We start from the raw sequence: 233,844 nt of genomic DNA, 5'->3' as shown, positions 1-233,844 counted from the left end.
CCACATGCCGCGGAGCTGCTGGGCCCGTGAGCCATGGCCGCTGAGCCTGTGCCTCCGGAGCCTGTGCTCCGCAACGGGAGAGGCCACAGCAGTGAGAGGCCCGCGTACCACAAAAAAAAAAAAAAAAAAAAAGAACAGTCCACTTTGAACTTTGAGGGATTAAGTACCAAAATAACAAAAATGTCCAGTGATGATGAATTAACATCAGAAATAGGCAATTCCAAAGCATTTCTCTCAGCTATATTCAGGATTACAGGGATATTTTAATATAGAGATATTTAGCTTATACAAAAAAATTAAAGACTTCTCACTTTATTCACTGATATACCTGTCAAAAAATGATCTCTTCTAAGTTATTTTCCAGTTCATTTTAGAGGGAAGGGCTGTTTCTGAAAAATGCAGTTTTCTTTGTTGCCAATAAACTTAGGTATGCGTCTTAAAATGAAGAGAACAGGGTGTATGTTCATGTATCAAATATGAGGCAACAGAAGTCATTTTGTCTTGAAGCCTTAGGGAGGGGAGAAAAATCCCCGATGTAGCATTCTGTCCAAATGATAAACCACAACTAAGTGAGTGAAACATTTACAAAAGTCAAGGCAGCCAAAGGATCCTCTCTGTTCAAGGGAAAGAGAGTAAGAGATGGATAGGATGTAACTAAATAATGGTTGGAGTAACACAATGGTTTCAAGTCTCAATTGGTCTCTCTCTTCTGTTATGTTCATTGGAAGATCAGGGCCAAGTGTATCCCCCGCCTTCTGCCCCCCCCCTCCGCCCATATAAACATTAGTTTTGTGTGTGGATCTTTCTGCTTTGTCCTTCATGTGGCCTCCAAGGGTGATAAAGCGAGAGTCATCTGATCTACAATGAATAGAACTGGGAAGGGATTCTTAGCCGACCCAGCTGTTCTGAAAGGCAAAAGCTTAGTATATCAAGAGGTCAAACATACAGTAACTAACTGATTTAATAGCATTATGCACATAGCTACATAACTTGGATTACATATGAAACCAATCTACTTCTTAACCCTTCATTTCCTAACTAATGTAGGTTTCTTTATATGTTTTGGCTTACATTCTAAGGTAAGTTTTCAATGGTAGAACACAAAGGAATTATCCTTTTTGGTATATTTTAGGCAGTGTCCTATTATGAGCACTGTATGACAAAGCATCCTTAATATTTAGCAGATTCTCTAAAAACCTTATTTAAGTAGTACCAATAAAATCACTAGTGAAGGCAATTAGTTTTATTAATTGAGTTACTGTTTAGTATCATTTCAATGAATAGTTTGTAAAAAATAACTCATTTTCATTTTAAGAGGTGAATCTGAAATTTCTGTAAATGGAAAATTAGTTATTTTCAACCTTAATTTGTTAAATTTTGTTTCAAATTTTTCATAGTATTTTTATTTTCATGATACAGTGAATTAAATGACATGGTAATATCTTACACAAATTTTGTCAGGACAATTTGTGTAAGATACTATGCAAGGGAATAGCATTTTTTTTCCCTGTGGAAATGGTCAAAGTATATAAGGTTTAAAAAAACGTGCTGGGCCTCCCTGGTGGCGCAGTGGTTGAGAGTCCGCCTGCCGATGCAGGGGATACGGGTTCGTGCCCCGGTCTGGGAGGATCCCATATGCCGCGGAGCGGCTGGGCCCGTGAGCCGTGGCCGCTGGGCCTGCGCGTCCGGAGCCTGTGCTCCGCAACGGGAGAGGCCACAACAGTGAGAGGCCCGCATACCACAAAAAGAAAAAAAAAAAAAAAAAAAAAACGTGCTTATCAGTTCTGTGATTCTCTCTTCCCCTTTATTTTGTGACAGCACAGATGATGATACAAAAAAACTAGAAAATTAAAAATTTAAAATAATGCTTCAAAATAATTTGGAGGGGATCTCATATTGCTCCATGAGATAGGTCTTTTCTTTAAATTCAGTAGAGTCTGTGTAGTTCAGTTTAAAAACAACTTCATATTTAAAAGTCTATACTGAAAAATACATTCCAATATTTTATAAAAGGAGATGTGGAAATTTTAAAAGTTTGAAAATACTTTTTCTCTACAAGCGTAAGAATAACTAGAATATAATAAAGACTCATCCCTGAGATAGTAGCTAAAATAAACTTACAAATTTTAAAAGCTTTCAAAAGAATCTAATAAATACACATCTGGAGCTTTAAGTGGGAAAACTGGTACCTAATACCACTCACTATTAGATTTAATCTGAGTTTTAAAATATATAGCTCTACCAAAGGTGCCATTTTTATTAATGCTTTATTAAGTCTATCCACAAATGCTCAAAGTATATAGAAGCATATGAGATACAAAATATAAGTCAAGATCCTCTTCTACATGTTGGCTTACTTTAAAGGGTCAAGAAGAAATGTATTATTTACGTTGAGATTATCTACTTCTGCGTGTAGAAAGTTTAAATTAGCTGCAAGAAATTTTATCTAGACATGCACCTGCCTGCGCTATGATCTGGTATTTACTGGGCAGATTAATTACATTTCTTCTGTTCCTTTAAATATGATCAGGCAGATACAGAAGTTGGCGTTTTCATAGTGAGTGCATTTCTTCTAAATGCCTGCAGGATAAAAAAGATGCTTATTAAATCATCAAGAATTAGTTTCCAAATTAACATGCATCTCATACATGATTTAAGAAATGATTTAAACACCCGTTTACTATGTAATTTGGTACCTAGTTTAGTTAGGTACTGGTCATCTCTCATTTGCTTATTTTTGAGTCTTCAAAGCAAGATTCACCTTCAGAAATAATTGTCAATATGACTACTCTGACATAGCACTCTTCACTTTATGTGAAGATGGATTTGAGATACTTCGAGAGGGTTCTAAAACTCCAACACGACCTAATGAAAACACCAAATCTTACACGCCTTTTGTCTGTAAGCCTTCAGGGCCTTTCAGCAGGTGTTTCCTCCAACAGCTGCCCCCGCAAAAAAGAGAGTCTTTACTGACATTCCTATTCAGAGTATGTCTCTCTGGGGACTCCTAGTGGTGATAGAAGTTCTTGTCTGTTTGGCCTTAGGACACATGTGAGAGGAAGCCTTTGAAAAAAGCACCCAATGGCAACTGATGGCATATATTCCCATAGGGCATGTGGACCCTTTACTTCCTGAAATATCCCTTCCTTGCTTATATTGGCAGCTATGAATAAGTAATACATGGTGGGCCCCTATATTTCCCTATTCATGACAGTCCACCTATATTCTTCTTGTCCTACAAGTAGATAGGTTGCCAACTTGACAACCAACTTTTGCCAACTCGAGCTGAGTTTGATCTGAATACTAGTAGAAGATTTTAAGCATGCTAGGGTTCACTTAATATCCTTATAGGTTATTGATACACAGTTATCAGAACTAATGATAATACTGTGGAGGAAAGGAAGACTGCCATTTATTAAGAAGTTACTGTGGGAAAGGTACTAATTAAGCTAATTATTTAATTAAATTAATTAATTTGCTTTTTATTTTATTTTTGTTTTTTTGGCCACACCGCACAGCTTGCAGGATCTTAGTTCCCTGACCAGGGATTGAACCGGGACCCTGGCAGTGAAAGTGCCAAGTCCTAACCACTGGACCACCAGGGAATTCCCTAAGCTATTTTATATAATCCACAAGGTAAATAGCATCAGTCCCATTTTATAATTAAGGTTTTGGGAACCGAGTGCCTTGTTTAAGGCCACTAGCTAAAGTAGGTAGTAGAGCTGGTGCTGGACATCTAATCCAAATCCCATTCTCTGTTACAATGCCAGGCCCTGCAAAGAAGTCTCATCAGTTGATCATGGCTGCCAGGACAGTTGTGTTGAGAAAGATTCTGAGGCCAAATTTAGGATCCAGCAAAAATCAATACTTCGATCAATGTGATGTATATCATAGCACAAGAGTAAGGAACAGCAGCATGTTTGTTTTCTCTACACTGTCATACTGGTTCTGGAGATGAAGATCTCAGAACACAAATGAAAAATTTACATACAGCGATGCAGTTCATGAGCAGTATTTTGACAGAATTCATCCTTTATATAACAATTATATTCTTTCTAAAACATACTTTGGATTTACTTCCTTAATAATCTTCACTGGTCCATTTCTGCCTAATGAATAAAGTCTGAGCTAATTTATTAGCCTGGTGATCCTAACTGTCAATGATATATCTGGAATCTACTGTTCAGTCATTCTGCTTCTCTGCCTTTTTTGTTCATGCTGTTATCTCTGCCTCGTATGTTTACACAGCCCATCAACATTACCCATTTTTCAAATTCCAGCTTCCTAGTAAAATACAAACATTTCCATTACTAGGGTCTTGGATGGCCCTCTGTTAGAGATTATATACAGTAGAATAACTAAAACTGGTTTTAAAATCATGAACCCTTAAATAATGATCTAATCACTCTATCCTAAAGGCGATCTACGTTGTGTATTCCTATACTACTGCTTATTCTTCATTTTGTACTTAGAGTAGGAAAGAATGTTTACTCTCCTCAGCCTGAAGAGGAAGAAATTTCTGTCAACTCTTCTGCTCCCTACAGCCCATGGAAAAGTGACAAATTTGACTGAAGTCCCGAACAGTAGTTCACATTTTACCAGTCATATTCGGCCACTATTCTTACACAACACTCTTCTTCCCCACTATTCAGCTTCCCTTTCACCGTCTGTCTACTCTCAAGTCCAGCTGGCCTTCATGCTTCGTAATTTCATGTTTTAAGGAGACCAGCCCATTCTCTCTCTCTCTTCTGCAACCAAGCATGTAAGGTAGGTTTGTGGTCTTTACTGTTATAGACACACGTGGACTTGGGTCTATTTCAAGGATCCAGCTTTCTCCTCAGGTTCAGGAGAGCACATGGGATTCAAGATCTAGATTCAGTATGGGAGAGGGAGGTTCCACTTCTGCCTTAGTCCACATTAGTTACCCCAACCTTCTACCAAAGGGCCTGCCATGTTGGAGGTTAATTCCTCCACTAATCAAGTTGATACTTTGATCCTCGTTGGATTCATAATCTTTTTTTGTACTTGCTACTGGCCAGAATCCTAGGAAGAAGAAGGGTCTGAACTTGTATCACTTATCATAGCTTGTCTTATATTATTATTTCATGTATATAATACGAATCTTATATCCTTAGCTTGAATATTAGGTTGGCATTAAGCAAAGTGCTTTGTTTATACTAACCCTCACACTTTTGTTAACCAAGTGATTTATTTACACTGTTTCTAGGAAATGTATCTCAGCATCGCTTGTTGACATTAGCCCAAATCATGCTTTCTCCGCCTCTTTTGCTGGTCTTCATACTGTCTGTCTCCCTTACGCACAGTCTCTCTTATTGTAACGTTATTTTATAAAGGCTCCACTTTCTAAAGGCTCTGGGAGCGAATGCCTATGGGGTGCTTACCCCCACTGAATAATATAGGTCGGGAGGAATAATAACTGAAGTGTGACAGAGGGCAGAAGCTGATGTGCAGACGGGGAATCTGGCCACAGTGGTGTCAGGGGCACTGTGACTGTCAGAGGTTTCTAGGACATAGGACAAAATCAGGGAGTTTAATATCCTCCCTTAGTCATACCAGTTAGGCAGCTGTGACAAATGCATAAAAGAACATGGAAGAGAGGGATCTAAGGAAGCCTTGTGTAAGGTAAGTTATAAGCAGGTTTTGAAAGATAGGTAAAATTTTGATGATGGGGGAAAAGGTATGCCAAGTAGAGGAGAGAAGAACAAAGATAAGGAAATGAGAAAGGTGCTTTCTGAGGAATGTGTCTAAGTATGAATGGCAAATAATCTGGAGTGACTGAGGCAAAAAAATTAGAAAGGTAAGCTGGGGTCAGATCAGGGAAGAGTTCTGAATGATGGTATAAATTTGGATTTTACTACGAATATGGTGGAGTGATACCTTCGAAAGCATAATTTGTTCAGTAGCAGGACAGGCTGTAGGGAAACGAGATCAAAGAGCAAGAGAGGCAGGTTACAATGAGGATGCAGATAATCTAGATGAGAGGTAATGAAGGAGTAAACCAGTGCAGTGGACATGGAAAGGAGAAGTAAATGTTTTGGGAAGTGATATGACTTGGCAGCAGTTTGGACGTGGGGACAACTGGATGAGACAGAATTGTAAGGTTTTCAGCCTTATCACTGGATGAATGTAATCCCTAGAAAGATACAATGAGGGATAGTATGAGGGGGGGATGAAATCAGCATATTAGGGGAATAATGTATGGGAGCTGAGATTGTTTACAGCTCAGGAGGAGGGTAACTTATACACTAAGGTGAGAACTAAAGTCAAGGAATGGATAAGATCATGAAGAAAGCACCCAAGGTGAGAAGAAAACATGATCAAAAGAACCCAGGGAAATGTCTCAAAGGTAGTCAAGTACATTTCACTGTTATTTCTCTCTGTTGCTTCCCACTAAAAGGGAAGTTAACTAGTAGGTCAACCTTAATTCTTTCAAGTTTTTTGAAAGTACTACTCAAAAGAAAGACTCAGAAAAACATCCCGAACATGTGATGATGTTTACTAGAATCCACGAACACAAAGCTATTCTCAGTATTCTTAAGTTTCCCAAAAGTTCATTAATGAGACTGTCATATATTAAATGTGTATATTCATTTGCCAAATGTATAACTGTGAATATTTATGTGTGTATATAACTGTATTTATGACAACCATCTAATAGTTTGCTGTTGGATTTCCATAGGTCAGAAATTGTATAAAACATTTTACCCTATAATGAATGAATGTATGTATTTGTATATATATTGTATACTTAAAACTTAATAGGATCTAAAATCTTTGAGCAGTCATGAAACCTGACATTCACTGATTACTACCATGTAGTGGGCAAGAGCACAGGTTCTGGCTCCAGACCACTCTGGTTAGTATACTGGCTCTGTCTCTTAAGTGATTCTGGTGCAAGGTACTTAACCTCTTTGTGCCTCAGTTTCCTTACCTGTAAAATAAAGATAATAACTATCTACTTCACATAAGTTGTTGTGAAGGTTAAACGGGATGCGTATAAAGTGCTTATAACAGTGTCTGGCACATTGAAAGTGCTCAAATGTTAGCTATTATTATAAGCTATTATTTATTGTATACTACAGAATGAACATTTTAAGGAGTGAAAGTGATACAATTTTCTGTAGAAGATGCTTTGCAAATATTTTAAAAACAGCTAGTTAAGAAGATAATATTAATCACTTGAGATACCATTTCCAAAGAAACGTATTTTCAGTATAGAATAGAATTCTTTTTTTGCATTAATTATTTTCTGAGAGAAAACAGGCAACATCTGGTTAGCTTCTAAGAATCTTAATATTGATGCCACTAAGTCTGGGATAATGCTAGATTTTACTGTGAACCTTCAGTTGCAGGTACACTAAACACTAATGTTACATCATGACTCATAATGCTTCTAGCTAATATGTTATAGTAAGCTATTTATAAATATATCATTTTTACTTGTATTGCTGAATCCACAGGAATTGTTTTGAAGGAAAGGTACAACTAGTTAATATGTAATTATTTACTTAATTCAGCACATTTCCAAATTCACTGACTTGTTATGTCTTTGTTCAGTCAGATGTGCCCTACAGAAACATCCTATAACCTACCTCTCACTATTGAGTTAGCTGTTTTTACTAAAGGTACTCAATTAAGGGCCCTCTTTATATTCACTAAAAAATATGCCCTCTCTGAAAGCTAGCCTGGTAAGCTCAACAGTGTTCTCTTTCAACAGCCTAACTCACAGATCTTGTTAGACTGCCTTCCTATTATTTATAAGAATAGATAAAATATAATTTCAACTAATGTCCCTATTTTCTTTACAGACAGACAATACCAAGTTTGATAATTAAAATGTTTCCACCTGAAAAATAAACAGTGAAATCTAACAAGGCTAAACTTAATTATAAAGGTGAAACAGTACCTCGGTTTAAAATGATTTTAAGGAATTCATAGCTATCAAGATCATATAATTAATTCTATATGAAAGAAAAAAGACTTTTTTTTCAGAAAACAGTGCACAGTAAGTTGTCATAGTAATGATGCAGAATAAATGCTTAATCAAAATGAAATTAAAATAAAGAACCTACACATAAAGTTTTATTTTACATTATAAATAACAGCTTTGGGGCTATAAATTCTTGTTTCAACAGCCTACAGATTTGCCTGATTCTGTTTCAGAACGTACATTTAAAAATTTAGGATGAAAACTGCCAAGAAACTTATTATTATAATGTGTACTTATGTTTTATTATAATTATTCATCTTTTGTGCTAGGTTCTATAATCCTGAGGGCAGGACTATGTCTGTCTTGTTTATTAGTGTATCCCCAATGCTAGAATTGTGCCTGGCTCCTAGTAGGCATTCAATAAATCTTAAATGAATGAGGCATGTAAGGAAATAGCAATTTATAAGTATTTGAAAATATCTAAATAATTCCTTTAAAAAATTCTTAAGAGTGGCCATTTGTTTTTATTCATTCACTGAATATGCATTATGGACCTTCTAACCAGGTTCTATACTAAACTCTGGGACTACAGTATAGAGATAAGACTTTTGTTTGTTTGCCAAGGAGAAGCCCAGAGAGAGCCCTGTAACCAGACAATTACAATACACTACCACATGATACATTTATAATCATTCAGACAAGTGTTGTAGAAGCCTAGAAGATGAAGCAATTTAGCCTTTTACCTAGGCGAGCTGGGGAGAGTTTCAAATGATGTGACACTGAAGGCTGACCTTAAGGAATGAGCAGGAGTTTGCTAGACAAAGAAGGAAGCAAGTACAATCCAGGCAGAGAGAGAAGTAGTAGAAAAGCCTGGCGTCCTGAGAGAGAGAGAGATTCCAGAGGACTGAAGCATATGGTATGAACAGTGTGAATGAAAAAGACTACTTTCTGCCTATGTGAGGTCTGAGCTGGAGGAAGAAAAACACCTAATATGTACTGATTGCCCAAGTCCTGCTTTTAACTATATAATTAGTTATATAACACTATAAATATCTGCTTTATTATTATATACATGTGTTTAAAATACAAAAACCACTTAGAGAATTTATCTAACACTTTGAGGAGCTTTTCTGACTAAGAGTTAAAATGGAAAAAAAATGTTCACCTGTCAGGTGACATAAAACCAATTCCTACTAAATGTGCCAGAATAATTTTTCTCCACCTCAAGAACAGTTAGTCTTCAGCCTGTTCATTACTGTCTTTTTATAGTATTTTTATTTAATAAAACCTATTAAGACTACCATACAAATCTCTTTACTTATGCTTTTATCTTTTAACTGATCAATTTTTATATTGCTGACATCCCTTCTTCACCATTTGCTCATTTAAAAATTCATAGTATATGAAATATGTCTCTGGAGAAAATGTCTATAAAATTTGTTACAGCTGGCAAATGTGTATGAGTCAGTGATAGCACATGACTAAATGCTTCACAGAAAATAAAATTTGTTTCTGTAGTAAGCAGAACTGTTTAAATGTTATTTATTTTTATGTTTCAAAGAAAATATATTGTGAAGTGCTGCATTGATTTAATACGCAACAATGTCTGTGTACACGCTGTAGAAGGAGAATTTATGAAACCTTTGCACAACTCCTTTAATTGAATTTTCCAAATCTCTCACCACACACAAATAATCAATATCTTCTGCAGAGAAAACCAGTCAGAATTATTACAGTCTTTCGTTTCAATTTTGTTGTCATCAGCACATACAGAGCACCTGGATATTTGTAATGTCTGATAGCAAGTTATTTACTATATTTACACCTCTTAAACACATAATTGCTATTAAATGAGTTAAAATCTATGGTTTAAATTTTTTTACCTAATTATTTAAAAGATAAAAGCATAATACTTCTAGTAAAGTATAAAAAAATTTAAATCTTGGAAGAAATTATTTAAAAGGCTTTGAAAAGTAATAAACCAGTTTGTTTTTCCTTAAATCCTAGACAAATCTCAAGTAAGCAGTCGAAATGTAGCCCTAAAAGTGATGAATAGTGTAAAGCAAAAGCATGAACATTTATTAATAGGAAAAGGTATGACCCACATACAGCATATGTGACAACTGAATCCTTATAAAGTTAAGCTGAGGACTACAGTTGTACATTAATGTGTATTTGTGTCACCAAAACTAACATCTGTATTTTTTATCTCCAGATAAACTAATGTTTATCTGGAGATAAACATAAAAATGTTAACATAAACATAAGAATGTTAAAGCATACAGGAATTTTTGTTGTTTCTCCTAAAATTCATCATGTCTAAACCTCAGTGCTATAACAGAAAAAAAAAGGGGGGTAGTAGTTTTCTAGGAGTAAAATTATTTAGGTGATATGATGAATACTTTTTCAAGACTGAGTGGGGGAAAGAACAACATATTTTTAAGCTAAAAAATACTTCAGTGGGTGGTTAGAATGGAAAGGCAATACCAAACTATTTTATAGACTTAGAACAGAAGGAGTTTAAAATTTGTCCTGTGGTCCAAGAATTTGAAAACTTCAAAATCCTATAACCAAGATGAATTTTACAATGCAAGAAGACAGTAAGTTAGCTAAAGAAAGCCAGAACATGATAGTTTGTGCTTTTTTCTTTTTAAGGCCAGAGCTAGAAATTCTGAAATATTTTGTATTATAAACAGCTGAAACAATCAACTTTTTTGAACAATGTAAAGTTCAGATGGTTACATTTCATTTAAATTATGCATACTTCAACCTACACAATTATTCTCAAAACAGATAAAATATGTTTTGGACTGAAGCTAAGTGTCTAGATTTCATATCTTAAGTGTCTAGATTTCATATCTTGGCAACTGCTCTACAATTTGCTTACATTCTTTTAAAAAACATTTTGTTTACTGGAAGTACTAGTCATAGACAAACAATGCTGGTATTTTCTAATATCTCCAGAAAAAATGAAAATACCAAGTACAGTATAATGCCATCTATTGTCTCAGGAATATTTGTATCAAGTTGTTTTATGTAGGGGTTGATTATGCAAAGTAAATAAATTTCATGCCTTCCCATGTGATGATAATGTGACATTCCATCTGTATCAACCCATTGAATGGTCATATGTTTTAAATCTTCAGCATAACAAATTAAAAATAATTTTGAAAATTCACATCCAAATATAACAGAAAAAGAACCTTTCATTTCATTATTTTTCTAATAGTCATAAAGCCAATATTATTAAGGAAAGTGAAGTTAGGCTTACTTCCTAAGTAACTGGAAAAAGAAAGAAGCCTTCCTTTGTTTAAGAAATTTGTAGTTAGCAAAGGAGGTCCTCTTTATTCATATGCTCTATCAAGGCATTCCCTAATGTGCAAGGTCCAGTTCTGAAAACTATGAAAATCTCAGTGTACCTTTTCATGTTACCATGTATGTTTTAAATTTCCCTGGAATAGGTTATATAAAGCCTTAGAATGTGTGTCAGATGTCTATTTAATTAAAACACTAGAGTTTTATCTTTACAGTTATACTTCTCTGCCTGTAATAAAGACTGCAACTGATGCTAAACAAACAAGCACTGAAATGAAAAAAAATAAACAGAACTAAAGGAACAATTCAAAGGTGCAATGACAGCATAAATGTTGGAATTCTTCTGTTATTGTTTATTTTAACTATTCTGGGAAAATTTGATAAGAATCTGAAGGAAAAAAAATCTGAAGGACACTTTTTTTTTTTTTTTTTGTGGTACCCGGGCCTCTCACTGCGTGGCCTCTCCCGCTGCGGAGCACAGGCTCCGGACGCGCAGGCCCAGCGGCCATGGCTCACGGGTCCAGCTGCTCCGCAGCATGTGGGATCTTCCCGGACTGGGGCACAAACCCGTGTCCCCTGCATCGGCAGGCGGACTCAACCACTGCGCCACCAGGGAAGCCCTGAAGGACATTCTTTTGATAGTGAAACAAGTAATCTGTTTATTTTCATTTTCATAATTACCTAATAAAACAAATCTAAAACATAGGGCTGATTTTTATATTATGTAATTTGTGACTATATAATTTATAACATTATGGAGATTTTCAAAACATTTTAAAATTTAATTCTGGGTAACAGCATAGTAAAAGAAAAGAGTAAATTAGAAATTTTTATAAAAAGCTGAAGGCTAGATCCCCAAATAAGGAATATATAAAGCAAATTAGTTTGAACTGTCAAAAAAACTAACAAAGCCCTCTTAAAATGAATGTACGAATAGAAGGGGGTGAAAGTTAACTTAGCAAAGAAATTTACATATAACATGCACGTGTTTGATGTCCATCACCTTTAACCGAAAAAAAAAAAATCCCACTAATATTAAAAAATACACATATTAGGAACCAGAGAAAAAACAGGGGAAAGTATTCTGTAAAAATATTTAGCTCAAATTCAAATTAAAAAATTCAATCTATTTTTCAGGCAATATTACTTTAAAAAATAAGTTGATACACTAATGAAGATTTGAATACCTCAGTAAATATTAAGAGCTAATGTAACTCTTGCCAAGAAACAGAAATGGAAAATGACATATTTTCATATATATATTTCTATGTAATTTATATAAATATTATATATTTAATATATCTTAGCTCAGTTTTCATTTAAACCACAACAAATAATCAATGCTTATTAGAAACTTTAAAGCATGATTTAGTGATACAATCTCCTCTATGCATGAACAAACACTCAGTTCTTAGGGAACACCTGGTAATGGGCAAGTCAGTTTTAATGCCTAAAATACTAGAAAATGGTTTTAAGGCTGATCATGCAGACACACACAAAGAATCAGTATGTACTGGATAACTGAAAGGAGATGACTGTTTTAACGTGGAAATAACTTTAATGTCTTAATAAATGTTTAGGGAAGGAAACAATACTTTTGGGAAATTTTTTCGCATTAATTATTAGCAGTGACAGTTCACCTATTTGTTCTACAATTTTCCCTTCCTCACTGTTGGCACAAGCCTAATGTAAAGCCTAATTCTAATTAGTTCTAGGAAATTACAGATTAAAAAAAATTACACCATTGCCACAGAATATATAGAAGAAAGATTTCCTCTAGTTGGGAAATAATAAATATTCCAATTTCCCATTATGATCCTCTAAAACTTGTCAAGTTAGTAGAGATTAAAACCACTGAAAACCAGTTACACATTATAATCAAGTTACACAGCATCAGAAGAGATCTCAAGCCTTCTCTAGGAAAGAGCTGCCTTCATGCTCTTAAATTCTATGGACCCTAATGGGAGTTAGCTGCCCAACTGAATGGCTCAGGAAGCCTGCTCAGTTCCCTTCCCACATGAGTTTTGGAGGAGTTTTTCCATGGCTGCTGCCCTGCCATGGCCCAGTTGGCCTTTGGAACTGACCAGCAGGGAATCCAGCTCTTTCCACTGCAAACTCATCACTGGCTTTGTTAAAGATCCTAAACACAGACTAACATACTAGATTGGTTGAACCAGTTTCAGTTATACCTTGTGTTTGAATCTGAGAGCAGGGATGACTGGATGATTTCATTTGTTTTAGGAAGAGACAACATGGAAAAATGCAAAGACCATACTTTTTGAGGTAAGACTTGTCTTTAGTTGGAATCCCTGCTCTGACACTTAAGTAGCATTGTCTTTGGGCAAGTTACTTAATATTTTTCTGTTTCTTTGTTCCTTATCTATAATGACAATAATAGCTATCTTGCAGGGTTGTTGTAATGATCTGCTGATCCTAGCATTGGGAACACAGAAATTATTAGTCCTCAACAAATGGTAGTCATTGGTACTCAAAAACGGTAGACTAAAACATGGCTATCCACTTCAAGGGCTACCTCCATCTGCAGAGATTGCCAAATGGCATTCATGTCAGTAATATTAAAATCATCCCTCTTAAGTTGGTCTAATGGTTTTAATATTTTATAGCATTTTGCTTACTGAGGTATGAATGTGCATGTGTTATGAGAACTTAAAATCTGCTAATTTAGTTTCCCATTCTGTGAAATGCTCCAAGGTATGAGTTCACAGTAGATCAAATGTCATTAATAATCTGAAAGTTTTCAGAACACTGGTTACAAAGTAACTTTTTATGTTTTGTGGATCTTTCTAATTCACCATTAAAAGCTGCCATATATTAATGCACTGTTGCCCCATTTGTCCGTATTCTCAAAAAGAACTTTTAATAGAAGAAAAAATTTAACTCTTGAACCGAAAATTGTATTCCAAAAGTTCAGTCATCAGGGAAGCTGATCTTACCAGACACGGTCTTTTGCTAAATGCAATATAATGTTTTTCAAATGAGATTCGTGGTCTTTTAAAAAAAGGGCCCATGATAATTGGTTGAAATGGTAAAATGAGATGAAAGGATCTCTTTATGTAATAAATTAAAACACAACTCTTTACCTTTGTTGGGAAGTCCTGAATTCTTCTTTTCAAATAGTTTTTGTTTTGTTACTTTTGTCACTAAAGGAAAAAAAAATCTCACATTAAGAATTAATACGGAATATTAAATAATTTCTCATTTTGGAAGAAACAACTTCATAAGAAACAATAATTTCAAGCAATACATACTTATAAATATCAAGTATAAAATGCAATACCTTATATCTTTTTTAAAGAATGAGAACTGCGTTAAAAAAAAGCCTAATACCAGTTACCAAGGTACATTCTTTCCCTTCACATTCAAGAAGAATCCCTAAAATAGCATATCCTGGCAAAAGATATGTGGCTTCCTGTTCTAAGTTTGCAAACAAGTAATAGAGAGACACAATCAAAAACTCATAAATTTCTCTTACTTAGGTCTTTTGTTTTCTGCATTTCTCTTTTTAAGACACATGATGCATGGGAGATACCAATGAGATTTTCAAGCTCTCTACTGCCCTCCAAAGCCTAAAAGAAAGTCATCTTAAATGAGTTAAGTTCTCTACAAATATAATACTGACAAGTCTAGTGAAAATACAGTATACTGCTTCCTTCATATGAAAAACTTAAACTCTATGATAATGAAATTTAACTTTTTCTGTTAGGTTAACTATTGCAAGCCTTAAAATACCTGAATAAAAACAATTTATTAACTAAAAAGACTAAACATAATTAATACATTTACTTTTAAATGTGAAGAAGCCAGATATTACTAAAATATTATGGTTAATTAATGTTCATATATGAAAAGAAGTTCCCATGAAAAGTAGATCAAACATATACCCTGTAAGTTCTTTCTGGGATTGGATTCTCCTATTCTTTTTCAAATAGGGTAATAGAATATGAAAAATTATATGCCAAAAAAAGCAAACCTGTATATTACTTAAATTTTGCATTATTTCCATGAATTCGTCTGATGATTCCTCAACTTTAGATAGCAACACCATGAATCTATGAATGAAGAAAAAAATATTCAGCAAGATCAGGCACTTTCAGAGCTTTAATTCTTTTGAAAGCATCTTTGATTCAGTTTTCTAATCCTTTTCTTTATATTTTTCAAAGTGGTAAAAGATGAAATGCTCCTCCTTCATGCTTTCATTCCTTTACAAACAGTATATTTTACCAACCATCCTATCCCTTGGTGTTTCACTTTCTCATTCCCACTTTGCAGTGGGAGAGAAGATATAGCTGGCTTGCCCTTTCTCCCCCATACCACTTTGAGAAAACTAATACATCATCATTTCCTTATTTACCTAGATCTAAGCCTATGAATCAGTGTTACCCAGTGATCTTCTTTAATAAAAAACCAAGTTTTTTAGCTTTAATATATTTCAATGTGACAAAGACACAAAGGCACTCTTTTAAATTTGAAAACAAAGAAAACTTCACTTTGTAATTCTACCTTCCTTCTAAACATATCTCTAGTTAGCATATTAGCATTCTGGAAAAATCTTAGGTTTTTAAAATATTTTTATAACTTTATATCACACTATCTTGCCTTAATATAACATTACACACACACACACACATATTCATGTGTCTATAATTTTAAAAGCTGCACAATATTGTACCTAGTGAATACACCAAAGATGATTTAACCATTTCCTTATGGCTGCAATTTTAGTTTCTTTTTCAATTTTAAGATCTCATAGCTGTGTATGATAATCTATACCAGTGCAGTCTAACAAAAATATAATGCAAGCCACATATGTAATTAAAAATTTCTAGTAGCCACATTAAAAGAAGTAAAAAGAAATAGGTGAACTTAATTTTAATGATATATTTAACCCAATATATCCAAAGTATTACCATTTCAACATGTAATCGGTATAAAAATTATTCGAGATATTTTATACTTACTTTTTTTTTCAAAATTCAGTGTATACTTTACACGCATAGCACATCTCATTTCAGAATAGTCACATTTCAAATGCTCATTAGCCATGTGTGGCTGGCTAGTGACTACTGTTTTGGAGAGCACGAATCTATACTGTCGATTTTATGAGAGAAACTAGATATTCTCTTTAAATGCTTTTCAAAATCACATCAGTGTTATCCATTAACATTTGTGTGCTATTAAAAAATAAGACAAATGTGATGTTAAATGTACATACACAATGAATATGAACAGTATGTTTTTCTTTTTTAATTAAATAATTTTTTGCTGCATTGGGTCTTCGTTGCTGCACATGGGCTTTCTCTAGTTGCGGTGAGCGGGGGCTGCTCTTCGTTGCGGTGCGCGGGCTTCTCATTGCAGTGGCTTCTCTCGCTGTGGAGCACGGGCTCTAGGTGCGCGGGCTTCAGTAGTTGTGGCATGAGGGCTCAGTAGTTGTGGCTCGCAGGCTCTAGAACGCAGGCTCAGTAGTTGTGGTGCACGGGCTTAGTTGCTCCGTGGCATGTGGGATCTTCCTGGCCCAGGGCTCAAACCCGTGTCCCCTGCATTGGCAGGCGGATTCTTAACCACTGTGCCACGAGGGTAGTCCCTGAACAGTATGTTGCAACTAAGTAAAATATATATCTAAGTATGCAACAAGGAATGGAGAGAAAGCATTATGCAAAAGCTAAAAATTATGTGAGGATAGTGGAATTACAGGTCATATTCTTTCTTTAAAATTTTTCCTTTATTATTATGCATTTTAAATTAGAAGTCATCTATCTGTCTGAGGCCTCAACTGCTCACCACTGGAACCTCAGTTTGTGACAAAGTATCATAAAAGGATTCCAGCTCCTCCAATTGAGCTCCAAAAGCCTGAAGGAGCAAGACAACTTAAGTGACTCCCACCCAGGGCTGGGAACCTCCAGCTTCCCCTATATTATATGTAAGCCTACTAAGGGCTTCAGAAGTGCAAAGCTGAGGCAATTAAGCTACTCTGCTATGAGAAGGAGTCCTAGGGCTCTTTTCCTTGTATCCCTTTCCTGGGAGGACTGGAGGGGCAGAGCCTCTCCACAGTCTTATCATACCTTAAGGAACTGATGCTGTTCCCTGTCTACCCTCAGGGAACTGTGTGGGAAGGGTTGGGTTCCTGCAGAATTGCCATCTTGAATGACTCAAAGGAGCTCTGTTCAGATAGAGTAAGATGTGAATGGTGCCCCCAGGAGCTGTGCTATGTAGCATCCCCAACAATCCTATTAGTAAATCTCTCTCCCAAGTTAAGATAGTTATCCAGCAGCTAAGCAAACTGTTTGTAACCTTGGAGTTTTTGGACTGAGTATCAATTCTCTGAGTATCAAGATATTCTTCACATGCCTAAGCTACTTTTGCAGGGAAACTTGCCTCCACTGCAGGACCAAGTAGAGTAGTGGACACTCCATCACTCTTGTAATTTTTATTTTAATTTCCTTTCCTTTCTTCCTCCTCCTCCTTTTACTTCTTCCTAGGTGAAATCAACTCCTTTTCCCATCTCGGTGGCAACCAAATTCACAGAATGGTTTTAAAACTGTCATCCAACTGTTAAATTTTGAGAAATTCAGGAAGTGTGTTCTCCATTTCTACATCTTCTGACTCAGTGGACAAGGCTTCATAACCTTTGGAGATAAACTACTTGCTGAGCAGTTTCTGGGAGAAGAATGGTTGCCACTGTCTTCATCCTAAACAAAATGGCAATTTTTATATTTAATCCCATTTGTGCTGGAGACTGGATTTTTATTGCTATTAATAGCATTTTCTATATTTTCAATGGATGGTTCAAACTGTACTTTGTTGCCTTAAGACAGCATCACTGTTTGCTTTAATATCATCTCGATGTCCCTTCACTAATTTACTTATTTCTGAAAACCAACAATCTTTTATTCCTGCCTGCAGAATCCATTTGTTACAAAATTTCCAAGTCATTGTTGCTCCCTCTTTCAAGTTGGTGAGTGAAAGTGTCATCAGTAGGTGCCATTCATATTTTATAGAACACTACTCCTTTCTTAAACAGATTTGCCTCTGTCTGGACTAAATTGAATCAAATCCTTCATCTTATAATGACCAATGCAAGCTATGCAGATGTTGATGGGTACTGCATCCCGATATCCAGTGACTGCTGCCAGCTTCATGGCATCCTTATAAGATTTGATCACATCCTATATTACAGCCAAAGACCACTGTAGTACAACTTGAGAAATCTGAAATCTTGGTCCTCCTTGAATGAATCTTTTTTTGTTTGTCAATAGAGTAAAAGTCCAGCATCATCTTTTTTTACCAACCAGTATTTTCAAAGTGTCTGGGTTAGTCCTCTAAGATACTTTAAAAAAGAAACTATGATCCAGTTGCTCCGGCACAACTGAAAGTTGTTCACGTTTTGACATGTTTTTGCCAGACTGCCTTATGTCAGGGCAGATTCTTACGGTATGTTCACTATGAATATCTCTTTTTCTCTTGAGAAAGCCACATGCCAAAAATTCTGGGTTTTCGGTGCCTTTTCCAATTTGCCTAGAAAAGTCTCACTGTGAAATTCAGAGTTCTCCATTTTCCCCAAAGAGGAAGTCTTATTATTCTGAAGAACAACTGAAATTAGATGCTTCGACCACATAAAATCCATGGAGGGATGTATCCATTAATTATACTTTAAATTTCTTCCACAGAAATTTCTCCAGTTTCAAGCAAGTCATATGTAACGTAACTTTCAAAACTATCATTCTGCTCCAATTGTTTTTTTTCCCATCTTGACTGCTTTCAATTATTTTCCATTCTTACCTTCAAATTTAGCTTCATCATTTTCCTTTTCTCCATAAAGTTCCTCAGATATATTCTGAGGGGAGAACTAAAAGAATAAGGAGAAACTATCATTAAATTGGTGGGTCTGACTAAAAATTGCTGGTACAGGTGATTAGCAAGCATTAACTCAGCTGTTGCTGTGCCATTCTAGATGTGGAAGAAGGGAGGCAAAGGAGATTGGAAAGGAGCCCACTAATGTCTTCAAGATTCCCTAGCATGTGACCCATGGTGCCTACTGTATTAACTGTGCAGGCACTGTGGGTGTAGTGAGAGAAGAGGAGAAACGTCTAAAAGCCATAATGGTCTTTAAAGATCCTGATTTCCCCCTTTCTGTAACTTCCAATTGTTTGGCATCTGTATTCCTCACCAGATTGTAAGTTCCATGAAGGCAAGGACAGTCTCTACTTGTTTACGTTATAAACCAAGTTACCTAGCATGATGTCTGTAGTATGGTAGATATTATTTGATGGATCAATGAATAAAATAAAAAAGACCTAGTCCAGTAAACATTCCTAGATCCAAGTTAAATATGCTCATCTTTTATTTTTTTCTTTCTTTTACGTCCTTCTAATCATAGACTTCATAGTTCATGTTTGTTACATCACTGAGAAAGCTGGGTGGGGGAAACAGGGAGATGCTGGTCAAAGGGTACAAGGCTTCATTTATAAGATGAATAAGTTCTGGGGATCTCATGTACAGCACGGTAGCTATAGTTAAAAATACTGTATTGTATACTTCAAATTGATAAGAGAGTAGATCTTAAGCATTCTCACCACCAAGAAAACAAGGTAACTATGTGAGATGGTAAATATGTTAATTAACCTTACTGTCATAATTATTTCACAATGTATATATATATCAAATCATCACATTATACACTTTAAATATATATATTTTATTTGTCAATTATACTTCAATTAAGCTGGAAAAAACTTGAAGAAAAAGAAACTTAATTTTCTCAGTCCCTTAACCTTCTGCCACACACATGGGTGTCTAATACGTAATCCTGGATTTCCTACCTATTTGTTTTCTTCATTCCTGGCCCAAGCTGTGAGTGCTAGAGAAAACTTACAGCACTACTGATGGTCCATATTACAAGTACATACATGATTTTGCTGGGCCCCTGATGCTGTTTAACTCTCCTTTTACTTAATGAATATTCTCTTTTACAAACCATTGCTCAAAATAACGGTCTAGATCAATCTCCACTTCCTCCATCCTGAAATTAAATTCAAATATTCAGATTTCTGCCTTACTCCTCTACTAACACTATACTCTCAAAGGCCACAAATGAACTCTTAATTAATTCCATTACTAAAAACTTATCTGAAAGTCACTAGCCATAGAGACTGCATTTTTATAAAATCTCAAGAAACCTGAGAGCTGCATGTACATAACAGGGATAAAATCCTCAAGATTTTCTTTTTCTTTTTTTTTTTTTTGCGGTACGCAGGCCTCTCACTGTTGTGGCCTCTCCCGTTGTGGAGCACAGGCTCCGAACGCGCAGGCTCAGCGGCCATAGCTCACGGGCCCAGCCGCTCCGCGGCATGTGGGATCTTCCTGGACCGGGGCACAAACCCATGTCCCCTGCATTAGCAGGCGGACTCTCAACCACTGCGCCATCAGGGAAGCCCAAGATTTTCTTTTTTTTTAATTTAAATTAATTTTTCTTTCAGTTTTATTGAGATATAATTGACATGCAGCACTATATAAGTTTAAGGTGTACAGCATAATGATTTGACCTTCCTACATAATGAAATGATTACCACAATAAGTTTAATGAACAAGTTTTTCTTTATTCTCACAATATTATGTATACACTACCAAATGTAAAATAGATAGCTAGTGGGAAGCAGCCGCATAGCACAGGGAGATCAGGTGGGTGCTTTGTGACCACCTAGAGGGGTGGGATAGGGAGGGTGGGAGGGAGACGCAAGAGGGAGGAGATGTGGGGATATATGTATATGTATAGCTGATTCACTTTGTTATAAAGCAGAAACCAACACACCATTGTAAAGCAATTATACTCCAATAAAGATGTTTAAAAAAAAAGTCTTATACAGAAAAAGGTTAATCCATCACTGAACCTCTATTTACCTAACTCTATTAATCTAAATTATTTTGGATGATGATAGCTGGATTATAAAAATGAAATATATTGTTAACATTTTTTGAGCTCTTTCCAAATACAAGGCATTGTATTTATTACTTTACAAGCTGTATCCTGTTTAATCTTTAAAACAACTCTCTGGGGACTTCCCTGGTGGTGCAGTGGTTAAGAATCCGCCTGCCAATGCAGGGGACACGGGTTCGAACTCTGGTCTGGGAAGATCCCACATGCCGCGGAGCAACTAAGCCCGTGTGCCACAACTGCTGAGCCTGTGCTCTAGAGCCCACGAGCCACAACTATAGAGTCCACAAGCCACAACTACTGAAGCCGGCACGCCTAGAACCCATGCTCTGCAACAAGAGAAGCCACCACAATGAGAAGCCCGCAAACTGCAACAAAGAGTAGCCCCTGTTCACGGTAACTAGAGGAAGCCCACACGTAGCAACGAAGACCCAACACAGCCAAAAATAAATAAATAAAAGTAAATAAATTAAACCAAAAACAACAACAACAACAAAACAACTCTCTGTGGTAACTATTATCTCCATTTTATTGGTACGGAAACTGAAGCACAAATAAATTATTTAATTATTCAAGGGTACACAATAAGGAGCACAGTCAGGACTTGAACCCAGGTGGGTTTTTTTTCTCTTTATTTTGAGGTAATATTGGTTTATAAAATTATATGTCTCATGTGTACAACCTTATACTTCCACTTTTGTACACACTACAGTGTGCTTACCACCAAAAATGTAGTTTCCACCTGTCACCATACAGTTGATCCCCTTTATCCATTTTGCCCTCCCTCTGTCCCCTCCCTTCTGGTAACCACTACTCTGTTCTCTGTATCTACATGCTTGTTTTGTTTAGTTCATTTATTCTGGTTTTTTGTTTCTCTGTTTTTTATATTCCACATATGAGTGAAATCATGTTGTATTTGTTTTTCTCTGACTTATTTCAATTAGCATATACCCTCAAGGTCCATCCATGTTATCACAAATGGCAAGGCTTCATCTTTTTATTTTATGGCTGAGTAGTATTCCATTGTATATATATGCTATGCCACATCTTCTTTATTCATTCATCCATTGATGGGCACTTAAGTTATTTCTATAACTTGGCTACTGTAAAATAATGCTGTAATGAACATAAGGGTGGATATATCTTTTTGAATTAGTATTTTTGTATTCTTTGGTTAAATACTCAGAAATGGGATAACTGGATCACATGGTAGTCCTATTCTTAATTTTTTGAGGAATCGCCATACTGTTTTCCAAAGTGGCTACACCAATTTACATTCCCACCAACCGTGTATTAGACAGTATACTCTTTTGACATCAGTCTTAGCAATATCTTTCTAGATATATCTTCTCCGGCAAGGGAAACAAAAGCAAAAATACATCAATGGGACTACATCAAACTAAAAAGCTTCTGCACAGCAAAGGAAACCATCAACAAAATGAATATGCAACCTACTGAATGGGAGAAGATATTTGCAAATCATATATTCAATAGGGGGTTAATATCCAAAATATATAAAAAACGCATATAGCTCAACAACAGAAAAATGATTAAAAAATGAGCAGAGAAGCTGAATAGACATTTTTTCAAAGAAGACACAGATGTCCAACTGGCACATGAAAAGATGCTGAACTGAGGTGTTTCTGACCTATGTTTATAATAATATTTCCCAAAGTGTAACTCACCACTGGCATCAAAATTCCTTGTTGAGACTGGTAAAGATACAACTTTTTTAAAACTAGGCTGCATTCAAGACCTACTAATTAAAAATATCACTAGATGGGGCCTAGAAGTACGTTTTTCCAGGAGATTCTTATGCACATCAAAGTTAATTAATGGCATTTTTCTCTGAAGAAAGACTGGTTAAATAAAAAATCTGGACAATATAAAAAATTGGACATTTCTTGTCAAAAGAATTTTTTTTCTGTATTTAGGTCTATTTATTCCATTATATTCGCAAAAGCTTTCTCAGGGAGGTTTTCTTTAGCTGTTCCTGTAGCTGTTTTTCTCTTTTTAAATTTTATTTTGGAGTATAGTTGATTAACAATGTTGTGTTTCAGGTTTACAGCAAAGTGATTCAGTTATACATACACATGTATCTATTCTTTTTCAAATTCTTTTCCCATTTAGGTTATTACAGAATACTGAGCAGAGTTCCCTGTGCTATACAGTAGGTCCTGGTTGGTTACTATTTTATTTTATTTTTTTTAATTTTTTAATTTAATTTTATTTATTTTTTTATACAGCAGGTTCTTATTAGTCATCCATTTTATACACATCAGTGTATACATGTCAATCCCAATGGCCCAATTCATCACCCCCTCCCCCCGCCGCTTTACCCCCTTGGTGTCCATACGTTTGTTCTCTACATCTGTGTCTCAATTTCTGCCCTGCAAACCGATTCATCTGTACCATTTTTCTAGGTTCCACATATATGCGCTAATATACGATATTTGTTTTTCTCTTTCTGACTTACTTCACTCCGTATGACGGTCTCTAGATCCATCCACGTCTCAACAAATTACCCAATTTCGTTCCTTTTAATGGCTGAGTAATATTCCATTGTATATATGTACCACATCATCTTTATCCATTCGTCTGTCAATTGGCATTTAGGTTGCTTCCATGACCTGGCTATTGTAAACAGTGCTGCAATGAACACTGGGGTGCATGTGTCTTTTTTAATTATGGCTTTCTCTGGGTATATGCCCAGTAGTGGGATTGCTGGATCATATGGTAGTTCTATTTTTAGTTTTTTAAGGAACCTCCATACTGTTCTTCATAGTGGCTGTATCAATTTACATTCCCACCAACAGCGCAAGAGGGTTCCCTTTTCTCCACACCCTCTCCAGAATTTGTTGTTTGTAGATTTTCTGATGATGCCCATTCTAACTGGTGTGAGGTGATACCTCATTGTAGTTTTGTTTGTTTTTTTATAAATTTACTTATTTATTTAATTTATTTTTGGCTGCTTTGGGTCTTTGTTGCTGTGCGTGCGTTTTCTCTAGTTGCGGCGAGCAGGAGCTACTCTTTGTTGCAGTGCACGGGCTTCTCACTGTGGTGGCTTCTCTTGTTGCGGAGCACAGGCTCTAGGCGTGCGGGCTTCAGTAGTTGTGGCTTGTGGGCTCTAGAGTGCAGGCTCAGGAGTTGTGGCACCTGGGCTTAGTTGCTCCGCGGCATGTGGGATCTTCCCAGACTAGGGCTCGAACCCATGTCCCCTGCATTGGCAGGCGGATTCTTAACCATTGCACTACCAGGGAAGCCTACCTCACTGTAGTTTTGATTTGCATTTCTCTAATAATTAGTGATGTTGAGCAGCTTTTCATGTGCTGTCTTCTTTGGAGAAATGTCTATTAGGTCTTCTGCCCATTTTTGGATTGGGTTGTTTGTTTTTTTAATATTGAGCTGCATGAGCTGTTTATATATTTTGGAGATTAATCCTTTGTCCGTTGATTTGATTGCAAATATTTTCTCCCATTCTGAGGGTTGTCTTTTTGTATTGCTTATGGTTTCCTTTGCTGTGCAAAAGCTTTGAAGTTTCATTAGGTCCCATTTGTTTATTTTTGTTTTTATTTCCATTACTCTAGGAGGTGGATCCAAAAAGATCTTGCTGTGATTTATGTCAAAGAGTGTTCTTCCTATATTTTCCTCCAAGAGTTTTATAGTGCCCGGTTTTACATTTAGGTCTCTAATCCATTTTGAGTTTATTTTTGTGTATGGTGTTAGGGAGTGTTCTAATTTCATTCTTTTACATGTAGCTGTCCAGTTTTCCCAGCACCACTTACTGAAGAGACTGTCTTTTCTCCATTGTATATCCTTGCCTTCTCTGTAATAGATTAGCTGACCAAGGTTATCCATTTTAAATATAGCAGTGTGTACATGTCAATCTCAAATTCCCAGTCTATCCCTCCCTCCTACCCTTCCACCCTGGTAACCATAAGTTCTCTCTCTAGGTCTGTGAGTCTGTTTCTGTTTTATAAGTAAGTTCATTTGTATCATTTTTTTTTAGTTTCTGCATATCAGCAATTTCATATGATACCTGTTTTTCTCTAACTTACTTCACTTAGTATGATAATCTCCAGGTCCATCCATGTTGCTGCAAATGGCATTATTTCATTCTTTTTAATGGCTGAGTAATATTCCATTGTATATATGTACCACACCTACTTTATCCATTCATCTGTCAATGGACATTTAGGTTGCTTCCATGTCTTGGCTATTGTAAATAGCACTGCAATGAACATTGGGGCACGTGTATCCTTTCAAGCCATGTTTTTCTCTGGATATATGCCCAGGAGTGGGATTGCTAGATCATATGGTAGCTCTATTTTTAGTTTTTTAAGGAACCTCTATACTGTTCTCCATAGCAGCTGTACCACTTTACATTCCCATCAACAGTGTAGGAGGGTTCCCTTTTCTCCACACCCTCTCCAGCATTTATTATTTGTAGACTTTCTGAGGATGGCCATTCTGACCAGTGTGAGGTGATTTCTCATTGTAGTTTTGATGTGCATTTCTCTAGTAATTAGTGATGTTGAGCATCTTTTCATGTGTCTCTTGGTCATCTGTATGTCTTCTTTGAAGAAATGTCTATTTAAGTCTTCTGCCCATTTTTTGATTGGGTTGTTTGTTTTTTTGTGATTGAGCCACATGAGCTCTTTGCAAATTTTGGAGACTAATCCCTTGTTGGTTGCATTGTTTGCAAATATTTTCTCCCATTCTGTGGGTTGTCTTTTCGTATTGTTTATGGTTTCCTTTGCTGTGCAAAAGCTTTTAGGTTTAATTAGGTCCCATTTGTTTATTTTAGTTTTTATTTCCATTATGCTAGGAGTCAGCTCGAAAAAGATACTGCTGTGATTTACATCAAAGAGTGTTCTGCCTATGTTTTCCTCTAGGAGTTTTATAGTACCCAGTCTTACATTTAGGTCTTTAATCCATTTTGAGTTTATTTTTGTATATGGTGTTGGAGAATGTCCTAATTTCATTTTTTTATATGTTGCTGTCCAGTTTTCCCAGCACCATTTATTGAAGAGACTATCTTTCCTCTGTTGTATAGTTTTGCCTCCTCTGTCATAGATTAATTGACTATAGGTGTGTGGATTTATTTCTGGGCTTTCTATCCTGTTCCATTGACCTATATTTCTGTTTTGTGCTAGTAGTATACTGCTTTGATGACTGTAGCTTTGTAGTATAGTCTGAAGTCAGGGAGACTGATTCCTCCAGCTGTTTTTCTTTCTCAAGATTGCTTTGGCTATTCAGGGTCTTTTGTGTCTCCATACAAATTTTAAGATTTTTTTGTTCTAGTTCTGTGAAAAATGCTCTTGGTAATTTGATAGGGATTGCACTGAATCTGTAGATTGCCTTGGTTAGTATAATCATTTTGACAATATCAATTCTTCCAATCCAAGTACATTGTATATATTTCCATCTGTTTATGTCACCTTTGATTTCTTTCATCAGCTTCTTATAGCTTTCAGACTACATGTCTTTTGTCTACTTAAGTAGGTTTATTGGTTCTTGCCCTCTCGTGGGCAGCGCCGTGCTCAGGAAGACTTTAAGCAGCCTGACTGCTGATGGGTGGGGCTACGTTCCTGCCCTGTTGATTGTTTGGCCTGATGTGTCCCAGCACTAGAGCCTATGGGCTGTTGGGTGGGGCTAGGTCTTGGGGAGGAAATGGCGACCTCCAGGAGGGCGCATGCTAATAAGTACTTGCCAGAACTGCTGCTGCCGGTGTCTTTGTCCCCGCAGTGAGCTACAGCCACCCCCAGCCTTGGCAGGAGACACTCCAACACTAGTAGGTAGGTCTGGCCCAGTCTCTTATGAGGTTACTGTTTTTTTTCCCTGGCTTCTGGTGCATGAGACCTTGTGTGTGCCCTCCAAGAGTGGAATTTCTGTTTCCCCCAGTCCTGTGGAATTCCTGCGATCAAACCCCACTGGTCTTCAAAGCCAGATTCTCCTCCCATTACCAGACCCCCAGGCTGGGAAGCCTGACGTGGGGCTCAGGACTTCCACTCCCGTGGGAGAACTTCTGTGGTATAATTATTTTCCAGTTTGTGGGTCGCCCACCAGGAAGGTTTAGAATTTGATTTTATCATGATTGTGCCCTTCCTACCATCTTGTTGTGGCATATTCTTTGTCTTTGGATGTACAGTATCTTTTTTGGTAGGTTCCAGCATTTTTTGCTGATGGTTGTTCAGCAGTTAGTTGTGATTTTGATGTTTTTGTAAGAAGGCATGAGTTCACATCCTTCTACTCTGCTTTCTTGCCAGAAAATGCATATTCAAGTAGTCTCTGTAGCTGGTTTTTAATTGAAAAATTTTTTTCTTATTGTGGCAAAATATATATAAGATTTGCCATTTTCACCATTTTAAAGTGTACAATTCAGTGGTACTAGTTACATTCACAACATCGTACAACCATCACTATCTATTTTCAAAACTATTCTATTACCACAAACAGAAACTCTGTAACATTAAGCAATAACCCTTAGCCTCTGGTAATCTCTGATCTACTTTCTGTCTCTGTGAAGTTGTCTATTCTAGATATTGCATATAATTGGAATTGTATGTTTGTCCTTTTGCATTTGGCTTATTTCACTTACCATATGCTTTCAAGGTTCGTTGTGTTTGTAGCATATATCAGAACCTCGTTGCTTTTTATGACTGAATAATTTTTGTACATGGTGTGGAATTTTGATAGGCATTACACTGAATCTGTAGATCACTTTGGGTAGAAGTATTGACATCTTAACAAATTAAATCTTCTGCCCATGAACACAGGCTGTCTTTCCATTTATTTAGGTCTTCTTTAATTTCTCTCAGCAATACTTTGCAGTTTCCAGTGTACAAGTCTTTCACCTCTTTGGTTAAATTTATTCCTAGGTATTTTATTCTTTTAAATGCTACTGTAAATAGAATTGCCTCCTTCATTTCCTTTTCAAATTGTTTACTGCAGGTGTATAGAAACGCAATTGATTTTTGTGTATTGATCATATACCCTGTAATTTTGCTGAATTTGTTTATTAGTACTAGCAGTTTCTTGTGCATTCTTCAGGAGTCTCTCTCTATAGGATCATGTCATCTGCAAATAGAGATAGTTTTATTTCTTCTTTTCCAGTTGGATGCCTTTTCATTCTTTTTCTTATCTAATTGCTCTGGCTAGAATTTTCAGTAAAATATTGAATACCAGTGGTGAAAGTGAGCATGCTTGTCTTGTTACTGATGTTTGGAGGAAAGTTTTCATTCTTTCCTTTCAAGAATTTTAAACAGTTGAAAATAAAAGTAAATACTGGTTTCCCTCTTAGTCTTTGATCACCTACAGAATATAGGCATAACTATATCTTCATCCTAAGCTTCTGATAAACATTTTCAACTAACTTACCCCCAGAGACCCTCATTTAAGCAGAAAATGATCCATAAGTCAGTATTCTTGTTCTTTGATTAAATACTTAAAATACAGTAAAGAGAAAATCAGGATTCTGAAATGTGGTTACTTGTCACAATTAAATTGTATAGATAAAAAACAAAAAACAAAACCCATTTCTGGCATAACATTACTTTTAAAAAGGTCTTATTTGGATTAGTATAGAAATAAAAGTTACTCTTCTGCCTATAAGAGAATAAACCAGTGACTGAAAATACACTTTATACAGTAGGAGGGATCCTTGTGGTGACAGGACTATTCTGTATCTTGACTGTGGTGGTGGATACATGAACCTACATATGTGATAAAATTGCATAGAACATATTCACACATATACAAATGAATATGTATTGTAAAATTTAGAAAACTGAATAAAGATTGGTGCATTGTGTCAATGTCAATTTCCTGGTTCTGATATTGTACTGCAGCTTTGGAAGATGTTATCATGTCAGGAAAGTGGGAAAAGGGTACACATGATCTATGTTTTACTTCTCAAAATGACAAACCTACAATTATATGAAAATAAACTTTATAGAAGGACAGTTACCATTACTGCATTTTTTGTAGCAGTGCCAGCAGCAGCAAAAAATTGCAAAGAGGAAGAAAAACCAATGGCAGTGAATTATATATTTTCCTTTTAGAGAATAAAGAGTATGGACGTTCACATGAAATATTAATGTATAGGTGTTTAATTTATAAACAAACTTTATTGACATATTGAGCTTTATTGACATGTCACTAATTGCTTGTTTTCTGGGAAAAAAAAATTTACCTAAAACATGGAACTATATTTTCCTGCTGGAGAATTCTTACATTTAAAACGTGCCAAGTCGATTAACAGGTAGTGATTTCAGGACATATTCGTAAGTGGAAAGAGCGAAGTATGAAAGAGTATAAATTGTATGCCATCTTTGTATAAGAAGAGAAATGAGATAAAATAAATGAAACGGCTTAATTTTATAAAAAAATACATATGAAAGGTAAACCAGAAACTAATTAATTTGGTTACTTATAGGGACTACACAGAGGGAATGCAGCAGGGAATAGTAACACACCTCTATGTATACTTTTTTGTAAAGTTTTGACTTTTGGAACCGTATCAGTTGTTTTACATAGTCAAAAAACAAAAATAAAAAAGGATGAGAAAAAAATATCAAAATTGCATATAAACATCAACAAGCTAACCTAACTACTTCATATGACTGACTAATTCTTCATATGGAGAACTAATCCAAGTAGTTCTGAACACAGTAATTTGACTATATACCTTCAAACTAAAGACAAAAAGAATGCAAACAAAAATGCTTTTGCAGGTTTGTTTTTAGCAGTGCAGGAATTTTGAAACCATTTTGTGTATACTGTAGGAATAAGCAAGTGTGCAAATGGACTGCTGCTAATAGGAGCCAGAGATCTACTGTTTGAAAAGGAGTGCAAATATGGAAAGGGGGAAGGCAAGGAAAGACACTATATCACTATGAACTCATGACTTTCAAAAAGGCCAGCTAACAGAAAGAATGATGGGGTTAGAAAATCACTGCTATGCAACCGTCTTAGTAATACTGGCTCAGTAAATTGCCTTCCCCAATGTGGGTGGGCATCATCCAATCCACTGAGGGTCTGAATAGAAGAAAAAGCAGAGGAAGGGAGGATGGGTTCTCTGCCTGCCTGCTTTAGCTGGGATATTGCTCTTCTGCCCTTGAACTGAGATTTACACATTGGCTTCCCTGGTCGTCAGGCCTTTACTCTTGGACTGAAATTATACCACTGGCTTTCCTGGATCTCCAGCTTGCTGATGGTACATGTAGGACTTAGCCTCCATAACTGCATGAGTCAATTCCTCATAATAAATCTATCTATATAGGTAATTGTATATATAATTCATTATTAATCTATTATTAATTAATAATTATTACATCAATAATAAATCTTTATTGTTATTATTATATTACTATATGTATGTACATTTGCTATTGGTTCTGCTTCTCTGGAAAACCACAACCTAATACAATTGCCAAAACAAAACATAAAATATTATAATCATTTAAAATTGATCTAAAAATACAAAATGTTCGGTTTAATTTCAGGTTTTAAAAAATCCAAGTCTTTGGAATGGTTTTACAAAATAATAAAACAAATCTAAACAAATGGAATAAATAAAGAGCTTATTACTAAAGCTAACAAAACAGCTCTGTTGACTAGGTCTGAGTAATTTTATGATGGGTGGAAAAAAACAATCAGAAACACATAATTTTTATACATTGTAAGATATCTTGGCTTGTACTTAAATTCATTAATTCTAACACCAAGTCATGGAGTTATATACATAAATAACAGGGATCTTCATAAACAAATATTGAGGGAAATTAAATAAATATTGGCAAATTCCTAAGTGACCCATAACAAAGGTTCTTGCTCCTCCCTTGCTACTTGAAAGCTCACTGCTATGGGAGCTACTATGTATATGTATAACTGAATCACTTTGTTGTACTAACACAACATTGTTAATCAACTATACTCCAATATAAAATAAAAAGTTAAAAAAAAAGGTCAAGCTGTAAGCAGATTGATGGGTTCAGAAGAAGAAAAAAGGAAAAACACTATGAAAACTTAGGATAGCTTAAGTGGAGCTGATTCAGGGGAAAGCAACAGTTAAGTCTGGTTTGCTTACATGGTATCACTACTGTCCAAAAATATTTTCTCATTGCTTGTCTACTTTTACTTCTAAATTTGTTATACTTCATACAACTATATCAGAGATTAATTTGCTTTAACAGGTAATTGCTTTCAAATACAAGATTATATGTGATTCAAAAATTGTTACTTGCCACTTGCTTTCTATATATCCTTTTGTACAGCTTGACTTTTTATTATGTACATCTACTGTCTCTTTTAAAATATATTAAATGAGTTAAACAAAAAAATAATGCTTCTCACTTAATATCTAGTTGAGATTGGTTTCACCAAGGAAATTGGAACTTTGGTTACAGGAAGGAGGAATGGTAATTAACAACAAAAATATCTGTGGGATAGGGCACATGAAAATATTTGGAACTGGGGGGAGTATGGCTAGGGAAAGCAGCTATAAAAACAGATAAAGGGGTACAGGTGATAGATGAAGCTGTCAAAGAAGGAGACCTCTTTGAGAAAACTCTTCCCTTTGTCCCTACTGTACTCTAAGTGGCACTCTCCATATCTTTTTATCTAGACTACTACTGCTTAATACTATACTTCACCTACATTATGAAAAAAATAGACTTGTAGCCCTGACTTGAGGTTATAACCACAAATAACAACACAATTTGTATGGAAAATGCATTCTAAGGTTCACTCAAATGATTTAAAAAACACTCAGACCCAAGATTGAACCAGAAAGAAATAGAAAATATGAACAGACCAATCACAACTACTGAAATTGAAACAGTAATTTAAAAACTACCAAAAAACAAAAGCCCAGGATCAGATGGCTTCACAGGCAAATTCTACCAAACATCTGGACAAGAGTTAAAACTGACCCTTTTGAAACCATTCAAAAACTTGCAGAGGAAGGAACACTTCTGAACTCATTCTATGAAGTCAATGTAACTCTGATACCAAAACCAGACAAACATATCACAAAAAAAGAAAATTACATGCCCATACACACATGTAAAAATCTTCAACAAAATATGAGCAAACCGAATCCAATGATACATTAAAAGTAAGTCAGAAAGAGAAAGACAAATACCGTATGCTAACACATATATACGGAATTAAAAAAATGTCATGAAGAACCTAGGGGTAAAACGGGAATAAAGACACAGACCTACTTGAGAATGGACTTGACGATATGGGGAGGGGGAAGGGTAAGCTGTGACAAAGTGAAAGAGAGGCATGGACATATATACACTACCAAACGTAAGGTAGATAGATAGTGGGAAGCAGCCGCAGAGCACAGGGAGATCAGCTCAGTGCTTTGTGACCGCCTGGAGGGGTGGGATGGGGAGGGTGGGAGGGAGGGAGATGCATGAGGGAAGGGATGTGGGAACAGATGTATATGTATGACTGATTCACTTTGTTATAAAGCAGAAACTAATAAAAAAAAATAAATAAAATAAATAAATAAAAAAATTAAATTAAATTAAATTAAAAAAAAAGGATCATACATCATGATCAAGTGGAATTTATCCCAGGGATGCAAGGATTTTTCAATATCAGCAAATCAATCAACATGAAACACCACATTAACAAATGAATAATAAAAAGCATGTGATCATCTCAATAGATGCAGAAAAAGCTTCTGATAAAATTCAACATCCATTTATGATAAAAACTCTCCAGAAAGTGGGTGTAGAGGGCATATACCTCAACATAATACAGGCCATATATGACAAACCCACAGCTAATATCATACTCAACAGTGAAAAGCTGGAAGCATTTCCTCTAAGATCAGGAACAAGACAAGGATGCCCTCTCTTGCCACTTTTATTCAACATAGTTTTGGAAGTCTTCGCCACAGCAATCAGAGAAGAAAAACAAATAAAAGTAATCCAAATTGGAAATGAAGTAAAAGAAGTAAAACTGTCACTGTTTACAGATGACATGATACTATACCTAGAAAATCCTAGAGATGCCTCCATAAAACTACTAGAGCTCATCAATAAATTGGTAAAGTTGCAGGATACAAAATTAATATACAGAAATCTGTTGCATTTCTATACACTAACAATGAAAGAGAAATTAAACAATCCCATTTACCAGCATATCCAACAGAATAAAATACCTAGGAATAAACCTACCAAAGGAGGAAAAAGACCTGTACTCCAAAAACAATAAGGCCCTGATGAAAGAAACTGAAGATGACACAAACAGAAACACATACCGTACACCTGGATTGGAAGACTCAATATTGCTAAAATGACCATACTACCCAAGGAAATCTACAGATTCAGAGCAATCCCTATCAAATTACCAATAGCATTTTTCACAGAACTAGAACAAGTAATTTAAAAATTTGTATGGAAACACAAAAGACCCTGAAGAGCCAAAACAATCCTGAGAAAGAATGGAGCTGGAGGAATCAGGCTCCCTGACTTCAGGCTATACTGCAAAGCTACAGTCATCAAAACAGTACAGTACTGGCACAAAAACAGACACATAGATCAATGGAACAGGAGAGACCAGAAATAAACCCACGCACTTATGATCAATTAATCTACTTGTTCAAAGGAGGCAAGAATATACAATGGAGAAAAGACAGTCTCTTCAATGAGTGGTGATGAGAAAACCAAACAACTACATGTAGAAAGATGAAATTAGGACATTCTCTAACACCATATACAAAAATAAAATGTATTAAAGATCTAAATGTAAGACTGGATACTATAAAACTCACAGAGGAAAACACAGGCAGAACAGTCTTTGACATAAATCGCAGCAATATCTTTTTCGAGCTGACTCCTAGCGTAATGGTAATAAAAACTAAATTAAACAAATGGGACCTAATTAAACCTAAAAGCTTTTGCACAGCAAAGGAAACCATAAGCAATACAAAAAGACAACCCACAGAATGGGAGAAAATATTTGCAAACAATGCAACCAATAAGGGATTAGTCTCCAAAATTTGCAAAGAGCTCATGTGGCTCAATAACAAAAAAACAAACAACCCAATCAAAAAATGGGCAGAAGACTTAAATAGACATTTCTCCAAAGAAGACATACAGATAACGAAGAGGCACATGAAAAGATGCTCAACATTGCTAATTACTAGAGAAATGCACATCAAAACTACAATGAGAAAGCACCTCACACCAGTCAGAATGGCCATCATCAGAAAGTCTACAAATAATAAATGCTGGATAGGGTGTGGAGAAAAGGGAACCCTCCTACACTGTTGGTGGGAATGTAAAGTGGTACAGCTGCTATGGAGAACAGTACGGAGGTTCCTTAAAAAACTAAAAATAGAGCTACCATATGATCTAGCAACCCCACTCCTGGGCATATATACAGATAAAAACATGGTTTGAAAGGATACATGCACCCCAATGTTCATTGCCGTGCTATTTACAATAGCCAAGACACCAAAGCAACCTAAATGTCCACTGACAGATGAATGGATAAACAGGGTGTGGTGTATATACACAATGGGATATTACTTAGCCATAAAAAGAATGAAATAATGCCATTTGCAGCAACATGAAAGGACCTAGAGATGATACTAAGTAAAGTAAGTCAGACAGAGAAATACAAATATCATATGATATCACTTATATGTGGAATCTAAAAAAACATGATACAAATGAACTTGCTTACAAAACAGAAACAGACTCACAGACATAGAAAACAAACTTATAGTTACCAAGGGAAAAGTGGGGGGAAGGGAAGGATAAATTAGCAGTTTGGGATTAACAGATTCACATTACTCAATATAAAATAGATAAACAAGGGCCTACTGTATAGCACAGGGAACTATATTCAATATCTTATAATAACCTATAGGTTGTAATAACATATATATATATATATATATACACACACACATATATATATGTGTATATAAAACTGAATTGCTTTGCTGTACACCTGAATCTAACACAACATTGTAAATCAACTATACTTCAATTTAAATAAATAAACAAATAACATTTCGAAACATAACCCATAACCCATTTCTAAGTTAGAGTAGATATATTAACTTACAAAATGAGACCATAAGCTCCCAATGGGTAGATGTTTCATTTTCCTCATCTTTACCCATCCATCATATTGTATGGCACACAGAAGATACAGCTGGAAAGGTAAATGAGCTGAACATATGAAGTACTTTAAAACTTTAACCCCCTGTTCTGCTTATTTCAATTTTTCCAGCCTCAGTGGATAGATATAAATATTCTTCCCAGAATACATAGGCAGTAACTTTTTACACATAATGACTTCATTCAAGGCACCCTTGACAGGCCAATATGAAAATAATTGATGGCCGATAAGCCTTCTAGGTTCCTCTAGATTCCTTACTCTGCTGGCTTCACTGTGTTCCTAGCTTTTGAACCAGCAATTATGTTCCAAGACAATGTATTACTTGTCCATCCATGTAAATCCAAAGAGGGTGTTTCCCTCAGTTTTACCCTAAGCTAGTCTCTTATGCATAGGCTGGGGAAACTGGGCTAAATGGGTATTAAAATAAAGGTATCATATATCACCATCATATGAACATGGCAAAACACATAATAAATAAAGTATTTTACTTCTTTAAGAAAAAATACTTCTACTCAGGTATAAACTATTCATTTCTGCAAAGAAATGATTTATCTTAAATCATCACTTTAACAAATATGACCTTTTTCTTTTAAGACACACGAGTATATTATTTCAGCAACAACACACTTACTCATCATTGTCTTGTGTAGTAGATTCCTTTCTTTCGGTTATACTGAGGTGATTCCAGTTTTTCCTCTTTCCTATATGTGTGCAATAAAAAGAACATAAAGTTAAGGCAAAAACTGTCAAATTTTAAATAGAATTTAAATCATCAACTTTTCAATAGAAAATAAAAGGGTAGACAAATGAAAGAAGAGTAGGTAAAGAGTAAGTATCCTGAAATTTGCTATGGGAAAATTTTTTCACTATTGTGGATAACTTTTCAATAGGTAGTTATTATTTTTAATTTACCAGTCTCCTAATTTTTTATTCATGATTACATTATATAGAAGAAATAATCTTTTGAATAAAATTTCCATTGGGGCTTGGTATATTAAAAAGAAAAACTAGATAAACCCACTTTGATAATATAATTAGTTTAAAATACATTAGGTTTTCATCAAATATTTTAACGAGGAGGGACCTTCAAGATGGTGGAGGAGTAAGACATGGAGATTATCTTCCTCCTCACAAATACATCAGAAATACATCTACACGTGGAACAGCCCCTAGAGAACACCTACTGAACGCTAGCAGAAGACCTCAAGCTTCCCAAAAGGCAAGAAATTCCCTATGTACCTGGGTAGGGCAAAAGAAAAAAGAAAAAACAGAGACAAAAGAACAGGGACAGGACCTGTGCCTCTGGGAGGGAGCAGTGAAGGAGGAAAAGTTTCCACACACTAGGAAGCCCCTTCACTGGCGGAGACGGGGCGTGCCAGGGGTAAAGCTTCGGAGCCATGGAGGAGAGCACAGCAACAGGGGTGCAGAGGGCAAAGCAGAGAGACTCCTGCACAGAGGATCAATGACGACCAGCACTCACCAGCCCAAGAGGCTTGTCTGCCCACCCGCCAGGGCAGGTGGGGGCTGGGAGCTTCAGCTTCGGCTACAGAGGTCAGATCCCAGGGAGAGGACTGGGGTTGGCTGTGTGAACACAGCCTGAAGGGGGCTAGTGCACCACAGCTAGCTGGGAGTGCAAGAAAAGTCTGGAACTGCCTACGAGTCAAAAGACCATTGTTTTGGGGTGCGCGAGGAGAGGAGATTCAGAGCACCAACTAAAGGAACTTCAGAGACGGGTGCAAGCCACGGCTATCAGCCCGGACACCAGGGACAGGCATGAAACACTAACGCTGCTGCTCCAGTCACCAAGAATCCTGTGTGCAAGCACAGGTCAATATCCACACCCATGCCCCGGGGAGCCTGTGCAGTCCGCCACAGCCAGGGTCCCGTGATCCAGGGACAACTTCCCCAGGAGAACACACGGCATGCCTCAGGCTGTTGCAGCGTTATGCTGGCTCTGCCACCGCAGGCTCACCACACATTCTGTACCCTTACCTCCCCATAGCCTGAGTGAGCCAGAGCCCCCGAATCAGCTGCTCCTTTAACCCTGTCCTTTCTGGGCGAAGAACAGATGCCAGAGGGCGACATACATGCAGAGGCAGGGCCAAATCCAAAGCTGAACCCTAGGAGCTGCGCCAACAAAGAAGAGAAAGGGAAATTTCTTTGTGCAGCCTCAGGAGGAGCGGATTAAATCTCCACAATCAACTTGATGTACCCTGCATCTGTGGAACACCTGAATAGACAACAAATCATCCCAAAATTGAGGCGGTGGACTTTGGAAGCAACTACAGACTTGGGGTTTGCTGTATGTGACTGACTAGTTTCTGATTTTTATGTTTATCTTAGTTTTTAGCACTTGTTATCTTTGGTAGATTTGTTTATTGGTTTTGCTGCTCTGCTCTTTTTTTATTACCTTTCCTATTTTAATAATTTTTAATTTTAATAACTTTATTTTATTTTACTAAAAAAAATTATTTTTTCTTACTTTCTTTTTTTTCTCCCTTTTCTTCTGAGCTATGTAGCTGACAGGGTCTTGGTGCTCCGGCTGGGTGTCAGGCCTGAGCCCTGAGGTGGGAGAGCCGAGTTCAGGACATTGGACCACCAGAGACCTCCCAGCGACACATGATATCAATCAGCGAGAGCTCTCCCAGAGATCTCCATCTCAATACTAAGACCCAGCTCCACTCAACGACCAGCAAGCTCCAGTGCTGGACACCCCATGCCAAACAACTAACAAAACAGGAACACAACCCCACCCATTAGCAGAGAGGTTGTCTAAACTCATAATAAGTTCACAGATACTCCAAAACATACCACTGGATGCAGTCCTGCTCACCAGAAAGACAAGATCCAGCCTCATCCACCAGAACACAGGCACCAGTCCCCTCCACCAGGAAGCTTCCACAACCCACTGAACCAACCTTACCCACTGGGGGCAGACACCAAAAACAATGGGAACTAAGAACCTGAAGCCTGCAAAAAGGAGACCCAAAACACAGTAAGTTAAGCAAGATGAGAAGACAGAGAAATAAATACACAGCAGATGAAGGAGCAAGGTAAAAACCCACCAGACCAAACAAATGGAGAGGAAATAGGCAGTATACCTGAAAAAGAATCCAGAGTAATGATAGTAAAGATGATCCAAAATCTTGGAAATAGAATGGAGAAAATACAAGAAACGTTTAACAATGACCTAGAAGAACTAAAGAGCAAACAAACAATGATGAACAACACAATAAATGAAATTTAAAATTCTCTAGAAGGAATCAATAGCAGAATAACGGAGGCAGAAGAATGGATAAGTGACCTGGAAGATAAAATAGTAGAAATAGCTACTGCAGAGCAGAATAAAGAAAAAAAAATGAAAAGAATTGAGGACAGGGGCCTCCCTGGTGGCGCAGTGGTTGAGAGTCCGCCTGCCGATGCAGGGGATACGGGTTCGTGCCCCGGTCTGGGAGGATCCCATATGCCGCGGAGCGGCTGGGCCCATGAGCCATGGCCGCTGGGCCTGCGCATCCGGAGCCTGTGCTCCGCAACGGGAGAGGCCACAACAGTGAGAGGCCCGCATACCGCAAAAAGAAAAAAAAAAAAAAAAAAAAAGAATTGAGGACAGTGTCAGAGACCTCTGGGACAACATTAAACGCACCAACATTCGAATTCTAGGGGTCCCAGAAGAAGAAGAGAAAAAGAAAGGGACTGAGAAAATACTTCAAGAGATTATAGTTGAAAACTTCCCTAATATGGGAAAGGAAATAGTCAATCAAGTCCACGAAGCACAGAGAGTCCCATACAGGATAAATCCAAGGAGAAACACACCAAGACACCTATTAATCAAGCTATCAAAAATTAAATACAGGGCTTCCCTGGTGGCGCAGTGGTTCATAGTCTGCCTGCCGATGCAGGGGATGCGGGTTCGTGCCCCGGTCCAGGAAGATCCCACATGCCGCGGAGTGGCTAGGCCTGTGAGCCATGGCTGCTGAGCCTGTGTGTCTGGAGCCTGTGCTCCGCAAGAGGAGAGGCCACAACAGTGAGAGGCCTACGTACCGCAAAAACAAAACAAAACAAAACAAAAATTAAATACAAAGAAAAACTATTAAAAGCAGCAAGGGAAAAGCAACAGATAACATACAAGGGAATCCCCATAAGGTTAACAGCTGATCTTCCAGCAGAAACTCTACAAGCCAGAAGGGAGTGGCAGGACATATTTAAAGTGAAGGAAGGGAAAAACCTACAACCAAGATTACTCTTCCCAGCAAAGATCTCAGATATGACAGAGGAATTAAAACTTTACACACGAGCAAAAGCTAAGAGAATTCAGCACCAGCAAACCAGCTTTACAGCAAATGCTAAAAGAACTTCTCTAGGCAGGAAACACAAGAGAAGGAAAACACCTACAATAACAAACCCAAAACAATTAAGAAAATGGTAATAGGAACATACTTATTGATAATTACCATAAATGTATATGGATTAAATGCTCCAACCAAAAGACAAAGACTGGCTGAATGGATATAAAAACAAGACCTGTATACATGCTGTCTACAAGAGACCCACTTCAGACCTAGGGACACATACAAACTGAAAGTGAGGGAATGGAAAAAGATATTCCATGCAAATGGAAATCAAAAGAAAGATGGAGTAGCAATTCTCATATCAGACAAAATAGACTTTAAAATAAAGACTATTACCAGAGACAAAGAAGGACACTACATAATGATCAAGGGATCAATCCAAGAAGATATAACAATTGTAAATATTTATGCACCCAACATAGGAGCACCTCAATACATAAGGCAAATGCTAACAGCCATAGAAGGGGAAATCTACAGTAACATAATCATACTAGGGGACTTTAACACCCCACTTTCACCAATGGACAGATCATCCAAAATGAAAATAAATAAGGAAACACAAGCTTTAAATGACACAGTAAACAAGATGGACTTCATTTATATTTATAGGACATTCCATCCAAAACCAACAGAATACACTTTCTTCTCAAGTGCTCATGGAACATTCTCCAGGATAGATGATATCATGGGTCACAAATCAAGCCTTGGTAAATTTAAGAAAATTGAAATCATATCAAGTATCTTTTCCAACCACATTGTTATGAGACTAGATATCAAGTACAGGAAGAAAACGGTAAAAAATACAAACACATGGAGGCTAAACAATACGCTAGTAAATAACCAAGAGATCACTGAAGAAATCAAAGAGGAAATCAAAAAATACCCAGAAACAGGGCTTCCCTGGTGGCGCAGTGGTTAAGAATCCACCTGCCAATGCAGGGGACATGGGTTCAAGCCCTGGTCTGGGAAGATCCCACATGCTGTGGCGCAACTAAGCCTGTGTGCCACAACTACTGAGCCTGTGCTCTAGAGCCCACGAGAAACAACTACTGAGCCCATGAGCCACAGCTACTGAAGCTTGTGCACCTAGAGCCTATGCTCTGCAACAAGGGAAGCCACCGCAGTGAGAAGCCCATACACCACAACAAACAGTAGATCCTGCTCACTGCAACCAAAGAAAGCCCGCGCATAGCAACAAAGACCCAACACAGCCTATAATAAATAAAATAAAATAAATTTTTTTAAAAAAGCTTTTAAAAAACATAAAGTTCTAATAGGAAAAAAACCTAGAAACAAATGACAATGAAAACACAATGACCCAAAACCTATGGGATGCAGCAAAAGCAGTTCTAAGAGGGAAGTTTAGAGCAGCACAATCCTCCCTCAAGAAATAAGAAAAATCTCAAATAAACAATATAAACTTACACCTAAAGCAATGAGAGAAACAAGAACAATAAAACCCCAAAGTTAGAAGAAGGAATGAAATCGTAAAGATCAGATCTGAAATAAATGAAAAAGAAATGAAGGAAACAATGGCAAAGATCAATAAAACTAAAAGCTGGTTCTTTGAGAAGATAAGCAAAATTGATAAACCATTAGCCAGACTCATCAAAAAGAAAAGTGTGAAGACTCAAATCAACAGAATGAGAAATGAAAAAGGAGAAGTAACAACTGACACTGCAGAAATACAAAGGATCATGAGAGATTACTACAAGCAACTATATGCCAGTAAAAGGGACGACCTGGAAGAAATGGACAATTTCTTACAAAAGCACAACCTTCTGAGACTGAATCAGGAAGAAACAGAAAGTATAAACAGACCAGTCACAATCACTGAAATTGAAACTGTGATTAAAAATCTTCCAACAAACAAAAGCCCAGGACCAGATGGCTTCACAGGCAAATTCTATCAAACATTTAGAGAAGAGCTAACACCTATCTTTCTCAAACTCTTCCAAAATATAGCAGAGGGAGGAACACTCCCAAACTCATTCTACGAGGCCACCATCACCCTGATACCAAAACCAGACAAAGATGTCACAAACAAAGAAAACTACAGGCCAACATCACTGATGAACATAGATGCAAAGATCCTCAACAAAATATTAGCAAAGAGAATCCAACAGCACATTATAAGAATCATACACCATGATCAAGTGGGGTTTATCCCAGGAATGCAAGGATTCTTCAATGTATGCCAATCAATCAGTGTGATACACAATATTAACAAATTGAAGGATAAAAACCATATGATCATCTCAATAGAGACAGAAAAAGCTTTCGACAAAATTCATCACCCATTTATGATAAAAACTCTCCAGAAAGTAAGCATAGAGGGAACTTACCTCAACATAACAAAGGCCATATATGACAAACCCATGGCCAACATCATTCTCAGTGGTGTAAAATTGAAACCACTTCCACTAAGATCAGGAACAAGATAAGGTTGCCCAATCTTACCACTATTATTCAACACAGTTTTGGAAGTTTTAGCCACAGCAATCAGAGAAGAAAAAGAAATAAAAAGAATCCAAATTGGATTGCAGATGACATGATACTATACATGGAGAATCCTTAAGATGCTACCAGAAAACTACTAGAGCTAATCAATGAATTTGGTAAAGGAGCAGGATACAAAATTAATGCACAGAAATCTCTGGCATTCCTATACATTAATGATGAAAAATCTGAAAGAGAAATTAAGGAAACACTCCCACTTACCACTGCAACAGAAAGAATAAAATACCTAGGAATAAACCTACCTAAGAAGGTAAAAGACCTATACTCAGAAAACTGTAAGACACTGATGAAAGAAGTTAAAGATGATACAGACAGATGAAGAGATATACCACTTGATTGGAAGAATCAACATTGTGAAACTGACTATACCACCCAAAGCAATCTACAGTTTCAATGCAATCCCTATCAAACTACCAACAGCATTTTTCACAGAACTAGAATTTAAAAATTCACAATTTGTATGGAAACACAAAAGACCCCGAAAAGCCAAAGCAATCTTGAGAAAGAAAAATGGAGCTGGAGGAATCAGGCTCCCTGACTTCAGACTATACTACAAAGCTAGAGTAATCAAGACAGTATGGTACTGGCACAAAAACAGAAATATAGATCAATGGAACAGGACAGAAAGCCCAGAGATAAACGGACGCACACATGGTCACCTTATCTTTGATAAAGGAGGCAAGAATATACAATGGAGAAAAGACAGCCTCTTCTATCAGTGGTGCTGGGAAAACTGGACAGCTACATGTAAAAGAATAAAATTAGAACACTCCCTAACACCATACACAAAAATAAACTCAAAATGGATTAAATACCTAAATGTAAGGCTAGACACTATAAAACTCTTAGAGGAAAACATAGGCAGAACACTCTATGACATAAATCACAGCAATCACACCTATTTGATCCAACTCCTAGAGAAATGGAAATAAAAACAAAAATAAACAAATGTGACCTAATGAAACTTCAAAGCTTTTGCACAGCAAAGGAAACCATAAACAAGATGAAAAGACAACCCTCAGAATGGGAGAAAATATTTGCAAATGAAGCAACTGACAAAGGATTAATCTCCAAAATATACAAGCAGCTCATGCAGCTCAATATCAAAAAAACAAACAACCCAATCCAAAAATGGGCAGAAGAGCTAAACAGACACTACTCCAAAGAAGGTATCAGATTGCCAACAAACACATGAAAAGATGCTCAACATCACTAATCATTAGAGAAATGCAAATTAAAACTACAATGAGGTATTACCTCACACTAGTCAGAATGGCTGTCATCAAAAAATCTACAAACAATAAATGCTGGAGAGGGTGTGGAGAAAAGGGAACCCTCTTGCACTGTTGGTGGGAATGTAAATTGATACAGTCACTATGGAGAACAGTATGGAGGTTCCTTAAGAAACTAAAAACAGAACTACCATACGACCCAGCAATCCCACTACTGGGCATATACCCAGAGAAAACCATAATTCAAAAAGAGTCATGGGGCTTCCCTGGTGGCACAGTGGTTGAGAGTCCGCCTGCTGATGCAGGGGACACGGGTTCGTGCCCCGGTCCGGGAAGATCCCACATGCGCAGAGCGGCTGGGCCCGTGAGCCATGGCCGCTGAGCCTGTGCATCTGGAGCCTGTGCTCCACAACGGGAGAGGCCACAACAGTGAGAGGCCCGTGTACCGAAAAAAAAAAAAAAAAAAGTCATGGGAGAAGCAGCTTCTCAACTCCTCGAGTCTCTGTCTGCTTCGGCCTCCTCGCCTCGTCTCCAGCCTCCACCATGTCCGTCAGGGTGACCCAGAAGTCCTACAAGGTGTCCACCTCCAGCCCCCGGTCCTTCAGCAGCTGCTCCTATACCAGTGGGTCGGTTCCCACATCGGCTCCTCGGCCTTCTCCCGGGTGGGCAACAGCAGCAACTTCCAGGGCGGCCTGGGCACCAGCATGAGTCTGGCTCGAGGTTATGGCGGGGCCCTCGGTTTGGGGTGCATCACAGCTGTCAGAGTGAACCAGAGCCCGCTGAGCCCCCTCAATCTGGAGGTGGACCCCAACATCTAGGCCATGCGCACCCAGGAGAAGGAAGAGATCAAGACTCTGAACAACAAATCTGCCTCCTTCGTCGACAAGGTGCGACACCTGGAGCAGCAGAATAAGATTTTGGAGACCAAATGGAACCTCCTGCAGCAGCAGAAGACAGCCCAGAGCAACACAGACAACATGTTTGAAAGCTACATCAACAACCTCTGGCGTCAGTTGGAAACCGTGGCCCAGGAGAAGCTGAAGCTGGAGGTGGAGCTTGGCAACATGCAGAGGCTGGTGGAGGACTTCAAGACCAAGTACGAGGAAGAGATCTAAAAGCACACAGACATGGAGAATGAATGTGTCATCATCAAGAAGGATGTGGATGAAGCTTACGTGAACAAGGCAGAGCTGGAGTCCCACCTGGAAGGGCTGACTGAATAGATCAACTTCTACAGGCAACTGTATGGAGAGGAGATCCGTGAGATGCAGTCGCAGATTTCTGACACCTCTGTGGTCCTGTCCATGGACAACAGCCGCTCTCTGGACCTGGACGGCATCATCGCTGGGGTCAAGACCCAGTATGAGGAGATCACCAACTGCAGCCGGGCCGAGGCTGAGACCATGTACCAGATCAAGTATGAGGAGTTGCAGACATTGGCTGGGAAGCATGGGGATGACCTCCGTCACACGAAGACAGAGATTTCTAAGATGAACCGGAACATCACCGACTCCAGGCTGAGACTGAGGGCCTCAAAGGCCAGAGGGCTTCCCTGGAGGCCGCCATTGCTGATGCTGAGCAGTGTGGTGAGCCGGCCATCAAGGATGCTCAGGCCAAGCTGGCTGAGCTGGAGGCCGCTCTGAGAACTGCCACGCAGGACATGGCACAGCAGTTGTGTGAGTACCAGGAGCTGATGAACGTCAAGCTGGCCCTGGACGTGGAGATTGCCACCTACCTCAAGCAGCTGGAGGGCAAGGAGAGCCAGCTGGAGTCTGGGATGCAGAACATGAGTATCCACACCAAGACCACCAGCGGGCATTCAGGTGGGCTGACCTCAGCCTACGGGACCCCTCGCCTCAACTACAGCCTGAGCTCCTACCAGTCCAGCTTGGGCTCTGGAGGGGGCTCTGGCTCCTTCAGCCATACCAGTTCCAAGACTGTGGTTGTGAAGAAGATTGAGACCCATGATGGGAAGCTGGTGTCTGAGTCCTCTGACGTCCTGACCAAGTGAAAGGCTCCTGCGATCCCTCCCAGCTTCCCCACTCACTTGCTCCTGCAAGAAGGAGTTGTGCGGGGGAGTGTCAGAACCAGAGACCTGAGGCTCAGTCCCGTCCTTAGCCCATCCCGGGGGGAGTCAACTGCCTGGGGCTCCCTCTCTTGCTCACGCCCCCAACTAAAAGCCAATCCAAGTGTCTTTTTCAGAGTAAAGCTTCCGCTGGCTCTGCCAACACACACACACACACAAAAGAGTCATGTACCACAATGTATATTGCAGCACTATTTACAATAGCCAGGACACGGAAGCAAGCTAAGTGTCCATTGACAGATGAATGGATAAAGATGTGGCACATATACACAATGGAATATTACTCAGTCATAAAAAGAAACAAAATTGAGTTATTTGTAGTGGGGTGGATGGACCTAGAGTCTGTCATACAGTGAAGTAAGTCAGAAAGAGAAAAACAAATATCGTATGCTAACACATATATATGGAATCTAAAAAAAAAAAAAGGTTCTAACGAACCTAGGGGCAGGACAGGAATAAAGATGCAGACGTAGAGAATGGATTTGAGGACATGGGGAGGGGGAAGGGTAAGCTGGGACGAAGTGAGAGAGTGGCATGGACATATATACACTACCAAATGTAAAATAGATAGCTAGTGGGAAGCAGCCACATGGCACAGGGAGATCAGCTCGGTGCTTTGTGACCACCTAGTGGGGTGGGATAGGGAGGGTGGGAGGGAGATGCAAGAGGGAGGGGATATGGGGATATATGTATACGTATAGCTGATTTAATTTGTTATACAGCAGAAACTAACACAACGATGTAAAGCAATTATACTCCAATAAAGATGTTTTTTAAAAAAAGGGATTTTACGAGAGCAACCAACTGGTTCCTTAAAAAATATATATATATATATATATTTTTTAATCAAAAATATATTAAAGTTTCCAGCTTGTATTATTTAACCCCTATTTTTTTGTCTCAGAGTTAACAACAAGGGATTGTTGATACTAATATCTAGAAAATAGTGAGTTCCTCAGGATATCACAGTAAAATAAATACGATTTTAGAGGTAAAAGTACCTGACTGTTTAAATGCATATTGATTTAGTAAATTCTTGGAAAGATCTTTAGTGCCTATGAAAATATTTCAAATACTGTATGGTATCATTTATAAGTCGAATCTAAAAAAAATAATACAGGGCTTCCCTGGTGGCGCAGTGGTTGAGAGTCCGCCTGCTGATGCAGGGGACTCGGGTTCATGCCCCGGTCCGGGAAGATCCCACATGCCGCGGAGCGGCTGGACCCGTGAGCCATGGCCACTGAGCCTGCGTGTCCGGAGCCTGTGCTCCGCAACGGGAGAGGCCACAACAGTGAGAGGCCCATGTACCGCAAAACACACCCCCCCAAAAAATAAAAAAATAATACAAATGAATGAATATGCAAAACAAAACAAACAAACAAAAAGTAATATTTTTTTTGATATTATCTCCTCAGGCAAGGAAAACAAAAGCAAAAATAAATAAACGGTACTACATCAAACCAAAAAAGTTCTGCATAGCGAAGCAAACTATCAACAAAACAAAAAGGCCACCTACTGAATGGGAGAAGATATTTATAAATGATATGTCTGGTAAGGAGTTAATATCCAAAATATATAAAGAACTTATACAACTCAACATCAAAAAACCAAACAACCTGATTAAAAAATGGGCAGAGGATCTCAACAGACATTTTTCCAAAGAAGACACACAGATGGCCAGTAGGCACATGAAAAGATGCTCAACATGACTAATCATCAGGGAAATGCAAATCAAAATCACCTCATACATGTCAGAATGGCTATTATCAAAAAGACAAGAAATAACAAGTGTTGGCAAGGATGTAGAGAAAAGAGAATCCTTGTGCACTGTTACTAGGAATGTAAATTGGTGCAGCCACTATGGAATACAGTGTGAAGGTTCCTCAAAAATGTAAAAATAGAACTACCATATGACCCAGCAATTCCACTCCTGGGTATTTATCCAAAGAAAATGAAAACACTAATTAGAAAGGATATGCATCCCTATGTTCATTGCAGCATTATTTATGATAGCCAAGATATGAAAAGCAACTTAAGTGCTCATCAACAGATAAAGAAAATGTGGTATATATATACAATGGAATATACAATGGAATATTACTCAGCCATTAAAAAAGAATGAAACTGCCATTTGTGACAACATTAATGGACCTACAGGGTATTATGTTAAGTGAAATAAGTCAGAGAAAGAAAGACAAGTATCATGATTTCTTTTATATGTGGGATCTAAAAAACCAAATAAATGAACAAATGTAAGAAAACAGAAACTGTCATAGATACAGAGAACAAACAGGTGGGTTGCCAGAGGGGAGGGAAATGGAGGGATGAGAGAAATTGGTGAGGGAGATTAGGAGTACAAACTTTCAGTTATAAAATAAGTAAGTCCCAGGCATGAAATGTACATTTGGGGAATATAATCAATAGTAATGTGATATTTTTTTATGGTGATAGATCGTAACTAGACTCATGGTGGTGATCATTATGTGATGTATAGAAATATCGAATCGCTATGCTGTACACCAGGAACTAACATAGTGTTGTATGTCAATTATACCTCCAAACCAAACAAACACACAGAAAAAGAGATCAGATTTGTGGTTACTAGAGGCACAGGGTGGCGGGAAGGAGGAATGAGATGAAGGTAGTCAAAAGGTACAAACTTCAGTTATAAGATAAATAAGTGCTAGGGATGTAATGTACAACACAATAAATATAATTAATACTGTAATATGTTATATATGAAAATTGTTAAGAGAGAAATCCTAAGAGTTCCCATCACAGGGAAAAAATTTTTTCCTTTTTCTTTTATTTTGCTTCCATATGAAATGATGGATATTCACTAAACTTATTGTGGTAATCATTTCATGATGTATGTAAGTCAAATCATTATGCTGCACACCTTAAACTTAAACAGTGCTATATGTCAATTATAGCTCAATAAAACTGGAAGAAAAAAATTGGCTGAATGACAATAAAAACAAACTGTCTATATTTTTCCTAATTTTTTTTTATCCATTTTATCAGTTTCTAAAAGAGGTAGTTTAAAATCTCCTATGATGATTAGGGATTTGTGAGTTTCTCCTTGCAATCCTGTCCTATTTCGTCATGTTTTGAGTTTTTATTTTTGATGCACAAAGGTCAGGATCCTTTTTCTGGTAGTGAATCTTTCCTTCTCTCATTATGTAAAAATTTGTATTATCTTCAATAAAGCCTTTTTGTCTTAAAGTCTATTTTGGTCTATATTAATATTAATATTCTTATACCAACTCTTAGCTTTTTTAAAAAGCTAATATTCACTGTTTTTTTTATACTTTTACATTAAATCATCTGACGTCTTTTCTTAAAGTATAATAATATTTTAAAGTATAGCTAAAATATGTATTGAACACTTACTATATGCCAAGCACTATTCTAAGTCCTTTTTGTACATTAATTCTTTTAATTCTCACAACAATCCTGAGGTAGATATTATTATTTTCCCCATTTTACAGGCAAGTAAACAAAAATACAATTAAAAAGTCAAGTGACAGATATTCCATCTGCTCCCTGAAAATTACAAGGACCTTAAAATTTTTAATTCCTTTCTGCTTCCTCATATATTGCCCATGCTATTATGGTCTATTAGTATTTGTTTTCAACCCCCTATCAAGTTGTTTTTGTTTTGCTTTATAGTCAGCAAGATTTGTAATCACAGTTTTATAACTAGACTTATAGATCTACCAACGTGTTTGCTAATTTATTTTTTTTACCATTGCTCTTTGCATTTCATTCCTTTATTTGAGGCTCAATTATGAGCACGTACTTACAGAAGTACATTCTTTAGTAATCCTTTCAGGGAATATCTGTGAATGGTAAATTCTCTCAGACTGTCTGAAAATACCTTTACTTCATTCTTACTTCCTGAATAAAAAGTTCAGCTGTGACTTTCAGTTGGTATTATTACTCCATTTCCTGCTGCAGCCTATAGATACTGATGAGAAGTCTACTGTCAAGCTGTCATTAAAACTTTCTCTTTGTCTTTGATGTTCTGCGTTTTTACCATGATATGATTAGGTGTGAATTTGTTTTAATTTGTTTTATTTCATCCTGCTCAGATGAAGCATGCTAGTCTGATCTGGAAATTCCTATCTTTCCTCAATTATGAAAAAACCGATAATCCATATATCTTAGATATTGCCTCTGCTCCATTCTATTTCCTCCTTGTACAACTCCTATTTGACATATGTTGGAGCTTATTCTATCCATTATTTGTCCTTACTGTTTTATCATATACTCCATCCCTTTATCTCTCTGTGCTGTTACATTGCTACAGTCTGGGTGATCTCTACAGATCTACTGTCTAATTTACAAGTACTCTCTTTGACTATGCAAATTTGTTGTTTATCCTTCTACCCCAACTACTTTTTTTTTTTTTTTTTTTTTTGCGGTAAGTGGGCCTCTCACTCTTGTGGCCTCTCCCGTTGCGGAGCACAGGCTCCGGACACGCAGGCTCAGTGGCCATGGCCTACGGGCCCAGCCGCTCCGCGGCACGTGGGATCCTCCCGGACCGGGGCACAAACCCATGTCCCCCGCATCGGCAGGCGGACTCCCAACCACTGCACCACCAGGGAAGCCCTACCCCAACTATTAAAAAATAAGTCTGATGCAATCTTGGGAGTAAAGGAACAGAAAATTCTACCATCTTTCCTCTCCTCTGAAAAGGATACTAGTTTGGAAAAATTTGCTAAGGGGTAGGGGAGGGGATAGCAATATAATGATACACACACACAAACATACATAAATGTAATTAATATATATGATGATAAATAAGTGTGTGTGTGTGTATCTTTTTTTTTTTTTTTTTTTTTTAAGCAGGATTTCAGGCACCGTTATTCACGGCAGGTATTTTTGGTCAGGGGAGCTTCCTCTGAAACCTTCCTGTTACTTAAGGAAGCCAACTGCTTACATCCTGATGGCCCACTTGCCATTTCCCAGGCTTGGAAGCATCTTGCACGCAGTTCCACCCAGTCCCTGAGTCCAGCCGGCTCTGGGCTTTCAGGGCCACACCTCGCAGCACAACCTACTGGCCCAGTGAGGAAGTTTCTGCAGCTCGGTGATAACAGTGGGGAATTCATTTTATCCCAGAAGAAACAGACTCCTCTGTGTTCCCCATATAATTTATAAATAGGACAAATTATTCCTTAATATTATTATATATTTGCAATACAAACAATTAAGACTAGTGACATAGGAAACTTTAAAAAAATCATGCTGTGTTGACTATGGGTTTCCCTCTCCAAAGCACTGTTCCATTCCTCAATTTCTTCCATATTCTCTATACAAAATCATCCTGCTGTGACAGTTGCATGGGTCTCCTTCCCATCAACACTGCCTCTGGGCTCAGCACTCCTGACACTGTACGGCTGAGCCGCAGGAGTCATTTTCCCTGTCTTCCATCATCAACAATAAAGCCACTACGCTCCTCGAATTTAGGTAAGAAACAGTTTAAAGAAACAGTATTTCTTAAAAACTCAAGCCTACTGCTAGTTATTTAGTAGGCATGGATTTAACATGGTCTGTATTCCTTTTCTGTTTCTTTTCCCAGCCAGTAGCTCAAAAGATGGAGTAGCTTAGTTGTAAAGTCCTGCCAGATTTCCTATGGTAACTGCTGTAGATGGACAAGGTAGGGTCCTACTGAAGGTTCAAACCTCATGCAAAACTCTAACTGCTGAAAACCTCATCACATCAGGCAACTCTGTCATTGTCCGTATTTAAAAATGCTAACAGTAAAGTGGCTTGTGGTCACTCTTTGTTACTGTAGCATCTGACCTTAGGGACTCAGACATAAAATCGTGGTTCCATTCCGAGTTTTGGCGACAGAGTAGTGCCAGATATTTCTGAATACACAATTTTAAATGTTTTTAACCACTTGGAAAGTATCGCCAACACACTATTTGGTGTTCACTCAACAGTCACTCTGAGGATCAAAGAACCTTAACTATCAATGCCTTACTTCACAAAATCTTATTATAACCAAGGATCTACCCTATGTCTAATAAAACAAATTACATAGCAACTTTTATCAAACAGCAACTACTACAAAGGGAATGATAGAAGAAAAATGACTTCACAAAAATACACTAAAAAATTTGACAATTGTATGCAGGAACCGCCAAAGTTTTAGTGTTTAATGGCACAACTGACCAAGGTCCAAGACGTGAAGTTACCATGTTCAGGAAACATGGGGGGCAGGGGAGGGAAATCGTTCTATAAACTAACTCTATAGTATGTGGTAAGAAGAATGCACACTTTATAATATAAAACCTGTCTACACAGAGTAGTTAGTTGCAAAAAGCCGTCCGGCTTCTCTTGGCTTGTAAAAAGGGTGTTCCAGATTCCAGTGCAGATGAGCAACCTTCAACTCTTCTGTGTGGCAGGGATCCTGCTTTCCCCATCCAGCTCTTCCACCCCGGCCTGTGTCATAAGGTCTGTGATGTTTTTCTCCAGGCTATCAATGCGACTGCTCATGTCATCAATTCTTCCAATGATCTGGTCAGACATGGTCTGAAATTTATCTTTCATCTGTTGCAGGAGTGTCTGCACCACCGAGGTGAGATCCTGCACGGTCTTGGGTTCAACCTCTGCCATCTCCCCGGTTCCCAGCTTGGCGGTGCTGTCTCAGACCGTCGTCACCTACACTTCCATTTGTCATACGCCCATACGCAGACGCCCATATGTCATACGTCTGTCATACGCAGACGCTCCGTATGTGTGTATCTTAAATGTATAAACTGGAAGCATGCACCCCATTTGTGGGCCATGTAGAGTCTAAGTAGAGGGAAGACTTAGAACCACATTTTTCTTCCTTTTATAACTATAAATAGATTTTAAGTTAATATTGTCACCTGTTCACATAGTATGTGATTCAAATGAATATAGAAAGTACATATAAATACCTGGAGGAAGAATATTCGAGATTGAGAAAAGTGCAAGTGTAGTTCTTGTGGAGGCAACAGGCTCAGCACGATTGACAAATAGCCAGAAAGTAAGAGTGGCTAAAGTACTGTAAACATCGGAAGGGCAGCAGAAAATGAGGCAGGTGAGGTAGTCAGGTATTAGATGACATATAGCCCTGAAAGTCATGATAACGTTTTGACTTATATATCCTAAGTGTGATGGGAAATGAGTAGCACCTAAAATGTCCTTGAAAATGCTATTTAAGTAAAAGTGCTTATTTAAATTGTACCTTATGTTTTGTACAATATTCAAAAAGTGAGAATTGTTAACAGAAGTTATGACTTCATTTGGAACTTAAATTACTTTATAAGACCCAGGCTTTCCTATTTCTAAAACACATATAAGATGACATATTAGGAAAAGCAATGTAATGATTACAAATGACATAATCCGATATAAGATCCTAGACAGAATTCTCCTATTTTGAGACTTCCCTATGTGTGATCTATATATCAGAGTACGTAAAACACGTATGTGCAGTTTAATGAATAATTATAGCGTGAACTCGCACAACCATCACATAGAAATAGAATATTACCAGCACCCCAGGAACCCTTGCTATATGACTTTTTTAAAAAGAGCTTACCTAGTACTATAATCTGTGATAATTATCCACTTAAATGTCAACCGAGATCATGTGACCAATCTTTTTATGGGCAAAAGAAATGTTCCCTTAAGTCCATATTTAATTTCAATATGGAAATTGAGTACGTATCCACTTAAAATCTATTCACATTTCAGGATAGAGATGTTCTTTCTCTAAGGCATTAATTTTTAATTTTAAACAAAAGATATATCAAGTGAATGAAAAAAAACCCAGAACTATATAGAGCTTGAAGAAAACACATACATCTTCATATATTTTTGTGAAAGCAAACCTAGTAGTGATAGCTTTAAGATAAAAAGCACCTGATTAAAGTAAAATAAAAGTCATTCAAAAGTTTAAGATCTCATTATAGGTTTCATTACAACAAATTAGGTAAAATGAGGAGACTTCTTTGTTTCTCTGTAGTTTCTAGTACATGCTTAGCACTCAAATATTAAATAGTAAATATGAATCAGGCTAATCACAGCATATCTAAAATATATTTTATTAAATTTAAACCTACTTAATATTTTATATTATAAAAACTTGACATGTCACTGATTCATGGCCTTTTACAATATTAAAAATTAAACTTATGAAATCTAGATTTCTATATATATATATATTTTTTCTCAGCTCAAGTTTAATAAAACTACAGAAGACCAAAAGTGATACCCTACTACTATACACGTCAGTTTGCCTGCCCCATAATACAGCTCAGGCCATTCCCTCCAGAGGAAGAAAGGCTGGCCTCCCCAACCCCTGCAGGAAACGCCTGTCCTGTCCCACACCACATCTGGGCTGAGTGTAAGATCCTGTGTTTTAAACATGACAATAGTACAAAAGAGGTTTTGTTCTCATGGCCACCTACTGCAGCCTGGCCCTAAAATGGCCCAGTGCTCACTTCTGCTTAGAGAAATATTCTTTGCTTTTCTGGACATCAGGCTTGATGGTATCACTGCCAGGCTTCCAGCCAGCTGGGCACACTTTCCCATGTTTGTCAGTAAACTGGAAAGCCTGAACTAGTCTCAGTGTCTCATCCACAGAACGGCCAACAGGAAGGTCATTTATGGTGATCTGTCGAAGGATACCTTTATCATCAATAATAAAAAGGCCCCTGAATGAGATGCCTTCATCGGCCTTTAAGACCCCATACTCCTGAGCAATGGTGCGCTTGGGGTCTGGTATCAAGGGAATGTTCATGGGTCCTAGTCCTCCTTGTTTCTTGGGTGTGTTGATCCATGCCAGGTGACAGAAGTGCGAATCCACAGAAGCACAAATCACTTGGCAGTTGAGTTTCTTAAATTCTTCTGCCCTATCATTGAAAGCAATGATCTCCGTGGGGCACACAAAGGTGAAGTCAAGAGGGTAAAAGAAGAACACAACATATTTTCCTTTGTAGTCAAATAGGATGATACCTTTGTTTTGTTTTTTGGTTTTTTTTGCAGTACGCGGGCCTCTCACTGTTGGGGCCTCTCCCGTTGCAGAGCACAGGCTCCGGATGCACAGGCTCAGCGGCCATGGCTCACGGGCCCAGCCGCTCCACAGCATGTGGGATCTTCCCGGACCGGGGCACGAACCCGTGTCCCCTGCATTGGTAGGCGGACTCTCAACCACTGCGCCACCAGGGAAGCCCGAGGCTGATACCTTTGAACTGACCATCTGGCATTACAGCAGTTGCTTTGAACTGCGGGGCACAGTGCTCAATTTTGGCATTTCCTGAAGACATATTGCTATCAGCAGTTCTCACAGACAAACTACAGAGGACAGTCAGGAAGGAGACACGCCTAGATTTCTATATCTTTTAAAATAATATTTTAGCAATAAGCTACCAGAGAACAAGAAATATGTGTGGTCAAAATTAAACTAACAATATTTTAAAATAAAGAATGTCATATTAAAATTAGGTTACTCTCTAATGGAAAATTCTAAAAACCTTTTGCAAATGCATTTAAAATAGTAAAGGAAGAGGATGAAATATAATAAATAAAAGCAAGCTATAAAGACACAGGAAATGTGGAAAAAACTAAACGGACAACATGGATAAAAATAACATTCAGAAGTATCACTCTTAAACTGTAGTGTAGCATTACCTGAATTATGTGCCCTTTAATTTATGCACATGATGGATAGCTTGCTAAGGGGCTATACCATTATAATTGATAGTGGCTGAAGGCAGTCAGGCCATAATTTCTATTTAATGGATGGGATAGTAAGGGAACAAAGTCTGCAGTAGCATTTTAAAATAACTGCCTAGAAAGTTTACATTTACCTAGAAAGTTTACATTTATGTCCAAAGTGTTACCTATATTCTAGTCTTTTCTATGTTGAATTCTTTAAGAAAAAAGAGAAAAATCAGCTGCAAGATCCACATATTATTAAATCAAAATTCTGATTTAACCAATAACTAGAAAAATCTCACAATAAGTGGAAAAGAATTTTCAACTAACCACTTGATGGTTCATTTTTGTTCTCTTGTTCTTTAGAGCTTGTGGGAGAAGCAAATGGGCTCATTTGACAGGTTCCAGTTGTTGGAGAATAGGCTGTAACACTTATCTTCCTTGTGATTTTTGAAGAATCAAATGACTAGAAATAAATATTAATTTGGGACAAAAATACTTATGTTTAGTTACAGATCTTTGGAAATACATTTGAAAAACTCGCAAAATTCAAACTAATACTCTTTTCCTTGATCTTTCTTTTCGGATTTTAAATATACACAATTATTATCTTCAAAGTGAACACTGTTATTTCAAGGTATGTACATTTTTCTGGTCTCCATACTGATTAGGGCATCTCAACTTGATTTTATGAAATTTTAACATTAAATGGTTACTACCTTCTGAGATGGTATTTCCAAACAAGTAGAGATGGCTGACTCTCCCAAATACATCCTGACATTTGTTGTTAGCTGAACGTGAAGTATAATTATGGGCCTAGACCAGAGAAACTCTCAGAAGTGTCTCTTAGTAAGACCTACAGGGAAATCCTAGGAAGGATTAGTGGTGTCCTTAACCTTCACAAAGTTGCTCTGACACAGTATCTTAATGATAAAACAAAAATAATGTTCAAACAATTGAGTGTGGCATTTAAGGCCTTTGAGAATTTGATCTATTCTACACAAATCTTCTCTGCAGTTCCTCCTCTGTGTTCCCATAGACCTTGTTCATACCTCTTACTGGAGTTAGTAAATTCTAATAATTTATTACATTTCTGTATACCCCATTAGAATTTAAGTTTCTGAAAATAAATATTATTTCACCCTTGTACTATAGAACTCAAAAATGTATGACGAATGAATGATTTAAAAGAAACAGCCCAGTAAAATTAGCCAGGCCACTCTACTCAGAATATACTCATTTGTTCACTGGTTCATTCATCTATTATTAACTGACGCCTGTAGTTCCAGTCACTTAGGTTATGCATATTTGGGTCTCAGCTAGTCTTTCTTTGGTTTGGGGCCTCATTCACAATCCACTTCCTCCAAACACCCATTATCACACTATTAATTGCTTGCTCTTCTGAATTCTTTTTTTTTTTTTTTTTTTCAGTAAATGGGCCTCTCACTGTTGTGGCCTCTCCCGTTGTGGAGCACAAGCTCTGGACGTGCAGGCTCAGCGGCCATGGCTCATGGGCCCAGCTGCTCTGCAGCATGTGGGATCTTCCCGGACCGGGGCACGAACCCGTGTCCCCTGCATCGGCAGGCGGACTCTCAACCACTGCACTACCAGGGAAGCCCCTGAATTCTTTTTAAACATATTTTCTATAATGCTTACTAATCACCCAGCATTTGCTAACTAATGTGCATATAGGAAGAGAACAAATTGTTCTGGCCTCATGAACAGCAGAGGAGAGGTCTAAAGGTAGTATGCTTGCTACAGAAATTCAGAGAAGAGGGAAAACCAAAGTGGGCTGCAGTAATCTCACAGAAGGATTCTTGTGAAGAGGAAGGGTGAGGCTTAGATAAGTGAAAATAATAGGTATGAAAAACCTGAAATCTAGAGGTGAAACAGACAGCACAGGGTAGATTTAGGGATAAAGGAAAGGTCTGAAGGTTCATGATATGTTGCCAACACTGTAGAATTAAACTTTAGCTTGGTTGCTGACTTGAAATAGTTATATAATTCTCCATTGTCACTTATTCTTTATTTTCAAGACACCATGGCAGAAATAGCGGCTATGTCACCTTTTTCAATAATCTTGGTATTAGTTCCAGAATCTATGGCATCAATTTTTTTTTTTTTACAGGTAAGATTTTAAATGATAGACACTTCTTTGTATTGGGGGAAAAAAGGCATTATATTTTTTATTTTATGTATCCACAGTAGCCACAAATGTAACCAATATTAAAAAAATCAAACTATAATATCAAGTTATAGCTCTAAAGTAATCTTTTTTGTAAGGTGAAAGGGTTTTTTTAAGTCTCTTTAACAGGTGGTTATTATTACCTCTCCATCTTGAGTTTTCAGCTGTTTATAAGTATTCAGTCATAAACTATGACATTTATCCAATCCAACCCCACTTTTCTAAGAATTTATTGCCCAGAAATATTTCACTGTGTATGTACAAGAAATGAAAGTCACTACCCTAATGTACATTTACGTCAATCTGTTTTCCTATTTTCACCAAAAATTATTTTTCCAATTGCCAAATATCTAAACATTGCAACTGTAGATCATACATTTCTCCTTGAAAACAATTTTCTAGCTTTCGTAAAATAAGTCTTTGTGTGTGTGCACGTGTGTGTGTGTGTGTGTGTGTGTATATATATATATATATATATATATAAATTTTTCCCCCTCACCTTAAAAATACTAAGTCTTCTCTTTTGCTTTTTCTTTCTTTTTTTTTGATCTGTGTTGATTAAAAAGGAAAATATCTGTCTACAATCATAATGTACTTAGAGGGAAAAAAGAAAATCTACCTTTCCCTACTATCCCACTAAATAAATATTCTTCAGTAAATAATGCATTTTTATATGTCTGCCTACTGATATACACAAATGCATAGTCTTACTTCTTTAAGTTCTTTTTCTCTCAAAGTTTAACCAAGGTCCTCTAATTTTTAAACTCTGAAGATGCTTAAAAGTGATCCTAGAATCCTAAGAATTTCCATTCTGCCAACGCCCAAACGTTGAAGGACTTGATCTTCTCATTAGTCTCCTACAAAAGGAAGAGTTAAGAAGACTGGGATTTGAGAGAAGACTGAGCTACTAATTGAGAAGTCTGGAAGTCTTCCCGTTCAGCAATGATGATTGCTACCTACCAGGCCCTTGAGAAAAATAGAGGTAGAAAAAGTGAGAAGAACAGATTTGGCTAGAGAAGGGAAAGAATTCAGGATGCAAACAAAATATAAGGATATAGAAATCAGATAAGTCACAACTACTTTCTATAATAATTTACAACTGCTTGTAATATTTATTGACAAAGATATTTACCACCACACTAAAAAAAAAAAAAAAAAAAAAAAGATTCTGTCTAGGATCAGTCCAAATGTCACTGTACTTTTTGTAAGGTCAAACCTTGTACATTAGCAAAACTAAAATTTGGGCATTGATTTTTCTGCCCAGAAAAAAAGAAATGAATGTTCTCTCCATAATTTCAAATATATATGACATTCTCCTTCAGTATCTTTCACAAATTGTAGCTTGCTTCATCACCTTGTTTAAAGCATATTCTACCAAAAAGGTGCCTGTATTTTATTGATTTTTACCTATTATAAACAGTCTAGAAAGTACTAACTAAGGGTTCTTTCAGGATGAAATGTGGGATATAATGGATCTGCTATTATTATTATGAACTACTAGACTATGCTATCACTGAAATATTTAAAAATACAGGTACTGTAGGTATTTGGACAACCAGAAGCAAAAGAAAAATTAGGGTAGCTAAAGGGAGACAATTCTTTATAATCTTATACTGGTTAATTAGGTTATTGGAATGTTTCACCTAAGGCAGTATTATACATCACTAGTACTTATTATAGAATTTACATTAGAAAACTTTAAATACTAGCTGTCTCAGGGATTTTTCACGATTTGGGCCTAGGGTTCCTAGAAGAGTCCTAAATATCAACTAACTTTTTATCAGTTGCCACAATTATCACCCTTAATGACTCTAATAATGTTTAGGTTTTGTTATTTCTAATGGAGGTTATGGAGAACAAAAGCATTTTGCACTTACCCAGTGATCTTACAGGGACAGCAAGGAAAGGATATAACCAATATTATTAGATCTGTGCTGATGACAATGTTCTATTTCTTGATTGGGTGTTTGATACCCAGGGATATACATTTGTTAAAACTCATTGAACTGTACACTCAAGATCTGTGAATTTCACAATCTATAAATTTTACTTTGATAAAAATGTTTTAACAGTAAAGATAAAACATTGGCTAAAAAGTTGATACACTGGTGTTTCTATTTGTGCTCACTACTGTTCCACAATTTTAAGACATTAAAATATTAATTTTAATATTAAAGACATGACCATTTTGTTACTCTCTTGCACTGTAGTCTTCAATAAGTTTTAAAAGATATATTTTCATGGCTATTATCATTCCTTCATATGTCCTCCTGGTTTTTCAGAATAGAAAGTGAATCCTACCTCAAATATATGTTTGTTTATTGAAGTATGATTTACTTACAATAAAATGCACAGATCTTAAGTTGTCTGGCTTGCTGAGTTCTGATAACTGTAATACACTGATGCGACCACCACCCAAGATGAAGAACATTTCTGTCATCCCAGAAGATTCCCTTGTACCCATTTCCACTCAATTCCCACTCTGCAGCCCAGAAGCAACCACTTTCTAATTCCTATAACCATAGCTATTTTTGCCTATTCTTGAACTTCATATAAATTACATCTCTTGTGTTTGGCTTCTTTCCAATGTGTTCTTGAGATCATCTATGTTGTTGTGAGTGGTAAGATCGTGTTCCTTTTAATTTTACTATTCCTTTGTATAAATGTACCAGAATTTGTTTTTCTAATCTCCTGTCGAAGGCCATTTGGGTTATTTCCAGTTTGGGGCTATTATGAATTAAGGTGCTAAAGAATATTTTTGTACATGTCTTTTGTAGATATATGATTTTATTTATTTGGGAAGCCCAGGAATGGAATTGCCAGACTATAAGATGGATATAGATGTATTTTCTATATATAAAATAAAGGCTAAATAGTTCTCTAAAGTGTTTGTATCATCTTAAATTACCATCAGTAAATGAGAGTTACAAATGCTGCACATCCTCACCAACCTTTAGGTTGTTTTAGACATTCCAGTGTTGATTTTTAAAGCCATTGTTTTGTTGTTCTTATTTAGCTATTCAAGTGAGTGGGAATGGTATTCCTTTGTGGTTTTAATTTGTATTTCCAATGACTAATGATGTTGAACATTTTTTCATGTGCTAATTTTCCATTTAAACATTTTATTTGTCTTAGATTTATCAAGCTGGACAGTTGCTGATTTGGTGACTGTTAGGTCACTCAGACTATGTAAATATAATGTATTGATCTTTCTAAATGTTCTGCTGGGTTTTTAATTGTTTACACATTTCTTTTTGTATTGAAAGCAAAAAAGACAAAGTATCTTTCAGAGGACTGTGTACCAGCCAAAAGGATCTGGAATATCATCTTAGGGCCACTCTTCTTAAAGTGGGAAATCCTGTTATTAGTGACATCATGGATGAATCTGGAGGACATTATGCTGAGTGAAATAAGACAGAGACAGAAAGACAAACACTGCACGGTATCACTTAATAGGGGAAAAAAATAAAGTCCAACTCACAGAAACAGAGAGTAAAAAAGTGGTTGTTAGTGGCTGGGGGATGGGGGAAATAAAAAGAGGTTGATAAAGGGTACAAACTTTCAGTTACAAGATGAATACATCTGAGAATCTAATGTATAACATGGTAACTATAACTGATAACATTGTATCGTACAGTAACTGAAATTTGCTAAAAGGGTAGAACTTAAACGTTCTCACCAAAAAAGAAAAAGAAAAAAAGAAAAATTTGAAGTGGATGCATTAATTAATTTGATGGGAGGAATCCTTTCACAATGTGTGTGTGTGTGTGTATATACACACACACAATGTGTATATATATTCACAATATATACATCAAATCATCACATTGTACACTTAAAATATCTTATATTTTGGTCAATTATATCTCAATAAAGCTGAAAAAAAGGGAAAGCCTTAGATCATCCTTTTTTTGGTTCTCCTTTCCCTATTTCCTATTTTAGACCAGATCTTCTGTCCTAAAAACTTGACTCCTACACTACACAGACATACTCATTAGATTCTTGAGTGTCTCCATAACTCCTGAATGATTTGTATAAAAAAACCTGAAGAAGTTAGGAATACGTCATCCCTTGTGCCAAACCTTGTGAGTCAAGACTATTCCTTGATAAGATTCATGCAAAACACTTAACACTGGCATATGGATGGACCAAACCTACTTAATCTCCTATTATAGGATTGAGAGAAGCAATGGGGGGCTTTCATGTAGAAAGAGGGGGTGGAAACCAAGAGAGGGAAGATGAATGTATATATCCAAGTCACTCGGGAACTTTTATGCAGATGCAAAAAATTTAAGTCAAAACTTATGTTTAATAGATGGACAAATGTAACTCCATGTTTACTACTAGAAACCAAAGCTTTGTGCTAACTGTTGAATTTATAAGGAGGGAAGGATAGCATGAACCTGTTTGTTCTTTCCCTGATACCTTCCTCTCATTCCTGAACTACAGAAGACTGAGCTCCCTTGGGCTTTGGTGAATCTATCACCAGTGTGTGTTTATGGTTTTAATGGATGCTTTCTTTCCTTTCTGCTATACTTTTGCTATATACTTCTGCTATATGCTGATCCTTTCCCCTTCCTCTTCTTTTCTCCAAGAAAACACAATGAATAAAGACTTACTGATACTGAAAAAAAGAAGATATAACAATTATAAATATACACACACATACACATCTAACAAGACAGCCCCAAAATACAAGGAGCAAAAACTGGCAGAATTGAGGGAAGAAATAGAAAATTCAACCATAATAGTTGGAAACTTCAGTGTCCCACTTTCAACAATGGATAGACCAACTAGACAGAAAATCAGCAAGGAAACAGAAGACTTGAACAACACTATATACCAATAAGACCTAACAGACATCTTTCGAACCCTCCACCCAATGAAAGCAGAATACGCATTCTTCTCAAATGCATACGTAACATTAGCCAGGATAGAAGGTATGTTAGGTCATAAAACAAATCTCAGTAAATTTAAAAAGATTTGGATCATGTAAAGAATGTTTTCTAATCACAACAGAATAAAATCAGAAATTAAAGAAAGAAGGACATTTGGAAAATACAAAAATACATGGAAATTAACAAACTCCTAGATAACCAATCAAAAGGGAAATTAGAAAATACATTGAGGAGAATGAAAATGAAACACAACACATGTAAAAACTTACGGGATGAAGAGAAAGCAGTACTCAGAGAGAAAGTTAAACACTTACATTAAGAAAGAAGAAAGCTCTCAAATCAATAACTTATCCTTCCAACTTAAGAAACAAGAAAGAGCAAACTAAAACCAAAGGAAGCAGAAGGAAAGAAATAATAAATACTAATATTAAAGAGAAAAGAAATGAAATGGAAAATAAGAAAATAGAGAAGATCAATGAATCTAAAAGTTGGTTCTTTGAAAAGAAAATTGACAAACCTTTATCTAGACTAAGAAAGAAATGAGAATCAAATTACTAAAATCAGGAATGGGGGGTGGATATTACCACTGACGTTGGAGAAATAAAAGGTATTATAAGGGGATACTATGAACAATTGTATGACAACAAATTAGATAATCTAGATGAAATGGACAAATTCCCCAAAATACACAGCCTACCAGGACTGAATCATGAAGAAATGGAAAATTGGAATGCATCAATAGCAAGTAAAGAGATTAGATCAATTCAGAAAACTTGTCAAAAAGAAAAGCGTGGGACTGGAGAGCTTCACTGGTGAATCCTACCAACACTTAAAGAAGAACTGACACCAATTCTTCTCAAACTCTATCAAAAACAGGGAACACTTCCTAACGCATTCTATGAGACCACATTACTCTGATACTAGAACCAGACAAATACCTTAAAAGAAAAGAAAAGTACAGACTAATCTCCCTTATGAATACAGATGCAAAAATCCTCAACATTCCTGCAAACTGAAACCAGAGAAAAATAAGAATTATATATTGCGACCAAGTGGGATTTATCCTGTGAAAGCAAGGTTGGTTCAATATACAAAAACCAATCAATATAATACATCATATTAATAGAATAAAGGGAAAAAAACCCCACACGATCATCTCAATAGATGCAAAAAAGAATTTGACAAAAATGCAATTCTTTCATAATAAAAAATAATCATCAAACTAGGAATAGAAGGGAAGTGTCTCAATCTGACAGAGGGCATTTAGGAAAAACTCACAGCTAACATCATATTTAATGGTAAAAGACTGGATGCTTTCCCCCTAAGATCAGGAACAAGGCAATGATGTGTTCTTGCCACTCTACTCAACATTGTTCTGGAGGTTCTAGCCAGGGCAATAAGCAAGAATAGGAAAAAAAGGCATCCGATGGGAAAGAAAAATGACATGATCTGATATATAGAATATCCTAAAAAATCTAAAAGAAAGTATTAGAGCTAATACACGAGTTCAGCAAAGTTACACAATACATGATCAATATACAAAAATTAGCTGTGTATCTATACACTAGCAATGACCGATCTAAAGTGAAATTATAAAAACATTTACATTAGCACCAAAAAGAATAAAACACTGAGGAATAAATATAACCCCAAAGTATAAGACTTGTATACTGAAAACTACAAAACATTGTTGAAAAAAATTAAAGAAAATCATAATAAATAGAAATAGATCCTGTGTTCATGGTTTAGAAGAACTACTAATTTTAAAATGACAGATTCAGTGTAATTCCTATCAAAAGTACAAATTTTTCTTTTTCAGAAAGGAGAAGGTGACCCTAAAATTCACAGGGAATTGCAAGGCATATGGAACAACAGAATCAATCTTGAAAAAGAACAACAAAGTTGGAGGACTCACACTTCCTAATTTCAAATTTATAGTAATTAAAAATTTTTATTTTGAAAACTTGTAGTAATCAACACAGAATGCTAGTGGCATAAGTTCAGATCTACAACCAAATGGAATAGATTTGAGAGTCCAGAAATAAATCCATGAATTTATAGTCAACTGATCTTCAACAAGGGTTCTAAGGCCATTCAATGGGGGAAATAATAGCTTTTCAACAAACAGTGCTAGGACAAATGAATATCCACATGCCCCTAACCTCATACCATGTACAAAAATGAACTCAATAAGGTCTTAATGTAACATAAGTGCTAAAACTATAAAACTCTTAGAAAGAAACATAGTGAAAGTTTGCATTACCATAGACTGCACAATAGTTTCTTAGATATGACACCAAAAGCACAAGCAATCAAAGAAAAAGTAAATTGGGCTTCATCAAAATTTAAAACTTTTGTGTATCAAAGGATACTATCAAGAAAGTGAAAAGACAACACACAGAATCGATGAAAGTATGTGCAAATCATATATCTGACAAGGTAACAGTATTCAGAATTCATAAAGAATTCTTACAATTCAACAGTAAAAAGACAACCCAATTAAAAAATGGGCAAAAGATGTGAACAGGTTATTTCTCCAAAGAAAATATACAGATGGCCAATAAGTACACGGGAAGATGTTCAACATCATCAGGGAAATGCAAATTAAAACCACAATGAGATAGCACTTCACACCCAGTAGGGTGGCTAGAATCAAAAATTCAGAAAATAACAAGTGTTGATGAGATGTGGAGAAAATGGAACCCTCATACACTGATAGTGGGAATGTAAAATGGTACAGCTGCTGTAGAGAAGAGTTTGGCAATTCTGCAAAAAGTTAGACAGAATTACCGTATGACCCACCAATTCCACCCCTAGGTATGTAATCAAGAAAACTGAAAACATGTTCATACAAAACATTGTACAAGAATGTTATATACAACATTATTCATAATAGTCAAAAAGTGGAGACAACCCAAATGTCCTTCAGCTGAGGAATGGATAAACAAAAGGTGATATACCCATACAAAAGAATATGATTCAGCCACAAAAAGGAATAAAGTACTGTTACATGTGACAACATGGATAAACCCTGAAAACGTTACGCTAAATGAAAGAAGCCAGTCACATATTGTATGATTCCATTTATATAATATGTCCAGAATAGGCAAATCCATAGAGACAGCAAATAAATCAGTAGTTGCCAGGGACTGGGGGGGTGGGGAGGAGGAAATTGAGACTAACTGTTAATAGGTATGGATTTCTTTTTGGGGTGATGGAAATGTTCTAAAATCAGATAGTGGTGATGGCTGTACAATATAATGAGTATATAATAAACCACTGGTGTATACTTTAAAATTATGAATTTTATATTATATGAATTATATCTCAATAAAAAATGCTAAAATTAAAAAAAGAGAACTGACCTGTCAAAAAGTATATGAGATAATTGGAGAATTTGAACAAAGATGTCCATCTGATGATTAAGGAATTAATTCTGAGAGATATGATAATACTATTTTTTTAAATTTTGTTTGTTTGTTTGTTTGTTTATTTATGGCTGTGCTGGGTCTTCGTTTCTGTGTGTGGGCTTTCTCTAGTTGCGGTGAGCGGGGGCCACTCTTCATTGCGGTGTGCGGGCCTCTCACTGTCGTGGTCTCTCTTGTTGCGGAGCACAAGCTCCAGATGCGCAGGCTCAGCAGTTGTGGCTCACGGGCCTAGTTGTTCCGCAGCATGTGGGATCTTCCCAGACCAGGGCTCGAACCCATGTCCCCTGCACTGGCAGGCAGATTCTCAATCACTGCGCCACCAGGGAAGCCCTGATAATACTATTATAGTTTTTTTAAAGTCTATCTTTTAGAAATAATTACTGAAGTATTTATGATGATATGGATGATGTTTGAGATTTGCTTCAAATCATCTGGTATGGGGATACTGAAGTATGCGTGGGAATATAAATGAAACAAGATTAGCCTTGTGTTGATAATTACTGAAGCTGGGTAATGGGCAGGGCATTCTCCATAATCAAAAGGTAAAAAAAAAAAAGGAATCAATATTTGGTAACTGTAGTGAAATAAGGAATCTATAAAATAATCATCAATGAATTAAAAAAAAACCATTAGGAGAAAGACTGACAGAGAATTTTATTATGGGTGGATCAGGCTGGTAACACCTGAAACCAAGACCATTTTGTGCCTCCTGAGGTGATGAGACAGGAACTACACAGACTACATATGAGGCATTCTTATCAAAATATGAACCAGAATCTAATCAAGCCTCTAGTTTTAACTACAAGTTTTATAGGAAATATGAAGATTAGAGAAATCACTTAAAGGACACCACAAGAAAACAATCAACCAAATCTAGAATGTGAAATATGGAAAAAATATTTCAGTTTTTTCCAAAAAATAACTTACAAGAAAAAGAGTGAGATTTTTAAAGATTTAAAAGGAGTTGGGTGGAAAAAAATCTCAAGGTTCATAAGAACCACTACAATGTGTAAACCTTGTTTGGATCCTGATTTTAATAAGCCAACTGTAAAAGGACATTTTGAAACAACTACAGAAATGTGAACATAAACTGGGTGAAAGATATTATTGGGACTTCCCTGGTGCAGTGGTAAAGACTCCGCGCTCCCAATGCAGGGGGCCCGGGTTCGATCCCTGGCCGGGGAACTAGATCCCACACGTGTGTCGCAACTAAGAGTTTGCATGCCACAACTAAGGAGCCCATGAGCCACAACTAAGACCTGGCACAACCAAATAAATAAATAATAATTTTAAAAAGATATTATTAAGGAATTACTTCTTATTTTGTAAGGTATGATAATGGCACTATAGTTATGAAAGAAGTCATTATCTGTTAGAAATGCATACTGAAGAATATTCTGGTGAAATAACATGTCTGGGATTTGTAAAATTCCAGGAAAAAATATACAGATACATACACACATATATACATTAATATATGTGTACATATATATATAAATAGATGAAGCAAAATGTTAATAATATTTGAAGCTGGGTGATGGTTACATGGTAGTTCACTGTATTATTGTCTCTACTTTTGTGTATATTTGAAAATTTCCATAATAAAAAGGTAAGGAAGGAAGAAGAGGGAGGGAGGGGGAGAAAAAGGAGCAGACGTGCCTACAAATCAATAAGTAAGCCTACAGAATATGAGCTATAATATTTCCTAATGCCCTGAAGTCCCAAGTTCTTTCTAATTTCAGGAGTCAGTAAAAGCCTTATCTCAGAGAGATAAGGTTAGGCCATGGGAATAATCAGACTTAGAAGTATCCTACTAACGGTATTTCGACTGGGTATGTATGCCCAAATCAGCAAACCTCCCCCAAACCTGCACTGCATTCCTTCTAGCAGCATGCCTATTGAGTTGGCCTTGGTAGGAAGTATGCTCCTTCCCTTCCCAATCTGCAGCATCTGCTTCTCCCATTCCTTCTCTGAAGTAGCCTGAAAGAGATTAGGTCAAACTGGCTAGGTATGTGACCAGGTAGCTAGCTGTCCCTATAAATTCATCTGGACTGCCATTGGCAACAGTCTGTAATAAATAACTCAACTTTGTTTCTGAAAATTCATCTAGAAACAGTGCTTGGAGGGCAATAACTTCAGCAACCCCAATGTTGCAGGTAATGATAAATCAAAACCTTCATCACTCAACAATTTGAGAGGTTCAGCAAGTAGTGGTACTCGTAGTATATACTCTATATATATTAAAGGAAGATAACAGGGAATGATCCATACCTCTGTTTTCCCTATTAGGGTAATCATAAGGAAAATTACTTTTGCAGACTTGCCCTAACATCATGGAGCATTAATCTCCATGAAGGTCTGTAGCCACATTGGGAACACTGGGATTTGGTAGTTCTAATTATTGTTGGGAGAGGAAACAACAGTTGTTTAGAATGAACAGGCTCCACTTCAACCAACTGGCATATAAGAGCCATCTCCTTTCCTTGGACACCAGAGCCTTCTTCCTTCAGCATCATATGGGTAAGGCAAAATGACCACAAAGTTACTACTAGTTCCTCTGTAGCTTCACAGCAATTAGGTGCTCTTAGAATTATAAGTAAATGTCTGATTTTCCTTCACACGGACTAAGGCAGCCTCAATGGGATCACTGGCATGTAGGCAGATTCTTGGGAACCAGGCTGCTTCAGGGCTTAGCTGTTACTGGAATGGATAGAAGCATAAATGTACCTAAAGAGAGAAGCCTAGACTTAGCACCAGAGCCAAAGCTGTCAGATCTAAGATAGAGCTGCAAACAAATTATGAGGCAAGATACAAAAGCTGGAAATATCAGAAATAATAATAAATATTAGAAATAGGTTAGAAAACAGGAATGTTGAAGGCCCAGGCTAGGATGCTAGGAACCTGCATTTAGCAGTTGGTGGCCATGTGGTACCAAGCTAAGTCAACTGGTTTAAAGGTACAGAATTGGGCCAAACATAACAATACATTTTTCTAATACAGGATATTAGCTGTGTCACTGGCTACCTTGACACATCCTAATCTGGAGAAAAAATGGATAGAAAGCTTGCCATGACGACAACTGTACTTTATGAAAAGGATGAATTCCTAAATGGCCATTCTCTTCCATTCAAATGATGTTACCACCTCCCAAAGAACAGTTTTGGGGAAGGAAAGAACAGTATTTCATTTCAAGCTGGACTACTCATCTACCAAAATACCATTCTGACCAAGGAAACAGATGCAAAATTACAGTCACAGCTGCATTCTGTCCAGAACAAGTTGGATAATGGTGTTCTAAATTGCTAATTACACCGTTAATGATTTTTTTAGTGGCATTGCAGTATTTTGCCACTTTGTTTAAATTTTTTAAAAAACCATCTAGGAAGTTTTAAAAATGGTAAATTGTTAAATATCAGTGAGTCTTCTGAAGAGAAATTCCATATAAAACCCATTTCTTGAAATGGCATTCTCAAATGGGATCTCACATAGGAGCACATTTACTGACTAGCTATTTGTTTTAATTTACTTTCTCACCAACTTACTTGCATTTAAGATTACTAAGGCCATAAGTATCCCAGTATTAGTGTTTGTATCTAGATCCAATACTGTTAATGAAAAGATAATAAACTAGCATATGTCATGATATGCTGGTATTGGTAATGTGCTATGATGAGATTTACAAAAAGTAATAGCAACAGTACAATTTTATTCTTATTGTGACAACTACAGTGAAATTTATTACAGTGTTAGTATTTAATTGTTTATTCATGCCAGCGTAGCTGAGGGGGTAATTATCTTTTTGATATAAAAACGTTAATGTTTTTATTTCAATTTAGCAGATTAGAGAATGCAGATTAAAGCACTGCCATTGTTCCATCTTTATTTATCTGCATTTAAGTGGCAGAGCATTTTTTTCTACAAATAGTGAATTAATTTCTACTAAATTATTTCATTAAGGCTTCAAATAATTTGCCCTTTAAATAAAAACCTCAAGCTGGCCAGGAATTTCCATATATTAGATTACAAATTTTATATGTAGAAAATGGTGTACCAATAACAATTATGTCTCAGTGGTGTTTTTTTTGATACTTTTTACATTTAGTATAAGGGTAAATTAGCTGTTAAAAAATTAAAAACACAATCTTATTACACAATTACAAACTCATAAGTAAATACTTACATTTGCTTTTAACAGATCATCCAATTTCAGTGATCTTTTAACACTGCAAACAAAATAGTTAAAGACATCTTAGATTTAATATGCTTTAAGTAGCCAAGTATTTAAGAGTAATCTATATAAACAAAGATTCTAAGTTACTTTCACCAACTAAAGTAGAATACCTATGAAGAAAGCAATTTTCACAATGATGAAACTGTTTTTTTTGATAGCATATATCAAGATGAAATCATAATTAAATATTTAAATGGATTTTTATATATGTAGTTTTATATATACGCACCATTATACAATTCAAACACTAAAGTTATATTATAAAATAATCTTAGTAAAAAATTCATATATTTGTGTGTTTTAAAATACCACTAACAAAAATTATACATAAAAGGAAAATAATTTACATACCTTCAATGGAGATGTTGAAAGTATATTATTTGCAGAAATAATACACTAGCTATTAACATAAAAGTATGGGCAAGGTGAAAAAGTTTTGCACATTATTCTAGCTTTAAACATGATTCAGTGCTACCAGACTATGACTTAACTGAGGAACAGATGCTCTATGTCTTTATAAGTCCCCAATCCATAAGAAACTATTTTTTGTCTCCTTCACTAAACTGATTCAGGAACATGCCAGGCTCTCTCTGTGCAAAATCTGTTCTGCTAAACTGGATGCCCAGCTGTTGGTGACAATGCTTAGAAAGGAAAGCTGAATATTTATAATACTTTATTTCATACAGCTGTCTTCTAAAAAGCAGTCATCAACATTTTATTGAACACAGACTAAATGCTCAAAGGAGAAAAAGGTCAATATAAATTAAAACTAGTTTTCCCAGTGACAAATGCGACGTTAAAAGTACTTTCTCGATTTCTGAGAAAAAGAAATTAAGTTATTTAAAATATTAGAGAATTTGAGCATAAAGCAAACAAATTTTATTATAAAGGTTGTACTACAGAAAACCAAACAAAATTTATAGACCCTAGAAAATGACTATTCATAAATAAGTGACTACTGACTTTCAAACAAGTGACAGAAGCAGGAATAGAAGAGATGGACAATTTATAAAAATTACTCAGCAATAAATATTAAATACAAAAATTTAATCTATCTAAAATAGTTCACTTAATTTTGCTATTATACCTACATTAGCCTATCACATAACATTATTTCTTAAAATTAACTAAATTGGTTTAAAGAATTGCTCATATCTTTTAGAAGTCCACTTGAAATCAACTTAATGTGAATTCTCAATGAAGCAAGAAGAGAACAGAGGTTATGAACAAAAATGGCAGCTAATCAAAAAAAGTACTCATATTTAGCTTTGGAATATATATTACCCTATTCAGGTGTGTGAGATGTTCTTGTATTTATAAAACTTCAAAAGTAGAAATCAAAAACTAAAAGTACACAGTACAGCATTTTTCAGCCTTTGTTTTTAAATACTGTTAAGATACAATACTACTTTTTAGAAGTAAACATCCCCACCCCCCATATTAACCATTCAAAATATTCTTGCTTTATTAGTGATGGCTAATTCTTAGAGAAACTAAATATTTGTATTTAAAAGGTTTCCACTTTAGGTCCTGGGTTGATCTAAGAAGCCCAAGGAGATATGTAAAAGTAAATAAGAAAGTGATCTGAGTTAGACTGTTATCTCTCACTCTAACAGTTTAGTGAGAATCTAAAAACATGATTTATTGTGGGTAACGTGGTTCTCAGATAATTCAGGCATCTAATATCCAAAAGCTGGTAACAGTTACAAGAATCATAAAGACATTTACTAGACAAGACTAGGAGAAAACTAAGAGATTACTTAGGTCATTCAATAGGGAAGAGTTGGTGTGATTTGCCCCCTATCACACAGTTTGAGGGAGAGAAACTCAGATTTTACACCCTGTTCATAATAAATCCTTTTTGAATTGAGGGGGAGGAGCTAAAGAGGTAAAGAAAAACAAACCTACTAGAGGAATTTATGACCATCTATTCTTACCATTCTGGTAGAACTGGGCCCAGTGTCAAGATATCAGTTATTAAATTAAGCACCTACTAAATGCTTTTACCCTTTTTAAAAAACTCACAAACAACTGTAGCATAGATGATGCTAAGTGGATTAGGATGATGTTAACAGAAACAGAGAGGAAGAGATGGATGAAACACACAAAGGAAGGACGGGCAAAACTTGATTAGATATGTGGGACAAATATTTTCCTAAAGTTCTTACTCATTTCCTACCAGTATTAGTTAGCAATTAAAAGTGATATATCTCTGATAGTTCTGTAAAGTAATAAGCAGCTCTTGTGGTTACTACCTTGATTTTAAAAAAATGGGCATCCCCAAATAGGCAAAGAACTCAGATTGACAGTTCTCCAAAGAAAATATACAAATGGCTGGTAAACAGAAGAAACGATGCTCAACATCGCTAGTATTAGGGAAATGCAAATCAGAACCACAGACACACAAATCAGAACCACAAGATACCACTTTACAACCATCAGGATGGCTACTATCAAAAAAAACCAGAAAATAAGTGTTGGCCAGGATAGAGAAACTGGAACTCTTGTGCTGGTGGGGCTGTAAAATGGTACAGCTGCTATGGAAATAGTTTGGCAGTTCCTCAAAAAATTAAACCTAGAATGAACATATAATCCAGTAATCCCACTTATGATATACCCAAAAGAACTGAAAGTAGGGACACAAACAGATATTTGTACACCCATGTTCATAACAGCAGTATTCACAATAGCCAAAAGGTGAAAGCAATGCAAGTGTCTGTGGACAGAGGAATAAGTAATAAATTTGGTACATACATATACAAGAGAATATTATTCAGCCTTCAAAGGAAAGAAAGTCCACATGCTACAACATGGATAAACCTTGAAGACATTATGCTAAGTGAAATAAGCCAAGCAAAAAAGGACAAATACTATATAATTCCACTCAAATGAGGTGCTTAAAGCAGTCATGCACCCCAGTGTTCATTGCAGTACTATTTACAATAGCCAGGACATGGAAGCAACCTAAATGTCCATCAACAAAGGAATGGATAAAGAAGATTGGTACATATATACAGTGGAATATTACTCAGCCATAAAAAGGAACGAAATTGGGTCATTTGTAGAGACATGGATGGACCTAGGGACTGTCATACAGAGTGAAGTAAGGCAGAAAGGGAAAAACAAATATCGTATATTAATGCGTATACGTGGAATCTGAATAAACTGGTATAGACAATCTTATTTACAAAGCAGAAATAGAGACACAGACATTTATGTATGGATACCAAGGGGGAAGCAGGGGGGTGGGATGAATTGGGAGATTGGGACTGACAATATATACACTACTGATACTATGTATAAAATAGATAACTAATGAGAACCTACTGTATAGCACAGGGAACTCTACTCAGTGCTCTGTGGTGACCTAAATGAGAAGAAAATCCAAAAATGAGGGGATATATGTATACGTATAGCTGATTCACTTTGCTGTACAGTATAAACTAACACAACATTGTAAAGTAACTATACTCCAATAAAAATTAAAAGTATATATATATTATAGAAAAAAAAAGAAAATAGAAAGGTAGTTGCCAGGGGCTAGGAGGAGGGGTAAATAGGGAATTACTGTTCAATGGATAGGAAATTTCAGTTTTGCAAGATGAAAAAAGTTTTGGAGTTGGATGATGGTAATAGTTGTACAACGATGTGAATGTACAGTTGACCCCTGAACAACACGAATTTGAACTGCAAGGGTCCACCTATTCTCGAGTTTTTTTTTTCAAGAAATACATACTACAGTACTACACAATCTGCAGTTGGTTGAATCCGTGGATGCAGTACCAGGGATAGAGAATGCTGACTGTAAAGTTATAGGTGGACTATAACTAGTCTACCTATAGTTATAAGTGGACTGTAACTAGAGTAAATCCCCAATTTACTCAAGGGTGACCTGGACTTAAGTGCCACAGAACTGTATACTTTAAAATGGTTAAAATGGTAAATTTTATGCTATGTATATTTCACAATTAAAAATAAATAAATAAAGTTTAAATGGGCACCTACCTATTATATTCTAATTACCTCCCTCTTATGGGTAACCTTATAATCTCTATGGCAGAGGTCTCCAACCCCCAGGCCGTGGACCGGTACCAGTCTGCGGCCTGTTAGGAACTGGGCTGCACAGTGGGCAGTGGCGGGCGAGTGAGTGAAGCTTCATCGGTCACTCCCCATTGCTTGCATTACTGCCTGAACCATCATATCACCCCCCCACACCCACACCCTGGTCCGTGGAAAAACTGTCTTCCACGAAACCGGTTCCTGGTGCCAAAAAGGTTGGGGACCGCTGCTCTACAGATTACTTCTCACTTTCAACTTTACCCAAATTTACACCAATGCCCACAATTTGAATACTACAGTACCCCTAGTACACTTAGGTGTACTAGGTTTAGGTTCACTGGGATCAAAATTCTGGTTGCTACCAGCATTACTGCTGGTGAGAATTTAAGAAAGATAAAGATATGTAGTTTTATATCAACAGGAAAAGAAAAGAAAGTAACCATGTAGAATTAGCCATATTACTCTCTAACACCATCTTCCACTATTTTATTTAGCTTACCACATGGTAGTATACTGAATAGGATTCTCTAACTCATCAGAACAGAACAAGTGCATGAGTTTTAGTATGTAACATTACTAACAGCAGTTACAATATTTAAAAAAACTATTCTAGAAAAAATAAGCTATCATTTGATTCCTAATTAAGAACCAGGAATAACACCTCAAAGACTCATGAAGCAACATGATTTGAGGTTCCCTTACAGGACTTTTTGTTTTACATTAAAAAATATATTGCTTAATGGATTATTATAAGGCAACCACCCTTGTAACCATCACCCAGGATCAAGAAACAGAAGTTTGCCAGCTCTCCCCCAAAACCCTCCATTTGTCCCATCTTGTTCACCCCTCCTTTCTCTCACATAAGTAACCACAATCATGACTAATAGTAACCCCTCGTCCCTTACAGGACTTTTAAAACATTGGATTAAATATGATTTTCAATAGAGCTGAAGGTAAGAGTGTATGTGTGTGGGGAGGAGATAAAATTAGTAAGGCATATAAGACTCAGGAGCCTTGATGTTATGCCAAATTTTCCCCCTAAGGTTGGGCAAATCACATAATCTCACTAAGCTTCATAAAGGTGATAAATAATACTGGCCTGTAAACCAGTGGTAAATTTCTGAATGGAAGATAAAAATATCACTTAGTATATCAGTGCTTCCATTTACTTCTCTCTATAATGGAGACAATAATATTGCCAGCTACGACTACACAAACAGTGTTTAGAGGATTATGGAATATGCTTATGAGATGCTTAGAAATCCTTTGATGAAAGGCAATGGCCAAATTCACATCCCATGTGACTCTTTAGGTACAAATTGAGAAATCTAAAATGATACCTTTTCCATTCCATGTAAGGGAATAAGCAAAGAAGGGAGAAGAATCTCCTATATCCTTTTGCATTCTCCCTTTCATTCAAGCCTATGCTTTTTCATGTTCAACATTGACAGAGGTCACATAATAATTCACCATCACAGCATGGGTAAGTGGGATTATCACTCCACTGCATGGAGAAATATGGTCACCACGTGAAAGCAACTAAATAAATGATTAATCTTGTTATTCTTCATGATAAAACTAGCCAAAACCTTAACCAGTTATTGGGCAACACGTTTATGGTGTCAAAAGCTGCTCTCTCAAAAGATTAATAAAGAATTAGCTAAAGAATTTTTACAGACATAAAAGGGATATATTGGGGAATACTGAACCCAGAAGATACATGGATGGAGGTGAGAAGTTCTTTGGGTTGAATAAAATGAGAAATGCCATAAGATCATTTCATTCTTAAATGAGTACTCTCAAAAATGAACATTAATAAAACATTCATTACTATTACCTTCTGTGAGAAACATATACATATGTGTATCATCACACATACATATATAAAGGACATGAATAAGTCTTTTAAAAGATTCTACTAAAAGGGGCTAAACAAGTTTATCAGAATTAAATGTGGTAGACTGGTGATATTTTATATACCTTTTTGTAGGTATAATATTTTACAACATAAAAATTAACAATAAACTAACATTGATGTCTACCTTTTCTTTGAGATTCCAGCACAGGCATATTTAATTTTTCCCTGACACTGTCCAGATTGCACTAAGGATCTTTCCATTCCATACCTATAATACTTGTGCATGTCCTTCTCATTAAACTTATCAAGTTGAAATAGTCTATTTCCTCCCTAGACTAACGTATTTATATCATTAGCATCTTGTCTGTTAACTGGTAAATTATGAGTTCTAAAAATACTTGTTGAACTATCTCTCCCACTAAAATGCAAACTAGAGAGTGTAACATCTGTTCATATTTGAATCCCCAAAGCCTGACACAGTGATTGGCACAAAGGTGTTATATAAATTAATAATTTATTTAATTTTTTTTTACTTAAAACGTCAGCCTTAAATGCAAGAATATATTTAATTCCTTACATTTTTTATAATCCTTCAATTCTATTTAAGGTGCTTTAAATGCAGGTTCCCAAAGGATGTCATATTAACACTGCCTTATCTCTAAGGCAGTCTCATATGGATTTGTGTTTTATCAGTTCTGGAAAAATCTAAGCCATAATTTCTCCAAATATTGGCTCTCCTTGATTCTACCTTTCTGAGACTCCCTCTAGAAGAAATTTTAGATTTTCTATTCCATTTTCCATATCTCTAAACATCTATTTCTTATCATTGATCTCTATGCTGTCAGGCAATTTCTTCAGGTTTATCTTTAGTTGTGTAATTCTTTCTTTAATTGTATCTAATTTACTGTTTAATCCATCCATTAGCATTTTTTAAAACAATTTGATGGGTATATTTTGGGAACTTTTAATTTTTATATATTTTTAAAGTTAAAAAATATTCTAGGAATAACAGCTTTTGATATCCTTTACCCAGACTTAATACTTGTTTACATTTTGTCCCAGTTGCTTTATCATTCTCTATAGAAACATACACACACACATACATATACAGTGCAAAATCTTTTTTATGATCCATTGAAAATAAGTTGGAGACACTGCATACCTTTATCCATAAATATTTCTGTGTGTTTTTCTAAGAACAAGGATATTCTCTTACATATTCACAATACAATCATCAAAATCAGGAAAATTTTTTGAAATATAATTGAAATATAACATTAATTTCAGATGTACAACATGATTCAATATATGTTTATATTGTAAAATGATCATCATAGTAAGTCTAGTTAAAATCCATCACCACAGATAGTTACAACTTTTTCTCTTGTGATAAGAACTTTTGAGATCTAATCTCTTAGCAACTTTCAAACATACAATATAGTATTATTAACTATAGTAACCCTGCTGTACATTACATCCCCAGGACTTAATTTATTTCATAACTAGAAGTTTGTACCTTTTGACCACCTTCCTCCAATTCCTCCCTCCCTATCCCCCACCTCTAGTAAACACAAGTCTGATCTTTTCTGAGTTTGTTCTTTTTAAAGATTCCAAATATAAGTGAGATCATATGGTATTCACCTTTTTCTTTCTGACTTATTTCATTTAGCATAATACCCTCAAGGTCCATCCATATTGCAAACGGAAGGATTTTCTTCTTTGTTATAGCTGAATAATATTCCATTGTATATATATATATCACATTTTCTTTATCCATTCATCCATTGGTGAATATTTGGCTATTGTAAATAATACTGTAATGAACATGGGAGTGCATGTATCTTATGTAGTTAATGTTTTGATTTCCTTCAGATAAACACCCAGAAGTGGAGTTGCTGGATCATATAGAAGTTCTGCATTTTGAGGAACCTCCTTATTGTTTTCCATAGTGGCTGCACCCGTTTACATTCCCACCAACAGTGCACAGGGTTCCCCTTTCTCCACATCCTCACCAGAACTTGCTATCTCGTCTTTTTTTTTCTTTTTGCGGTATGCGGGCCTCTCACTGTTGTGGCCTCTCCCGTTGCGGAGCACAGGCTCCGGATGTGCAGGCCCAGCGGCCATGGCTCACGGGCCCAGCCGCTCCGCGGCATATGGGATCCTCCCAGACCGGGGCACGAACCCGTATCCCCTGCATCGGCAGGCGGACTCTCAACCACTGCGCCACCAGGGAGGCCCTCTCTTGTCTTTTTGATAAGAGCCATTCTAACAGGTGTGAGGTGACATCTCATTGTGGTTTTGATTTGCATTTCATTGCTGATTAGTGACGTTGAGCACCTTTTCACGTACCTGTTAGCCATCTGTATGTCTTCTCTGGAAAAAATGTCTATTCAGGTCCTCTGCCCAGTTTTTTTGGTTTTATTTTTAACATCTTTATTGGAGTGTAATTGCTTTACAATGGTGTGTTAGTTTCTGCTTTATAACAAACTGAATCAGCTACACATATACATATACATATATCCCCATATCTCTTCCCTCTTGCATCTCCCTCCCTCCCACCCTCCCTATCCCACCCCTCTAGGTGGTCACAAAGCACCGAGCTGATCTCCCTGTGCTATGCAGCTGCTTTCCACTAGCTAGCTATTTTACATTTGGTAGTGTATATATGTCCATGCCACTCTCTGCGTCTTTATTCCCGTCTTGCCCCTAGGTTCTTCATGACTATGTTTTTTTAGATTCCATATATATGCATTAGCGTACGGTATTTGTTTTCCTCTTTCTGACTTACTTCACTCTGTATGACAGACTCTAGGTCCATCCACCTCACTACAAATAACTCAGTTTTGTTTCTTTTTATGGATGAGTAATATTCCATTGTATATATGTGCCACATCTTCTTTATCCATTCATCTGTCGATGGACACTTAGGTTGCTTCCATGTCCTGATTATCGTAAATAGAGCTGCAATGAACATTGTGGTACATGACTCTTTTTGAATTATGGTTTTCTCAGGGTATATGCCCAGTAGTGGGATTGCTGGGTCGTATGGTAGTTCTATTTTTAGTTTTTTAAGGAACCTCCATACTGCTCTCCATAGTGGCTGTATCAATTTACATTCCCACCAACAGTGCAAGAGTGTTCCCTTTTTTCCACACCCTCTCCAGCATTTATTGTTTGTAGATTTTTTGATGATGGCCATTCTGACCGGTGTGAGATGATATCTCATTGTAGTTTTGATTTGCATTTCTCTAATGATTAATGATGTTGAGCATTCTTTCATGTGTTTGTTGGCAATCTGTATATCTTCTTTGGAGAACTGTCTATTTAGGTCTTCTGCCCATTTTTGGATTGGGTGGTTTGTTTTTTTGATATTGAACTGCATGAGCTGCTTGTAAATTTTGCAGATTAAATTGACAAAGGATTAATCTCCAAAATTTACAAGCAGCTCTGCCCAGTTTTTAAATTGGATTGTTTGGGGGGCTTTTTGCTATTGAGTTGTATGAGTTCTTTGTGTATTAATCCCTTATCAGATACACGATTTGCAATTACTTTCTCCCATTCTGTAGACTGCCTTTTCATTTTGCTGACTTCCTTTGCTGTGCAGAAGCTTTTTGCTTTGATGTAGTCTCACTTATTTTTGCTGTTATTGCCTTTGCTTCTGGTGTCAGATCCAAAAAATCATTGCCGAGACTAGTGTTAAGGAGCTTATGGCTTATGTTTTCTTCAAGAGGTTTATGATCTTAGGTATTACCTTCAAGTCTTTAATCCATTTTGAGTTGATTTTTTGTGTATGGTGTAAGATAGGGGTCCAGTTTCATTCTTTTACATCGGCCTGTCAGTTTTCCCAACACCATATACTGAAGAGACTGTCTTTCATATTGTATTGTATATTCTTGGCTCCTTTGTTGTAAATTAATTGACAAAATATGTGTGGGTTTACTTTTGGAGTCACTATTCTGTTCCATTGATCTATGTGCCTGTTTTTATGCCAATACCATACTGTTTTGATTTTTATACTTTGAAATATAGTTTGAAATCAGCACGATGCTTTCAAACTTTGCTTTGCTCTTTCTCAAGACTGCTTTGGCTATTCAGGGTCTTTTGTGGTTCCATACAAATTTTAGGATTGTTTGTTCTATTTCTGTGAAAAATACCACTGGAATTTTGATAAGGACTGCATTGAATCTGTAGACTGCTTTGGGTAGTATGGACATTTTAACAATGTTAATCCTTCCAATCCATAAGAATGGAATATCTTTGTGTTTATTTCTGTCTTCTTCATGTTCTTTTATCAATGTCTTATAGTCTTCAGTGTACATGTCTTTTACCTCCTTGATTAAATTTATTCCTAGGAATGTTATTCTTTTTTGATGCAATTGTAAACAGAATTGTTTTCTTAATTTGTTTTTCTGGTAGTTGTTTACTAGTGTAGAGAAATGCAACTGATTTTTGCATATTGATTGAAATCAGGAAATTTATCATTGATACAATACTACTTTCAAGAGTCCATATTCAAATTTTACAACTTGCTCCAAAAGTGCCCCTTATAGCCAATCTGCCCCACCCCCTACCACCAAGTCTAGGATCCAATCCTGGATCACTCACTGCATTTTATTGTCCCATCTCTTTAGTCTCCCTTACCTAGAACAGCTCCTCCTCAACCTTTCTTTTGTTTGACCTTGACATTTTTCAAGAGCACAGGCTAGTTATCTTTGTAGAATATCTGCCAATTTGGGTTTATCTGACATTTTCTCATGATGAGGCTATGTGGGTTTTTTGCCATAAGTATTACAAAAATGATGCTGTGTCCTTTTGAGAGCATGATAACTTGAGGCACATGATGTTGGTTTCTCACAATATCAGTGATATGTATTTTGATCATTGATTAAGATGTTATCTGCCAGTTTTCTCCAGTGTAATACATAAGAAATCTTATATGTAAATATCTTGTTTCCTATCAAACTTTGTCCTAATACTTTTAAAGAACCATTGATAATTTTCTAATCTTACCATTTATATTTATTAATTAGCATTCCATTCCAAGGAATAGCTTTCCTTTCTCTCCTCTTTATTCATTTATTTATATCACTATAGAATCATGGAATTTTATTTAATCCAATGGATTATAATCAATTCCTACCATTTATGTTGATGCTTAATTGTCCCAGATTTGGCAATTGGATCATTCCCCTTTCACACTGCCTCCAATGTACCTTATGTACCTGTAATTTTTTGAGCATTTCATTATATTTCCTTATTTGCACATGCACACTCACTGACACAAAATGTTCTCTGCTCCAGCACTGGAATTAGTGTTTCCTTTAAAGAAACTTGGTTCTTTTTAGTGGACAATGGCATTTATAAATCAAAATCTCGGCACTAGGTGTGTTCATTGATACTTATGTCATTGCTTAAAGGCAAGGGACAGAGCTAGAACAGAAAACACACACACATACTTTTCTATCTACCTGGATCTTTATACATATATTTAAAAATCCATGATTTCATATTGATACCTCCAATACAAAGGCAACATATTTTAAATTCCTCAGCCTACAGTGAAACCCTAGCTCACATTATCTGCAATAAATTTATTCTCTCAAGCCTAGAGCACACAGAAACTAGTTGAAGAAGTGCTAACCCATACTTCTGTGCAAAGCAAATCTATTCACTAAGATTCATTATTTACCTAGTATTCTCAAAATGTATAATGAATACACAGTTGACTCTTGAACAATGTGGGGGGTTAGGGTGCTGAACCCCCTGCAGTCAAAAATCCATGTATAGGGACTTCCCTGGCGGTCAGGTGGTTAGGACTTCACCTTCCGGTGTGGGGCCGGGGCGGGGGGTGGGGTGCGGAGGGCAGCGGGGCAGGTTCGATCCCTGGTTGGGAAGCTAGGATCCCACATGCCTCGTGGCCAAAAGGCCAAAACATAAAACAGAAGCAATATCGTAACAAATTCAATAAAGACTTTAAAAATGGTCCACATCAAAAAAAAAATCCATGTACAAGTTTATACTTGGTCTTCTATATCTTTGGTTCCATAGCCACAGATTCAACCAACCACAGATTATGCAGTACTGTAGTACAGATTTATTGAAAAGAATGGGCATGTAAGTGGACCCTCACAGTTCAAATCCACGTTGTTCAAGGGTCAACTGTACAGCTAATTTATTGGGTGTTATATAGTATTTCAATTTAATTATAACTTGTATTTCCCTGATGTCTAACAAAATGCTTATTTGCCATTCACGTTAACTTTTTTTTTTTGCGGTACGCGGATCCCTCACTGCTGTGGCCTCTCCCATTGCGGAGCACGGGCTCTGGATGCACAGGCTCAGCAGTCATGGCTCACGGGCCTAGCCGCTCCATGGCATGTGGGATCTTCCCGGACCGAGGCACGAACCCGTGTCCCCTGCATCGGCAGGCAGACTCTCAACCACTGCGCCACCAGGGAAGCCCACGTAACTGCTTTTATTAAGAATTGGATCAAGTCTTTGGACCATTATTTTAATAAGGTTTTAATCTTTTTACTGTTGAGTTGTAAGAGTTCTTCATATATTCTTTTTTTTTTTTTTTTTTGGCTACTCCACGCAGCATGTGGGATCTTAGTTCCCTGACCAGGGATCGAACCTGTGCCCCATGCAGTGGAAGCGCAGAGTCTTAATCACTGGACCACCAGGGAAGTCCCAAGAGTTCTTTATATATTCTAAACTTATATTCAGAATATATAAATTAGATGTAGTGTGATTTATCAATTTTATTCCTTTACGGTTGCTTTATGTACCTCGCCTGAAATTTTATCTACCCCATGTTGTAACAATATTCTCATGTATTTCCTTCCAGAAACTTTACTGGTTACATTTAAGGCTATGCTACATCTCAAATTAAGTTTTGTATATGGTGTAAGGTGGAAGTCAAGGTTGTTTGGTTTGTTTTTCCACATGGTGTTCCAGAACCAGTTGGAAAGATTTCTCTTTCCCCAACTGAATTACTTTGGTACTTGGTTTGGTTCTACTTCTGGGCTTTTTATTCTTTTCCATTTTATCTATTTGCCACTATGCCCAAACTACATTGATTTCATTCACTGCCACTTTATATAGTACAGTTAAGTCTAGGTAGTGTACATACTTTGTACATACACTAAGTCTAGTTAGTCTATGTACTCCAACTTCATTCTTCTTTTTTAAGATTGTTTGGACTACTGTAAGTCCTCAGCCTTTTTATAAAACTTTTGAAATCAGTTTTTCTATTTCTTTAAAACGTTTGCCAGGATTGACAGGAATTGCATTGAATCTAAAGATCAATTGGAGGGCTTCCATGGTGGCGCAGTGGTTAAGAATCTGCCTGCCATTGCAGGGGACACAGGTTCAAGCCCTGGTCCAGGAAGATCCCACATGCTGCAGAGCAACTAAGCCCATGCATTACAACTACTGAGCCTGCGCTCTAGAGCTCGCGAGCCACAACTACTGAGCCCACGTTCCACAACTACTAAAACCCATGTGCCTAGAGCCCATGCTCTGCAACAAGAGAAGCCATTGCAATGAGAAGCCCGCGCACCGCAACAAAGAGTAGCCCCCACTCGCGGCAAGTAGAGAAGGCCCACAAGCAGCAACAAAGACCCAATGCAGCCAAAAATAAATAAATAAAATAAATAAATTTATTAAAAAAATAAATAAAGATCAATTGGAGAGAACCAACCTTTTAATATAGTCTTCCAATCCATACATGCCCCTATTTATTTAAATCTTTATGTTCTCTAAGCAACATTTTGTAATTTTCACAGTAGAAATCTTCCATTAATAATTAATAACAGTTAATCTGTTAAACTTATTATATATTTTTTTACATAATTATAAATGGAAAAACTTAACCTTCATTTTCCAGGTGTTTACTGCTAACATGTAGAAATAGAATTGATTTTTGTACACTGACTTTGTGCTCTGCATCTTTGCTAAATAGTTCTAATAATTGTTTTGCAGCTTCCTTAGGATTTTTGTGTGTGTGTGTGTGGTACCCGGGCCTCTCACTGTTGTGGCCTCTCCCATTGCGGAGCACAGGCTCCGCACACACAGGCTCAGCGGCCATGGCTCACGGGCCCAGCCACTCCGTAGCATGTGGGATCTTCCCGGACCGGGGCACGAACCTGTGTCCCCTGCATCGGCAGGCGGACTCTCAACCACTGCGCCACCAGGGAAGCCCCTGCTTTCTTACTCTTAACAGTGTTGATTTGTTCTAGCAGGCATTTAACTTGAATAAACTCAGACTCTAAAATCTGTCTCCCCAGTGATGGACAGCAGCTGAAATCACTGTTCAATTCTTTCAGCATCCCAGCTGTTGCTTCCTGCCAGGCTTCACGGAGAATCCCTAATCCATGTGCAGTTAAGGGATCCATCAAGGATTCTGGCAGTTTATAACCAGATTTTGGGGCTACCCTCTTTTTAGGATTTTCCCTTTACTTGCCAGCAATTCTGGTAATCTCAAGCTCTTAACCCAGCTCTCCAAACAAGTAAAACTGGAGCTTTCTCGTTGAGTTCTAGCTGTACTACATCATATGGACTGCCCTTGGATAAAACAATATAAATGCAAACTTTGTACATTGTAGTTCCCTTCTTTCAAGGGTCAACTCCCCTCCAATTTCTGCCTAGTATGGTTGCTTTCCAGTGCCTTCAAGAAGTTACTTTTAATATTTTGTCCAGAGTTTAAAATTGTTATCTACGGAAGGTTCAGTTCAACACAATCTACTGTAACATGGAAGTCCATCTACTGAGCTTTTATTTCAACAATTATATATTTTTTGTTTCTAAACATTTTAATCATCCTAGTTTAAAATTTGCCTGGTCATTTTGGGTAGTCTCATTACTTGCTAATTTTTGTGATTCAACTTTTTATTTAAGTATTCTGTTCAATTATTTCATATTGCATCTCAGATAATTCCATTTTGTAAAGTCTTTGGGATCTAAATCCATTGATTACTATGTGTTTTAACTTTCACTCATGGTAGTTTGTTTCCTTTTATGTTTGTTTATCTAGATTTTGGATATTTGGTTGATCTTAACCTGTGAAAAAAGTAGGGGCCTAAACTGAGGATGCTTCTTCCAAAGATGTACATTTAATTTCATTACTAGCCAAGGGATCCATATCAATTAGGGATCATTTTAACTCCCTTCCCAGCTTAAATGTAGTCTCAAGTTTAACTTCCTTACCTTGCCTATAGCCCAAGGCTTAGTCTATCAAGCACAACATGGATATCAGTATTTATATTCAGGGTAATCTGCCTTTCATCTGTGCTTACTGATTACAGATCTGGTTTTGGCCATTTTTGTTTCACCCCTTGAGATTTAACTTCCTCCAAATTCAAGGATGCAATAAAAAATATGATTTATGCAGGGTCAAGTTGCCTTTGACTAATAGAGTCTGAGAGATTGTTGTCTGCCATATGAGGGGAGTCCTTCATGTCACTATTACAAGGCTGTATTGTAGCTTCCTCATTTCTGTCCTTACTTTTTTGGCTGACTTTCACAAGCAGGAAAGAATTGTATTTAAAATTCATGTTTTTCATACTTATAGCAAGTACTAACAACTTCAATCTTCTTTTAAAATGTACTTATACTTTTAAAGTAAATGAATTAATAGAACTTTGAATATCTACTATGATTCAAAGGGTGTATATTAAATGGTTAACTTTTACTTAACCTGACACATCATTTCACACTCCACAACAATAAAAATCATTGTACCTGGCGCTATCACCAGCATGACTACAAACCCAAATAGGTGCAATAAAGTAGCTTATCAGACCCAGAATATTCTTATATTCATTTTCCTTTATCAAGGAAAATAAAGCGTATTTTAAAGTTCTCTCAGAAAACTCTCAGATTTTTATGAATACATCATCAGAATGGACCCCACAGAAATACTGTTAACCGTTTCCTCCAACACTAAAGCTATTCCAACTTTATAACCTTAATTCAGTCTATAGCTTGGAACAGAATAAAATTAACTCTTACAGGAATAGATGGAATGTCCTTGGCTGAATTAGCATGATAATTCACACTAATTAGAAAGATTAAGCAAGTGATACTAGGAATCTTTATAAAGGAAAAAATATAAGGGGGGAAAAAGCACTAGAAGGGGATTTGATTATTTACAGAAAGAGCTATTACAAAAGTATGTTTGACTTTAGTATTATGCAAATATAAACAGGGTGTGAAATTTGTCTATAAAGATGAAATCTCTTACAAGCAGCAACTTTATAATTCAATTACAATTTAATGAGTAACTATACTAATCCATGAACTCACTGAGTAACAATCTAAGGGTCACACAGCTGGTAAAGTAGCAGAACCAAGATTCAAACCCTGGTTTGTCTCATTTCAAAGTCTTCAAATCCAAAAAATAAAAATAAAAATAAATTTTTAATTAAGGTTTCAACCTAGATAGAGAAATGATGATGCCACTAATTTTATAATGTACACAGAGGAGGAGCAAATTTGCAAGGGATGATGATTAGCCTAATGAAACCAGGAATAGCATTTATCCAATTCATTTGTTTTCCCAGTTCCAAGATAGCATCTGCCTTATAGAACCAAAGAGAAGGCAGAGAAAACTATACTTATTGAGAATTTAATTCAAGAAAGTAATCTCTAAATCCTTTAAAAACATTTTAAGTAGTATTTGATGCATACTAAAGAATACATGTATAATGATCAAGTTATGAAGCATAATAAGAAAATAAACACCCATAAACTCACCACACAATTTAAGAACTAGATCATTACCAATATGGATGGGTACACCTGTATGCTCCTTCTCTATTATGTCTGCTTTCCCGAGAAGGCAACCATTAAACTAAATTTTGTATTTATCATTTCTCTGTTTTTCTTCCCTTAATAATCTTATCATATACATACAGAATCCCAAATTAAAGTTTTTATGCTTGTTCTTAAGCTTTATAAAGATAATATGCTATATGTAGTTTTCTACAAATTGGTTCTTTCACCCAGTATATTTTTAAGATTCATCCATCCACTCTATTGGTATTGTACATGTGTTGTTTATTATTCATTTTAGATTAATTTAGGCCATGTATATTTCCACAGTTACTCATTATATTTTTTTCCTGTCAAGGTTTAAAGAAATTAGAAAAGAGGTATATCACACAATCCAATACCCAAAATACCAAGTACCAAAAAGTCAACATCTCAACATCACTTAAAAACCATACCACTTTCACATGTAACTTGCCAAGATGACTTTTTGTACCACCATTTGTGACCCTGCAGTTTAACCACATTGAAAAATAAAAGTTTACTAACAATTGTGGAGATCCTCTACTAAAATACTTTTGCATTATTTAACCATTAATTTGGTCTTATATCACTTTGCCAAAATAAACTCAGTGAAGTTGCTATATATTTAAGATGTCAACCTCAACTTTAAGGTTATGTATTTATTGCCAAAATATAATTACTGCAGACACTCCTAATATAACATGTGTCTGTTAATATGTTAAGAAAACAGTTGTCCAAAAGGTCCCCATTTAACAGTTTTTTTGGGGTTCCCTACTATCTACAGCAGAACAGGAGCATAGTTCAGAAAGTATCACTACTTGTTAAGCAAACACACACGAGTTTCCATTGTATTCCTATTTGGCAGGGACTTTGTTACACTTTCCTCACAGCTTTGTATAAGTGCTAACTGGGTTATTTTTCTAGTGCAAGAGTAGTAAGGCAAGTCTTTTTGCTTCATTTTGGGGAAAGGAAAACCTCTTTAATAATCCATACCTTTTAAGGGTATAAGTGAAACACATATTTATTGATACCTGTGTGTAGGACACCTTATTAGGTGCTGAGTTCCCTAATCTGGAAAGTAGAGATAACAGCAACGCCTACCTCCCAAAGTCCTTTTTAAGATTCAATGAGAAAATGTAAGGAAATTGCTAAACACAGTACCCAAATCATAATTAAACATTCAACAAATGTAGGTTATTATTTCTGCAAATCTTTCCACTTTCATGTCAATTCCTATTTTATACAGATATCCCTACTCCCACCCTGTGTTACTTTGTATTTGCTCAAACCTGAATGTAACGGAGAAATAAGTTACTCTAGAAGCACGCAAGAGAGGGTACCTAAATCAGCCTGGGGACAAGAGGCAGCCAGAGAATTTCATGTGTTATATATTATCTCCACCCCCACCCCAAAGAAAACGTTCTTTACGGAGCTCAAAAAAAAAAAAAAAAAAGAAGTCTCTGTTGGGCAGTGGTAAGCAAGAAAACTGAAGCCCGGAGGTGATTAAGCGACTCGCTCAACATTGGACAGCTCTTTACAGAATTGGCTATGCTTCCTCATTTGAGAGCTCGAGTTCAGGTCTCTTAGGATCCGGTCCACGAGTTCTGCCACAAGTTTATATGAGCTCACGACACTAATCTAGGCAGTAAATGGCTTTATCAAATTATACGGCGTGATGCAGTCTACCCTGTCCTATTCTCGGTATGTTAACCATATTTGAAATTATTTCAAGCAGTACATCACTAAATATAACCCACAGTCTATAAAATCTGTCAGAAACCTTGTGGAATCAGAATTAAAGTGGAGAAATACTACCGGAAAGTAAGGCTGGAAGGGAAGCAGACGTAGGTGGAGGGAACCAAGCACTACGAACTGTCGGAGGAAAAGATAAAGTAGGAAAAGAGAAAAGGTTATTGGGCTACATAATATCTATTCTTTTTGCTCACAGAGGGGCCCAAACACACCAACACCCGGGGAGGAGATACTTACGGCATTTCGACATTCAGGGACGCACCCCCGTCGCTGGATAAAACCACTGAGCAACCTCTTACGAAAACAGAGAACCTTCGGAGGGAAACACTGAAGCCTGAAAAGCGCGGGCGTACGGTTACTCGACGCTGTGCAACACTCCACGCGGCCCGCCGGAAACACTCCCCCAGCGAGAAGGGATCCCAGTGTATGCCGGGAAGGGGGGAGGAAAGTCTACTCCTAGGACAGCTCTCAGTCCCTGCCAGGGCAACGCAGGACCCTCTCTCACGACTCCGACCAGAAGGCCCCCGATAGATGAGAGGCAGAGCCATCTCCGTTAACTCTGGAGTAACTCTCCCTAGATTTCTAGCCGGACCATTTGGGTAGGTACTCCGTATGTTGTTTCCGGTAGCGGAGAGGTGCAGTTGCCATGGTAATTAAAAGAAGGCCAAGGACCTTCCGGCCCCTGTGAGAGGATTGAGGAATCTGTGAGGAGAATTGGCTGCGCTTCCTCGTTTGTGACCTGCAGTTAGGTAGCAAGCAGCTCGCTATCTGTCTCTTCGCCCGCTCCGTTCGTCGCTGTTCGGCTTCCCTTTCTCCACCTGCATCTTTTACCTCTCTGTCATATGTACACTTGCTCCATGTCTGTACTTAAAAATGTACATATAAATGCAGTTTTATTCCCAGAGGAATACAAAAAATAGAGAAATGTTGCCGGAGATCAGCTGTGAAGGTATTTGACTATGTAGGGACGGTGACTGGATGGCTGTTTTCCCTTGGCCCTTTAGAAGCCTTAGGCGCTTGTTCACAGTTTATTTTTCTTGCTATTGTGTGGCTGCTTATTTATGGAGCGGTTCGCTGCAATGTACTCTCTAGGCCCTTGTCTTGGTCTTGGGCTGGAGTTTTAGATGCAGGAGGTTTCCAAGCCTGAGGGGCGCAATTATATATTTAAGCTTCAGTTTAGTCTCTCGTTACAGAGAGGGAAAAAAATAGCATTTTGGAACATTTCAGCCATGGGATTTCCACGTGAGGGAGTCACCTTATTTGGAAAGAACATTTGAGGACACTCTTAAAAAAATATTTACATTTTTAAATTGCTGACTGCAAAACGAACGTTCATTCTCCCTTCCTTATTGGAATAGTTTTCTTTCACATTTGTGAGGAGATGCGTGCATGCATATGTGTTTAAAACTGTGATGCTTAATTATAGCGATACCAATTTTCAGTAACCAGACTGTGACACCACATCCCTGTGGGGTCCTTCTAAATCTGGTGTAAGATGAAAGTGTCAGGCAGGCGGTCTGTGTATTATAAATAGGGTACTTTATCCATGATAAGCGATTATTATCTTTCTTTCCCAAGTGTAAAAGACCTATATATTTCAAGAAGGTGCAAGTGATTTAGGCCTCCTGAGTAAGAATCCAGTGAGTCCTGAAGGGGACCCTACCTGTGTCGTCTTATTGTTAAACTTGAAATATTCAGTTTATTAGGTTGGAATGTATTTTTAGAAGTCAGAGCTTGGTAAAATAAGGTTGGAAGCTGTTAGACCTCCAGCACAATTTAGGGCCTCATAGTAACTGTTGTACAAGAAGCCTTCATTCACATTAAAAAAAGAAGAAACTGTTATCGAAATTTACTGCCTTTTGCTACTTACTATTAGCTGGATGACATCTCTGTCTCTCAATTTCCTTATCTGTAAAACGGGCAAAAAATATCTGACCACTGTAGTAGGTATAAATCAAGATGTATGACAGTTCTTTAAGCTCTTATGAGCAGAGGTGCTATATAAACCCCCAAAATTATTATTATTAACATTATTGGTAGTAATGGAACACAGTAAAACCTCAGGATAATGCTATAAATGACTGGATTTTTAAAATTCAGTCATTTAAAATGTGGAGCTGAATTACTGAGATGTTAGTGAAATGACCTGGTTGATGCTGCTGTGGAGATGGATGCCAACTGCCAATCACATTATAGTCAAATTCCCATTATGGTGGCGATTCACTCTATCTACAGTTTATTTAGCGCTTATTATGTGCCAGGCACTGTTCTATATGCTTCACATGTGTTAATTTACTTAATCCTCATTACAACCCTATGAAGAGTCTCAATTGACTGTCCTCTAATTCTGAGAGAATAGATGTATGCTTTTCCTTTGCCCTGTGATTCTTCTTTTGTATTTATGTTACACCTTTGTTTTGGCTTTGTTCTTTTGTCTCTTATATATATATATATATTTAGAAAGCAACTGCCAAAGGCTTATTCTAGCTTAACATATGATAATATAACTGTATGCATATTATAATGTACATCTTTTTTCCACATATAAAAACCTTGATGTCTTGATTCCCCCCCGCCCCAGTTTGAAAGGTAAAGTGACACTTGAATTTTAGGATTAACACTGACTAAAATAAAATTTTAAATTATTTTCTAATAGAATGGCCATCAGTCCAGGAAGTGATGCAGCTTTCTCCAGTCAGAGATCAACGCTTTCAGAGAGTCCTCGCTCAAAGAAATTTCCACTAACTGAAGAGGAGATATTTTATATGAATTGTAGAGCTGCCTACTTAACTGTTTTCAAAAGCAGCTTAGATAACATTATTTCTAAAGATCAACTTTGCTTAGGTAATTTTTTTTAACTTAAGTAGCTTGCCTTATTTGTTGAAAGTTAATAGATCAGAAAGACTGCAATTAGAATTACATTGTTGAATCATTCCAATTTCTTAGTTAAGCTTGAGTAGTGGAACTACCTTATGCTATTGTGCCATTTTATATAGCTACATAGTCTAAGAGGTTCAAAATAAAACTTTCAGTGTTCAAATAGACTAGATTAGTATTTTTAAAGCTTCCATCAATTACTTGCTTAAAAATATTTTAAAAATTCTTATCTTGGTACTTTAAGATTCATAAATTCTTATGTTGGTACTTTAAGATTTATAATGATAGAATTAAAACACTTCTGGCAACTGAATTACTAGTCTGAATTTGACCTACACTGGGGAAAATGTAAAGAGAATATATATATATATGGTTGAATGATTGTAAAAGAGTAGTATTAGAAAATAAGTGAAATTTTAAAAGAAAATTAAGAATTCTGGGTTTTGTCCTGTTCTTTAGGGGTGAGGGTTTGAGAGAGTTGATCTTTTTTTGCTTCTTTCCATTATATTTTTTTAGTTTATTTTTTATTGAAGTAGAGTTGAATTACAATGTTGTGTTTATTACTGCTGTACAGCTAAGTGACTCAGTTATATATATACATTCTTTTTCATATTTTCCATTATGGTTTATCACAGGATATTGAATGTAGTTCCCTGTCCTATACAGTAGGACCTTGTTTTCTATCTAGTCTATATATACCAGTTTGCAACTGCTAATTTCAAACTCCCAATCCAACCCTCTCCCACCCTCCTCCCCCTTAGCAAGCACCAGTGTATTCTCTAAGTCTGTGATTCTGTTTCTGTTTCATAAGTAGGTTCATTTGTATCATATTTTAGATTCCACATATAAGTGACATAATATGGTATTTGTCTTTCTCTTTCTCATTTAGTATGATAATCTCTAGTTGCATCCATGTTGCTGCAAATGGCATTATTTTGTTCTTTTTATGGTTAAGTAGTATTCCATTGTTTATATGTACCACATCTTCTTTATCCATTCACCTTTTGATGGACATTTAGGTTGTTTCATATCTTGGCTGCTGTGAATAGTGCTGCTATGAACATAAGGGTGCATGTATCTTTTTGAATTATAGTTTTTGTCTAGATATATGTCCAGAAGTGAGATTACTAGATCACATGGTAATTCTATTTTTAGTTTCCTTTTTTTTAAATAAATTTATTTATTTTATTTATTTATTTTTGGCTGTGTCGGGTCTTTGTTGCTGTACGCAGGCTTTGTCTAGCTGCAGTGAGCGGGAGCTACTCTTCGTTGCAGTGTGCGTGCATCTCATTGTGGTGGCTTCTCTTGTTGCGGAGTATGGGCTCTAGGTGCACAGGCTTCAGTAGTTGTGGCACGTGGGCTCAGTAGTTGTGGCTTGCAGGCTCTAGAGCGCAGGCCCAGTAGTTAGGTGCACGGGCTTAGTTGCTATGCGGCATGTGGGATCTTCCCGGACCAGGGCTGGAACCCATGTCCCCTGCATTGGCAGGTTGATTCTTAACCACTGCACCACCAGAGAAGCCCTATTTTTAGTTCTCTGGGGAACCTCCGTAGTGTTTTCCACAGTGGCTGCACAAACTTTATGTTCCCACCAACAGTGTAGGAGGGTTCCCTTTTCTCCACACCCTCTCCAACATTTATTATTTGTTTAATGATGGCCATTCTGACCAGCGTGAGGTGGTACCTCATTGTAGTTTTGATTTGAAGTTCTCTAATAATTAGTGATGTGAATCATCTTTTCATGTGCTTATTGGCCATTTGTATTTCTTCTTTGGAGAAATGTCTCTTTAGGTCTTCTTCCCATTTTTCAGTTGGGTGGTTTGTTTTCTCATTGTTTAGTTGTATGAGCTGTTTGTATATTTTGGAAATTAAGCCCTTGTCAGTCGCATCATTTGCAAATATTTTTTCCTATTCTGTGAGTTGTCTTTTCATTTTGTTTGTGGTTTCCTTTGCTGTGCAAAAGCTTGTAAATTTGATTAGGTCCCATTTGTTTATTTTTGTTTTTATTTCTATTGCCTTGGGAGACTGACCTAAGAAAACATCGGTACAATTTATGTCAGAGAATGTTTTGCCTGTGTTCTCTTCTAGGAGTTTTATGGAGTCATGTCTTATGTTTAAGTCTTTAAGCCATTTTGAGTTTATTTTTGTGTATGGTGAGAGAGTGTGTTAACTTCATTGATTTACATGCAGCTGTCCAACTTTCGCAACACCACTTGCTGAAGAGACTGTCTTTTTCCCACTGTGTATTCTTGCCTCCTTTGCCGAAGATACATTGACCATAGGTGTGTGGGTTTATTTCTGGGCTCTCCATTCTGTTCCATTGGTCCATATGTCTGTTTCTGTACCAGTACCACACTGTTTTGATTACTGTCACTTTGTAGTACTGTCTGAGGTCTGGGATGGCTATGTCTCCTGCTTTGTTTTTTCTCTTCAGCATTGCTTTGGCAATTATGGGTCTTTTATGGTTCCATATGAATTTTAGGATTATTTGTTCTAGTTCTGTGGAAAAGGTCCTGGGAATTTGATAGGGATCACATTAAATCTGTAGATTGCTTTGGGTAGTACAGCCATTTTAACAATATCAATTCTTCCAATCCGAGAGCATGGGATATCTCCATTTCTTTGAATCATCTTCAGTTTCCTTCATTAATGCTTTATAGTTATCAACATATAAATCTTTCACCTCCTTGGTGAGGTTTATTCCTAATATTTTATTTTTGGGGTTGTGATTTTAAAAGGAATTGTTTTTTACAGTTCCTTTCTGATATTTCATTGTTGGTGTAAAGAAATGCAACCAGTTTTTGTATGTTAAACTTGTATCCTGCTATCTTACTGAATTTGTTTATCAGTTCTAGTAGTTTTTGTGTGGAGTCTTTAGGGTGTTCTATCTATAGTATCATATCATCTGCATATAATGACAATTTTACCTCTTCCCTTCCAACTTGGATACCTTTTGTTTCTTTTTCTTGTCTGATTGCTGTGGCTAGGACTCCCAATACTATGTTGAAGAGAAATGGTGAGAGTGGGCATCCTTGTCTTGTTCCAGATTTTAGCAGAAAGGCTTTTAATTTTTCACCATTGAGTATTATATTGACTGTGGGTTTGTCATATATAGCTTTTACTGTTTTGAGATATGTTCCCTCTATACCCACTTTGGTAAGAGTTTTTATCATGAATGGATGTTGGATTTTGTCAAGTGCTTTTTTTGCATCTATTAGATGATGATGTGGTTTTTGAGTTTTCTTTTGTTTATGTGGTGTATCATAAACAAAATTGATTGATTTGCATATGTTGAGCCATCCTTGTGAACTTGGGATGAATCTCACTTGGTCGTGGTGTATGATCTTTTTTATGTGTTGTTGGATTTGGTTTGCTAATATTTTGTTGAGAATTTTTGCATCTATATTCATCAAAGATATTGGCCTGCAATTTTCTTTTTTGGTGGTGTCTTTGTCTGGTTTTGGTATCAGAGTGATGGTGGCTTCATTGAATGACCTTGGGAGTGTTCCCTCCTCTTCAACTTTTTGAAAGAGTTTGAGAAGGATTGGTATAAGTTCTTCTTTGTATGTTTAGTAGAATTTGCCTGTAAAGCCATCTGGTCCTGGACTTTTGTTGGTAGGGAGTTTTTAAATTACAGATTCTATTTCAGTTCTAGTGATCCATCTGTTCAAATTATCTATTTCTTCTTGATTTAATTTTGGTGGGCTGTATGTTTCTAGAAACTTGTCCATTTCTTCTAGATTGTCAAATTTGTTGGCATATGATTGTTCATACTATTCCCATGTGGTATTTTTGTTTTTCTGTAGTATCAGTTCTTATGTCTCCTTTTTCATTTCTTATTTTGTTTATTTGTGTTCTCTCTTCTTCTTGGTGAGCCTGGCCAGAGGTTTGTCAGTCTTGTTTATCCTTTCAAAGAACCAGCTTTTTCTATTGTTTTTTTTTTTAAGCTCTGTTTTATTTATTTCCTGTCTGATCTTTCTTCCTTCCTTCTGCTGACTTTAGGTTTTGTTTGTTCTTTTTCTAATTCTTTTAAGTGGTACTTTAGGTTGTTTATTTGAGATTTTTCTTGTTTTTTGAGTAAGGCCTGTATCGCTATGAACTTTACTCTAATAACTGCTTTTTCTGCATCTCATAGATTTTGTATGGTTGTGTTTTCCATTATATTTTAAATCTTCTGGTGCAAATATCCCCCAAACCAGTGAATTTGGTCCTTACTAGGTGTGTCAAATGACTTGGAGGTCTTTAGTCTTAAGAAAGTGGGAAACAACAATACCAGATAATACTATACTCATGTTGGTTTCATCAAGGCTAATAACTTTATGAGTAGAAAAACTGAGTTTTTTTGCCAACTTTAGAAGCAGTTTCCTGAAATAAAAAATCTGACATATTCTTGCAACAGTGTCTTGGATTTATATGCAATAAGATATCTATTTGAGGAAACCCATTTTGGGAAATATAAAAATTGAAAAGATTAAAATTTATATTTTATTATAAACTATAATTTCAGTTTTTTCTCTCTATTCTTTTGAATATTGGCTGAGATCATGAATCTACTAAGTTTAAAAGTTTAACATGCTTTCTGCTACTATGGCATTTAGTTTAAATCAATGAGTATGTATTACTAAGGTGTTATCAGTTGTATAGAATTATCTGGGAGGATAATAATGAAGTGTTCATCTCTTCAACTTTTGATTTTATGGTGGGATATTCTTTGTTAAATTGTAATGATTGATTTCAGATAATCTAGATTTTAAAAAACTGGTTGTGTGAACCAGTGATGTCTCTTTCTTAAGCTTTTATGCCTTCCGTCTATAACCTTCTGCCACTTATGCACATACATGTGCTTTGACATTCCATTTTGAAATAGGATAAAGCAGTACTTTATCTTATTTGGAAATGGAAAGTCAAAGAGAACTTTAGAGTTCCTTTTTTTCCCAGCTTACAAATAATACAGGTATTATAAACTCATGTCAAAGCTTAAAGTAAACCCTGGCAGAAGATCAGTATTTTGGTGTAAACCTTTAAACATCTACAATTACATTGTGTTTTCACTGTTATTGGACTTAATAATGAGCTCCAACTAATTCTAAAACTAAAGATTAAAGTTAGGTTAGTATTGTACCTATTTCTTAGATATGGGAATGTTTAGTTAATACATGTTTTGGGAAAAATAATTTTATTCTGAGAAAGTTGTTCTTTTAGACAACAGTAATTTTAAAAATATTTTTAAAATATTTTGTTATTGAAGATAGCAACAAGCATTTGAGCTGCCACTTGTGGGAAAGAGTTACACATCTATTTTTCCACAGCTGGACAGAAAATACCATTTTTTTTCACATGGACTTTTGACTTTAAATCACAACTTCATTTAGGTCCTACTTGTATTCCCAGATTTTAAAGGGAGGAGGCTGACTGGGGATGGAATCCTAAAACACATATGCCCTTTTTGTGATTATCTTGATAGATGAACTAAGGAATTGTCCACTTATACACTAGGCAGAGTACTTTTATTCCTGGGCAACATGGTATTAGGGCTTTTGTCTACTTCCAAAATAAACGTGTGGAAATTTAAAAAACCATGTTATCTCCACTGTTACAAATTTCCACAAATGCTTTCTAGGTGAATGGAAGATGGCAATTGGTATAGCTGTAACTTTTGGTAACTCTGAGAGTCACCTCTAGTTGATGATCTTGTTTCTGTTTCTTTGCCACAGTTTATGTTATCTAGGTACAATGCACTGGCATAATCTGGAAGATGGGAACATTTATCTTAGTCCATTAACTTCTAATATGTTATTAACCATAAATCTTGACCACAAGTAGCAACTTTACACTTAAGGTGTGGACTTACTATTTAGATTATAAAACTTCTTAGGAACCAAGAAGCTTATATCTTTAAAAATAAAAAAAATCACCTCATATTATTCTTGTGTACAATGAATGTTCAATATAATGGACTCACAAATGTCTGCATTTTATTGCCTTGATCTGGTTTCTATTTCCTTGAGGATATTTCTTTATTTAAATTATTTTTTATATATTATTCCTTATTACATTAAATTGTAGAATATCTAGATTATCAATTTTTTTTAGATTATCAATTTTTAATGGTGATTGACAATGCATAGATCTTGTGAAATCTCACCTAAGATAGTTGGGAATATCCAATATAAAGTTTTATAAAGAAGTTTGTAGTATAATTCAGGACAGTTACACCTTTTAAAATTCTGTTAATTTTGTCTGTGGTGCTTAGGAAACTTACTATTGAATCATTTTAGATAGTGTTAAGATATTAAAGCCTTAATATGAAGAGGTTAGTCTATTTGCAAATTACCAAGTTATTCCTATTCAACTGTACAAAATATCTACAATTGTTTAAAACCATTATATTTTAGTGTGTTATGACCTGCAAATATACAAAGCCTTTCTCACATTGTAATTCTTTGCCTCTCATAGTTATAAGGGCATAGCTTTTATTTTTTTTTTTATTTTTTTTTTTTTTTTTATTTTTTTTTTTTTGTGGTATGTGGGCCTCTCACTGTTGTGGCCTCTCCCGTTGCGGAGCACAGGCTCCGGACGCGCAGGCCCAGCGGCCATAGCTCACGGGCCCAGCCTCTCCGCGGCATGTGGGATCCTCCCAGACCGGGGCACGAACCCGTATCCCCTGCATCGGCAGGCGGACTCTCAACCACTGCGCCACCAGGGAGGCCCCAGGGCATAGCTTTTAAAATAGGAATGTCTTATGAATAACTGGTTATAGGACTATTTTTAAATAGTCCTATATTTTTAAATGTTCTGGTTAAAAATGGAAAGTAATTTGACCATTGCATCTCTATAACAGAGTTCTCTCAAAGTTTGTTGACATTCTTGATTTTTAGCAGGGCTGTAACTGCAAGTAGGATACATTTTGTGCATGTATTTGGCATTTGGGACATGATTCATGTTCTTGAAACTAATAGCTGGCAGTGATGAACATTTTAGATATCATGACTTGTTGTCAGCGATATTCTCAAACTAATGATTTACTCATTTCATTAAGATATTTGTTGAGCCAGAAAAAGTAATAATGTGTGCTTTTTTTTATTCCTATGTCCTCAAAACAATTAAGTGAATGGTTGTTTTTAAATCTTTTTTTTTCTCCAGGCATTCTTATGAAGTAACTCAGATATTGTCAGTTAATTAAACTATGTAATTTGAGAACCAACTATCAGAATAGGAAAAATCTATTTAATTCTGGCATTTTAATATATTTGAGAATCTTTAGCTGGTAACATATATGTATATTGTCATTTTTGAAAGTCAGGCATACATTGATAGCACTAGATTATCAACATCAAAGGTAATGTATTGGTATGTGCGTACTTTTGTATAATATTGTAGTATATAATGATTTTTTTAAAATACACTTAAATACCAATTCCAAATGTTATTGTAACAAATAATACTTGTTTTATTGGGCAGCTCTTCAGCATGCAGGAAGAAATCCATCCCAAAAGACCATTAATAAGTATTGGACTCCTCAAACTGCCAAACTGAATTTTGACGATTTTTGTTTAATTTTAAGAAAGGAAAAACCTATTTCAAAAGCAGAATTGCTAAAATCATTTAAGCAATTAGATGTAAATGATGATGGCTCTATTTTACACACTGATCTTTATAAACTTCTAACAAAGGTAAGATCTGTGAAGCAGTTTTGTAATATGCATGTGTTGCAGAACAACTTGGAATCTAGCTTTGGCTACCAAAGTCCACATCAGAAATAACTATTTCACTGGCAGGTGAAATGAATCACATATATGTTGTTTGTAAAGTACTTAAGGATCCTTTTGGATGAAAGGTGCTTTATGAATAAAAGATAAAGTATAAAATTGAGCCTGTGTTGTAATCCTCTTGTGCTCCTTTGCAATTCTTTCCTGCCAGAACTCTTTGTAAATCAGTGATAGGTTCATATGTGATAAGTAAAAGAGAACTAAAGTATAAATGAGATTCAGAAACCATTCTGTTTCTTGGTACAGCATGAGAAAGTATTGTTACTCTGAATTTAATAGTAGTTATTACTGAATCTATGATATATATTGTTGAAATTTAGTAAACTGAAATTCAGCACACTTTTATACAATTTAATTGTGAAAATTGTGAAATTTTATTTCATATAATAGGTTCATTTTTGCTTGACATAATACTCATTCTGAGATTTTTAATGAAACCATATATTCAAATTTACTTGTAGAAAAGATTAAAATTAATTTCCACTCTCCCCATGCATAACAAAGTGATAGGCATGTTGCTTTAAAATAAATCTTTTTTTTCCAGAGAGGTGAGAAGATGACTCAAGAAGAGGTAAATGCCATAATAAATTTGGCTGACGTAAATGCTGATGGCAAATTTGACTACATCAAGGTACATAAGCTCATACTGATGTAAATTTGCTTACTGTATAGGAGAAGTATTTTTAAAGGCACACATCTTTTAAATATTGACAATGATATATTTATATATTATGTACTAATTGTACTTGAAATTTAATCTCTCCAGTCCCACAATTGTAATCTGAATGACTACCTGAAAAATAATGTAACCAAGTTAAAATACATGCATGTGCTCACACACACACACACAAGCACACACACACTCTTCTTTGAAATATGCCTCTTCTTGAGTAGAAGAATCCTAAAAATTATTTAGAACAAACGCAAGTCTGCACATGTCTTATAAAAAAATAATAATAAATCACCTTTCTTTGTGTAACATTTTATTTTCACTCAGGGTATGGCCTCCTTATTGAATCATGGCTACATTTCACTAGGTCACTTGAGGGTGGTCAATCTGATTCAAGAAAATAAAATGAGTAACCTAGTTCAATAGGAAATATATTCCATCTCTCAGTCTATCCCTTGCCTACTAATGTGCATTTTCTTTCTCCTCCCAAATGTATGATTGAATGTTTTACCCACTGGAGTACTTGTTTCCTGTAGTTTTGTAAATTATATATGACAACCAATGAACAATGTCTCAAAACTACGCTAGAAAAATTGGAGGTTGACAGTAAACTGAGGTGTCAACAGTTTGGAAGCCACATGGAAGGGTCCCCTGAAAGGGACCCATCACCAGGACCAAAACCATCACCCAGAATCATAAGAAAAACTGATCAGGAATCATTCTCAAATAAAGGTATTTACTTTTCTTGTTCAAGAATTAAGGATTGTATTCGGATAAATTTTTCTTTCCATCTTAGCTTATCAGTGATAAAACAAACTTTTGTGAGCTACTGTTTCTAGACTCACTTAGCTATAAAAATCTATTGAAGTAAAATTTTATTATGGAACTTGGCTTTGCTCATTATATTTTATTAAAACTAAAATTTCAGGCTAAAAGATGACAGATTGAAATAAAGAATCTTATTAGTAGATCAGAAATTAGGAGCCATTGAAGTCTGATAAATGTAAAACTTTTGAGTTTATTTCAATAGGAAGAACAAAGAGAATGAAATGAATACATCGTCCTTTCATACTACACTGTGTTTAGAAACAGACTTCTTAATGACTTTTCATAATGTGAGGCTGAATAACTATTACTTGTTACAGGAGACACCAGGAGTTCTTTACTGACAACTAGAGAATTCAGAACATCTGTTTCTTTCACAATTACCATGGGCGCTAATAGTAAACAAAATTCAAAGTTAACTGAGCCAAACTCAATAAAGGTATAGTATTTTAAATGAATAGGTATGACTTTTTCTGAAAACAAATTTGACATTAAGTTTATTAATAACTTTTTGGTGTTTACAGAGAACAAGTAAAGTTTATGAAGTAATTCTTTGAGGTTTTTTGTGGATTGTAGTATTTCTACCTATAAGCCAGTTTTAATAAATTTAAAGTGAAAATGATGGATAAGAATATTATTAAATGGTCTTCAGTTTAAAAATGATGACTTCAATTTTTGAACTTGATGAATAGATTATGCAATTATGTACTTTCCCAAGCAATTTTTTTGGTTTTGTTTAACAAATACTTTTCATAGGTGTTTCTATAAATCATTCATTCAATATCAGTTCCTTTGAGAGAGGACAACAAAGTCACTTTGCTAAGTCAATATTTGTAGAGTGTTAATATTGATCTTCTTCCTTTGTTTTCCCTTTCTAGACTCAACCTTTACTAGTTTTCTTTCAACAGAAAATAATAGCTACAGACATATAAAACATTAACTGGAAACTGCTAGGATACATTAAAAATGTGTACCTAGGGACCTCTGTAAAAAGGGGGAAAAATGGTTATGACCACATACTATAACTGCTGTTAGAAAACTGAACTGATTGTTCTCAAGAGCTACATTTTTGTTTCAAATAACAACCCTATATTTGTTATTGAACTCTGAAGTCCCTTATATCTTTAAATTGCTAGACAGTGACATTTGTTCTATATTAAAATTTTAAAACATTATCTCCAAGGAATTTTGTTCAGACTGTTTAGGAATCTATACACCCTAAGCAATTTGGTGTGCATGTCCAACATGTTCACACACAATATTTAGTGTTCCAACAATATTATTTTCCACCAGTGGAAACTTTCTGTATTTTGCAACTAAATTAAATGCTAACTAATAAAATCAACTTAAATAATTGTTGCTTACCTGATTCAAAAATGTAAATAAATATAATTTTATAAAATATAAATGAATATTAATATGGGTTATATTAAAGCCATAATAAAACTTTTCTCTGTTTCATGCTCTTATTAATTGGGTACATACCAATACAGTTCCTTTAATTTAGTTCAGCTCAACAAATATTCATTAAAAAGGTAACATATGTGAGCTATTTTGCTTAGTGTAATGAGCCCTGAATTAAAAAAATAAAAAATTTCATTTCATTATTAACAATATACCAAGTTAGTATAGCATTTCATTTATTCAACAAATATTTATTTATTTATTTAGGCCACACCAAGCAGTGTGGCTTGTGGGAACTTAGTTCCCCAACCAGGGATTGAACTCGGGCCCTCAGCAGTGAAAACGTGAAGTCCTAACCACTGGACCACCAGGGAATTCCCACAACAACAAATATTTATTGAATGACTACTTTGTGCAAAGCACTGTTCTAAGGTGGTGATTAAGACCTTTGAATAGACAGACCTGTGTTTAACTTTTAGCTTTATCACTTAATAACTGTGTGACTTTTGGTAAGTTAGTCAGCAGCCCCTCTGAGTTTTAGTTTCCTTATCTATAAATTGGGAATAATTATATTTAGTTTTTGAAAGATTTAAATCATCTAACATATATAAACAATTTAGCACAATGCCAGAGACATAGTTTTACTTTAATAAATAATATTATTATTAATATTATTACAGAACTAAGAAATTACTGTAGGTCTTTATGTGGGAATAACATGACGAAAGTATACTTTAAGAAAAGTTATTATACTGTTGTATATTGTATATGGAGACTTCAAATTAGGGAGACTATAGAGAGGCTGATAGAATTATCCAGATATAAAGTAAGTACAGCTAGGCCAAGGGTAGTACCTGAATATAGTAAAGAAGGGACAACTCTAATAGACAACACCAAAATTAATCTGTAGGCCATAGTGATTGTATAACAAAAGACTAAAGTTTTGCATCTAAGACATCAAGAGCAAGGAAAGGTACTGATGATAATTAGGAATTAGGTAAAAGATAGTAGGAGAATTTAATGATTAAAAGAAGATGGTGTACTGTCAACTCATAAATTCTGTGACTTTCATGTAAAATTTAATGTCTTTTAGAAATACTTCATAGCTTTCATATTACTTACCTGACTTTTTATGTCCTTTTTCTGATCTTGATATTGCCCACTGTTTGTACTCTCTGATATTTCTTAGATGAGCTGAAATCATTTTTTTAAAAAATCTGCGATCCTTTTGCTATTCAGCAGGATTCAGTTCTTTGTTTGCATTTTACCTTGAAGTTATTTTTTTAATTTCTTAAATTTTATATATTTCTTGAGTTTCACAACAACTCTAAGAAGTACTTGGTTAAGAATACAATTATTGTATAATTTGTTTTAATTGAGATTGATAGAATAAGTTACTAAAAGAAGTATTAAATTAATTTTCTTCAAATACTTTAAATCTATTTTAAACAAGTTTGGGTACCTCAGCTTCATGTGGAGTGGAGAAGTATAGAACTGGGACAGAAAAGAAAGGTCTTTTCAGAAATTAGAAAATTATTGTAATGGGATACACATAAGCCAGATTTTAAATCATAAATCTACACAAATGGTAAAAGACCTGAATTATGGTCTATACATGTGTTACTTTCTGTATACCATATGTAGGTACTGTATCACTATTCTTTTTTTAATCCTGAATTCTATCCATTTACTTAGGTTTATAATGTACAAGGAGTGTCAGAAATTTTTCTTTGAGAGATATATAGCTTCAGTTGCCAGTCATGACTAAAATTAAAGAAAGCCATGAGTTGTAAGCTCCAGAGATGCAATACTACATCCAGATTCCTAGTTAGACTATGTCTACATATATTTTACATATATATGTGTTGTGTAACATATATATAATACAACATATGTGTTGTATGTGAATATGTTGTGTAACATGTAGGTTATATATGTCTATATATGTAAAACAATACAAATATAAACATTTTAGACTTGAAATGGTTGTCTAACTTAATTTTTGTGAAGGCTTCAAAGAATAATTTTCTTATAAAAGTCTCTCATTTTCAAAATGTTGATCAACTTGTCAATTAGGTGAGCAATCTATATCAAATTTTCCCCTTATAAATCATCTATTTAACCTCTTGTTTTTAAGTATGTACAGTTTTTAAGTATGTACAGTTTATAATTCTTTAATAACAAAAAGTTCAATAGCAGTCTACCTACTTAACAAAAAGTAAATAGCCTTCTAATAGTGTGACATAGGGTATCTTTATAGAAAACAACAGTGATGATGATGATGGTAATGATGACATATAAGTTCCTCCTTTGACTAAGTCTATGGAAGATCTACTGCTTAATAATGCTACCTCACTAAAACTTTAATAATACAGAATTGTGTGTCAAACAAATCATGTTCTCTACAGTGTTCCAAGAAAAATGTAACTTTACTGATATATTTAAGTTTTTGAGAGCTAGAATTTTCAACTTTACTATTTTTTTTTTTTTTTTTTTTTTTTTTGCGGTATGCGGGCCTCTCACTGTTGTGGCCTCTCCCCGTTGCGGAGCACAGGCTCCGGACGTGCAGGCCCAGCTGCCATGGCTCACGGGCCCAGCCGCTCCGCGGCATACGGGATCCTCCCAGACCGGGGCACGAACCCGTATCCCCTGCATCGGCAGGCGGACTCTCAACCACTGCGCCACCAGGGAGGCCCCAACTTTACTATTTTTAATTTATGCTTTTAAGCATTTCCTTATGCATTGTGAATGAAAATAAATAATATTTGTATATGACAAATGAATTAACAGTTCTTTTTCCTTTTATATGAATTTATTTGAATTGGTAGAATATAGCACCACCTTATGCCCTATATAAGAATTACAAGCTACTATTTTTTTTCTGCTTTATATTGTCAAAAATTATATCATACATGGAATTTCTTACTCTATCATTCTAAGAATTTTTTAAAAACTCAACCTTCTTCCCTTTTTCTCATAATACTCAAACTGTCAACTTAATCTATAATCCTTTCAAGTTGATTTATTTGAATGAGCCAGCCAATTTGTCAGTACATTTTTCCTTTTAATTCATAACATTTTAGTCTAGATCCTAGAGAAAAAGCTCTCTGTGATTGAAAGTCTATTTGTTTTAAAGGAAATTCAGGGTTGAATAAGCATTGTGTGTTTAATAACTCAGACAGATCTTAAGAATTTGAATTCTTCCTTTCAAACAAGAGAGCTACAAATTCTTCTAGTGGTGTTATTTAGTATTCAAAGTAAACTGATTATCACATTGAAGTTTGGTTGATATATATAATATATAGGCTTTCTTCTATTTAATAATAGCTGTTTTCTTACCGTTTTCCAGCCTTATTAACCATGTGTTGTATTCAGAGTGATTGTCTTTCAAAGAAACTTGTAAATTCCCTTCTACCTGTACCTTTTCTAAAATTGGAACTTAGGAAAGACGTCTAATAAAAATACTTAATTCGCTCCCCAGCTAAATTTTATAAAGCATCTCCTATCAGCCAGAGATACCATAAGCACATGGAGAAACTCTTCCATTTTTGAGTTTCCCAAATGCCACAAGTACTTTTCACTATGTGTACCAGGCAAAGTGCATTGTTTTTTAGTTTAATTTAAACATTTTTTAACCAGAGAGTAGGAGGCTGCTATACCCATGGTTCCAATACAAATTTAAGAAAATTTTTAGCTACTAAAATCTACATTTTTTTAGTAAGAAAACCAAATAATTATGTTTATCTCAACACTTCAGTATATGTATAATTCTGAATGATAATGAGTTATCATACTTATGATAATTTCATAAACATGAAGTTTTAAAAATATTAGCTTTAGAAAAATCATGGCAGATATTTAAATGTGGGGAAAAAAGAATTTTGAATATTGCTGGTAGTTTGGAGAGAAAGTAAGGATAATTAGGTTCAGGTCTGGTTCTGCAATCAACGAGAATTGTGAATTAAGCATATCACTTTATTTTTCAGAGTTTCATCAGTCAAAAGAGAAGTCTGACTGGATTGCTTTTTAGACTTCTACCTTTAATATTCTGTAATTCTAAACTAGTATCCTTTACCATTCCAGTTGGGTAAATGTAAAAACTATATTTATAAGTTATATTAGATTAAATTCCACGCGTGCTGCAACTAAGGAGCCTGCCTGCTGCAACTGATACCTGGTGCAACCAAATAAATAAATAAATACACATTTTAAAAAAATTGATTGAGGGCTTCCCTGGTGGCGCAGTGGTTGAGAATCTGCCTGCCAATGCAGGGGACACGGGTTCGAGCCCTGGTCTTGGAAGATCCCACATGCCGCGGAGCAACTGGGCCCGTGAGCCACAACTACTGAGCCTGCACGTCTGGAGCCTGTGCTCCACAACAAGAGAGGCCACGATAGTGAGAGGCCTGCGCATCGCGATGAAGAGTGGCCCCCGCTTGCCACAACTAGAGAAAGTCCTCGTACAGAAATGAAGACCCAACACAGCCTAAAATTAATTAATTAATTAATTAATTAATTTAAAAAAATTGATTGAAGGGAAAACAGTTTGTTTTCCATTTGATGTCAGAATCTTAGTTAAAACTGTCTCAAAATTCCATATGATTGTATCTTTCCTTTCTTATCTGTGGCAGTCATCATCGTCCAAGGTCATGTTGATTATGTTCAGGACAATTGGCTTTGAAATAATGTCAGCATCTGTTAGTCAATAATACATTCCCATCCAAGAAATTTACAGGGAGGCTAAATGAAAGTCTGTACATACTCTTACTCATCATTAACAGTTGAACTTGAACTTTTGACTGAAGCCCAACTTTGAACCTCATTGTGTTATAAAAATTTTGAATTTAGTACACTGAGTATATTTTCTTTTAGAAACATGATTTAATGATAAAGCTTCGATCCAGAAGTCTTAGACTCTACACCTAATATTTCTATGAACTCCTTGTGTAACTCTGAACCCATATAATCTATGGGTATCTCAATTTGTCTGTTTATTAAAATGACTAATTTATATCTACCCCATATTGTCTTATAGGGATGTTGTTGAAATGTCATGTATAATGACTTGTTTCTCTCATGGGCAGTATACTTGTGAAGATGAACTCCAACAATTTAAGGTCACATTTTAATTTCTCAGAATTAAAAGTACACATATCTTTTTTTTTTTTTTTTTTTTTAAATGCGGTACGTGGGCCTCTCACTGTTGCGGCCTCTCCCGTTGCGGAGTACAGGCTCTGGACACGCAGGCTCAGCGGCCATGGCTCACGGGCCCAGCTGCTCCACAGCATGTGGGATCTTCCCGGACCGGGGCACGAACCCGTGTCCCCTGCATCGGCAGGCAGACTCTCAACTACTGCGCCACCAGGGAAGCCCAGTATACATATCTTTTATACCCCAAAGGTGTGACAGTGCATGTGTCTAATGACTGACTAAAAGCTTGAGTAATAGTTTAGCAATAATGATAATTTCTTAAAATTCAGTTTAAGAAGAAATCTCCAAAGAAAAGATGAATATAAAAATGAAAAACTTACATAATTGAAAAATAACCAAAACTAAAATTAAAGGAAATAGAGAAAATACACGCATCAAAGTTTACAAGGGTGATTAATATCTAAAATAATCAAAATAACTTATTAAAATATGTAAGAAAAATACCAAGTCCACAATAGATCTATGACAATAGGGGATAAATTGGCAGTTCACACAGAAGGAGACAAAATTATAAACACATGGGGAAATGTTCAACCTTGCTAGTAATTAGGAAAATTAATGCAAAAATCATTACAATACCATTTTAATTTATTATATTTTATTACATTAATATAAATTATTGTAAAAAATCATTAACAATACCATATACAAAAATATATGGAATACTATAATGAATATTTTATGTACTCACACCTAGCTTAAGAAAGCATCCCCAACCACTAACCAATTTTTTAATGGTAACACTACTGACCAAGTTATGGTAAGAACACATTATCACATTAGACACCATTGGTAGTACTGTAAAGTTGCATCACTGTTTTATAAAGCAGTATGAACATATGTCATTAGCCTTAAAAATACACATTTTTTTTAAATTTTGTTTATTTTTATTTTTTAAATTTTTGGCTGTGTTGGGTCTTCGTTACTGCACATGGACTTCCTCTAGTTGTGGCGAGTGGGGGCTACTTTTCCCTGGGGTGCGCAGGCCTCTCATTGCGCTGGTCTCTCCCGTTGTGGAGCACAGGCTCTAGGCATGTGGGCCTCAGTAGTTGTGGCACATGGGCTCAGCAGCTGTGGCTCGTGGACTCCAGAGCGCAGGCTCAGTAATTGTGGTGCACGGGCTTAGTTGCTCCACGGCATGTGGGATCTTCCCAGACCAGGGCTTGAACCCGTGCCCCCTGCATTGGCAGGCGGATTCCCAACCACTGCACCACCAGGGAAGTCCCCACATACTTTTTGCTTAGAAATTCTTCTAAAGGATATTCATCAGAAGAAAAACATTTAGACAAAATAGTATTCATTTTAGCATTATCTATACTGATAACCTACATGTCCAACAGTTTAGAAATAGTTAAGTAAGTAATGGTATACAAACTCAATGGGTAATAAAAGAACCAGTTAAATTGAAAATTTGAACATTGCTTAGCAAAATTTTTTTATTGTGCTAAAATTCACATAACATAAAATTTACCATTTTAACCATTTTTAAATATATGAGTCTGTGGCCTTAAATACATTTGTGTTGTTGTAAGACCATTACCACCATCCATCTCCAGAACTTTTTCATCATCTCCACTTGAAACTGTACCCATTAAACAATAACTCCTCATTTCCTCCTGCCCTCAGCTCCTGGCAACTGCCGTTCTACTTTCTGTCTCTGAATTTAACCATCCTAGCTACCTCATATCAGTGAAAGCATACAATATTTCTCCTTTTGCTTTTGTTCTGGCTTCGCTTAGCAAATGTCCTCAAGGTTCATCCATGTGTAGCATGTGTCAGAATTTCATTCCTTTTTAAAGCTGAATGATATCCCATTGTAGGTATATACCATATTTTGTTTATCCATTCATTTGTCAATGGACAATTTATATATTTGAGTCTTTGCTTTCAGTTCTTTTGGATATGTACCCAGAAGTAGAATTGCTACATCATATGGTAATTCTATGTTTAATTTTGGGGGAGGAACTGTCAAACCTTTTCCACAGTGGCTTCTTCACTTTACGTTCCTATGAGCAATGAACAAGCGTTCCAATTTCTCCACGTCCTTGTCAGCACTTGTTATTGTCTGTTGTTGTTTTTTTTTTAATAGCCATCCTAGTGGGTATGAGGTGGTACCTCATTGTGGTTCTGATTTGCATTTCTCTAATGATAATGCTGAGCATCTTTTCATATGCTTAATGGCCATCTGTGTATCTTCTTTGGATAAATATCTATTCAAGCCCTATGGCCATTTTTTTAATTGGTTTCTTTTTTTTTTTGGTTTTTTTGTTGTTCAGTTGTAGGAGTTTTTAGTATAATCTGGATAATACTCCATTTCAGATATATGATTTGCAGATATTTTCTCCCACTGTGCGGGTTGCCTTTTCACTGTGTTGATAGTGTCCTTTGATGCACAAAGGGTTTTTAATTTTGATGAATTCAGTTTATCTATATTTTTTTGTTGTTGCCTATGCTTTTGGAGTGTCATATCCAAGAAATCATTGCCAAATCTAATGTCATGAAGCTTTCCCCCTCTTTTCTTCTCAGAGTTTTGTAATTTTAGTACTTACATTTAAGTCTTAGATCCATTTTGTGTTAATTTTAGTATATGGTATAAGGTAAGGGTTCAAATTGATTATTTTGCACAGGGATATACAGTTTTCCCAGCCCCGTTTGTTGAAATTTGAATTGTCTTGGAACCTTTGTTGAAAATTATTTGACCATATTTGTGAGAGTTTATTTCTGGTTTATCTTTTCTGTTCCATTTGTCTATATGTTTGTCTTTATGCCAGTATCACACTGTGTTGATTAATGTAGCTTTGCAGTAAAATCAGGAAATGTGAGTTCTTCAACTTTGTTCCTTTTCAATAGCACAATGTTTCAGATATAACATTAAATGAAAAAGGCAGGACATAAAATAATATTAATTAGAATGTAAAAAAATAGGTTTTTATATAAAGTCAGTATTAGGAATGATTACATAAGAATCAAACTAGGGTGGTAGAACTATGGGGACTTTTTTTCCTTATTTTTAAATTTCTAATTTTAAATATATTTTGATACCAAGAAAATAATATAAAATACAAATGTAATTATAATTTACATAGTAGAAAAATGGTATGTAAGTATATGTTAAGATAGTTTAGCCTTTAAAAATGTGAGTAAGTTATCAATATCAATGTAAATAATGTTTGTTCTTGACTCTTCAGTGCCATAGTAAATCCTTCCAAAATGGATTAATAATATATATTTTTAAAATATTTATTTATTTGGTCGTGCCGGCTCTTAGTTGCAGCAGGTGGGCTCCTTTTAGTTGCAGCTCACCGACTCCTTAGTTGCAGCTCACTGGCTCCTTAGTTGCAGCATGTGGGCTCCTTAGTTGTGGCATGTGAACTCTTAGTTGTGGCATGCATGTGGGATCCAGTTCCCTGGCCAGGGATCGAACCCAGGTGCCCTGCATTGGGAGCATGGAGTCTTAATCACTGCACCACCAGGGAAGTCCCAGGATTAATAATATTTTTGATATTATTGTTACATAGCTAATGCATGCCTTTTCAGTTGTTATCTTAATATTATTAAAGCCTTGAGATTATTATCTAAATATACTAACAGATAATTTTTCAAAATCATCCTTTATAAAGTCACTTCAAAACCTTATTAATATTCTATTTTTGGAAGCCATTAGGAGTGGAACAGAAATATGTCTTATAGGTAGGCAAGCCTACTAACGATAAAGTGGAAAGCATTTTTGCTCACATTTATGGTAATGGAACAATTTCTCATACCTTCAACAAAGAATCCTTTACTTTCTGCAGAAAGTGCCATCTTGAAGTAAAACCTGTTATGAAGTTCTAGTTATGAGATCACATGTAAGCATGTTGGTTTGGAACTAGGAGAAGGAATTTGAGACCAATAGATAGTAGAGCTAATTTTATAGAGAGGTCTTTCTCAAAACTGGTATTTATCAGCATTTTGCTATACCTGTGAAATGAATTCAGTCTTTTAGTTACCTAGACTTGAAACAATTATTTTGGCTTATTATACTTTATCTTTTAAATATAAAGTCCTTTCACTTTTTCTTTCAACGTATCAGTTTTAACAATCCTTACTTCTTCATTCTTAGTATGCTCTAAGCACTAATCTCACTCTGATTATTGCAGCAGCATGTTCATTTATTACTTTGTTTCAGTACTTCTCCAGCTCTCATGAACTGTATTTTTCATATTTCTCCTCTCCATTATCTCTTTTTCTAACTTTTTGTTATCTAAATGCTGCCTCTTAATGATGTTGCAAATTCCTGGAGGGCACTGGCTCTAGTTGACATTTCTTTTATATGTTCCCTAGGTTTTTTCTCATTGCTCTGCATGCTGGAAACTTGTAATAAATATTGTTTGAAAAAACTTTTCCTTCATTTCAGGAGTGGCAATGTGTACAATCAAAAGGTTGCTTTTTCTTAGAAGAAGATGGTGAAATCATTAGTCATCAATATAGGATGCAAATAGCTCAGAGATCCCTGGTTTATCTAACAATTAAGCCATTAAACCTGAGTCAAGCTGAAGGCAAGTTTAAATTTTCTGTATTTTTAAAAAAATATCAATTTATGCCCACTTTGAAAATACTTATGTAAGTATTTGATGGTTCTAGTTAATGAAGAAAATGATCTGCCTAAGAAACATGTGGTTACATATTGCAATACACTTAAAGAAAGTTGTTTGTACATTGACTGTGCTGTCATATTATGCAAAGAAAGTAAATTGTTTTTGTACATGTTTAAAGTATTTTTCTTTTAATTTATTTAAAAATGAGAACAAAATGTTACCTGGTTTCCTTTTGACATAGAATTAACTTTTTATCTGCTAATAAATCCTTAGCTTTTTCCATTTATCAATTTTTTAAATTAATATGCATGAGACGACTTCTATAGGAGCGTAATTTGGGACAAATATGAACTGCAGGTATTTTTGAATACCTTCAAAGTGCCATGTCATATGACTTAGATAATCCTTATTAATAATTTTCATATCCATGGTACCATTCTTTTTCTATACATCAATGCTAGATAAAAATGAATAATTTCCTAGTGTCTACAGTGGTTATTACATAATTTTTAATGAAAATTTTAGTGAAAAATGGCTATATGGGTGCTTTCCCTAGATATCCTTTTAATGTTATTGTTCTAAGTATCAACCTTTATTTTTCTTTTATTATGTTTACATATAAACATCTACTTACTAGAGGATTCTTCCCCACTTACATTACTTTTCCCTCCTAAAGTAGAGATTCTGAAAGTTTTCACTGTATATCTTGTAGTACACTTACAACATTTGGTAAATGATACTTTTAATTTTTTTTATTTTTATTTTTTATAAATTTATTTATTTTTGGCTGCATTGGGTCTTTGTTACTGCACGCGGGCTTTCTCTAGTTGTGGCGAGCGGGAGCTACTCTTTGTTGAGGTGCGTGGGCTTCTCATTGTGGTGGCTTCTCTTGTTGCCGAGCATGAGCTTTAGGTGCGCGGGCTTCATTAGATGTGGCACGTGGGCTCAGTAGCTGTGGCTCATGGGCTCTAGAGCGCAGGCTCAGTAGTTGTGGCGCCCAGGCTTAATCACTCTGCTGCATGTGGGATCTTCCTGGACCAGGGCTCGAACCCATGTCCCCTGCATTGGCAGGCGGATTCTTAACCACTGCACCACCAGGGAAGCCCTGGTAATTGATACTTCTAAATGACAATTACAGTAGTCATTTTTCAGATAAAAGTATCAAGATAGGTCTGCAAATTCAATGTAGTTGTTTATTCTCTGTATTCTTATGAAGAAGATTTTTTTTCATTTATTTATCAAATATTTATTGAAGACCTTATAAACCAAGTATCATTTTAGGTGCTTAAGATACAGATACATCAGAGTACAAAAAATACAAAATCCCTGCCCTTATGAACTTACATTCTAGTGGAGGAAATAAACAATAAATAATAAACATAATAAACAGTAAATGGCATGGTGTGTTAGAAGGTGATAAGTGCTATGGGAAAAACATAGAGGAAAAGGGGCATTGTGAATACGAGGGAATATGAGTTGCCATTGAAAGGGAGTATTAGTGTATGCTTCATTAGAGGTTGACATATGAGCAAACTTTGAAAGAGGTGTATTAATTATCAACTGCTGTGTAACAAACTACCCCAAAACTCAGTGGCTTAAAACAATTAAACATTTGTTTGCTTATGAGCAGTTCTTTTGGTCTGAGCTGGGCTTGGCTTTTCTCTGTAGGGCTTACTCATGCATCTTTGACCAGCTGCAGGTTAGCTGGTGGCTGGCTTTAACTGATCTTGGCTGGGCTTTCCTTTGTATGAGTTTCAGCTGAGACAACTTGATTCAGCGTTTTATAGTCTCTTACCCTCTAGTAAGTTAGCCTGGACTTGTTCTTATGGTATGACAGGAATCTAAGAGAGAAAGCAGAAGCACCATAGGTCTGGGCTCAAAACCAGCACGTTACTTCTGTTACATTCTGTTGTGCACAGCAAGTCAAGAGGCAAGTACAGATTTACAAGGTGGAGAAATAGATTTGATATCTTGATGGAAGAGCTACGAAGTCACATTGCAAGGGGTTGTGGATACAGAGAGGGATGGCCATTTTTGCTGTCTTCCACAGGAGGCAAGGGAGTAAGTTTTGTGGATGTAGGGCTGGTGGAAGGGGATGGGTGAAGAGTGGAGGAAGTGACAGGTAGAGGGAATCCTCTGTTCAGAGGCTCTGAGGTGAGAGTGTGCTTGGTGTTAGAAGAACAACAAGGTGGCTAGAGTCGGTATATTGAAGTAAGTAAGGAGAGAGTGTAGGGGATGAAGACAGGGAGAAACAAGGACAAAAATCAGGTAGAGTTTTGTTTTGCTTTTTGCCATAATGAGAACTTGGACTTTTACTCTGAGAGAAAAGAGGAACCCTTAGGAGGCTGCCATCAAGATTTTCTCTTCATCTTTGATTTTCAATAGTTTGAATATGTGTCTTGGGGTTTTTTGGGTTTTTTTTGTTGTTGATGCTGTTTTTGAGTTTGGGGGAGGTTTTTTGTTTGTTTGTTTGTTTGTTTATCTTTTTGGTATTTATCCTACTAAGGGCTCTCTGAGTTTCTTAGATTTATGGCTTGTCTCATTACTTTTAGATAATTTTCCATCTTTATCTCTTCTGCTCTCTCTTTTCTTCCACTTATATACCTGACATCTCATTCTCCTGTGCACCACCACTGATAAGCCAGTGCTTGCATCTCATCTCTCCTTGGAAGGGTCTGTCTTTCCTTGGATTTCAGGCTGCTTGGTTGTCCTGTGACCTCAGCTCTGACAGGTTCAAGAAATATTATGATTTTGTATTTCATGCATTTTTTCTCATTGTTAGGGTGGAAGCAACATTCTTCCAACTTTCAACTGCATTAGAGGATTTTTAAGTAGAGATGGAACATAATCTGACATATTTTTAACAAGAGCAGTCAGGTTGCTATATTGAAAACAGACTGAAGGTACAGAAAACAAGGGGTCCAGCTAGGACTCTATTGCAGAATTCTAAGAGGGCACTGGTGTTGCTTTGAACTGGGGTGTAGAGGAGATAAGAAGTAGAGATTCTGGATATATTTTGAAGGTCAAATCATAGCATTTCCTGAGGCTTTGTTATGATACGTGAGAGAAGGGAAAAGTTAAAGATGATTCCAAGATTTTGGGTTTTAGCAACTGGAAGGAATGAGTTACTCTTATCTGAGATAGAAAAGAGTATAGATATACAGGTTTTTTTTTTCAGATGTTTGGGAAAGCCAGTTTTAGACATAAAAATCCAAGTGGAAATGTCAAATAGGCAGTTGGGTATATGGGTCTAATGTTCAGAGGAAAGGTCCTAGCAGGAGATACAAATTTTGGAGTTAACAGCATATAGATGATGTCACATCTCTTCTTCCTGTGCTCCTTTACAGGTAAGCCAGTGCTTGCATCTTCTCTCTTCTTGAAAGGGTTTGTTGGTCCTTGGATTTCAGCCTACTTGGTTGCCTTGCAACCTTAGCTTTCTGATAGTTTAAGAAAAGTTATGATTTTTAGAAAGTGTGTATATAGAGAATGTTTCCAACAATTTCATTGTGTAGAGATATATGCCTTATTGCAAATGCTATGATGTTTATAAAAATGGATGTGTATTTCTAAAAAAGAAATCCAAATGGGAAAGAAACCACTACTTTTTTAAATAGGAAAGGTAAGTAGTGATTGCTTATTTTAAGATGTTTGGGTTTTTTTGTTTATAGGAAAACCATCCCCTTGGTTATCAGTTGATACTGCCTTGTATATTCTTAAGGAAAATGAGAGTCAAGCAAATCTACAGCTCATATGTTTTACTGAACTACGAAATAGAGAGGTATACATATTTATTTTCTAATGTTTAGTTAAAAATATAGTATGACCTCAAGTTTGAGGAAAATAATCATTTTTCTATATATTTTAAAACTTTTTATCTTCCCTTCCAATTAAGGTATATACAGTAATCATTTCATATTACATATGTTTTATTAATTGTGAAGGACTTTTTCTTATTTGCTGAGATTTAAAAATTGAGGATTGATTGGCCATTTTGGCTTCATAACTATAAGTTGTGTGACATTGTACTTCACTTTCCTCTTTTCTAATGCCCTGATACCCCACATGTGAATATTTTTTTGTTATACTCAATAAAAATGATTGATGCCAGTGGATTTTTTTCCCCTAAAGGCAAGCAATTCAAGGCTTTGAAAAAGTTCCTCTAGATGTTTGTCTTACTTATAGTACAATTGCAAAAAAGAAAAACTTCAAGATTACTATCCTCAGGCTTGACTCATAGGGTCCAAAAATAGATTGATCTGAAGAAATGCTTTCAAATGATTTTATATGTTGCCCATGGGGTTGTTCTGATCTTTTCTAATTATATATTTACTCAGAGGCCAAATATGTGAGGCAGATACATAAATGTGGCTATTTGTTTTATGAGGACTACAAAATACATCTGCTACACAACAACAGGAATAATACTATTCAAGGGCTTACTGCAATATCATATTTAATCTTTATATAGGCCCAACGACAGACAAACATTTCCCTGATGGAATGTTATATAAAAGTCTTTATTTTTGGCTTCCAACAGACAAGAATAGTTATAGGCAAGAAACAAATAAAATGACAGCAGTTAATGTTTTGATTAAACTCTTCTTCAAAACTGACTACAAAGTTAAATTCAAGATAAAGCATTGTCTAAAACAATAGCTTTCCCACTTTGTTTCGGTTAAAATTACTTTCTTACGAGATTACATGTATAAAAATGTTAGTACATAGCAAGCCTATAATAAAATTTGAATGAGTTTCTATTTACCTCTTTACTATAGGTCTCTGTTTATCTTTAATATGTCATATTTACAAAGGATTTTTAGTTTTAGTTTCACAATTATTTTCTTTAAGAAGAGTTTTGTGCCCATGAAAGACTTTCCATTTGCCAACCACTGTGGCAGTTCAAGTTTATATGTAGAGATAAGGGAGGTTCAAGGGATAACATATATTAGGAAACAGCAAGAACTGCTTTTCACTCCTGGATATCAGTCAACATCTGGCCAATCTAAAAGATTATGATTTCCAAAAGATGGGTTTGGTCAATCTTTAGTTTTCAAAATGGTCCTCACTTTTATTGGATTGCTTCTTTTATCAAAATAGGACATGGTCACTTTAGGATGATTATGGTTCCTCTGACTTGTGAGGGTAGAAATAGGGCCGAACCCAGAATTTGGATGAGCAACTTTGTTTTGTATATGAGTCCCCAGGATGACCTAAAATAAACCTGGGATTTGAAATGAGTTTTAGACACAATACCAGACAGAATTCCCTAGGGTTATTCTGTGCTGAAAGGCAAATGGCTACTTGCTTAGATATTATACACGACTAGGAAATGCTTAGGTTTAATATATTTGACAGAGACAATCCCTAGGTTTTATAGGAAGCCACTGGACTCCAGAAAGCACCTAGAAGGTTCATAGAGGGATGCCATTTTGCTTTTTCTTATAGAACAGGAGAATAAAATGTTTTCCTATACAAATGTCTTGGCACTCATAAATATCCTGTGATGGAAAAGAATTTTGTATAAGGTAGGTTTATCTGGGACTCTGCCTTCTTGTTTTATAGTCCATATTACATAAATAGTAGTAAAATTCCAGTGCTTTTGTCCACATAATTGTATTTTTACAAATATGGCTAATTCATACAAATAGTGAACTCTTTTAAGATATATTTAATTTTTATGTTGTGTCATAGAAATCTGAATTACAAATCATATATTTATATTTGAATCAAATTGGGCAACTATAACCCAGAAAAATTAAGATTTTTCTCTTTGCTTCCTGTTGAAATATTTGCATAACAAACATTTTTGAAGATTATTGGGAAGATTTAGAAGTTATATAACTTCTAACCTGTTACAGTTTTAGGCATTTGTTTTTAAAACATATAAAGAACTACATCTAATATTATTAGCCTTACCATTAACAAAAAGATTTTGAAGCCTATAAAACATTGATAGAACCATAATAGAATTGGTGAATATTGGTAAAAAAAGAAACTATTTCTAATGCTTTAAAAGTCATTAAGACTCATGGTGGTTGTTTGTTTGTTTTTAAAATTCTTTTGGAAAAGATGTTTGGTTGGACTGGTGAACTAGGACCTGGAATTTACTGGTTAATTCCTTCCACAACTGGCTGCAGGCTAAAGAAAGAAATAAAACCAATAACAGAAGAAGCCCAACTTGTATATAGAGATGAAACAGGGGAATTATTTCTCACAAAGGAATTTAGGTAAGTTAAGAGCTATAGAGCTATAACATCTAGACTGGATATATATCAGTAGCCTGTCTTCCATCCTTTCCTTTGGCTAGCTGCAAATCCCAACCCCAGATTCTAATCAATAGCTCAACTCATCCACTAGGCATCTGAAAGTGACCTTCTACTCATAGGTCTGGGATTGCCATTCATTTCTGGGTTCCATACATTTGGCAAGTCAACTTTAGTTGCATATCTACTGATTTCTCATCCACTAGAAATAGGTCCTGCTAGTTGCACTATTGACTTAGATAGCTATCAAATATGAAATCCAAATAGGGTAGTTCTCCCATACCATACATGTACACAGTAAGATCTGGCTGCAGGTAGAGAGGAAGAAGAAAGTAGATGGAGAAAGGAGAAAAGAAGAAGGGAACTTCTCTTTGAGTTCCTACTACATGTTGACATGCTGTGGTTGCTTTGGAAACTTGTTTATGTCATGTAATACTAGACTGAGTAAAATATATATTTGGATACATTAATTTTATCATTCACAAATATTATTTTTTATTTTATTCTTTTCCATTATGGTTTATTATAGGATATTGAATATAGTTCCCTGTGCTATACAATAGGACCTTGTTGTTTATCCATTCTATATATAATAGTTTGCATCTGCTAGTCCCAAACTCCCAATTCAACCCTCCACCACTCTCCCTCCCCCTTGACAACCATAAGTCTGTTCTCTGTGTCTGTGAATCTGTTTCTGTTTCGTAGATAAGATCATTACAAATATTGTTTAATGCCTTTATATTACTTCCTTTTGAAAGTTATCCTCATAGAAACCTTTTTCAGTCTAGTTGCCTTAGAGACAAATAATTTGCTATTTTTTGTAACTTTAGGTCAACTTTATCAGATATATTTGAAGTAATTGATTTAGATGGAAATGGTCTTCTCAGCCTTGAAGAATATAATTTTTTTGAACTGAGAACAAGTGGTGAGAAATGTGATGAAGATGCTTGGGCTGTCTGCAGAGGTAAGCACTTTTCTTTTTCTTAATGGATATGTAAAACATATATATATATACATGCACACATCCTTTCATCCTTAAGTGAAATGTCAAATTTCTCCATGGAATATTATAGCAATTAGGACAGTTTAAAAGTAGTAGCATTGTTTGTAGACCATAAAAAATTAAACATTTATTTTCCTTAAATTTGTAGTTGGTGTAGTACTCAAGTTAAAAGAAAATGTGAATTACTTAATCATAATTTCTATGTTCTTTGGAGCTTAGAATGTAAAAAACTTTGTCTTAGCTCTGATAGCAAAGGGACTGACGTGGTTGAGAGACCCAAACTACGCCCAGGAGAGGGCAGCAAAGAGCTAATAGGCTAGAGTTTTACTAAAAATTAAGAGGTTTCCAGGAAGTTGTTTATATATGTTAAGAATTCTTTTGTTTTTTGTATTTGAGTTGAATTAAGAAAGTCCAAAGCCAAAAATGCTAAGATAGGCAAAGAGAAATACTGAGAGCAAGGCGAAGTCAGTTGTCACTTGCGAGGAGTCTGGGAAGAGGGTAGAGCTTGTATATTTAAGCCAAGGACTAAAAGGTCAAAGGGGAAAGCCAGAAAGCCGCAGCCAACTATAGATCAGAGAACAAGAAGTTGAGGAGGCTAGAATGCAGTCAGGAGAGAGATTAACTCACATGTTGCTGTCACTGGGGTAGTAATGTGTCCTAATCCTCTGGTTCTTGAAATGGTCTAAGCTTGGCAGTCAGTGAGCCAGAGAGGAGTCTGATAAGTCTGTTTATCTAAACAGCAAGTAAGGTAGAAATATTATTAATATAAAGGTTTTTAAAAATACATCTCTTTTTAACTGAAAGTTTATATACTGTAATCAGTAACAAATGTATATTGATTTATAATAGTAAACTTCAATTAACAAGATTGATAACACACATAATAGAGTATTATTTTTAGGAGGATGTAATCATCCTGTAACTTTAATGATACAATATTTTGATTTTCTTTGTTCCCTTGTCATATATCAGTTGAATATATTTGTATGAGTATTTTCTGAGTTCTCTATTCCACTGATCTGTTTGTCTCATCTGTCACCAGTACCACACTGTCTTGATTACTGTAGCTTTAAAGTAAGTCTTGAAGTTGGGTATTAATAAATTTTAAAAACTTAATGGAGAATTGATCATTTTAAGTTTTAAAAGTAGATTAGTTATTGATAGTCTCTATAGCATAGTATCTAGGTACATTTTTCTTGAAAGTAATAATTTCTTTGTATTATATATCAAATATTAATTTTTTACATCTTGCTTTTCTACTTAGTAGCTCCAGCTTCCATTTTAGTGGCTACCATGTCTTTCTATGATCTAATTTAATCTACATTTACTTTTGTTCCTTACAAAAGTTATGAGTCACTTTCCAAACTCTAAACATTTTAAACTATTAATCAGTCAACCAGTTTTAAAACAGTTATGTCTCTGCCTCTTTTCTCACAGTAATGTGGGCAAAAGAGATATCTCAAATAAGAGTACCCATTTTCCTTGGGTATATTACAGATGGGAGTTGGAAAATAAGATCTTTCTTTGTTGTAGGACAATTAACAGAATGTTATCCAAAATGAGTAGCTGTTTATTATCTGTATTATAGAAACATTCAGGAATTATATATATCTAGATATTTCTTCATGAATTTATGCTTATAAACAATGTTAAAATGGGTACTTAGATTTGTCTGGGACATTCATGGACTCCAAAATGTTCCTCATTATCTAACAGTTTTTTAGGGACCAGTGGACAATTCAGTTAAAATTAAAGCAATTAAGAATATAGCAGTCTCCTTAAACCTGGCACCATCCACATTTCCCTTTTGAAACACCAGTAGTTTGGGGGGTATTACATCAAATTCATTTGGGTTTAAGTGGCATAAGAAGCATTTTAATTTTTGAAATACAGCGCTGGCTTTGGCAGCACATATACTAATTTTTGAAATATATGTCAGTATATACTTTAGATAAGCAGGCAGGTTGGAATTTACCCAGAAAAAAAAGTTTCCTCTGATTTTGGAATATATTTGCACGATTTTTGACTTCAGATCTTGTTGAAAAACTAAATCATGCACTGTGACAGTGCTTATGCTGGGTTGTGGAAAATTAGAACAGTATCTCTCAAACATGTTTTGAGTCATTCTTATTTCACTTTTGTAATGCTCACAGATTCCTAAGGCCTCCTTTAAAATAAACATTTGTGAATACTAATATATAATAGACATTTTAATAAGTGTATGAATTTTAAAATTATGTAACAAAGAAACTTTTGGTTGTTTTGACAGAGAATTTCAATACAAAGAAGAATGAACTAACAAGACAGGGCTTTATGGATCTGAATCTAATGGAAGCCAATGATGGAGAAGGAGATCCTCGTGACCTTTGGGTAACTCTACACTCAATGGGCTACAATAAAGCTCTGGAACTGACAGAGGTAAAACAATCTTGAAGTTTTGCAGTGGGTTTAATGAACATAATATTTTACCCCATGAGCATTTTCCTGACACAGGACTTTTGAATTGGGCTCTAAAATCCTTGAACTTCAATACATGAATGAATCCTGGGCACAACAGTATGTTTCTGCTAGTTTATACAAGTTCTTACCTGAAATTTAGTTACTGCCAGCATTTAAGTAATTTAGGAACAAAAGGAGTTTGAGCATATGATATGCAGGAAAGAGATTGGTAAAATAAAAAATTATATTTCTTAACTGGCGATGGCTATTTGAGTTGCTAAAATTTCATTTCTATTCAGAGACTCTTTGTCCTAATAGAATAAAGGCTCTCATATAATAAGGAGGATATGTCTGGATGAGAACTGGCATTCTGATCTTTTTACAGAGGTACTCCTTGGGTTAATATTTGTAAAACACTTGGAACAGCACTTGGCTCATAGAAAGCACTGTGTATGTATTAGCTATCATTATTATTATTTATTAACATGATAAGGTATAAAAGTTGAATAAGACAATAAACCAGAGGAATAATAAAAATTAGGCCTATTTCTTAAATTTTATATTTTTGTGTCCTTTAATAAAGTTTAGAATAAAGGATTTAATAGTTTTAGACCACACAATTAGGTAACAATACATTTGTTTATAAATTAAAAATAGTATCTCTCCTTTCTATAAATAAATCAACCTCAGAGGGTAACACTACCACCAACAAATTTTAAGTTTTGAGTGTATTGAGTCTTTGGTTTAGTTCCTAGTTTTGACATCATTTAACATTCCTCATAAATTTGTTTTCTGAGAAGTTCTCTATAATTTTTTTTGCCATTTTTATTAATAAGAGGTGAATAGTTCCAGTAACTTTTTACATCCTACTTTAACCTAACATTTAGTGAATCTCACATTTTTAAGCATGGTGCAAAATCAGCATCTAATCTGTGAGTAATATTGTGTCTGCTACACATGCTTTCACTTAACAAAGGAATTAGTTAAGAGCAAATTAAGACATTTTATAACATTTGCTGGTATCATTGACTTCTGAAGTCATAGGCAAGAAGGATTTCTGAGACAAAGATCTTTTTATTTAAATTTTATTTTTTATTGACTAGGTAATATATTCATATCATTGAATGTTCCAAAGGTAAAAAAAGAAAAAAATTTATACAGTGAAAATGTCAAAGGATGATGAGACCACCACTCAGTAGCTGAAATAAAAAGACAAAAATGAATTGATTGCTTACTACAAGGGAGAGCTATCTGGTCAGGTGTAGTTTCTCTATGCAAAGCAGAATGTTCATCTTATTTATAAAGTGTTTTGGGGAAGCATGGTTACTCAGGTGAGACTGTTGACTGGTTGGCACTCAGTGGTATATTTATTTACATGAGTCTGTCTGTGATTGCTTGACTTTCAAAAGTGAGGAGCCAACACTGGCTGACTTACAAAAGTGTGTTTATTGAAGTGAGTTGTTGCAGATCAACTGAACAGTTTTAAAACAAGTTTCTGGGGAGAGAGATCAAGATGGCAGAATAAAAGGATGTGGATCTCACCTCCTCCCACAAATACATCAAAAATACATTTACATGTGGGACAATTCTCACAGAATACCTACTGGATACTGGCAGATCTCATACAACCAAAACTACAAGAAAGATCACCACATAACTGGGTAGGATGAAAGAAAAAAACAAAAAAGGAATCAGGATGGGACCTGTACCCGTGGGAGGGAGCTGTGAAAGAGAAAAGGTTCCCTCACCCTGGGAACCCCCTTCACCAGCTGGGAGATCAGCCGGGACAGAAAGGGAGATTCAGAGGCTCAGAGGAGAGTGCAGCAATAGGCTTGCAACAGGCAGAGCAGAAAGAGACCAGCACAGATGGTCCTGGCCACCTTGCTGAACACTCCAGCCTGAGATGTGCATCTGTTGGTGTGCACAGTGACTGGGTGCTGAAACTCGGGCTTCAGTGGACAGACCTGGGAAGGGGACTGGGGTTGGCTGCATGGAGACAGCCCAAAGGGGCTGGAGTGTGGCCTGGGCCACAAATGGGGGTGTACATGGGATGAAGCCTAGGTCCACCATAGAAACCCTATTGTTAATGCATGCAAAGGGAGGGGCAGGGCCCCACACTAGCAGCCTCATTCTCCAGTGACCTCACAGCAGGCACAGCTCCACCTCCATGAACTCTGGGAGCACCAAGCTGCAGTTGCCCACGTGCAGAGGCAGAGCTGAAATCTGAGCCAATCCCCAGGGGCTGCTCAACTTCAGAAGCCGGGCTGAAATCTGAGCCTTGTCCAGAGGCTTTGCAACTTTGGTGGATGTATGCTGCCATCACCTTTGTAAGCTCAGCACCTGTGGGACATCTATGCGGATTACTGGTGCTCCCATGGCTGGGGCAGGTCTGGAGTTAGCAGCTGTGGGCTTTGCAGGCACGCACATGTGAAGGCAGGGCCAGGGTCTGCGCTGATTCCCTAGTCCCCACAGTGGGTTCAGAGGCACGACTATATGTGACTACTGTGGGTCCTGGTGCCTATGAACACAGTGCCTGAGGGACATCCGGGTTGATTGCCTGCAATCCCATGGCTGAGGTGGGGCGGAGGGCAGTGCCAACAACAGTGTACTTTGTGAGCACACAACAGGTGACACACGACACCAGAGCACACTACCTTGTGGACAGCTCCCACAGAGGAATACTCAGTGGCTCTCCCAGCAGAGGTACTTCCACCTACCCCACACCACAGCTAATTACTCCCAATGAAAATTACTTAATAAAACTAAGTAATTCGTTCTAAGAAGAACGAATAAGTTATCTGGAAGATAGAATAATGGAAATCACCCAATCAGAACAGCAGACAGAAAGATAAACAGCAAAAAAAAAAAAAAAAGAAAAGAAAGCAATATATGAGACCTATAGGATAATATAAAGCAAGCCAATCTATGCATAATAGGGATCCCAGGAGAAAAGGAAAGAGAAAAAGAGATTGAAAATGTATTTGAGGAAATTTTGCCTGAAAACTCCCCAAACCTAAAGAAAGAAACATATCCAGGTACAGGAAGCACAGAGGGTCCCAAACAGGATGAACCCAAACAGAACTATATCAAGACATATTATATAATTAAAATGGCAAACATCAAAGATAAAGAGCAGATTCTAAAGACAGCAAGATAAAAACAAAGAGTTAGTTACAAGGGAAGCCCCATAAGGCTGATTTCTCTACAGAAACATTGCAGGCCAGAAGGGAGTGGCAAGACATATTCCAAGTCCTGAAAGGGAAAAACCTGCAACCTAGGATACTCTACCCAGAAAAATTATCATTTAGAATAGAAGGAGAGATAATGAATTTTTCAGATAAGCAAAAACTAAAAGAATACAGCAATACTAAATCTATCCTAAAAGAAATATTGAATGGTCTTCTCTAAATAGAAAAGAAACAAGAATCTATAGGAAAGAGAAAATCACAGTCAAATCAGGCATTACACAGAAAAACAATTTCTTTGTGAAAGCAGTGATAACTACAATGAACAGCAAAAGCATAAACATGAAGATGTAAAAGAGGACATCAAAATAAAATATGGTGGAGAGGAGTAAGAAAATGTAGGGTTTTTTTTTTAAGAATGTGTTTGAGCCTATATGACTACCAGTCTAAAGCAAGTAGATATACTAATGGGTTAACATACTTGAAAAACAGGGTAACCACAAATCAAAAAACATATAATAGATTCACAAAAAACAAAAACAAAAGAACTCAAGCATAACATAAAAGAAAACCATCAAACCACCAAAGGAAAAACAAAAAGAGAAAGAAATGAACAAAGAAGAAATTGAAAATCTACTGGAAAACAAGGTTTAAAATGGCAGTAAATGCATATCTATCAATAATTACCCTAAATATCAATGGACTAAATGCACCAGTCAAAAGACATAGAGTGGCAGGTTGGTTAATAAAACAAGAGGCTACAATATGCTGCCTACAAGAGACCCACTTTAGGGTGAAGTACACACACAGATTGAAAGTGAGGGGATGGAAAAAGATATTTCATGCAAACTGAAATGACAAGAAAGCAGGGATAGATAGCAATACTCAGACAAAATAGACTGTAAAATAAAGGCCATAAAGAAAGATAAAGAAGGACACTATATAATGATAAAAGGATCAATACAAGAAGAGGACATAACACCCATTAACATATATGCACCCAATATAGGAGCACCTAAATACATAAAACAAATACAAACAGACATAAAGAGAGAAATTGATGGGAATACAATAATTGTAGGAGACTTTAACACCCCACTGACATCAATGGACAGATCATCCAGACAGAAAATCAATAAGGCAACAGAGATCCTAAATGATATAATAGACCAGTTAGACTTAATTGCTGTTTTCAGGACATTACATCCAAAAAACAGAATACACATTCTTTTCAAGTGCACATGGAACATTCTTTAGGATAGACTGCATACTAGGACACAAAATAAGCCTCAACAAATTTAAGAGGCCAGAAATTATTTCAAGCATCTATTCTGACCACAATGGCATGAAACTGGAAATCAACCACAGAAAGAGAAATGAGAAAAAAATGATTACATGGAGACTAAACAACATGCTACCAAAAAACCAATGTGTCAACAATGAATTAAATAAACAACTTAACCTACCACCTACCACCTTCTTAGAAAAAGAAGAACAAACAAAAATTAAGGTCAGCACAAGGAAGGAAATAATAAAGATCAGAGAGTAAATAAATAAAGTAGAGATAAAACACATTAGGAAAAATCAATAAAACGAAGAGCTGGCTTTTTGCAAGGGTAAGCAAAATCAACAAACCTCTGGCCAGGCTAACCAAGAAGAAAAGAGAGAGGACCCAAATAAAATAAGAAATGAAAAAGGAGAAATAACAGCTGATACTGCAGAAATACAAAAAACCATGAGTATACTATGAACAATTACTTTCCCAACAAATTGGACAACCAAGAAGAAATGGACAAGTTTTTAGAAGCATAAAGCCCACCAAAACTGAATCAAAAAGAAATAAGTAATTTGAACAGACCAATCACTAGAAGTGAAATAGAATCTATAAAAAAAAAAAAAAAAAAAAAAAAACACTCCCTGCAAATGAAAGTCCAGAATCAATGGCTTCACTGGGGAATTCTACCAAACATTCAAAGAAGAACTTATACCAAACCTTCTCAAACTCTTCCAAAAACTTGAAGAGGAGGGGACACTCCCAAAGTCATTCTATGAAGCCACCATCACCCTGATACCAAAACCAGACACTACCAAGAAAGAAAATTATAGGCCAATATCTTTGATGAATATAGAGGCAAAAATTCTAACAACACATAAAAAAGATCATACACTGTGATCAAACGTATTCATCCCAGGGTGACAGGGATGGCTCAACATACGCAAATCAATCAATGTGGTACACCACATCAACAAAAGCAAAGACAAAGCACATGATCATTACAATAGATGCAGAAAAAGCATTTGATAAAATTCAACATCCATTCATGATAAAAATTCTTACCAAAATGTGGTTAGAGGGAACATATCTCAACATTATAAAAGCTATTTATGACAAACCCACAGCCAACATAATATTCAATGATAAAAGCTGAAAGCCTTCCCACTAAAATCTGGAACAAGACAAGGATGCCCACTCTCACCACATCTCTTCAGCATAGTATTGGAAGTCCTAGCCACAGCAATCAGACAAGAAAATGAAATAAAAGGTACCCAAATTGGAAGGGAAGAGGTAAAATTGTCATTATATGCAGATGACATGATACTATATTTAGAAAATCCTAAAGACTCCACGCAAAAACTACTAGAACTGATAAACAAATTCAGCAAGGTATCAGGATACAAGATTAACATACAGAAATCTGTTGCATTTCTTTACACTGACAATGAAATATAAGAAAGGAAAGTGAAAAAAAATCCCTTTTAAAATCACATCAAAAAATTAAATACCTAGAAATGAACCTGACCAAGGAGGTAAAAGACTTATATGCTGAGAACTGTAAAACATTGGTAAAGGAAACTGAAGATGATTCAAAGAAATGGAAAGAGATTCCATGCTCTTGGATTGGAAGAATTAATATTGTTTAAATGGCCATACTTCCCAAAACAATCTGTAGACTTAATGAGATCCCTTTCATGACATTTTTCACAGAAATAGAACAAATAACCCTAAAATTTATATGGAATCACAAAGAACTAAAATTGCCAAAGCAATCCTGAGGAAAAAACAAAGCTGGAAGCATAATCCTCCCAGACTTCTGACAATATTACAAGGCTACAGTAATCAAAAGAGTATGGTGTTGGCACAGAAACAGACATATGGATCAATGGAACAGAATAGAAAGCCCAGAAATGAACAAACACACCTACAGACTATTAATCTTTGACAAAGGAGACAAGAATATACAATGGAGAAAAGACAGTCTCTTCAGCAAGTGGTGTTGGGAAAGCTGGACAGCTGCATGTAAATCAGTGAAGTTAGAACACTCCCTCACACCATACACAAAAATAAACTCAAATGGCTTAAAGACTTAAATATAAGACATGACACCATAAAACTCCTAGAGGAAAACATAGGCAGAACAGTCTTTGACATAAATTGAAGCAATATTTTTTTGATTAGTCTCTTAGAGTAATGGAGACAAAAGCAAAAATTAATAAATGGGACATAATTAAACTTAAAAGCTTTGCACAGCAAAGGAAGCCATAAACAAAGTGAAAAGGCAGCCAATGGACTGGGATAAAACATTTGCAAATGATGTGACCAACAGGGGATTAATCTCCAAAATATCAAACAGCTCATATAGCTCAATATCAAAAAAAAAATAAGCAATGCAATCAAAAAACAGCCAGGAGACCTAAATAGACATTTCTCCAAAGAAGATGGCCAACACACACATGAAAAGACGCTCCACATCACTTATTAGAGAAATTCAAATCAAAACTACAATGAGGTACCACCTCACACTGGTCAGAATGGCCATCATCAGAAAGTCTACAAATAATAAACACTGGAGAGCGTGTGGAGAAAAGGGACCCTCCTACACTGTTGGTGGGAATGTAAATTGGTGCCTACACTATGGAGAACAGTGTGGAGGTTCCTTAAAAAACTAAAAATAGAGTTACCATATGATCCAGCAATCCTGCTCCTGGGCACATATCCAGAGAAAACTCTAATTCAAAAAGATACATGCACCCCAGTGTTCATAACAGTGCTATTTATAATAGCCAAGACATGGAAGCAAACCTAAAAATCCATCAACAGAGGAATGAATGAAGAAGATGTGGTATATACATAGATACACACAATGGAATACACACACACACACACACACACACACAATGGAATACTACTCAGCCATAAAAAAGAATGAAATAATGCCATTTGCAGCAACGTGGATGGATATATAGATTATCATAGTAAGTGTAGTAAGTCAGACAGAGAAAGAAAAATACTATATGATATCACTTATATGTGGAATCTAAAATATGATGCAAATGAACTTATTTACAAAACAGAAACAGACTCACAGACATAGAACAAAAACTTATGGTTACCAAAGGGGAAAGGGGGTAGGGATAACTTATTAGGAGTTTGGGATTAGCAAACTACTATATATATAAAATAGATAAACCACTGCATATAAAATAGATAAAAAATAAATAAAATTTAAAAAAATAAAATAGATAAACAGCAAGGTCCTACTGTATAGAACAAAGAATTCTATTCAATATCTTGTAATAAACTATAATGGAAAAGAATATGAAAAAATATATATGTATATAATATATATGTACATATCTGTGTGTTTATATATATACATACATATATAACTGAATCACTTTGCTGTACACCAGAAACTAGCACAACATTGTAAATTAACTATTTTACTTATAAAAATTAAATATATATTAAAGAAAAAAAAGGTTCTGATGACTGCTCATTACCATCACGACAGAATAATCAGTGTTTTCATAAGTTTTTGGACACTTTTTTATTCCCAGTCTTTCCTTTTGATTTTCATCCAGCTAAGGCTGCAGAAAAAACCATCAAAGATTCACTCAACCACTGATGTTGATTCTCTTTGAAGAGGTTTCCTCTGTGGAGATCTAATTTTCAGTTTGTGCATGTATCATGATTTCATCCTGTTTTTGCCTTTAAGTCATCTGTTGGGAAAGTAACTTTTTAAGTTACTGAAGCATTTTAAGATTCTGGACAACAGTTAAACTCTGAGACAAGTACAACTAGAAGTATTATAAGAAAGGACTGAAGGGCACTCCAGAATCATGACCCCAGAGTTTCCAGACTTGGCCAAGAAAAGTCCCAAGGACTCCTTAAGTCTATTTTTTATAGCCTTTTGTAGTTTTAGTTGGTTTTACTTCTAGTGTTAATCCAGGTACAACCTGAAGTATTAGCATTAGTGCAGACTCCTCCCTGATTGTTCAAAAGAAAGTTGAGGCTTTTTTATTATCTATACCTGTTTGTGTTAAAGAATTTAACAGAACTGGCTTGTTGTGCCCCCAGGGCTTAGGCTATATTAATTACTGTGTCAACCAAAATGAAGGAGCAATGTTTTGGTGATCATGTGGAGTGGCATAACTGCTGTGAATTGGCTTACTATCTTCAGGAGTCTTTTGCAGAAAGAGTTTTATTCTTTTGGGGTGTATGTCAGGAAATATAACCCACTGAGGGTATTGGAGAGTCATGCCCTTGGAATGACCTAACTAATAGCTGTACAAAATAACTTACCTTCGTTCTGGGTTGGCATTAAATAGTCTGATTTCCACATAGAAGCTGCACATGTCATGTAATCATCCTTTGTGGGATTGTAGGTATATTGTTTCTTGGTGCTGTGACTAATAATAAATATTGCATTTTTATTTCTCATAGTTCAAACATATTTTCCTTAAAGCCTAGACTTAGGAAAGTCAGTATTACTAATAAGGAGAACATGATAGGCTAAGTCAGACATATATACCCTTAAATCAGTAAAGAGGAAAGCTATGTATAAACAAGAGTGTTCAAAGAAGACTGTAACCTATAGAAGAATCTTGCTCCAGTGGTCTCGAGAGGAAGCTTCTTACTTCATATGGTCATGTGCTTAGTGAAAGGTTTCTGGGTTAGCAGTTAATTCTGTGTACTGCTGGCTTCTGGAGGTTCTCTGGAAAACCTCACTTTAGGATCTTTAAAGGATGTATCTTTCTAATTCTGTTAAGGCCCTTATCGTTTTCCCAGAGATTTGGGAATGATAAAGACAAAAATGTTTTTGAGTAAGGAGCAAAGCAAAGCCTTACATAATCCAAATTTATGAATAATTGTTCCAGTTAAATGTGTCCCTTGTCATGGGATCAGTAATTTGGAATGTCCTAGGCAGTCATGGTTGTGACCTTTCAACAGGGAAATATTTTGATCCATTCTGAAAAGAAATGTGCTATTATTAGTACAACATATTCAGAAACCATGGCAGGAGAGGCAACTGTATAAATTCAATTTGGACATGCCCAGAGTCTTTTAGAGCATAGTCTCAGTTCATGTCCCTCAATTTTTTTAAGTTAATTTAGTTACAAATAAAGCATGGACCGACTTTATCCTTCATCATCCTCGGAAGGTTTTTTCCTTAGTGTTTGATATTATAGCCAGTTTGTCCCTGTTGGAATGAATTGTTTCACAGAGGATTTTATCCTTTATTTTTGTAGTCCAGGTGGCTATTTTGGTTTTGTCAGATCTTAATCCTTGTGGTTCTTATAACCTGATTGTACCCATTGTTTCTTTTCAGAATTTGGGAGGCCAAAATTTGTATATCTACAATGGAATCCTTGAACTTTTCCATGGATTTTATTTTATTATTCTTACAATGCTTTTACATAAGGACTTTAGTCAGAGTGGTCTGTTTAATATAATGGTCTGTTAAAAGTATTTGTATAGTACTTCTAAAGTATTTCTGTGGTATCTATAGTATAGATATTAGCTTCTATAGAACTTCTTTTACTGTCTCTTCCTTTATGATAGCAATTATTTTAGGTATCAAATAATGTATTTGTTGTTCATTTTTAAAGAGTACTTGAGAAAGCGCAAAAAAAACCTTGTTTTTTTCCTATAACATTTTTTAAAAGTCAATTATTCTAAAAGCATACTAGCTGTTAGCTTATATGTATTTTACTCTCTTCTTCTAGTGATTTGATATGCCTTAGAGAGAGCCATAATTTAATCATTTGAGCTAAGCTATTTCATGGTAAGGAAATAGATTTTACAAAAGAGACTAGGCTACTTATTATATGTCAAGCCTGGTATTGTCCTTTTTATTTTTTTAATATAACCCCATCAACAAACAATATTAAGTCAGGATTTGGTATTGAAGCATCCAAAATTTTTTTATGGGCATGGATACTTCTTGATTTACAGACTCATAATGAGGAGATTCTCCTCATTCAGTAAGGGTTATAGAGTTGTTGGATTGAAAGTATTAAATCAGCAGATGGTAATACAGGGAGAAAGTAATAATTCATAATTAATTAATTGGTATAAAAATATTGAATGCTTCCATTAATGATAGGGATATACACATGTGATAACATTTTATTTAAAGAATTCATACAAAATCTGAAGGTATTTGGACTCATTTAGTTTTGACTGATACCTGTAAGTACTCTGAGACAATGATCCTCTTCAATTAAGGTATTGGCTTTGATAGGCAATAGTTCTTTGATGTGTGCTATGTTACTGAGTTAATATACCTAGAGCATGACCTAACATTTTCATGTTTGTAAAAAAAAAAAAAGTTTTATGATAATTTAGGAAGAATCCATTTAAAATCTTATGAGCTGTGTTCTAATTGGTTTGAATATGTCTGTAGAGTCTTTTGCCCATAAGGATTCAGGAACCGTTTTTTTTGGCAATTTCTTGAGTCATATATTATGTAAGTAATCTAACGTCTAAATGAGCTATATTTTGATCCCACCTATTAAATTAGTAGGTATTGTGTCACAAAGACCAACCGAAGTATCAGTTACAGGTTAGGATTTAGGAAAGGGCTTAGGTTTGTTTGAAATCTCATTAATTGAATGGTTTTAGTAAACCAAAGTTTCTTTTAAGCATTCTATAAGTTACTATATACTCTCAGTTTGTCTTATTATTTTCCTCTACAATCAGGCACAGCCAGTCACTTTTACTTTATTTTTTCTTATTAAACCCCCTAATTCAGTTTTAGAATTATAGGTTATCCACTCGCTCTATCAACTTATAAAGGCAGATCCTCTTTCAAAGAGCAGCATAACTTCTTTATTGTTCCTTCTGCAAGAGCATTGCCCCTATGTCACCATAACAATAATTTGTTCTTTATTGGACGTTGATAAGCAAAACGTATGCCTAGTTTTTTTCCTTTTTTTCCTTCTCTTCTTTTTGTTTGTTTGTTTTTTTGTTTTTTTGCGGTACACGGGCCTCTCACTGTTGTGGCCTCTCCCGTTGTGGAGCACAGGCTCCGGACGCGCAGGCTCAGCAGCCATGGCTCACGGACCCAGCCGCTCCGCGGCATGTGGGATCCTCCCGGACCGGGGCACGAACCCGTGTCCCCTGCATCGGCAGGTGGACTCTCAACCACTGTGCCACCAGGGAAGCCCCCTTCTCTTCTTTTTTAAAAAAGAATTTCATGGTATAAATTCCTTTTGGATTCAGAACTGGGAAAAAGTTCCTTCTTTTTTTAGATATTGGGAGCTATGTAATGCACTCTCTTTCACTTTTATGTTGGCTAACAGGTAGCTAAGAGCCACACTTTGTGCAAAATTTTAGTAGCATGCCTTAATCTAGGTTTTTTTATTACAGTCTTCCCCGTCTTCCTTATTATATATTGTTAATATTTTTACAATTACCAATTTACAATGAATTGTTTTCTTCCTTACTGTATGCTTCCTATATTAACTTAGTAGGATAAAAAAGATAAGTAAATAAAAGATCAAGTCCATGAACAGAAAAAAGTAATACGGTTAAAGGGCACCATTTTTAGAGTAGATAAGATTTTATTTAAAAATTTTAGGGAATACGTCTTTAACAAAGACTTTAAGATGTTTACGGTCAGTGATATCTGAATGTAATATTGATACTCTTTGGTCAAATAAAACAAATAAGCAAGACTTGAAAAATGGTAGAATAATATCAGAATCTATTCAGTACTGAAAAAATAAATTAAACCTTTAAAATGCCATAATCATAATTATTACAATTTTTTTTAGAATTCTATATTGTGAAATATTTTGACACATATTACCTATTAGGTATTTCTAGCAACTCTTGGCAGTATATATACTGTTTATCCCCACCTTCTCAATGAAGAAACTGAGCCTCATAGAAGTGAACTGACTTCCCCAGATCACGAAGCTAGTAAATGGCAAAACCCAATTACAAACTCATATCTTCTGCTTTCTTTTCCAATGATTTTTCAGACTACTATCTCTTAAAAAGGTGACTTTATTATTGCCAAAGGTTGGAGTCATTAAATATTTTTAAACTTTTTTTTAAAAAAATTAAAATGTATATTATTCTACTAAGTTCAGACTTTTATCTTTTGTCCCCATAATAAAAAGTTGATCATCAGTGTGTGTGAATTCATTCATTTACTCAACAAATACACTTTAATGCCTACATAAAGTAAGCTTGTAATAAAGAGGCACAGTGATGAATAAAATAGTCAAAAATTCTGCCCTCATGGACATTCCATGAAGGAGGATGACTAATTAAATGCAAAATTAATAAAATCATTTCAAAAGTGTTTTGAAGGGAACAAGCCAGTAGCCAAACTAGAGAACAGTCGGGGAGTGAAGGAGATTGGGGGACCAGAGCCTCTGTCTCTGCAGAAGTGACACTTAAGCTTAAACCTGAAAGAGGAGGATGAGATATATATGTGAAAAGGTATGAATCTTCTAAGCAGGGAGAATACTACATACGAAATCCCTGACACAGGAAAGAGCTTTATTTGTTCTAGGATATGAAAAAGCAGAGTAACTGGAACATCTCCTGCAAGGCAGGAGACTGGGCTGTATAGAGAGGCTACCGTGTGCAGTATCTTGTAGGCTATGGTAGAGACTAAAGAGTAGACATTAGAAAAATCTATTTCCAAGTGCAGAAAATCTCTTTAGATCTCAGATTTTTAAAGGTGCTTTTACACTAACTATAAACTGTGTGAATTAATTTTTCTACACTTAGTTATTTTTGGTGCTGTATATTCGTGTATTGAGTTTCACATAATTTCTTTAGAGCCTGTTGATGAATTCTTTCTGTAGTCTTTCTGTAGTTAGGAAAGGAAGTTAAGTAACTAACATGACATGAGTTAGCTTTAGAGCAAATGGAGGGGTTGGCGTAAAGGAGGTTTCTTTCCTTTTCTATGAACATTATCAGTTAATGTGCAGCCAAAAAATCAGAATTTCATGCTTTTTTATTAATCAATTCATAGTACTAAAATTTTCCTCATAAATGTGTATCAGAAGGACAAGCTAGAAAGTATGTTTTAAGTCATATGATATACATATTAATAATAAATAATTTAAATTCTATCAAAAGGCTAAAACAAGGTTTGATTTATTTTTCATTTCAGGCATGCCCATTTGTCATCGATATCTATGCAGACAAATGCAAGCCAAGAATTAAAACTGTCCATATGGAGGCATGCAGTGGGCAACTTGAGAAGGCCATTTGTAAATTTGTTCTTAACAAAGGCGATGCCAAATCAGTGGATGGCTATGAAAATATAATTGTACATACTTATAAGTGTGACACTTGGATAACATCAGTTATTGAAAACAAGGTATCCATTATAAGGTGGTTCTCCTCATAACAGCAATGTTTGCTACTATGTTCCATCTTCTTTCTCACCCTATTCTTGCATAGTAATTAAATACCCCATTACATTAATAATATCTATAATAGTCAATTTATTCTTTTTTCTTTTTGAGTTTATAACTCAAACTGGGCATGATAATTTTTATATTTTTTAAGGTATATAATATTTACTTTATTCATTAGATATTTATTTTTTGTGTTTCTTTATGAGACAATTGTTTTTCTATTAAAATATTATGAAAATTAAATAGTTAGAGATCTATTAAGATACAGCATAATCTGGGCACAAAGTATTTTATTTAGTTTGTTACTAAAAGTCTTCACACATACATAGCTATTTTAAACAATGGACATCATGTTTTAAAGAAATATAAACAAAGTAAAGAAAAGAATTTAGCCCAACTGTTTTATACAAACTTTGCAGTATCAGAAATCCTACAGATTATCATCATTTTATCTGATTAAATATATTCTACTGTCCAGGACCTGTTTTTATCAAGCCAATTATTTCTGGCTTTGGCCATCTTCTCCGCTACTGTCGATATTGCAGGTCAAGAGAATACACACATAAATTCTTAAAGTCAGATATACTGAGTTTTCTAGAAATTATAAATTTTTATAAAATCTTACTCAAGATGGCTAGGTTTTTAGAACTGTTGGCTTATTTCTTTTAGTTCCTGGGTGAAATTTACATTATTTTTATGCCTGTCATAAATTTTTTAAAGTGCTTAAGATTTGGCTGAGTATTGAGTCAATGTGAATATATATTATGTAACTCTCATAGTCACCATAGGGGCCACTAGAAAGTATAACATGGTTTCTGCTGTCAAGGAGTTTATGGGCTAGTTGTAAAGGCAAAATTAATACTCTCGAAACAACAGTTAAATGTTAAATTACATAGTACTGTTTGTATGTGCAATAGGAATTCAACTGTATTTGTACTTGATGTTAGTTTGAACTATAGAAGTTGGGGAAGGGTTTGTGATTAGGGGGATGGGAACTGATTGGGATTTAAACATGTGTATAGGATTTGAAGGATAACTAGAATTTAGATACACAGAGAGGCAGCCTTTAGAAGCAGGAGAAACAGTGTAAGGAGAAATATGAGTAAGAGTTAATGTGAACTATAGATGAAAAAGTGAGAATATCTCCTTTGCAGAAACAAAGAGCTTTATTTGGAGAAGTATTTGAAAGGTAAATAACATAGGTTGAATGGGTCCAGATTATATATTTTATCTTGAAAACAAGATAGAAGAGTTTAGACTTGATGAAATAAGATAGGTTCCCCAGCCAGTAGATTGCAGTCTTCAAATGGATCATAACACTTTGGAGAGTGGTTCGTAAGATCCAGCATGTTTCTGTTGCTGCCCTCTATGTTTTCTTGTTTGTTTGGTTTTGGTTGTGTGTGTGTGTGAGCCCTCTACACTTTATTAGAATTAAAAGGGTGGAAGCGAACCACTACCTTACCCCAATTCCTCTGCTCTATTACCTTCATTTCTCAACCCTCCATCTCCTTTTCCCACAAGGAAAATTAAATTTCCCTTCACCAAAATGAGGTAATAATAATATTTTAGAGCTTACCATGTGCCAGGCACTTTAATGCTTTTACTTCTCACAACAACCCAATGAGGTAAGTATTATACTATTCCTGTTTTACACACAAGGAAACTGAAGCACAGTGATGTTAAATAACTTACAAAAGGTCGCAGAGCTAAGTAGTAGAAGAGATGAGAGATGAATCCAAGTAGTCTAATGTTATATTGCCCCTTTGTAGTCATTAGAGAGTGATTACAGGTTCTTTAGCAGGGGAATACTTTGACTCCTACATTTCTCTTATTTATCAGCTTCATTCTGCTTTCTCTTGTTTGCTATCCATCCTAGAGGCTATCGTTATCAATGATATATTATCTCCAGTATCACTTCTTCCTTAAGGTCTTCCGTGATACCCCAGTCTGAGCTAATGTTTCTGTGTTTCTATAATGTCTTCTTTGTTTCTATAGAGCCCTGTGAATATCTCTATCACAAGACTTGCAAAGTGTTTTGCAATTATCATTTTGTTTGTGTGTATTTAGTAAAGAAAGGAATAGCAACTTATAAAATCTTTCTTTTACAGTCAGATAATAAAGTGATTATTCACATCAACAACGAGCTGAGTAAAAATTGTGTAAACAACAGAGGACTTGACATATTTGCAGTAGAAGTGGCACCAAAATCTACAATGGTAATGCATTGTTTTCTAATTAAAGCCTTTTGTTTTATCAATTTGAAAAAAATATTTTTGCTATTAATATTATGGATAAATATGTAGATATGAAATAAAGTAGAAAATTATTTTAAGTATGATATTTGTATTAGTACCATCCTGTACTACGAGATAGAGGAGACTGGTTCTAATCCAGTTCTCACTATTTGGTTCAGTGATTATGGGACATTCACTTAATTTCTCTGTTTCAGTCTCCTTTTTGTTTGTTTCAGTCTCTTTAAGTGTAAAATTAATGTAATGTCACCAGTTTTAGGTACTTCACAAAATTAATGTAAAGATAAAAATAAAATGATATATGTGAAAGCACTATTGAATATTATATAGAAATACAAAGTAGTGTTAATAGTAATAGGACTTTTGATAACTCAAAATATTTTTATCCACATTATTAAAATTTTCTGAGGTAACCTAAAAGAGAAAATGCCTGTGAGTTTTAGATAACCAACTAAGTCAAGAGCTAGGAATAGCTGAAGTTCTGGTGTTAGCAGAACTCTGGGTTTCTGATTTAGCCAGGAGTTCAAAGGCAGGGAGAGATCAGTAGACCCTGAAACTAGTTTAGTCAAGGGAAAAAGGAAAAAACTTTCTATTCTTTCCCTTTTTTTCTCCATACTGTCAGTGAAATCCTAAAACATGCTAAAACAGGATAAGAAGAGTTTATCTTTTCTGTTATCCCAATCATGTTTTTTTTTAAATGTTCTAGGCTTAGTGAGGAAAGAATATTTACTTCCCTTTCTACCACTCCTCTTTACCCACATTCACAAATACCAACTACCAAATACTATATTACGTAGAATTTAGGCTGGATTATCCTGTTAGATATCAGATTGTAGATTGCAGGTGCCTGCTAAGGACAAATATTAAAGAATTTTATCTGCACAGAGATATTTTTTATATAGGTTCTAGAAATATTGTCCTATTGAAAAATTAGCCCAAAATTACAGTATATAAAAGGAAGGTAAAGGCTTTCTATTTTTATATGCAGGTTTGTCAACATGTAATGCCTCTGAATGAACGACAAGAATGGATATATTATTGTGTGTATTCCCTTATATCTTAAACACTGTTTTTAGGAAATAATTTTGCTTGAGACTATCAAACTAAGAATAATTACTTCAAGTTTAGTCTCTTATTTGTTTATCAACAAAATGCTAATCAATTTAACTGATGTACATAATAATCTATTTAATTTGTATGCATTTACATTTCATGTCCATATTATATACTTTATTATTAAAATAGAAATAATTTTTTAATGTGTGGCCTTCTTATTAATTTAATGGGAAATCTGGGCATATTTCATTTATGACTAGTAAATTGAAATCAAAGTACAGGTAAGCTTTTAAAAAGTAATACTCGGGCTTCCCTGATGGCGCAGTGGTTGAGAGTCCGCCTGCTGATGCAGGGGACACGGGTTCGGGAAGATCCCACATCCCGCTGAGCGGCTGGGCCCGTGAGCCATGGCCGCTGAGCCTGCGCGTCTGGAGCCTGTGCTCCGCAACGGGAGAGGCCACAACGGTGAGAGGCCCGGGTACCACAAAAAAAAAAAAAAAAAAAAAAGTAATACTCAATGAATTCTATAAAATCCTATACACTTTTATTTATCAAAAAAATCCTGGAATAAAATGTAAATGGGCAAGCTGCAGTGAGTGCCTTGTGCTTTATCCCTGTGCTCTGGCCTATCCAAGGAGCCCAGTGGATCCAGGGTTCCTATCCTCACTGGTATAGTCACAGGCATGTGGCTGTGAAAGGACCAGGAGTCCTCCTTCCTGCTGCTGCTGCTGAAGCTGGTGACGTGCAGCCCCTTCACTGCTTACTTCTTCACCAGCAGCCTCTATCTCCTGCTGTGCCTCTTCATCCTTGAGCATGTACCCTCCCACAGGGCTCTGCTGGTGCTCAAGCCCCAGGACTGAGTTTCTGCCATTGGCAGTGGCAGTCACAATGAGTCAGAGAACAGTTGGATGTTGCGTTTACTTCTGATGAGATTGCTATCTTAATGCACAATAGCACAAGTAGATACAAGGACTGATGGGACTGGTCGATGTGTGATTTGACACTTGAACAAATTAGAAAGTTTAATCCTGCAGCAGATCACAGATTCAGGAATAACTTCCCTGATGAGAAGATCCCTGCCCTGAGTGAAGCTGGAGCAGAGTGCCTGAACCATAACGTCACAGTCTTCTTTGATGTCAAAGGCCATGCAAATATGGCTCCTGATGTTCTAACGAAAATGTGTATGGAATTTCCTCTACTATACAATAGTAGTATTATTTGCTCTTTCTTGCCAGAAGCTATCTATGAGACAAACAAGTCACAGTGTAGTAATGGCTTTAACTCACAGACCTTGGAACCTTAGCCATACAGCAGATGGGACTATGATATTCTCTGGATACAATCCATGTTTGTGGTAATAGATGTTTCATTTGCTTGTAGCATACAAGCAATATAATATCTTACGGTACCTGTGTGGAATTTCGGTTTTCCTCATGCAAAAGGATTTTGTATCCCCAAACTACTTGAAGAAGTGGTCAACTAAAGGCATTCAGGTTGTTGCTTGGACGGTTAATACCTTTGATGAAAAAAAGTTACTATGAATCCCATCTTGGTTCCAGCTCTGTCAGACAGTGTGTTGGAAGACTGCACATCAGTTCTAGAATCTCCCCCAACCCCCTCCCCAAGGAAACATGTACAGAAACTGCTGCCTGCTGGTCTCATGCAGGGATATCAAAATATCCCGTGTGCTAGCCCAAACCCTGGGAGATCAGGTAGCTCACACAAGTAATAGGAACCAAAGCAAAGTCTGGTGTTGCCAACATGCTCCATGGAATGCCTGAGTTCAACACTTGCTCTTGAAAATCTGGGTCTGCAAAAAGGCACAACAGCTCCTCCCCTGACCTAAGTGGGGCATACACCTTAACCTGGTGAGGATAAGCACAGACTGAGTTGTGAAATTTGGGAGTACAGATGCAAATACATGGAAAATGCACCATCACTCAGAGTTGACATTTTAAAACTTGCCATGCTTTTGTAACATTTATTTCAAATACTGTATTCAGCTATGTTATCAAGGTATTGTGGCTGTCAAACTTGTGACCACACTAAAAATCATTAAAAGGAATAAAAAAGTGAATGCAGAAACAGCCATTTAATTATATACTGTATTTAGTTTTCCCATGAGGAAATATAATTAAGCAAAATTTGGAGAAATTAATTTTTGTATTAAAGAAGCCAAATTCTAATCACAACAGTAGGAATATTTTGTTCTGACAGTAAATTGTTTAATGGATTTACTTGTGGAGTATTTTTAATTAAATGTATTTTGAAATAATAGAAATTAAATCAAATAGCAATTAATGAAGTAGTACAGTGCATGAAGTACTATATTAAGCAATTAAGAACTGTGTAACCATATCAGTAACAGAATACTTGGCTAGTAAATGTCAGCTTTTGAAATATGAATACCAGTATAGCAGTATATTATTTTTACCCAGCACATGCTAGCACATAGTTTAAATGTCACTTGGATTTTTGGCCCTTGATTAGATGTCTGTAAAATGGGTTGTCATTCTCTAGCAGTCTGAATTCTTTAGATGATGTCTTAAAAAGTAATGCAATGTGAAAGCATTTTATTAATTGCCAGATGCTTTGTAAGTGAAATAAATGTGGCCCTATATTCTGTTTCACGAAGTATTGAGTTGCAGGAAATAAATTATCTGGCTCTGTTACCAAAAGCGTATGATAAAGTTGCTATCTTTGCCACAAGTTGTAAAAAGGCTTTTTATAATAGAATGATAGGTGACATAAAGTGGTATCATTGGAACATGGAGACTCAAGAAAGAATAGTGAGCACTTAAGCCTTATCTTCCACCACTGTCACCACTTAGACATACCAAGCCTTTTTTCTTCTTCCCATTACTCACTTATTAGAGGGGAAAAAACCCAGCTATCTTATGGTCCCATTTTCAATTACTCAGTAGAAAAGAAAGATATTTTGTTTCAAGTTAAACTTTCTTCTGAGCAAATGAAAATCAAAGGAAATCGGCTAGTTAATGATTATAATAAGCTGGGTTCCATTTTTGGACCTTTAAGTAAATGATTTTTTAAGGATTACTTCAGTACTGTGGTACTAGAATATCCAGAAAAAATTAATTAAAGTCCTGAAATACCAGACTCATAGGTTGATAATGATTCTTTATTCAACTAAAATAAAGTTGATTAACATGTAAGAATGTTTTCTTTAAATTCAAGAGGTGCTACCCTTTTTCAGGGTAGTTTTGTGCAGATTGACTATTACATTTTCAAAGGTAACTTTTCATGTTGTTTAATTTTAAAAGCACAAGGATTCAACTTATGAAAAAGACATCTAAATGCCCCGTCTCTCCTGTACCCTTCCTATCTTCATGGTATCTACATTAAAGCTCCCCATGAATAAATTTTATCTACAAACACTTCCTCAAAACTAGCTTTTTTTATTATTATTTATATGTGTTCTAGACTTTTCTTCTTTAAGAAACCTCTCATTCCCCATCTATCTCTATCATTATTCTGTCCTCCCCTTCACACCGAAAAGACATGACAGAATTGTTTGCTATACCTACTTTTTTGACTCCCGTTCATTCTTTCCAGTTAATTCAACTAGTGGTTTTTCCAGGGACATAAATAACTTCCTTATCATTAAACACAGTAGATATTTTGAAGTCTTCTCTCCAGTGTTAGATATTGTTGATCTCTCTGACACCATATTCTCCAGATTTTCTTCCAACCTCTGACCATTCCTTTTCAGGCTTCTTCCAACCATACTTCTGTACCTTCTCTCAGTTTCTGCGTTCTCTCTCACCTCAGGCCATTTGGATGTAATATTTCCTTCTTGCCCATAGAATTAAGTCTTCCTTCCCCTTTTCCTCTTCTTCCTTCAGGTCTCACCAAGTATGTCAGTTTTGCCTAGAATCCTTTCTTGATTTCTCCCCCCCCCCCACCAAGACCACTTTGATGGCCCTATTACTTTGTGCTCACTCTTTGTGGTCACACTCAGCATCCTATACGGGAATTACTGTTTTATCTGTACCCTTCACTAGGCTGAAAGCAGGGATAGTTACAATTCCAGCATATACCATTGGAACCATAATATACAATAAATATTTTTTGGATGATTGAATAAAGTGGGCAGAAAATTTAAACTTACATGTGGTATAATTTTTTTCCTAGTTCTTGGGCTATTTGTAAGTTAAAAATAGAAACATAAGAAAAGAAACACAAGGTCTCATTACTATCCAATTCCACTTATACAGATTTTGGTTTTCATGTAATTAATTACATGAAACAGATAAAACAACTAAAACAAAATGAAATATTTTTTCATTATCTAAGTTTTAAATGGGAGGGGAAATGGCTAAATGATCGCTGTAATTCCTTCCTACTCTAAAATTCTACAGTTCCGATATTTTAAAGCCAAATTAGTGTTAATTATCAAATGCTGTCATAAGTAATTCTTAAATTACTATATTTAATAAGTTTGTTGATTTTTCCATTACATATTGTAGTAGACCTGTGGTTTTTTGTGTTTTTTTTTAAGCCAGTGGCCTTCTTTTAGATCTATTTTTGGTGTAAGTTAAATAGGAAGCAGAAACTTAATATATCACAGTGATCATATTTTGGATATAATCCAGGAAAATGGAAATGTATTTCTGGTTTTGACCACCAGAGGGTGAGCATATTATTTCATTATTCATCAGTGCACACATATGCCCCAGAGAGAGAGACTGATAATATTTCTCAGCAGTGGATTAAGTCCTTTATGACTTCTAAGACTGCTTTGGGAAAATATATTGTATATTGTGGATACATCCATACACAGGCATATACACCCATTCTTATTAGAGAATATATAAAAATTATTTCTAACTTGTAAAGTGGATACTAAATCTTCAGCTCTTAAAAGACTCTTCACTTATTCATGAAGTTACAAGTATTATATAAGGAGATATAGAGATAGCCCTGCTAGCTTTACATAGGATTATAAAGCCTATCTTTGCTACTCAGCCTTGCTTAATTTCTGGAAAAAATAAGAACTACATAAAGATTTGGGGAAAAATAAGGCAAATAATGGAATTGATTTAGGGAACGTAGATGCGATTCATGTGGAGACACAATTTAGGGGCCAGGGACTAGGAATTGTTGCTGAAAATCTAAGAGGTAAAGGATTTTGATTGAAGTGTCTGTACTTATTAGCTATGGCTAATTCTTGTCTAAGGAAGATGAAGAATAGGCATTCTCAATTCTTATGAATAATTCACAAGCTGCATATATTTGCAATATTTGACCACAGTTGATTTAAAGGTATATATGAATGTTAAAAAGAAAACCAACATAAAGTGGTTAGAAGTATGGTTCCATTCCCCCCAAATTTAAAAACATTATTTTAAAATTTCTTTTAGATACAGTTGGTAAACATCCAACATTTTATACATATTCTTAACTTTATTCTTTCCTCTACAATTTAACACAAGATCATCTAAATTAAAATTGAAGGCCAGCTTAAGTTCAATCATCCGTATGAGGCTAATGTCGACATATAATATCAATGCAATAGTGCCAGTTACAGAATGCCAGCATTGTAACCTTTCTGGAAATTATAGTTATGAATATGAAGCATTACTAAAAAGTACATTTCTCTGCGCCGTTTCTAAATATCTGTTGTAAAAATTGTTTGTATTTAGCTTCTTCAGAAAGACTTGTTTTCTTCCTTGCAGAGCAGTAACAATTTTGGAAGACAAGTAGACTGGTGAATGGTATACAAGGGAATAAAATTAGCAAGTATCTAGAACACATGGCATTAGTTACAAGGCCGAAGTAGTAGACATGATCTCTGTCCTCGGGAGAAGAAAGAGCTGAGGAAATGAGTTACATGTTATCCTACTAAGGAATGATATTAAGTCTTAAATTACAGTAGTAAACACTGATCATTAAGCATAAACTAGGGATGAGTTAGGGTACAGGAACAGTAAAGGAAGGGAAGACTTGCCCAGTTTGAGGGGAGAGGGTGATAAGATTCTCTTGGAGGACTGAAGGAATGAAAGAAGTGTGGTTTGAAGCCGACAAGTGCTTTGATTTGTTTTTAGTCATGCAATACAATGTATTTTAAAATTTAAATAATGGAAAAAGTCACATTTTAGTAACTATTAAAGGAAATGAGTCATAGGCTTTAAAATATTGAGAAGTACTACACTAAAATATTAGACCATGTTTGGTAGAACCAGTTTGGACAAAATAAGTTGGACAAAATAAGTTGGAAAGATTAGTGTGGCTGGAAGAGTCAGGGAGATGAGCTAGCACTTTAAGTGAACTTGAAGGGATAAAAGGGATTTAGAAGGGGGAGGAGGAAATTTCAGACATTTTCTCATGTTTTTCACTTTTCCTACAATTTCCTGTATTGTATCTCTGCCTATTAATATCATAGGCAATAAGTCAATAATCATATATTTATTGATTGCCGAATATGTATAGAGCACAGCTTTATTTACTGAATGTACACAGGTGATCAAGCTAGACATTGTTCCTGCTCTCATTATATATAGTCTATCAGAGAAGATAGATTGTGAACAAGTATTACACACAGGGCCTTTAACATATATTTTTAAAATGCTTCATTCTTCATGAAGCCTTTAAACCTTTCCCCAATGCAGAAGAAACTATTCTCTTCTTGGGCTTCTATTTTAAATCTAATACTTTTTTTTCTGTGAGTTTTTTTTTAATAAATATATTTTATTTATTTATTTTTGGCTGCGTTGGGTCTTCGTTGCTGCGCGCGGGCTTTCTCTAGTTTCAGCGAGTGGGGGCTACTCTTCACGGCAGTGTGCGGGCTTCTCATTGCGGTGGCTTCTCTTGTTGCGGAGCACAGGCTCTAGGCACGTGGGCTTCAGTAGTTGTGCCTCGAGGTCGCTAGAGCACAGGCTCAGTAGTTGTGGCGCACGGACTTAGTAGCTCCATGGCATGTGGGATCTTCCCGGACCAGGGCTCTATTGACATGTATAGATTCATTTGACTACCACCACAATCAGGATCCAGAGCAGTTCCATCACCAATAAACTCCCTTTTCACATCCTCCTCTCCTCCTAGCTCCAAACTCCCAGCTCCTGGCAATCACTGATCTGTTTTCCATCACTATGGTTTTCTCTTTTTGAGAATGTCATGTAAATGGGATCATGTATCAACCTTTTGAGACTGAATTTTTTCACTCAGCATAATGCCTTTGAGAATTATCCAAATTGGTGTATCAACAGTTTGTTCCTTTTACTGCTGAGTAGTTTTTCATCATAAAGATTTACACAATTTGTTTATTCATTCATCTGCTAGGTTGTTTCCAGTTTTTGGCAATATTAACAGAGCTGCTGTAAACATTCAAGTATAGGTTCCTACTTGAACATAAGTTTTCATTTCTGTAGGGTACATACCCGAATGTGAGATTACTGGATCATATGTTTAAGTGTATGTTTGACTTCTTAAGAAACTGTTTCAGTGTTTTCCAGAGTGGCTGTACCAGTTTGCATTTCTACCTGCAATATATGAAAGTTCCAGTTGTTCTGCATCCTTGTTAGCACTTAGTTTGTCAGTATTTTTTATTTTAGTCATTCTAATAGATATGCGGTGTTATCTCATAGTGGTTTTAATTTGCATTCCCCTAATGGCCAATGATACTGAGCAACTTTTTGTATGCTCCTTTACTATCTGTATATATCCTCTTCAGTGAGGTATCTCTTTAAGTCTTTTGCTTATTTTAAATTGGGTTGTTCTCTTACTGTTGAGTTTTGGGATTTTTTTTGTAATTATGTAAATTTTTTTTGAATTTTATTTATTTTTTTATACAGCAGGTTCTTATTAGTCATCGATTTTATACACATCAGTGTATACACGTCAATCCCAATCTCCCAATTCATCACACCACCACCACCACCCTACCACCACCCCTGGGGCTTTCCCCCCTTGGTGTCCATACGTTTGTTCTCTACATCTGTGTCTCAATTTCTGCCCTGAAAACTGGTTCATCTGTACCATTTTTGTAGGTTCCACATATATGCGTTAATATACGGTATTTGTTTTTCTCTTTCTGACTTACTTCACTCTGTATGACAGTCTCTAGATCCATCCACGTCTCTACAAATGACCCAATTTCGTTCCTTTTTTATGGCTGAGTAATATTCCATTGTATATATGTACCACATCTTCTTCATCCTTTCATTTGTTGATGGGCATTTAGGTTGCTTCCATGACCTGGCTATTGTAAATAGTGCTGCAATGAACACTGGGGTGTATGTGTCTTTTTGAATTATGGTTTTCTCTGGGTATATGCCTAGTAGTGGGATTGCTGGGTCATATGGTAATTCTATTTTTAGTTTTTTAAGGAACCTCCATACTGTTCTCCATAGTGGCTGTATCAATTTACATTCCCACCAACAGTGCAAGAGGGTTCCCTTTGCTCCATGCCCTCTCCAGAATTTGTTGTTTGTAGATTTTCAGATGATGCCCATTCTAACTGGTGTGAGGTGATACCTCATTGTACCTTTGATTTGCAGTTCTCTAATATTTAGTGATGTTTTCATATGCTTCTTGGCCATCTGTATGTCCTCTTTGGAGAAATGTCTATTTAGGTCTTCTGCCCATTTTTTGATTGGGTTGTTTGTTTTTTTAATAGTGAGTTGCATGAGCTGTTTATATATTTTGGAGATTAATCCTTTGTCCATTGATTCTTTTGCAAATATTTTTTCCCATTCTGAGGGTTGTCTTTTCATCTTGTTTGTAGTTTCCTTTGCTTTGCAAAAGCTTTTAAGTTTCATTAGGCCCCATTTGTTTATTTTTGTTTTTATTTCCATTACTCTAGGAGGTGGGTCAAAAAAGATCTTGCTGTGATTTATGTCAAACGGTGTTCTTCCTATGTTTTCCTCTAAGAGTTTTATAGTGTCCGGTCTTACATTTAGGTCTCGAATCCATTTTTGAGTTTATTTTTGTGTATGGTGTTAGGGAGTGCTCTAATTTCATTCTTTTACATGTAGCTGTACAGTTTTCCCAGCACCACTTATTGAAGGGACTGTCTTTTCTCCATTGTATATCCTTGCCTCCTTTGTCATAGATCAGTTGACCATAATTGTGTGGGTTTATCTCTGGGCTTTCTATCCTGTTCCAGTGATCTATATTTCTGTTTTTGTGCCAGTACCATATTGTCTTGATTACTGTAGCTTTGTAGTATAGTCTGAAGTCAGGGAGTCTGATTCCTCCAGCTCCATTTTTTTCCCTCAAGACTGCTTTGGCTATTCGGGGTCTTTTGTGTCTCCATACAGATTTTAAGATTTTTTGTTCTAGTTCTGTAAAAAATGCCATCAGTAATTTGAAAGGGATTGCATTGTACCTGTAGATTGCTTTGGGTAGTATAGTCATTTTCACAATATGGATTCTTCCAACCAAAGAACATGGACTATCTCTCCATCTGTTGGTATCATCTTTAATTTCTTTCAACAGTGTCTTATAGTTTTCTGCATAAGGTCTTTTGTCTCCCTAGGTAGGTTTATTCCTAGGTATTTTATTCTTTTTGTTGCAATGGTAAATGGCAGTGTTTCCTTAATTTCTTCTTCAAATTTTTGATCATTAGTGTATAGGAATGCAAGAGATTTCTGTGCATTAACTTTGTATCTTGCAACTTTACCAAATTCATTGATTAGCTCTAGTAGTTTTCTGGTGGCATCTTTAGGATTCTCTATGTATAGTATCATGTCATCTGCAAACAGTGACAGTTTTACTTCTTCTTTTCCAATGTGTATTCCTTTTATTTCTTTTTCTTCTCTGATTGCCGTGGCTAGGACTTCCAAAACTATGTTGAATAACAGTGGCGAGAGTGGACATTGTTGTCTTGTTCCTGATCTTAGAGGAAATGCTTTCAGTTTTTCACTATTCAGAATGATGTTTGCTGTGGGTTTGTTGTATATGGCCTTTACTATTTTGAGGTAGGTTCCCTCTGTGCCCACTTTCTGGAGCGCTTTTGTCATAAATCGGTGTTGAATTTTGTCAGAAGCTTTTTCTGCATCTATTGAGATGATCATATGGCTTTTATCCTTCAATTTGTTAATATGGTGTATCACATTGATTGATTTATGTATATTGAAGAATCCTTGCATCCCTGGGATAAATCCCACTTGATCATGGTGTATGATCCTTTTAATGTGTTGTTGGATTCTGTTTGCTAGTATTTTGTTGAGGATTTTTGCATCTATATTCATCAGTGATATTGGTCTGTAATTTTCTTTTTTTGTAGTATCTTTGTCTGGCTTTGGTGTCAGGGTGATGGTGGCCTCAAAGAATGAGTTTGGGAGTGTTCCTTCCTTGCAATTTTTTGGAAGAGTTTGAGAAGGATGGGTGTTAGTTCTTCTCTAAATGTTTGATAGAATTCACCTGTGAGGCCATCTGGTCCTGGACTTCTGTTTGTTGGAAGATTTTTAATCACAGTTTCATTTTCATTACTTGTGATTGGTCTGTTCATATTTTCTGTTTCTTACTGGTTCAGTCTTGGAAGGTTATACCTTTCTAATAATTTGTCCATTTCTTCCAGGTTGTCCATTTTATTGGCATATAGTTGTTTGTAGTAATCTCTTATAATCCTTTGTATTTCTGCAGTGTCAGTTGTGATTTCTCCTTTTTCATTTCTAATTTTAGTGGTTTGAGTCCTCTCCCTCTTTTTCTTGATGAGTCTGGCTAATGGTTTATCAATTTTGTTTATCTTTGCAAAGAACCAGCTTTTAGTTTTATTGATCTTTGCTATTGTTTTCTTTGTTTCTATTTCATTTATTTCTGCTCTGATCTTTATGATTTCTTTCTTCTGCTAACTTTGGGTTTTGTTTGTTCTTCTTACTCTAGTTCCTTTAGGTGTAATGTTAGATTGTTAATTTGAGATTTTTCTTGTTTCTTGAGGTAGGCTTGTGTAGCTATAAACTTCCCTCTTAGAACTGCTTTTGCGGCATCCCATAGGTTTTGGATAGTCGTGTTTTCATTGTCATTTTTCTCTAGGTTTTTTCTGATTTACTCTTTGATTTCTTCAGTGATCTCTTGGTTATTTAGTAACGTATTGTTTAGCCTCCATGTGTTTGTGCTTTTTACGTTTTTTTCCCTGTAATTGATTTCTAATCTCATAGCGTGGTGGTCAGAAAAGATGCTTGATATGATTTCAATTTTCTTAAATTTACTGAGTCTTGATTTGTGACCCAAGATGTGATCTATCCTGGAGAATGTTCCATGTGCACTTGAGAAGAAAGTGTAATCTGCTGTTTTTGGATGGAATGTCCTATAAATATCAATTAAATCTATCTGGTCTATTGTGTCATTTAAAGCGTGTGTTTCCTTATTAATTTTCTGTTTGGATGATTTGTCCATTGGTGTAAGTGAGGTGTAAAAGTCCCCCACTATTATTGTGTTACTGTTGATTTCCTCTTTTAGAGCTGTTAGCAGTTGCCTTATATATTGAGGTGCTCCTATGTCGGGTGCATATATATTTATAATTATTATATCTTCTTCTTGGATTGACCCCTTGATCATTATGTAGTGTCCTTCCTTGTCTCTTGTAACATTCTTTATTTTAAAGTCTATTTTATCTGTTATGAGTATTGCTACTCCAGCTTTTTTTTGATTTCCATTTGCATGGAATATCTTTTTCCATCCCCTCACTTTCAGTCTGTATGTGTCCCTAGGTCTGAAGTGGGTCTCTTGTAGACAGCATATATATGGGTCTTGTTTTTGTGTCCATTCAGCAAGCCTGTGTCTTTTGGTTGGAGCATTTAATCCATTCACATTTAAGGTAATTATTGATATGTATGTTCCTATGACCATTTTCTTAATTGTTTTGGGTTTTTGTAGGTCCTTTTCTTCTCTTGTGTTTCCCACTTAGAGAAGTTCCTTTAGCATTTGTTGTAGAGCTGGTTTGGTGGTGCTGAATTCTCTTAGCTTTTGCTTGTCTGTAAAGCTTTTGATTTCTCCATTGAATCTGAATGAGATCCTTGCTGGGTAGAGTAATCTTGGTTGTAGTTTCCTCCCTTTCATCACTTTAAGTATATCATGTCACTCCCTTTTGGCTTGTAGAGTTTCTGCTGAGAAATCATCTGTTAACCTTATGGGGGTTCCCTTGTATGTTATTTGTCATTTTTCCCTGGCTGCTTTCAATAATTTTTCTTTATCTCTAATTTTTACCAATTTGATTACTATGTGTCTCAGTGTGTTTGTCCTTGGGTTTATCCTGTATGGGACTCTCTGCACTTCCTGGACTTGGGTCGCTATTTCCTTCCCCATGTTAGGGAAGTTTTCAACTATAATCTCTTTAAATATTTTCTTGGGTCCTTTCTCTCTCTCTTCTCCTTCTGGGACCTCTATAATGCCAATGTTGTTGCATTTAATGTTGTCCCAGAGGTCTCTTAGACTGTCTTCATTTCTTTTCATTCTTTTTTCTTTATTCTGTTCCACAGCAGTGAATGCCACCATTCTGTCTTCCAGGTCACTTATCCGTTCTTCTGCCTCAGTTATTCTGCTATTGATTCCTTCTCGTGTAGTTTTCATTTCAGTTATTGTGTTGTTCATCTCTGTTTGTTTGTTCTTTAATTTTTCTATATATTTTTTAAACATTTCTTGCATCATCTCGATCTTTGCCTCCATTCTTTTTCTGAGGTCCTGGATCATCTTCACTATCATTATTCTGAAATCCTTTCTGGAAGGTTGCCTATCTCCACTTCATTTAGTTGTTTTTCTGGGGTTTTATCTTGTTCCTTCATCTGGTACATAGCCCTCTGCCTTTTCATCTTGTCTATCTTTCTGTGAATGTGGTTTTTGTTCCACAGGCTGCAGGATTGTAATTCTTCTTGCTTCTTCTGTCTTCCCTCTGGTCTGCTAGTGTTGGAGGGTCTCCTGCAGGGGCGGGGCATGGCTGTGTCTTACCATGAGGACATGGACACTGGCAGCAGAAGTTCTGGGAAGTACTCCTTGGTGTGAGCCCTCCCAGGGTCTGCCATTAGCCCTTTCAAAGAGCCTGGGTAGGCCGAGTGTTGGGATTCTTTATAAATTCTGGTACATCTTTTGTTGGAGATGTGATTTGAAAATATTGTCTCCTAGCCTATAGTTTGTCTTTTCATTCTCTCAATTGTGTCATATGGAGAGCAAGTGTTTAACTTTGATGAACTCCAATTCATCAGTTTTTCCTTTAATGGGTCATGCATTTGGTGTCAAATCTAAGAATTTGTTGCCTAACCCCAGGTCACAAAGATTTCCTCTTGTTTTCTTCTAAAATTTTTATAGTTTTACTTTGTACATTTGTATCTATGATCTTTTTCCCCCATTTTAATTAAATATTTGACTTAGCTCTTTATTTTTTTAACACTGTGGTCTATTTTGAATTAATTTTTGTGTGAGCTGTGATGTTTAGGTTGAGGTTCATTTTTCTTTTTTTCCATATGGATTTCAACTATCCTGGCACCATTAGCTGAAAAGATTATTCTTTCTCCGTTAAATCGCTCTTTTATTTCTGGACTCTATTCTGTTCCATTGATCTGTCTGTAGTTCCCCTAACCAATACTACACTGTCTTGTTAGTGTAGCTTTATATATAGTAAGCCTTTTAATCAGATAATGTGATTCCTCCAATTTTATTGTGCTTTTCCAAAGTCATCTAGTTTCTTTCCCTTTCTAAGGAAATTTTAGGACTAGTCTACAAAAAGTTTATATATCTACAAAAAGTTTTGCTGGAATTTTGATTGATTTTGTGTTAAACGTATTGATCATTTGGAGGCAATTGACATGTTTATTATGTTGATGCTTCCAATCCATGAACATGGTATAGCTCTTCATTTATTTAGGCTTTCTTTTATTTATTTCATAAGCATTTTATATTTTTTAGCGTACAAATCCTGTACATTCTTTATTAGATTTGTATCTAAGTATTTTATTTTTATGAGCTATTGTAAATCTATTTTTTAAAATTTCAGTTGAAATAGTTGTACATTGCTAGTATATAAAGATATGATTGATTTTTGTGTATTGGTCTTATATCCTGAGGCTCTTTCTAAACTAATATATTAGTCCTAGGAGTTTTTTGTGGTTTTTTTTTGCTGTACACGGGCCTCTCACTGTTGTGGCCTCTCCCATTGTGGAGCACAGGCTCTGGACGCACAGGCTCAGCGGACATAGCTCACAGGCCCAGCCTCTCCATGGCATGTGGGATCCTCCCAGACTGGGGCATGAACCCGTGTCCCCTGCATCAGCAGGCGGACTCTCAACCACTGCACCACCAGGGAAGCCCCCTAGGAGTTTTTTGTTTGTAGATTTCTTAGGATCTTTTTCATAGAAAAACATGTCATCTGCAATAAGGACAGTTTCATTTCTTTCTTTTCAATCTGTATGCCTTTTCTTTTTTCTTTCTTTATTGCATTGGCTAAGACTTCCATAGTTATGTTGAATAAGTATGATGAAAGTGGATATCCTTACCTTGCTCCCAGTCTTAGGGAATAAAGCATTTATTCCTTCACCATTAATGCGATGTTAGCTGAAAATGTTTTTATAGAAGCCCTTTATTAGGTTTGGGAAGTTTCCTTCTATTCCTAGTTTGCTGAGAGTTTTTTCAGGATCCTGAATTCGGTGAAATATTTTTTCTGCATCATCCTATGGTTTTTCTTCTTTAGACTGTTAATATAGTGGATTACACTGATTGATTTTCAGATATTGAATCACCCTTTCATTCTCAGGATAAACTCCACTTGGTTGTGATACGTTATTCTTTTTATATATTGTGGATTCAATTGACTAGTATATTATTGAGCATTTTTGTGACTATGTATATGAGGGATATTAGTCTGTAGTTTTCTTGATTTGTAATGTCTTTGTCTGGTTTGGGTATCAGAGCTATGCTGGCTTCATAAAATGAGTCTGGAATGTTCACTCCTCTTATTTTCTGGGAGAGATTGTATGGAACTGGTGTTATTTCTTCTTTAAATATTTGAATTTGCCATTAAGACCATCTGGATGTGGAGATTTGGGGAGGTTTTTAAGTATTAATTCAATTTTTTTTAACAGTTATGGGACCATTCTGTTTATCTATTTCATCTCGGGTGGGGGTAGTTGGTAGTTTGCGGGTTTTGAGGAATTGGTCCATTTTATCTAAGTTGTCAAATTTATGCACAAAAAAGTTTTTAAAAATTGTTTATGGGGTCTGTGGTGATGTCCCCTTTTTAATTCCTAATGTTAGTAAAATGTGTCTTCTTTTCTTTGCCACTGGCTGCAGGTTTACTGATTTTATTGATCTTTTCAAAGAGCCAACTTTTAGTTTCATTAATTTTTCCCTATTTTTATGTTTTCAATTTCATTGAAATCTGTTCTTATCTTTATCATTTTCTTCTTTCTGCTTACCTTGGGTTTATTTGTTCTTTTTCTAGTTTGTTAAGGTAAAAGCTTAGGTTATTGATTTGGGACCTTTTTATTCTAATACTAGCTTTAAAAATCAATACCTTTTTTTGTGGCTCATGCTTGTTTCTTGTATTTTATTAATTTGTATACATGTCTGTACTCTCCTATTTTAAACTCCTTGAGTACAAGGATCTTATCTTACGTGACAAATCTGGGCCTACCTAAGCATCTTGTACTATATGTTTAGTAAGTATTTCATAGAAGGCTTGAATGGAAGGATGGATGGATGAAAGGAGAGTTAGTGAAGACAATGAATATAAATTATTTCAAAGATATCTTCGATATTAAGAAAATATACAGCAGGAGCTACAGGAGTCAGGAGTGTCAAGGGAAGGAAACAAAACAATTCACTCTGAGGAAAATTGCTAAAGCCAATCTAAGCTACTTCTGATAGGGAGTATTCAGAATCTCAGTGTGGTATACAGAACACTCACAGTATGTTATGTTCAATTCTACATAGTGGATGAAACAGAGACTCTGTTTCCTAGACAATTCAACAAAATATTTTAATTTGTTAGATAATTTAAACAAAACAATAATTTGTAAATAGTTACATCCATGATTTTCTCAATTCCTTTTTTATTTGTGATATACCTGAGATACTTTCCTGTGTTGTTAATTCATTGTCAGAGCCTCAGGATAGCCTTCATTTCTTATTCTGTCTCTTGCTGACCACCTGAAGTCACACTTTAGGCCTCTAGAGAATCAGGCCATGAGTTTCTTTTCTAGACTTCTCCATAAAGTTAAAGCATCTGTGTTAGTTTCCTATGGTTGCTATAACAAATTACCACAAATTTGGTGGCTTAATACAACATAAATTTTCTCCCACTGTTTTGGAGGCCAGAAGTCCAAAATCAGTAACACTGAGCAAAATCAAGTTATCATTAGGCTGTGCTCTTTCCAGAGGTTCTAGAGGAGAAAGTATTTCTTGCCTTTTCCAGCTTTTGGTGGCTGCTGGCATTCCTTGGTGTGTGGCTGCATCACTCCAAGTTCTGCCTTTATGGTCATATGGTTTCTCCTCTTCTGTAGTCAAAATCTCCCTCTTTCTCCCACTTGTAAGGACACTTGTGATTGCATTTAGAGCCTACCTGATTAATCTAAGATAATCTCCCATCTCAAGATTCTTAATTATATCTGCAAAGTCCTTTTTTTGCCAAAAAAGATAACATTCACGGGTATCTTTTGGGGGGGCATTATTTAGCCTACCATAGCATCTTAATTTCTTAGTCAAGAACACTGATGAAATGGGAGAACAGAAGACATTCATTATCTCTTTAAAAATGTCTTTCATAATCTGTATTTTAAAAAGCTTATCTTTTTGTCATTTATATTATTAACATTTGCATATCAAATATTCATATAAATTAATTCAGACTAATATCCTTTATAGTAGATTCCAAAAATGAATTCTAAGGGAAAAGTCCAATTTATCATATATCCATCTTTTTCACATAAAACTTCATGAATAACCATTTGACACTGAAACATGAGTGCAGAAACTATTATTATTTTGGCAAGGAACAAACAATTTCAGAATTGCTGACTACAGATATCCATTAAGTTTTATTCAAATAAGTTTTAAGCACCTGAATAACTTACAGGTGCAGATAGAATAGATATTGAATGGTTTTATATTACTTACACATGTATGAACAAGTCATTTCAGCAAATTATAAATAGATCAAAATTTAACATAATGAACTAAATCTACAGCCACAAAGAACCTATAATTTAGGTTTAACAAAAGAACAAAAATGACATTTGCAGTGTTGTTCAGTATTAATTTGTATGGGGATGTGTAATCATCAATTAGTTATTTGACAGCTACAAATAATTGAAAATTATTGTAGAAGATTATCTACGACTTACGTATTCCATCAGATTTCTCATAATTGAGAGACCTCCTTACAGGCCTAGTAGAACACTTGGGTAGGAGAGAGATTTGGGTGACCATTCCAGGCCTAAACTGGAGACCATTCCGATATTCCTCAATATATACTGTTCTGCTATCACTTGACACCACCAGATAGGAAGTTGAGTGTACAAAAATAATGAGCTATGTTTTGTTTTTAACTACAATATGATACACATTTTTATTGTATGCCATATAGGGTCTTTCTAAGGCCTTGTCTACATGTTGTTAATTACTTTTCAGTGTTTTTTATTTTGATAATCAGTTTCTGTATAAGCCATATAACCAGTGTTAAATGGCTAATGCCACTAGATCACCCACTTCACCACCCAGTGTTTCCATTATAAATTCCATACATGTCTTTTTCATTATAAAATGCATACCATCTGCAATTTGTTGAAGTCATCAAAGATTGATATCCTATGGTAAACACATTTCTTTAAATCATTATAGTTGGAATGCAAATGATGATTTGTGAAGGGTGAAGGTAAAGCTGCTTTAATGAACACTGTATTTGGAAATGGGATTTGACCAAGCATTATATACTTATCTAGCAATGATTAACCTAACTTCCATTTATACACACTTGTATATGTAGACAGAGAAATCATTCAACTCTTTCACAAAATTGCCCACTGCTTGTTCCTTGACCTAGATCAAACTTAACAAAATTCTGGATAATTTGGTTTATAGGAAGGCTCCTAAATGGCATATTAATAACTTACTTAAAAAGCAAATCTTCCTTGCCTTTGAATGTAACCTAATAGGTTTGAACTCAGGATTATGGAAGGCTGGATAACATACAGAAGAAACACATCTAAATCTTCCTGTTAGGTCGATGTTCCTAAAGAAGTTGTTTTTCAAAGGTAGAAAAGCCTAACTTTTTCACACTGCAGTTCTTGGCCTTTAAATGTTGGGGTTTCTCAGAGCTTGGTATTGCACTCTCTGTTTTTTTCTGTACTCTATATTCTCTCCCTGGGTGATCTCATTCACTCTCATGTTTTCAAATGCCATCTATATGCTAATGGGTTATAAGTTCATATCACTTGGCCAAGTCTCTTTTCTAAGCTCTAGACCTCTATATCTAACACATTATTCTATAACTCCTCTTGGATGCATGACAGGCACCTCAGACCTTACATATCTAAAACAGAATTCATGATTATACTGCACTACCCTCCAACCCCACATTTCTTATAATAGTCCCAGTCCCAGATTGCCAGGAGATACCACTCCTTTTCACTTACCCTATACATACAGTCTATCAGCAAGTTCTGTTGACTCTACTTTCTGAAAATATCTTGAGTCTATTCACTCCTATATATCTCCTTTGACTTCAACCTAGTACAATCCAATATAGTTTTCCACTTGCCTATTTGGTTTCACTTCATCCACTTTCTTTCATTCATACACACAGAAGTCAGAGTGATCTCTATAAAATGCTATTATGATCATAGTATTCCTCTGCTTAAAACCCTTTTGGAAAAAAAAAAAAACCCTTTTGGCATGTTACAACAGGATGAACCTTGAAGACATTATACTAAGTGAAATAAGCCAGACACAAAAGGACAAGTGTTGTATGATTCCACTTATATGAGAATAGAATAGTTAAATTCATAGAGACAAAGTAGAATGGTGGTTCCCAAGTGCTGAGAGAGGGAGGAATGAGAGGCTATTATTTAATGGGTACAGTGGTTCAGTTTGGGGTGATGAAAAGGTTCTAGAGATAGTGGTAATGGTTGCACAATGAATGTATTAAATGCCACTGAATGTACTTAAAAATGGTTAAAGTGGTAACTTTTATATTATGTATATTCTACCACAATTTAAAAAACCTTTTGACATAAATCATGACATAAATCTATGACATAAATCACAGCAAGATCCTTTTTGACCCACCTCCTAGAGAAATGGAAATAAAGACAAAAATAAACACATGGGACCTAATGAAACTTAAAAGCCTTTGCACAGCAAAGGAAACCATAAACAAGACAAAAAGACAACCCTCTGAATGGGAGAAAATATTTGCAAATGAAGCAAGTGACAAAGGATTAATCTCCAAAACTTATAAGCAGCTCATGCAGTTCAAGAACAAAAAAACAAACAACCCAATCCAAAAATGGGCAAAAGACCTAAATAGACATTTCTCCACAGAAGATATACAGACTGCCAACAAACACATGAAAGGATGCTCAACATCTTTACTCATTAGAGAAATGCAAATCAAAACTACAATGAGATATCATCTCACACCAGTCAGAATGGCCATCATCAAAAAATCTAGAAACAATAAATGCTGGAGAGGGTGTGGAGAAAAGGGAACACTCTTGCACTGCTGGTGGGAATGTGAATTGGTACAGCCACTATGGAGAACAGTATGGAGGTTCCTTAAAAAACTACAAATAGAACTACCATATGACCCAGCAATCCCACTACTGGGCATATACCCTGAGAAAACCATAATTCAAAAAGAGTCATGTACCAAAATGTTCATAGCAGCCCTATTTACAATAGCCCGGAGATGGAAACAACCTAAGTGTCCATCATTGGATGAATGGATAAAGACGATGTGGCACATATATACAATGGAATATTACTCAGCCATAAAAAGAAACGAAATTGAGCTATTTGTAATGAGGTGGATGGACCTAGACTCTGTCATACAGAGTGAAGTCAGAAAGAGAAAGACAAATACTGTATGCTGACACATATATATGGAATTTAAGAAAAAAAAATGTCATGAAGAACATAGGAGTAAGACAGGAATAAAGACACAGACCTACTAGAGAATGGACTTGAGGATATGGGGAGGGGGAAGGGTAAGCTGTGACAAAGCAAAAGAGCGGCATGGACATATATACACTACCAAACATAAGGTAGATAGCTAGTGGGAAGCAGCCGCATAGCACAGGGAGATCAGCTCGGTGCTTTGTGACGGCCTGGAGGGGTGGGATAGGGAGGGTGGGAGGGAGACGCAAAAGGGAGGGGATATGGGAACATATGTATACGTATAACTGATTAAATTTTTTATAAAGCAGAAAAAAATATACAACTTGTTAATCAACTATACTTCAATAAAAAAAAAAAAAGAGCATGAAATTGGTTTCAAGAAGATCTGAGACCCAAATAAGACTTGGAGAATGCACACTAATGATGTTTCAGGCAGAAGAAAAAATGAGAATCTCCAGAGATGTGAAATCCTATGAAAAGTGTGAGAAAAACACAGCTTTCAGAAAGCAGAGCAACAAATACAGTCACAAAATCTAGTAAAAAAAAAAAAAAAAAAAAAAACCTTTTGGTTGCTCATTGCTATTGTGATAAAGATCCTAATGTTTGACACCAACCAGAAGGCCTGACATGATTAGGCCCTCTACCCCTCAGTTTCTATGCTACAGTTACACTGATTGCTCTTTAAATCCTCGATGGCACAAATTTTCCTTCTTACTTCAAACCTGCCCCCTTAACATTCCTTCTCATGGAATGAAATGTTCTTTCCTCCCTTTTCACCTGGCCAACTACTGCTCATCCTTCCAGCCCTCAGCTTGTACATCAGCTCCTCCAGGGTATTTTCCCTGACTGGCTCCAATGATAGATCCTCCTATTTACATTTTAAAGCACCACTATGTATTTGCAGCACTTATCACAATTATGATTTGTTATTCAGTATTTGTCTCCTCTAACATATGGAAAACTCTGTGGGATCAGGGACCATTTTGACTTGTTCACCTAACACCTTTTAAAGAGCTGGTGCTTAGTAGCAGTTCAAAACGTATTTGTAGAATGAAAGAACCAATACATGAATGAATGAATGCCATCTAAAGGACAAAGGATAACTCATTAATGAAATAATATGAGAATTACCACTTAAAAGAGGTAATAAAAAGAAAAAATGTGTTTTTATTATTATAAAAACAATACAAATTCCCTATAGAAAGCATGGAAGATCCAGATAAAGCATAAAGGAATATATAAGAATTACCCTATCCCACAACCCAGAAGCAATCATTGTTATATATGTTGATCTATTTCCTTTTAGTCCTTTGCATGTATGTGTCTCTAAAAGAAAGAAATCAAAACACTCAAGTAGGATAATACTATATACACAATTTTGTTTCTTTTATGTTACACTATTTACTTAAGCCCATAATATAAGTAATCCTGAGTTAGAATATCTTTTGATAAATCTTTGACAGCATCTTGGGTTTTTATTAGGATTAATTAGTGAAAGTAGATATACTGTATGAACATAAAAAAATATGAATCAGAAAAAAGATGAAAGGGGCACATATCTCAGTATAATCTAACTGAAAGGAAGACAAATTACTTTTTCTATAACAACTTAATGTTTTCTAAACTTCATTCTGCTCAGGTGGCAGAGACTTAGATTTCTGAGTAGATACAAATCTTAGTCCACAGAGTTAGGTGTTCGGGAAATAATATTTATTTCTCTAGAATTCATCTTGATTTCTATTTCATTTGCCTGAGATAATCCATCTGGGACTATCATTAGGTACAGTTAGCTTATATAGCACCAAACATTGGGGAAGAATACCTGGCCTCTGATACCAAATGTCTCTGGAGGCACACAATCATCCTGTCGAATTCTTGACTATTCGTCCACACTGCCAAGAATTCTCATTTCTATTTGTATGGGCACTTCAGGTCCAATGGCTTCTTTTCCCACTTTACTTGCCACCCAGGAGGGAACAGGAATCATTCTGCTGCTTTTCTCAATACTACAACTTGGAAATCTGTAAGTCAGTTTTTGAGTGCAGGTAGAATATTCGAACATGATGGGATATAACTTCCATGATTGTTCCATTATGTGGCAAAATGGAGGTTATCCAGGTATGTCTGATCTAATCACACAGCCCTTTACAAAGCAGTAGTTTTCTCTGGCTGATGGTGGAAGAGAGAGTCAGAGATTGCAGCCATGAGAAGGACTCACTGTAGGTGGCCTCTAGGAGCAGAGAGTGGAGCCTGGCTGACAGCCACCAAAGAAACAAGGACCTCAGACATACAACTGCAGGGAAATGGATCCTGCAACAATTTGAATGAACTTGGAAGCAGATTCTTCCCAGAGCCTCCAGGTAAGAGCCCAGCCTAGCCAATACCTCGATTTCAGCCTTGTTGTACATGTAGTACGAACATTCAACCCAGCCAAACCCGCCCAGACATCTGACCTATAGAACTGTGATAATAAATGGGTGTTAAGTTGCTGACTCTGTGGTAATGTGTTACACAGCAAGAAAAATAATATAAGGGGATTACATAAAAGCATGGTTACCAGGAGGAGAGGATCGTGGGGACCACCATCTACAGGAGCCCAGTCAAGATCCGCAGAACCACCCAGTTAACTCATAAAATCATGGGCAATAATAATAAATGGTGATTGTCTAAGTTTAAGAGTGGTTTGTTATATAGCTAAAGCTAATTGTTACAACTTCTGAGGTGAGAGAAGTATGGAACAAGTCCTCTTAAATGAAAAGCCCCATCCTAGTTCCAAAGATAGGGAAGAATAGAGAAAGAGCATGAGACCTGAAGTTGAGCCCACCACTTTATAATAATGAGTTACCATTTACTGAGTAGCTATCAGTACTGTGCGAGGAGCTCTATATTCAATGTCATTTAATCCATACAACTCTGAGAGGTTCGTATTTCTAAGACTCAGTGATTCTATGCTATATTTTCATTTTGTGGAGTCAGGTAACCTTGATTACATTCACCATTCTATTCTCAATCCTCTAGTCTATAAAATGAGTTTGATTATACTACTTAATTCACAAGATGATACTACTCTATAAGCATCATGCTGCTTTACTTACATCTGCTGATTATGATTGAATCTGTTTGGATCAGAACATGGCTAGTTTCTAAAGGGTCTCAGGTGAGTCTACTGTGTATGCATGATTGAGAACTAGGGACATACAAAACCCCATTAATTCTTGCAGAAATTCTCTAAGATAGGTTTTGTGTCCATTTTATAGTAAAGAAACATATGCCCACAGATATTAACTAGCTTTCCCTGGTTAACACATCTTGTAAATGACACATTTCTCAAGCAGAGGAGACAACCACTCTCACCAAATCAAGGGAAACGTTGAACCTAAAAGACAGAAGATTCCTACTTAACAATCGAGCCTCTTTCATTGACTCTGTATCCTCCAACCCTTTGTGGCCACCTCAGTTCTTTTTGATCTCTTCACCAATTTTGTACTACACGAATAACTGGTGATAGTAACACTCAGCCTTACCGTGTATTTGTACATATGTTTATCAAGGCTTCCCCATACATTTCCTAGTTCTCAAACCTGGTGACATGCAGGCAAATCATGGTAAGAGCCCTGGCTTCGGAGCCACATCCACCTGAGTTGGCCTCCTGCGTATACTTATCTCTGTGGCCTTGACTAGTCATTTTATTTTATTTAGTTGTTTGTTTGTTTGCAGTACGCGGGCCTCTCACTGTTGTGGCCTCTCCCGTTGCGGAGCACAGGCTCCAGACGCGCAGGCTCAGCGGCCATGGCTCACGGGCCCAGGCGCTCCTCAGCATGTGGGATCTTCCCGGACCGGGGCACGAACCCGTGTCCCCTGCATCGGCAGGTGGACTCTCAACCACTGCGCCACCAGGGAAGCCCCCATTTTATTTTTTGAATCTCAGTTTTGTGAGCATGAAATAGGGGGGAAAATAAAACCTGTACTTTAGAAACATTATACTCAATAAACATTATATTCAATAAATCTTACCGATTAGTACACCCACCCTAACCAAATGAAGTGTGGCCCATCAGTAAACAGGTGGAAAGTAGTAGGTTGAATTAGACCTTTGAATTAGACACAAATACCCTAATATTTAGAGAATAGAAAAAAATGAGTCAAAATCTAGCTAAGGCTGACACTTCCATCCCTCAGAACGCGTTTCCGGAAAGTTATTTACACATGAAACTCCAGCTTAACCACAGGAAATGTTGTACAGATCTTCTTCCACTTACGGTTACCTCCTGATAAACCCACTGTTAGGTGAAACTATCATAAGGGGAAAACGCATTTAATACACCTAACCTAGCAAACACTGTAGCTCAGCTTAGCTTACCTAAAAGAGTACTTACTTTACCCTGCAGTTGGGCAAATTCGTCTAACACAAAGCCTATTTTATAATAAAGTGTTGAATGTCTCATGCAATTTATTGAATACTGTACTGAAAGTGAAAAACAGAATGGTTGTATGGATACAGAGTGGTTCCACGTGTATTGCTTGTTTACCCTCCTGATCAAGTGGCTGACTGGGAGCTGGGGCTGGGTTTGCTGTCACAGCTCAGCATCTCCAGTGTACAGAGTACCTACTGCATATTGCTAGCCTGGGAAAAGATCAAAAATCAAAATTAGAAACACGGCTTCTACTGAATGCTTATTACTTTCACCCCATCATAAAGCGGAAAAATCCTAAACTGGAACCTTCCCAAGTCTTCTAAGTCCGGCGGTCCCTACTCTATTTTTCCCACTCTGCCTCAAGTCCTTGCCCTGTGACCCGGTCCCTACCCCAAGCTCTGCTCTTCCACTTATGGGAGGAGTTGCGGATTTCATTTTACAGCGGATGGGTTTACGAGGGCAGGGTAAATCAGAGGGCAGGGTAAATCAGAGGGGAGTGTAAATCAGAGAGGCTCCACCCATCACACTGGAGGCCTAGGGGTGGGCGCTCCCCATTCCCCTCCCCTCTCGGACCTGCAAGGAGGTGGGCTGGCCGCGAAGGGAGGGCCCTGTCCCCTGTCCCTTTAAGGAGGAGGGACGAGCACCGCTGAGAGAGCCTGCATTGCCCCGACTCGTCCGCGGCCTCACCACACAGCAGCTGCAGCCACAGCTCCGGTCGCCCCTCGCTTAGCAGAGTCCGCTCCGGCCCCAGGAAGTTAGTCGCCACCATGGTGAAGATCGTGACCGTTAAGACCAAGGCGTACCAAGACCAGAAGCCGGGCACGAGCGGGCTGCGGAAGCGGGTGAAGGTGTTTCAGAGCAGCGCCAACTATGCAGAGAATTTCATCCAGAGTATCATCTCCACCGTGGAGACAGCGCAGCGGCAGGAGGCCACCCTGGTGGTGGGCGGGGACGGCAGGTTCTACATGAAGGAGGCCATCCAGCTCATCGTCCGCATCGCCGCCGCCAACGGGGTAAGGGACGCGCCCGCTCCTCGGTCGCCCCCGTCGCCCGCCCGCCTTCTGCCTCACTCTTGCGGGGCCACTTCCGCGCTCGCCGCTTCAGTCTTCACCCCCACAATTCTCTGCGCTCGCTCTTCCTGGCCTAGCGGGCCGGGCGGAGGTGGTCCAGGGCCGGACAGTGGCCACGGAGCGCCGCAGAGCTGCTCTTCTGCCAGCTCCTCCCATCCCTCGTCGTCCCCCCCCTCAACCCCGCGGGCGGGGAGGCCTGAGGCGAAGGGCAGGGCTTGACCTTGGGAGGCCCGCCCCTCCGCCTCCTGCGCCTCCCTTCTTTCTCCTCCTCCCCCTTCCCCTCCCCCCGCCGCCTTCCAGGCCTCTGACATTTACGTTAACCTTTTCTGCCGGTGAAGATCCAGTTACCGAGCAGAGTGCAGTCGCCTTAGCCGGGAAAGGTTAGAGGCCGCCGCCTTGCTCAGAACCTCCTTGCATCCCGCCGGGTTGCCTGCTATTCTCGTCCGCGACTGGCGCTTCCCGCTGGCTGCAAGCTCAAGGCTTTGGGCACCCGCCCCGCTGGTGGTCAAGCGCTCAGTTCTGAGGAGGCGGTCGCAAAGTCCCTTTCCCCGTCCCCTAAGTTTTCTGGGACGGAGCTTCTGCCTCTGCCCTGGCGCGGCCTGGTTGCTGGGGGGCAGGCTTTTGAAAAGGGTAGTCTTTGCTCGGTGTTGCTTCTGGATCTGTTCCACCGAGGGGGCTGGAGCTGAATTTCCATTAGAACCGAAACCATCTACCCAAGGGCGCTCTTGTGTAAGCAGTCGTGGCAGGCCAGGAAATTAACGCAATACCTTGGTTCCGCCACCACAGCTAAGGAACGTTAAATGAGTTAATGGGGCAGGTCTACTCAGGTGAAACCTTGAAGTAGACTTTTCAGTCAACCTGGTACGTTTGCGAAAAGGCGGCTTTATAAAGTAGGTAAATTGGGGTGATTGTTTACTCTTATAAAAAAGTTTTCTAACGAGTTTTTTTTTTAAGTTTTCTTTTTTCTTTCTATATTTAACATAAGATTTGACTTACACTCGCCTCTTCTGGAACTCAGTAATATTTAGTAATATTTTTATCCATTTTAGCAGTACTTTATTTCTCTTATTAACATACTGAGTGCCATTTTGCCAAGCCCTGTGAAAAGTACTTCCCTGCAGTATCTCATTTATCCTCCTGTAGCCTTATGAGGTAGATGCTATTATGGGCATCTTCAAGATGCCAGTGAGAAAACTGAAGCTTAGGTAGGTTCAGCAGGAACTCTAATGGCAGCACTGAGAATCTAGTATAGACCTGCTAGTTCCAAGGACTTGAACAGTTTCTGGGAATGAAGAGACCCTTGAGTCTAAAGATGTATTTCCCAGCTGTCTCTCAAATCTAAACTGGGAACAATCTACATCTGCCTCTCTGGATCAAACATTTATAAACATCAGTGAGAGAAGATTGTCTGGATTTGTTTTCTTTATGCTCCTGAGTTTTCAGACAACCTCACATTCCCTTGAAAGAAGAACGAAGAATGAACAAGACCTGTATCCCAGTACAGCTCTTGTTCATTTCCCTGTTATCACCTGTGTTGAATTTGCACTTCTTCAGCAAATACTGAGCCTATACTATGTCAGAGAAATGGGTGGAATAAAAAGATGATTTAGAAGCAAGATTTGTCCTTAAGGGGCTTACAGCATAGTGGGAATTTAAGGGGTCCAACTGGAAAACTGTCCATTTGAGAGTAGCGTGGGGTGGAAGAAAAGAATTAGTTAAGACTAAAAATATGTGTTCTTAAAACCTCTTCACCCTTTTGCTTCTACCCTGTTGCTTTCCCCGCCCCCTTTTAGCCAATCTTTGTAAAGATTGTCTGCATTCACCATCACAGATTTCTTAACTCCCGTTCACTCACCACCTTAATGCAGTCTGGCTTCTGTTTCTTCCACCACTCCACTGACATTGCTCTTGCCAAGGTTACTGATGACTTTCTGGTTGCTAAATCCATTGCACACTGTTTAGGCCTTATCTTATGTGACCTGCCTATTGCATTTGGCACTGCTGACTTGGTACTCTTTAAAAATTCTCATTCCCTTGCCTTGATCACTGTCTCCTGATTCTACTCACACTTTCTGAGAGTTCCTTCATGGACTGCTTACTCTACCCACATCCTAGCTATTCCCTAGGTTTCCATCCTCAGCTCACTGTTCTCTGATTTTATTCTCTCTCTCTCTCATCCCTCACCAGGGATTTAAATATGCTGCTCTTTCTCTTCTGGTGCAGTCCAGATAGCATCTTCAGAAAGCCTTTCCCAGCAGCCCCTTGTCTGCCACTCTTCTCCCTTAACTGACCTTTCCCCATAGATACCTCTAGAATAGATGAAATTGTCAGTTTACATGTGACACTCCCTCGTACCTAAGGCAATGCAGCATTCAGTGAATCCTTGTTCTGTTGCCCTGAATTATGAATTATGAGGTATATGGAAAATACTTCAAGTATATTCCAGCACTTAAAGCCAGCATATAGTTTATGACCCATACATTTATTCTCATTAAACATTTATTATGTGCTTACTTCTTATCAGTCATTGTGCTTAGTACTTGGGATATAATACATTCCTGCCCTCAGTAAATACATAGTCTAGAAGGGGAGGTAGACAGGAATAAGCAGACAGCACAGTGTGTTAGGTGTTGTGAGGGAGTTATGTGCCAGATGCTGAAGGGTCAAGAGCATGGCAGGCTGTACTTGGGCGCGGAAGGGGAAGCGAAAAAGTTTTCTCAGAGGGGTGGTAGTGGAATTGAGGCTTACAGGATGAGTTGGAGTTTCTAAGGTGGATTTGTTGGGGGAGGAATTCTAGGCAGAAAGAATAAAAATCACAGGAGTTGGGGACAGTTCTCTTGGGCAAGTTATTCAATTTCTGATCCTTTTTCCCCCTTGTCTGTGAAGACTGGAAATGGTAATAGGTATGCAGTGAGGCTCTTGTGAGAATTAAATGAAACAACATATTTAAAAGTGCCTGGCAGCCCCTTTTCACCTGGAAACTGTTTGAATGACACTTGTAGGGAAACCTCAGGATGAGCCTGAGGGCAGGACTTTCTGTTATCAATGTTCTCCTAATATGGGGACACTAAGTTAATCATACCCAGCCTGAGGCACATATTAATGCCCACACCCCATAGATCTCAGCGTTGTCTCCTACCTTCCTCTTACCCTCAATGGCCCCAACCAAAATAGAGGAATACCTTGTTAGTCAGAACCCAATTGGGTACAAGTGACAAAAACTTAGATTAGCCCAAGCGAAAAAGGAGGGAATTTGGGATACCTTCCAAATGCTCATTTACTGCTTTTAAAACTTTACCCAGACTGGAGAGGGGGAAGGGTAAGCTGGGACGAAGTGAGAGAATGGCACTGACATATATACACTAGCAAATGTAAAATAGATAGATAGTGGGAAGCAGTAGCATAGCACAGGGAGATCTGCTTTGTGACCACCTAGAGGGGTGGGATAGGAAGGGTGGGAGGGAGGCTCAAGAGGGAGGAGATATGGGAACATATGTATACGTATAGCTGATTCACTTTGTTATAAAGCAGAAACTAACACAACAATGTAAAGCAATTATACTCCAATAAAGATGTTAAAAAAAAAACAAACACCAAACTTTACCCAGACTGACAGTGTCCTCAGCCACTCCCTGCGGGAATCTAGTATTTGGAACACAGTCCTGGCGTATCTGTGTTTGCTACTGTTTAACATCTCTTGCATTCCAGGAACAGAGGGGGCAATTCCCAGTCTCTTTTCCTGACTCTGTGACTGTGGGCCAGGGACACCTGAAATGTTTGCTGTAGTGAGAAAATAAAGCAATATGTGTGGAAGTATCTTGTAAAATATAAAACGTGAGGCGTTTTTAGTGTGGTTGCTTCCTGCAGTGTGTGAAACAACGGAGTTGGAGGATGGGGCTCTCTCCAACCAGCCTCTTCAACCTGCTTCTTCAACATGCTCTGCTCTCACATCTGGTTCCACCTGGAGCGTTCTTCTCGCCCCTTCACCTCCAGGTCTGGGTTTAGTTGGCACCCCTCTGCACCCAATCCCTGAATCAGGTGCACCACTCTTCTGCTCTCATAGCCTGTCTTGCTTACCTCCATAACAGCGCTGACTGCATCTTATAGTGGTTGTTGGGTTGCTTGTCTGTAACCCACCTGGCCTCCAACACAAACCTTCTTGACTGTAGGTCTCAAGTGAATGCAGCCTGGGCTTGTCTTGTTCTCTGCTTTATCCCAGGAGACCATTCAGATTAACTGCGAGTTCATCTTGAACTCCCCGCCAGTGTTTGTGGTCCTCACACTGGTTGGTTTGGCCCCAGAATGGCTACTCACCCTGCTGATTAAGCCCATGGGACTCACACAATGTAGTGACCATTTCAGCTCACTCTTTAGCAACACAGGTGTTTGTAAGCATATTAGAGTTCAGTATAAGAGACTGATATTTATTCAGAATCAAATCCTACCCCCAAATCCTTATCCCCAAATCCTACCAGGTAGTGTGACCCAGGAGGAAAGTACTCCTTGGGCAGAATCATTCACACTCAACAGCAGGCAAAAACAAATTCATGTATCAGTTGCCAAAATAAGCCGTATGGTATAATCTATAGGAAAACAGGATCTCACCCTCCCTGTATGCCGCTAACAACAGTTTAAAAGGAAGAGTTCAAACTTAACCCTGGGAAGATTTTTATAATGTATGGATAGTCATATCAACCCTGGGGTGGTGGAAATTGATATTTTCCAATATCTTTCTGGGGCCCTCTTGCAATCTCACATGACTCTTTTGTATATTAAAAGCTCTGAAAGTCCTACTTAACATTGCCCAATCCAGTTTTCCCAAGCTTTTAAGTAAGATATAACAATCCCTGAAACTGCTTGCTTTGGGATATACTTATTTATGGAAAAGATCAACTGGATGAAATATCAGAAGACCAGAGTCCTGATTCCAACTCCACCATTTCTAGCAGGTTGGACAAGTCAACCAAGTCTTTCTGTACCACCACCTACCTGTCACATTTCTTCTTTTCAGAAACACTTTGGGGCACTCATGAAGAAGAAATTGTTTCCGGTATGAAAGCATAGTGTTCAAAGTGTTTCAGACTCATTGGCCTGACCTGATTGACATTCCTCACTGTATTTATTCAGGGCTTCATTCACCTTTTCTATCTTGTGCCTCAGGAACTCATCTGAGTGGTGATTGGGATAAGCGTTGGGAAGGGAGACTTCCAACAGTTGAAGTTAAAAAAGCAACCAAACCCTGAGGCAAAAGCAACCCCTTTTCACCCTTTCCAAACATCCCCCCCACCCCTAGGGCTACCCTGTTTGTGGTCCATCCCGTTTGAGGACACCAGGTAAGAAAAGTCTTCTCCAAATTCTCCCAACTGAAGGTAAGCCCTCGATTACTTGGCGCACTCAGGAGCCATCTAAAAAATTTTTTTATTTTTTAATTTGTGTGTGTGTGTGTGTGTGTGTGTTTTCACATCTTTATTGGAGTATAAATGCTTTACAATGTCGTGTTAGTTTCTGCTGTATAACAGAGTGAATCAGCTATTTGCATACATATATCCCCATATCTCCTCCCTCTTGCATCTCCCTCCTACCCTCCCTATCCCATCCCTCAAGGGGTCACAAAGCACCGAGCTGATCTCCCTGTGCTATGCGGCTGCTTCCCACTAGCCATCCACTTTACATCTGGTAGTGTATATACGTCAGTGCTTCAGTAGCCATTTTTAAAATGTGATTCCCCACTTTAACCACAGCTCCAATGGCCACAGAATGACTGGGTATGTCTGTGTCAAGTTCAAGGAAATTTAAGGGAAAATGAATGGATCATAGAAACTTGCCTGCTTAACTTTCTTAGAGGTGTAGCCCACTCAAATCATTCTTCTGAAAGCTTTTCTGAAGTCTGAAAGGGTCCAGAATACATCACTGTGGCATAAAAACTATTCGAGCTGAAGGCCTTTGAGAATAGGCATTTTTCTGAACCCCTTTCTCTGCCTAAAAGCAGAGCCTCCTCAGTTGTCATAAATCCCGTCCCTGGGAGAGAGTTTTTGGAAACCAAGGAAAATTGACTCAGCACCACACCTAAACAGACATTATCACAAAATTATAATATCCCCTACCCATTCCTTTAAGGCCCCATTTATCTTTCCTAAAAGTCCTTTGTTTCTCCAACACTGATAACCACAGTGAAAGTTCTCACCTAGATAGAGTTTTGAAGCCTGAAAACATTAGCTTTTTTTTTTGGCCTCTATGCTTTGTCCCTCCCCTGATTTCTCTGTCACTGATGGTCACTTTAAGACAGTAGGAAAAGCTAGGCTGGGTAAGAAGACAGTATCCTTAATGGGTTATTTGCTGGTAGGCTAGTTCCCACTGTGTGGCAGAGAATCCCAGGAAAGATTTAAGCCTTTTCTGCTACACCTGCTGCTTCACGGGTAGCTGCTTTAGCGTAGGTACACAAATGGTCTTCATCTCAACTCTGCAGTGTACAAATTACTGGACTTGGGCAACATGGTGTACAAGGCACAAAGAAAACTTTCCTTAGCAGAACCATCACCTCCATTTCTGCTTGCAGGATGCCTAGTCCTTGCCTGAGCTCCTCTCTGTATTGTGGCAAGAAGCAGCCAACAAACACTCCTGTTCTGAATTCTCCTAACCATTTGCCTAGAGCTACAGGTTTGGTTGGCCCGTGGTCTGCCTTCCAGGGTAGTGGTGGTAAAAATTTTGCCATGGCCATAAAAAGTATGCCAATGCTGCATATTTTAGATTCTGTTTTGGTACAGAACACCAAATTTTATCATTAGTTAAAACGTAGGTTTTGGCTGCTATAGCAGAGTTCTAAAATAAGTTACTTAAACCAAAAGTTCGTAGTAATAGGTTCAAGAGTATTACCCTTTCTGTAATAGACTGGATGTGGGCAGTCCAGGGCTGGCGTGATGGCTCCACTGTGTCAGAGGATGCATGTTTCTTTTCTTTTGTTGCTCAGCCTTCCCCAGTGAATTGCCCTTATCTGCATAGTCCAACGTGGCTGCCTACCACCATATGGTCATTCCAGCCAACAGGAAGGGGAGAAAGAGGGAGGAAGGTACACCTTTCTCAGAGGCTGCATGTAATCGATTTCACTCCTGTTCCATTGGCTGAAACTTAGGCTAAGGCCTCCTCAAGCAGCAAGGGAGGCTGGGAAATACAGGTATACCTCATTTTATTGCACTTTGCTTTTTTGCACTTCACGGATACTGTATTTTTTGCAAATTGAAGATTTGTGGCAACTCTGTGACGAGTCTTTTTTTCCAGCAACATTTGCTCATTTCATGTCTTTGTGTCAAATTTTGGTAATTCTCGCAATATTTCCAACTTTTTCATCATTATTATATTTGTTATGTGATCAATGATCTTTGAAGTTGCTAGTGCAAAAAGATGATAACTCACTGAAGGCTCAGATGATGCTTAACATTTTTTTTTACCAATAAAATATTTTAAAATTAAGGTATATACAATTTTTTTAGACATGATGCTATTGCACACTCAACAGACTGCAGAATAATGTAAACATAACTTTTATATGCACTGAGAAGCCAAAAAAGTCGTATGACTTGCTTTATTGTGATATTCACTTTATTGCAGTTGTCTGAGAACTAAACCTGCAATATCTCTGAGGTATGCCTATATCGATGTTATTCTGGGTACTATGTGTTAGGCTAAATATTGTGGGTGTCAGTCTAAATGAAAGGGAGTATTAATCTTGGGGAATACCCCACAGTCCTCATTATCATAAACATGCTTTCCAAATTTAGTGAAAACCACTCAGTCATTTTCAAGTGATAGAGTTACAGAGAGGAACATAGAGACCTAATTTTATATCGGTACCTAGATTTTTTTAAAAAGACCTTGACTATCATTTATTCCAACTACAGGCTTAGAAAGGAACCTAGGCAACAATCATTCTCATTGTGGAGGACTGTTAAAATAAAACTACTTTATTGAGATATAATTCACACACCACACAATTTATCCATTTAAAGTGTACAACTCAGTAATTTTTAGTGTAGTTGCAGAGTTATGCAACATCACCACAATCTGATTTTAAAATATTTCCATCACCCTGAAAGAAGCCCTGTGCATTCACAGTCAATCCTTCTTGCTCCCCTACACCTTCAGCCCTAAGCAACCACTAACTCTACCTTAGGCCTCTATAAATGTGTATGGGTGGATTTTACACAGACTGAATGTCCAGTTTTGCTTGCCAGGCAGAAGAAATTATATTTGGCAGGCGAAGCCCTGGGAACGTGAGAAGCAAAGGCAAAGGGTCCGCCTCCAGAACAGGGATTAGTGTCCTGTGCTTCTGTACACATTGTCCGAGCATTGGAGACACAGGATCAAAATAATGTCCTCATTCTCAAGGAGCCTCTAGTTGAAGGAGGTAGATTGACACAAAGACAGACAATCACCACTAAGTTTTATAAGTGCTAATACCTGAGGGAAAAGAGATGGCTGTGGACGCTCAGGGCCGGGACGCCGGGACGCCAGGACGCCTGCCCCAGCTTGAGGCGGGGGTTATGTGTGGGAGGGGGTAGTGTGTCCAACAAAGCCTTTCTGCAGGAGATGAGTCTATTTTTCTCAGCACACTCCTTGTCCAAAGCCAACCAGGCTGTCAAATAAAGGAGGAGAAATTTCTCCAGGAGAATAGCTTCTTCATTTTCTTGAGTGTAAGCAATCAGATTTCTTTTTTTTTACAAACAGATTTGAACTTATATATCCAAATTAGTATTGTACCCTGCCAAATCACCACTCTGGGAACCATACACTTATTCCAATGATGCATCTAGTGCTCAAAGCATTTTGAAACTCCTCTACGGGAATTATTTTTCAGCTAGTCGGTTTATGGGTCACCTAGGGAAACCAGTCACATTATTTTATAGTCATGCCTCATTTTTCACCTAAAACGATGTAACAAGATTTGATCACCCACTTTATTCATTAGACATGGCTCCAACCAATTTTCTTCTCTTTCCAAAGTTCACATCTATTCTCAAAGGATGAAATTTGTTAAGACTGAAGACTTTCAAAGAAAGTACCACAGACTGTAAAGACAGTTGCCCGAAAAAGAGTTCCAGAAATGTTAGTGCAATGTCAGCATTGTTTGAATACATACGTTGCTACCCAGGGTGCTGGTTTTGAAGGAGATAATATTAATTTAGATGAAAATACTCTGGTATAACTGTTGAAAATGAGTTACATTTTATACTGTTCAAGCACACTGCCCTGTCGAGAAGGTCTTAGAAGACAGTTCACGCTGAGGGAGATTCTGGCGTTCTGCTTTCCTTCTGCAGTTTACCGCAGTGGTCTGGGGATCCAGTTCTCGTCCATCCTGGTAAACATCTCAACATGCTTTGGTGCATTTAGAAATTGTACACAGTAGGAAGTTTTGTGAAAGCTCAAGTAGACAAAATGACCCTGACCTTGGAAGGGAGAAGCCACGAAAACCAGAAACCTAGGTGTTAAGCCTGTGTCCACCTCAACTCTGAGAGATCATCCCATGATTGCAAAGAGGCCAGAAAATGGAGCTGGGTTGGCATAACTGGCTGGGGATGGGGAAAGACCTTTTGCTTTGGTAATGAAACTATTATGTTATGCTGCCCCATGGGGACTTTGAAAGAAATGCATTCTGTGGAGCCAAATGAAATCCATTTAAAAATGAAGCAAAAGGGAAATAAGCGTAGGAAACTCAGATGGAATTGGGAGTGAGGTTGGCTCCTGTCACAAAAGACAGCTGCCTCTCTGGGTTGGGCCATGCAGTTGGCGCCAAGCCCTCTGAGGTCAAATTCACGAGAAACGTGCTTATCACACAGTTCACCATAGCCTTTTACCCTGTAAGTAGATTTGGTATAAAGAGAGTGAAAATATCTGCCTTAACGATTAATGTGAGAACAAAGTAAAATTTGTGAAGTGCTCACCATGGTGCCTGACATTGGAAGTATGTAGCAAACAGAAGATTCTGATGATTCTAAGGATTATTATGATTATTCCAAACTCTGAACCCAGTGGAGGGGCAGAGGGGAAGGTCTTCTGTGTCTGTCATCACCTCCACTGCCTACATGTCCTATCCTGTCTCTGTCCTATACATTATCCCTTGAATTTGATCTGTGAGACAGAGGTTCACAGTTGCTGTAAATGTCAGTCACAAGGCCATTGATTTGAGGCCTTCACCTTACTGGAGTCATGAGCTAGCAGTGCGTAGCTGAAGATGGGTATTTTGGGATGGATCTGTGGCATGGTTACCTGGCCCAGGCCAATATCATTCTACAGATGGGAAGCTGCAAGAAATGTGTGCTGGCATTACTGTGCACCTCCTGGACCACATGTATTTTCTCATTCAACAAGCATTGCTGAGCACTCTTTAAGTGCCAGGCACTGTGTGAGATGGTTGCAGGTACAAAGATAAATAAGACAAAATCTTCATTCTCAGGATTCATGCTGGTAGAGGAGAATCCATAAGTAGTTACAAAAATATGTGAATACTAGCGTATTAGTTTCCTGTTGCTGCTGTGATGAATGACTCCAAACTGGGTGGCTTAAAACTACAGAATTTATTTTCTTACTGTTCTGGAGACGAGAAGTCTGAAATCAAGGTGTTGGCAGGGTTGCACTCCCTTTGAATCTCCAGGGGAGAAGTTCAGGGAATCAAAGGATCACAGAGTCACTCAACCGCACCTTGAAGGGGAAGGGAAGAATGAGGATGTTTTCTCTGCCCAGACAAGGTGATTTTTGAGGCAAGTTCAGGATGATGAAGAGGAATCAGGGAGACCTTAGCCGAGAGTGAAGTGAGGGTGGAGGCAGGGCACAGTCGCTGCTTTAATGCATATACCTAATACTGTTGTTGTCCTATTTACAACTATACTAATGGTAATAATTGACAAGAAGATTCCAGTGCTCCATAATCCGCACTGCTTCTGTAGACTTCTGACATAATGTCAAACGGAAGACAGGCCACTTGGTGGCTCCTTGAATCTTACCAGATAACTTTAGTTCATAGTGATGGGTTGGAATTGAAGATGTTGGTTCAAATCTCAGTTGTACAATTTACTGTGCAATATCATGTATTCTGCTTAACTGATCTAAAGCTCAGTTTTCACACTTGTAAAATGGAATCAATTCTAGTATCTGCCCTATTGGAGAGTTTTATGAGAATTAATTTAAATAATGGGCATACAAAGGTTTGGAGGACTCTAAGGTGCAGTCACTGGTGCAGAGAACTCCAATCTCCGTCTCTGTCTTCACTGGCTTTCTTCCCTATGTGTCTGTCTCTGAATCGCCCTCTCCTTATAAAGACACCAGTGATTGGATTTATGGCCCATTCTAATCCAGTATGACCTCATCTTAATTTGATCGCATCTGCAAAGACCCATTTTCCAAATAAGGTCACATTCACAGGTATCTGGGGTTCAGAATTTAACATATCTTTTTTTTTTTTGGTGGGATGCGCAGTTCAACACACAACACCTGTGATCTGTCTACCAAGTGCAGTGGGTTGTACAGGCACCAAAACTCATATACTTTGCACTTGCCCAGTATCCCGATGAGAGTCACCTGGAATCTATTTCCTCTTAATTTTTTCCAAGTTCAAGTGCACTTGATCTTCCAAAGGAGCCATACAGCCTAAGCACCAGCTTTGGCATTAAAACTGGTGTCGAAGCCTGCCTTCCAGTTTATTAGTTGTGAGACTTTGAGCAAGTCATTTATTCCCTAAGCCTCAGTTTCCTCATCTGTAAAATGGGGATTGTGAGGATACCTACATCGCAGGGTTGTTATTAAATAAACCTGCCTGAGAACCTACATGTAATCCTGTGTACCATGATAAGCCCTTTACATCATCTCCTTTTATCCTGTCAACAACTCTTAAGGAGTTGGTATTTAGACCTCTGTTTTACTGATGAGGAAATAGGGGGTAAGTGATTTGCCCAAGATCACCAAGTTACTAAAAATTATCAAGAGTAGGAATGCAAACTTAGATTTCCACTATGCTGAATTCCTCAAGGTAGACATTTTTAATAGAGTTATCTAGAGCTGTAGTCTAGGGGGTTCCCAAATCTTTTGTGTTGTGGTGCAACTTTTGATTTTCCTGAAGCCTTGTTCTCACTTAAATCTTAAAACCCAGCGAGAGTGTCCTGCCTCTGCCCACTTGGGCTACTGTTTATCCCAGGAATTCCCATAAATGGTGTAGAGTGGGAAAATGACCACATCTCTTTAGATCGCTGTTTTAAAAGCTATTGCATATTGTGTATTTGCCACATAATACAATAAGAGGCAACAAGGCATGATGGTTAAGAGGGTAGGTTCTGGATTCAGAGTCCTTGGGTTCAAAACCCATCTCCACAATTTCCCAGCTATTTGACCTTGGGCAGATGACATAACCAGTGTTCTTATACCTAAGATAGGGGCTGAGAAGAATAGTATTGATCTCATAGGGTTGTTGTAAAGATTAAGTGAGTTAATGCTTGTAAAGCTCTTGGAACACTGCCCAGCACATCGTGACCTACTGTAATTATCTCCTACTTTACAACAGCTTTTAAAGCAGTGTCATTGTCCCTGTTTTACAAATAAAAAAAATGAGACCAGAAAAGCCATACACAGCCAGAAGCTGGCAAAGGCAGGATTCAGACCCAGGCCTGTCTGAAGTTCTCTGGTTAGAGCAGGGACTGTAGATTCCCCTCCTCCTTTTCCCTGGCCCATCGTAGGTGTTTAATCTATCCCACAGGCTGACCCAGAGCATTGATTCTCTCCTGCCTGGGCCCACGTGCTTTAGAGATCAGGGGTTGTGTTAGAAGGATGGGATCAGTCCTTCTCAGTATCTCTATTTTTGGTAGTTTATATAACATTTACTGAGTGGCTACTCTACAGCCCAGCATTGTGATAAGCACTTTACATGCCTTTCCTCATTTGTTGTCAGAACCTTTAAAGGAAGTTTTACTATCCCCATTTTACATTAACTCAGACTCACAAAGACCCCATAGAAAAAGATGTCCCCTCTTTGTGGCCACCTTCATTCAGTTTCTTTACAGCTGGACATCCTAGTTTGGCCAGACCATGCAATTGGAAAAATCCTTAGTAAGGAGACAGAATAATGTAACATCTCTTCTTAAAAGTCAAGAAATCTGCCACATTTTAATTATTTGACAGGGGGCCAATCACTGTCTGCCCCAGAATTCCAGGGGACTTGATTCTCATTGTATTCCAGGTGAATGGTACCCCCGAGAGTTGTGTAATGCTGCTCCAGGCAGGTAGCCCACCCATTCGGAGGCTGTAGGAAATCTTGCTTGTGTTTCCATTTTCTAACACAAGAGGGAAGCATACAGCCATGAATGATTTGAAATAAAGCAATTCTTTATAGATAGCCCTCTTTTTACCAAAGGATTTTAATACATAGTTCCTGGTAATAGCCAGAATATGGGAAGATATTCTGCTAGCTCCAAATGAATGTTCTTCAGGGAGTTAAACGAAAAAAATTTGAAGGATGCTCCAAAAAGGAAATAAGATAAAAATAAATATAAAAATTTTATATGAACCATATTCATTGTTTGTTTTTTTAGGTCAGAATGATTGAATATTGGTGATTTCTTATTAAACAGGAGTCTTCTTGACATGTGCATTTTGTATGAAAGTAATTCCTAAGCCTTGAGCATCTTCAAGTTGGAGAGACTGTTTTTAAATTTAACCACACAAATTAAGAATGGTATTTGTGGAGTGGGGAATGCCTTCCAAAAAATTTCTCTCTCCCCTGAACACTCAGAGCACCCTTGCAAGCTCCCAAATTTTACTCCTTTTAAAATGATTTATTGACTTATTAATCTCTCCTTTTAGATCAGGAGTTTGACAACTTGAGTCTGTCATCTTCCCGTGGTGCACAGTGCCTGATGATCTGAATGGAAAAAGTCAGTTTACATAGTAACTGTTGGACATATGGGTGTAAGCAGAGGACCAACAGACTGGCAGATGCTAAAGGATGTACACGCTCCTAGGCAGCAGTTTTGTTTGTTCTTAACTTCAAAATATGCTTCAGGAGTATTTTTTGAACCTGGGATTCTGTACAACTCTAAGCAAACCATTTGGTCCTTGTAATTCTTCTGGCCTTGTACCTTTATAGTTTAATGTAGTTTCTCCTTTTCTTTAAAGGACACTTCCTAACTCTATTAAAACATATATACTCATAGATAGCTATTAAACGCAGCTACATATTTTCAGATGGTTCAGGGTAGTCATAAAAGATAACTCTTATGTAGGACTCACAGGGCACTAGAACCAGCCAGTGCTAAGCTCTTTATATTTATTAACTCAGTGTACCTTTATACAACAAACCTGTGCAGTAGGTACTATATCTTTCTTTTTTTAACTCTCTTTAAGAGATGCATTTTTTTAATTGAGGTATAATCAACATATAACATTGTGTTAGTTTCAGGTGTACAAGCTAATGATTCTAGATTGCAATACTATGAAATGATCACCACAGTAAGTCTAAGGTGGTGCTATTATCAGTCCCCATTTCAAAGATGAGAAAATGGGGGCATCGAGAGGTTAAATACTTTGCCCAGGGTCTCCTTGCTATTGGCTGAGGTTGCTCAAAGTGTGAAGGCAGGAGGTTTCTTTTTTTCTTCTTCTTGCCTGGATGGGACAGCAGGTGGAGCCTGCCTCAGAGCTGGCAAATGGGAGCCATGCACTACAGAGCCCTGCTCAACACACTGAAGTGTGCAGGTGTGGCAAGTAATAGAAACGCAGTCTGACACAGTGAGCCTCTAACAGGACTGTATCAAAAGGCCAGAGGGTCTCCTGAAAGCCAAGGGCGGGGTTGGGGGGGCACTTGGGCCTCACAAGAGCCTGAGGTAAGAGGAACCCAGGCAGCTAGCTTCTGTCCCTCCTCTCTGTTTATCTCAGCACGTCTGCTTCATTTTACTCTCTCTGCTGACTGCATTGTCAGTGTAAGTTGGTGCGGTGTGTGTGTGTGTGTGTGTGTGTGTGTGTGTGAGAGAGAGATCTTGGCTATATACTCATTTACTCAAACTCCTATGAATATTTCAAGTTTATAAATCAAATGTTTATTTACTTTTTACAGCCTTTGTCTAACAAGCAAAACTTTGAAAATATTCCCATTGTTCTCATATAATCTAATAACGATAATAGCAGATACTTGTGTAGGGTACCCTATGCCAGCAGTGGTTTTAGAATTTTCTGTATATTGCTTCATTCAGTCATTACTGAAACAATAAGTGAGATAGGGGGACTGTTGTTCTCCCTATTTTTACAGATGGGCCAATGGAAGCCAAAGAGGTTAAGTAACTTGTCTGAGGTCACACAGCCAATGACTGGCAGAACTGGGTTCCAACTCTTGTCAGTCTGGCCTTAGAATCCATTCCCTGAAATATTGCAGTAAACGCTCTACATCTGATGATTTAAACATATAAGTATGGTACATTCCAAGTTTTCTTGAATGATCCAATAATGTTTATAACTTTTATAAAATTCTCTTACTTGAAATCATAAGTCAAAATAAGTTACTCACCTATATCTTATAAATTGGAATCACAGAGCCGATCTATTAGATAAACCAATATCCCAGAGTCTCTTAAAGTACTTAAAGTATAGGTTTTCTCCCAAGCTTATTGCAAAAATATTAATACTATGATTTATTATCTGTCTACTATGAGTTTGATTTACTTCATGTCTACACTTAATTCTAAATCTTTTTATGTTAAGAAGTGCCCAATCCCTGACTTCAAACTATATCACAAAGCTACAGTAATCAAGACAGTATGGTACTGGTACAAAAACAGAAATATAGATCAATGGTACAGGATAGAATGCCCAGAGATAAACCCACGCACATATGGTCACCTAATTTATGACAAGGGAGGCAAGAACATACAGTGGAGAAAGGACAGCCTCTTCAGTAAGTGGTGCTGGGAAAACTGGACAGCTACATTTGAAAGAATGAAATTAGAATGCTACCTAACATCATACACAAAAATAAACTCCAAATGGATTAAAGACCTAAATATAAGACCAGACACTATAAAACTCTTAGAGGAAAACATAGGAAAAACACTCTGACATAAACTACAGCAATATCTTTTTTGACCCACCTCCTAGAGAAAGGGAAATGAAAACAAAAATAAACAAATGGGACCTAATGAAACTTAAAAGCTTTTGCACAGCAAAGGAAACCATAAACAAGAGAAAAAGACAACCCTCAGAATGGGAGAAAATATTTGCAAATGAAACAACAGACAAAGGATTAATCTCCAAAATATACAAACAGCTCATGGAGCTCAATATCAAAAAAACAAACAATGCAATTAAAAAATGGGCAGAAGAACTAAATGGACATTTCACCAAGGAAGACATATAGGTGGCCAAGAGGCATATGAAAAGATGCTCACCATCACTAATTATTAGAGAAATGCAAATCAAAACTACAATAAGGTATCACCTCTTGCCAGTCAGAATGGCTATTATCAAAAAATCTAGAAACAAAAAATGCTGGAAAGGGTGTGGTGAAAAGGGAACCCTCCTGCACTGTTGGTGGGAATGTAAATAGATACAACCACTATGGAAAACAGTATGGAGTTTCCTTAAAAAACTACAAATAGAACTAAAATATGACCAAGCAATCCCACTACTGGGCATATACCCCGAGAAAACCATAATTCAAAAAGAGACGTGTACCACAATGTTCATTGCAGCACTATTTATGATAGCCAGGACATGGAACCAACCTAAATGTCCATCAACAGATGAATGGATAAAGAAGATGTGGTACATATATACAATGGAATATTTCTTAGCCATAAAAAGAAACAAAATTGAGTTATTTGTAGTGAGGTGGATGGACCTAGAGTCTGTCATACAGAGTGAAGTAAGTCAGAAAGAGAAAAACAAATACCATATGCTAATACATATATGGAATCTAAAAAAAAAAATTGGTACCGAGGAACCTAATTGCAGGGCAGGAATAAAGATATAGACATAGAGAATGGACTTGAGGACCCGGGGTGGGAGGGGGAAGCTGGGGCGAAGTGAGAGTGGCATGGACATATATACATTACCGAATGTAAAATAGTTAGCTAGTGGGAAGCAGCAGCATAGCACAGGGAGATCAGCTCTGTGCTTTGTGACCACCTAGAGGTGGGGGATAGGGAGGGTGGGAGGGAGACGCAAGAGGGAGGAGATATGGAGGCATATGTATGCATATGGCTGATTCACCTTGGTGTACAACAGAAACTAACACAGTATTGTGAAACAATTACACTCCAGTAAAGATCTATTAAAAATTATCTTATCCCAAGCAATTAGGAGTTACCTTTCTAATGGAATTGGGGATGACACTGACCAGAAATCTGGCTATGGAAGCACCCCAGTCCAGAATGCCAGTGCCACCAGGGGAGTCTCAAGTGGCTTGTGTTCAAAGACCACAATCCCCAACTCTCATGTCTCACAAGTCTACAACCCTTACCCACTTGAGAAGATTCATCTAACCTATATTCTGCCTGAATCTACTCTGAATTCTTTTCCAGTTCTTCCTATACATCAGGCCCCCAGCTCTTAGGGATGCCTGAGTGACCCAGTGTTGGATCCTGCATAATATCATCTCATATTCTCGTGTATGACCTGGCTGCCAGTTACAATTCTATAGATATTCTCATGACACAACATCCCTGCCCCACAGCTCCTGAGTTTACCTGTATTCCCAGTTCAAGAACTAACTGAATCTGACTGGCACACTTTTGAGTCCTAATTCTAGATTCCTAGGAGAAAAAATATGAGTGATCCAGCTTTGGTCAGGTGTCTGCCCTTGGTGATCATGGCCTGCTATCAGGGTCCTGCAGTAGAAACTTGGCCCTAGGTATCCACTCTTGTGGGGTGGGGTAGGGGGCAGTTATCAGAGAAGAGAGAGAGTGAACTGAAGGGGTCAGAGGAAAGAGAGCTTATTCTGGTGGTGTCTTCATATTGGAGGAAAATAACTTAACAGGGCCCAAACTGGCCAAGACTCAAAGTTGAAGTCCTATGTAAGAGGAGCAGCTCTTGACAAGATCACAGAGACCAGGATCCTCAGAGCCACCTCAGCTGCAGAGGGAATCCTTTTTTTGCAAGCCTTGGTTCATCTTTTTCCAGTCTCTCCTCCAAGCTATTTGACGCACCACTGGCAGCCATTCAACTTTCCAAAAAATAGCAGTTTGTATTCCTCCGGCTTAAACATTTCCATAGCTTTTGGTGCCTGCAGAATGAACTTCATTGTGATTCATGAGACTCTATCCTCTTGCCCCAACTACTTTTCAGCCTCACCCCATCACTGCAACCTCTTGCGAGCCATGGCTCTGTCCATGTACCTCCAGAACAGCACCGAGGCCACCAGGCTGTGATGGCTCCTCCAAAATGAACTTCTTAAGAACAAAAGTCCGTTTGCCTTTTTTTCCTATCCCTATCACCCCTCAGAATGTGAAAAAAAAATTATGTCTTTACATCATTTTCTAGTTCACGAAGGGTTTCACAGACATTCGGGGAAGTCATCGTCCCCCAAACCTTGTGAGGCAGGTATCATTATCCCATTTTAGAGATGAGGACATTAAGGATGGAAGGGTGAGGGGCTGACATTTACTGATAATCTGCTGTATGCCAGACACAGGTACTAAGTGTTTTCACACCTGTTGCCTGATTCAGTTCTCAGAACAACCTTGACAGCTATCCCTATCTTACAGGCTCAAGTCCGTTGACTTGCTCAAGATTATACCTCCTCATACATTTTAGAGTGCAAGATATGAAACTTGGTTGTGTCTGGCTCCTGAACCTGTGGTTTTTGCATTATCCTGCAGTGCCTCTCCTGGGGCTGGCATTCACTACATGCCTACTTACTGTTGGTTGGAGAAATGAATGACTTTTCTCAGCTTTTGTTTCCTGTCACTGGGGTCAAACACCCCAAGCATTCAGGCAGGCCCCTGCAGCTGTCGCAAGCGCAGGGCTTTGGGCTGGGGCTCTAATGACCCCTGCTGCTTTTAGCCCAGTTAGTCGCTTTCTTTCTAGTGCTTGTGCTGAGAGAAAGGGTTACCAGTTCTATCCACTATGCCCACACCTGTGGCATTTTCTAAAGAGTAATTCTTGGTGTGAAGAGGTGAACCTTTTCAGGCCCTGGGTCCAGCCCTCCCACTGGCCCTGGGGCACAGCAGTTAGTAACCCAGTAAATATTTGTGAATGGCAAAAAAGAAAGAAAGATAGAATGAATAAAGGATTGGCAAGTCTTCAGTTTCTGCTGTGTTCTGCTAGGAAGGCATCATTGCTGATCAGAGTGGGAGCTGGGGCCTTTGCGAGGCTGGGAGCGAAGGGGTTCATAACTCTGCCATTGTGAAATTGATTGGACCCAAGACCAGTATGAAAGTTCCTTGTCTGAAGGGAATAATCCTAAATCCCCTGCATGGTTTAAATGTAATTTGTGTCATTGTGAAGGAGTACTGGCAAGGCAGGCGAATTCATTAGGCCAAATTGGGTTCGCTATGCTCGACAGTAACGTTTCCGAAGATGAAGTTCAACCTTTGCTGGAGAGCTCAGACAAATGAGTTTCTTAATAGCCAGCCCACTTAGTCTGAGCATCTTCGGAAGCTTAATGTTTTTAATGCTTCTTCTTTTTGACCACACTTCACAGTCCATCTAACATTGCTGCTTCTGGTAATATTTTTATGTGGGGTTGAATTCTATAGTGTCCATAAAATTATGACTCAGGCCCATCTTTAGAACAGAAGCTTTTCTAGGGCAAGGATTATATCTTTTTGGTTTAGTTTTTTTTGCATGTTGACAAACATCATGCTGACACATGTAGTTGGTGAAAACATTGCTCTTCATTTTGGGGTACAGAACTCTCTCCTTCGGAGCGTTAGATTTGATGTGCACTTAAATTGCTGGATATTCATTGGCATGTGCAAGGGCCATGAGAGATGGGGTCTTTTCCAGTCCATACCTCGCCGTAAAGCTGGCTCACATACAGTGAAGTTAAAAAGTGTATGTGCCCACACAGACATTCCCATCCAGGAAGGGGACGTTGGGTTCACCTAGTGACCTGATTCCCCAGGTTTCACAGGTAGGACTTCTCAATGCTCAAACACTGCTGTCTATTTCCATTTGTGTTCAATAATGTTTTAAATATGAAGATGTTCCACTGGGAGGTGTATTTAAAAACCTTGGAAGTGAGAGGTCATCAAATAATGAACCCCAAAGTGGCACATCAGCTATTTGGAGAGTTAGGAGTGGAAGAGCACCAGCATTATTGTTTGCAGTGATTCTTCTAAACTACTCTAGAATATATGTTTTTAACCTTTAAGAATCAAAATACTTACGTTTGGAATACTTTCTGTATCAGTCAGTTTTTAGGTGGTTAGAAACTGGTACTAGGCCTAGGAACAGGCTTAATTCTGGAGAAGTGTAGCTCTTACATTCTAAAAATATTTTTAGAAACAAATTTTAGTTCATATGAAAACACATTGCTAAGCTGAGGTGTTCTAGTATATGATGTGGCCACTGTCTTTAAAAAAAAAAAAAGCAAGCATTTGCCATCCTTTGAAATAACACCTGTTGGATCTTATGCTGCAAACAAACCCATTTTGATGCTTGTGGGTTTTTTTGTGTTGAACATCTATCGATTTTGAATTTTCATAGTTATGCCTTGATTCTTCATCATTTCTCATTTTTACGGAATTGATTTGCATTGACCATAAACTGTAAATAAAATAAGTGAATGTGTGGGAAAAGCCCCCAACAAAACATTACCCTTTTAGTTCTGGCTTCAGAAAGAGCTTCGAGAGAGAGCGGTCGATCACCAGCAGAGAACATGCTGGAATGTGTGGGCAGAGACACTTTAGTGGGGATATTGGAGCCTCTTTGCAACGAAGTGTCCCTGAATCTATGCTGGGCTTTCAAGACCCTGTTAAGGACACTGCCAATTACATGGTTGGTTGCTCTGTTATTCCCAGTGAAAAGACTGTTGAGTTGATATTTCATGAATGCGGATCTATTATTAAATATGTCAAGACACATAGACTGGCATAATTTGCGAGCCTATCTAAAACCAGAGAAAACTGGCCACGGAACTTAAAAAATGTGAATTAAAAAAATGCATTTGTAGTAAGTTGAAAAACATTGGGTGTGTAAACTACTGTTCATAAAGGAAGCTTACTTCATAAGAGTTTTAGTTTTAAAATTGAAATAAGAGGGAAAAATAAGCTATAAAAAACAATTGTCTTTTGGCTGACTGGTTTTCAGCTTAATAGATATGTCCTGTGAATTGTTATAATGTTATGTCTCGAGGTCCTCTTTTCAGGTGGGCCAGCCCCGTTTGCCATTTGAAGGAGACTAGGCTTCCTTGGTAGTGGCCTGCTTTCTGCTCATGAGCCCGTTAGCTCTCCTGGTCCAGTATGCGTAGCCCCTGGAGCACAGAGACATTCTTGCCTCACAGAGGGCAGTCTGCTGATCTCAGGGCCTGTCTGCTTTTGGACCTGGCTTGACAAATTAGTAGAAAAATACTCAGATATTGTTTCTGAAGAGATTACTACTTTTCACTTGAAAACCTGACTTTTATGTGCACATCAAACTCCCCAAACGTGGCGTAACTAGTCCTGATTTACTTTTTAAGCCTTGTTAACAAGTTCACCAAAACCTTGACAATGGAGCTTCGTAATTGACAACATTTGCTGAGCCAGATAAAGAACACAACATGTATGTACTGAAATAGATTATTAATAAAATCTCAGGGATCAAATGGGATGAGGTAGAACGTTTTTAAACATCTTAGGTTCTTCAAATGCAAAGGACTTAAACTGCTTCACTAAAAATGTTTTCTTAAAAGTCAAGTCTACTTAAAACTGAGAATATGAATATACAAATTTTAATCTTATGTTCATATTATTTTTCCAAATAATAACTTGGTCAAGCCTCATGCATTCAGAAAAACTTACTTCCCTATCCCCCTACCACACACACACTATTCTGCTTATGTTTTCAAGGATTTGGTGCATCTCCATCCCTACCTTTCTATAAGATCAAGGGAATGACCAAGCTGTTGGTCATTCAGGGCATATTTGTGAATCTCTGTTCTTCTAGAACTGAATACTTTTTTGTTAAATCTTTGGTGGCCAGTGAATAAATCTGTTCTGTTAGATTCTTTTTTTCCTTCTAACTGGGATTGCATGTGGGAAGTAAAAAAAAATCACTTGAGTATCAAATACTTAAGTATCAAAATGACAGTGATGAAAGGAAACCAGAGGTAACTGAGATCCTTCACTTCCATTTTAAGATTGACCTTTAACTTGTGAGATGGCCTGGAACAACTTTAGCTGCAGATGGCCTTCTCAGTGATGACTGCCCAGAGAGGCTCTGTTTTAAGGGGTGTCAGTAGCAGTGGGAGCCACACCAGGGTGTCTTGTTAGTGATCCTGCATCTTAGGACTGCACTTGCTCCGTCTTGCTCTGAGAGTGGAGTCTGGAGGCCACCTGGTGTTTGTAACTGAAGTCTGCTGCATGCAACACCCTCTGGACCCATCTCCACCCTAACAGGGAAACGAGGCAAAAATAATTGAAGGGTATTTGGCTTGGTTATGTGGGCAGACTGTCCTCAGCAAAACAACTTTGAAGATCTGTGGATGTGGGTGGGTGTTTGGTCCTTAACTTTTTCACAAAGGGTGACGACAACAGGAATTAACTCTGCTTCCTCATTGAGAGTGATATTCCAGGCAAGACCTCTATTTTACTTACTCGGCCAACACTGTTGCAGCTTCAGTTTGGACAGACTATTTGGGGGACCCTTGACTGCTTTCTGGGAACCCTCGCTGAGCCAACTGCTGGAGGTGAAAGATGAGTGATTCTGATGAATGGATTTCTGGGAAATACAGAAAAATGGAAGAAGGTCCCCTCCCTCTGTTGACTTTTGCTACAGCTCCCTACTACGACCAGAAACCAGGAACTAGTGGATTACGGAAGAAAACCTATTATTTCGAGGCAAAGCCATGCTATCTGGAGAATTTCATCCAGAGTGTATTCTTTTCCATAGACCTAAAAGATCGCCAGGGATCCTCACTTGTGGTTGGTGGAGATGGGCGGTATTTTAATAAATCAGCAATAGAGACAATAGTGCAGATGGCAGCTGCCAATGGGGTTGGTATACGATAAGTATTGCTATGCTTCTGGCTCTCCACATAACCTCTTAATTTTGCAGAAATATACACAAGTACAAAGATTTGTATATTGTAAACACCTCAATGCTACTAACATCCAATTAAGTTTCCTTGTGACTTCAGAGATTGTATATTGTGATATTATCCCTGAAATTACATTAGTAACATTGGGATATGGGAATGTAAGCTTAATTTCTTATGTTGTGCTCTGTGTCTGTTGCTTGAAAAAGTACCTGTTGCTTTTAGACATTCAAAGCATACCCCAGCCTTAAGCTGTCTTATCTACATTCTGACTAGTTTTGAGGGACACTCTGTCCTGTGTATGAGGCTCTAATGAGCAGCGGAGAGAAGAAGATTTTGTTTTCTTTCAATGGCTTCCTTGTTGAAGTTCAGTCACTCGTCAAACAGGAAAACAAAAGCCAGGGCACGCTGTTATTTGTGGATCCTGGTAGTTGTGCAGAAATGCTAGGAGGGAATTGGAAAATGTTAGGTGTGAGCTTTCCAAGAGGACCTGTTACAGGGGAACTCACTTACAATGACCTTGAACACAAAGAAGCCCTGTGTGTGGTGAATTTGTGCAGCAGGGTAGAGATAATAACTCCTGTAAGATTATAATATATGGAGGCTCTGCTAAAGCTCTGCATCGTGAAAAACTGTGTTGACTGAATTAACCAAATCAGAAGGAATCTTGCACCAGGAAGCACTGATCTTGATAATCTAACAATTTGCACAGCCTTACTGATTTACAGGAAGGCAGGCATCAGGGCATTGCTGTTTTTGCTTTGCAAATTCCTCTGTGGGACCAAAAATATATTTTTAGATTTTAGATTACACTTAGCAATAATTTGGAGCACAGAGTCCTTCAGTACTTATAAATTTTAAAAATCTGTTTTATTTCCTTTCTGGAAGCAATTCTGATTCTGAGAACATAAAAATTTAGCATTGTAGCAAATGTGTTGGGCATTCATTTTCAGTCTGTTTTAACAACACACTAAGAAGGTGTGATTGCAAAAGCCAAATTTAAAAAAATCATACGTTATCAAATTTAGAAGAGTTTGTAGATCCTATTGTTTATGTGAGGTTTCCTTTATACCCAGTTTCAGAATGTGAATGCCTCTCGTGTAAAATTTGCTGATAAAGTACTCAAATATGAAATTATGACACATACACATTTTTAAGATAAAATGTGACATGCTATCAATTTCACCTTTGAGGAGAGCTGCAAAGGGAATGAACGGTATTAAGATGCTTTTAATCTTTTGGGGGAGAACGAATGGAACAGTATTTCTCCGAATATATCTAGATTGTTGAGTGGATCTGGTACACTGTCCCCTTTGCTGTGATATATTTGGCTTCATTTCATTTTTGTGCAAAGCAGAAGGATGTGGAAGACGTGGTAGGAATGTGTAATTCAGGCAGACGCTATAGACTTTCTCAGATTTACCATCTGAAGGTTTGCTAAATAATGCAATTAAGTGATAATAATTGACTAAATATGATAACTGCCTATTTGTTAGAGCTGTGACAGCCCCAGCAATATTTTCAAGTCTTTTCAAGGACATTCCTCATTAAAAATAGTGTTGCATTTAAAACAGTCACACTACCCAGCTGACTTACGTAAAACGTTTAGTGGGCTCATAAAGCACTTTCATCTGATAAAACCTATCAAATCCTATATAGTTTGAATTCTTTTTCTAACATATCCTAAATTCTGACTATTTTAACATCCCTTTGATTGTGGGCAGAACTTTAGGGAGGCAATCTAAAGGAAAGAAAATTTATTGCCACAGATTTTGGTAGAAGTCAGTGTTCCTTCCTCAGCTTTGTCAATACCCACTCCACCCATGAGCCGATTCTAGGAGAGCTTCTCAGCCTAGTGAGCTACATGGAGATCATTTCATTTCTCCCCTTTAGTACAGTTTTATCTGGTACATTTATGGATAATGGAATACACTCTGCCTTTGTTTTTATTTGCACAGAGCTGTCTGCATTTACAGGCAATTTTAATGTACAAAATAAAACATTGGTGGAGCCCCGTTTATAGTACGGGTATCTCATTCAGTCCCCCGAGCTTTAAACCTAGAGATAATTTTAGAAATGAGAATAGAACATGTGTGTATGACTGGCAGAGCAAAGAAAATGGAACTTGTTTTTTTTGTTTGTTTTTGTGTGAAACATAAGAAAACACCAGGCCCTATTTTCAATTAAAAGGAATACTTTAAAGTTTGCTCCCTGTCATGGTTAACTATCAAATGTGGGGTTGCGGGGAGAGTGAGGTATCCAGCTTGGCAGCAGGATGTGAGTCTTAGAGAAGGGAGTAGAGGGCCAGGAGGAAGGGCAGGAAAGGCTGCTTGGTGAAGGACTCCCAGTGCAGGATCAAGGGGTATCTCTAAGTTGGTAGACACTTGGGACCCAGGGAAGGGTTTTTTTTTTTTTTTTTTAGTTTTCTTTTTTGTGGTAGAGTATACCTAACAAAATTTGCTGTTTTTTTTTTTTTTTGCGTTACGCTGGCCTCTCACTGTTGTGGCCTCTCCCGTTGCGGAGCACAGGCTCCGGACGCGCAGGCTCAGCGGCCATGGCTCACGGGCCCAGCCGCTCCGCGGAATGTGGGATCTTCCCGGACCGGGGCACGAACCCGTGTCCCCTGCATCGGCAGGCGGACTCTCAACCGCTGCGCCACCAGGGAAGCCCCAAAATTTGCTGTTTTAACCATTTTTTTTTTAAATTTTAAATTATTTTCTTTTTTTAAAACCCCGCATTTGTTTATTTATTTATTTATTTGGCTGTGTTGGGTCTTCGTTTCTGTGCGAGGGCTTTCTCTAGTTGCAGCAAGCAGGGGCCACTCTTCATCACGGTGCGCGGGCCTCTCACTATCACGGCCTCTCTTGTTGCAGAGCACAGGCTCCAGACGTGCAGGCTCAGTAGTTGTGGCTCACGGGCCTAGTTGCTCCGCGGCATGTGGGATCTTCCCAGACCAAGGCTCGAACCCGTGTCCCCTGCATTGGCAGGCAGATTCTCAACCACTGTGCCACCAGGGAAGCCCTGTTTTAACCATTTTTAAGTGTATAATTCAGTGGTATTCATTACATTCACAATGTTCTGCAACCATCACCACTATCTAGTTCCAGAACCTTTTCATCATCTCATCCAAAACTCTGTACCCACTAAACAAGAAGTCCCCATTCTCTTCCCCCCACCCCCAGCCCCTGGCAACTTTGGTTTTACTTTCTGTGAATTTGCCTGTTCTGTGTCCTTCATATAAGTGGAACCATACAATACTTGTCCTTTTGTGTCTGGCTTATTTTACTTAGTATAATGTTTTCAAGGTACATCCATATTGTAGCATGTATCAGAATTTCCTTCCTTTCTGAGGCTGAATAATATTCCATTGTATGTGTATACCACATTTTGTTTATCCATTCATCTTTTAATGGACATTTGGGTTGTTTCCACTTTTGGCTATTGTGTATAATGCTGCTGTGAACATGGGTGTGCAAATATCTGTTTGAGTCCCTGCTTTCTTTTTTTTGTTGTTGGTTTTTTTTTGTTGTTGTTGTTGTTTTTTCAGTACGCAGGCCTCTCACTTCTGTGGCCTCTCCCGTTGCGGAGCACAGGCTCCGGACACGCAGGCTCAGCGGCCATGGCTCACGGGCCCAGCCGCTCCGCGGCATGTGGGATCTTCCCAGACCAGGGCACAAACCCGTGTCCCCTGCATCGGCAGGCGGACTCTCAACCGCTGCGCCACCAGGGAAGCCCCCTGCTTTCTTTTTGTGTCTATACCTAGAAGTGGAATTTCTGGATCATATGGTACAGGGAAGGTTTTTGAGTAGGGGAGGGACACAGTTAGAACTATGGTTTAGAAAGATGAACTAGGTGGGCCTGAGTAGGTCAGATAGATTCAGCCAGGGTAGGGCAAGGGAGGTACAGGTGGGAGAGAGGCAGGTGAGGTTGAGTCAGGAGCTGTTACAATGCTCCAGACATCCTTAAGGGGAGGAAGATAATAGAGTAATATCTCCCCAGTATCACGTTGAGGATTAATATTGCTGAGGATAATTCGTGGAAAAGAGTCTGCTCTGGAAGGGAATATTTTGGCCAGCTGTACCTATTCCTGGGCTCAGGAGAAGGAACCTACCATGGACTTCCCTTGCTTCTCTTGACTTTCTCTCTTACTCTTACCTTCTGATATAGTCCTCTCAGTCTTGGACCATTCCTGACTGCAGATTTCTCCATAAGGAGTGGTAGAATTAAGGGGTGACTTGGGTGGCATAGCTTAATATTCATTGATCAGTTTCCCCTTCCACATTAAGAACATACAGAATGCAAGTAAAAGTCAGCGTGCTTGATGGGCAAACACTGTTTTCAGATAACTCCACCAGCCACTCTGGCTAATTAAATTGCCACCTGTAAGCTCCTCTCAACGAAATTATGGAACTGCTCAGCCATAGGCTTTTATTTTCATCAGAACCACACCCGGAAGCTGCTGGAAGGGTGAGATGTTACCATTACCACTGTATTGAGTCAGGGAGCTACCACTTCCTCAGGGAGGCAGAACGTAAGAAATATATTAGGATAAGAGAAATTGTTCAGAGAGAGACACAGGAGACCCAAGATGTGCCTGCAATGAAGTGGCTGCCTCCTGAGAGGTGGTTGGTAGTGGAGAGAGTTAATTATAAGGCAGTCAAGCTGTTAGTGACCTGCGGGAAGGTGGCAAAGCTAACAGTCCCAGAAAAACTTCCTCAGGGAATCCAGGTATCTCATTGGCATTTTCAACATTAGAAACGCATCTTCCACCATCAAGTCATTTCTTCAACCATGTTTATGTTGGGTGGGGCAAGAAGAAATAACAACTGGAAAACTTAAAAACATCCTCGTCCCTTCCTTCTTTCAGCGGGGAGAATGGAGGAAGGGCACAAACTCCTTGTTTTTTAAATCTTTTCATGTAGCAGTCACATCTTCTCTAGTCAGAGGAACGAACAGAACTTCTTCCTTCTTTTCCAACTTGCGTCGTGTTGAAACAGATATCAAATACTCTCATTTTAGCAAAGGGGCTGTCCTGATACCATCTGTGAGAGATATGGGAAGGTGAGTTAAGAACGCAACAGAAGTACCACCTGTAGCTCTTTCATGTAGGTGTTCTGGCTGGTTTACCCAGTAACACTCCCAGCATTCCCTGCCTTAGGCCCAGGTGGTAGCTCAGGTACACCGTAGCGTGGGTAGGTGTGTCCTGCTTTGAGGAACCCCCAAATCCAAGCTTGAGTGGAAACATAAATTTATGAGATACATTTTGTAGCATCTCTTCATGTAAAGTTTGCCCTTTTTACTTTGTCAGATATTTTAGTTTACAGAAGCCTTCTGTTTGGGTTAGAATTCCTTTAACTAGTTAAATTTATATTCTCTTTCCCAATGTGGATTGAAAGTATGATTATAGTGGATAAAAATGTGGGTTTTCTCACAAATTTTTAATGTATCCAAATTATGAACCTAGTCTGGAAAGGCTATGTTTTGTTTTCTTGCCAAAGCCTTACAGCATCCCTGGATCATACACTACAAAGTCCCAAAAAGCTATCTGAAGGAATGGCTTTGTTCAGCAATGCTGATTCTACTTCAATAATAATATTACTCAAAAACAGCAATAAAATACTCTACTTTGATATAATAATACTATTAACCCAAGCTGTTAGATGTTCATTAAAGGACATCTTTTCTTGTCCAGTAGAATATTTCTTTGTCCATCTGGCTGTTCTGGCATTTCTGTGCAGTAGCTCTGGATTTATTAACGTTAAAGTGTGTGTTCTGGCTTTCTTCTCCTAGATTGGTCGCTTGGTTATTGGACAGAATGGAATCCTCTCCACCCCTGCTGTATCCTGCATCATTAGAAAGATCAAAGCCATTGGTGGGATCATTCTGACAGCCAGCCACAACCCAGGAGGACCCAATGGAGATTTTGGAATCAAATTCAATATTTCCAATGGAGGTGAGTTTGCTGTCATTTTGAGTATAGCCAATTTTATCTTCTGTAGGACAAACTGATAACCAAGGCCTTGGGAGGTCAGGGTTCCGGTTGTGATCCTTAGCAAGGGAGCTTTTTGTTTCCTTTTGGTGAAAATGAGATGCTTCTCATTTTGCTGTACCTGAGTATGAGGAGCCGTGCATGAATGATCATTAACATACTACTTCCTTTTAGAAAATTCCGATACTTTGCTGCTTGAATGGTGGCATGGCAGATGTGCTAGTAAAGAGGAGTTGATGAGCTTTGTGTCCTTTGTATTTCCATGTCAACTGTACAAAATGACCCACTGTTTGCTGTTTGATTTCCAGGTCCTGCCCCGGAAGCGATAACTGATAAAATTTTCCAAATCAGCAAGACAATCCAAGACTATGCAATTTGTCCTGACCTGCATGTAGACCTTGGGGTTCTGGGCAAGCAGCAGTTTGACCTGGAAAACAAGTTCAAACCCTTCACAGGCATGTTTACTCTTCTCCTCTCTTGCCCACTCCTAGTTCCAACTTGAGGGATTTGCCTTTCAAGGTTTTAATAACATGGGTCTTTATCTTAGGAAAGATTGTGGTCACCAAGCTTTACATGCATTAATTAGCAGGTCTGGAAGTCTAGAGACCTGGGCTCTCTGGGCCCTGCTGGGGATCAGCTATGTGATCTTGGGTGAGTTGTTTCCAAATCTCTTGGCTTCAGTTTCCATACCTATAAAATGAACGGCCTTGAGGAGAAGACCTGTAAGATCATGTTCATAGCTATCTTTTATTGAGCTTTTATTATGTGCCAAGCTCTTCACATGCATTATCTCATTTTATTCTTACAGTAGCCCTGTGAGGGCAGCACTGTCAGTATTCACTTTTTCCAGATGAGGAAACAAAGGCTGAGAGAGCTTAAGTAACGGGCTCCAGGTCACATAGTCAGTGAGTGGTAAGCCAGGATTCAGACACAGGTGTGAATGATTCCAAAGCCTGGGCTTTGATTTCCTTTTCAGAAAAATCAACTTAGACCATTTTGGGGGCTAAATTGAAACTCCCCGTGTAGCAGCTGTGGTAAACATTTTGGTGTCGAATGCCAGGTTTTGACAATAATTGACGGAATAAATGTTTACAAAATGATTCATATTAATAAACGAGGATGAGATGGGCTAGCGATGTGCCTTGCGTTTCAGCTTTGCTCTAACATGTATTCTTTCCTCTGGGCTGCAAGTTTATGGGAGGCATGGTTTTTTTTTTTTTTTTTTTTTTTTTTTTTGTGGTACGTGGGCCTCTCACTGTTGTGGCCTCTCCCGTTGAGGAGCACAGGCTCCAGACGTTCAGGCTCAGCGGCCATGGCTCACGGGCCCAGCCGCTCCGCGGCATGTGGGATCTTCCCGGACCGGGGCACGAACCCACGTCCCCTGCATCGGCAGGCGGACTCTCAACCACTGCGCCACCAGGGAAGCCCGGGAGGCATGTTTTGTTTGAACCCACCCATAAGGAGCTGACAGTTTGATCCCAACAAAGAGGAAGGGGTGCTTTGGTACATTCTGAAGACATGCTTGGGGTTTAGAAAACACCAGTAGAGAACGTCTTAAACACTTCATGTTTTGAAAATGTTCAGACCCGTGAAAATTCAACAACAAGAACAATACTTAGTTCTTACATTTGTTTTATTCCTTTAGCAGTGCATGTGAAAAGTGATTCATTAAAAATTATTTTCTCTGCTTTTCACTAATATGTCTTGATGGCCAGGGGCCTAGAAAAAGTAAAATAAAGTAGGTGTTACGTTTTCTGTTATTTTTTGACACCAAAATACACTTCTCATGGAGACTGATAGGGAATCAATGCGGCAGCAGAACAGAGTTTAGCATCAGGCAAAACTCTGTCAAAATTCCCCTCGGTGCCCCATCCCAGCTGTGTGGGCAAGTTACTTAATCTTTCAGAACTTGAACTTGCTCGTCTATAAAATAGAACTGATAACATTTACCTCTCAGGAAATTTGTGAATATTGAATAAGAGATCACGTAACGGCCCTGGCACATTGGAGCTGCTCCATAAATGTCTTTTTAAAATAGCAATTGCACGTTTACAGCAATATGATCATTTCAGAGGAGAATATTTCTAAATGTGTTTAGTTCCTCCATCTTTAATGTTGCTTGTTCTCACAGTGGAAATTGTGGATTCGGTGGAAGCTTATGCTACGATGCTGAGGAGCATCTTTGATTTCAATGCACTGAAAGAACTGCTTTCTGGTCCAAACCGATTAAAGATCCGTATAGACGCCATGCATGGAGGTATGGAGCCATTTGTTTTCTGTTCCCTTTCCCCAAAGACATGAAGCAGCTCTTGACTTTGTGTATTATGATGCTTTAATAAACCTTTCCTTAAGACTCTCTCTGACGGTTTTTAAACAGTTACGTTGCAAAAATTTCAGAGTAATATTCACGCAGATAAAAATCTAATTGTATGCAGGAAAAATTCCTCGTGGTGAGGTAGTGTGAAGGTCAGCGTTTCCACATTAAGCATCAGGTTTTGAGTAACAGGCAACTATTTTTGTGTACTCTCCCTCCCCCTCAGAAGATGCCTTAACATTCTTCCTAAATGCCCCCATCTATTTCCGAGGGGGCCTGTGGTTTGCTAGATGCGATAAACGTCCTCCTGAGCCCCACACCCCACTTGCCTGCTCCCACATACGCCTTTACTTAGAAGATGACCAGAGCAGGCTGAGGATTGAATTCAGGAACAACAGGATGTATGTCTCTCCCTCTTCTTCCTCTGTGGGTTGTGTGGCCAGGTCAGTAGAGAGAGCAGCTGTCACCGAACCAGAACCATGAGGTTCTCTTGCATGTAGGGAATTCCTGAGCACTTGAGTTTATTTGTTTTGTAATAATTTACTATTTTAGACTCTTTGAGTCACAGAGATTTTCCCTGGTGTTGGAATCCATCTGCCTGCCTGGTTGTGGAAGACTCTCTGCCTGTGCTTGAACCCTTTCCATGGTGCTGTCAGGGCCTTCTGTTACACTGCAAAACCACAGTTAGAAAACTTCTCCTGGTGGGCTGAAATCTGTCTCTGGAACTTCTCCCGTTGGGTCCTAACTTGCCTCTGGAGTCCCATAGAATGGGTGTCCTTCCTGATTCAGACAAAGGCTATTCTGACTTTTCAAAGCATTCAACAGACAGGTATTGAGTAGCTACTACATGTATGCTTGGGGGTAGGCAGGGGTTCAGTAGAGACTCTCTTCAAAGAGCTTTGCGATGCTTGGAGAGATGAGGTAGGTAAGAAACCAACCATTGCCGGGCCAGCAAAATGAGGGTTAGGTAGAATTTCAAGTATTCTCCTTGGGGTGTGGAAGAAGGCACAGTTTGATCAAAGGTATCAAGGAAGGTTTCCTGGAAAAAGTGGCAACCAACTCATCTTTTATGAAAGAAAGACGTAGGGTGGTGGAGAGTCAAGTGATGGTCATTCCCAGCTGAGGCAGTTGGCTGTAGCAAATGCATGAAAGCTTAAAGATAGAAGTCACGTTAGGGGAATGAGCAGAAGCCTGGGCTGGCTTGAGAATGGAGCCTGTGATGGGGTATTTGCTAGTCGCTACTGGTCACGAAGCTGACTTCTTTCTCCAGGCCTTTAAGTTGTTCCTCGAAAGCCTCAGTTGCTATACCCCTCACAGCCCTGGCTGCCTCGGCCTCATTCTGCGGTGTGTCAGTAGCCTCCTTAACGGGAGGCCCCTAATGGGAGACACGTATTCTATACTGTTCTGACCTCTGTGGCATATACTGGTGTCGGTACCTTCCTTGGTGAAAAAACATTCTCAGCATTTTAGAGATGAACATTCTTGATCGTTACACTAAGTATCACCGTAAAGTATGTGACTGGTTTCTCCTGTTGTTCATTGTTACTGTTTTTTGTTCGTTTGTCTGTATTCTTTTGATCCGTTTTTCGGATAGCTTGATAGAGGAGAAGGATCAGGGCTGTGAATCCTAGCTCCCCCTCCTACTAGCTGTGTAAGTCTGGGCAAATAGCTTCCTCTCGGAACCTCAGTTTTCTTATCTATAAGTTGGAGGAAATAATCGTAATACAAAATTTGTAAAATGTGTGCTGGTACTGTTCTCAGTGCCTCATATCTATTAACTCATTTAATTCTCACATCAACCCTGTTAGGTAGCTACTATTATTATCCTCGTTTTGCAGGTGGGGTAGACGGAGGCACAGCAAAGAGATTAAATAGCTTTCCCCAAATGGCACAGCCAATAATTGGCAGAGCTGAGATTTGAACCCAGACACTCTGATTCCAGAGTCCAGGTTCTCAAGCACTAAGCTGTACCACCTCATGGGCCTTTTTTGAAGGACTGAGTGAGAAAACAGTTGAGAAGCACCTGGCCCAGGTGTGTAGCAGGGCCCTCATAATGGTTCTCTCCCTTCCCTTCCCCCATTCTTTCCTTCAATAAATGGCCTCACCCTTTCCAACCTAATCTCTCAATATTCCTGTTTGTAGAACTTTCTACTCCAGACTTGTCTCCCCACAAGCCCTTGAATACAGTTTGCATGTTCTCTTTGCCATTCTCCCTAGAACACCTCCACCTTATGTAGTAAGTCCTCACCTCCTGTAGTAAGTTTTATTTTCTGGTTCTTTATTTCACGCTCTGCATAGTTGTGGGACCGTATGTGAAGAAGATCCTCTGTGAAGAACTCGGAGCCCCCGCAAACTCAGCAGTTAACTGTGTTCCCCTGGAGGACTTTGGAGGCCACCACCCTGACCCCAACCTCACCTATGCAGCTGACCTGGTGGAGACTATGAAGACAGGAGAGCATGATTTTGGGGCTGCCTTTGATGGAGATGGGGTGGGTACAAGTGTTTTTAAGTGAACTCTGATGCAGGTCAGGCCTGATCCTAAAGACGGGGAAAAAGCGGACGGCTTCTACCAGGCCCTGTGGGCCTAGGAGTGCCAGTCAACCTCCTTCATTGCACCTGGAGTCAGGGCTCAATTATTAGAAGACCCTCTTGAACAGAATGAGCCCTTGAAATGGAACCCATGTGTTTAATGTCTGCTAAGAGGGGCAGGGTAATTGGGGCCTGGTTATGATGTCATGACTGGTGCTTCATGAACTAGTTGGGTTCTAGGTACCTGTCCTGAGGTAGGTTTTTGCTCTAAATGAGCAGCTAGCTACTTAATCTCTGGAAAGGGTCTTGGCCTTATAATATACCCACCTGTTCATTCACATTAGCTGAAAGATGAAACTATAATGAGAGAATTAACATTTTATTCTTTAGCTACAATTAATATTTTAAATGAACACGCACTTTTGTTTACATTGGTGAGTATATGACAGACGAGGAGGGAAACTGTCCTAGGTTTGTATACTTGATATCTCAGAGATAGGAAACACTACACGTATTTACTTCGTCGAAAATATATTTTGGTGGTTGCTATTATTCTTTAACATCATCTAGAATTCATTGTTTCCTAAAAATAGATTTTCCAATATCAAAATTTGGGGAAATTAAAAGGGTCCCTAGCAGACATCATTTGCAATGCATCTTTCTGTGGCAGTGCATGATGGGAGTTTTTCCCTCCCTACTCTCAGTTACTTGAGTACTTCCGGTATGTCAGGCACCAGGAGAGCAGTGAGGTGGCAGCATGTTCTGTTGGGTCCTGCACCACGTGGAGGGCCCAAGGTTTAGAAGCCTTTCCTTGAGGAAATCTGCTTTGTTCCTTGAAGGATGCCTGGTAGACCTACCAGACCCTAAAGAGCCCATATTTCCTCTCATTGTGATCTCTCCTCTCTTTTGGGAGAGAAGAGAGGTGATTAGTTCCAGAGTTTGGAAAAGGTCAGGGAGGTTACAGTCAGCTGGCCTCTGGAGGGAGAACAGAGGATTCGGCCCAGAAGGAGTTTGTGCTTGCACTTTAATTTAGAACGGTTTTAGCTCTTTGGCACGGAGGTGCCATTGGCCCAGTGGTACTGTACAGATCCATTAGGAATAAAATCCAGTGTTTAGAAGCCAGTATGAATAAATGTATCATAGTTTTAACTTTTATAAAACCTCCATGTAAGATAGTTTGGTTTCTTCAGCACTTTGATTAAAAGATCTTCCTTTGAATTCCCCTTCTCCCAAAGGATCGAAACATGATTCTGGGCAAGCATGGGTTCTTTGTGAACCCTTCAGACTCTGTGGCTGTCATTGCTGCCAACATCTTCAGCATTCCATATTTCCAGCAAACCGGGGTCCGCGGCTTTGCACGCAGCATGCCCACCAGTGGTGCCCTGGACCGGTACGTCTCTCCATTCCCTTGGCTCCCGCCAGGCCCTTCACAGTGCTGGGAACATCCTTCTTCCCTTTTCAGCTAGGGCATCTGATGCATAGTATGTGCTATGGAAGTGTTTATTTTATGAAGGAATGGATGAACTTTTTTCTGGATTGGTTGTCCCCACTCTGTGCTCCCTTAGCACCCTGCATTTCTTCCATCCTGGCCCTTATCACACTGTGCCCTGATCACCTGTTTACTTGACTATCTGCCCTGTTAGACTAGAAACTTCTACAGAGAAAAGAATATCTTATTCACTGTCCTAAACTCTTCCTGATCATGGTGTGCCTCACACACACACACACACACACACACACACACATCATTTTTAAAAATGAATGATTGAACGTTAATGAATAAATGAATGGATAGCACTTTGTTGTAGTCAAGACATCATTCTAGAGACTCACTTTCCCTTTGCAGTGTACACAGAGTTTGGGTGAAAGAGCAGTCTGATGTAAGATCAGTGTTTCAGCAGAACTTTCAAAGAACATTCCTCATCCAGCCCCCGTCAGATGCCCATACACACACAAGCATAGTAAATGTTCATTTATCTAAAATCTGAGTAAACGTAAAGCTAAGATAGTTAAAAACAAATGCATTCAGTTTTTGAGAAAGGCGGTACCAGTGACAGTAAACAGTTGATATCTCTGACTTGCTTATTTATTGATTGATTGTATTTCATCTCACTTGCAGAGGCTTTAGGGTAGCTTACGTGATCACATCTAAAACATCTGAAAAATATAAGTTATAAATGAGGACCAACCAGGGAGAGTATTAACTAGACCATGTTAGGTGTCCAATAAATGTTTCCTGAATGAATAGAAAAAGAACAAGTGAATGAATAAAAGGTCGAGGCCAGGGAGAAAAGCAGAATGTATGTATCTAGGCGCTTACAATCATAATTAATATTCATTGAACATTACCTTATGCTAGACACTAGATATGTTTTAAGTCATTTAATTCTCAGACCGACCCCATTAAGTAAATGCTATATCTCTTTACAGGTGGGAAAACAAAAGAACAAAGAAATTAACTCATTTGCCCAAGGTCACCCAGCTAGTAAATGATGGAGCATAATTTGAACCCAGAACCTTTGCTCCCAACCACTGAGCTATACAGTAGTTTTCTATTGTGTGTGTGTGTGTGTGTGTGTGTGTGTGTGTGTGTGTGTTATAGAACTAGTGCTGACTTCAGCTAACAAAGTAATGGCTAATATTCATATAGTAGTTTGTAGTTGACACAGCGCCTTCTTACATTCACCATCTCAATTGGTCCTCATAGCAGTCCTTATTTTAAAGAGGAGGAAACCAAAAGAGTAGTTAGCAGTCTTGCCCGGGACCCCACAGCTACATCAGAGCTAGAATTAGAATCTGGTACTTCTGCCTTCACATCCTCCATCCAAAGTCGTGAGCTGGTGTGTGGCCACGCTCTTGTACATTAGACTGATCAGGTCCTGAAATACCTTCTGTGTAATCCAAAACAGTTTAATTCCAAGTTCTGAAAAAATTGATAATCCACATATAGCATCACAATGGAAAATACCTCATTACCCAGAAAAAAGTTCATTGTACTTTCACAGGTTTCAAAATCGTAGATCTAATTTTCCTCAAATATTAGAATTGAAATATGATATTGTGTTGCTAGTGATAAGACAAGCATTTTGGAAAGCAAATCTCACTAAAAGAGTAAATGAAATGTAGGTAACTTTTCCTGTTCAAAGGACAAGGGTTTAAAAAAACAGTCACTCAAAGGTTTCAAATAGGCTAAGGATAATATAGGGAGAGGTAAAAGATATGTTGGAGGGGACAGGGGACCATACATCAATGTGTATGCAGCTGGTGCACACGGGAGACCGCACTGGGCACTGTCCTTGGGGGGCCTTCCAGGGAAATGAAAGGAGCACTGACTGGGCAGCTGGATAGCAGGCATTGGTCATCCTGGCCGTGTGACCTCGGGCTGATCACATAACATTCTGGGTCATGTTTCCTTCTCAGTAAAATACTGACCTCCCAGACCCAGTATTCTATGTCTCTATGACTATAGGTGCATCAAAACATCACTCTTTTATTCACTATGGGATGGTTATAAATACTGTCTATATCCAAAACATGTGGGTTTAAATGGCCCCCCAAACAGCCTTGCCCATTTTGCCACTGTTGCTTCTTCTAAAATGTTAAACTCAGTGACCTGAATTAATTCTTTCTTCGTCCTCTTTCCCCCCTCCGCTGACTCCACATATAATAGCACATTGTGTGCAAGTTTTCTCATATGATTTTTCACCAATCTTAGAATTATGTGTACCTCTGAGGAATACTAAATGAGACCCTTGATACAATAATGGTTGCTGTTTTCCATCCCTCACGTGGCTATGCTAGCAGTCCTGCTGTGATGTAACTTTGATTTCATGCCTTTGAAGGGTGGCTAATGCTACAAAGATCACTTTGTATGAAACCCCAACTGGCTGGAAGTTTTTTGGGAATCTGATGGATGCAAGCAAACTGTCCCTTTGTGGGGAGGAGAGCTTCGGGACCGGTAAGTGTGCAGTCCTGAGCCACCGATTTCTTTCCTGTAAATGCTACTTGCAGTGAAAGAAAGCTTAGACTGCTAAAGGCAGCACTGAAATAGCAACAGTAGCTGATGTGTCCTAAATCAAGATACAGCTTATTTATAACAACCCTGATGGAGTGTACACATTTGAAAAGCAATGAGCACGTTCTGCCAGGGAAGGCTAATTTTACTTTCAGAGGATCACATCTACTGAGGCAGGAAGTTTGATCCTTGAGTCTGTGGGGATTAAACAGAGTGATAAACACATTTTTCTTCCCTCAGTGGTCAAGGAAACCTTTATAAATGTTTTCATTTCTAGGAAGAAATCTGGTGGAGCGAGTCAGTTTCTTGTTTTTATTTAAGAGAAGGTTTCACCACAGCATTACATCTTCCTCTTTAATAGGCACACGTTTTCCATAGCAACAGGTTGTGATTTATTACGGTTAAGTGGAGGGAGACCATTAGGGTGGAGCTAAGTTGCTAGGTGATCAAGAAGTTGACCACAAGGATCTACATGTAAATTGTGGTATGATGAAAGTGTAGAACATGGTACGCTTTGGGAGATGTTCCAAGACCCCTAGATCCCACTCTCTATGCTCTCTCTCCTCTTCTATGTCTGTCCAATATCGACCTGAATTCCCACCGCCATGACCTTTCCTGTAACCCATCCTACATCAGTCTCTTTCTTTTCTAAACATTCATTCAGGCGTGTGGCCCTTTCCCTCGTGTTGTCTCCAGCAGCCAGGTTACAAGGTACTTCAGTGGCCCTATTTCCTCTACCCAATACTTTGGGTAGTCTTCTGGGTCCTTCAGTACTATTCTTCCATCCTTTAGCAAAGAAAAGATCAAAATCTAGCATTCTATCAGCCTTGCCATTAAGTTGCAAGTCATGCTAGTTAAACAGACTAGAATGCTGATTTCTTTTCCTACAGGTCCTAGGGCAGGGTGCGTAGAATGAGCTGGTAAATTTGAGACACCCATTGACAAAATTCTAAGCAGTTTAATATCCTTGAGGGAGTGGCAGTACTTCTTGGTAATGAATTGGCTTGATGGAATTGGAGAGTATTAAGAAAGATGGATGAGTCTGGGGGGTTGAACAATGTCTACAAAAAGGGCTACATGATTTCCCAAGGTTCTAGGTCTTTGGTAAGAGGTAACAAGTCTACTGCTTAGTCCTTTCCTACCTCATAAAGTATGGATGGTACCATGTTACTCCATGGGATACTAGATGAATACCCAATGGACCTGTGAGGTGGTCTTCTCCCATGAAATCTCCTCAGTGTTATCCAGTGCAGACTTGGTGTCAATATTTCTTCCCTATGGATGAAGCTGTCTTTGAAGGCAGGCACCATGTCTAAACTTTTGGTTTCCTGACCCCATGTACCTATTTCAGTGCTGAGCCTAGCGAAAAGAGAAAAGTCTAGAACAGGTCTTTCCAGGGTGTTTGGATGTGTGGAAAGATACTAGTTCCATGAAAGAGTTCTGAGTTCAATACAGATTGGGAAACTTGGAATATACCTTTCTATCTTGGATATTCGTGATGATGTTATCATTTGAATATTCCAAAACATTCTGCTATAAGGAATCCTGTTTGTACAGTTTTACCTAAGTATAGTTAACTGCGATATCTCTTTTTTGTGGTATATCTAGTAACATATTGCCCCACAGACCCATGTGGGTAGCATTGGTCAAGGTGGGTCAGAGTCCTAGAGCCAAGTAGCCAACCAGGTGTTGACTGGCTGGGAACAGGCCTGAAGACAGGACGGCACAAGCTGCTCCTCCCTCGCATGACAGGCCTTCAGATGCCAGAGGGCAGTTCTCAGGTCCTCTCTTCTCTGGCCACCCATCCCTAGTCCTCCAGTCATCCCCCACTTCACGTTGGTTATATACCCAGCATGAGTTTCTTGATGCTTCCCTGTTCACCAATGCCCTTTGAAGAAGATCATATCTAGAACTGAGCCCAAATCCTCCAGGGTTGACCTGACAAAGAGCAGATGGGGGCTTCCCTGGTGGCGCAGTGGTTGAGAGTCCGCCTGCCGATGCAGGGGACACGGGTTCGTGCCCCGGTCCGGGAAGATCCCACATGCCGTGGAGCGGCTGGGCCCGTGAGCCATGGCCACTGAGCCTGCGTGTCCAGAGCCTGTGCTCCGCAACAGGAGAGGCCACAACAGTGAGAGGCCCACGTACCGCAAAAAAAAAAAAAAAGAGTAGATGGGATGACTATTTCTAGAAAACTGGACCCTGTAGTTTTCTTGATGTAACTTTCATTTATGTTAGCTTTTAGGACATTTCATAATACTGTCTAGCCCATGTAATGTAGATAATTAAACCCCCTCAAGCTTTTACTTAGGAACATTTGCCAAGAAAAGTCCCCATGTTACGTTTGTGGAACTGATTTCTTTGAACCCAAGTATTAGATTTTAAATTATTTCTTGTTAAAGCTTGTTCTTATTTGTTTACTTATTAACCCACTCATCAAATACTAAGTACCAACCATGGTTTTGTCTTCCCTTTGATATCTTTTATATCAAAAGAGAGAATTCATCATAAGAACAATCCACAAACTCATTCTCTCTCTCTCTGAAAAAAAGACAATTGTTGTGCAATATTTCTGAGATAAGCATTTAAAAAACCAGGCTGCATAGCCATGGGTCTCCACTGATGAGTGAGTGCAGCTGAACTTACTTAACTGAACTTCTGATCTCCTTATTTATAGAGGAGTTAATTTCCACCTACTATGTCTGTTGTTGGCAGATGCTTCCAACGGTTCCTTTACAGAGCTTCTCTTAAAGGAGAAGTGATTCTACAAGCTTTGAAATATTTAAATTCTGTAGCTTAATTGAGTACAGGGTCATTTATTTGTGTATTTTTCTAGGCGAGAGCAGAGGCAATTTTCTCAGGAAAGCCTCCCTAACCTTCCAGAGTGGGTCCAATCCCCTTATTATTGGACTTCATGGCACCGCATACTTCTTCCTTGCACATATTACAGCTGTAACTTTACAATTATTTATGATTACTTGAATAACGTCTGTTGGTTCCACTAGATTGTAAGCTCCATGAGGACAGGAGTCACATCTGTCTTGTTCTCCGTCATATCCCCAGAGCCTCCTATAAATCCCAAAATGGACCAGGTGCTCAGCAAACACTTGTTGAATGAATGGGAGAACACACTCTTCACTTGGCATCCTCCATTCAGACTAACAGAATCCTGATGTTGGAAAGGAAAGAACTTTAAATGTTATCCGACATAATTTTCTGTGTGTTGCTGGAGTCATAAATAACCAGTCAGTGCTCTTCTGCTTAAACACCCACCTCCGTGGAGAATGCCCACCTCACCTCTGGCTGCAGTCTGGGACTCTTGTGGGGGACTCAGCATCATTCCCTCTCCATAGTCCAGAGCTGAGGACCCAAGGACTTTGTGAGACGAGATGACCTTTCATGAAAGAAAAGGAGAAGTTTACTGGCAAAGAGGTGCATAGGAGTCAGACTTCAGAACTGGCTCACCAAATAAAACAAACCACTAGCATTTAAAAGCACAAGCCATAATATGACTCTTACCAAGTATATGTTAGTCTGTTCATGGTGGAGAAACAGCAACTGTCTTACATGATTACTGTAGCCACCAAGGCTATGACACTTCCTCAGACATCAGCATTACAAATGCCAGGGATAAAGGTATTTTTGTTAGGTTACCAGAACTAGACAGGGTGAACCTGCTGTTTTCGGTTGATCTCATGGAGCAGTTATTTGCCCCCCTAATTGTGGATGCTGATGCATGTGTTCATGCACAAGGGTGGAGGGAAACCTTGAATTCTTGGGAAATTGGGAAGGAAGTAGAAAGTGAAGTCACTGAATAGAATAGAATGTCACTGCTTTTGAAACTCTTCCTTGGGAAAAGTGGGGGGTCTTGGGAAAGAGGGATAGGAAACCAGGTTGAGGATTAACTTGGTATCATGTGGAAATATGCCAGTAAATTCTGATCTGGTTGGGTCCAAAGGTTAGCAATATTTTTCCCCCATCCCATCTTGAAAAGGTCCTAGTGATGATATATTATATAGGAGTGATATCCTGAAGAAGTACAGCATTCATGCTTTGCAGAGATTTCTTTTAATTTTAATTTCTTATGAAAAGTCCTTCATATTTGTACTTCTTTTCATCAACTCATTCCTCAAATGTTTATTGAGCTTTGACTGTATCCCAAATACTGAATTAGGTTCTGGGAACACAGTGCTAAGCATAACCTCCCCGTGGAGGACTCCGTGGAGGCCACATTTGGGGAAGGAAATCGGACCCCGGCCAGGCTATTACAAGTGTAATCGAAAGTGATAGAAACTGAAGTATAGTATGTTCTGGGAACTGTATAGTCAGGGCGCCTACCCTGGTTCTGTGGTGTAGGGGATTAGATGTCCTATCTACTTCTCTGCCTGCTCTGATTTGCATACCTACTGAGTACATTTTCCTGTAGGTAAAGCCCCCGCAGGAAGGTTAGAGCATCCCATCTCTGGAAATTTCTCAGGCTGATGCCCTAATTATAACTAACTCAGTTAAGCTGTTACCTGCATGTCTGTCTCCCTCATCTGTACATCTGTGCTCATCTGTGAGGGCAGGGAACATATCTTATTCATCTTAGTATTTTCTCATATACTTGGAACATGGTAGGCACTGATTCAAATTTGTTGAGTATCAAATGGAGTCTGGGTTAAGACACGTTTCCTGCCTGTCAGGCGCTTACCAATTTCCTCCAAAGGAAACAAAGTTCCAGGGGCAGTCATGAAGCAGCGCAGGATGAATTGATAAATGGAAAGTTTGGGGGTTGCTGAGGAGGAGCCCCCTTGAAGGCCGGAGTGGTCTGGAAAAGGCTTCCTGAGGAGCTTATCTGCCCTTTCACAGGGAAGTCATTTGTGCAGTGGAAGCCAAAGAGGACAGCACTGTGGACAGAGCAGGTCTGCTGGACCTCCCAGCCAGTCAGTTGAGGTCTGGGCATTCTCTGGGCAAACCTGTATTGAGAGCTGACTGCATGCCAGGCACAAGCTGGGGATACAATTCTTGGCGTAGGTTGGGGTAAGAGCAGACAGGGTGTGATAGAATAGGGGTAAGGACAGAGGGTAACAAGTAAGGCATCCTAGATAAGGAGGAAGTTGAAAGTAGTTGCAGGAGATGTTAGCCAGGCTAATAGGTATATGTGGGGTGGACATTTCCAGGCATGTTTAGGAGATTGAAGGAGAGATAGAGGTGGTCAGAGAAAGAGAGGCAGAGAGACAGAGGCAGACAGATGGATGCTAGGGTTTTCAGAGAACTCTGTGGAGCTCTTTTTCTGCTGCCGTAGTCCATCCACAGGCCTTGGCCTGGCAGAGGCAGGAGCCCAGGCACTCCTGAAATGCTCGTACTGGTAAATGAAACCTAATCCCGAAACTATTGGCTCTTGGCTCCCTAAACAAAGGTTGACATTTTTCTTGGCTGAGACCAGAGTGTGCCCTGACTGAGCAGAGTTTATACATATCACAAGGTGCTGATTAAGCCAAAGTCAAGTGACAGGTGTTTGAAGATGCTGAAAGGGCAGAATCCCCATAGACTTAGTTGGTCCCTGACCTGGACTAAATATGAAAAGACCTGAGGCAAAACTCCTGTCAGCTAGGATCAGTGGTGCTTGCTGATAGTTTTCCCTTTCCTTACACTTCAGTGGGATTGGCTTTTTTTTTTTTAATTAAAAAAATGATACCAGTAATTCACATTCATAACTGGAAAAAATTAGATAAGGAAGAAGAGAAAAGCACTGTGATCACACTGCCCAGAAAAAAAGAACATATTGGGTTATATTCCATTTTCTTTCCCATTATGTAAAGTTAGGAGACGTTATTTTTGAAAGCTTAATGAGGTAGTAGAAAATGTTAATTTTCCCTAAAAGTTTTTTATTTTCCCTTATTAATAATGGTATCTTGCATTTATATTATACTTAACAATTTATAAACTATTTCCACTCTCTATCGCAGTAAAGTCTTAAAATTGTGTGAGAAAGGTGGCATTATCCCCATTTTACAGTTGAAGAAACTGAGGCTTGGAAAAGTTATGTGACGTGTCCAAATTCAAGCAGCTGATAAGTAAGTTTCAGATTCAGGTTTTCTGACTCTTAAGCATAAAACATTTTCCATTGAACAACAACTGCCACAACTGCAAAAACAACAGTAGCTTGAGAAACACATACACACACCATTGCCTTTTTTCACTACTAACTTGTCATCATTCATTAGAACCCTAAAGAAAATGAAATTTACCCAGACCTCCTGAGTATTAGTCAGAGTTACCTAGAGTTTTGATACATCCAAGGTGATTAGTGAAATTAATGAGAATTTTCAAAGAGACTGGAGATTCTGTAAGTGGAATAGAATATTTATTTAGATTATCCAAGGCAGATGATTTGTTTATAATATTAGGTGTGTGATTTAGTTATCTCCAAGTAACTTGGTCAGAGTTGGGTGAGATTTTTAGATTTTATTGTCATTTCTACATAAAGGAAAAAGCCAATTCATTACTTAGAATAGGAAAAGCACAAAGGAACACTGCCCCCTATGCTTTCAGTCTAGCCACCTCCCTTCCGCCTCTCTGCACCCCACCCCCAAGAAAAAAGAAAAGAAAAAGGAAGGAAGGACAGAAAAAAAACCAAACCTAGGGGCTCACAGATGAATAATTCCAAGCTGTACACTTCGGTCATGAATTCTCAGTATACTGGGGAAGCTGCCAGGATCTTCCTGCTCAGGGTAAACTATTGCCAAAACATATCATCATTTGCAAAAGCTGCAGTGGTTGAGAGTCCGCCTGCTGATGCAGGGGACACAGGTTCGTGCCCTGGTCCAGGAAGATCCCACATGCCGCGGAGCGGCTGAGCCCATGAGCCATGGCCGCTGAGACTGCGCATCCAGAGCCTGTGCTCCGCAACGGGAGAGGCCACAACAGTGAGAGGCCCACGTACAACAGAAAAAAAAAAAAAAAAAGCTGTAGGAACCAGAGAGCTAACTTTCTGTTCCTTGAAATAGCACTAAAGGCAAATAAAAGTCCATAGCTAATAAAATTAGGTTAACATTTCTTCAATTTGTTATATAAAGTGCTAAAAGTATTTCCTGATATTTCTAGTTTGCCAGCATCCAGGTTTTGAGAACTGCTGTTTCTAAAAGTAGTGTCTTACTGAAGAGGGACTCTTTTGGGGGAAAAAGTTGTATATTTTTATGAACCAAAAAGAGAAAGAGAAGATGTTGGAATAGATTATTAATAGATTAATTCATTTATGAACTCCTTCACAATTAGTTATTTAATATATTCCATGTGCTATGCTAGCCACCAGACTAAATTACAAGGATGTAAGAGATGCCGCCAAGACATACATGGATAGTGGGGTAAAAGGCTCATAAATAGATGGCTGAGGCTCAAGGAGTATGGCGCCACACCACATGTTTTGAACAGTTGCTATACAAGAAGAACAAGTAGCTCATCACTGTCCAGGGAAGCTGGGAGCTAGTCTCAGATAGGAGAGGATATTTGAGCTGGGTCAAAAAGGATGAAGAGAGGAAGGAAACATACTTGCCTCATGCCTCATCGCCAGCATTGTGCTAGATACTCTCACAGTTTTAAGGAGAATAAGACCCAGTGGGAAGTCAAGAAGGACAGAGAGGTACGTAAAAAAATTCAAGGCACGATAACATGCAAAACATGATTAGAGGGATTGTATCGAGTCCTATTTAGAAATCAGAAAGTAAAGCTCAATATCGTCTGCTCTTTTTAGAATAAGGAAGTCAAAGGCAAAAAAATGAGAGTTCTGTTCCCCATCAGGCTCTTGGGAAAGGGTCTCCATGCATATAAGCACATCCAAAGGAGCCAATTTGGTTTTTTTTGTTTGTTTGTTTGTTTGCGGTACGCGGGCCTCTCACTGTTGTGGCTTCTCCCGTTGCGGAGCACAGGCTCCGGATGCGCAGGCTCAGTGGCCATGGCTCACGGGCCCAGCCGCTCCGCGGCATGTGGGATCTTCCTGGACCAGGGCACGAACCCGTGTCCCCTGCATCGGCAGGCGGACTCTCAACCACTGCGCCACCAGGGAAGCCCTGTTATTTTTGATAAAGAGTTTAGCAAGGACTTTAGCAGGAGACAGATGTGCCATAGTTTATTTAACCAAACCCCTTTTGGTTAAAGAAAGATATCCTAGAATTGGAGCTCCTGGATCCACAAGTAGGTCCTTTTTTTTTTTTTTAAGTAGATCCATTTTTAAGCCTTTCATACTTTTTGCCAAATTGCTCTCTGGAAGGGTTGTACCCCTCCCAGCAGCAGCATGTTGGAATCCCATTTCCCTTATACTTCCCCTGATGCTAGGTGTTCTCATTTTTAAATCTATGGCCATTTGTCAAACAAGCAGCAGTTTCTTATTGTGGTTTTAACTTTAATTTGTCTTCTTAAAAATAATACAGCTTTTTATTATGTAAATTGAGTACCTATATTTATTCTTCGATGAATTGCCTATTTATATCCTTGGCCTGTTTTTCTATCGAGATTTTACTTTTTTCTTATGAATATATAAGAACCTTTTCTATATTGAGTGTTTTAAATATCTACTTTATATTGCAAATGTGCAGGTTTTTTTTTTTTAGTTTGCCAATGGCCTTTTAATTTTATCTATAGTAGTTTTGCTGATAGAAATGCTAATTTTTAAGTAGAAAAATTCAGATTTTTTTCTTTATGAATTCTGAATTTATATGTATTTTCCATCTCTAAGATTTAAAAAAATTATATATATCTTCTAATATTTAAAGGTTTTCAGTTTTTATATTTGAATGTATAATTCATCTGGAATTCTTTTTGTATGGTGTTTTATAGGGAAAAAACTGATTTTTTTCCCAACTGTTTAGCTATTTAGACAAATACTACTTAAAAAGTAATCCATTCTTTCCTAAAGCCTTAAAGTGACACCTTTATCATTTATTCAAGTCTCATATGTGTTTGGGTCTCTTTCTGGGTGCTCTCTTTTGTTCCGTTAAGCTACCAGACTATTTTAGTTATTAAAAATTCACAGTGGTCATGTTCTTTTGTTTTTTCCACTCACATTCATACTTCATAATTGATACATCAAGTTCCACCAAAGTATTCTGCTGACATTTTCGTTGGCATTTGCCTTAAATTTCTAAATTACTTTGGGAAGCATCACCTTCTTTTCAATAGTATGTGGCTTTATTCAATATGCGGTTTCTTCCATGTATTCAAGTTCCTCAGTAAAGTTTTATGACTTTTTCGGTTGGGTCATATACTGTTGAGGAGTTTATTCCCAAGTATTTTGGAGAAATCACGTTTCTCACAGCCGCATGCTGTCCCCCTGACCAGGTTCTGACCACATCCGTGAGAAAGATGGACTCTGGGCTGTCCTTGCTTGGCTCTCCATCCTAGCCACCCGCAAACAGAGTGTGGAGGACATCCTCAAAGATCACTGGCAAAAGTATGGCCGGAATTTCTTCACCAGGTAAGCCACAGCCTGGCTGGGTACAGAGGTAGCATGGGGAAGTGGACAGAGAGAATTCTCATGCATACAAATTCTTTCCTGTCTTAAGTGATAATAAAACCTCAGTCCCTTCAGCCTCTATCAGTTGGGGATTTTTAATGTAATTCAGTCAGGGTCGAGATGAAGTCAACTTTTATGTTAGCCATAAAGAACGAGGCTTAAAATTTTTAGTTAACATATTCAAAAGAATGAATGTTTTTGTCAGCCTTTTAAATGTACCTATCAGGTGGACATGATAATAACATTGGATTTGGATTCAGAAGAATGGAATAGAATTTTATTTCTGCCCCCTAGTAGATTGGGAAGTCATTTAACCTCTTTCTGTACTCAGTTTTCTCATTTGTAGAAATGGAAATAACAGTCTAGCTATTGAGTGGATTAAATGAAATATGAGTCTGAAAGTGTTCTATAAGCTCTGGGACACTGAAAGTATGGAAACTTTTTCTGAAATTATGGAAACAATTATGCTTAGTCTAAATCAACTTTTCTGACTCATTAAAATAGGTCCCCAAAGGCTGTGTAGTTATCAATACTTCATTCATTGATTCAATATATATTGACTGTGTACCTACTTTCTGCCAAGCACTGGGGATTCATCAGTGGACAAAATACTTAGACTAGTTAGTAAGTCTTCTTTACCATACATACTTCTATTTTTAAGAAGCATTAACATTTTTTTCCAGTTGTACTTTTCACTGATTTCCATTTGCCTTTCCCCCAGTAAGTGTAAAAATCTAATAGTTTTTTTCTTGAACCTCACTGTTCTAATTATGGAAAATAAATATGAGGAAAAGCATATTAAATAAATTATTTATGTAAGAAATACAAAGGTATTATTTCTCTGAGCCTCAGTTGCCTTCTCTATAAAATAGGTGAGTTAGACTAGAGAATTTTAAAAATATGTCACAGATTTAATTGTCCATGATCTTTGGATAGTCAGGAAAAGAATTCAGCCTTCAGGAACTTGGTCTCCTTAATCAGAATCCTTTTTTTGTCTTTGGACAAGTATATTGCTATCTTTCTCCCTCAGGTTATTCTTTTGTGGAAGGTATAAGTAGTAGCTGCCACATGGTACCACACAGTAGCCCTGGTAACCAATGCAAGAATCTCTACTTTCTAAGAACCAGAAAAATCTGGTAATTTAGAACAGCAGTCATGAACTCTCTAGAGCCTAAAGGATCATGAAGGCAGGACCATATCTGTTTTTGTAATCCATGGTATCACCAAACACTAATTCGTAGTGACTGTGTAAATATGCTTTGAATAGATAAATGAATGAGTTAACATATGAAAAGTAACCAGAATGGAATACGGTTAGGAAGGTTTGGTCAGAGAGGGTCACTCTTGAATCAGTTAGGAGTTTCCATCTAAAAACTATCTTAACATGTTTTTATTAACTTCAAATAACTGCTAACCAAGTATTACAAAGTCCTCAGAACCTGAATTTATGGTTAGTTAAGACTCCGTTATACCCTCCATTTATTTAACAAAAGTGCTTTTTGCATGCATTGTTTCACATCAGCTTCGAAAACAGTTATTGATAAGGCAACTGAGATTCTAAGACATGAAGCAGCTTTCCCATAGTTGCACAGTTAGTAACCAATAAAGGCTGGGTTCATAGCTTGTTCTGTCTGATTCCAAAGCCCAGATTCTTTCCATTATACCCCTCTGTGCCTAGGATTTATAGAACATTTCCCTCAAACACCCAAAGGTCACAGATGTAAAGCACAAACACCTGGTTGTAATTTTTTGCTGTTTATCATTTTAACTGGGGGAAAGAGCTGACTTCAGGATTAAGGGAACTGCTGTCCTTGATTCATAGAATCCTGGAGCCAGAATAGTTGGCCTTAATTCCCTGTTATTTCTCATGTCTCAGAGGTGTCTGCTTGCACATATCATATTTGTTTCACTATTGCAAATAAACATAGACTCTGCTATCTTGAGCCTCTAAAAAAGAACTCTCTCAAGAGGGTGTGTGCCACTAGGACAAGAAAAGCCACCTGTAAGTCTTTAACCTCATAAGGAAGAAGTCAAGAACAATTCTTGGAGGAAAAGTAACAGTCATAGAATTTCATTTGTGATGTACTTTTTTTTTCTTGGCCCTTTTGCAGCCACACCAGGCCTCCTCTGTCAGGGTGAATGCTGTGGACCGGAATCCACTCTCACTGAGAGGAAGAAGGCATTTCAGGTGTAAAGAGTTAGGGTTTAAAAAAAAAAAGAGTTAAGGCTTGGCTCCTTCATTTGGTCAGTGAAGAATTGGCCTGACTTGAGGAAGCTCCTGTGGAGACTGGAACTCTCCTTATCCAAAATCTTAGCAGCCTCCGGCAGGTCCCAGACTGGGAGCCTTCCCAGCATTTATCCCAAAGAAGCTCCAGCAGTTTGGAAGAGCAGTGCCTGAGTCACGTGTGCCTTTATGCAGATAACATTGCTTTTGTTTCTACGTCCTCAGGATGTGGTGATTAAATGTTAGATAACATCTCTCAAAAGCCTTTGAAGCTTCTAAGAGCTTTATTCTGTAGAAGAGCCAAGATGGGAGTTTTCTGCTTATTCAGAAGCTCCTAACCCTTTCCTGAAACCTTCCAAACCCTCTTTTCATCCCTGGTCTGCTCCATCCCCAGAGAATGACAGGCTCATATTTTTGCCAGCTTCTTCTGAAGTTAGATGGTTTGGGGGAGGGCCAAACAAATGCTGTAGAAAGTGGTGATATAAGTTGGTGTGATCTGAAGTCAGCCCGCAGGCCTCAACTTTGTGATTTCTTCCAGGTATGATTACGAGGAGGTGGAAGCCGAGGGCGCAAACAAAATGATGAAGGACTTGGAGGCCCTGATCTCTGATCACTCCTTCGTGGGGAAACAGTTCCCAGTGGGAGATAAAGTTTACACTGTGGTGAAAATTGATAACTTTGAATACAGTGATCCGGTGGATGGAAGTGTTTCAAGAAATCAGGTAGGAACAGACGTATGTGCAATGTGGGAGAGAAGCCTCGGAGCTTCATCTCTGAAATCTCAAGAGAGAAAAGAAAAAGACTTCTTGGTCATTTGTCCTTTGCTGCCCTGTTTTCTCAAGTGGCTTTCTGCTGAGTCACACATGATTTGCACAGGTACTTGTAGGGAAAATGGTTTTTGCCCTGATTCTATGCACACCCCTATGCCCTCATTCTGGGATTCTTAGTCTAGACTCCAGAAAGACTTTTACATCCTCCAGAATTCTATGCAAGAGGTCATGTTGAATGCGTGCGCAGAAAAGAGCCCTAGAATCTTAAAAAGATGGAGAACTGCTGCCTTAGACCTCAACCTCCTTCTTCTCTCTCAAGAGCTTGTAGCAGAACGCCGGCGTGGCATGAGAGTAGCCTCTTCATAGACATTTCTGTGATATGTTCTGATTTCTAAAAAAGAAGAAAAAAATAGACAAGCCATTTGCAGACTTAGAAACATTCACTGTTATTACCTGTAGCATGTGACTCGCAGCTGACCCTAACACAGCAGCGTGTAGGAGGACATCACAGTTGAGACCCTGGACCGTGTCTGGATATGTACAGAACGGTTAGCATTTCCTTCACTGGGCTCCAGGCACCCAGGGTGCAGGCTGGGTCAGCCCTTCTCCAGGCTTCTCACTAACACCCGGGCCCAGCTCCTCTCTCCTCTGGTTCTGTTGTTGTTGGCACAGAATGGACTCATAACTTAGAAACAGAGATAATAAACAGGGAGGTTAGATTATGCTGTAGCTGTCCAGTTAGCTTTTTTTTCTGATCCAGACCCAGATTTTTGGCTGGGTCCTTCTCAAGGCATCCAGCAGGCTTTGAAGCAGTTGGGTTGCAGGACTTATTTAAAGTCTCTCTGGAGAGTAGGTAGTGGACGAGTGGATGGAGCATGGCCACAGTGACCCTCAGTGCCTGGAGGCTCCCTTTGTCAAAATTCTGGCCCCGTGGCTTTTCTTCCTTATGCTTTTTCACCATCTGTGAGAACTTTGGGTCTAGTATGGATGATCGTAAATGATGTCTGAGATAATTAGAAAAAGAGAGGCCTGGGGTGGAGGAGAGGGTGGCTGTAGGAAAGGGGAGGGTGGGGCCCCGGGTGGGCAGAGCAGAAGGTTTTGTGGTGAGGCTTCAGAGAGAACAGACCCTTAGGCAAAGTAAACCCCGACTCTGCGCCGCATCAGGCATGTACCAGGAGAGAGGGGGGATGCTGAGGTATGCATGGGAGGGGCGTCGGCATGAGCACGGGCCCTGTGCTCTGTGCTCAGAGGAAGAAGTCAGCAGCTCCACGTTTTATAATCAGAAAGTCTGAGCATTTAGATGGAAGACCGGGGAGGAGGGAAAATCTTCTGAAGTAGATATAGCATCTGCAATCAAGTGAAAAAAATTTAGAGGCTTCAAGTTGAAAGTTGTGGGAGAAGGAGGCCAACCCTGGTATGTGTCTAGAAAGCAGGAAATGGTAAACGGGTATTAACTGTATCCTCCCCATGTTGACTAAGTGGGAATGTACTCTGTGTATTTCATCTGCTGTCTTCAGTGCTGAGTGGCATGATTAAACCCTGGATTGGATCTGGTGACACAGAGTAGATGAGAGGTAGTATCTTTCCTTTTGGTAGGCTATCAGCTTTATGCAAAGTTCTTTTTATGGAAGACCTGACAGACTCATCAAGACTGAGGGGTCTTCAGATAACTGTCTTGCTCAGCCTTCTTACCTCAAGAGTCCCCAGCCTTTTCTCCCTGAATCCAGATTATTGAGGACAAGAGATGTGTCCAGAGAGGGAAGGGGGAGGGCAGGAGATAGAGGGGCGGGGCTTGGCATTGCACCCACATGGGCCCTGCTTTGAGTCATCAGGCATTGGTGGAGACTGACCGCTGGATCTGGCTCAATAGGTCGGAATAGCTGGCCTCTGCCATTTGGGGCATATGGCCCCCTGTTCTATTTTGAGGCTCTCCATCAGTGTTTTGCAAAGAGTTCTTCCTCTGTTTCACCTGAAACCTCCTCTGCTCTGGTTTCAGCCCATTCTGTCCGTGTTTCCCTCCTGATCTGGAAATCGGATTTCCGTATCTAGCAGCTTATTTATTTATTAACTTATTTATTAGGCTTCAAACTGGAATGGTTAGTCCATAAATCACAGGGAAGCGGGATGGAGAGGGCAGGGCTTGTGTCAGCCAGCCTCCCCAGGATCCTGTTTCCCGCCCGACCCTGGGGATGTTTCTCCCCCATGAGCCCAACCCCCATTGGCTGGATGCAGTGACAGGCTGACCGAGGGCAGACTCACGGGGCTCAACTGTGGCCGTTTCTCAAGGATCTAATCCTCCGATTGATCAAGTACGGATGAAATTAGATCTCCAAATAGACCCCCCATAATTTGTCAGCCTTCAGTCTTTCTTCCAGCATGTGAGGAAAAAAGAAACTCTGTTACCTTTCCCAGGGCTTGCGGCTCATTTTTGCCGATGGTTCTCGCATCATCTTTCGACTGAGTGGCACCGGGAGTGCAGGCGCCACCATTCGACTGTACATCGACAGCTATGAGAAGGACATCGCCAAGATCTACCAGGACCCCCAGGTAATGCCCAGGCCCTGTGCCCCGGCTAGTTCTTTCTGTTGGAGGGAAGGGTAGTGGCTCCATTGCGCCTGTCATCACAACCCGTTTCTCAAATGATCAGACAGGTGGGCTCACTTTCCTCCACGTCTCCTTCAGTGCATCAGAAAACAATAACAGCTAACAATTATCTGAGCATTTTCTATTCACCAAGCTCTGTTCTAAACCCATTACCCAAATGGATATACTCATTTCATTCTCAAATCTGATATTCTTATCTATTAATACCCCTTCTACAGATAAGGAAACTGGAGCCTCAGAAAGGTTAAATAATAGTTAATAGGTTCACACGCCTGGTTGAGTGGCAGATTCAAGAGAACTAATCTTTAAAATCAGCCCCTGATCTGGTGTTCTGGTCTGTCACTGATTATTTGCCACTTTGCTTGGTCTCATCACCTGCCCTGGCAGAACATACACTGGCTCTAGATTTGGTCAGGGCTAGGGGGTAGGCAGGGAGAGACTGTTTCATGGCCCAGAAAGAAAGGTCTTTATGGGAGAGTCTTCAGACTTGCAACCTGTGTTTTGGGGTCCCGGCCCCACCCAGAGTGTCTCCAGAAGTATGTTAGAGTGAGGAGGGGCCCTAGGAGCCAGAGGTGGAACAGAGAACTTGGAGGACAGCCACCCAAATGGGGAAGCAGGGACGCACAGGGGAGAGTTTCCCCACGTGTGTTCCTTGTTTTGGGAACTGCTCCCCAACCAGAGCTCCAGAGCCAAAAACAGTTTAGGAAGTGCTGGGGTACGTTAGCCCCGTCTTAGCAGCTCACAACACACACCTCACCTTAAAGCTCGGAGCAGACTTGCAGTACGTATGCCTGTTTAAATAATGTTCACCATGTCTATTCTCCCACAAAGCCTTTTTCCTTCTAACACCTAATTAGAATCCTGTGAAACTCGTTTGGAAACCCCTGGCATAGTGATTCTGATCTCTAACCCATTTTGGAGTTAGATCTTGTTTTAAATTCAGTTCCTTAATAACTGTGTGTCCCTGCGTAAGTCTTTTCAATGTTCTGAGCTTTGGTTTCTTTGTCTGTAAAATGGCAGAATGCTACTTACCTCACAGAGTTGTTATAGGGATTTAAGGAGATGATGAAGGCAAAATTCTGAACACTGTGCCTGACATATGGAATTAGCTTTTGAGGAGAAAGTGGCTCTTACAATTGTTTTTATTACCAAAAGAGAGAAATGAGAGGATCCTTCACTTTTACAGTTTTTCCAGTGGCCAGGCATTAGCTCCAGTTATTGCCAGATTGCTGTGGTGTTGAGGCATCCCTAAAACTAAAATCAAAGGCGATGGTGTCTACATTGTAGATCCACAGAATAATAGAGCAAGAGCAAAAGAGGAAGGAAGTTGTGTTTCGCTGTCTTAATACCTGACACATGGTAAATACAAAGAATGAGTGAGAGTTAAGTTTCGTCTGAACCATAGTCCTCAGGAAGTGGGAGGGCCCTGAAGGATGCAAGGTGCCCACATGCCCAGGTGTACCACCATTCTATCTGGGGACGTGCCTTTCCCTACTCTAGAGCTGCTGGGCCTCAGCACTTCTTTGGGACTGTTGGAGCCCCAAGGGGATTGGCAAGTGGTATGTCAGTGTGTGCAGTGGTTCTCCAACTTTCTTCCAGGTGTAATGAGTTGGTAGAGATTTAGATGAGGGAAAGCAATAGTGGTCAATAGAAAATGTACTACTCTTGGCTCTGCCCTTGAATCACTTGGTCAAATCACTTCACTTCTTTGAGTATCAGTTTCCTCATCTATAAAATGGGCAGTTCAACTAGATACATAGTTTTCTTTTTTTCATATTAAAATATTTATTTATTTAAGCAACAGCAGAATTCTTTTTTTCCCTTAAGTGAGAGGTAGATGGGAGGGTGGTGTATTTTGAAAAGACTTCTTTGGGTAGAGAGAGCGTGGGAAACAAATAGGAGGATGCAGAAGCGGATGTTGAAGCACAGTTGTTCCAGGTAAGAGGGAGGACTTGGTTTAGTGAGAGCTGTGGCACTGGGATGGAGAGAACTGGGTGACAGTGGTAGAAGATAAGTCACTTAGGCTGCTGGTGGCTTGGACAACAGGAATGTGAGGGAGGAAGGTGTCAAGAATGACTCCTAATCATTCATTTGCTTTATGTAATAGATCATTGACTAAAATAGGGAATGCTGGAACTAGGTTTTTTTGTGAAGAAAGAACATGTCTTTGTTTTTAGACTTACAGAGTTGGAGGAGCCTTTGGGTTATTGGAGTAGGCAATCAGACAAGGGTCTGGAGCTCGAGGCCTACTCAGGGCTGGAGCTATGGATCCGTGTCTAGAGAAAGTGATGGCAAAGGTTTTTCTCTTTGTGTCTCCCTCAGGTCATGTTGGCCCCCCTTATTTCTATTGCCCTGAAGTTGTCCCAACTCCAGGAAAGGACGGGACGCACTGCACCCACTGTTATCACCTAAGAAGACAGGCCAGATGCGGTACATCCCTCCACCCCAGGCCCTCCGAGTCATCTGATTGAAGAGCATGAACAGAAACAAAGTGTATTCACCCAGGCTTTTTAGGATTCGGTTTTTCCACTAACCAGTCATTGACAAATGGTACAATGCCAAGGCATTGCCAATAGACAGGCCCGTAGGAGCCATGCGGGAAGGAGAAGAAAAAGGACCCAGGGGCTTATACTACCGTCAGTTCCTTTTCGTGTCCTCGTGCACCACTGGTGTGTGGGTGTTTGTCTCCTTGGCACCAGGTCCTGTTTACGTTACCATGGAAGATGGAGGTTGAGCATCAGCTCATGAGGCTAATTTCCATCCTTAGGATCCACCCGTGAAATGACAGTGCAAGTTCCTTTCTCCTTTGTGAGCCTTTCCCCCCCATTTACTGTTTGCATATAATCCAGCGAAATGCAGTTTCTGGTGCCTTCTCTGCAGTCAGTTCTTTCCTCAGAGTGAGATGTGCTTGTCTACAGAGTTCTGGCTTGTTCTGCAGCGTAGTCCCATTCACACAAATATTTTGGGACATTAAAGCAAAATAAGCTACCGTTTCTATATGTCTTTTTTCTTTCTTACAAAACGCTCTTTTGATTTCAGAAAGAAACCAGATTTTTTTAGAGGGGGTGGGTGGTATTGTATTTTGTTTGGATGTCCTAGCTAGAAAAAAAATGTTCTCTGTGTTTGGTTTAAAATTAGACTCAAGGACTATAATTTCAAATCTTAGCAGGGTCAGCTGAACCCTGGCTCCTTCTGAGGTGGATAAATTAAGCTCGACATGGTTAACTTGGAACAAGGAAAAGGAAGATAGTTTTCAGGAGATCTTAAATAGCAGAGCACTGTCTTGTGCCTTGTGGTGCTGAGATGCCACCCTGCCTGTTGAGGGGACAGAAACAGAACTCTCGGAATCTGAGAGCAGGATTTCTGGCATTTGGCTGGAAATCTTGAGCCCGTTGGCATCTTATTCATCTTAGACTATATTCAGCCCACGAGCGTAACTTAGTAGTTAAAACATAGTCTTGGGAGCCAACAGACCTGAGTTTGAGTACCACATGAGACCTTGAGTGATCTTGGAATGTCATTCTCCTTATCTTTAAAATGGGCTTGAAAAATAGTTCTAACTTTGTAGGATCATTCAGAATATAAAGCAAGTAAGTCTGTGAAAAGCCATGGGCACAGTATCTCATTCATGGTAGGTTATCAAATAAATGGGAACTAGGATTATGTTTACAATATTCTTTCTAGATTTTAAAGAATCGGAAAAACAAAAACTATAAAGCGAATATTTGAAATGCATTTTATGGTTTGGAAGGCACTTCCCACAGTCACCTGCCGTATGGACTGTTCCAGAGAGACAGCCCAGCTTTGCACCCCTCCCCGACCCAGGGTGGAATCCCCATTCCAGGTGGCAGGGTCTTTATCTGGGCTGAGATTTCCAGTGTTGCCATTTAACAAGGGAGTCCAGCCCAGCAGACAGAACTGAGCTTTGACAATGATGAGGTGAAGATGAATACTTACTGAACATTAATCCTATGCCAGGCACTGTGCTGAGTGCTTTCCATATATATACTCTGTAAATGCTCCCAATAACTATGAGGTAAGTACTCTGAATATCCCCACTTTAGAGATGAGGTTCAGCTCATCATCCAAGCTCGCACCACAGGAGGGTAGTGGCATGTACCCCGGCAGGGCAGCCCTAGTCCTGCATGGTTTACCAATGCTTTGTATTGCCTCTAGTACTAACTGGCTACTTCTCAACTACTTCTAACAGGTGGAAGAAAGGCGTGCAAATGCCCCTGTATTTTGGTGATTAAAGGGTGATGCCTTGGGTGCCAGAGACTCTATTAATTTTGGCATTGTTGTCCAACCCCTACCCTGGGGATTTGGATACCTGGGTGTATCAGTCAGCCAGGAAACATGTACTGACCACCTTAAGCGTGAGATGCCTTGGGAAGGAAAGGATGTGTAACACACAGTTACTGCCCTCCAGCTGCCTGTGAGACTAGCTAGAGAAATGGAGTCCCACACAAATAGAAGGCTGTGTAGGACTCACAGACATAGAGAACAGACTTGTGGTTGCCAAGGAGGAGTGGGGGGAGGGAGAGGGATGGACTGGGAGTTTGGGGTTGGTAGATGCAAACTACTACATTTAGAATGGCTAGACAACAATGTCCTACTGTATAGCACAGGGAACTATATTCAATATCCTGCGATAAACCATAATGGAAAAGAATATTAAAAAAAGAATATAGGGCTTCCCTGGTGGCGCAGTGGTTGAGAGTCTGCCTGCCAATGCAGGGGACACGGGTTCGCGCCCCGGTCCGGGAAGATCCCACATGCCGTGGAGCGGCTACGCCCTTGAGCCACGGCCACTGAGCCCGCGCGTCCGGAGCCTGTGCTCCGCAACGGGAGAGGCCACAGCAGTGAGGGGCCCGCGTACCGCAAAAAAATATATAGATAGATAGATAGATAGATGATAGATAGATGTGTATATCTGAGACACTTTGCTGTACAGCAGATTGACAGAGAACTGTAAATCAACTATACTTCAATAAAAAAAAAAAAAGAAAGAAAGGCTGTGTAGGATAAGTGCCTTAGGAGTTGTGTAGGCAACACATGCTGTCAGAATCCAGATTTTCCAAGCGCCTCTTCTGTTTCAGAAGATGGCTTCCAGTAACCCTCCAAGCATGACATTCTTGTGCCTGTTTTAGAGCTGAGGCAACTGAAACTCAACAGAAGCTTAAGTAATTTGCCCCAGGTTTTCAGCTACCATGTGGTAGAAGTGGAATTTTGACCCCGAATCTCGCTCATTTTCCATGACCCTTTGCTGCGCCCCCCATCTGTTGAATCAGCTGCACACAGTCCCGGGTCTATGGCCCCTGGAGCGGCTTCAAGAATTTCCTCCTCATCCCTGATCATAATTGAGCTGCTTTCCCTGATCCACTTGGCTATACGTTTGGGAGCTGTTAGCTCAAAGGAGGAAGAGGGAGGTGTCTGGGGCCGTGGAGCAGTGGGCTGGGCTGGGGTATGGGCGGCCCTCCCTCCCTCTGTGGCTTCCAGAGAGACACCCCAACACGTGCCCCCAGGCGTGCAGGGAGACGGAACCCTGAGAGGCCGGCCAGCAGCGCACAGCCAAGCTTCCCCGCCTCCCAGGATTGATGTGGTCCATGAGTCAGGCCTGTTTTCTTTAGGGTGCGGTGAGGATTACAGTGAGAAAATTGGGTTTCAACTGTCTGGGGCCCAACTCTGAAATTTCAACTTTTCCCCTCCCTCTTGACATTCAGCTCTGATTTCAGAGAAGGAGGTTCCTGTTCAGGGATGTTCCTCAGGCCCAGGGAATGGCCGGGCTTCCAGGGGGTGGGCCCTGCCTCATGGAGAATGACAGCAAAGGCCGAGCTCCCTGCAGTGCCTGGGGGGCCAGCTCTGGGGCCTGGGGCCTTCTGCCCACTCTGCCTCAGAGCTTATCCCACGCTGCTTCTGCTGCATTTCCTGTTGGCTCATCGGACAGAAAGTGGCCTTACTGTGTTAGAATCTTCCAGAGAACATAATATGTAAAAGACGCACCCTTCATATTTCTATGTTCTGAACCCCCAGCAAAAGGAGTTGGAAATGAGTAGCAGCAGCCATCATGCACAGTATCATTGCATCCCACCTGGGTTACCGCAGAGGCCTCCTCGTGGCCCCTGGCCTTCATTCTTGTCCCCTCTCATCCGCTATTCTCATCACTGGCTAAGTGCTGTTTCCAACGCTGACTCTTTCAAGTGCTCTTTCCCCAATGCCTTGTGTAGCCTACAAGACCCGTGCAAACTTGCCTGCCGCTTCCCATCCCACCCCCCACTCCTCTTCTTCTACCTTCTGCTTTATGTTGGATGCTTCAACCTCGTGAAACCACCTGCAGTTCTCTGGAAATACCGTGCTCCCTCGTCTCCAGGCCTTCGGACCTGCTCTTCTCTCTGCTTGCATCACCCTTCTCCTCCGCCCCAGCCTCCCCCATATTCCCCAACTCCTACTCCTTCCTCAGGCCTCAGAAGCTTCTGAGCTTCCTATCTCTGGCTTGGGAGCTTTTTCTAGCGTTCCCGTAGCAGCATCCTCTTCACAGCACTTATCGCACTCTACCTGTTTATTTTCCATTTCTCCTACTGCCGTGGAACTCCCAGAAGGCAGAGACTGCCTTTTTCACCAATGTTTACCCAGGGTCTAGCCCCATGTCTGCCACATCGTAAAAGTTCAATAAATGTTTTTTTTTAAAGAGTGCATCTCACACCGGTCAGAATGGCCATCATCAAAAAATCTACAAACAATAAATGCTGGAGAGGGTGTGGAGAAAAGGGAACCCTCCTGCACTGTTGGTGGGAATGTAAATTGATACAGCCACTATGGAAAACAGTATGGAGCTTCCTTAAAAAACTAAAAATAGAACTACCATACGACCCAGCAATCCCACTACTGGGCATATACCCTGAGAAAACCATAATTCAAAAAGAGTCATGTACCAAAATGTTCATGGCAGCTCTATTTACAATAGCCAGGACATGGAAGCAACCTAAGTGTCCATCAACAGATGAATGAATAAAGAAGATGTGGCACATATATACAATGGAATATTACTCAGCCATAAAAAGAAATGAAATTGAATTATTTGTAGTGAGGTGGATGGACCTAGAGTCTGTCATACAGAGTGAAGTAAGAAAGAGAAAAACAAATACCATATGCTAACACATATATATGGAAACTAAGGGGAAAAAATGGTCATGAAGAACCTAGGGGCAAGACGGGAGTAAAGACACACACCTACTAGAGCATGGACTTGAGGATATGGGGAGGGGAAGGGTAACCTGTGACAAAGTGAGAGAGTGGCATGGACACATATACACTACCAAACGTAAAGTAGATAGCTAGTGGGAAGCAGCCACATAGCACAGGGAGATAAGCTAGGTGGTTTGTGACCACCTAGAGGGGTGGGATAGGGAGGGTGGGAGGGAGGGAGACACAGGAGGGAAGAGATATGGGAACATATGTATAACTGATTCACTTTGTTATACAGCAGAAACTAACACACCATTGTAAAGCAATTATACTCCAATAAACATGTTAAAAAATACAAAAAAAAAAAAAAGAAGAGAAGAGTGAATGAAATCTGTTTGTTGCATGGCAGAGTGTTTCCTTATGCTGTGACCTCCCCAACCTGTGAGGTATGATTAGCTTCATTTTACAGGTGACCAGTGAGTTGACCAACTTTTGCAGCTAGTGACTGGCTAGCCAAGAACTCTTTCCTAAAACTTTAGAGGCTGAAGGGGAGAAGCACCCAGGACAGAGGGTCGGGGGGAGATGCTGGCAGGAGATGGGAGATATGTATCATGGTCACTTTGAATAAAACTAGATTTACATGTTGAAAAATATCTTATCTCCCATTGCTACAAAAGTTAATTGGGGGTGTAGCTGGAGGAGGGTTCTACCAACTTAGCCTGAATCCAAAAGGAGTTATTTTTCTTTGAGGAGTAGACTCAACAAAGGCCGGCCCAAGCCCCAAAGCCCCGCCTCAAGCAGGTTCTCGGAAGGGCAGTCATGATGGGACTAGCTGGGCAGGCTGGCCCTGGGCTGGCACTGGAAGGGCACACAGCATGTACTTCTGGGAGGCTGAGAGGCTCTTCTCCATTCTTATTATCAGAGGCAAGAAGCAGTCCCACAAACTTGGCGTGTCATTATCTAAGAGAAGTGAGGTCACTGCCAGCAAGAGTATGTCTCATGTCTGCTTGTCATGTGGGAATTTTTGAGGGCTTTGGTTTGGTTTTTACCAAATGTGCAAGTTCTACCTAGATCCATTAAGTTGGATTTGTGGATGTGGGGTAATAACTATTTTCCCAAAGGCACATCTTTCGTGATTCAGAGTGCCACTCTCCAGTCGACGGAAAGGCTGGTCAAGAGTAGCAATTATTTGCTTTTCATGACAGTGTTGTTTCATAAACACTCTGTCTCATAAAAGCTCAGTCTCTATTGGTTTCTGACTTCATTTTTGTACTGTGATAGGAAGGCTATTATTATCCCAGATAAAGGAATGGAAACTTTGAGAGTTTTCCTGTCCTGTGCAGATTCTCACAATCAAGATGAAGGAAAAAGCAGACCCGCCACCAGCACCCACCCTTGGTGTTTGTGATGCTTCTTCTGGTTTACCATTGCTGTGTAACAAAGCACCCCAAATCTAGTGGTGTTAAACTTTTGCATGATATTTTTATGCTCACAGATTCTGTGGGTCAGGAAAGCAGACACCGAGGAGATAGCTTGTCTCTGCTCCACGACTTCTGAGCCCTTACCTGGGAAGGCCAGAACAGCTGGGAATGACTCAAAGGCCAGGGGCATGAATCATCTGGAGCCTCTCAGAACTGAAGGCTGGGTTCAGCTGGGAATGTCGACAGCTTGGCCTGCACATGATCTCTCTGTGTAGCTTGCTTTTCTTACAGCACGGTGCTGGCTTCCCAGAGGAAGCTTCCCAAGAGCAGGTATGCCAAGAGAGCCAGGCAGAAGCTGGGATTCCTTTCCTACCTAGCTTCGGGAGTCAGGCAGCCTCACTTCTGCTATATCCAATTGGTTATGACCCACTCAGGCCAGCCAAGGTTGAAAGGGCGGGGTATTACACTCCACCTCTTGGAGGAGTGGCAAGGTCACATTGCAGAAGAGTACGTGAGCTGGAAGCTCTGTAGCCATCTTATGGAAAACACAATCTGTCATAATACTCGAATATTCCACCCCCTCCCCCCACTAAATATACCATTCTGAGTCAGGTGGGCAGGAGAATCAATTTAATCTTGAAATTATTTTCACCAAGAGCATCCATTTGTCAATTTTCTAAGTACAGACGTGCTATTATTTCACATTCCCGTGCCCGTGACAGATGTAACTACTCAATTGCAGCACTATTTCTACTAGGTCCAGATAGGGCCCCAGACACCTCAATACAATGCACTGGACAAGATATATTAATCAGGGCTTCTCTGGTGGCGCGGTGATTGGGAGGCCGCCTGCCAATGCAGGGGACACGGGTTCGTGCCCCGGTCCGGGAAGATCCCACATGCCGTGGAGCGGCTGGGCCCGTGAGCCATGGCCGCTGAGCCTGTGGGTCCGGAGCCTGTGCTCTACAACAGGAGAGGCCACAACAGTGAGAGCCCTGCGTACTGCAAAAAAAAAAAAGATATATTAATCAATGGTAGTGAGAATGTCAATGAAAACGTATTTGCTACTTCTGAGGAATATTCCTACTTTCTTTCACAAATGTTTAATTAACATTTGTGGGTGTGAAAGCCTATTTGAAAATAGACGAGCCAATCTGTAAATTGATAAAAAAATATGTACCCAATATACAGAAAATTAGTATTTACTATTAAATGAGATAAATCACAGTTGATTTCAGAAATAGTACAAAACATATTAATAAAATAGCTGTACAGATATTTTTAAACTCAGAAGTGAATTAAAGATTGATTTCAGTAGTTTAAGTTCATGGCCCAGCTTTTTTCTACACTTTGGCTTTTTCCATCTGCCACTTTGCAGCCTCGCCTGTAACAGTCCCCTGTGTCTGACTTCATGATTCCTAAAGCTGTACAGCACTTTTCAAAGCACTCAACTCGCATTCTTTAATTTAATCTTCACAACAGTGCTGTCAAATAGGTAGATTTGAAGTAAATATGACATTTTGCAATCAGATTATTTGCCCCAAATCATACAAGTCACTACTACTACTAATATGTATTGATCACCTTTTTGGTACCAGATACCATTTAATCACTTTATAGACGCCATGTCATTGAATCCTTATCATAACCCTAAAGGTGGGTATTATTAGTTCCATTTTACAGATGAGGCAGTGGAGGCCAAGAGATTAAGTAATTTGCCTGAGGTTAAAGTTAGCCAGTGGTGGAACAGAGATTTAAACCAGAGTTGATCAGATTATGACAGTCAAGTAAAACCTAGAATAAGAAACAAGGCCTCAGTTACTTCCTTTGGGAAATAAAATTTTATTCAGATCTAATTTTTTAAATGATGATTTTACCAAGACGAACTGATGATAAAATTTGATGTATAATTTGATAATATATTTCTGACAGATGGGTGGTGGTGGTAGGGAGATATTTACACAACTGATACTTGGGGAGAAGTCAAGTCTAGTCTGAATAGAAACCCAAGTTCAGGGGTCCCAAGTGTTAGGGGAGAGCCCCTTGCAATGTGGCTGATTACAGAAGGCAGGAAAGATCTGGGGGTCTGCCGCCATCTGTGCAGTCTCCCTGAACCAGTCTAGCCTGGTTGTTGTGCTAGGGAAGTGCTTGGCATCATAAGAGCAGTTCCTCTCAGGGCCCCTACGTTCATGTTTATGCTCCCACCTCCACGCTCAAGGCACATTTATGTCCTGTTATATAGCAATTTCCAGCAAATGAAGGGTTGCCTTCAAAATGTCTTTTTGGGGGGTGGGTGGGGAGGGGACCTCTGACAACAGTGGCAGGGGTTCCCACTCTAGTGCCCACTATGATCTCTGACCCAGACTGGGACCACAGTGAGCGTTTATGGGATAATGATGTTTACCACCATCACTCCTGCCCTGCAGTGAAAGAATGTCCTGACTTCCAGAGAAAGGGGACAATGTTCACCCCAGCTGCTCTTCCCCAGCCTCCCTTTCCAGTTTTATCTCCAGTCACAATCCAACTTCTCCACCCTCCAGTCTCACAGTTCCCCAAATATCTCATACTTTTCCACACTGGTCTGACTTTTCATGTGCTGTTACACTTGTTGGAAAAATTTTCCCTGTTGTGCTAATGTCATACTGTCTGCTCCACCCAATTCCCCTTCTAAGGGAAACTAGCTTCTGCTGGGGAGGAGGATATGGCCATGCCTTGAACATGATCCACCCTCAGATTTCCTGGCCACAGCTGATTAGACCAGGGGTGAGCACCTGACTCAAGGGCAGCCAATCCACTGGCCTGTTAACAAATTATCACCTCTGACCTACGGCTTGGTTCCAAAAGATGAGCTGGAATGATCAGGCTCTCTCTTGGGAATCTGAGGTAAGACAAGAACAAATTTGCTCAATCTACCTAGCCAGGAGTAAGACAGACCCTCTCCTTCAGATGAACACAACACTTCATACTCCTTACAATAGTCTCTGAAGGAGAAAAATGATGTCTTGCATTGTATCCACAGGGTCTAGTTCAATGTCTGGCCCATTGTAGGGGCTCAGTAAATGTGTAGTGAGTCCATAAACTCAGATGGGCAAGAAGAATTCACATTTCTTATTATCTCAAGGCAATTTAAATCTGGCTGTGACCCCCAGTCCACTAGGCTGTCAGGATTTTTTTTTTAATTGGACACTTTATGTTACTCATGTAATGCTCACAGCAATAGAAGATTTTTATTACCATTTTCTACATGAAAAAGCAAAGGTGCAGAATGTTTAGGTAACTTGCTCGAGGTCACAGTGCTAATAAGTGACAGGTCTCAGATAAAACACAGTCAAGTCCTCACTCTTAATCAGATTTCATCTTTTTAAAAAAAAATTTTATTGAAGTATAGTTCATTTCCAATGTTGTGTTAACTTCTGCTATATAGCAAAGTGATTCAGTTATACATATATATATATACATTATTTTTCATATTCTTTTCCATTATGGTTTATCACAGGATATTGAATATAGTTCCCTGTGCTGTACAGTAGGACCTTGTTGTATATCCATCCTATATATGATAGTTTGCATCAGATTTCATCTTAGCCAGCATTGCTACTCACCAATGAATGAACGAATAAGATGCTCTGACCTACAGCTCTTTTCCACCATTAGTTGGTCCCTCTTTTTTTCATGTTTCTTCAGCGTTTATTTCATTCATATTTAATTTATTCACATCCTTTGCAGAGAAATTCCCGTAGTGTAATAATCAGAGCTAACAATGAGTACTTGCTTTATGCCAGGTACAGTTCCAGGGAATGTGGAGAAAAAGTTGATTAAATATGGCTGAAAATTATTTGTCTTGAAATATTAATTCAAGTTGCTGTTTGTTCAAGAAGGGATTCTTTTTTAATGCCCAGATGCTTTCCTGTTGAAAATTTGAACTTTAGAGTAAAAAGTTTCAGATCCTCGAGTCAAGCCCTTGTTTGCTTTCCTTTGGAAAAGCTTAAGTCATGGAATGGTATAGGTTCCAAACAAATACTCTGGAAGTTTTCTGCAGATCATGTGATATGTGATGTGACAAAACCCAAGCAGTATGTTTATAAAAGTTTATTTTTTATTTAATTTATATTTTTAACGGATCTTACTCTTGTCTGGTTGGCAATTTGGAATTATTGTGTGATCCTATAAATTAAAATAACACTGGTAAAGTCAGCGTGGTGAGTGAGCTGTTTTCCCCAGTATTCCACCAGATGGTGATTATTATCCCCAGTTTACTGATGAGTAAACTGAGGCCCAGAGACGTTGTGTAACTTGTCCAAGGTCCAGTAGCTATAAGTGGCAAGCAGTTAGACTCTAGAGCCCTTTAAAAAATTGTTATAACTCACATACATGAAATTCTCCCTTTTTTTTTTTTTTTTTTTTTTTTTTTGCGGTAGGCGGGCCTCTCACTGTTGTGGCCTCTCCCCTTGCGGAGCACAGGCTCCGGACGCACAGGCTCAGCGGCCATGGCTCACGGGCCTAGCCGCTCTGCGGCATGTGGGATCTTCCCAGACCGGGGCACGAACCCGTGTCCCCTGCATCACCAGGCGGACTCTCAACCACTGCGCCACCAGGGAAGCCCCTGAAATTCTCCCTTTTAAAGTGTACATTGGTTTCTGTGTATTCACAAGGTTGTTCAGGTTGTGTAACCATCATCACTATTCAATTCTAAAACATCTTCTTTGCCCCTAAAAAGACTGGTACCCACTAGAGCCACTCCCAATTCTCCCCTCCCTTCAGCCTCTGGCAACCACAAATCTACTTTCTGTTTCTATGGATTTGCCCCATCTGGACATTTCATATACATGGAATTGTATAATATATGGCCTTTTGTGTCTGTAGAGCTCTTATTTTAACATAAAGCAAATGCCCCTAAACTATGAATTCCTCCAGTGTGAAGACTTTCTGTTCATTTTTGTCTTCACAATGCCCTGAATCCACTGTGATGATTAAATGAATGACTGAACGTGCAAATGAATTATGAAATAAATATATGTAGACACTAAATAAGCTCAGAGTCTGACGTTTGCTGAGTGCCCACTATGGACCTGGCAGGGTGCTAAGTGCTTTGCAAAAGTGACCTCACTTCACCTTCATAACACCTCCACGAGATGATTACTGTAACATGCCCATTTTACAGATGGAAGACAAGGAGGTTAAAAAACTTGCTGCAAGTCCAAGACAGTGGGTGGTGGAGCCAGACTGCACTCGTGTCCTCAGTCTCTGAGTCTGCACTTCTAAATTGTATGCAAAGGAAAGTCCTTTAGAGATAGGGTCTAACCTCCTCTGTCTGCAGCAAGAAAATGGAGATCTATAATGCTTTTACAGCAAGTCCCCTACATACAAACCTTCAAGTTGTGAACTTTCAAAGATGTGAACATGTGTTCGCATGTCCAATCACATAAGCTGTAAGTGAAAGTGCAGCTTGCCTTCCGTCTCTTATCGCTGACGATCCTTCAGCTCTACCATCTCCCACCTCCTCTCCCTCCTCCAGTCAGTAACTCTTCTTGCCTGTTCACTCGATGCCAGCCCCTGGATGCCAGCTGTTGTACTGTACTACTGTACTTTCCAGGGTACTGTACTGTAAGATTAAAAATGTTTTCTTTATTTTCCATGTTTGTTTGATGTTTATGTATTATTTGTGTGAAAAATACTGTAAACTTATTACAGTACAGTACTATATAGTCGATTGTGTTAGTTGGGTACCTAGGCTAACTTTGTTGGACTTAAGAACAAATTGCACTTACAAACGGACTCTCAGAATAGAATTCGTTCGTATGCAGGGCACCTAACATTCCTTGAGCCCATGCTATGTACCAGCCACCACATTACATTGGAGACCACGTGCTAGTCAAGAGCAAAGGTAATTAAACCAACAACAGCAATTCCCTGCAACGGGCACTAGGTAGAGGTTTGTGTGCACAGAGAGCTGCGGGAATGGTGGATCCAAGGTGCCTGCGCGGGCACACATCCCAGGGCCTGAGCCAGCTTCTACCCAGTGCTGTTAGCAAAGCACATCCCCATGCATGAGCTCATGGGGCCCATTGTCACCCTCCTCCACACCTTGAGGGCTGCCTGGGAAGGGTGCCTGGATGTGCTTATTCTCCTGGCCTGTCAGGGCTGTCAAGGCCCTTGTCTCTCAGGACAGCAGGTGGGCGGGCCTTTCCTCCTCACTTCGGGGCTTCAGGACAGGGTGCAGCTGGCAGCCCACTCCCTTAGTGTTTCTGGCCTGCTGGTGGCTTTTCTCTTCTCACAAAGACTGCTGTGTTGGATCTGTTTTGAGTCAGATAGTTATTTGATTTCCACCTCAGAACTCTGTGCCAGTGTTCTGTGTTGCCAGCCTCACTGCCACAGGCCATGGTATGGGAAGGAATTCAGGTTCTGGAGCAATGTCTGGGCACTCCTCAGTTGGGGGGTGGAGTCAGGAGAGACTCCCACACCCACCGCCTGACTCGGGCCTGGTCAGCAAGAGGGCAAAGGGGCTCTGTGTCAGGAGGAGCCCAGGCCACACCACCTCCACGAGATGCCCCAGACTGGGATGAAGACCAACCCAGAGCCTGCCCTGGTTCATTTCTCCTTTTCTCCTGTTCCCTCTGTCTTGGTCCAGCAAGCAGGGTCAGGACAAACTGAGAGGGGCATAGTGCACATGGAGCCATGCCAGTGTGTAAGATCCCAAAGCCAGGCTGGGCCTAAGAGGTGGAGAAAAACTGTCACTGGGGGCAGCCAGGGGCTTCATAACTAAAGGAAACCCCAGACTAGGTTGAGAAGAAGACAGAAGTTCCAAGCCAGAGAAATGATGCAAATATCAGGGCTATAGTGGGTTCAGTTCAGCCATAGGCAGGAAGAGGAATCATGAGGACAGACACTAGGAAGGCCAGAAGCAGATTGGGAAGGGGTCAGGATGCTCCAGTGGCCACTGGCCAGCTAACGGTCCATGTGGGGTCATCACAGGGGAAAAAAGATGGCTGAAAACCTCAGCATGGGATTGTGAGCACATGTTCAGTGGAATTTCTCTGGGTGCATCCTAGATTGAGGGTCTCTAGAGAAATTTGTGTTTGTTTCTTCCAAGTACCCTGCTGGGTTTGACTTGTTTGGAATCCCTTTAAAGTTGAAGATTTCAGGACCATGCCAGCAGAATAAATTTCAACCCCAAACCCATGAGAAGACTCAGATCTATACACTCTCAAAGGGGATGGCTTTTTTTCTACCCAGAGGCCAGGCCAAGATGCAAATACTTTCTTATTCTCTCTCCTTGATGATGGGTGCATTTTTTGCCCTGGTTCATTATTTCACCATTCACTGAAATTCCCAGCTTTAGGTGGGGTATGGGCAGGAGTAGGAAGGTTCTCAGATCTAATGCCCATCTCATTTAGGCCTGAGACCCTCTCCTTTCCCCATGCGGCTGTTAAAACATAAGTCTCTTGGTTATCTAAGACTGGAAGAACTTCCAAGGGAAAGTAGATTCAGGTACTCACTTAACACTTATTTTTCAGTTTCCTCCTGGTCTTTGCCCCCAAGAGGATTTCTTGTACTTTCCTGCAAGTACTACTGTGCATTTAAAAGCATCTTTGCTATGATTTATTGAGCATTTCTAGATAATTTCTAGGTGGCTGGGAGGTGTTTCAGTTTGCCTAGAATCTGAACTCCTTTCTGCTTCTACCCTTTTCCTTCCATTCCAGTCTTACAAGAGCCAGTGTGATCTTTCAAAAAAATAAACCTTATCTTGTTTTTCACTTGCATGCAAGCTTTCAGTCGTTTCTCATAGCTTTTTGTTAATTATGATGTTGTTTTGTCAATGGTTTTGCATATCCCACATTTTTTCCCATTTCCCTTCTATAATCAGCACCACTTTTCTTTGGGGGAAATCTCCCATA

The 233,844-nt window shown here is 38.1% G+C and overlaps 5 protein-coding genes and 2 pseudogenes across 11 annotated transcripts; 4 read left to right on the top strand and 3 right to left on the bottom strand.

The window, feature by feature from the left end:
* Positions 1 to 2,248: 2,248 nt before the first annotated feature.
* ITGB3BP (integrin subunit beta 3 binding protein) lies at positions 2,249 to 88,838 on the bottom strand. Of its 3 annotated transcripts, none has more exons than XM_081225788.1 (8): positions 88,701 to 88,838; positions 69,950 to 69,992; positions 55,589 to 55,724; positions 36,001 to 36,070; positions 15,258 to 15,336; positions 14,760 to 14,853; positions 14,368 to 14,427; positions 2,249 to 2,580 (listed from the first exon to the last, which is right to left on the bottom strand). In XM_081225788.1, the coding sequence occupies exons 1-8, from the start codon at positions 88,703 to 88,705 to the stop codon at positions 2,573 to 2,575; spliced, it is 495 nt and encodes a 164-aa protein (XP_081081914.1). In that variant the 5' UTR covers positions 88,706 to 88,838; the 3' UTR covers positions 2,249 to 2,572. The 3 variants fall into 3 exon arrangements, with proteins under 3 accessions (XP_081081914.1, XP_081081915.1, XP_081081916.1); XM_081225789.1 differs by having other exon boundaries at positions 15,273 to 15,336; XM_081225790.1 differs by lacking the exons at positions 2,249 to 2,580; positions 14,368 to 14,427; positions 14,760 to 14,853; positions 15,258 to 15,336 and adding exons at positions 17,696 to 17,973; positions 19,064 to 19,130.
* Positions 43,680 to 45,481, top strand: LOC308612942 (keratin, type II cytoskeletal 8-like; annotated as a pseudogene). The gene has a single exon. The product of its transcript is annotated as a keratin, type II cytoskeletal 8-like (transcript).
* Positions 51,664 to 52,217, bottom strand: LOC308612945 (heat shock factor-binding protein 1-like). Its single transcript, XM_081225791.1, has one exon. It carries the CDS (start codon positions 52,181 to 52,183, stop codon positions 51,953 to 51,955), a length of 231 nt encoding a protein of 76 aa, XP_081081917.1. The 5' UTR covers positions 52,184 to 52,217; the 3' UTR covers positions 51,664 to 51,952.
* LOC308612943 (peroxiredoxin-1-like) lies at positions 53,810 to 54,883 on the bottom strand. Its single transcript, XM_081225787.1, has 2 exons — positions 54,786 to 54,883; positions 53,810 to 54,556 (listed from the first exon to the last, which is right to left on the bottom strand). The coding sequence occupies exons 1-2, from the start codon at positions 54,865 to 54,867 to the stop codon at positions 54,039 to 54,041; spliced, it is 600 nt and encodes a 199-aa protein (XP_081081913.1). The 5' UTR covers positions 54,868 to 54,883; the 3' UTR covers positions 53,810 to 54,038.
* Positions 88,839 to 89,103: 265 nt separating the features above from the next.
* On the top strand, positions 89,104 to 138,815 carry EFCAB7 (EF-hand calcium binding domain 7; the record flags this gene model as incomplete). Of its 3 annotated transcripts, XM_081224947.1 has the most annotated exons (14): positions 89,104 to 89,212; positions 91,120 to 91,307; positions 98,799 to 99,010; positions 99,651 to 99,737; positions 100,313 to 100,508; positions 100,922 to 101,040; positions 111,613 to 111,754; positions 115,462 to 115,571; positions 117,863 to 118,020; positions 118,887 to 119,020; positions 121,329 to 121,477; positions 135,102 to 135,311; positions 137,460 to 137,567; positions 138,592 to 138,815. In XM_081224947.1, the coding sequence occupies exons 2-14, from the start codon at positions 91,121 to 91,123 to the stop codon at positions 138,664 to 138,666; spliced, it is 1,887 nt and encodes a 628-aa protein (XP_081081073.1). In that variant the 5' UTR covers positions 89,104 to 89,212; position 91,120. The 3 variants fall into 3 exon arrangements, with proteins under 3 accessions (XP_081081073.1, XP_081081071.1, XP_081081072.1); XM_081224945.1 differs by lacking the exon at positions 138,592 to 138,815 and having other exon boundaries at positions 137,460 to 137,654; XM_081224946.1 differs by lacking the exons at positions 89,104 to 89,212; positions 138,592 to 138,815 and adding an exon at positions 89,230 to 89,412 and having other exon boundaries at positions 137,460 to 137,654.
* On the top strand, positions 138,755 to 140,388 carry LOC308604912 (glycerophosphodiester phosphodiesterase 1-like; annotated as a pseudogene). Its single transcript has 2 exons — positions 138,755 to 138,775; positions 139,358 to 140,388. The product of its transcript is annotated as a glycerophosphodiester phosphodiesterase 1-like (transcript).
* A 23,308-nt stretch (positions 140,389 to 163,696) lies between these two features.
* PGM1 (phosphoglucomutase 1) lies at positions 163,697 to 220,338 on the top strand. The gene is made up of 11 exons (XM_081217133.1): positions 163,697 to 164,151; positions 193,199 to 193,361; positions 193,706 to 193,852; positions 195,529 to 195,654; positions 198,010 to 198,200; positions 199,476 to 199,630; positions 202,083 to 202,198; positions 211,571 to 211,706; positions 214,508 to 214,691; positions 217,152 to 217,286; positions 219,666 to 220,338. The coding sequence occupies exons 1-11, from the start codon at positions 163,906 to 163,908 to the stop codon at positions 219,753 to 219,755; spliced, it is 1,689 nt and encodes a 562-aa protein (XP_081073259.1). The 5' UTR covers positions 163,697 to 163,905; the 3' UTR covers positions 219,756 to 220,338.
* The last annotated feature ends 13,506 nt before the right edge of the window (positions 220,339 to 233,844 follow it).

The sequence above is a fragment of the Mesoplodon bidens genome (assembly GCF_964165515.1).
Source record: "Mesoplodon bidens genome assembly, chromosome: 2".
Taxonomy (NCBI): Eukaryota; Metazoa; Chordata; class Mammalia; order Artiodactyla; family Ziphiidae; genus Mesoplodon; species Mesoplodon bidens.
This window is presented reverse-complemented; position numbering and strand designations above follow the sequence as displayed.

What these genes read in the sequence shown, in the direction of transcription:
- LOC308612945 (XM_081225791.1), bottom strand. Translation starts at nt 52,183, where the DNA reads ATGGCAGAGGTTGAACCCAAGACCGTGCAGGATCTCACCTCGGTGGTG.
- LOC308612943 (XM_081225787.1), bottom strand. Translation starts at nt 54,867, where the DNA reads ATGTCTTCAGGAAATGCCAAAATTGAGCACTGTGCCCCGCAGTTCAAA. An exon ending in GCCAGATGGTCAGTTCAAAG is followed by an intron (nt 54,557 to 54,785) that starts GTATCAGCCTCG and finishes AACAAAACAAAG; the next exon opens with GTATCATCCTATTTGACTAC.
- ITGB3BP (XM_081225788.1), bottom strand. An exon ending in CAAAAATGAACCATCAAGTG is followed by an intron (nt 36,071 to 55,588) that starts GTTAGTTGAAAA and finishes GCACACATATAG; the next exon opens with GAAAGAGGAAAAACTGGAAT. An exon ending in GCAGAAAACAAAAGACCTAA is followed by an intron (nt 14,428 to 14,759) that starts GTAAGAGAAATT and finishes TTTTTCCTTTAG; the next exon opens with TGACAAAAGTAACAAAACAA.
- PGM1 (XM_081217133.1), top strand. Translation starts at nt 163,906, where the DNA reads ATGGTGAAGATCGTGACCGTTAAGACCAAGGCGTACCAAGACCAGAAG. An exon ending in ATTCAATATTTCCAATGGAG is followed by an intron (nt 193,362 to 193,705) that starts GTGAGTTTGCTG and finishes TTTGATTTCCAG; the next exon opens with GTCCTGCCCCGGAAGCGATA. An exon ending in CTGCCTTTGATGGAGATGGG is followed by an intron (nt 198,201 to 199,475) that starts GTGGGTACAAGT and finishes CTTCTCCCAAAG; the next exon opens with GATCGAAACATGATTCTGGG.